At 45.2% G+C, this 259,535-nt stretch overlaps 3 protein-coding genes and 1 long non-coding RNA gene across 14 annotated transcripts; 2 read left to right on the forward strand and 2 right to left on the reverse strand.

Annotated features, from left to right (window-relative positions):
- Window positions 1-10,231: 10,231 nt before the first annotated feature.
- Window positions 10,232-20,478, forward strand: LOC142603215 (uncharacterized). Its single transcript, XR_012837106.1, has 3 exons — window positions 10,232-10,322; window positions 10,936-11,023; window positions 20,332-20,478. It is a non-coding gene; the product is annotated as an uncharacterized LOC142603215 (long non-coding RNA).
- Window positions 20,479-33,850: 13,372 nt separating this feature from the next.
- On the forward strand, window positions 33,851-68,418 carry CHST13 (carbohydrate sulfotransferase 13). Of its 3 annotated transcripts, none has more exons than XM_075762129.1 (3): window positions 33,851-33,974; window positions 63,489-63,571; window positions 67,091-68,418. In XM_075762129.1, the coding sequence occupies exons 2-3, from the start codon at window positions 63,506-63,508 to the stop codon at window positions 67,934-67,936; spliced, it is 912 nt and encodes a 303-aa protein (XP_075618244.1). In that variant the 5' UTR covers window positions 33,851-33,974; window positions 63,489-63,505; the 3' UTR covers window positions 67,937-68,418. The 3 variants fall into 3 exon arrangements, with proteins under 3 accessions (XP_075618244.1, XP_075618243.1, XP_075618245.1); XM_075762128.1 differs by lacking the exon at window positions 33,851-33,974 and adding an exon at window positions 35,570-36,122; XM_075762130.1 differs by lacking the exon at window positions 33,851-33,974 and adding an exon at window positions 36,554-36,711.
- An 8,336-nt stretch (window positions 68,419-76,754) lies between these two features.
- SLC41A3 (solute carrier family 41 member 3) lies at window positions 76,755-184,343 on the reverse strand. 7 transcript variants are annotated; one of them, XM_075762132.1, is made up of 12 exons: window positions 184,233-184,343; window positions 103,807-103,874; window positions 101,290-101,605; window positions 90,694-90,801; window positions 89,781-89,852; window positions 88,823-88,967; window positions 86,598-86,744; window positions 83,870-84,014; window positions 83,084-83,163; window positions 81,081-81,215; window positions 80,125-80,273; window positions 76,755-77,684 (listed from the first exon to the last, which is right to left on the reverse strand). In XM_075762132.1, exons 3-12 carry the CDS (start codon window positions 101,575-101,577, stop codon window positions 77,499-77,501), a joined length of 1,455 nt encoding a protein of 484 aa, XP_075618247.1. In that variant the 5' UTR covers window positions 101,578-101,605; window positions 103,807-103,874; window positions 184,233-184,343; the 3' UTR covers window positions 76,755-77,498. The 7 variants fall into 7 exon arrangements, with proteins under 7 accessions (XP_075618247.1, XP_075618248.1, XP_075618246.1 ...); XM_075762133.1 differs by lacking the exons at window positions 103,807-103,874; window positions 184,233-184,343 and adding an exon at window positions 103,563-103,679; XM_075762131.1 differs by lacking the exons at window positions 103,807-103,874; window positions 184,233-184,343 and adding an exon at window positions 102,678-102,837.
- A 58,711-nt stretch (window positions 184,344-243,054) lies between these two features.
- Window positions 243,055-257,092, reverse strand: KLF15 (KLF transcription factor 15). 3 transcript variants are annotated; one of them, XM_075762138.1, is made up of 3 exons: window positions 256,744-257,092; window positions 251,247-252,354; window positions 243,055-245,113 (listed from the first exon to the last, which is right to left on the reverse strand). In XM_075762138.1, exons 2-3 carry the CDS (start codon window positions 252,287-252,289, stop codon window positions 244,945-244,947), a joined length of 1,212 nt encoding a protein of 403 aa, XP_075618253.1. In that variant the 5' UTR covers window positions 252,290-252,354; window positions 256,744-257,092; the 3' UTR covers window positions 243,055-244,944. The 3 variants fall into 3 exon arrangements, with proteins under 3 accessions (XP_075618253.1, XP_075618254.1, XP_075618252.1); XM_075762139.1 differs by lacking the exon at window positions 256,744-257,092 and adding an exon at window positions 253,491-253,639; XM_075762137.1 differs by lacking the exon at window positions 256,744-257,092 and adding an exon at window positions 253,257-253,299.
- Window positions 257,093-259,535: the final 2,443 nt, after the last annotated feature.

Here is a 259,535-nt window from a genome sequence, read left to right on the forward strand (position 1 = left end):
GGCTTTTTGATCAATTACAGTTATGGGGCTTCATTTACTCGTTACAGATCCTTTATTCAGCCTCTAATCTTTTTTCTAAGGATTATGGGAGAAAATTCTTACATGTATTTTTATAGTACCAGATACTAATAACTAAGATCTGGCAAAATAAAAGATTCAGAATACTTTTTCGGAAGGATGTTATGGATGAAAGCAGTACGCAAGATGAAATATGCATGTCTCCTGGAAAGTAGATGGCTTGTAAGCCTTGAGTTTTACCTTTGCATTTTTAGTGTGAATATTTTTTTTTGCCTATTCTGATATAAAAAGGCATAACACAATATATTCCTGAGACTGTTTAGTACAGCTGATGGTCTCTCTTGCGTACCATTCATGTCTCACCTAAACATCATATTTGAATTTCATTCACTGATGGAAGAATATTTTTTTCCAGTGAGACATTCACTGCTGTGAACTATTTTTTAGTATGTGCACCATACAGGTGAGAATGTGTGAGCTGGAATCTCATGCTTCTGAGTGCAGATGAGGGTAGATTTCAATGGCATTTGGGGTTTTTTTTATAAACATCCTTCTTATAGGAATGGTGATTTTTAAACATCCTGAAATCCTGCATTGCCACTACACAGCCTGATTAGTGCTCCGTCAGAAACCCTCATCGTCATGTTCCTAGACTCAACTCACAGCAGCAAAGAGCAAAATCAACTCAGGAATTACCCTGTCTTTATCTGAAGGAATGGTTGTGACAGACAATTTGAATAATCACTGCGGCCAAAGCTTGCAGGTGTCAGGGATTTGGGAACTCCTAGGTTTGGAATCTCCCCGCGTTCTTCCTTTGTCAATGTATGTTTGGAGATGCAGCCTGAGGAACAGGTTTGTATGAAACCATTTTGCATTGCTGTACAAAGTGCAGCAGTGTGTCATGGGTGTCTTCCTCCAGCCCTGCACCCACTAGGTCAGAAAGCAGAAATGCTGATGAATCATGTTTGCTTTGGCAACCTCCTACTCGAGTTCCTTCTCCAACCTCTTCTCTGAGCTGGGTGCCTTTTGACATACAGGTGGGACAGCTGGCATCTACCCGAGCTTCATCATGCTTTTCTCTGCTCCTGCTGACATCTACTGGTAGAACAATCTCAGCTTGTGTCTTTGCAGAAGGTAGTTCAGATATACATGAAGTTTAATATATGTACCTAAATGCAATGTAGAATTTATTAGTATAAAGGTTTCTGTATTAGTTTGGGTTATTCTGTGAGCAAAGGAGGTAGATTTGTAGCAGGAAGGCAGGGTGCTTGACAATATTGAAATAAGAGCAGAATAAATCACTGCAGCAGGTTTTATAGGCAGCACTTCAGCTGAGCTATGAATAAGTGGGATGTGCTATCGTCGCCTTGAAGGCTTTTCTGTGGCTCTTTTTAGTTTGCTTGTTCTGCTTTCCTTACAAAAAAGGATCTTTTGGTAGAAGGGTCACGCTGTCAGAGGTTACTGAAAGCCAGGCTCACTGTGGGAAGCTGAGATGGTACTTTTTGCTTACAATCAACGCTTTCTGGCTTTGGCATGTCACAAGCTGTTAGTTTAGGGACCAAGGGTAAGGCATGCTTTTCTTTCTGCTAATGGCCTGTCATGTGCTTTTTTTTTTTTTTTTATGTTTCTGACACTAAAAATTAATACCCAGATAGAGAGATCTTCAGAGTACACCAACCAAAGAACAAGAAGTTGTAAGTGGAGGGAAAAAAGCCAAAAAAGATTTTTTTGGCCCTTTGGCAGCAAGGAAGTTGTATTTGGATAAGGCACAGACTTCATCAAAAAATATAAATAGGTATTTAAGGATGATATCCCTGTCCACATTATTAGTGATAATATGTTTACTTTGGTCTATGAATTCAGAAGCAAAATGCACTGTAATGATAATGATTTAGCTTTGGGGGCTTGAATTCTCTTCATGTGCCTGCAGCTGATTTGGCTTTACCCAGGGTTATGTCCTCTGCTTGTCCCTCTCTCATCTTTCCCATGTAAACTTGCGCAAGGTACTATATGGCTCGGTTAGTGTTTGTGAGATTTTTGAGGAAGGGAAAGCATTTTTCCGCTGATATTAAAATACTTGATTGAAGACCCAGCATGAACATTGTCCAAATTCTCTATGCCTTGCTCCTGAAAGACCTGAACTCACTGGGGATATTCATTGACAGAGGAGGAAAATCAAAGCTATATTCAAAATGCTTTCTAAATGCGAGACCCCCTCTGCTCAAGAGCTGAACTCGGGCTTGCTCAGTTCTTCTGAACACATGCATCAATATTCACACAATTAAGCACAAGAGACCGGTCGTGTGATAAGTTTTTATCGATCCTGTTCTGAAGCTCTGGAAAAAGAATAGAAAAGGCTTTTAAGATAGAAACGAAGGTATTCTCCATCGTTGTGCGGACTTGAGTTGGCAGGACGTCCCCAGTGGTTTGTGGTTTTAATAAGTTCCTACAAAAGTCCTAAAGATGGTAGCTGAGAGAGAGAGTACTGCTAAGCACAGCAGAAGGGGAGATAAGAAATTTAAGCTCTCTGTATTCAGAGGTAAATTTGAAATAACCAAGCACGTTGGTGGCCTGCTGAGAACTGGAGCTAAGACAGACTTCTGAATACTGTAAGGCAGATTTAGTGCCATGAGCAAGAAATGATCCTGGGCGGGGGAGAAAATGGGATCATACAAGAATCACAGAGTTCTGGAAGAGAAATTAAGATTGTAAGAAAAAGTTTCGGTCTGGTATATTTTCCTATATTTGTACATTTGACTTTGCAACAAGCAGACATAAAAACTCAACACAGATCTGGATTTTTGAGGAGACATGAGATGTAAAATCCTCTTAGATTCTGTCTGATCTCATTTATAATAATAAGTAATTTAGATATGATTCTATAAAAATATACTTTAGAGCTATATTCCTAGCTATTAAGCCGGATGTTGCTATGCTCACAATATCAGTTCATTATACAATATATGCTTAAACTTGTCCTTTAATTATAGCTTAGAAGATTATATCCAGGAAGTTTACTAAACCAGGAAGTACTGGTCCCAGAAAGACACAAATGCCAAAACAAGTAAGAGTTTCCTCAGTGATGCAGGTACGTACTGTTGCCAAGGTAGGTGTTTTTCCATGGCAATCTTCTCCGTTTGCCACCATTGCTCTTGTGTAAGAGGTGAAAAAGCCCCTGGTGCACTTAGACTACAGTTGGGCAATGAAAGGATGATATGGCTAAAGAAAATTCATGGATGATGATAAAATAGAGAAAGTCACCTTAAATTGCTGCTTTACTGGGATGTGCCTGTTGGAATGAAGCCGTGTTGGAAAGGACTTCAAAAGTTTTGGTGTTTTACCTCTTAAGAAGAATAGTGTCTATATATGATTTTTTTTTTTTTTTTTGATATCTCAAAAGCAAATCCTACAGATTTCCTGAAATTGTCCATACCAACAGGGTATAGAAAAGAAGGGAAATGCTCCTGAGAAATGCTTGCAATAAGCAGAAGGTTCCTGTGATCCAAATGGACTATTCCATCCTTGGATAGGTATTTTCCACAATTGTTATCATCTACTTGGTATAACTTACAGGGAATGACACATTTGTCGCTGGGCTGAGACTCTAATGACCCGTAGCAGGATAAATTATGCTGTATTCTCACACAATTATTTCCTTGAAATATGCTTATTTTTCTGCACACGTAGACTAGGATCACAGGCTGGTTAAAGACATTAAGACTGTCTTGTGAGCGCATTTGGCTACTCCTGCAGGCAAGGTCAGCTATTTTGGTTATATTTACACATAAATTAGTAGACTTATGGATTCATTTTCACAGTGCAATTTATAAGAAAATTAATGAATCATCTCTTGATAGATATTTTAAAGGTGAACGAGAAACCTTTTGTAATTAAGTGCACTACAGTGCCTGTCTATACTGACTGTCCTCAAACCTAGGCAGGTTGTAGGCCTGGGAACATGGGCACTGACCGATGTTGTGCGGTGGCCAAGTCTGAATGTTTGCCTGTGTGTGGCCTCACCTGTGTTCCTTGTCCTCTTTCCCTGCCACAAATATTTACTTTGCCCCTCCTTCCTTTCATTTCTATGGGTAATTCCTTGCCATCTCCTTCCACTACCTGATAGTTCCCTGTTGTCCTCTTGCCCGTGATGAGTAATCCAGCAGCAGTATTGCAGGGATGGGGCTCTTTCCCAATGTAGCTTGATCCTGAGAGGATCAGGTACCCCGCAGCAGGAGAATTTGAGCTTGCTTTCCACTAACACTTGTGACACTGACTGACCGCCGTGTCACGTTGCGGTACCTTGGGAACCAGCTTATTAAAAAAGTAAATTTAAATATGGCCATAGATTTGTTAAATTTAGTAACAACATAGTCCTGCAGTACAGATCTCCATGGTGGGCACAGAAGATACTGCCACTTTTTACTTCACCAACGAAGAAAGATCAGTATTTTGTAAAGTCGCAGCAACTGACACGGTGTAACTAAGGGTACTAATTTTCCGGAAAGAGCAAGCTTTTGGCAGCTGATTTTCCTGCAGTGCTGTTCGGCAGCCGGAAGGTGGGGCACGGGTTTTGCTGGTTTATGGTGGTGTGCTAATGGTGCACGGGCACTAATTCTCGGGTTTATTAGGTGCAGTGGAGATAAAGCAGCAGCAGATTGCGGATTAAAGTTGTGAAAGTAAAATACTGGAAAATTAAAGGAGTTCAACAGATCACTCTCAAAACTGAAGCTAGTAGGTCAGGAGGTCTCTTGGTACTGCTGGCCAAGGCTTGAACACCCAGGTGGCAGAGGTAAGAAATAGGGGAAAACAGAACTGCAGGGAACTGAACTGAAGCAAACTTCGTGTAGCTGTATCTGCCACTGCTTCTGAAACTCTTTGGGGCAGTAATTAACTGGGAACACTACGCTATACAGATTTCAGCTTAAAATATAAGTATTTTCTATGTTCAGAGCAAGGACCAGGCAAAATCCAGTAGAAAAGCTGCATTTGAATATAAGGTGAAACTTACTCATTTACATTTAGGTAAATTAAGATCAAAACCATGGAAGTCCTCTAACAGAGCTACTATGAGTTATTCTGTTGTAATTGTGAGCAGTCATCTCCAGTCTGTGAACAAACCGTGAGAGACTGTCTGAGGTTCATCACATACAAGAGTAACAGTGGTACTCGGCAGCTTGCAGGAGGTTTTAATTCTAGGTTGATAAACACGTAATCATGCCACAATAAAACTTAGAACAACACTGCTTTGGTACCCACAAAGAATTTTTTCCTTCCCTAAGCTGGTGCCTGGCTTTGGTGCAGTCTGTGCACATCTCTGTTTAGGAGCACATAGAAAAGGAGCATTCAGATGTTTGGAAAATTCCGTAACTGCCCAGAAATATCTGCTCTGAGACAGCATTGCTATTAATTTATCAAGTATGCCACTAGCTTAGCATATTTATCCACTCCAAATGAACTGAAATTGCTTATTTTGTAGTTTATAAAATTGCATCCCCTGGATATACTCCCCAAAATAGCCTGCAGGTAAAGGTCTGTGCTAACACGCATGGTTAGTAGCATATCCTAAATAACAATGAACTTGGGTTCTTCCCCAGAGAAAGTAACTGTAGTCTTTCACTAACTACACGATGGCACCAGCTCCTAAATATTTGCATCCAGCATGTTACATGCTGCACCTGAACCATTCTCAGCTACTGGGTCGAAAGGTAATAATGAGATTGCCACAATAGGCAAGGGCTTTATCAGTCAGAGGTGGCATGAGAAGCCTTCCCCTCTGCCCTCATCCCCCACACCTGAGAATGTATAGATATATTGCACAACTCATCTTAAAACCTGCTGATAATTTACACAACACTTTTGCCTGTCAGAATTAGGCCCTAGTAAGAATTACCGATGCCATACCAACTGTCATCTTCCTCTCTTACCCTCCCCCCCCCCGCCCAATTTTCAGGTGAAGAAGAGAATTAACATCCCATTTTTAGTGATCAGTGCCGTGATGCTAGTCCTGACATTGCTGCTGGTGCTATAAAAGCAGGTCAGTCTCCCTCAGGTTTGAGAGCCTAGTCTTTGGGAAGAGTAAGTAAAAGCACTCCTCTAAGTCAGGTAAGGTCCTTCCTTCTCAGCTCACTTTTAATTATAATCGCTACCATCTTCCTTTCTTTGTGAGGGCTGCACATCCAGTTGGGGATCTGGCGAGCTGATCTCTGACAATATCAAATGTTCTCAGAACTCTTAATCGAAGCAGCCCATGAAAGCACCCCGGGGAGCGCTTTATTCTCTGTGTTTAAAAGGACATGAAAGTACAATAGTTCTCTTTATATGGGTACAAAGCAGCCAATTGATCTTGTCAGTTTAATAAATAATACAATTGCTTCCATCAGACACTGTTAATAGACTCCTGTCTGGACTAATGTTGTACAGAATTGTACGAGTACAGAAATGTTATCTACCTCCGTCTGCCCTGGATTAACCACCTCCCCCTTTATCACCTAGAGGCAAAGCTTCCAGCAGTTGTCCCTGAAGGGCATCAGGTCCCCTGATCTTCATTTCTTTCTTCATTTTAATGTGTGTTCTTGGAAGAGACAAGCTAATTTCCTGATGCATCTGTTGTCTGGCTGGTTTGTAGCATCTGTACAGATTCAAAGAAGCCTGAGAATGTAAAATAGGCAGCAGGTTTGGGGGTTGTGTTTGTTTGGTTTTTTGTTTATTTTTTAATCATTCACTGCCTATGTGGTCTCAAGATGCGAAATTTGGATCATGCTTTTTAAACATTGCAAAGGTGCAGGGAAGCTTGCATGCAGCTTCTTACCTGGGGTGTTATGAATACAAGGACCAGATATCAGCAAAATTGATACAGGGCTTTGGTTCCAGAAGCTCACAGCTCAGGGGTTTGGCATGTTTCTGGTTTGGTGCCAGCATACCCAGATCATGCCCTTCCATGAGTTTTCCCCTCAGTGTTTTAAGTGGGCCCTGAGTTTTTGCATCATCAGCACTGCTTTTTAGGTGAGCATTAGAAGGGATACAGACACACCAGTGTTCATTGAGAAAGTTCTGCTTTGAGGATAGTTAATTTTACAGTAGTGACAAATTTTACATTTTTGCACCTTTATCTACCTAAATATTTGTTGATATACATATGGTGGTTTTATAGAGATATGTTTTTAGATATATATATGTACACACATATATATAAACCTAGTCTTTGCTGTCAGAATCCCCACACGCTGTTTCCCCAGATGACGAGAGACTGGACATGCCTCTCTGGGTGTTGCTGAGCTCTCTGACTCAGCCTGTCAAAGGAGATACTGTGAGTAAAAAGCTGACTAATCCCCTTCCTTGTGTTTGCAAGAAAAATACCTCTCATCTTAATGCTGGAATCAGTTATTCAATTGTTAATAACATTTTGTTTATCTGTAATAATCTGAGCGAATAACACAATGACCAATGAGTAAAAAGAGCTGTTGTCGACAAGCTGTTTAGATTCCTTATACCTTGGTTGTGCCTGCTGTAAAAGGTAGGTGGTAACAGTGCCAGAACTCAAAGGGGCATCAGGAGGATGAATGCATAATTTACATTGAGCCGCTCAGGTATTTCAGGTACTGGGAAAATATATGAAGCCAAGAGATTTGTATCTAAGCAGGAAGATATTCTGGTTGAGCAATGAGGTCCTACAGCATCAGAAGTCAACAGACTTGGGATTCTTTTGGATCAATGGGGAAAGCTGTTTCTGGGAATTGATTGCTTCATCCCAAAAGCCTTTTTGCCTGGATCCCTGTGTCATCAAGTCTGCTTGCACGGATATTGCTTTTGAATTGTTGTTGCATTACTTGCAGAGAAAATGCACTGCTGCCCTCCTGCTTAGAGATGAACTCAAATGTGTTTTATTTTAAATTCAAAACCTAATTGAAATCCAGATTCCTTCACTAGTTTTAGATATAACTTCAGAAAGAAAAAACAGTCCTTTAAATAATAAAATGCTCATGTTGAAAATCAGTTTTCCTTACTCCCACATCCATTTTGAATTCAGGCTACTGTGTTTGAAGGATGAGACCAAATAATGCTTCTAACATCACAGTTGGTATTTGAAGGCAGCTCTGTGCTCTTCTTTGAGTGCTATTGATGCTTTCAGCTGTGGCATGAAAGACCTAGAACTCTGATCTCTGGTTTTGGCAAGTCAAGACATTCAATTCAATTTCAGAATCACGCAGCTGTGAAGCTTTACAGTTTTTGATGTTTAAAAAAGGTAGGGATTATTTCTGTTCTCTGTGATTTGTGAGCAACCGCTGCTTCTGTTAGCAAACCCAGGAAGAAACCTGTCTGTCTGATGTGCATGGACTGTTACTGATACCTGCGCAAACACCTGAGTAGATATTACACATCTGGCTGGCATGTCTGAGATCAAAGCGCTCTCTGATGCTCTGCTGCCCTTTGAACAGCATTTAATTGGCCATGAGACTACATTTTTTAGGACCCAGGACTGAGCTTTGCCTCCTCAGGTCACTGGGTGAATGCAGTTTAGGTCCGTAGAAAACTTGGTGGTGTGCTCAGCCTCCTTTCTACTGGAGACAGGACTGTGTCATTATTCCCATTGCTGTGGTTCTCTTACCTCCAGAGGGTCGTGGTAAAGATGCTGAGTTTGCAGTCCCTGTTTTTTCTTATGGGGGGTTCCTGCAGGTTGATTGAAGCACATTAGCATGGACTGTTAGGTAGAGATACCCCAGGTGTCCTCTGCAGAGGAGATTTCAGGCAGACCTGGCCAGCCTTCCTGATCTTACAAGGCTTGTGCCAAACTCTTCAAAAACCCAGTTCCCTGGGGAGCAGAGAATAGCTTACGAGTGACGGATGCTAGCTGGGGTATGAAGCTGGGATTGAGGGTGAACAGGCAAAGCTGGCCTTGGCAGCTGCTCCTCACCTACCTCCTCCCACGGTGGGACGGGGAAATTATCTAGCAGCCTTTTGCCAAACAACTTTGTGCTGGTCCTGTCATGGAAGTCCCATTTGCACTGGAGAAGAGGCATGGACTGGTTACTGACACAGCCTCTGCTGGCACTGGTGCCACCTGGGCCAGGGCTGGCTCCAATCCAGAGCCTAATGGCCTCCTGAACTTAGCACTAAGCCCAGGCTAAGAGATGAGCCCTGAGCTTGGCGTTTAGTGCCTCACTAATGCAGACAACTCGCCTCCCATCCAGCTTGGACGATGGACGTGACTGGTGCGTGGCTGTCAGTCCACCCCAACAGCTAACTGCAATGTCCTTCATTTCCAGCACTGCCAACCAGCCGATGCCATGAGCTCACGTCTGGGGGCTTCTCCCCAGGGGATTTCGGTACACGTTCTTTTATTTTCATTAGAAATAGAGGCCATTTGGTTCAGCTGTCTGCCAAAACAAGTGGACAATTGGAGAGCTGGGATATGAACGCAGGCTCTGTTCTGCAATCAAAGCAGGCTCTTCAGGACGCTGTTCCCCCTCTGCTAAACAATACAGCATTACAAGCGTGTCTGTGTTGAGTTGCTGTGCAGCACACATCTTGCTGCAAAGACAGCAAAGCCAAACTGCTCTTTGCTGTACCAAGGGAGAAGTACAGGGCAGACTTTGCTCGTGGGTTAAGGCAGAGCGTTGGCCCTGGCTGTTTCCACTCTCTACTGGAGGAAAAGGATCTGGCATTGTAGAGAGGAGTGTACCAGGTATTCTGTGCAGGAAAAATGGAGCGTCTGCATGCTAACCACACATGATGGACTGCCTGCTGCTAGCTGAAGTACTGTGCTGTGCATTGTTACTGAGTAGCTCTCTGTGATTCATGACAAGAATGCTGTCCTGAGGATATTTATTGACTATATGGTGCAAAAAGCTGCTTAGGTCCTTCATGAATAGATCTGAGATCCAAGTCTCTTTTGTAATGATTTCACAGCCTGGACAGATGTTGGATGGATGCGTGGCAGGGAGGTGGGGGTGGTCAGAGCAATCTGAATTGGCAGTGGATGTCAGGACACTGACAGCACTCTGCACGTGACGGGTGTGAGGAAGAAGAGGGGGGGAGGGAGGGTGGAACATGGACAGTTGTGCACTATGGAAGGGAGAAAGCAGAGTCACCCCACAGGATGTCACTTCTGAGCAGAGGACTCTGCTGAGGCTCAGTTCGGCAGTATGCTGCACACCTGCCGTTTGCAGCCAAGTCTAAAGGCACCGAGGATATCAGTGCCTTGCAAGATTAAACTCTTTGATTCCAATCTCTTTAGCTAGAGAGCATGTTGTTTTATCTAATGCTTGTCTCTGCCTGTTTTAGACTGTGGCGCCTGCTGAGAAAAGGTATGCATAATGAAATGATTAAATCACGCGTTTTCAAATAATCAGTCATGCTGTTTCAGCTATGCAGAAATACTGTTCCTCTTATGAGACATCTAGCCAGATTCTGAATTTCTTTTGGACTTGATATTTCTTAGAAGGACTCTGAATAAAAAAGAGAATCTGGTTAGGGCCAGTTCTGCTCTCCTGTATGCCCAGGGCCAGATATGATCACATTCATATTCTTGTGTCGCTGCAGAAAGAAAATAACTTTGCAGTCTGATTTTATGCTCAAAGAAAATCATTCACACTGTGACAGCACTTCAAAATATTTCAATCCTTATTCTGTATATGCTGCTGGCTATGACTGCAGTGCAGAAAAAACCCCACTTCACTGAATCAGTAGTTATGGGAAGGGGTAAAGTTTCCAAATCACTCCTTTCCATCTTGATTTAGTAACTAATCCCTCATTCCTGCTGTACCTCCAGTTTGAGATGTCTCCCCTGTAACTCTGCACTGCTCCAGGCTTTGCAACCTTGACACACTTAATTGCTCAACACTGGTTAAATATTGTGCGTGGTAAGGTAAGATGGTGCTACATATAGAATCACCTCCTAACTGTAGGAAATCTCCCTAGGGAAATGCACCCTGGAGCAGGCAGTGAAGGAATTGAATCAGAAAGACACTTATGGTCAGAGTCCAGAGACTCCTCCCCATCTACCAAGGTAAGGTCTCTTCTTAAAAGGATGCTTTCAAGACTGATTGACCTAAAATGAAACCTTGTGCACTTTTTTGGGTGATGGGCATGTATATGTTCCCATGTCTGCTGTTTGGGGTCACTCTTAAGAGCATCTGAGAAACCAGCTGAAAACAAACAGGAATGATGTTATCAAAGAGGACTCTGACCTCCCAAGGTCATGGAAGCGACAGTGAACTGGTGGAGGTTAATAGGCTTATTTTAATGAAGGAACTGTATTTAGAGGGGAGGTGGCACAGCAAATACAAGAGGGCTGCGCCATGAGATACTCAGGCTGATTTTTGCAGGTCCTAAATACAGCCTCAGGGAGAAGAGCAGCGAACAAGTCCCTCCTCCTTCATAGTGCCACATTTAGGAAACTGAGTAACAATTGCATTCTAGCCAAGAAGGCAAAGAAATTTAATTGAATAGCAAAATATCAGATCTACATTTCAAACAGAGGAATTATCTTTCTGGGCCAAGCAGAAGAGTTTAATTTCGACAAAAGGAGTTATAAGAACTCATCTGCTTTACCATAATGGAAACTGTCACCACCAGTCTCATTTTAATTATGGAAGTGTTGCTCCAAGAGACTTCTGATCTGCACGTGCAGTTTTCCATCTCGAAACCAAAACATCTCAGACCAAATGACTCTTGCGGTTTCAGAGAGCCACAATTCTGTGCTGCAGTGAAAGGGCTAGAGGCCATACAGCTGCGTTACTGGGATGCCACCCTTGTTCTGGCAGATCAGATATGGAAGACAACGTGGTGATAAGACAGAGGCATTATTCCAGCAGAAAGCGTTAATCAGGGACATTGAAAACGGTAAACCTGAGTAACTATAAGCAGACAGAAGATGGTGATGAAAGAAAAGGAAATAATCAAATTCTGCATTAAGACAGAGACAGCTTAGATGACTGCTTTCATTTGCATTCATCTTCTAAAATGAATTTGCTAGTTTTCCTCTAGATATGGATGACAGAGTTAAAAAAAGGCCACAAAAAATAAACACACACACACCCCCCAGCTTAGCGGCAGTGCAGAAGAAACCCAGCATGCAAAAACAAAGAGCAATTTCTTCTCTCCAGATGAACAAAGCTGCATGGTCATGCCAGTTGCCTTCAGCTTTAAAATGCTTCTGCAGAGCAGAACTTGCCGCTCTTCTCTTTTGCTCTGCCCAGTGTGACTCTTTGGGACAGGACACAATGCTGCCATGGAAAACCCCACCTTGACAGAAGAGCTCGACAGCTATTCACAGACCTCTCATGTAGAGCATAAACCTCTTCCCAACTAGGAGTTAATGTCACCAATGCAAACATTCGGCCTCTTCCTTGCAGAGTTCTGCCTCATTCACTTGGCTGCTTTACCTCCTACTTGAAACTAAAGCCTTAACTAGCAGTCAAGCAGGACAGAAGAGCTGTGTGGGGTTTAGAGTCTTCAGTACAATCTATTTGAAAAATGTCTGTTACTAAAAGGTGTAAAGCCTTTAGCAGTTCAAGAGTAGAACGACTTTGTGTAAGTAACAAATTATACCAGTCCATATTGATTTTTCTTGTATGAGCAATTCCCAGATCAAATGTGCTCTTTCGACAAGTCAAAAGGTGATATTTCTAACTGCAGTCACTCCAAACTCTGAGGAGCTAAAATGCAAGTTTTTCTTTCTCTGCTCCATCAGTGCTGTAAATAAAAGCCTCACATTGAAGCCACACCTTACCATTTTGTTGCTGATCCATAAAGTTTACTTTTTAGAAAAGGAAAAAGCTTCCCAGGTCCATAAACCTGGCATGACTATGAAGAGCAATTTCACATTAAAGACATAGTTATGTGCAGCGTTTATCCTCCCAAGCATCCCAAGTGCGCTGGTGTATCATGCCCCCTGCTCCCACTCTCTGACCTACAGACTCCTCTTCCAGGGGACAGGAGTCCATGAAGTCTCTACTCTTCTCACCAAGTCTGCTCTGCTTGAATCAGACAGTAACAGACCTGTGCACACAACATTGAAGAGAAACACAGAGCACAGTGGAGGAAGAGATGAAAACACACAAGCCCTTGGGATCAGACGAGCCCACTGTCAAATTGGTACCTCTGTTCTTTATGCACTGTTGGGCATTTAGATTTAATTCCCTCTGTTCCTCCTCGAGGCCCAGCAAGGAGATCCTGCTTCTGCCAAGTGATCAGTGGCTGATGTTGCTTGTTTGAGATCCGCTGGCAAAGCCGACAGCAGTGATGCTTGCAGCTCTGCGTGGAGATGCAGGTTGAAAGGAGACCTGGAGTGGCCCCCACAACAAACTTGCAGTAGTGTTGCCTCAAGTAACGTTGTGCAGCCAAGATGACAGATTTTAGGAAATGAATGAATGTAACATTTATTCATGAATGCACTCTGGGAAGATTCTTAACATCTTTTTTTCACTAACAAGAACGACAAAATTGGCATTTCAAAATACAGAAAAGATATCAAATACCAAAGGGACATCCTATTGAGGGAGAGGAAATCAAGTTGATTTGACTCCAGAAATCAAAACTGAATATTTTGAATGTTTCTCTCTGTACAACTGATATAATGGGGTTTTTTATATATATTTCCAAACAAAAACTACAGTTTGATTTTTTGTTTGTTTGTTGGTTTGTTTGTGTTTTTTTAAAGTATTAATTCAATATCTTGGTCATGAAGGTGGAGTGAATGGTGCTAACTTTCATCTCAGACTTTCCTGAGGAAACAAACTTATCAACAAAGAGGTGATGGTGACCAGACCTGGACTAATACAGTACAGCACGTTGTCTGAACCTACCTCAGAGCCCAGCTCACTTTTTTAATCCGACCTTAACTGCACATCCCTATGCCAGACTGGTGGCACAGAGCCCTGTGGTTCCCAGGCTGCCATCAACAGCAGGGTTATCGGTCAGCCTCAGATGTCCAGACCCCAGAGCAGAGTCATCCTGAAACCCTTCCATGGGAAGGAAACTCATTTTGAGCAATTCCTCTGTAATAAGCATAACTTAATAGCACTGTGTGCTTTTCTTGTGTGTGGCACAAGCCTTTCTGCCCCCCCAGGGTTCCTTCCAGTCTTCTCCTGTTCCAGATCTCCCAGCCTTTCTGCACCTGCCTCTCTCCTTTGAGCTCCTTCCTTCCCAGCAGGAACTGGGGAGGGGGTGGGGGGCTTGCATCTCCTTTTTCCTGATTCTTGTCAGTAAGAGCTTGTCCTAGATACCAGGTTAGAGCTGAATACCGGACATCCTACCTCTGCAGGAAAAAGGGTACTGCGTGGTTATTTCCCCTGTCTCCGCTAAATGCGTTCTGCCCTTCGTATTCAAACAGAGCACTTGGTCTTTCTTAGATAATTTATCTCTCATTCTTTCCTCTTATAGTCTCCCACAGCAAGGCCCCAAAAGTTATCTAATAAACATGGATGTTATGACATCCTCCCATAATAGCTCTAAATATCATTCAGGAAACACCACCTAATAAACGATATAATTACTGCAAAGATGAAAACCAGCACTCCTGAAAACACACAGTGAGTTGCTCTTTATCTTGTCATACAAATTATTTCCATTTTTTTCTTGAGTGCTTTGTTTTGTCTTTGCTTTTCAGGCTCTCCTTTTTCCTCGTCACTTGTGATCATGTGCAAGAAATGTATATCTCCAGGCACAGAAATATAAAGCGCAGTTGTTCTGAGCTGCCACGGGAATGCAGGTCCACCCAGTTCATTTTTTCCCATTCTACTGGGTGGAGTGGCTCTGCAGATCCACTCATATACACACCCTTTCTTTTTTGGTCCTGTTAATTATTTTAAGCCACTCTTCAGGTTGGTAGCATAGCTTATTACTGTGGAAAATGGGCAGTTTCTCTCCTTCTGTGGTGACTAGTAAGTTATGAAAAGCTTTTTAGCTTGATTTATTCTGACTTCTGCCATGTCTTGCTCATTTATCTATTATGCTCTCAAATAATGCCAATTTAACCCAGCAGTTAAACTAGACAGACAGAAGGCCATGCATTTCCCTACCCAAAAGGTATTTTTGAAACAAAAAGACTCGCTTTAAGCCAGTAAACGGTATCATTTGCTTTGAACTAAGGACAGCACCATACAATTATCATTGACTCTGTTGTCACGGGCCCATCGCATTATCACTCCGCTTCGCTTTGTTACTACGTTCAGCCGAAGCAGTGAAATACAAAGGAGAAGGCTGCTCTGTCAAGTGCTTCAAGGATGGGATTGCTGAACGCTGTATTTTAATAATCTGCCTTGTTCGCATGAGCCGAGCCAGCCACAGCCAAAGCGGAGAGCAGTTGTTGGCCAACCAAAACACAGCTGTTGTAGCTCATTTTGAAGTCTACCAGCCTTTCTGCTGTCCCTTTTCAGAGATTAAGCTTAATCTTCTGTAGGCGAGGCTTATGTCACCTTATTCAAGAACAGTTTCACTGACAGCCTTGGAGTTTTTTCCTCTTTGCCTCATATTTTGCGGTTTTGGCAGGGGAAACAGCTTTAATAGAAACGTACCCAGGCAAAAAGCGAAACTGTGTAAAACCTGTGTGGTTCTGCCACACAGCCAGCAGCCAGGCCACGCGAGCGGCCAGGGAATTCACAGGCTTTTGGAGAAAAATGAAAGCTGATATTCTGGTATGCTATCAAACCCAGGTAAATCCAACCATTTTGTGTGATTTGGGCCGATGGGCACATGCACAAAACAGAAGCTGTGTTTTAATCTGAGTTTTATTTCCTTTTTTTTTTCTTAGCTTTCTCCAAAACGCAACTGAAATTAAAGTGTGGGAGAGGAGGCAGTTGTCTAATCCGTATGGATCAAAATTTCATAAACTACTGAGTTGCAGCAAAATGAAGCAGCTGAGTCCCACCAGCCTGCCTCTCTCCGTGGCATCATCTGCGTTGTGCGAAAGCCAAATCAGAGTTATAAGTAACTCCGCTCCAATGCCAAGAAACTCATCGCGTTGGTTTATCCAGAAGGGCTTCTGTACCAAAGATAGCCTCTGGCGTGTGGGTTACGTTTCAGGTCTGCTTTTAGGAGGGAGCTGTTCCAAGAGAAGCTGAATGTCTGTCTTCAGGTCTGTGATTATTGTAAAAGCCTGGATTTGAGCTTTTTTTACTGCCTGCGTGTCACAGCACTTTTCTAATGACCACTGGTTGCTGCCTCAGTCGAATAAGTTTCCCAGATTAACCAGGAAAAAGAGAAACCCTCCACCCTTGGTTCTTTTTCATTTTATAATTATCTGCTGTTTCTCTAGACTTACTCTTTTATCCTTATGTTTTGCTCTTGCCTGGATGTGCCCAGTGCCTTGCAATTAAAACGAAGCGGCTGTATATAGCTCACAATTTAAGATCACATGCTGCAAACCCTTGCTCATTAGAGCAATCCCGCCGGAGCAAATAAGGCTGTTTCACATCAGCTCTGTTTGCCTGGTGAAGTTTAGTAGGTTCTGACCTTAAGTTGCATGTTTTAAAACATCAGCAAAATGTTCTCTGACTCACTGTTAATAGTATAATTGCTAATCTGATGAATCTCTAAAAGAATAGGTCAAAATATGTTTATATAACAATCAGAAAACTTTCATTCCCAAAGGGAAGAACAGTTGTACTGTCAACATCACTTGTGTTTTGGCCTGGAGGTGTCCTATGTGCTGGCCAAAAAGTAATAATTAAAGGGACACGGTCGACATGAAACTAAATTTATTGAAATTCCTTACCTGTGCTATTTGGCAATGCACTAGGGTGTTCAAAGTGAAGAGTTTCTTTTAAATAAGTTTGTTTTGCACCACTTAGGCTCTTTGTTCTTTCTGCAGTGCTTAGTTTTAAGTATAAAAATCCAGTTTTTACGGTTTCACTTCTAGTTTGTGTTCGATCACTCAGTTTTTCTGTGCTGTATGTGTTCTGAATTTAAAAGACATCTGCTTCTCTTCAGCTGTATCCCCCACTGTCAGTCTTTGCTTCCTCCTGTTATATGCATGCTAAAATATTGCTGGCATGAATATGCAAGGAAAGTAAATGCAAAGCCAGCACCACAGATAATTGCTGATCCTTTTAAAGTGCCCAAACCTCTCATGAGGTCTTTGATGCAGAGGCTGTTAAGCAAGACAGACTAAGATTTGACTGCTCTTTTTGCAAGCAACAAGAACAAGCATCTGCAATTACTTTATGAAAACAACCACTGGTGAGAATTACAAATCAATACATGCAATGTGCTTGGTTTATTTTATTTTAATGAAACCCTGTTTCACACTGCATTTGGAGATTCTCAGCTGCCTTGTTAGATCCCTGGCATCAAGGCACGGTGACAAAGGAGCGAGCCACCTCCTCTGCAGCCGGCATCGTGTGGCAGATGCTGCAAGTGACCCTGCAAATTTTGCTGATTTATTTTTTGGTGTTTCTCTTGAATGGATGGTGTTGCAAGTAACTCACTGGAAATCACAACTCACTTGGTAGCCAAGTGTTTGCGAGTAAAATTGCAAGAGATGTGCATTTAAATTAAAAGAAAAAAATGTATAAAAATGCATAATGCAGGCGTGACCCTCTTGCCAGCGTCAGATCGGGCCAGACAGGGGCCGAGCTGCGTTAGCATGCAGGTTGTACGGAGCAGACATGCCCCGTCTAGATGCTGGCACCCTTCCACACCGAGACAGCCTCGGATGGAGCGGGGGGAGTCGACTCCCACCCCTGCGCTTGTGCGCGGAGGGCTCCGACCCTCAGCACCAGGCTCAGCACCACTCTCACGCAGCCCGACGGCCTCTGGCCCGGAGCCGACTTGCATCTGGACAGCGAAAAACTCAGCAGGAGGAATTTATATCCATCTGCGCCCATGGCCCGTTACTGCTCAGGGTGCAGTTTGAGGTTAGAGCTAAAACAATCCTTTTTCTAGGAACAATGCCCTGGGCAAGGCCTGTCTGATCCAGAAGATTTGATGTTCTCAAGAAAAAAGAAAAAAAAAATAAATTCTTCCAAGCCATGCCTTTCCCCCACTTGTAGGGGTTATAACAAAAAAAACTCTTGTGATCTTACATGGTCAATCACAGCCTGAAGGCTGTGCAATAGCCTGCTCTGTCCCTGAACTCCTTGTAACAAGCACAGAGAGGGAGGAAAGCAGCCAAAAAGCAAAACGCCAGCAAAAGTGTAAGGTCAGCTTGAGTAGCAGATATACTTGAGAAAACCAGGGCCTGCTCGTACAGATTGCTCAAGCTGAGATGGAGGATCCGCACCCCGAACTGGTCGCTGCGGGGAGCCATCACTTCCTCTGCAACGGCAGCAGGGACAATATAACCCAAACGAGGCCAGTGCGTGCTTCCTAGGATTCACCAGAGCGTTGTGAAATAAATACTAGAAATATTTCAGTTGTGTAAATGTTCAAGCGGGTCAAAAGCCAACGGAAAGTGCTCTGCGAGAGCCAGGCCAGTCGGCCCGACGTGGCTGGCAGTCAGCAGGCTTTGTAATCAGCAGATTAATGACCTCCAGAGAAACGTCCCCCCGCTGATGATTTACAGCTGACTGATTTCAGCCATACATTCCTCAGATGCGGTTCCTCTGAGTTTGCTGCGATCGACAGGACGGCATGCGTTACGTGGTACATTTAGGGAAATTCGTTATGGCTGGGGCGCTGATGGGGGTGCAGCTGGGAGAGGCTCCCGGCAGAGCGGCACTGCTGGGGGTTAAACGCTCTTTCTCCCAAGCACTGGGTGCGTTGTCATAGCTGTGTTGCTCCTCTTTGGATTTTTTTTTATTTATTTAAATCTTTTTCAGCCTTGGTTTGTAATTCTTCAGGATAACTAGTTTGCTGTCTTTTTCTTCTAGAGCTCGGTAATTGCTTGGCTTCTTTCCAGTTGATGCTCCCCATGCACAAAGAGGGAAGTGTGCTCTTCTCTATTAGGGCTTTTAGATATATTCCTTCCCTTAAATGAAACCAAGAGGGGGGTTGTCTGCATTGGATTTTGGAGGGGTGAGAGGGGGAGCCTACAACGCCCATGAGGTTCAAGGGTGAATCTAGGCAAAATTGCAGGCACACGCAGGGGATGTTTTCGGGAGTACGTGGCGCCTTTGTGGATCTGAACAGACTTGGCAGCTTAGCGCGGCGTCGGTACAGCTGCCGGGGGCTCGGTCCCTCCAGACACACGCAGGCGCTCTGCAGGAGAGGGTCCTGCTGCTCGTGGGCGGTGGGGGGGGATCGGAGAGCACACTCTGCTCTTGGCTGCTCTTTAAAGAGAAGCATAACCTCTCCGCAGATAGAGGTTGTCTTTGTACTAGAAATGGCATTATTCCCTATGTCAGTCAGCTGCGTCCTGAGCAGGTTTGGATGTAAATTCCCTGATATAACAACCTGGGTTTGATCTGCACCTGACCCGGTCTCCTGCTGCAGCGGGCATCCTTGGGAAAGTGCAGCTTTTGGGGTTTGAGTGTTCCCAGTGTGGCGACAAAGCTCGGTGCATCTCTGCAAAATCCTCCTGCTCTCACAGTGAAGGCATGCTCCCCAGGAAGAATGCCTTATTGTCCTGAAATTTAGCTAGCGTCTCTGCAACATTTCATTTCTAATGTCCAAATGCTTATCCAAGCAGGCTGGCCTGAACAAAACCACTGTGAGAGTTTGTTTGGATTGAATTTTACACGTGCATAAGGGAGAACCTGATAAAATGATAAAAACCCAGGCTATGTACCCGTGCTCCTGTTTTGCTGCGCTGATAATATATTTCCTGGGGCAAGCTGAAGCAAAGTAACAGGTTTACCCTTCACTCTGGAAGTGAACTTAAAGTGAACTTACACTCTGAGATGTGTAAGTAAAAGAACTTGAATGGAACAAAAAAAAATTGGATTAGTAGTTGAAGGTATCTTGCAGGAGATAAATTGTCAGGAGTCTAGCTGATTTAATATTAAAACCCAGAAAGCATAAGAGGCTGTAAGTTAGCCATGAGAGATCATTAACTTCCATCTCCTTTCACCTATGGAAAATTATTTTCCTCTCATTCTTCTGTTTTCTGGCCTCTTTGAATGTAATCAGATATAACTCAGCTTTTCAATTCAGTGACACCTTTTAATCCTGCCTGTGTATGAAACACTTCATACCATAGTGTGGCACTTCATAGTAAATTAAATTAACTCTTCTGTATACTCTTGAAATGTGAGAGACCCTCAATAAATAAAATAAATCTGCAAATAAAGAGAATTTAGTAGAAGGCTGAACGTTTTCCATTCACCTCAGCGAGATGGAGATCAGCGTTACCCTCACGTGCCTGTGTAGGTACCTGTGTAGGTTCAGGCAGATGCCTGACTTCTCTGCAACTCTCTTTCTCTCCTTTTCCTTCAGAGCAAAACCTGCTGTCTTCTGAAAACATCCTGGAGACAACGACTGCAGCTTGCCTGGCTGCTCCAGGCAGCCCCGCATCCCTTCCCATCCACGCACGGTGCTGCAGGAGGACTCCTCACACCTTCTGGGCAATTTTGCAGGTCAGTAAAACTGCCAGAAAAACCCTCCAGGTCCATGATACTCACATGGGAGGGGTGTTCAGTACAAGCCAAGAGCAGGCTGCTTTTGATGGCAGTGTGCAAGCTTGCAGCGCGGGGGTTTCCCCGAGGGTTTCATTTTGGAGGGTTCCTCTGTCACAACATGGGGTGCTTTTTGGAGCGTGTGTTTGAAATCATTTGTCTTCCTGCAAAGTGTGACCGCTGCTGCCCTAAGAGGGAGCAGGACAGGCAGGGATCACCTGCCAACAAACACCCTCAAATAAGTGATATCTGCTCATCCTCAGAGACTTCAGAGGCTTCAGCACTGAGCACGTGGCTCTGCTGCACCGCTAGCCTTCCAGGGAGGTGGGAGAGGGAGACTGGTTTGATAATAAACCTGGATGTCCCACCAAGAAGGTTCTCTAGATGGGGATTAGGAGGGAGCACAGATTAACTTTTTGGAGTAAACTGCTAGGAATTAAGTCACCTCAATCCTCTGTTTTGCTCTGCCACTGACTCATTCTTCCATCACAGTCGAATCACTTCACCTTGATGCGAGGATTAGTGAGAAAAGTCTGTCTCATGCCTTTCTAGTAATGGCTCGCTCTGCTTTCTAATTTGTCCGTGTTCAGTTGTTGTGGAGTTATGGCTTTCATGTTTGAAGAGGATAGCGTGGGTTAGAAGTCAATGTTACAAGAGCCAAATGTGCAACAGAGGGTTTAAAATGGGAGTGAATATGTAATTGGTTAAAGAGTGAGTTAAATGGAAAGGAACCTGTGGTAGGGCACAGAACTCCATGTTCTCACCTCATCAGCACACAGAAGCGTTTATGGGGCTCCTACAAAGGTTTCAAGATTCTTTGTATGCTTGGCTGCGTACTTTTTGCCATAAAGAGCCATAAATGCATCATGTTCCCCATGGCATTAATTTGTCTGGCAACATGGCCTCTTCTGAATCAAGTATTTTCATAGTGGCATCACTAAAACCCTTTTGGAGCATGCCATGAAGCACTGAGTACCCCTTTTGCAAAGCTGAAGTGTGAGGGGAACTGCTGACACCCCTGGGCCAGTGGGCTTTCCTCCTGCCTGCGCTGGCTTTAGGAAGTTCTGCTGAACATGGGAGCAGAGCTCTGCATTCACAGCTGCTTCCCTTTTGGTTTTATGCAGGACTCGTGCACTATGGTAAACTGGGAACAGAGCTTGCCAGTGAGTGTTGCTTTGGGGGACTGCTCTTACTTTGATAAGATGCTTGGGTGGACTCTCTTACACATCGTTTCGATGTCTGATCCCAAAGGGTATCGCCCTGCAAACTTCCATCCCAGCGAGTCTTCAGGGCTCTTCATGTTTGAACTTGCTTTGACAATTCACCTGTCTTGCTTAGGTAGTAGCTACGATATTCCCCTAGAATCTGGTTGAGGAATTTAAATTCAAAACCCAGGATGCTGTCATTATACTAATCTCTTTTTACTCAACTGCCAATCCAACTTGTACGCTGGTGCACCCACTGTGTGCTCCTTCTGCGCACCACTGCTTTCCATCATCTCCTTCTCTAACCTCAGTCCCCTACCCAGCTCTGTCTACATCTTTATACAAACTATACCCACGCCTTCATCCTCAAGTTTCTAATGCAGAGAAGCCACAATACCTGTCTATCGACCCAGCGGTGTCCCCTGATGTTTCTACTCCTGGCTTCTGTGTTGGAATGGGTAATAAAAATGCTGCTCATTTCATCTTTATTAAGCTTTTCAAAAAGGCTTGGAAAAATGAGATGCTGTCTATCTAGGGGGTCTCAAAATTCATAGGTTCAGTTGACTGCATGGATTAGAAACCACCTGGAGGGCTTTTTTTTGATCTGTGAAAATTTAAATTCAGCAACCAGTATTTCCTCTGCAAGAGGGGATGAAATTACCACCTCTCAACTCCAAGGAAAAAGCTGCTTTCCTTGACTTCCTTACAATGCTTTAGGTGTTAGTGATTAACGGTATCAGCCTTCATTTCTGTCTTTGTCATTGCAATACTAGATTTTGTGCTTATGGTAAGTGATGCAGGTACACCACCTATTGTTAAAATAGACTAGTGCTTCCAGCAACAATAATTCATTTCAGCTGCTTATAGTTTTGCCAAATTGCAACTATTTGGGCTGAAACTTTCCAACCAGAGATTGTCTGCTTCATGCTGATTAATTTGCTTTAACTTTCAGCAAAAATGTTTCAGCTGTTCTATGACCAAGATTAAGGACATGCGTTACTGAATGTTGTTCTTACTACTTAGTGGGTTATGGTAGAGGTTTTTCTCCTTTTTGTAGAAGAAATCCTACCACCCACATGTGTTGGACTTGAAACTTGTCATGTCTTGGATGTGCTTTCTGGTGTCAGGCAGGGCTGTCCTGAGAGCCAGTATGAAACAAATGGTAAAATCACAGCCCGTTTCATTGCCTCCTGTTACAGTCTGTCTCCTGGATATCTTGCTTTCCCTGCTCCGGTCCTCTCTCCCACCTTCCAAGCCGAGTAGCTCGCTGCTGTCCCCTCTCTCCCTCTCTTCACCAAATCTACGCAGGGTCTCGCTTCCCCTTCCCCTCTGTACGGTAGGGCTGAATCCTTGCAAATCTGCCCTTGGGTCCCGAATGGGGGGACAGTGATACGAGAGCATCTCATGGTCAGATGTACCTTTCTGCCCTCCCCAAAGTCAGCAAATAGGCTGATTTTAGTTGATTGTATGAGTCTGGACAATCACATTTTGAACATTTCCCAGTTTTACAACCCCTCTGGAGTCAGCCACCAAAACTGGGACATGACATTGCCTTTCCCGCTTTCTCAATACCTTCCCTGGCTGTCAGGTTCATTCTGGTCTCAGAGTACCGTTCTGGCACTTGCCTCTACCCAGACATGTGTAGGGGTCCTGGGAACTGGGTGATTCAGAAGCTGATTTGGTACCAACTCCTGTACTGTCAGAAATGGCAACTTCTGCATCTGGAGAGGGTTTGGACACTGATCTCCTGGGAAATGCTTGTGCTAATTGGGTTTCTTCTTGTTTTTTTCAGATTGATGGTTGATTTTGCATGCAATATTCTTGAGGGCAGGTGGGTAGAAGGACTTTTTGCACAAAAACAGATCTCTGAAGCTAGGTAAGAAAAGATCCCCCCCCCCCCCCCCTATTTTGCACTTAATATGATTTAAAGTTGGCAAGAAAGGCTTGATACAGGAGAACAGAGGTATTCACATCTGTCACTGCAACTAAAGGGAGCTTTCTCTGTGTGCAGCCCAGAAAGTCAGGTGCATTTGCTTTCACTGCCGTTGGATCTTTCACCAAAGTACTGTTTTTATAGCATTTGGTTCCCCAGCAGGATTTCCTGCTCTGGTTTCCATGAGATTAATTGTTTCAAAAGCTGGAGTGGATGGAAAGTTTTGTTGGCTGTGTCCATATAGAAATACCACCACTTCTCTGTGCAGGAAAAGCTGATACTTTTAGCACTGCCATGTGTTCCTGTACAGTCTAATATTTCACTCAGCTGTTACATATTTTTTACTTTATTCAGCCATTATTTAACACATTAAGGAAGCACATGAACTGGTTTCATGTCGCTATTGATTGATACCTTTTCCTTGATAATCTTCTCATAGTAATTTTTAAGTTTCACTGTCACATTCACAAATGTCAACATGCAGTTGCAGATCAGACTTCTTTGAACTCAGGACAGATATTTGAGACACTGCGTTCAAAAGGAGGAGATTTTGCTTTGTGTCATTCATTGCCATTCCTAGCCTGGGCCACAAAGGGTGGGATTTAGGATTAGGTTTCTCTTTACTGTGCACTTGTCCTGGCTGATTGCAGAATACTTTTCAGAGTCTTCAGCTGAGAATGGTTTTGTTTTCTTGGCTTCTGCACAGTCCAATTAAGATTTCATTGGAAAATGTTAACTAGTAAAGTATATCCCTTCTTCAGCAAAAGCTGTAGCAACCACATAACCATAAATTCCTGTGTAGTCAAACAGTGGCTCACGAGATCCATGGACTCATGCCCACTTTGTCAAGCTTTGGAAATCTTGAGAGGAGGTCCTGGAAAGCCAGCATTGGTCTTGACTGCATGGCTGGCTGGTTTAGCACCATGAATCTCTGTTGGGCTCTGCAGGAATAGTTTGGTTGGCTACAAACCAACTACCAGAGGAAATATAGCTAAGAGAGCTGAATAGGAGAGGACAGTAAAGCCATATATACTGCACTGCAGTGCGGATGAGAATTAACTGTCAGAATAACACAGCTTTATTACATTTTTTCCCCAATTCCTAATCTTTTCCTTGCATGAAGCCAGAGTTTATATTCTGGGCCAGCCATATTTCTAGATAATGTATAATCATGGTTCTCTCTCATTGATTATCTTACCGCTCAGTTACAGCTGCTTTGCTGGGCAGCAGGAAGCTTTTCCACGTGGTCTGTGGACATCGTTAAAAAGCAACATGAGCTTGATGCTTTCAGCCCGGAGGGATTTGGTCCTTCTTCAGCACAGGGCTGATGCACAGCAGCAGCCACTGGATCTCACCAGCTTCGTGGTGCAAAGGGGAGTTCTGAATGGGGGGGGCTCAGCCTCCTCACACCATGCAAGCTTGGAGGAGGGCCATGTTGCAGTACTGATTTATATTTCATTCAGAGTATGTCCTTCTCTGCCACCCCTGCAATTTGAGCAGCACTTTTTTATTTCCTCATTAGTTATTAGGTATTTCTAGTCTTGCTTTGATAAAACCAGGAGGCTGGGGGTGGCTTTACTTCCCCATCTCATGCTTGGGAGAACCCTCTGAAGAGCTGGAGGACTGCAGTACTGAATTGTTGGGCAGGGGCATTTCAGGACATAAGGCACAGAGAGGCTGACTGAAGCACTTTGTTCAAGCTCCTCCACTCCATTAGCTCCAGGATGCCAAATGGAAGTAAAACAGAGCAAGCTTCAGTGCAGTTCTCAGTGCTTCAGGTTTTAAACATTGCAACGTACACCTGAGCTACCTTGTACTGTGTCCGGCTGGTGTTTTCTGAACATGACCCCATTGAAAGAGATAATCATGTTTTGTTTAAATTAATTTCTGAAGTTTGAAAAACGATTTCTTTTTAAGACTGCCCAGTTCACTGAATTGCACCTCTGCACAGTAGCATATTCAGTTTCTGCTGTAACCTGCTACTGCTGCTTTTAGCTGTAGCTTTAACCACAGAAATAACAGCCAAAAAAAAACCAACCCTACTATTTGCTTCATTTTTTTTTCAGTGACACTGGCTGCACTGTTAGTTGGAAAGAAGGTTTGGGGAAGGCATATGACTGTGCTTTCTTCCTCAGCTGAGAGAGGCATTTAAATTCTCTCTGGCTTTGCTGAAATCACAGTATTGCTGAGAACATCTGTAGAAAAGAATTAGCTTTTTCTCTCCCCCCTCCTCACTGAAAGCAAACTTCAGAGAAGGTCAGGCTCCTGGGTCTTTCTCTGGATTATTTTAGCTACACTGAAAAGGGTAGAGCCCGTCTCATTGCAACCAGCTGGAAATACAGCAACTGCTTACAAAGTACAGGAGCTAGCTGCCATCAATATATAGATTTGGTAGAAGTCAGACTGTTCTTTAACATTTTCAGCAGTGCTAACATTACAAGACAAGAGCTCTGAGAGAAGTCTGGCCCTGAGCAGTGCAGAGCATCAGTAACTCAGCCAGCCAGACTATCTGCGCTTAAATGGGAGGTCACCTTGCAGGTCACACTGGGACCTCCTCCAGGGTCCCCTGTGGGAGGGTGGACAGGCATATTCTCACGGGCTGCAGCTGACTCAATGATCTTAAAGGTCTCTTCCAACCTAAATGATTCTATGATTCTGTGATTCTAAAAGCATTTGGAAACTAAGACTGGGACTCACAGGCTTGTTTCTGGGAGCACATGATGCAGAAACTCATGAATCATCACTCCATACTTAATATCTGCAAGAAGAGGCTAAAGCATTACCTGCAAACCTTTGATCTAAGTTGTTTGGGCTGCAGTCTACAGGGCTACTCGGGCTGTTTCTCCTGAATTAATTGTGGTACTAATAAGAGCTCCAGCTACAAATCCAATGCCATGTCCCCTTCTGTCTATGATGGACTGTGCAAACACTGAACCGAAGTCCTTGTTTGAAAGATTTCTGTATAAAAGAGAGGAGCCAGCCAGCTGGGCTCTCTCTGCGGTGGCTCAGAGACTTGGAATGTGATTTCTCCACTCCATACTAAGCTGATTTGGTAACTTTCCAGGACTAAACTTCTTGCAAAAGACACCTCTGGATAGAGTTTCTGGAGCAGGCAGACACCATGCCTCCTAGATATGCCTCCTAGATGTTCTGGGTAGGTGGCTGTCTGATTTTAGCAGTGCTGGGGTTTACTAATGCAGGCATAATTCAATTAGGGCACCCAGAGGATTGGAGAAAAGCCTTTATTATTTTTAGTCTAAATAAAAATAGTATCTCAGGCTTCCTAGAATAGTGAAAACACAGAGAGTCATGGATGATGGCTGGACAAAGAATATTTATATGCTTTTTCAGCCAGGATTTCCATGAAATAGAAGCTGTTTAGGTTGGATTTGGCCAGTCCTGTCATGTCTAGGCATATGCAATTAGTTCTCTATGCTTAAAATTGCAGTAACAAACCTGGGTTTGACTTTGTGGCAGTACGTGCAGGGTACAGCCTCACAAATGGTATTTAGATGATGATGATTATTTTAATCATACCCCTTCAGTAAACAAGAAACTCTGTTTCAGTCATGAGGGAATGCTTCAGCAGTACTAAAGGGATTTAGGAACCTAAAGACTCATCTAAATGTGGTCAGTGAGGGCAGTACCTAAGTCACACAGGTTTCTTTGAAAACATTGCTCCATTTGTTGTCACCTTTCATTCTTCTCTTCCTCCAGGGCCAGGCCGCTTCATTGTAGGGAGTCTCAGCAATGTCAGTATTTCTGGATGGTCTGGTTATGCTGTCAGGACACGGGGTGCTGAGGGGAGAAGAGACAGACTTGTCCAAGGTTTCCTGATGCGAGGGGGACAAGAACATACAGGAGCTCTGTTCCTGCCTATAACACAATGTTTTAAGGAGAAAGGGAACTTTCTCAGCATGCTCGTTCTGTGGTTGAGAAGACTTTTACAGCATTGCTCTGACCACTGATGGCAATTTATGTTGTTATTTACAGGCTGGGGTGTTTTTTTCCTTCCTTTTGTATTTGGAGCCATGTTAGATGGATGTGTGCACAACAGCAGCAAAGTGAAGGCTGCAGGGCAGAGAGCGCTCTCCAGCACGCAATGCCACCAAGCTGAGGAGCTGCTTCGTTTGGGCCATGAGCACTTCTCGCCACAGTACACCCCCTCACTCCACGCTCAGGGACAAATTTGCCTTTGCTGAGGCCTAGGGAGTTGGAGAATGAAACATCCCAGATCACAGTCTTGTGCTCATTGCTGCTATGCTAAGAAAAGGGACTTTCCAGACGAGGTACTTAAACTAGAGTTTAGTTGAAGTCTCTCTCATGCTGTATCTTGACTGCTGGCTGGTTGCATCTTCTGATCACAGGACCAGATCATTTGGTCCTGGGGTTCTGGTCATGAAGAAGTCAACGTAAATAGACTGAAGTCCAGGAAACAGGACTTTTCACAGGAATTTCTGAGCGGTCTTTGCTACCTGCTCCGCTCCTAAGATACCAGGCTTGTTGGTGCTATTGAGTCACACACTTCCAAGCAAATAAAACTCAGCTTAGAATAAGCTGGTTTATACCTTTTGTGAAGGTATAAAAGCATACTGTTAACAAATTTCTTTCTATCAAATGTATGTATAGACTTCCTGGATGCAGTCCCTCAGCTGGAATAAAAATGAATACAGTCTCTGAGCAAGTGCTTACAGCAGCCAAAGATCTGGCCTTTTCATTACAGGCTTCAAACTAACAATTCTGGGCTTGCAAATATATCAGCAAAGGCGCTGTGCCTGTGTGGGCAAACACTCCCTCCCCCTTAGTTATCACCAGCTTCAGCCAAATGGTTTGAAGAGCAAAGCCCTGAAATTGCCCTGAAATATGGAGAGATCTCCTGATGGCATCTCCAAATCCCTGTTTCCCCATTTTGGGAATCTTCTGAATGCAAACTGTGCCCGGGCTCCAAGGAGAGAATTTCTTGTTCTGACAAGCTGTAACTATGGTAGCAAGGTCTGCACATGGTGCAGGTCCTGTGCCCATCTCACCTGCCACTGCTGGGCAGGTCCAATAGGACCTGAATGCAGACAGAGGCTTAACAGATCAAGGACTGGCCTCCCAAATACCCTAGCAAGGGGACAAATTACTGTGAGGATTGGTGTTACCCAGTAATGCAGACTCCCCACTGTGTTCCCCCCAGTTGCACATGGTAGGAAACCAAGATGCAGGCTAGTTTCTCCTGTTCTAGAAGAGCTTCAGGGGACCAGGTAATAAAACTCAACTCACTGGGTCTCCATGCATTGCAAAGTATTTGAGAGTTAGCTGCTACACCAAATAAACCTCTTCCCTTCCTTAGCCTTTGCCTGCCTCATCCAAGGGATTTCTGTCTGGGAAAAGGCTTTCCTGGACCAAGGCAGGACCCCCCCCACAGGAGAGGAGGGCTGTCACAAACCTCTCTCATCCTCCACTCCAAATGCAAACTGCGCTCCTGCAAAATAGGTGTCTCTGCATCCACGTGCATGAAAACAGCTCTTCTCATCGCCCCACAGGGTAAAGTGGGTGTACAGTGAGTGTTTGTTTTGTGAAGGGGTTTGGAAACAAACTTTGGACAGACGTTAGGCACTTCTGGTGCACAGCTGGAAGGCATCGCGATGTTACACTGATGAGTGCAGTGAAAGGGAGCTCGGTGGCGTGTTCATGCAGCTTTACTGTTTTTAGGAGATGTTCATCAGTGTAACAAAAGCTGGCAGCTCCTCCACTGCCTGTTACTTGGCTTCAGTACCGCAGGTATCTTGTTTGCGATGCTACGATACTCAAAACAAGGAGATTTGTGTGATGCTCTGCTTTCCTAGAAGCTACCAGCAGCTCCCAGAGGCAGGCTGCCTGGCTGTTGTTTACATGGATGCTCTCCAGCACTAGTGCCACCAGACTACCCCGTCAAAACACGCTGGCATGCGTGTGGCATTTCTACTCACCAGTTTGAGCCCAGCCACTTCCACCGGGGAAAGCTCTGCATCCCCAGAGAGGATGTCCCAGTCCTGGCGTGGATCTGGCCATCATGAGAAGGGCCTGTTTTCTTTGGAGAAGACTGGCTGTGACTTGTTTTTAATCCCAAACTCAGACAGTAGGGCAGTGCTCGTAATTCCCCAGGGACTTCAATATTGCTGTGCCGCACTGTGAGGTGATGCAGCAAGGCATAGGCTGCAGTCAGGCTTTTCCATCTGTTCAAACAATTACAGGCTTGGGCCTTTGAGACCCCATCCTGCCCTGAGGGATTTGGGTATATAACTATAGGAATATTTGTATTTCTTTTTCCCCACAAGAGCATTCGATGTTATTTGTTGGGATTTGCATCACAAAATAAGAATGAGACAGAGGCTATTTTTACTAAATAGTGACTATTCAGTGGCCACCAATCCTAAGAAACCTGCAAGAGAAGGTAATTTGGGTCCTATGAAAAGTCTGGCAATGTATCTGCTCTGAGTTAGGTATTTGTGAGCCAGATAAAACCCTATGGGCCCTGCCTCAGGAGTTTTTACCCTTCCCTTCAGAGCCCTCATGATGTTGCAGATACAGTTCTTCCTTGGAGGAACCAACATCTTAAGGAATGAGAAGGAGAAATTCCCACCTCCAGAGGGAAACTTGAAACACATGTTTTTCTTGCAAGACCTATTTGTGCTTGAAATGCTCAGACTCCTCTTTCCCAGCCACCAACGCCAGACTGTAAGAAAAAGCACTGAGTATACAAGTCCCTGCTCCGTGCAAAGCTTTGCTCACAGGAGATCTCTGTGACACAATAGAATAACTTCTATCCATCTCCTCTCTCTGAATTATGTTTCCTTGCAATGCAGGAGAAGCTATGTATTGAGCTGTCCGCCATGCACCGACATACGCTGGGCAGGACTGTAGCGGTAGGTCGCGCCAGGGCTTTACAGGGTTCTCTTGAGCAGAAAGGTCATTAGCTAACTCCCAGCTCAGCCGTGCAGCAGCATTACAGCATCCCCTCCTCTTTGTATAACCCTGCATGTAGCTGTTACAGGGATGGCAGACAGAGCTGACCAGTTGCGGCCAGTGCTTTGGGCAGCAGGGAGAGAGGCTGCGGCTTTCTGCTGGGAATGTGCAAGAAACATCAGAGCACGAAGCACACGCCGACCGCAGGAGTCTCACACTTCTAGTGGGAGGCTTGACAGGTTTGCTGCTCTTGCTGTCGGAAGTAACTGCTGTTCCCAACGCTGTGCTAAGATCAAGGGCAATTGGCTTTCCAGTGTGTACCCGTAAACCACATCCCTTCCTCGTACAAGCCTCTAAATCAGACGTCAGCAGAGAACAAGCTCCCAGCTGGTAACAGTACATAAACTAATGAAATATAAATGCCTGGTACAAAAGGCAAACATGGTCCCTAGTTGCCACCACTAAATAAAATGGTTGATGGGGGCTTCCATCGTACCAATGGCATTTCCAGTAGATGCAAGCATTGCAGGCAGAGAGTAGTCCTCAGAGCCTGTAATTTCATTTGTTCCCATCACCACTGGTGCTTTTAAAAGAAAACAGCTGCTGCTGTTTTTTCCCTTTTTTTTTTTTTTTTTAATTGTGGCTGCAAGAAAGTTAAATGAATGATTTCTTGAAATCTATTTTGACAGAGGCCACCATTTCACGATGAGAAGCAACAGCCCAGTTTTTAGTTTCTTGGACTCTAGCAAGATTTCCCAGGAGATCAGGAGATAATTACAAAAGGATCTCTTGGAAGTGATTAGCATTTTGTTTGGGAACAGAACAGCCGGCAAGCTATGGAATTAGCCAGGTTACAATATTAACTACTCAGGACCAGACGCTATTTGCACTATCCTAACCCTTAGTACTCTTTTTCTTACGAGGCATATGATCCTGCTTAACTTTAGGCAACGTATGCTGTCATACTCACCAAATGAGTGGGACTCCCCAGGTTGTGGAGCGTGTTTGGGATCGGCTGCTTACTGCCTGCCCTGTCCCCCTGAGCCCAAGGAGATTTCTCAAGGCATCAGTGCAACTTTCCATGAACAAGTGACAAAAGCTGGCCACAGATTTAAAAGATCCACCAAGTGCCTTTTTTTATTATATGTACTTTTAATTCTCCAGTTACCTCTCCAGAGGTATTTAATGTAAATTCTACCTTTTATCTAACCTGTTTCTCTTATGTACTGAGCCTGCAAACATTTACTCCAGCACTTAATGGTGAAAAGTCTACCCCAGCATGATTCTCTACTGCTTTGAACTACGGCTGTTGTAAATCTGTGCAAAGTGGGCATAAACACTAGTGTTTTGATTAAATAATATTTGAAAACGCACATTCTGCAGGTGAAAAGGACTACAGGAGATGGTGGAAAATCCATGCACTCCTTGAGAAAGCAAGTGTTCCAGCTTGGTGATATTAGCAGGATTGACCTTTCCTGGCTAATACAAAAATGTGACAGAACCAGGTGTCCTGCTTGTCTTTCAGGGCAAAATATATTGGGTCCCACTTATGACAAGGATGGTTCAGATAAGGTGGTAGGAAAACCTTTAGAGGGTTTGAAGAGCTGGATGGGATTGCTTGGCAAGATCACAGGGTATCCATTTCTGGGAAAATTCCAGAATAAGCTGCACCTACATCGGCTCAAGTAGGGGATGAGCTGGGGCTTTGCAAGGTCCCTCTCAGCTGACACATTTCAGTGATGCCATAAAATTTAAAGCAAAGCATTGAGTTGGGGCTCATAGACATCCTGGAAGCAGGGTGATGTCTAATGCAGTGCTTAGAAAACAGAGAGGAGGTTACCCACAGTCATTTCTGTAAGTAGCTCCCCAGATGTTGGTTTCTGAGGAAAGCCTGTACTGCATCAGTGTATTTCCCTACATATCTGCCCAAGCCTTTGCTAGCTTGGTGAAATCTGGGGGCTCTGGCAGCAAACACAGTGTGCACTGGTGCCTGGCCACCAGCAGATGGAGGTCTCACCAGCATGAGGCCAGGGTAAACTATTTCCGTGGCATTCAGGCTCCAGAATTAAATAACTGGGTGCAGAAGCAAAATACGCCTAGAAAGGATCCTTTTCACAGTAGCTGAAAAAACAAGACTTGTTGAGGAGTTAACAGATTCCTCAGCTTCCAGCTGAAACTAGCTGATGGTTAATTTCCATTCAACGTGGTCATCAGACCAAAGCTTGGAGTTAATCTCTCTCAGTGGCACCAAGGTCCTGGGAAACAGCAAGGCATTTGTGAGAAACCTGCTGAGAAGACAGTAACGAGCACTGCTAATGAGCCGGGAGGGAATCAAGTATGCGCTGCACCAAAGGCACAGCATCTTTCTGCAGGCAAAAAGCACTCCCTCTTCACCTACAAGTCAGAGGCAGTTCCAGGGCTTGACAGTAACAAATAATTTATCTCCACATCATGTTATTAGTGCCTTTTGACTATTATTCTTGGTTATCAATATTGCCTTTACAGTCATAAATAGCTCCAGCCATGGTCTGAACCCCACGGTGTGAGGCACTGTGAGGACAGGGAGCAGGATGGCCCTTCCACGGGGAGTTCACAGCCTGGCAGGGAAGGAGCCATTGCCAGTCTCTAGAAAATACTCATTTCTCAATTCTTCCAATTAACCTGGCAAAGCGGCAGATTAAGAAAGCCAGGCTCAGTGCTCGCCCACAGACAACTGCCACGCTCATTTCATATGTGCTGCTGAGTAGTTGTATTTTCATGTGCGCTTCATGCCTCAGTTATTCTCCAGTCACCAGTGGGGCTTGAGGAGGAAGAGAGGGGGCTTCTCCAATGCAGAATGAATCTGATGATTCCCTTAGAAATAGGCTTGGGATAATAATTTGGGAGTCTGAGAGCTTGAGTTTAATCCTCTGCCCTTCTACACCTCTCTTCTCAGGTAAGCACCAGTCACTGCTGTCTACTTTACGGGCTGGGGTTTCTTTTTCTTTTCTGTATGGGGGAGCTGCAGGGGAAGGGGGATGGTACTCTCGTGCCATCAGCATGTGGGACCAGGGAGTTTTCTCAGACACACAGTAGAAGGCAACAACAAAGCCCTGACCTCCCAGCAACTGCTGTCATTGACACCCAACAGGTCTTGCCATAATGTACCTCTTCCTCCTCTAAAAGGTGTTTTAGAATTGCAGCCGATCATATTTGTAGCTGAGTCCTGAGTTTATAGAATTCCTATAAAATCTTCATGGCGTGCTTCCCCTTGCCTTATCTGGCCCTGCAGATCTGAACAGCACGTTCACCTCGGACTGTTGGAAGACCAGCCTTGCATATCTGATGTGATCACAGATGGCCCTGGCCCTGCCCTCTGGGTATGAAATACAGACAGCAGTCAGCAGGACTCAACAGGTCAGTGTCTGAGTTTCAACTGGGATGTTTAATTGTATTTTCTTTTAAAGGAATGCCCAACTATGGGTGAAGTTTGGTCACTTGACACTGCTTTTATTTCTTCTGCTGAACCCAGGGAATTTGGGCTAAAGGCATGATTATTTTCCTTAGCTCCTCTGAGATACTTGGTCCATATTTTCCGGTGTTTCAGTGCTGGGAGATGCAAATAGTGAAAAACTCACCTACTGTCTGAGTGCACCTTCCAGCTCCTGAAAAGCTACTGGAAGAGGGGTCCCACTGCACAGGCTGGATACGCCCTCAGTCTCTGAACCTCACTCTGTTCCCTTGAGAGGTCCAAGGACAGCAGCGCCAGATTTCCCTTTTGCTGTAGTGGACACCCAGAGAACCACTCTAATGCTGACAAAACCACTATGTCTTTATTCCCCTCTGAGGTTGCTGAAAGCCTCTTCAGAAACAAAAACCAAAGGGAGGTCTCACTTTGTAGTGCGTCCAAAATGTATTCACACACACCAGTCCCTCCTCGCCACCTGGACTCAGCCAGTCCCTTTGCCCCTGGGTCTTGCAGCCCGTCTTTGTGTGTAAGGCAGATCCCAGCTCTTGCACACTCACCATGGAGGCACAACAAAGAGCAACCTGCATCTGCAGAGCCATTCCCAGCCCGCAGCCGTGTCTGTCTCTCCCCAGTGGCGGGGGTTAAAGTCCCCGTTCCACACATCTGACAGGCACGGGGCTCAGGAGCGGGGCTATCTTTCCAACTGCTTACTGCAGACACTGGTGTGTCCTTGCAAGGAGGTGTAAGTATATTAGGGTCTCAGCTGCGGTCTCATTTCTATTGTCCCTCTCTAGACCATCCAACAGGGAGTTTAAAGAGCTGTGTAATTCCATGGTGATAACTCAGCTTGGCTTGCAAGGCACTCCAGCTTCCTTCTCCGCAACGAATTCCTTCTCCTGGTTTATTGTGCCCTAAATGAGGGCAGAATGAAGGCCAGCATGTGCACACACCCAGGCTTGCTTTGTCATTCTCAGTGGCTCCTTCTTGAGCTGTGCTTTTTTCCTTAAAGCTAAGTATTTCAGGGATGAAGAGAGAAGGAGTGATTGACTGTTTTCAGTGGGAATCCAGCTCTCAGCCCGACTTTCTAATTTAGCAAGCAGCCTTTGAGTAGATCTTGAGTGTTTTACAGCGGTGGGTCAACAGCATTACTGCTATTTCAAAACTGGGGCAACAGAAGCTCAGAGCTTTATTTGCCTGCAATTACAGAGCCTGGAGGTTAGAGGACATGGTAAGGGAGCTTTGTGCTCTTGCTTTCCAAAAACACGCAGGGATGAGTAGAAATTATGTCCTCCTCCTAGATAACTTTATTGCATGAGTTAAAATTAGTCAGAAGCATTATTGCTTTCAGTTAAAGTCTGCAGGGCCAGGGGGTTAGCTAAAAAAAAAAAAAAGAAAAAAAAAAAGAAAAAAAGAAAAAAGAAAAAAAAGAAAAAAAGAAAAAAAAAAGGTGTATTTTAAGGCCACAAACCTCTGTGATGCTTACAAAGGACTGAGCGTTCTGAGAAAAGTCATCAGGAAACTCCCGAGCCCCGCCAGCACATCAGTAACTCTTCCCCTGCGAGGAGTTTTAAAGCCGTCACGGGAGTTTGGAAGGGAAGCGCGGGCTCCCAGCGCCGGCAGGGAGCGGACACGGCACCGGGCGAGGAAACCCCCCCAGCACCGCGCCGGCCCGGCCCCGCCGCCGCTCCCCCTCCTGCTGCCACCGCCGCTCGCCGGGGCTGGATGGGGCGAACCGCGACGCGGCCGCCGGGCGCCGAGCGCCAGCCCCGGCGCTGCGGGGCACTCGGGGGGCCAAGTTCCCCTTCCCGCGACTGAGCCGCTCCGGTGTCACTTCCTGCCGGCGGGGCGAGGCGAGGCGGCCCCGGGGCGAGGCGAGGCGGCCCCTGCCCCGGCCGCGGGGCGGGGCGCGGAGCGGCGCCCGGGGCGGCGTGGGGCCGGCGGGCGCTCGGCCGGGCCCTGTGGGCGCGGGGCGCTGCGCTGCGCCGCCGAGCCGCGGCGGAGGATGCGGCGGAGCCGGGCGCCGCGGTTGGCGCTGGCCGCCTGCCTCGGCTCGTTCCTGCTGGTCGTCTTCTACTTCCAGAGCGGCCTCAACCCAGGTGGGTCCGCCGCTCCTCCCGGCTCCGCGCCCCGGCTCCGGGGTGCCTGCGCTCTCGCCGGGACCCCCCCGGCGGGCCCGGCCGGTCCGTGGGACGGATGGCGGGGGCCGGGTGCGGGCGTGCCGTGCCACGGAGCGGGTCGGGGTGCGGGGAACCGCGGTCAGCCCCTCGCCGGCTCCTAAAATCACTTCGATTGTCGGTGAGAGCCGGTCAGCTCCGGAGGGGCCGATCCACGGGGGAGTTTAAGTTCGGGTCAGCCGGTGAACTCGCCCGGAGGTTGTACATTTCTCGGCTGAGACCATTGAACTTCGCTGTTGTGTTTGCTTGCAACGTGTGACCGACTTCTTATCACAGCTCTGCTGTTTTGCAATGAAATTCATGTTTCATTTTAAAGCGGGCTTCTTTGGGGTGGCTGTCCCGTTCAGCGTCCCCGCGTTCAGAGAAAGCGGGGCACGAAATTGTGTGCAGCTCTGAGGCTGTGCTGGGGTTAGGACGGGCAGAGGAGCTGCTCTGTTCCACAAGTGCCTGTTTCACACCCAGGGCCACTAAAATTCCTGGGGAATCTGGTTGAATTGCTCAAGGGACTTCTGTAAGTGTGTGCTCTTAGAAATATCTTCCACATTGGGAAACAATTCCGTAATAACAGAACTAAAATATAAACAGTTTTGTACTGGAGAGGTTATTTATTTCCCTGCCTGCTTTCTGCTCTTTGGGGGAAATTAGCTCCTCTTTCCTAAGAGATGTTATTGGGTAATTCCTGTAGTTTTAACAATGTACTAATGTTTTCTGATTACAGCAGCGATCCATCAATGGGGCCTTTAAAGTTACATCTTAAAATTCGGAAGACTGATTTGACTGAAATGTTAGTGGAATTTTATCAGTGTGGGCTAAATGAAATGCGATTTTCCTTTTATAGGGGCTGCTCCATCACTTTAATGTGTTTTTTCCTAAAAATAAAAAAAGGCTTAACTTGCGGGCTGCATAAGATTGAAGAGGAGTTAGGTTTCGGCAAGCATTTGTTATTTCTAGAAGAGCACGTGAAGTTTGTCAAATGAATTCAGTAATCCCAGAAGACCGCAATCAGTATTGTATTACTTAGGAACTCTTTTTTTTTTAAAGAAACAATATATGCATCTTATTTTAGTATTGGGACAGTTCAGTTAAAAGTACAGCATTGAATCGGCTCTAATCTCCAGGGCTCCTAACAGAGACACGATTGCGTTTTACATTGGATTAGCTTTCTAGTATTTGACTGGAAAATGTGGCTCTTTTCAGGACTCTGGTTTTCAAAAAGAGACTTCTGTGTGTCTGAGTCAGCAGAACTTTCTGTGCTTACTTGACTTTAATCCCTTCATGATCTCAACACAGTTTCACTCAGAGTTCCCGTCAGGTCAGAGCAAACCAGGTGACGGTAATGGTGATGGCATCTCATGAGGGGTTTGGGGGATTTTGGGTCTGGAACGCTCCCTTGGGAGGTGCTGGCCAGCTGAGGCTTTGGAAAATGCAACACCCTTAATAGGCTGCAGATCTGTTGCCTTCATATGGAGCAAGTGTGATTTTTGAAAGGTCCTATAGATGGTGACAGATCTGGGGTAGGGATGTTGACCTGGTGGAAACCAGTGGTGTTTGTCACTCAGTGGAAGCCCGTTTGCGAGCGTGGTGAACACCTTCTGCAGATTTGCCCCTTAAAGGTTCACAAAAGAGGTGAATTAAAGTGATATTCATGTTCTGTAAAATCTGGTTATTTTCTGGCCAAGTAGTTGTCACCCTGGGTCCAGCCTTCAGTTTTGTGCCATTTCTTTCCTGTATTATTTTTCAGTTTACAGTTTTTCCTCTCCTCTTTACTTCTGTGAAAAACACGCTAGCAGAGGAAAGGTCATTACCAAATACAGAAAAGAAACAAGCTAAAGATTGCTACTTTTTTTTTTTTTTTATCCCAAGGGAAAGCAAACTGAGGCCAATTACTTGAATTTTAGAAGTTACAAGTTACAATAATAGGTAAACAATTTGCAGACAAAAATGTCATCTTTAAAGTGATGGTTGCCTTGAGGTTATTTTGAGTTCTAGTTGTCTGGTGTAATTTCGTTTCTATATAATAATGAAGAAAAATGCTAGAAAAAGCAGCAGTGCCGTGAGTTTTCCCTGGGAGCAGTCAGATCCTTTTTTCCGTCTTTAGCAGGATTCCATAGGTCGTCTGTCCTGGGCCACCCACAGCCCATTACGTGTCACGTGCTGAATTAATCCTTGCTAACGGCACGTAGAGATCGAACCATCCTGTGACTAGGACGAGGAATACAGCCTGGGAAGAAAGATGATATAACCATAAACCTTTAAGTTTGAGAGTGCTCAGGTCTCACTCATCTCGGGGAGCAGGACTTAACTCCTCCGTTTGCATTTCCCACTTTTCACTCCCCCCGGGCAGTTGTGTGCTGGAGCAGTTTGCACCGAACTCCATGGCTGTGCTGAAATAAGGCTTTCTTGTTCTGCCCTAGGAACACCCACACACCAGCGTGTGCTGAAATAACTCGGCTCCTAAATGCCGCTGAGTTGGTTATTTTGGTGCTGGGCTGAATGTGTTTGTACTGAAGTTGGTGGCAGAATCCCCCGTTGTACCTCCTGGAGGGAGAAACGGGCTCGGGTGTGTTTGCCAACCTCGCTGGCGCTCAGGAGAGGTGAGACAAGTCTCAGTGCTCCCCAGGAGGAGCATCCGCCTGTGGGTTTGTGTGCTGGAGCGTGCGCTGACTTCATATCCCCGGTTGTTTGATGTTGGCTTTCCTTGCCTCTGGCTGTACCAGTGGGTGACCATGGGGGCTGCGGTCCTTGTCCCTGGCGGTGGGGTGCAGCTGCAGCACGTGCACTGTCCCCTGCTCGCTTTGGGACGGTGATGACTGTCTGTCCTGTTGGCCTTCAGCTGTCTCCAGGCTCACAGACACACGGCCAGGGGCACAATATCTGCATTGCAGGAAGGTATTAAAGTGATGCTGCGCAGACTGGCAGGTGGAGTTTACAAAGACTGCCATAGTGGGTAGCTACGGGGTTTGGCTGGAGCAGTCACCTTGAAGCATCTCCAGGCCCTCCTGCATCTGGACTGGTGATGTAGGCAGGTACAGTCAGCTCCCAGGAAAACCTCTTGCAATCTCAGCTTGGTGTTGGGAGTGATGTGGTCCATCGGGGGACTTGGTTGTACTGGTGTGAACCCCCAGCCATCCAGGAGATCCTGCCCGGCCTTGCCGTGATTGTCATCCATCTTCTGAGTTGATCTTCCTCTGCTGTTTCCTCCAGGGATGGCGCATCGTTAGTGGTGGCTATGCTGACTTCTGCACACCGTACACTTTCTGCATAGAGAAGGTGGGAATAAGCAGTGGGGCTCTCAGACCGTTGTTTCATCTAACTCCAATGGCAGCATGTCTCGACTGGCACAGCGGTAAATGCTGGAGGCTGCCGATCCTTGTCTACATCAAAGCTTTGGTCACTGCTGTTCTCAGGGGAACCGCACTGATTTTAGCAACAGTGGGGGAGCTGAGGATGACTAGTACAGATGTGGGGTAGAGAGAACGGAGAATATCTGAAGGAGGCAGAGGGAGGTGAGGGGCAGGTGGTAAGGCCCTGCGTTCATCTGTGTCCATGGTTTCTGCTGACCTTAATTAAAACTGCTGCGGGGCCATCCCAGTCGCAGGTCTTTTGGAGAAACTGTGAGTAGGCAAATGGTGCTGACATCCAGAGAGCTGGTAGTTTTCAGGCTGCTAGTGAGGGGCCAGAGGGATGTGTGCATGAACTTGCAGTCTTCTTAGCAGCTCCTCCATCACAAAAGAACATATTTCCTAATTAGAGGCGACTGGGTGCTATACGAAGTATTTTACATAACCTTCCCCCTCTTGAAGCTTCCATCTCCTCTGACCAGTGTTACTTGAGAAAAAGTCCCCTTGCAGTCCAGGGGACAATCCCAGCAGTGTTTGGAGGAAGAGGCACCTTTGGGAGTCTGAGGCAAGGAGGGAGGCTGAGGTCATTCAGTCTGATCCCAAGAGACCCTTGCATAAGGGGCGGGCTATTCCGTTCTTGCCCTGTCCTTCCTGTATCAAGTCCAGCGACTTGCGTGTGCTGGAGGTGACTGCAGGGGACAAGAGCAGACCTTGCACGAGGCAGCCAGTGGGATGGGGAGTGCTCTGCATCCTGTTGTTTCTGGTTTGTTCCAGCACTGAATCGCCTTCTCCAATAAGAAAGAAGGAAAAACCCTCAATCTCAAAATGTTGCTTTATTTCTGCCCTGGTTCTGTCTGACTGCAGCATCCAGCTGTTGCTTCTTTCTAGCAGCACTTGTTTAATGCCGGCTTCTGCCCTCCCCATGTTCTTTCATGACCTGTTATCAGCATGAATTGTTGGACTTCCATGGGGTTTTGTGCGTTAGACATAGTCAGCCTTTGATCTGACTCTTTCACAAGAGATACCAGAACAAGGATCATAGTAGCACCAAGGTTGTGATACCCCTCCAGAAAGGTTTGCAGGCAGGGAAGCAGCAAGGTCCCTCTCTCCATCCTTATCTGCTCCTGCATCAACCAGTTGGACCTCCTCTGGGCACTGATAGAACAAAGCCTCCTCTGGCTTCTCCTGGAGTGGAAGAACCACTTCACCAGCCCAAGAGAGGAGGATTGGGGTGTTACAGGAACATGGGCAGCAATGCCAGAAGCCACACTACCGGTATGTAGCACATGTCACAAGCAGGAAACTGTGCCTCATCATTTTGGTGTGGTTAGCAGCCCTCTGATGTGCCAAAGTGGATATTGGAAATACCCATTGCCACCACTCCCTGCCAGTTTTGGGATGGTTTGTGTTGCACAGCCCAGCATCTCTCAGCACCGGCAGGTCCTGGAGAAGCTCTTGCTTCTGATCTTTGCAAATCTGGCCTTTCATGTTTTCTAGGCTATGCATCCAAAATCAGTGGTTGCTGTTGTGAACTGTCAGTGAGCCCTGACCTTGTGCTTAAAGATTTTTCTCTTCAGGGGGGACAAATTATTATAGAGTGATAGAGATTACAGAGTTTCTAAGTGATTTGACTGAGGTCCCATAGAGCACTAGTCCCTGAACCTACAAAAGCACCTAGACCTAGCCTGAACAGACCTACTTACACGCTTAGAAGGGGTTGTGTTGTCAATCATTGGAACAGGCTGCCCAGGGAAGTGATGGAGTCACCATCCCTGGAGGTATTTAAAAGACCCATAGATGTGGTGCTTGAGGACATGGTTTAGTGGTGGAATTGGCAGTGCTAGGTTAACAGTTGGACTTGATGATCTCAAAGGTCTTTTCCAGCCAAAACGATTCTATGATTCTATGATATTAGCAGACCTTTACAAACCAGGAATTTTTTTTCAGAACAGGAAAGAGCCTATTTTAGACCTCAGTTCCTCCCCATTGTTTAAATGTATTTTCAGCCTGAAATTCAGGCGCTGCCTTGGGACATGAGCACGGTTCGGCCAGCGAAGGCTTTCTGAGACTGGGTCATGTTTGCAGCTGGCTGACACATGTCCTCAGCCTCCCAGATAACGAGGGCTATGCTGCCTTCGTCCTGGCTAACGCTGCAAGTGCAGGCAGGGATGTGAAATCTAAGAGGCCCTCTGAGATGGTGTTGCTTTTTCTGGTTTGTTTTGCTTGCTTTTGTCATGGGGCAGTTTTGCCTGGCTCAGATTCCCGGTCTCAGCACTGTGAAGCCCAGGATGCAGCCGTCGCCCTTTGAGGAGCCAGCGCACAAATGCAGTGCTCAAAGTACAGAGACGTTTGCCAGCCGAGGCGTTGGGGAGCAGAGGCTGGAAAGCCATCAGATCTCCCATGTTTGAAGAAGATGTGAAATACTGTAGCCGTGACCTGTCGTGGCAGAAAAGTCTGCCCGGTCCGGTGCTGAGAGCAGGGCAGTAATGAAGCCCATCTGCTCCGGAGGGCCAGGCTTTTCGTGAGGAATGCTTTCTCTAGTCCTTCGTGGCTTTCTACAGTTTCCTGAGAATCTCTGATACGTGTGAGAGGTTTGGGAGGGGGAAGGAGGGGGCTTAGCGTGCTGGGAGTTAACTCTGTGCCTGCAGGAGAGATTCCCGTCTCGGTGGCTCTGCCAGGTGGATCCAGCCTTTACTGGCCCCGCATCCCTCTGGCATCCCAGCCTGGCTGTTGCTCTCTGGCAGCATGTTGCACCTGCATTTTCTGCTTTGTTCCCACTCCTCAAAACCCAGCACTCCTATTTATCCTGCAAAGAGGACTCCACAAAAACATCTTCTGGGAGCAGTAGGACCTTTGCCTGTGTGTTGGTGCAGGAAGGACCTTCTGGTGATCATCAGACAGGTCTGAGGCTGGGAGACGCGTGCTCATGCAGTGGCCGGGGCACTCCTGGGGGTGCTGGGGTTTATTAAGTGCTGGATTGTCTTTCTTGGTCCTTGCTTCCCACAAGCATCTGAATGGAGAGCATGACAAACCCTCCATCCTAATCCCAGTGCAAACACAGCTGTCTTTCCCTGGACTCGCTATCAGAAGCCAAGACACTACAATGGCATTAGGTGCTTAATTCACATTACTCCCCCTCAGAGCTGAGTACCCAAAGAAGCGCTTAACTCCCCAAATACTTCTGTGGGGCCAAGGGGGGGACATTTCACATCCAGGCTTTGAGGCACAGCTGGGAAAATGCCCAAAACCTTCCTCGTTAAAAGGCAGTTAAAGACTATTAGCGATCTGAGAGGGAGGGAACATCTCACCGAGTAGCTCCAGTGGCCTGGAAGGACTGGCGTGAAATCGCCATGCCTGGGTCCTGCCCTGGCTGCACAGCTTGCACTGGTGCTGAGAACAGAGACAAATGGAGCTACCCTAAAGGTTGGGGGTATTTTTTTCCCCTCAGTAAAATTATTCATAGGTGGAGGGGAGCGACTGGTGTCAGTGGAGAGTTGAACCCCATATTCCCAGCCTCTGCTGTTCAGTCTGCTCTCTCCCATACGTATACGTGCAGCTGTGGAGTTTGCACTGCTGTAAACCGGGACACCCTGTCTCTGTCTCCTGTCTGGATCTGCAGCTTTGGGACAGGCCTATATTCAACTACAAGCCCCCTGCGATTTCCCTACTGTTTCATGTGGATCTTTTAATTTTGCCCTTCTTCAAATACAACTGTCCCCTTGGCAGTAAAATCATTTCAGCAGGGCTGGATGGTAGGAGTTATTGCTAAATGCAGTACCTACCCATGCCGCTGCCCTATGCGGATGTCCCCCTTCCCTGATGCTCATCTCCATATGCCAGGATCCTTCATTGCTGGCTGTCATGGTTTACTGTACACAGCCCAGTTTTTGCTCTGTTGCAGGTTTGTACCCCATGTAATTCCAGTAAATTATCCAGTAAAATCAATTGTAGAGCTCTGATAAATAGTGTTCAACCCCCAGATGTCTCCTTTGCAGCCTGGACTTGCTCTGTTCTCCATTTCCCAATTGCCTCTGGCTTCCCTTGGGAAGCCAAAATCTCAGTCTAAGTCAAAGCCCTACGTGGGCAAAGGTGGGAAGAGTTGCTCTGTACCCCCAGGAGCTGGGTGGCCACTGCTCAGACAAACTCCTCTTTCTGCACGTCCTTCACAGGAGATCACCCAGCACAGGAGGTAGCAGTGGGACATGTGGTTTGATTTTGTTTCTCTTATAGTTTTAATGAGCCAGGGAGCAAAGCTGATGCTTCATTTATTGTGTTGGAAGGAAAGGGTGATGCTCTGAGGGAGCGTGCGTGAGAATGGGGAAGGGAAGGCGAGCGAAAGGACACGGTGTGAAAAGTGGCTCTGTGCGACTCAGGTCCTGTGCAGAATTGATGCCCACCATTCCCTGGTGCCAACTGCACCACAAGCCTCGTGCTGTCAGGAGATGCGGCGTGCTGGCTGGTCAGCAAATGGGGGCTGCAGCGGCACCGGTCAGGCACTGGGATGTCTGCAGACGTTGCAGGAGGCAGCACAGCTGGTTTCAGCAGCCACCAGTGCGTGTTCCCCTCTGCATGGAGCCAAGCAAGCCAAGGAGACCTAGTAACCAGACAAACCTGCAGCAGCTAATATCCTTGACTGCCACCCCAAGATTTAACAGCCCCCAAATTTCTGCTTCCCTCTTGCTGGGCTGGATCTGGCAGAGTACAGTACTGTCCTGAAGCGTGCTTTCAAGGGGTGTTGATTGACCTACGGTCTGAGCCCTGCAGACAGGACAGTGATTGCAAAACCAAACACGCTGCACACACGCTCCCCTGCACTTGGCAAATATAGCTCAGCGTAAGCCCAGGCATTGCTGTCACTTGCCTTGGGCAGCTGCCTACAAAATGGCCTTTCAGTACGAAAAGTGGGATCTGGACCCCAGCTGCACCACTGGAGATCCATCTTGAAGCCGGTGCTGTCCTGCTGACCCGCCCAGCCTGGCAGGATATGTGGATGTGGGGACATCTTTACGCTGGCTTTCTGGTGGACAGGTTAGTGTGAGGCAAGCTGAGGTCTCCCCCAACATTTCTTTTGAACGCTGTCAAGCAGGTTTAATTTTTCCCAGGCCCTTTGCAGCAATTCTTACTGGAGTGGCTGAGGTGAATATGCTTTCTGAAGATCCCTGCCTTGTAACCCTTTGCAGCTCTCACCTTTTGAAGGCTCAGAGGCAAAGATCTGCAGAAACCTCAATTTTGTTTCTATGTCACTGAAATTCGGGAATGAAAGAAAACTCCTTAACACCAATTTAGCATTAAGAAGCAGGCATTTCCTTTATTGTAGCGCTGGGTGTCAGGAGGATAGTTCCTCAAATCAGGCACACCTAATGCTAGTTCTCTTGTCATATTTATACACAAATGTTACAAAGATTACAAAGTGGTACACTCCCCGTTACAATAATTGGTTCCTATTTCTTCGCCTAGTATGCAAGCTAGAACGCATGCTCAGTTCCTTTTTCCCCCTCTATCTTTTGAGTAGGTGGTATAATTTGGGTAGGGGGCTTATGGGTTGGTGGTCATGGGGACCCTGGCCCAAATTACCTTTCCCCTAGTTTCTCAATATTTTGGTGTTGGTAATTGTTTGCTATACACCTCAGCAAGATAAGGATGTTGCTGGAGACAATTAATGTCCTTCCTTTCTGCAAAATATGTACATAAGGACCTTGAAGTGTCTTGTAGCTCCTCCTTTTTCTCATGATGTGTAGCAGGTGCTCATTCTAAGAATTGTTAGCCTTCTACCTAAAGTAATAATGAATAGTTTCTTATCACATATAATACCAGTAGGCCTTCACTACAGGCCTTTCTTCTTGGCTACATTTTCTTATTATGTATAATATAAGCAGGCCTTCGTTACAGGCCTTTCTTTTTGGCTACATCTAGATAGACCAGATCTTCCTTGCCTTGGAGAAGGAATTAAAAATCTGTTCAGCTTGCAGAAATCCATTCCCTTAAGCTTGCCGGGATGGTACTGAGCAGGTTTAGCTTTAGGGCATGGAGGCATCCAGCCTTGAGCCAGCCAGTGGGGAATTCCTGCAGCCTGGCAGAGGAACAGGCTGGTTGGCCTGGCTGCTCCTGTTTTCCCCATAGTCCCTCATAACTCTTAATATTTGAATGAGCTTTGATTAGATAAAACAGTTGTACATTTATGGGCAGGCAGACTGATGGGAATTTGGCTAGGAAGAGCTGGGAGTTGGTCTTTCCTGGGAGAACAAAGCAGTTTTTCTCCCCACTTGTTAGTACTGCAGCAGCTGTCACCCTTGGGTTCAGCAGCTACATCCGCAGCCGAGGTGGCTCATCACCACCTACCCATGCAGGAGAGCCTGGCCGCAAAACCCACATCCTTTGACAGCCTATGCTGAGATGAAAATCACCACTTGGTATTAAAAATGGTTGAGGACCTGGTTTTGAGGGTGTGACTGCACGTGGATTCAGTGTCTTCCTACTTTTGCTGTCCCACTTCCACACACCACCCCATGCAGTCTCCAGTCCTTCCCTGTGCAGCAGCAAGAGCTTCCTGCACCTACAGCTGGGATCTCCGAGCACCAGCCATTCCCAGCCCCATGGACCGGCTCCCTCAAGCCCTGTTTGCCTCCCCATCAGCACGTCCTGCTTTCCCTCCACCTTGTCAATGATCCTCCCTGATGCATTGGGGCAATGGAAGACAAATGCATCCAGTGTTCCCAGCAGTGCTGGTCTGCTTGATCGCCGTCACCAAACCCATGTGGTGGTGTGTCACATTGCGAAGCTGTTTCTGCAGCTGGGAGATGCTGCAAACCACACTGCCCCGGTGTCGTGCTTGGGTGAGTCTGTTACGTGGCCATGTAAACAAACTGTGGCTGAGCACAGGTGCTGAGGCCTGCTGTCCTGAAGAAGCACCCGATGCTGGTGAGACCCAGCTTTTTCATAATGGACTTAATTTTCATGGACTCCCCCAGAGCATTGTCCAGAAGAGATCTTCTGATTTCTACCCAGAAGGTCTCTTCTGAAGGTGTCCTTGTCTCTGCAGTGACTCAAGTGGCAGATCAATCTAGCCTGGACAGGTGCTGGCAGCTCTACCCATGGTGCGTGTGCGTGGAGGAGATGTGCCAGCAAATGTTTTGGACCTGCACGGCAGTGCACAGGGCATGTCATGACTCATGGGTCCCTTCCCATCCCATGTCACCTCTGTGGTATGGAGGGATGCTGAGGCCACCGAGTCCTGGCTTCTAGTCACAACAGTGCTCACAGATTATTCTTCTCTTTGTAAATGCCACTTGATTAATAGCCCTCCATCTCCTGGCTGCTCTCCCAGCCCTTCTGGGGAGGGAACAGCGGCAGCGGGTTTGAGCCATCCCCTGGAATGGTCTCTCCGGGAGCTGCTGTCCCTAAGGATTTACAGCCTCACCGCTAACGTGAAACGTGACCCAAGCCTGCTCTCCGGCCAGATGTTGCCTCACTGCTCTGTGCCGTGAGTTACTGACCTTGCAGGAAGATGGGTAGTGTCGACATGAGGTTCAAAGGTGATGTTGGTTTGGAGCTGGGTGTGGGTGTCTCTGGGGCTGACTCTGGGGCTGGCTGCTCTGTTCTGCAGGGCTTTCTTCAAGGCAGGGACCTGGGAAATTAGCACAAACTAATTGGAGGTCAGAAGCTCCTCAGCAATTCCCCATCCCCATTCTTATTGCGATGCCCTGCAAGCGTGCGGCTCTGCCCCCCCTCCCCTGGCTGTGGGGAGCATCTCCACACGGTTGTGTTTCTTCATGGCACGGGAAGGCGGCAAGTTCAGTCCTGCGCGCATCTGCAGAGCCAGGCCGTTCCTTTTAGCAAGGGTGCAGGGGTAGCACATTCACAGCTGGGTCTTTTCCAAGTTTACTCCTGGCAGTATCAGATTGATTTCCTTTAGCTTGGCAGGATCAGCAGACACAGGCCCTGTGAGACTGAAACAAGACGGATGGTGCTGGTGGAGTTTTGCTTCAGATGCCCATGAACGGCTGCTGCTGGGTGGGTGCAGACCCAAGATTCCCCGTTCCCTTCCTCCTGAGGTCTCCATGAGACCTTCCTCATGCCCTGTAAAAAGGAAAGAGATGTCTTCAGAGCACCTGCTGCTAACAGCCATTCTCAGGGCTTAACCAGCAGCAGGGAGATAAATCCAACAACCTCTCAGACAAGTTGCTATGAGTGATGCTGGATCTGTTGCACCTCAGTGCTGCAGTGACACTGGAGATGTTTGTATCCTCTGTTAAACATGCTGGCTGGGGAGACAGGGCTCCCTGGTGGCCTCTGGCAAGGCCCACTGCTAACTACAGCAGAAGTAGGCACCAGGAGCTATGTGATGAGAAGTTATGTGCTGGAGATGGTTGTCCCTAGTCTCCAGCAGGCTGTAATTAGCTCCTGTTCTCCTCTGCAAGCTCATGCATCTCTTCAACACATTGTAAAGCCTCTTGCTTTGTGTGTTGTGGCAGTGAGTCTCACAGGTTAACAACCTGCTGTCACGTAGACCGGCAGGACACTGACCCTCAGCTGCCGAGAGCGGAGGGGCGCGCACTGTGAAACAAAGCCGGGAAGGGAGTGGCTGCGTGCAAGGTGGTGCCTTGGGAAGGGTTTGCATTTCTTCCAAGATCTGGTTGTTGGGCTTTCATCAATTCCAGATGCGCGGAGCTGACAAGATGGGTTGAAACGTATTCAGCAGGCAAGTCATTGAGCCATGCAACGTTAGAGAGACTTCATTTTTTCTTATCTGTGTCGGTAGCCTATGTGCAGAGGGCACAAACAGCATCTGCCCAAACCAGACCTGACTGCAGGCAGGTTTTGAGCAAGTCCAGCCCGATCCCCTGGCACCCTGGCCTGCCGTGGCCTCAGCAGCTGAACAGAAGGCAGCAGGCTGGTGCAGGTGGGCTCTTGGCTTGGTAGGTCCATGCGGCTGTCTGAGCCCAAGAGCTTTCTGCAGCTGTGGCTTGCCTGAGCCTGCCCCGGCGATGGGAGCCTGCCGGGGTGCAGACACCACCGCAGCGTGCGGGTGTGCAAGGGAGAGCTGCGTCTCTGGTGCAGCCTTGCCAGTTGAAAATCAGCCCCTCTGCATCCCGGCAGGGATCTCTGCCTTGGCGCTGCCAGTGCAAGCCCTTCTGCTGCAATTCCTGTCGAGCAGCAGACTGGAAAGGAGGAGTTTATTGACAAGGAATGGAAATACTGGCAGTTCAGGCTTACATTATACATGCAAGCAGCCAGCCGGGGCCAGGAGAGTGACAGGCGTAATGGGGAAGAGAAATTGCTCTTGGAAAGCTTCTAGCTTGGCTTGTAGGAGGAATTAACCATATGAAAACAGAAGGTTGCATGGTACTTACGCACAGATATTTTATTTGCTCACAGAGGCCATATTCCTGCTGGATTCTGTTAATTTGCTGTTTCTTATGAAGATCCTAATCACAGTCCTTGTGACAGCGGAGAGCTAGGCAGGTTGCCCCAGTGAAATATATCCCCCTACCTCAAATGCTTGTGATCCTTCTGTTAAACCCTCCTGGTATCTACCTCAGGCTGGTACCAGGTGATCAGAGCCTCCTGCCACCAAGAGGACATGTGCGTTTAGGTGGAACCATTGAACGGGACAATGTCCAGACCAGCTGCCGTTGGCTCTGGTCCTGCTCTGATCCCCAGAGCCGATGCTGTGGCATTTGGCAGGTTGCTTGAAGCAGCTGGATTCTTTCTTTGCCTCTCTGCATGATTTATTGTAAGCTAATCCTATAGCTGTCACCCTTTTCCATCACTTGATTAGAGTTTCCCTGGCTGATCCTTGACTCAAGTTAACTAAATTGGAATAAGAAAGCCTTCACTGAAAAACAGAGCCTGAGCTGTCGTCATCTCTGGGGAGGAGGGAGCCACACAGCCGAGGGCCCGCTGTGCCCACCCCTGTGCCTGGGTATGGCTGGGGACACTGTGATGGTCCAAGAGGTGCAATCGGTGAGAAATGCAGAAAAATTACCTTCAGAAACTTAAAGGCAAAGTAAGCTGTGTGAGAAAGGGGACTTAAGAGAGGAAGGAGCTTTCTTGAGGCTTTATAGAAAACAAGGAGCTTCCGTGTGTAATTTTAGTATCTTCCTAATGGCAATGGCAATAACTTCTTCCTAAGTGAACCTCCCAGGATCTTGAGCATCAAGAGTAATGCTCCAGTGGTTTTAAAACATCCGCAGCAGCCAGATCTCTCAATCATAGTCGCTTCTGGAACCAGCGACTGCCAGTCCCTATGCTGGCTTGAGTACAGCCAGCGCTCACTCAACAGGAGTCATCTGGCTGAAGCCTGGACAGACCAGGGATTTCAGGTTTCAGGAGTCTCTTCCAGGCAGTTGTTAAAGGCTGGGCAGTCTCCTGTTACAGGGGGAGGGGGGGGGAAGGCAAAAAACAGTTAAAAAAAAGTTAGAAATATTATTATTTTCCTGCCCAGTGTGTGTGACATGCAGTAGAAATCTAAACTAGTGCAGGATGTTCAGACCCAATGTCATGTCGGGAGTTTAATGTTCTTTTTGTAGCAGCTTAAAAAAAACGCATACATCTGATGACACCCCCTCAAACCCCTCAGCCGCCTTTCTGGCTGCTGTCTGAGCAGTTGTGTACAGCATATGGAAGACAGAGTTGGCTGCAAACCCATTAATGCTAAATCGTCTCTCAACTCCAGCATTAACTGCAGAGTGCTGAGTTTGCACTGCAAATACGAAGCTCTGCGGGTTGGGTTTGTCGTCCAGGCACGAGAACCAAACGCACACACGAGTCCATTGTCTCTTTTGACATGCAGGTGCTCCTGCTGGGAAGTGGTGCTCCTGCTGGGAAGTGTCCCTCCGAAGGGCGCTGGCGGGGGCTGCACGCAGGGTGACGCTAGCTTTGCAGCAGCTGTGAGCACTCGCGTGCCTCAGATGGTGAGAAGTCAGCACCAGTTCTCGTTAAATCTGGAAGAGGATTAATAGAAATGGACAGTGGAGATTACATTGTTAGCAGTGCTTGCCATGTTTCTTTGGAGTGCTTTCAGCAGAGACCCCTCTCTTTTAGTGGTTTGGAGAAAAATACAAATAGCTCTGAATATTGGACCACTGTCCCCCTCCCATCCCACACCCCACGTGGCGCTGAATGGGGCATGCAGGCTGTGGTGTGGCATTCGTTGATCTCGCCCAACATCCTGTCTCCTGTCATGGTCTGTGCCAAAGGGACAGCAGACCCTGAGGAGTGAGAATGAAGAAGATGCCCATTGGAGAGGTATTTTCTGGATCCTTTCAGTGGAGGACAGGGGTGGTGATGTGAAACAGGTCTTACTGTTACATGGGTCACCCATCAGAAAGCCCTGTTCAGGTGTGATTTTTGGTCAGGATCTTGGTCGGGACATGTTTGAGCTAGAAGAGAAGGTACTGAGAAGTCGGTGACAAGGGGGCAGCCAGCAGGAGACTGTGGTTGAGAAGGAGATCAGGTCAGCTGCAAGGCTGCTGCTTCTGTCTCGCCAACCCTTCAGGAGGCATCTGCCGTTGTTCCTTGGCACAGTGGCATTGCTTGCCCTACAAAGGTTGCCACAGCATTTGGAAGGCTGGGCTGAGGCATTTTCTTATGAAAGTCAATGTGTCTGTGATGAGCTGGATCCAGACAGAGAAACCTGAAGTCTGGTGGCACTTTGTGCTGGAGGCCAAATGAATGCCCCATATCTGTTTTCTGCAGTTTTATTGCATCCAGCATAACTCATCAAGCATGGAAATGTTTATGGGTAGGTGACAGTCATGAACAAGGGGCACTGCAGCCCCACACCAAGGAAGAAGGAGCATCCATCTGCCTTTCGCCAGCAGGCTGGAAACCGCGGGAGTGCACTTAGGGCTCCTGGGCTGTCCTTATGCCTGTCTGCCCTCATATTTCGGTGTGTGAGGGCCCTGTACTGGGAGTTATTTGCACTTTGTGGATGGTGTAAGTGCCCCAATGTCGAACAGAGAGTGATGCAGCTCTGCTGCCACTCCGTCCCCGATGCCACATGCCAGAGGCACTCCCGTCCCGTGAGCCCCAGGCACCAGGTCCCAGACAGCAGACAACTGTGTACAGACAGCAGAGATCTCACGCACAGGTAGAGGCAGGTGTGCTTGGGTTCTTGGTCCTGCTTCAGTTCCCCGAGGCTGTGCGTTTCCACCCCCAGACATTCACCACAACCACTGCTGCTTCTGGCAGGCTCGTCTGTTCCCTGTCTGGCTGGAACGAGAGCAGGACGTGTACTCACCCCTCTGCGTGGCTCTTCCCATCCATCACTTTCCATAGAGAATAGCTTAGGCCCTTCGTCCACACCCTGAATTAACATTTCCTGGAGGCATCACACCCCCTTGTCCCTCTCTTGCCCATGGACCGATGCCTTCCAGCCAGCAGGGCACATCCCGAGAAGAGTGAATGATTTTTCCTGTTAAAGGCAGTGCGGCCCGTCGAATTATCCGATGTAAAACAGTGACTCATTGTCCCCTCTTAGAGTGTGTTTCTTGGCGAGAGGGAGACTGTCCTTAGTGCCAGGGAGACTGGCTGCTGTTACCATCCACTTGTGCCACACAGCCCCGGGGCTCTGGAGAAGCCGTGAGGTGGTGATTGCTGCAAACACGGGTATTATTTTTAGGGGGTGACACCTCCTTTCATCTCCTTCCCAGAGGAAGTCATCTTGGGCATTGAGGAGAGCCCATGCACAACTTGTAATGGTGCGGTCAGGGGCTCTCCAATACCAATAGATCTCTGTGTGTGTAGGAACTGTGTGGTTTGAGGATGGAAATGCTGCAGAAGGGTTTGTCCCAGGGGACAGTAGCTGTGGAGCATGTGCATTTGGTGGAAAGAGATTGGAAAATGCTCCTTTCCCTCTTGTCTAGGAGATTTGTACAGCTGGGCCTCCTCAGAATGGGAAGTGTCACCTCAGAGGTCACTGCCTGTGGTACCTCTTCTGAGGAACGTGGCTGGGAAAGAAGTACTGAGGGTACCTCATCAGCAGAGACCTGGGCTGAAAACGGGGTGCTGGGATGGGGTGCCCCATCACCCTTCAAGAGCAATCTGCGGCTGCTTGGAGTTGGCCTTAAGTAGCTTCCCGGAAAGAGAAAAGAGTAATTTGGGGAAAAGAGGGAGATTTCCGGGGAGGAGAGTCTGTGTGATAGGGGCTGGTAGGACCCCTCCATCAGCTCCATGGGAATGGGACATGTTTTAGCCAGGTACTGGAGAAGAGGAAGAGGAAGGACCATTGTGCAGCCTTCATCCCTCCTTTGCACCCCTCCCTCATCTTGCCCTGAAATGGTATTTTATCAAGGCGTCTATAACATCACTTCTGGGTGACCCTGGTGCCTGTGGTGCTGCAAAACCACCTTCTCCCATATGCAAATGTGTGCAGGTTCATCTGTCCGAGCTGATGGGAGAGGAGATTTGTCTTTCCCTGCTGCAGGTTGTGGTGCCTGTTGTATGTGGGCCTTTCCTCGTGTAAGCCTTCTCATGTGCACGTCCTGTCTTGCCCTGCTCAGGTTTGCCTCCGAGCTGCTTTTATTTGTGGTTTTTCCCTTAGCTTTGTGGGTAACCTCCTCGCAACGCATCTCTGTTTAGCTCTCTGCAGTTTCTGAGTGCTGGGATGTGAGCGTGGGGGGGTTAATTATTTGGTTTGGCTGTTTCAGAAGGGCTAGGGGGGATGGTAGAAAATGTGCAGTGGTGGAAAAAAAGCCTGAGCTAAGCTTTCAAGCATCCCCATGCTGCTGGGACTCGGTTCTGTCTGATCCAGCCAAGTTCAAGTCACTCGGTTGGTTTAATTTCTGCTGAATGAAAGAGCTTTAAGTCAGGACCACATGAACCGTTGACTGGAGCCTTCTCCCTTCCCACGGGGAGCAGACCTGGCAGGCTGGGCTGCTGGTACCGGGGTGTCTCTGGACACGATCCTGTACTTGGCTGATTCAGCAGGACCTCTAAACAAGGGCGTGTTGCACCACCTGAGCCAAAACTTCCAACGATCTGTTGCTCAGGTCCGAAGTGAGCAAGTACTTGTTTTCCAGCCCACCATGTCGTGTGGGTGCTGTTGAGCCTTACACAAACTCACCGCAGCAGTCTTGTAATGGTAAGAGAAATGAAATACCTTTCGTTAAGCCCTGTGATAGACAAGCAGATGAGCTGCAGACTCATGTGTGTGTTTTACTCCCTATCCCTGTATTTTGGTTGTCCGTGCTCCTGGGGGTGTGTGACACCAGTGACAGCTGCCAGCCTGCTGCGATGCTGCTTGTGAGAGATGGCACCTGGCTGGAGCTGGGGCTTTGCCGTGGGGGACAACTGGGCTGACAACACCCAGGTGGTGGCCGTGCTTGAAAATAGAGTTGTACGGCCTAAAACCAAGCTACCTGGAGGCAGTTTCTGAGCCTGAGAGTTAGGATGCAGTGCTGGTGAGAGAAGACACTTATCCAGTGGTGTCAGAGGCACAGCTGAGCTTCCAGGTCCCGTGCCAGTGCCTGAGGGTTGTGGCTCAGCTGGTGACACGGAGAGATGCCATTAAATCACATGGTGGTTTCGCAGGGGACAGGGACATGCCTGCCTGCTGACCTGTTCAAGGAAGCAGGATCACAGTGGTGACTCTAGTCCTGCCCGTCTGATATGCCACATTAACCTGGCTGGGTTGTCTGGGAAGCGCTTGCTGCAGGATACCTGCAGGGGTACAACCAGCCACAGACCTTGGGCTCCCTTTGGAGGTCCTGTTCCTAACGCTCCCATTGCTTGTCCCTCCAGGGAGAGGTGTACAGGATCGGGACATTAGTTGGGTCCTAGCACAGATGCGTGGGCACCCTGTGCAGTTCCTTCAGCTGTCCCTAGCCAGTCAGCTCAGCGGTATCCTGCCCCTTGGCTCTGCTATAATGTCTGGAAATGCTCTGGAGCCGGCAAGGGGAGGGTCCTGCAGCTCCCCAGGATGCTCCGGGTTGTCGCTGTGCTGCAGGCAATGGCAGAGGAGCTGGCAGGGGCAGGTCTGACGGAGGACGGAGAACGGAGGATTATTCCCTTTCCCTAACAAATGAGCCAAGACAGATGTCTCAGACTCTACGCCGCCTCTACCTCAGCAGAGAGAAATGCAGAGCCAGCCAGCCCTTACCGAGGCTTGGCCCGCAGAGCAGAGGGCAGGCTGTCAGGAATAGGCCGGGTTGTATATTACCGGCTTGTTCGTCAGGAGGGGGAATATTGGAGGTGGACGGCAGTGGGTCTGCCTGTGACCACACTGCACGGGGCTGCGTTAGGTGGCAACCTGCTGCCCGTGTCCACAGAACCTCCTGCACCTGCTGATGGGAACGAATGGTCACCTCTGTTCTGAGCCTGTGCAGGAGGACGTTGTCACAAGGCAGAACAGATGGAACAAGCCATAACTGGGGAGAAAAACACCGTGCAAAGAGAAGAAGAGATGGGAAGAGCCACAGGGGCATTTCCCAAGCTGCGGAGGATGTGGCTCTGGAACAAGAAATGTACGTTTGTATTGTAAATATTAGAGCTACAGAGTTTTGTGAGTTGATGCCAGCTCCCCTCCATCACTCCTCCTGCTCACCACTTGCTGGCACAGCCCCAGGATAAACAAAAGAGGTCAAATACAGCATTCACTCCAAAGGAATCTGTTGTCCGCCACGTGGAAGCTGTGTGAGGTGGGCTCAGCTGGGGCTGTCGCAGGTCAATATTTGAGCTCTCCCTCTTCTGTAATGTGACTGATTGGCGAGCAGTGCTGTGCACGTCTTCTGGTTGTTCTCCATAGGGCTGGTTACTTTTCGTCATTGCTTGTGCCCATCTGAATATTGCAGTTCACCTTGAAATGCTCCATCTCCCCAAAATGCTTCAGCCTATATGTGCTCTGCTGCCAAGTGTACCTGCCAGAATGTGGCGTGGGTGCTGCCCGCTACCTCTGAGCGTGCCCAAGGGACACAATCTCCTACCCCCGAAGTGTGAACAAAGTGCAGCGATACCCATCTGCTGTCTAGGGGACAAACCTCAGCTCTGGAGATGTAGGAAAAGACTTGGCCTGCTACCTTCCAAGAGAGCTCCTTCCAAATCCGCTCAGCACCGATGGCTCCCGCAGGCCCTCGGCAGAGGTCCGAAGGCTGCCAGGCAAGTCTGAAACGCCTCGGGCATCCCCTGGTTCTCTCGCCGACCCCCTGTATGCCCAGAAAGGCAGCGGTTGGGGCTGCACTGCAGAACAAGCACTTGCTTGAGGTCTTTGTACGCAGTCGTCGTGTTATTGTTTCACTTTTGGGGGCAGAACGGCTCCTGTCATGTCCTGCAGATTCAGGGATCAATGTTCTTAGCTGTGGCTGATGCTCTTGGCCCTCCCCCAGCGGGAGGTACAGCTCCGGCATTTGCATTGCCACTCTGCTGTGCAGCCTCAGCCAGGTCTCTGGCGTTTGCCTTCCACCCCAGATTTCCCATGCTATGGCCTGAAGTCCTGTGCTCCACATCCAAAGTACTTGGGATGTTCCCTTTTCCCGTGTGAGCTGCGGGAATACACATTTCCCAGTGGTGCCACAAGATGGTGGGAGGCAGGGTCCCACCTAACCCCTTGGTGGTAGCTGCCGGTGTGACACAGCAGTGTGACGGGGACGTGGGCTGCTGTCTGTTCACCGTCTTTAAGAACAGCAAATCAAGCAGGCACTGCCGGCTGGGCAGACGGCGAGGCGCTGGGACGCGTCTTGCTGCGCTCTCGCGTTGTGGTGATCATGGCCTCGCACAGCAGCCGTGTCCCCCCTCCCCTCCCCACATCATCGTTGCATGTGGGGGATCTTCAGCCTTGGCAGAGAAGATGCTCAAGCTGACTTGAGTTTTTCAGGGCAATGCATCGAGCCACTGAGCTGGTTCTGGGAGCAAACACCCGGATGAAGCCCAGCTGGTTACACCTCCTGCTTCTCGTTTTACTCGCAGCTCCCCATCGGAGGTGGTTGTGTCTGAATTCGCAAAGCTGAAGGATGCATTTAAGCAAATCAAGCATGTGGTTCTGTTAGAGTTCTTTTCCTTTCTTCTCTAACATTTTAATTCAGCCTCTGTTGTCTATATCCACAGCTTTTTAGATGCATTAAAAATGAGCAGTTGCAAGAATCTAAGTAGATTGGATTTGCCTCTTTGCCAAAGGCAAAAATTTGCATTCCCAAATCAAAACCTTCCTGTAAGAATAAAATTAGGAATGAGTTTTGGTTTTAATTCCCTTAGCTCTGAAGATGCATAAGGATGCGAACGCCAGAATTGCCACACTTTTTCACAGCTGACTGCAGCATGCAAGAAAGCAACCAGTTGCTAATTTGATCGTCTTCTCCATCAAACAGAGGTCACTACTTCCAGCAGTGTGGGGGATTTTGGTGTTTGTTTATCCCACGTCACCCTCATTTTGAAAATGAGTATCTTTAAAAAACCAAACAGCAAAACAACAAACAACCTTTCTGCTTAGGTAGAAATAAAGCGAATGTTTTCTCCACCAATACAAACACAAGCATAAAAGCCAGAACTTCCTAGACTTAAACTTTGCTTCCTTGAGACCAGCACTGTTCGACCCAATAGCTCTGATCCATCCAGGCAGGGCAGCTCTTCACACCCACCACGGGCCACTGCCCAGGGGTTCGACTGCTGCTTCCACATGTGAGTTCTTGGCCTCCATGCCCTGGACCGTCTTCACACAGTCGAAGTGTCCGGCCGCCAACCAGGCAGTGTGTCCCAGGCTTCGCTATCAAACCAGGAGGGAAAACTGAGCTCAGACTGCAGGAACTGTCTGGATCTATCACTGCTACTGTCAAGCTCAATTTTCTTTTTTTTTTTTTCTCTTTTTTTTTTTTTTCCTCTTGGATGTTAAAATTGAAAATTGGACAGATTCAGCAGCCAGTGGCTGCAGCTAGGATTTGGCTTTGAACAACGCAGTCTCAATATCCTTTCTTAAATTAGGTGGCAGGATCCTTCTCCGTGTCTCTCGGGTGCAGTTATTTTAATAGCGAGGAGCCTGTCTTCATGAAGCAGGGCTGCATTTCTACAGTCAGGGACGAGTGAGCCATCACTGGTACAACCGAAGCACTTGCTCATCGCCCATGGCAGGTGCCAGAGAAGAGTCAAAACCAGCAAAGTCTGGAAAAGCTCATCGCTGTGCCCGCAAAGAGATTCAAGTCCTAATTTCTGGCTCTTCAGTGACTGACTTTAAGCAAGTGCTGATCCCTTTACACTATAGAGCTCCGGCTGTTGTTTCCCTTTTTGATACAAAGTGGTAATATTGTTCTTATTTGTTTCCCACCGTAAACTCTTCTTTATCCTATAAATACAGTTCAGGGGCACAGCTGTGCACGTGCCAGGTGTGCCAGGCAGTCAATTCATGTCACAAATGCCATTTCCTATGTTCAGATCTAGAATCCATCACAAATCCATCACAACTGTGATGGATTCACATCCCCCTCCCTCAAGTTCAGAGGTGGGGTTTTTCTTCTGGTCTGCGAGAGCATCTCTCAGATGCCCCCACGAGGGGCTGCCCTGAGAGCCGGCTCTTCCTACATTACAGACAAGCACCTATCCCACTCACCCGCTGGGAGTCGCAGGCTGTAATTAACACTCAGACTGATCATTTTGGGTGGCCAGGCACCGCAATTATTTTTTCTCTTTTTTTAGGTTTTGCGCAGACACAACAGGAAGCGAAGCTGGGGCTGTGAGACAGCAGCGGGGAGACGGCGGTGGGGTCAGGATTAGTGCCTTGGGGCCTCTGGGGTGCATACTCATGTGCAAGCACACATGCTCTCTTCACTTTCCTTGGCTGGAAACCACTGACTCTCCAGGTTTTAACCCTCTCCAGTGCTTCGTATTGGAAACCAGGAGTGGAGCTTTTGGCTTCTTGTGGTCCCAGGGTCCAGCCTGGAAAATGCCTGAAAGCTCTATCCTCCAGCCCAAAAGGAGCTGGGATTCCTCCTGGTGCATCTCAGCCAGACTCCCACTGATCTGGGTTTCCAAACCTCTTCCTATCTGGCACATGAGCAAGCAGGCATGAAGATGTCCTGCCTGTGAAACACCTCCTGCTCTGCTGATGATCACATCCCGGCTCAGCTCGTAGACACATCCAGCCCTTTCAGCCTCCCATGGGGCACCAAGTGCTGGGATTGCCCGGTCACCTCACAGCCCTTCTCGGCAGCTCTGGATCTGCCTTGGTCCCGGGAGAGCAGAGCTGTCAGTGCTGCAGGTGAAGGTCGCCAATGCTATGGATAATAGCATTCATGGGGGTTTTTTGCTGCTATGGCAAATATATCACCTGATATGTTTCAGGACTTCATTTGCTTTTTTTATGACTGTCACACTGGCAGCTGATAGCCCAGAACTAATGCATCTGGGACCTCCTGCCACTTCCAGCAGCAAAGTAGCAGAAACTGCTGAATTCCAACATTGCAAATCAAATTCTGTTGAATTTCCGCTCCCCCGGTCCAGGACAAAGCTTCAGTTTCCCTGGTTGGCGTTTCAGTCTTTCCCGGCCTGGCGGTGTTTCTCAATGCTTTGTCCGTCATCACTATCTTTCTATTTTTATGTCAACTCGTTCCTGAAGTATTGATCCCAAAGCCAATCTCTGAGATATTTTATTAGAAATCTGCCTTCTGCCCAGCATTTCCCATTTAAATGCCGCCTACTTTCCAGTGGCTTGTGTCCCTTACAGTTCACCTTTTAAACTTCATTTTCTCTGTTTGAAGCACTTATTTCCTGTGGTATGTCATATCTCATGCATTACGTATATCTGGGTGAAGATCTACCACATATGTTTCATGCTTATTTTATAGACAGATCAGGTTGCATGGGTGCAAGCTGCGCTTAGTAAATGCCATGTTGATTTTATTCCCCTTTCCAGTTGCACCCACATCTTTTGTTTTCTTTCCTTCAGACTGTTTTCTAAAGCCCTGGTAATGCTGATGTCAGCCTAGCAGGCTTGTCGCTGCCTGAATCCTGTCTCCTAGCCAAACTCTTCAATTCAGGCGCTGGATTTGCTGTTGTGGTTGCAGAGAACCTCCCTCCGCAATTAAGAGTCTGTACAGCCAAAACAGCAAATTCTTTCACTGGTGCTTCCAGAAGTCTGGGATGGGCATGATCCAGTCTTTCCCTCACTTCACACATGTCTGGCTGTCTTCGCAATCAACTAGTACACCTAAATATTTACAGCTTTAAAATCTATTCCCTTTTCCAAAGAGAGCTGGCAAGTCATTGAAAACCCAGATCCTGCTGCGGTATTGATGTCACACCGCTGCAAGAGAATAGCTTTGGTTTTGATGGGACAGCGCTAAAAATCTGGGCTGTAGGGGGAAAGGAGGGAGGGAGCATGTTGCCTTTTCAAGCTCCAAAGACTGAAAGCACTTGTAGCACAGGAGACTCCAAAATGTGCCTGAGCTCCCTTTCAGGCTCATCTCATGCAGTGATTTCTGGTCCATGTTACTGCCTTAGCATGGGGTTTTCAGTCTCTTGCTCTGCATCACTCCTATTCCCTTGCCTCATCCTTTGAAGATGCAAAGGACAGATGTAATATTACCTTCTGCCCATCTCAGTGAAAATAATTTTGGATTTGGATCATGGACATACACTGTCTTGATACTTGTTACCCAAATGGTGATCCAGCGCTTCCCAAGGGTTGACGTTTTTTCTCCGTTAGAAACTCAATATACGTTGGCTAAGTGACATCCCTGCTTTCGGAAGCAGTTGTGGCGATGCTAAATTTCCAAGGATTACCATTGCATGTGGAGGAATCTGGGAACCTCAGTAACAAGCTATAAAGTCAGGAGAAAAGCCAGGATGCAAAGATTTTGGCAACTCCCCCATGATGGAAGATCCTGCTGTACTCAGGGCCATGGTGCCAAAATGCAGCATGAACCATTAATTTATTCTGATGATACTCCCTCCTCAACACTGTCATATATTTCAGTATTCCTTGGCCTTCCCAAACTTCTTGGGAGTCCCAGGAGCATCCCAGGGACGGGTAAGCCAACGTACAGGGGATGGGGTGATTGACTCACACTCAGCATGAACGGGTGGAAGAAGAGGGCTGTGTAAATGCCATTGCCCATCTGCCCCCTTCCTTCTCCCTCCTTCTCCCATTCCAGGCTGCCTCCCAGATCTGATGGAAGAAACAGACACAGATCAAGGTTCGAGCCTTTCCCCAGCTCCCCCTGCACGTTTGGTTTCTCACGCCAGCTGTGCAGTTCAGCCAGCTGTGGAGCCCCTTGAGCTCAGCCTTGCTACGGTGGGCCATTGCCTGCTTGGGGCAGGCAGTGAAGGCGAGGACAGGATGGGGAGAGACCCCAGGGTGGGAGAACACCGTGGGATTGCATGATGGGGTGGTTGGGATGGTGCAGCCGCGGAAGAGGGGTTTGTGTTCAAATGACGGCTGAGCTGTGTTCCTAGAGCTGCATGATGAGGACCTGGGGTCTGGGATGCAGCATGGACTGGGAGGGGAGTGCATCAGCAGAGATGCTGCAGGTGCTGGGGCTGATGGAACTTTTTTTTTTCTGGGACTCTGTACAGCACGAGTGTAGCAGGGATCCTAGGAGGTTTGCTGCTATCCATCTGGCTTGCTCTCTGCCAGACCTTGCACTGGGGAAAGGCTGGAAGAAATCCATTTTGCAACATTTCTGCTGGGACTGTTGGTGAGAGTCATGCGAGGTGCAGCAGTCCTTGGCCAGGCTTGTTCCCCTGCCTTAGCAGCACCAAAAGGCACAGCCCAGAGCGGTCAGAGCACAGATCTGACCTGCCTGACCTCTGCTCACTCCCCCCACTTTACTGCAGATCTGCTTTTTGTTCACCCTAAAGAGCCTCCTGCCGAGCCCGCCCGCTCCTCCTGGGCCATGACCTGACCCTGCACGGGGTGATGAGGCCTTTCCCTGGAAATGCATTTCCATGTGCCCCTGCGCAGTGCCGGCACAAGCAATTTGCATTTCTAGCAACTTCAGGTCAGCCTGAACCACCCAGGGTTTGCCTACGTCCCTTGTAAGAAAGGTTCTGGTTGACGCACATGTTAATCTCGAAAACAAACGCCTCCACGTTGCTTTTACTAAATACAGGACAAGTGTCTGTTGCAGTGCAGGGCGCTTGCAGACAGCCCACAGCGGGGTCACACTCTTAAATCAAGCAGGAGTTTATCAGCCCTGGCCGGGAAGGGGAATTCGAGTTTAATGCTCTCTGCTTGCAGATTCACGCTGCAGTGAGTCGAGTTTTCAAGGTCAGTCTAATTCCCTGCCATTTGCAGAGGGCTGAGCCTGGAAATGTGAAATGGGACTCCTCTGGGACGAGCATCTCAGCGCAGTGCTGTGTGCGTTGGATCTTCCACTTATCTCTCATTAGCACAGACGCCGTTTCACCCTCTTGTGGGGTAACTGATACAGGGGATTGAGGAAGAAACCGTACCTTCTCGTTGAGTCACTTCTCGATCAATCCAGTGCTGCAGGAAGTCTCATTTCCCATGAACACGCAAGTGTACATGCGCTGCTGATGAAATCTTGTGAAAATCTTGTGAGGTCAGGCAGTCGTTTCCCCCTAATTACAGCTCCAGGAATGAATAATGTTTAGCTCAGACCCTGGTGACTTTGTGCTTTGGAGCAGTTTTCATTTAAGCAAAATATAAGCACATGAAAATGAAGATGGGATTTGGATTTTTTCTTTTGGTTATTTTGGTTAAAAAGATCCCATCTGGAGCTTGTATAACAAATTTGGTTTTGTTTGGTGATGGTCAGTGAACAAAAAGATTCAGAGGTCCAAATTGTCGTGCAAAAAGCCTTTGTGCTAGAAAACTTCGTGTCAGAAATTGAGTGTGAGAGATGCTTTTCCCTCCACCACATACACCCCTCTGAGGTTTTAGAAGGTCCCTGTAGGATCAGGAACTTGGAGGACTGGAAGAACCTCCCAGGCCATCATCTCCTGAATGATGTATCCCATCCATCCCCTTTAGAAAAAACGTCCTCTTCCATTTTAAAACTCACAGTGTGATTTCTTCCGTGGAAGCCAACATTAGGGCTGCACAACCCGATAGTTAGAAACCACCTTCTCATATGAGAATTGTTTTGGCATTCTCTGCCAATGGAGAGGGTCAGATACAGGAAGCAGAGGATGGGCGAGAGGTGGGACACCTGCTCGGTGGTGTTACTGCAAGCAAGAGCCTGCACCCCTGTCATGGCTGGCTCTGTGCATTAGGTTTGGGATATCCACATGGTTCTGCCCATGCTGTGCTGGAAACGGGTCCCTGGGGCTGAGAGATGGCAGCTGAAGCGGATGCTTCATAGCCCGGGAAGTGGTTGCATCCCTCATAATTTATGAGCATGAGAACTTGAGCATCTGTCACCGACGGGGTGTCCAGCACTGCATTCGTGGCCACATCCAGCCTCGGTTTTGGTGCTGCAGCAAATAATCCTCCAACATCAAACCAGCCAATCTGCATGGCAGGGAAGGGGTGAGGACTGCTTGGGTGGCTGTCTTCAGCTTCAAACACTTGAGGAGATGTTGCTATTTGGAAGGGGGGAGAAGGAGGAGGAGAAAATAGCACTAAGAACTTACCACAGTTAGACGAAGCATGTGACCAATTTGTCTGTTAAAGATCGTGTCTCTGAGCCTGGAAATGCAAACTCCGAGCCCGTGGGGACTCAGCACAGAGCGGTCGGTGTTGGGTCTGCCCCTTATCTCTGCCGAGCACAGACACCATCCTGCCCCTTGCAGGGCCGCGCCGATGCCGGTTGGGGTCCTGTCGCCTCCTGGATCATTCCCTCGCCAATGCAGCCTGCAGGCACTGGCATTTCCCAAGTGCACATGGATCACACTGTTCCCAGTTGCTTTTGAAAGCATAACAAGCCATTGTCTTTATTTATGGTCTTTTATTTGTTTAAAGGTTAGGTTGGGACCTTTTGAACCCTAACTGCAGGCTTTGTTAAAAAATAAGAGAAGCAGCTCCCACCCCCAATCCCTCTGATTTTTGTCACTCCTTTTCCAGCCACAGAAGACGGGGCTATGAGATCCACCTGGCAAGGGAAGGCTGGTCGCAGCCCACTCCAGGCCCTGTACGAGAGTGACCAGGTAAGGGGACAGGGAGAGGGAAATGGGGGGGTGAAGAGGGAGTGGGGGGTTGACCCCTTCTTCCACCCCTCTGGTGTGTGGGGCACTGTGTCATCTCCCACCACCCCCAAGGTCCCCACACCTGAACCTCTGGCTGTGTCCGAAAGAGAAGACCACACAGTTTTGGGGAGCAATTGTTGATAAAGAGCTGCTTATGGCCCTTGTGGTACTTGGGCAAAAGGTTTCGTTACCAGTGGACTGAGCTATAGCCAGGCAAACCCAGGAGATTTTGCTGTTTGAGGATTTCAAAGCCAACCCTGGGCCATCCTCGCAGGGCAAGAGCATCATTGCCGCACTTTCTGAGCTGATAATTAATAGATGCTTCTATGTTGGGTGCTATATACACACACACACACACACACACACATATGTATCTACACATATATATACACACATATATGAAGCTGGACCCAGCCATGAGGGGGGTTATAATCCTGGGACATCTCAGGCCCCTCCATCACCCTGAGCTGTGCCAGCTACACCTGCTGAGACAGGGGCAGCCAGGCACAGTCTGGGCAGGCAAACCCTCCCCTCCAGGTGGGCTCAGCGGGTCCCTCCCCACGCGAGGGTCTGCTGTAGAACAAGCCATGGTCGCTGCTTGGGGCAGGGAGCGCTTGCTCTCACCAGGCCCTGGTGCATGCAGCCGAACTGGCATCAGGGAAGGTGTCCCACTTGTCCTTCAGCAGCTCAGTGGTTGAAGCTGCAAAAGGTGTTTGTTTCCTTCTACTGTGTTCCCCGCCCCGGGCGGGCAGTTTTCCCCCCACGCAGCCAGACTTGTCTTTGCAGAGAGATCCTCGCCCTCAACTTCTCTGCAGGAAGTCCTGCAGGAAACCACTCTCCAGCTGGTGCAATGGGCCAGGCCACGACCACATGCCCCAGCCACCAAACATGCCCTGTATCTCTCTGCGTCCACAGGACAGTCATCTTCTGCAGTCCCCAAGAAGCAGAGGGCAATGCTGGTGGTCCCTGCAGCTGGCTGCCATCCCCGCTGCCCATCGGCAGTGCCTGCTGCAGCCGGACCCAGATCTCCTTTCCATATGCGACACTTTGTCTTACTGTCTAGGTTGGTGCTTTAATGTCTATAAACAGCCGAATTACATTTGCTCTGGGAAAAATGGCAGATGTGAACTTCGTTGGCCATGATGCTGGCAAATCCTAACGCTGCTGGAATTTTGTGATGTTATTTCCTTAAAAGCGATACTTAATTTCTCTGGCTTTTAAAGAAAAGGAAATGAAGGGAGCAATTTTGCTCTGAAATAACTGCAAGACACGCGCTTATTCCAGTGGGCGGCTGTTGAAAAGTAGTCACATTTATTTGTTGCCATGCCTGCAGACAGTGTGTCTGTCTGTCTGTCTCTGGTCCAATAGTTTTGAATTATGCAAGTGCAGGGAAAACCACCTGAAAAAAAAATCACATTATTAAAATGCTTCTTTTTTTTTTAAGCACTTGCAAAAAGGGTTTCCAATTTTAAAAGGTGATGGAGAGCCTCCAAACAAAAGAAATTTCTGCTGAAAGATTTGACTGCTGTGTTGCAAAGAGATGTACCACGAGAATGCCTCTTCAGCCACGATTATCATCTCTCTAGGTGCTATAGTGTCTTCATATCCAAGTAGCCAACAATGTCGAAGTCATCTCTTGGTGGCAGTTAGAGTCTGTTGACCTGCATTTCCTCCATCTGACCATTTTCCTTTATCATCTCCCCCTTGGAAGGAGCAGGGATGGGATGCTTTCTCCTGCCCCTGTCTCAGGTTACTGTCCATGCAGGTTCTTGGAGAAAGTGGTCACTAAGGTGACCTGGACAAGGTTCTTTCTTTAGTGGAAATGAGATCCAAAAGGGTCTGAGTGTGGTTCATCCCTTGCAGGAGGAGCTGTTTTTGCCCAGATGTTGGTGCTTCTCTGAAGGTGACGGGTCTGATGGATCATCCATGGGATGGGCAGTTTGTCTCAGGATCCCAACTCCTAGCAGGAACTTTACAAAGCCCCATCTCCACAATGCCACCTCTCCCAGGCTCTAGTGCTTCCCAAAACTCCTTATGGTCCCCCAGGGAGAGGTGAGGGTGCACCTGAAGCTTGGCAAAGGGTGTCCTTTGGCATGCATAAGCAATGACAGCTGTCAGCAGTAAGGATGTAGGGACCAAGGAGATGGCCTGCCCTTGACCTTCATCTTGAGGTTACCACATGTCTGCAGGCTGCAGAGACATTTGCTGTGGCACCCTGTGATGCCAGCGGGACTGTCTTCACAACCCCACAGTGGAAGCCACCGTCATCTTGCAACATGGGGGGTCATTGCATTAGAGCAACAGCTCCATGGGGTCAGAGCCGCCCCGGATTAGCAAACGGGTGGTGAAGCCGTTAGCGGTCTTAGCGGTCGTGGCCCAAACAAGGCTGTTGGAGGTTCCCAGCAATGACCTCAGGGCTGAATGTGAAACCTCCCAACCCTCATGAGCAAAACAGGGAGGGAACAGGCAGGAGGAGGGGACCTTCCTCTTCTAAGTTCCTGGAAATAATTTCCTTCCCCAGATGTTTTAATGACATTTTGGGATTTCTGATGAAAACCATGACAGGAAGGGCCATGTTCCCAAACTGGAGGGCAGTTTCAGCTGGGGCAGGGGCTAGGGGGGCTCTGGGCTCCTGCGAAGCCAATGCAGTGGCTGCCAGGCTTTAATGCAAAGATGAAAAGGGATAAATGAAAAGGACTGTATATGGACTCCTCATCTCTGTGCATAAAGGAGACTATGACCAGAGCTGAGGCATCCAACTGGCCTGTGTGGAAAAAAGTCCCTCAGGAGAAGAAATCCAAAGCCCTCAGGAAGGGCCAGCCCACCACTGCCAGGAGCACCTCACTCCTCTCCATCACACCCTGTCACCCCACATTGCCTCCAGCTCCTCGACTGCTCTCCAGGGTTTGACTGTCAGCATTAAAGACCGTTTTCCTCCCCCCGTCTCCCTTTCTCTTTCCTTGGCAGCACACCCACGCCGTTTTCTTCATGCGTGCCCGTGCTCGCATGCCATGTTCCTGCCCCTTGTCTGCGGTGCTCACAGAGAGCCCGCGGTGTCGGCGTGTGGGGCCCCACGCCAGCGAAGGGGCTGCGCTGTTTGCCCCGGAGGGGTCGGGCTGTGTATGCCCCCCCCCGGCTGGCGTAAGGGAGAGCTTTAGCCCAGTGTGGGGGGGTGCGGTAAGCAATATTTGGTTGTTGACCCTCTCTGCACCACCTGTTCTTCCCTCACCCTCTTTGACTTGTCTCCTTACCTGCCTCCTCATCACATTTTATTCTGTCTTTAGCCCCCAGCAGGATCAAGGATTAAATGCATCAAAGCAAGTTGTGTTCAAAGTCAACACTGTCCCCAAAAATCTCACATGGGTGACTGCCAAATCCAGGAAAGTGGAAGGGATGGGGACAGTTGTGTTGTAGGCCATGATCAGCTTGGGCAAGCTAGTGACCATCTCTTTTTTTTTTTTTTTTTTTCCCTCTCCCCAGTTTGAACAGTCATCACTGCAGGCGGTTCACCAGCAGAGACGGGAGCTGTTGAGCAACATCTGCAACCGTTACACCCGCAAGCGGCGTCTCCTGCGGCCGGATGACTTGCGGCACTTGGTTGTGGATGATACGCATGGGCTGCTCTACTGCTACGTGCCCAAAGTGGCCTGCACTAACTGGAAGCGAGTGATGATGGTCCTGACAGGGCAAGGCAAGTACCGGGACCCACTGGAAATCCCCGCCAACGAGGCCCATGTCTCATCCAACCTGCGCACCCTCTCCGAGTATAGCATCCCTGAGATCAATCACCGCCTGCGCAGCTACCTCAAGTTCATCTTTGTGCGCGAGCCCTTTGAGCGCCTGGTCTCAGCATATCGCAACAAGTTCACCCGCAGCTACAACACGGCCTTCCACAAGCGCTACGGGACCAAGATCATCCGGCGGCACCGGCAAGAGCCCAGCGACAAGGCCCTGGAGCGTGGGGACGACGTGCGCTTCGAGGAGTTCGTCTACTACCTGCTGGATCCCCGGACGCAGCGGGAGGAGCCCTTCAACGAGCACTGGGAGCGGGTGCACTCACTTTGCCACCCCTGCATCGTCCACTATGACGTGGTGGGCAAGTATGAGACCTTGGCTGAAGATGCCAACTACATCCTCCAGCTGGTTGGGGCCGACACAAGTGTCAAGTTCCCATCTTCATCCAAGACTACCCGGACAACGGACGACATGACAGCCCAGTTCTTCCAGGACATTAGCCCCTTCTACCAAAGGAGACTCTTTAATTTATACAAAATGGACTACTTGCTCTTCAATTACTCCATCCCCTCATACCTCCGCATCCGATGAGGCAGGGGCTGGGAGGAGAGGCAAAGGAGAGCTGGGTAACTCTCATCTTGCCACAGTTCCTCTCCTCTCACCCTGAAATGCCTCTTGGTTGACTTCTCCCCCATGCCCTCCCTGTTATGGTCTGCTCCACATCCTGATGCCTTGTTCATGCACAGCCTGGAAGGAGGACTCCTCTCAAAACACTGGGGCTGGAGCTTTTCCTTCCCTTTCCCTCCCACCCTTCAACATCTACAGAGGATGGTGGTGGGACCAGACACTATTGGGTAGGAGGACTTGCCTTGGCTGGGGACTTTCTTTTAACTAAGAGACTCCTCTGTAGATCCAAGTCTTGGAAAGGCTCCTTTTTCGGGCAGGATCCCTTCAGGTCTTTCTCCTCCTTACTGGGCTGTTTAGGGGCGGACATGGCATCTCGGGAGGCAGGGTGGAGCGTGTCAGAGACTTGCATAGAACCAGAAATAAAGCAATAATTTAATGTAAGTAAATTGTTCCTTTTGTTTAAAAATTGCTTTTGTTTAAAATTGCTCCCACCTTTTCGTCTCGTTCTCCTCCCTCCTCCCCCAGCTTCCCCTGGGGAAGGCAACGGTGTGTTGCTGTGACCACAGATTTCTCCCTGACAAAGCCTGGCGGGGTTTTTTGTTTCTCCCCTTCCACGTGCTCTTGGTTGGGATGCAAAATATTCCGAAGAGAGAGGAGCAGGTTTGTAGCAGGTATGGGCTGATAGAGACACAGCGCTTTCTCCTGAACTACAGTAGCAGAGCAGACAATGCACGTGCCTGTGTGTGTCTCTGGATTTCGGGTCAAATCTAACAAATCCAGGCCCCACACCTGTGTTTTAAGAGCAGGTAATGACTTTTGCAAAGCCATATGTACAGCACGGGTGCAGGTGTCTGCTCAGATGAAATCACGTACGTCTCCACGGTGCCCTGCCTACAGCCCTGCTGGGCTGGCAGGACCCAGCTGGTAGCTCTGGCTCCTTGTCCCCAGGCACCATCTGCGCTCCCATGTGTGGCCGCTGCCCCCGCATGGGGTGGCCACATTGCACCGGGGGACCGAGAAAGGTGCTGGGGCAGGTTTGGGTTGTGAAGTGCTTCGGGGAGCACTGTGCTGGGATGTGCGAGGCCACTATGGGAAGGACAAAGTGATGCTGGACTGGGAAGGCCAGAGAAAAAGAGTCTGCGTGTGTCTGTATGAGAAAAAAATGGAGAATAAAAATGAGGACAGAGACACCTAGAGGAAAATTCCCCTTTGGCTGGCTGGCTTTGGACAATTCATTCCTTGAAGAAAAAATGGGGAGGAGGGGGCAAAACACAAAAGAAAACGACAAACCCAGTCCGAGGATTTTAAATTAAAACCAGTCAAAGGAGCTGTATTTCTTTAAAACCATATTTCAGTCTTTCCTCTTTTCTGTTCAGCTTTGGGTCGGTGGCTCCCTTTGTAAATAAACACGCCAGTAATAGAATTTGCTGTAGAGTGTATCTGCTGGCTTGGCTGTGAGCACTTGACTTATTAGTGCAATACAATGGGAGGTTTTATAAAACCCCAGTGCTCTCAGGCTCTTTTAAAAAATAATGTTTTCATCTAACAACTTTCAGCTGTTGTATCTTAACCTTTTTCCTCTCTGCCTCTGATCGGCACCTATACACTGACACTTCCTCCTTGGTTGCTTCATTCCGAGATTGGGTTTAGCAAAGCAAGGAAAAAAAGAAAAGTAAATAAAATCGCTGGTGATCCTGGCAGTCTGACTGATTCTCCCAATCTGGACTGGAGATCTTGCGGAAATGGCCTTTCTCGTGCTATCTTAGTATCTCCCCGTCAAGCTGAAACTCAAAGCACAAAACCAGATTATATGATGCAACAAATTTCATCTGCAGCGTTCAGGCTTGGAGTGCATTCCTCCTGCTTTCTCAGGAGTCTCACATTCCCTGCTTAGCACTGCCTCTGCTTGGAAAAATCATTGTTCAAGTCACCACAAGCTCTCTTCATCGCTTTTGGTCATGAATCATACTTTGGGGTCAGATTTGGAGTCACAAAGGGATGGATTTTTGGATGGATTTCTTCTTTTCTTCTTTTTTTTCTCTTTTTTTTCCTAAATACTGTTCCCTGCAGGTAGCTCTTAAAAGCTGATGGCACGGTGAGTGGCAAGGACAGCTACACAGACTCTCTCCCCGTTGCGCTGCCTGGGGGTGTTTAGGCAGTACCTGGCTGGTTGGGAGCCCCTTTGTGCTCTCTTTGGAGTGAAGGAGAAGGAACGGCACGCTCTGGGCTTTGTCTTTTAGCCAGCTGGTTTCTAAACTTTCCTGCAGTGGTGGCTATTTGGAGACAGTCCCGGTCATCATGGCTATTTGATCGGCAGCCTGTCCCCCGACACCCCATCAGACCTGACCCAGTGCCCCAAACAACAGCAAAGCCACACGGGTGTGGAGCGAATGCAGCCGGCCGGCCTCGGCCACGGTCTGCCAAGGGCAATACCCTGCTGAGATTTGTTCTGTAACAGGGTGTCTTTGGGGTCACATAGGACCTTTGGAAATACCCACCTTTGGGCTTTTTCTTAAAAAAACAACCAACAGCCACAATCCAACCCATTTAGGTCATACCTTTGGCTCCCCCCCTGCCTAAACATTGCTTTCCAAACCAAACCTGCCCCTGCGAACAGAAAATGGCCACTTTGTATTTCTAAGGCAACCGCCTTCAGCCTGGGCTGGAGCTTTCCGGCGCTGGAAACACTTTGTCCGTGCCAAAGCCGTGCACCAGCAGCACCAGCAGCACCAGCAGCACCAGCAGCACCAGCAGCCGGGGCCGGGAGGCTGCGGGGCCCCCGGCGCTGGGCAGCCCCCCCGGCAGGCACGGCCCGACCCGACCCCTTCCCGGCTCGCACCGAAAAACGCTACAGGACTGGAGCAAAACGGAGTTACGAGGACACCGTGTGACTGGTGATCCCAACTACAAGCATTTTAATTTCCTGTGAGACTTCGGGTGCTGGGAACCATTTCTTTGAGGGGCTCCTAGTTGGGTTTTGGGGGTTTTTTTAGCTGTTTCACTGCATCCCTTTTTCTTGCCAGAGGAGAAAATACCAAGGTAATCTAGGCCACCTCTAAAGTGTAACTGGATTTGGTTTTATCCTCTGCTTGGACCAAGAACGTGGTAGCACCTGATGTGCAACAAGAGCTTGAAAAGCCAGGAGCTGCCGGGGGACTGCCCCCCGGGCGATGGAGCAGGGCATCATGCCCTCAGCCCTGCCCGAGCACCCCGCTGTGAGTGGGGAGTGTTTCCAGGAGGAAGATGGTGGTCTGGTGAAGGGCATGAATGCACCACCGGGATCCAAAACAAGACGAAAACATGACCCTGCTTCTTAGTGGCAATGGGGCTTTGGTGCAGCTGCCCTGGGGGCCACATACCACGTACTGTGCTGCGTTTTGGCCAAGGTTTGATGACGAGTGAAGATTCTTCTCGAGCAGCTCTGTGACCAGCAAGGTGAAGACAGGACCACCCAACCATCCGACCTGGAACAAGCACAGCTGCTGTCACGTGGAGAAAAAGGAAAACCCCAGGGGCAGCAGGGACATTTCTACCTGTGCACAGACTTCTTTTGGTCCCCTTAAACTGCCTTACACTGCCAAAAAACCCCCAACTGGGTAGTTTTTCATGGAAATAAACCTTCCCTGCAGGGCAGGTGCTGAGGGGTAAGTGGGGCCATTACCCCCATGGCCACACACCAAGCTCCCACGCCCCAGGCAGGCTGGGAGCGGCTGGCCTGGGGGACGAGTCCCACAGCAAAGCCGAGGATGCTGGTGGCTGCCAAAGCAGCCAGGTGAGAGCACTGAGGGGTCCCCGCCGCACTAAGTGCATCAACCCTGCCAAAAGGAGCAGGGGCACCCAAGTGAGTGTGGCTGCAATTAGACGCCTACCCCATAACCAAGCAGGTCATCTGGCGGGGTGCGTGGGGCCGGGCGCTGTGCCTCACTGCCCAGGCAGCGCCCGGCTCTGCACAGGCTGGAGTCCTCAGTGGCACTTTGGCAGCCGTGGGTTGGGGCAGGAGGACCAGGGTGGCTGAGGGAGAGCCACCGCTGCCAGTGTTGCCAAGGTCACCCCGGCTCGACAAACGGAAAAATCCAAGTTAGATGTGGTAATTGCACACAGCACAGCCTCAGGGAAGGAATAACCTTGCAAACTATTTAAACTCTCCCCTCCTCATCCCCCCCATCAAGTGCCTATTAAAAATAAATAACTAAAGAAACAAAACATGGCTGTTGCCATATGAAGTAGCATTCAGACTTCCGAGTTGCAGAGTGTCTGTGTCATGCAGCCAACATGGGGCAAGTACCCCATGGGTGTACTCTGCGAGGGGCTTGGGGGGCAAGCGCAGACCATATCTCCCAGCCCCCTTGGAGGCTGCTGGTACCATGGGGGTCCCATCCTGTTCTCAGACATGCTTGGGGATGAGCAGCTGCAAGTGAGCCAGGCTGGTCCTGGGGTTCAGTGCAAGGCTTGGGATCTGCTGGGGAGCTGTCAGAGCACCAGGGATACAAAAAGCAAGTAAGAACAGCCTCACTTTTATATATGCATATGTGCACAGATATACAATGTAAATAATGATTCTATTATAATGTACAATAGAATTATTGTGAATAATTGAAATATAGGTGATAATACATGCATTATATATGTTTATATGTGTATAAAGTATGTATTACAAGAATAATTAAACAGCATTCATGATTATACTTATATATGTTGAGTGATTACATTTGTATATGATTGTAATACTTAATAGCTATTTGGTTTATGTCTGTCTGCATATGTATGCGTGTACAACATCATATTTATTATATAAACACACACATACCCGCGAACATAAAAGAGAGAGCACCTTCCCTTCCTGCAATGTTGAGCTTTGCCACGGTCCAAGGTGACTCAGCAGCTAATGGCGAGCCATCCCCTTCCTCCGAGTGCCGCTGCATGCTGCAGCCTGCGGAGCGTGGCGGGCACTTTGCCTGTGCTGTGGGTATTTCATGCTATGTAGCTGCTGGCCCCATCCCTGGTGGCCCATGTGAAGCTGTTGAGTTTCTCCTTCCAGTGGAACAAAACTGAGCTTCAGTGATAGGGAGGTTTCCTTCCAGAGCTTGCTGTGCACCACAGATTGGGTTGTTTACCAGCTGGAGGATTAAATAGACTTCCATTGAAGGGAAAAAAAATATACATTTTCAAGTATGTCTTGGAAGCGGTGTCATGCTTGAAGGAGGCTTTTCAGACTTGTGTTTGCTGTCTGGCACTTCACTTGTCCCTGGTAAGGATGTTGCATCTCACACAATGTAGAGTTTCTGGAAAAACACTGTATTAGGATGGAGGCAGTGAGTGGAATCTGGAGGGGGGGAGGAAAATAAATGCTTTGGCTGTCCCTGAAAACAACCCCCTGGTCCCGTCTCTCTCTATGGCTGGTGACAGCCCCGTCTTTGCTTGCAGAGAGAAACCCTTCTGCAGTCAGGAATGACGGAGCCCCTGATCAACCTCCTCCCCGATGCGGCAGGGAACTCCCCGATGTCCCAGCAGCCACCCCACCCCAACATTTTGGCCTTGCGGTGGTGCAGGGCAGGCACCCATCCCCTCCCAAACTCCCATGCCCTTCCTTGTACCCCCATCCCACAGCACTGACATGAACCTGAGATTCAGTTTATTCCGGGACAACTAGTGGCTGATCTCAGGACCAAGTCCAAACCTCGCTGCTAATACAGTGTAAAGGAAAAACAAGGGAGATTAAAAATAATAAATTTTACATTTTTTCACTGCCTCCTACTACAACCTGGATCAGCTGGCTGATGGCTGCACAGGGCTTGGAGGATCCAGCCCAAAGCAGGGGGTTTTAAATTTATTTCTGCTTTATTCAAAGACAGCCAGTCTCATTCCTTTGCTGACACTCCACTTTTTCTTTATTTCCCCCTAGAGATGAAAACAAGGTAAGCCTTCGACAGGGATCTCACAGCATTTGATGGGTTTCTCAGTCCAGGTCAAGTGCTGAGCCGAAATGGGCAGGTCAGCAGCCAAGGACTAGAGAGCAGTAAGAAAGGAGCTCTCTTCTCCCACCTCCTCCTTTTTAAGGAAGTTGCTTATTTGTAAGCCGTGAGGAATAAATACAAATAAAAGTCACTGTCAGCTCAAACGGAGGTGCTGGTGGCTGTGGCGGGGTGGCTACAACCCAGTGAAAAGCTGGGCACAGTAATGCCACAGACACAGCAGCTGAGAAGCCGGGCCTGCCGCTGGCAGGGACTTTCCTGCTGGATTAGATTAAAGACAGAAATCACTATGAAATGTCCACACCCCATCTGGGCTCTGCTACCCACACAGGTTTGCTCTGAAGCCACGTGAATTTTGTGAAGGAAAAGGGAGTAAAGCAACCCCCTCCCCAAATCTCCTCCCTGACAAAATTACTCCAATACACCACCACAGGGAGCATAAAACCAGGTACGGCCTGCTGGGATGTACTGAAAGCTCTTAAAAGCTGAGGATCCTGCAGGCATTTAAACCCCAGATCTCTGCTTTTAAGGGGAGGAAAGGGGGACGATGCCTGGAAAACTGAGCTGCGCTCGGTGCCAGCGAGGCAGCCGGTGCCAGGGGGAGGGAGCAGCGCTGCCCACTCGGCGCAGACCGATTGCTGGAAGGGCTGGGGGTGCTTACTTGGAGGAGCAGGTTCAGATGGAGTTACAGGAAGCCGTGCTCCGGGGTTATGTATAACCTTTGTTAGCAAAGGCCCTTTCTCATTTGCACAGGGAAAAAAAAGAAAAGGACGAAAGAGTAAACAGGCTGAACAGCCAAATAACTAGCCTTTCACTGCCCTTAAAAAAAGGAAAAAAAAAAAATCCCCTTTTATTGAAACGATTTCCTTTGGTTATATCATTTCTCCTGAGGCTGGAAGCAATTTTAAGTCTGAAGTGCGTTCCCTGCACTAAGTGCACGGGCACGAGGCTGACGCTTGGCTGCCCACCACGGGGTACCCTGGAGTACAGCACGCCTCGCTGTGCCCTTTCTCATGTCCCCACATCAGCTCGCAGCCCCAACACCCCCTCCAAGGGGAGAACCCCCAAGCCCAGCACAGGCAAGGTGCAGCATAGGTCACCCACAAGTAGGACACAGATGGCATCCATTACGTGTTCCCATCCGTGTCCTCTGTCAACAGTGACAACCAGAACAAGCCAAGCTCTGCCCAGAAATCCTCTGATGAAGGTACACACCAGTGCCAGGGCTTTGTTGCAATCACGCGGCAGAGGAGCAGCCGCGTGTTGGGCACTGGGAATTGATGCTGGACGAGGGTGACTGTGGTCCCTTGCAGTCTGCACCAGCCGTGGGCTTGAGTCTGGGGCTTCTGGGGGATCAAAAGGAGCAGGGGCAAATCTGTGCTATTAAAAGAAAGAGTTTCACATGTCTGGGACTCTGCGGAGGGCTAGGGTGTCCTCAGCAGCTTGGCCTTAGGACCAGCCTTACCTGATTCACCAGCAGCAAAAGCATCCAGATCCAGAGAGGACCTCTCCAAGGCAGTGGGGACATGCAGCAAGGAGGAGAAAATATGGTGTTGAGGCAGGAAGAGTTATTTTCTGGGACTGCTCAAGCCAGTGCCAAATTTGAGCTAATAAAGGTTTACAAAATAAAATGCTAAGCTCAAGTTATTAAAATATATATGTACGTATCTCCTAACGCAGCCCCCTCAAACTGGGACCAGCAATCAGACGCTTGCTTTGCTTTCCCCACAAGCCCCCTCAGCTACTGCTGCTGCAATTATCACACGTGGGTGCTTGGGGCCGACAGCGGCGCAGCCGAGCAGAGCTGACAGCACACAGGCTGCAGCAAGAGATAAAGCAGCGAGGCCCAAGACGGGGGAATCGTGTGCCTCAGATGCTGAAATCTCCCCCACCATGAAGCTGGTGTGCGCATACTCTCCAGCTCAGCCAGCGTGGGGTAATTTATCCTCTGTAACAAAAAAAGGAAGAGAAGGTTTGGAGAGGGGGGAGGTGACAGCTTATTTTTTTCAGGGAGTGCTTTTCCCCACGCCTGGCAGCCCAAAGCTGAGCAGCTTTTACTGTTAGGGACCTTCAGCCACATGTTATCCCATGCAGGGGCCTCAGCTTTGCAGCTGGGAGATGGGAGCAGCCAAGGCACCCAACACAGCTCAAATACCCAACGCAGCTCAAATGTAAGTGTTTAAGAGCTGGCAGGCCCTTGAACAAGGCATCTTTCTGCCAGCAGGCTGGGTGGCTTGACCTCCCCTTTTCCCTCCTCCAACACGTACAAAGGCAGATTATTATTAAAGCTGTGGCCTGGTGGCATTTTTCAAAGGTTTGATCCATGTCCTCAACTCCTGACTCTTGGGCATTTTATTATCTGGAGGACACTACTGCTTCTTCAATTTCAGTGAGAACTGGCTGCTTTCAGCCCCACAAGCCTCCCTGATGTGTTCCCGGTAGCACAAGATAGCCGCCCTGGAGTGAGGACCTAAGGAGTTATTTGTCAAATCCTCATGCCAAATCCTCATTCAGCCCAACGCGATCCCTTACACACACATGAAGATTCTAGAGTCGTCACAGAGCAATTGTTAATGAGTGGATGGCGACTGTGGGAGATGGAATGGGCTTTAATTCTAACCTGAAAGATGTGGGCTGCAAAAGGCTGCTCTTGGTTAGAAAACACTGATTTTCCTAAAGCCCTATTAAAATTGTGTTGTCCAACCCTGAATGAGGAGAAAGAAGTGAGCAAGAAGTTCTGCCTGACAAATTTGAACTAAAACCAGGCAGAGCCATGGCAAGAAAAAACAACGCCCCAATCCTCAGCATTACCTTTTTTTAACCACTTTATTTGTGTGTGTGTTTCTATAAACATTTTAACTACTGGACATTTCATAAACCGTAAAAACAAACTTTCCTACCCCCAAAATGCAATCAATCCAGCTTGTCGGTCAGACAACAGTGATGCTGCCAGGGCAGGTAGGTGGTATCCCTAGATAATCTCCTGCTGGGAATGAGCCAGCGAGGAGCAGACTGTGTCAGATCCTGAGCATCTGAGCGATGGAGAGGAGACAAGTTTAAAGACCTGGTTGCTCTTCTCCTCCAGGGATGCAATGGGAGAGAAAAGGAGGACAAATAAAGAATTTCCCTTGATGGAAAGTCAGAGTCCGATGGAGAGGTTGCAACATCCACAGCAGGATGGGATGCTGTGACCTCGGCAGGCTTTGGAGCGACCTCGTGGGCTGTGTCGGTGCTAGGGACTGAAAGCGATCAAAATGCTCATTCATTACAAACAGCCCAGTTGCTCCTTAGCACCCTGTTTGCTGGGCGCAGGTGTGAGCAGCGGACATTGCTTAAAACCAGCTTGCTCACTTGCGAGGGTGCAAGTCTGTGGGTGCTGATTCCTTGGGGTGGGCGAGCCCAGCTGTAAGGCACGATGGGGAGGAGAGATGGGGCGTCAGAGGTGGCAGGGGAGGCCCAATCCAGCCGGGTGACCCAGCAGTCATCGCCAAGTACCCTGTTGTCCTGGAGGAAAGCACCGTGTCGCAAGAGCGATGCAGAGCAGCGCTGGTCTCTCAGTTCCCCAGGTTCATGTCTGTGCCATGGACGAGCCAAACCAGGCGGAAACAGACGGCCAGGAAGCCAGTGCCCAGGAGATCCCCCAGGGCAGTGAGGTAGGGGATGGAGAAATTATCCGGGTCCAGTGCCTTCCTCCACATCAGGCGCACAATTAGGTCAGCCACGTAGAGCAGGATTCCCACCTGAGGAGAGGCAAGACAGGCCCTGCTGTGAGGCAGCACGAAGGTAATGCACAGAATCCCTCAGCTCACAGCCAAAATGGCATGGCCAAGGTACCAGAGCTAACGGGGAGTGCCGAGAAGGAACACCTTCCCAGAGAACCGCTGTTTGCGCTGGGATGGGTGTAGCTGGCTCATTCCCTTGGGCACCACATTGCCTGGCATCGCCCATGGTGTCACAGCCCCCTGCTGCCAGCTGCAAGCGTGGGGACCACGCTTTAACTGCTCACCAGCATCACGTGGCCCAAAACAGGAGTCTGGCCAAACTAAAAGCATCTCTCAAAGGTGCAGTTCCCTCTTCCCACGCCATGAATGGGAGTGCTCCCATTCACTCCAGCAGAAACAGGGCTGCTGCAAATATGCAGGCAGCCCCAAAGGGTAAGTTTGTAGCCAGATTTTTTTTCTCTTCATCCTTCGTTTTTCCATTAGAAATTCAGATTGCATCTACTTTGTTTTTCCTAAAAGTCTCAGTGGACAACTGGAGTTTGAGGCAGTTTTTACATCAAAGTTATCCCAAGCAGCACTGACATGTTAAAAAAAGAAAACCATTTCTTTTTTTTTTTTTTTTTTTAATCTCAATAGTTTTAAAATCTTTGTTGTGATTTAATTCCTATTTCATTCCTGATTCTGATAAACAGATGGAGGAAAAAAATACTTCGGTTAAAGATTAAAGACTGTCTAGTTAATTGAATTAAGAAGGGAGAGAGAGTTTGCACTCCACATCTGTGGTCCCTCCATGGGAGACTGCAGCACAACAAGAACCAAAGACAGGCGGCTTTTCTAAAGGTGAAAACAGCAAGTTGGGTGGGGGGAGAGGGAGGAGGAGAAATGGGGGAAACAAATTAAATAACAGAATCACAGAAACTAAAGCTGGATGGAAACTCAAGAGTTTTATATAGACCATTCCTCTGCCTCAGTACAGGATCAAATATGCCCACATCTTTCCTGACAGTCATTTAACCTATGCTAAACAACCCTCAAAGATGGAGATGCCACACTCTAAGCAATCAGTCCCATGGCTTTTTTTTTTTTCCCTGTTCTTGTTTTTCCCAAGGTTTAACATAAATCTGCCTTTTTCCATTTGAAACCCATGATTTCATGTTTCATCCCTAGTGACCACAGAGAAAATGTTATTCTGTCCCTCCCCACAGAAACTTGGTCATTTAGAGGTTGTTAACCAGATTTTTCTCAAGCCTCTCTTCTTTGGACTAGCTAACCCCAGTCCATTCAATCGTTCCTCTAAGGTCATGTTTTCTAGGCCTCTGATCTTTCTCTTTGGGCTTTCTCCAGCTGACCCAATCTTCCCCCTCTCGTTCTTTCTGTCTTTCTTTACAAAGTATAATGGAGGGGAAGAAAGAACCAGGCTGAGCGTATTCTCCTCCGCTGGCCTCCATGGGAATCTTTCAGGGTCAGTGGCGTTGCTGGGATTCTGCTCTTTACACTGTCATTTATTCTGCGTATTTTCACGCTTGGCTCTGGTTGAGGAGTTACCTTGATGCATAAAGAGAAGAATAAATATTTTCCTTTACAACTATGGCTGTGCTGCTGGGCTTAGGGTTGTGCAAAGGTCGAGTAAAACTGATTGTTTACACACGCAAGGAATTCACCCACAGACACCAGGCTGCTTGTAAGGCAAAGAGAGAAGTCAGCTACCTCACCCTGCAAATTAATGAATCACTGATTTAAAAGGGCAAGTGAAGTCAGAGCCTCTGTGAGTTTAAGCAACAGCCGCATGCATTTCTGAGTGAAACACCAAAGTTTACAGGGCAAGCAAAACAGCGAAAGGCAACAGGCAGAACACATTGGATGAACTGCCCTTTGCCTACCCAGAACTTTTACTTTTGAAGATGAATTTCTCAGACCTGAGTTTTCCCTTTCCTTTTGACCCATATGGCCTGACCCAGAGGGATCCCTAGGTCTTCACTACTATATGCGAAACTGGTTTCCAAAACGAGAGGAGAAACCTGCTGGCTGCGGTCCACAGCCTCCCAGCTGCCTCTTACTGGGATAACCAGTGGCAGTCTAGAGATACTCGGGCCTTAGAGACTCAAGGAGTGAATATGGTAAAACAAGGTACCACCTACACCAAGAGGTACCTCCTTGCCCAGTGTGTGTCCGCACACTTACTGCAGCTCAGCAGATGATGATAACTTGTTTCTCATCTCATGTCTGACTCCTCACTCACCCTTAAGTGTGGTCATGCTCATGTGGGTGACCCTGGCAATTTGGGGGAAGTATTACTGGGTCCACAGAAGATACATGATGCTTGGTAGGAAGCACACCTGAAGCGATTGGAAATGTGGGCCACTGCTGGAGGTTTTACTCTGACTCCTGTTTAGCCTGGAGACTGGTTTTTTTTCACAGTATCTGAGAGGTTCCTTTTGGATGAGAGGTTGGGGTTTACCTGCAGCAAAGCAGCAGTCAGATAGAACATCACAAAGGTGAAGGACAGAGACGTGTGGCCTCCTTGCAGCAGATGGATGGTATAGAGGAACACAAGGTGCCCTGGGATAACCAGGAGGAACAGGACTCGGGCTGACTTGGAATTCACCTCTGCAGAGGACAGAGACAGAAACAGTGATGACAGCAGCTGCAGACTGTGGGAAGGACAGGACGCAGCTGCATATTTTAATGCTGGTACATAGACTTGGGGCTGTCTCCTCCCACCGACCACATTGCTAATGCCTTTTCTAGATCACGCAGCAATCTGGAGCATCTGCAGTATCAGCCCAGCAGCTTTGTCTGGCACTGAAACTATGTGCCAAAGACGTGCTCCATGCTGATCCATTCAATTTCTTCTGAAAACTCCTCTCAGCTGCTCTCTGCCTCCCACTGCTTCTGCTCTGCCTTGCTGCAACCCACTTTCCCAGCTTTTAGTTTGCCTTAGCAACTCCCAACCTAGCAGGGAAAATGAAGAGGAACCTGCAATCTAAAAAGACAACAGACTCAAATCCAGTTTTGCTAATGCTTAGGTTTATCAATTGCTGAAGATGGAGGAATTGCTGATTTTCAGCAAGGTTATGCTCTATTCACCCATGTCCACAGGTGATGGCTCTAGGCTGGCCATCTAGTTAAAATGACTTTCTATTAGATCAAATCTGAGAGTCTTTTTCAATTACTTTCTTTAGTGCTCCCTGAAGGACAGTTTCTTTGCCTGCCAGTGAGCAAGTATACCACAAGCTTTTTTTCAAGCTGCCCACTGCAAAGATGCTTCCACTCCGATCTCAGTATCTTCCCTGTAAGGGGGAAAGGGAGTTCTGCCTTTTGAAACCCACCTAGTCCTTCGCCAACCAGGCTTGGTAAAGGAGCTATCTGTGATGACAGGCCTTGAGACATGGACACCTAGGGTTCAAGGTCTACCTGATGAGAAGAATGTGGTGCATGGATTGGGCCAATTCTGCCTCATCTTGTATGGCAAAACTCCAGGCATGCTCCAGAAGTGCAGAAATGTGGAAATGCGGCTGGCCTGGATGGCAACCAGATTCCCTCCAACACCTATGAGGACAAAGCACAGTAAACCTGTAAACCACTTTCACTGCAGCAGGAAACATCAGTCTAAAACCTAGCCCAAGGTGATGTGATCTGCATTCACTTACAAGCTCCCTGAGAGCAGCAGTGAGAGAAAGTGAAAACCTGATCCCACATGTCATGGTGATGCTGTGCTATTCACTTGGCCGGAACAGCTCTTAAAAATCAAGAAGGCTCCAGTGATCGTCTCCTTCTGACTGTTTCATTGGAAACATTTTTCCTTGCTTTCCAGCACCAGCTGTAAATGCCACATGGCCTCTGAAGATGATGTAATTGCACCTGGTTTGACGCAGTCTGTGAGCAACATAACACCTGGGGAAAGCAGTGCAGGCAATGGAAGATGCTGCTCACGGCCACTTCTTGGATTTACTCACCCAGAGAGCCATTATTGTTTAAAAGACAACAAACATCACAGACAGTGATTATATATGTCTGTCTGAAGGCATCTAACACACTTGTAAAATGAGAAGGAATCATATGAGAATGAATCAGAGCCCAAATATGTTAGGTAATTAAAAGGCAATTAATTCCTTCCAGACTGATTAATTCTAGCAAACATGAAAAAGCAGCTACGTTTTCCAGCAGAAAATAGAGTGATGATGATCTATGGAGCAAGCCTCTACCACTCTGAGTATTTGCAGGGTAGAAAAGCCACAGAAAAGATAACAGTGAGCCAGATCCTACAGGCTTCTCATGTTTTCCCTTCCTTGAAGAAGGAAATGTTCCATCATTAAATGTGAGATTTGCCAGAGCGGAATCAAAGTAAAAATACTAACAGTAGCTCTACATAGCTCAAGATGGGAACTTTCTAAATTGTGCACTGCCATGCTTTGCAGGACTCCTCTGCACATGCAAAGTGAAGAGCTACCTGTGCAAAGACATGGAGCACTGTGTAACTATGCCACCAGCTCAGCCAAACAGGTTGCCTGCCCCCACAGAGCAACGTCTGGGTCAATCACTGTTCAACTAAATTTTTGTTGATGTACTTTCCTAATCAAGCTCTTTGGCTAACCATGCTGGAAAGAGTTTCTCAGCAAGGTGGCTGTCTTTATGCAGATTCAGTAAGGTGACAGCTGGGTGACACCCTCTGATGCTGCAAGAGGACACCACGCTTTGAGGGAGGCATGAGCCTGCCCTAGGAACGTGGGTTTCCCCTGGAATGGGCCTGGTCTGCAAGAGCATTACAATAGCAGAAAAAAACCCCAGTGGATCTTCAGTGATGCCAGGATCCCCAGCTGTTTGTACCAGTATGTGTGTGTATAAAAGTACTGTGAGTCTTCAAATATACACACAAAAGATGTTGATATATATATTTAAAATCCCTCTATATATATATGGGATATATATAAAATATATATGTGTCTATATAATATATATGTGTAATATAATATATATGTGTGTCTATATATATAATCTTTTATATATATAGACACACATATATAATTAATCTTTATCAACAATCTATATAGGGGATGATTGCACAGCCCAAATTGCTGAGTGGAGAGAGACAGGGAAAATGGATTTATTGTGACATCCTTAGTAGGTTGGATGTTATGAAAGTAAAGGTGTCAACATAGCTCTGAGACAACTATCAGATGCTATTAACCTTTCCCACAGCTCTACCAGTATTTTCCAACCCTGTCTGCTATTTTGCTCCAGAGATGCTTCAAGATATAAATAAGTAGGGATGTAATGGGGACCAGTAGCTTCACTTCCACTCATGATGGGAGCAGGGACTTGAACACAGACTCTGTAGGGGCAACAGTAGATACCATAACCCTTGGGGAGGGAGGTATAAATAAAAGCATGCATATAACCCCCCTTGCCCAACCTACCATTAATCACAGGTGTGAAAACTGCCATGCCTTCAAAGTTTGGGTCAGTTACAGTTTTGTCCAAGATGAGCCCACCAATGCTGTTAAAAAAGGACAGGCAATGAGGTTGGATCAGTCTCTCTTCCCAGGGAAATTCCTATGCTGTGAAAATAGCACATTGAGTTACTGCTTCTTCTCCAGTGCCAAGGCTGGACTATTCCCCATTTACTCCTTTAACAGCTCAGTTTTCGTCAATAAGTAGCCTTACAGTTTTTGTTAATGGCATAATGAGACCAGGAAGACCTCCTTGCCCGTGCTTGAGCAAAACTGATGGTAGCCAGGGAAGCTTTATCATCCTCCCGAAAAGTTTTGCTACACTTCTATACTGGTCTTAGCTGTTTTTGTTAAACCCTGTCCCAGATCTCAGCTGCGTCTGAAAGATGTAGCACAGGTGGAATGAACTACCTGGCTCTACATTCACCAGTCTTCCGTCTTTACAGCTGGATAAAAATGAAGTCTGACTATTTGTGATCATCATCTCCCTTTCCGGTATCCTGGCTTGCACCCACATGGTGCATGGATGTGCAAGTGAGACTTAAAATTATGACTTGTTTTTTCCAGTCATTTGGGGGCTCCTTATCTGCTATCTCAACAGCCTGCTGGAGGGCCACCTATGGCTAAGAAGCACTGGAAAAGCACCCTTCTCCTGTCCCTTCCAGTTTCACTTTTGATGGCTTTCTAAATGAGCATGGGGTCTCTCTGCTGTGTGCATACACATGTGGGCTTGGGATCCGTTCCTCAGTTTACCTGCTGATGCTCATTGCAACAATGACCGGCTGCCATCCAGATTTCAGGACTTCAGCAAGGGAAGGACTTTGCTTGGCGATGGCAACCCATAGAGGAATCATGATGATGAAGACAGCACAGATCAGGGGAGAAAGGTATTTTATATCTGGCAAGGAAAAGAAATCTTGAATTAAATGCCCCTGGATTCACAGGTTGCCAAAATCATATTGCACAAAGTCTGGAAGAAAGGCAGCAGGGCTGTCGCTCCAACTGTGTTATGTTAGCAGAAAAATCACATGGACCAAGATACTCCCCACACAACCACCTCACTCCACCACAGAAATCCATAATTAACCCCTGAAACTCACTGCTAGAGAACGTTATTGGAAAATCAGCAGGATTCAAAGCAAGTTATATTTGAAGATGAGCAAGTCTCCATCTCCAACTAAGCGAGACAAGAAGTTACAAAATTTCTGGCTTCAGGGTACAAATCAAACAGCAGGGCAAGGGATAAACTCCTGCGTGCAAGCTGTATCACGCTTACGACAGACACCTCATGCCTTCACCTAAAACACGAGGTAATAGGTACTTTTGGTGACAAGCTAGCAGAATTGCTGAGCAGCTGGTCTGCTCTATAGGAACAAATGCTCTCTTGCACATATAAGCCAGTTAAGATCCAGGGTTTCTTTCGTGCAAGCTTACACGTGTTTCCATTAGGTGCTTTTTCCATTTGGTAGGGGCATAACCTTGAAGTGACCTTTAGAAGCAAAGGAATTAAAAAATAAGTAGATGTGCAGCACTAAAAGAAAATAAACATGACTCAGAAGCATGAGAAACACCTTCAAGCAATGGGGATAATGCCAACCCTTTTGATATAAAAATGCTTCTTCAACAAAGCTCTCCATCTGGTCTCTGTGTTGGGGCCAAAGCCAGCGGGTTGTAACGCAGATTTTGCAGGTAATCTGGAAGATGAAGCAGGCTCAAAGTGTGCATTTTTCAAAATGACACTGCCAGGGCCTCAGGCTACCTGGATGAGACAGTACTGATGTGCTGATATCTTCCATGAACCAAGGGCTCTTACACAGAGAGGTGCACCTTTTATGTGTGGCTTTAGTCAGCACTGAAATGTAACCACTTCTGGGGCGTAAGTAACTGCTGTTTTGTCAGTGCACTTTACCACCTGGAGTCATTTAGGACAGATGGGTAGTATGACAGACTTAGTTGCTGTACTGGATCTCATACCTCCACTCCTTGTTGTTTCAGGCAACTAATTCCTTCTTAAATAATGCAGACACAGAGCACTGGAGTCTATCAAACCTTATCAAAGCCCACAGAAAGACTCCTGGTAGGACAAACGGACTTCAGTCTCTACATTCCAGTTCTGCCACATTCTCTCACATACAAGCTGCAACCCTTTGGCACGGTTTGCATCCCCATTATGCAGGACTGGGAAGGACAAGGGTTGATTTTTTTTAAAATTTAAAATCTTCATTGGCAAAAGGGTATTCCGCAAAAGGAGATGGTACTGCATCATACGGCACATAGTACTCCAAACTTTACAGACTCACCGGTTATTTTTGAAGGACCCAGAAGTTGTCACAGCAAGACCTGTCCCTGACTACACACTGGGGAGGGAAATGGATTTATTCAAGCATCATCAACAGTGCCTTCCTCCTACCTGCTTCACTTCATGCTCCCATTACTAGGTGTCTGCGTGCTAAATATTTTCCACCTCAAGAGACTATTTAAACTACTCTGCAAACATCACAAATGCTCTCTGGTCACAACCACAGAGGTTATCATGTTGTTTTGCCCTGTGCTCCCTGGGAGATGTTATCAGAGGCATAGTGTTTGAAAGACAAACTAGCTTTACAGGGGCAGGTGTGATGGCGTCATGGAAAAAGCACCTCTGAAGCTCAAGGAGGACTGGACGAAAGCGAATCGTGGGCCTCTCCCTGCAACGTGTGCTCCTTCACTCCCTCACTGGCATATGGAATGAGTTATGCAAACTGAGAACAGCTGCCTTGCTGCTTCTGCTCACAGTCTGAAGCAACAGTTTGGGTTTCAAATGGTATTGAGTTTGCTGGATCTTTTCATTTTCCTGTTTCTATTCTAGGTTAGGCTCACAGTAAATAGCCTAGCACTTTACAAGCAACAGTCAGGCATATATCACCAAGTCGCAACATGTTTTGAGCTTTTCAGTGTCAACAGGTGCCCAAGTCTTTGCCAACCAGCAGCACAGCTAACCCCGTAGCCACAACTCCTACTCAGAGTCCTCTGAGCATAAAGCAATGCAGCACTGCCTCCCTCCCTCCCTCCAATTTGATAGTATCTTGTTCATCCATGACTCTCCACATGAGAAGATACAAGAATATTTTACAAATGCCAAAACCGTGAAATAGCTGTGTGAGGAAGAACCTGCTATTACCCATGCACAGAAAGTAGTTATGCCTGGCTAGCGACAGATGCAGGAACAGAGTCAGTGTCACATATGTCAACCTTCTGTTCCAAAGCTATGCAACACATGTTGGTCATTTCTTTGACAAATCCCAGTTGTGCTTCTTAGACTCTGCCCTCCAGTTTGGTACTAAAAGAGAGCCTGGAAAAAGCCTCTTTGGTCATTTTTCTACCCCAGTGGCAGGACAGCCTCCATTCTGAAACATCCCAGAAATAGGTAAGCGCCCTGCAATAATTTCATAACGATTCATCTCTCTCTTGCTGAGCTGCAAATCCCTGCTAAACACTGTACCTATGTATTTGAAGAGTGTACTGCTGATTCCCGCCAGCAGGGAAAGGGTTATCAAGTCTCCAAGGCTTGCTGCTATGGGTGTGGCGACATTGTCTGGATTGATCCCAACTTTCCTTGCTCCGATGATCACGCCAATCATCACCAGACCTAGAGAAGGCACAGAGCAGGCATCAGAGAATGAATCCTGCTGCGTTTCACCCCAGAGCTGCTGTTCTGGTTCCCAGAGGGACGCAGGGTCTGGGAAAAGCAAGAAGCAGATTGCCCGTAGCAGTACCATGCAGCTGGAGATTGGACATCCCCGGGAATTTGTCCTCTTGCTTTCACCAACCTGAAGGGCATGACTCTGCCCTTATGAACTGCACCAAAGGCCCAGAGGCACACAAGCAAATTCCAGGGATCAAAGGAGACACCAGCAGGCAGCCCAAATGTAGAAGCTCCCCTCCTGAGCAGCCTAATCTTTGCTGCCTTGAAGCAGGACCAGGCATGAAGTACTCAGATAAGCACACAGCAGGCATGCGGCAGCCTCCTGGTGCCATCCCCTGCTCTGGATTCCACAGCACAAAGATATTTTCCATATTAGACCAAAATTTCTCTGAGTTTGAACCACCAAGGAGCAACAAGCTTCCTTACAGTAGCCTGAATTAGCCTTTTGGCCTGGCCATCACACTGACTCCTCATGTCCCAGAGTCTTTGGGGCCGTTTTAATTTCCAGTGGGTGGATGTTGGTGCTGTGAGCAGCTCCAGAGTCAAGGAGTTATGGAGGTGGTCCACATCACCTCTCTTCCCCTGTCCTCTGAGCTGCACCTGGAAAATTCAGCTGCTTATCAGCATTGTTGGAGAGGAGGAAAGTTTTGCTTCCTCAGATGAGTTAATGAGCACAAACCCCAAACCTTGATGAACATGTGGGAATCCCTCACCCATCGGATCTCTCACAGGCCTGTGGAAGAGCCACCTGAAATAAACCTTGCCTGGCTAGCCTCCACTGCTGCGTGACTAACAAAGGCAGCCTTAAGACAAGGCACATGACATCTCTTCAAAGTCCTTCCGTGGCTGACAGGATGCACCAAAGGAAACCTGAGAAATGGTGGTTCCCTCCAACTCACAACCTCTCTGTGCCTGTTCACACAGGCCCACCAAAACTGAGCGTTCACAGGAGCATCAGCTGTCCCCTAAGAAATGCCACATGTGCACCTTCCCTGACACAACAGCCCTTATACAGAAACACATCCTCACACAACATGGCATTCTCCACAAAAGCCCTCCCAGACACCCACACTCCCCTCCCCACAGCACAGTTCATGCTGCTTCCCTCCCTGGTCATAAAAATAGCAGCTTCCCGTCATGCACACCCACACACAGGCCACCTGTGACCATGTCCAGGGAAGAAACTAATGCTAGCTGAAAGCCTGTGATGGTAGGGCAGCAAAGTCTCTCTGTATCACACCGAGCAGGAAGATTGAAGGGAAGAGTTTAATGAAAGCTGGGCTGCTGTTTTTCTCTCTTAACATCCCATGTTTTTCATCAAAGGCATCTACAATCACCCTCTGACTCCAGCTTCAGGATATGCACTTGCTCTAACTTGTCCCTTTCATTTAGAAAACTCACTGTATCCAACTCCGCCAGCTCCCTCTATTCAGAGTGTCATGCTGCCCTCGTATGGCAGACCTACAAACTGATCATCTTCAGGAGACACGGAGCAGCTCCTACCGGGCCACCCATCGCGTTCCCCCTGCAAGGGGAGCGGACTGCCTGGCTCAGAGTATACAGCAGGCGAGCCACAGGGCTGGCCACAATCCTCCACAGGGTATTGAGCGATGCGAGTCCATCTCGAGTGTAGTCTGGAGTTGCCTGCTAACAGACTCTCAATACCCTGCTTTGTGTGTGGCATTAGTTCACTCTCCCCTACGAGAGGGCCAGTGTAGATGGCTAAGGCGACACCCAAGACACATGGAGAAAGTGTGTGCTTGTGTGTGTACACCCATGCATAGCACGTGGTGTTTTTCATGTGTCAGGTGAAGCAGGACGTTTTGATTGCTGCTGTGGATGCAGAGAACCCAGCAAACAGAGAAGCAAAGGCAGGATGCAGAAGGGGTAAAAGCAGCAGACATAGGATTAATGCTTCCTGCCAGAACAAAGGGATGTCAGCTGGGCCTCCCTGGCAGAAGGGACAGGGTTTTTTGCACCTGAGTGCTGCATGTTTGACCTGAGGAACCAAAATGACTCACCAAGAGAAAGCGCAGCTATGAACGCTGTGGTCACACTGCTGGCGCACAGTACGGCAGCCTGGCTCAGCTCCACAGAGCCCTTGGAGATGGCTCCCAGGATCACAGCAGCAACAGCAGCCAGAAGTCCCACCACAGTGGCCTGGACCTGGGGACAAAAAGACAGCTGGTGAGCAATCATCCGCATCTGCTCCGAGGCAGTCCTGGCTCCATGCGACCACAGCATTTCCACACAGCTAGGAGGGCAAAGCCTTGCAGAGATGCTGATTGCTTATGTATTTAAGCAGCATCCCTGTAAGTCTCCACTACGTTAAAAAAAAAAATTCCTGACAAAGTTTGGAGAAAAACTCTGGAGGCCTGCAAAGGACAGATAACATTTCAGCAAAGGACACTGAGTCCATCAGCAAAGGAATAGTCCCGGTCAACACAAAAATGGGCTCCCCATCAACACAGCACTCCTAGCAAGCTGAAAGCTGTGGAAGGAGATAAGGGAAAGCACACAGACACATGTTGCAAGCCCTATGGCCTTGCCATGTGCAACCTCTAGGCTGGTTGCTGGATTTTAACAAGCAGAAAGAGCTACAAGAGGCACATTTCTCCCATCTCTCCCCTCCTGCCCAAGGCTGATTCCCAAACCCTGCCAGTAAATGATGAGCTTTATCTAGGGGCTGTTGTGAAACAGGGATTGTGCCGCAGCTCCCCCTGTAAAAGGAGTGTTTTCATTATTTCTATTTGTCCACAAAGGCAATGAATGTCTAGATGTGTTTTGCAGCTAAACGACAAGCTCTGGTGCCTCACAGAGCTTTACAGGAGGTCAAGTTCTGGGCTCTGCTTGGCTCTGTTGAGAATACCTGCCCCAAATCAACAGCTCTGGATCCAGCACTGCTGGGAACAGATGCTGTTGGGCTCCAGCACAGCAAGTGAAAAGGGCCTTTTTCCTCTCCCAGCTGAAGTGACTCACCTGGATAAGGGCTAAATTGCAGGTGGCCATTTTCCATTGCTTCTGGGCATCATCCATCTGTCCGGTGTTAGCCTAGGAGCCAAGAGAGACACCCTGAAAATATGTTCCTGTGGCACAGGCGGCTGCTGGAGGCACTTTCACCTGGTCCCCGTGGGAAAGTGGTTGCTAAAGCTAGAGAGACGAGCACAGGTCGGCATCTCCCAACCTTCCCTGCACTTCCTTCATGACACATCTCCATCACGCTCCAGCCCAGTGTCCCAGCGGCATCAGAGGCTCACATGGAGGTGCAGAGGCATTGCAGGGCACCCAGCTAAAGGTGGAGTGGGCACATCTATCACATCCTGCACAGACCAAAAGCTGAACTAATTAAACTATTTTTCCTCTTTCATTTCCCCTAAATTGCTCTTCTGTTAAGCTCCAGTTTCTCCTGAGACATGCAATACAAACAGCCCAAAGTAAACAAAACTGCTTAGGGAGATAGGAGAGGTCAAATCCAGAGTAGCAAAAGCTACTGCAGGGCCCAAGAAGCCTTGGTCTGCTCCCCCCAAAGTAGGATTGCTGGGAAGCCCTGGGGCTCTCAAGGATCAATACCCACAGAAAAGCAACCCAATAATGAAGCTCACAGCTGTGGAGCCCTGGCTTTGTCTCCTTCATGTGTCACAGGGCCCAAAATATCAGCAACTGGCCACCCAGGGATTAATTCACCTTCAAAGACCAGATGAAAATTCCCTGTTCCAGTTACAAAATGAGGGCAAACACATTATTTTAACACACACACACCACTAGTTTCTACTTAGCAGAAAAGGGCATGTCTCATACACACAGTGTGGTTATATAAAAGCAGAATCTCCTGATGTCTCCTGCTAGTCGTCTCCCCCCGTCCCCACACACACACCACCTTGTTAACACTCACAGCCGTAGAGAGTCTGGATGCCAGTGTCATCTCAAGATTACCCTTCAGGCCAACCAAGGCAGGAACCAGGATAAAAACTTCTGTAATTGTCCGAAACACATCCCAGTGCTGGAAGGCAGAAGACAAAGGCAACAACCTCAGATTGTGATGCTGACCAGTCCAATGCTGCTGCCTCAAAGGGGAGTGGGTTCCCACCTCGTCACCTGTTCTACAGGTGTCTGCTGTGCACATAGAGGCAGATGCTGCCCTGGGCTGGTTGCATTTTGGGAATGAAGGAAAGAATTTTTAGCTGGCAATATTCTTTCTGATCTCATGCACAGCAAAGCGCTATCCTAACAGGGAAGGAACCTTCTTCCTGAGGGCAGCAGAAGATTTCAGAAAGCCACAAATTAAAATGTGTCTTTAGCATTAGCCAAGAACAACATGAAAAATAATTAGGGTTCACAAGCCAAATGAAATACAGCATGCTCGCCATCCTTTGTACTGACACTAGATACAGGAATGCCTATTGCTATCCAGGCTCATAAGAATAAACACGAAGATCTGGAAACAATCTAACAACAAAAAGTTGTGTCTGTCTTTTTTTACCAAACTTCTAACTAAGCATCTAAGACTGGTGGTGGGAGGGAAGGAGATTTTTGTATCTCTTCTCCACAGGCAGTTCCTAAATCTTCCTGTTACCAAGCATGCTCCCAGCACAGCTGGAAAAAGGATTTTGAATTAAGATATCCCATAAGCCTTAACTGCTGGGCCAATATCTTGATTATCATTGCTCCTCTGAAGCTGAACTGTACAAAGCTGTGGAATCAGCTGCAACACTAGAAATTATCTGAAACCCTAAGAAACTTTGTTGATCAACACGTCTTCTCTAATTTATATACCATACAGTGACTTGGAACATAACTCATTCACCCCCTGTGCATTCAAGGATGTTGGCAAAGTCCCAGCGTAGCTGGAGAGACTCACATCAGGTTGAAATCACAGAACGGAGCAGCTCACTGTGAAGTACAACCAACTAGCCCAACATTTAAGAGCAGAATAAAAGAAAAAAAGAGCAGCTGCAACGAGTCAGATCAAAGGTCCATCTAACCTATCCTTATCTCCACCAGTAGTCAAATTCAGATGTATAAAAGAAGAATCTAAGACATCTGACAAGTAGATGGGTTAATTCTTCTGTGTATTTTCCAGCCTTTGACTATCTGCCACAGCTGAGTTGCGGCAGTAAGTGGGGGCCTGTTTCTGCACACTTACCAGTGCTGAAAGGATTTCTCTTTCAGGTATCCAATCTCCCCCCTCCAACCCATGTGCCATCCTGTGGCAAAAATTTCCATAGTTTAGCTACACATCATGTGAAGGATCAACTTGTTCGTCAATTCTAACTTGTCACTGGCTGGTATCATATGACGGCCCTGAATTCTGGCACTAGAGGACAAAACAAACAACAGATCCCTGCCCACCTTCTCCACATCCACTGGGGTTCTATAAACCTGAAAATCCAGGAGGTTGGACAGATTCAGTAAATGTCGACACATTCAGCCGTCAGCCTGTTGGGAAATACATACAGGGTGTAACAGCTTGGTTGTGCCATGGGAAGCTGTGGGAAGCCGGTGGTGTGGCTGTCTGCTGGGAAGACCTCACAGCTTCCTTCTGAGTCAGGATGAATGAAAGTGGGGCTGAGCCAGCCCTGAGCACATGGTGCAAGACACCTCTCAGAGGTGCTGATAACAGGCAAAACATTATTGTCAATATAAAAAGGCACATTTCCTGGCAGTGGTGACCTGGAATCAGGCACATTTCAAAATAGTAAAAGTTACTGTTGAGTAAATAACAGACTTGTCTGAATTTGTTAATACAGAACTTAAATACCTGAGAAAAGCTAGGGGCGGACATCTCTTTTAAAGATTCAAATCCCCCTCTCCTCTCTCTCTTTAATTAAGAATAAAGATCCAAACACATCTTTGACACCTTCAAAAGAAAGAGGAGAAAAAACAGACTTCATAGTCACAATGTAAAAAACCCAATCATTTAAAATACACAGGCGTGCAGACATTCATATTTAAGATCTTGCATATTTTGCACATAAAAAGACATACAAATAAAAAGCAACAGAAAAACTCAACTGTTTGCATTTTCTGTGCGTGTCACCTTTGGGAAATATGACTTTGTTATGTCAATGTAAGCTCCAATCTTTGCGTTCATGATGAATTTTGCAGGTCTGAAGCCATCATAACAGAAGTTTCAGCATATGAGGTATGATTTTTTTGGGACTCTGCCTTAAATACAATTACAATGAAAGGCTTTGAACAATTAATAAAGAATCACATAACTGTACTAATAAAAAAAGCTGACTTAATTGCCTCCATTTGAATCTCATTAGTGACTCACCAAGAGCCTAAGGACAGATTCATAATGATTTATACCTGCAGTAGCCAGGACTCCATTGTGTTAGAGACTGCAGAAATACAGAATAAACAGATGATGCCTGTGCCATCGCCTTGCAGGACTGTCAGCTGGAAAGGCAGGTGAACATGGCAGGTTAGAGCTGTGCAGGCAAGGAACTGTCTGAATGAAGACAGCTGGATTGAGGAAGTAGCTCTGTCCTTCGAGATGAAAACTGGCCTAGAAGGAAACATTCCCTGTTGCAAACCCACACAGGGACACTGAGCCAGAAAGGGATTTGTCCCACTTCACATTCCCATAATGCAGTCATAGCCCTAAAGCTCGGCTCTGAAGAAACTTAGTTACCCCATGATCCACTGCAGCTGGTCCCCATGCCAGTTGGATCTGCCCATGGGGTCCACCAAGGAAGAGAGGCTATGATGTACTGAGACAGTCTCCTCAGCTGCAGTCTAGCCCTGCTGTCCTTCCTTACGCTGTCCTCACAGTCCCAACTATGTCCTGTTACCTCCCCAGGGCATCCATCCTCCCATGGCAGCAGCTGAGAAACCTCAGAGGTTTTCCATTGCCCTGAACAATTCAATAGAAAGATCAAAAGATCCTGGGCTATAAAATGCAAGCCAATTCAAAATCCTTTTCAATGCTAATCATCTCATGGCCTTTTATCAACAAAGGACAGCGATATCTTATGTCTGTAACTTTTATTTGGACTGTGTCCCACTGCAGTGGTGTGGAAGGGAATGAAAGGGAAGCTTTCCTCCTGAATTCTCTGGTTTGAAATCTGATCATCCAGCTTCAATCTGATTCTCCACCTTACTGTAAAAGAGTGGGCCAGACACTGGCAGGGCCCTGCAAGGTCTCCAGCTATGTCAGTCAGACCAGAATCCAGATCGACCAGCTGGCCAAGGATCACTGGAGCAGAGATGGAAACATCCAGCAAGAAAAAACCCATGCCACGCTACCAGCCCTGCACAGAGACTGCATTATCTGCACAACCAGGAAGAGGAAATGGCAAATGCCTATTCCTTTGGCCATACTTTTACTACAGTATGAGAGATCCACATTTGAGCCTTGGAGTCAACTGGGCTACAGAAACGTCTCTTGTTAATTTTAATTTTTTTTTAACAGTAACATGAACAGTTTGTGGTTGCATCCCAGGGCAGATCAGAAACTGCTAAAATCCTGAAAAGTTTGACAGGACACAAACAAGCAATTTCCACTTTGTTCTCCTCTTTACAAGAAGATCAGCACTGCAAACGAGAGCACCAGCTGGACTCCCAGAGAACCATATTATTTCAAGATATTTTGTATGTAACAAAACAAGGGCAGCACCATTAAACTCACATGTATGCACTGGATACCATCCTTGAGCTTGCCCTTATATCTCTCTGTCAAAGGCAGACACAGAGTTTCCTAAGAATGTTTTGCAGTGACTGCAAATAGGGCAAAATATTCCTCAGTCAGACCATTCCCTGAAAAATGGGTAAACCACAGACTCCCGGACTAGAAAAACCTGTAGTTTCAGTAGCGTGAGCCCTCATGATTACCAGTATGAGTCTTATGGTACCTGGCCTCAAGCAAACAAACTTAAGTCTCAGGTTTTAGTTGGACAGGACAGTGAGTTTCTAGCTCTCACACTTGCAGGAAGAAAAGCTAAAAATAAGCAGCTCAAAGACAAAAAGGCACAGAAAAACAATCCAAACCTTTAAAGGCTAAGGTCTCTGGATTTTCCCAGCTACTAGTTTTGTTTTTAAATATGGGGTTGTTGATATCACAGCAGCTTACCTTCCTAACATCTGTTCTATGCCAGTTGTGACTCTCAGTGCACTAGCTCCCTCCTCTGGGAGCTGAACCCCTTGACTGATGACTTGTTTTTCAACACAGCTGGAAACATCTTCACCAAAACATACACTTCCTATTATTGTGCTTCATGCATGACCCCATTTCTAAGAGTCTAGTGAACAAATACACAAAGTAGACTGCACTCTAGTATTTAAAGGACACATGCAACATAGGTATATACGGCTTGTGTTTTCCATCAGTTTAGATACAGTTACGTTGTTGAACAGAGCCTAATTCTTAGCAAGTGTGTTTGATTTCTTTCAAAGACCTATTCACCTGCCAAGGGTACGGAGTGGGTATGTACTATGTCTTTATCCTTCTCTGAGATATCTAGCCAAAGATAACCGCTAACTATTAACATAACATCTTGTGTAGTTTGAGAACTTCTGTAATGCTGCAAGACAGGTCTGTGCCGAAGCACAGCACAAGGTGGAGACAACAAACACAGCATAGCAACAGCAGTGCCACTCCAGTTAACCCTTCTTTGATATTCCTCATACTCGCTTTAGTTCAACTTCTCTGCCTTCTTTGTTTCTTCCAATGCAAGTAAAAACAGCAAGGTATTGTCTTTCCAAACACTCAAGTATCCATATTTAGCTACTGCTGTGGTACTAATGCCAGAGAATCCAATGTACTCCAGTGAGCTCAGAGTGCAGGATATATCCTTGGGAAACCCTGCCAGCCTTTTGATTTGTAAATCCACTGGTATGAAATGCCCAAACTAGATCAAATTTTGCATTTCTATTTGTGCCATTGGTACAAAGGAAAGACAGATGGGATAGATTCTGGTTGTGGGCACAATGGTGTAAATCCAGCAGTGGTCTCTGGAAGTCAATGGAACTTCCAAATTTACGCCCACCTCAGAATCTGGCCAAGAAGCACTCAGTTTGTAGGCAATGCTAATCTTTTTATGCTGGCACGCCTCTCATCACAGTGTCTAAATGCCTTCTAGACCAAAGATTACATTAGGTTGTTCGCAACGAACTAAAAGCATAAACTTGTCTCTGAGCGAGACAGGAACTTGGTAACAACCCTGACCTAGATCTCCACATCAGCAATTTTTGAAGGAAAGAAATAATACCACGCAATAGGGGAATATGCCGCAGCCTGATCCCAGCTGCTTCATAGCAGTCATCACCAAAGTGTTTAGCTAGATACAGTAAAGGGAGCACCCAGACTAACACACTGAGGGCAGTGTCAGGCAGCCTGTCTGAAAGCCACTATCCCACTTTACATAGAGCCCATGTGCTGGTCTAAAGAAGATGGATAGTGTTTCTCTAGCACAGGGAAAGCCCACAGCCATCCTGCTGATTGGCTGCTAGGACCACACACATTAAAACCAAAAATACACCAATACTGAAGGTCAGTGAAGTAGCCCACCCTCTCACTACAAAGTTGCCTAACCACATGTACCTACTTGAACAACATCCATCAAGAGGCCAGCAGCTACCATGCCCAAGCCAGCCAGAAGGAACGGCACGAAAATCTGGGAGGCAATGGAGAATGAAGTCTCTGGGAGAAATCCACTGGCTGACCTGGTCAACTTGCAGGTGAAACCTCTCAGCTTCTTGCCATGGAAGCACAGTTCCAACTGTAACTGGGTGACCACCATGGTCAAACACCATTACCCCATGCTCAGCAGGGCAAATGAGGGGAGATTAGGGCATCGCACAGATCCTCCTGGTAGCTCTCTCTAAAGTCAAAAGAAATGTTTTTCCTCAAACTGCAGCAATGATGCCAAATTGCTTTAGCTTCTTCTCTTCCTAGGAGCACGTCCAGAGGGTTGCAGCAAGGGTATCCTCCAAAACTGATTCAGCCAGATTGAGCCCAGGTGGCGGTAAACTTGATGCACAGTGTTTCTCCAAGTTATATCCAGAGGGGAATTAAAAAAGAGAAAAGAAGATTGCAGAGGTGTCTGTGGACGAATAGAAATGAGCCCACACCCCATTCAGCTCCCACCACCTCGGTAAAAACCAGTAAGACCTGCTCAGGCTACAGCACTGAAAGAGTGACGGGTCAGGCAAGAATCCCTCAGCATGCTCAAAGGCACTAGTGTCCTTTCTCCTCAGGTTACATTTCTTGTCACACTGCAGCTTGCCTTTGGTACGATGGTTTAATATGTAAGTCTGCTGTGAACCGGTCCCAGTTCCCTCACTCCCACCGTAAGAAACGTTGAACTTTTCTCACTGTCCCAAGGCTGAGGAGGTGGGGGGTTAACAACCAGGATCCGATCTGCTCTCCTTCAAGGTGAAGAAAGGTCAAGGAAAACATGAGTCCACATTTCTCACGGCTGACGATACTACGCAGGTTTCATCCCCAGGCAAGTGGCACAGCTAAGCTGGCTGGTGAGAGGAGATCTGCCCTTCTAGACCCAAGCCCCTCTTGTCCCCTCCATGGTCTCCGCGGGATGTGACGATCAGTCTATGCCAGCTATACCTCTGAATGACTGGCTTTCAAGGGGAAAAAAAAATCCAGAGAACCAGCCAATAAGCTTCAAAAGCGAACACCCTTATCTGCTGTCATCACTTCAACTTTCTGCTAGTTTGCAAAGGCCAAGATAAGAGTCATAGCCAGAGCTTATTTAAGGTAGCTCTGTAATCTCACTACACTGCAGGCAAGGGAGAGAAAGGGTGAACGTTTCCACGGCATGCTGTGAGCTGGTCTCCTTTCCTGTCCTGAAGAGAAACGCTCTGCTTCTGCAAGCTCCCAGGAAGATACTGCTTTTGAGAGAGGCGTTCTCCAGAATTCCCCAGAATTTCCATGGTCAAACAGCTGACACAAGCTCAAGACCCAGAGCTGCATCATGGCCACATACAGCCAAAGAATTTGTATTCTGCTCCGTGAAGACTGAAGTGTATTCTTCAGCTCAAAGTCATGCATGTGGGGAAGGGAATCAGGGTATTCTGTTGGGGCTTCTTTCTGATAATTCATTTGGGCAACTAATTGGACCAGAGGATCAAAAAGCTCTAAAAGCACAATTTAGGATGGAAGGGCATAGGATTAGTTTAGTACATTGGCAACTGAGCTTTTTCACTATTCAACCACAGGTTCAAATCCAGCCATGCCCCAGTGAAGGCGAAGGAGTTAAAGCAAGTATTCATTAGTAGGCACGAAAGATTCAGGTTTCTCAGTCCAGTTCAAATTCAATGTTTAAATTACATTGCCTTACTAACACGTTTTGTACTAATCAACCCCTTCCCTGACTCTCTCTGCAGAGAGACATAAAGATTAATGACTTGTGGACACTGTCCTTGCAACAGGGTCCCCAGCTTGGAGCTAAATGCATTGGCAGGATTGGACAGAACATGATAAACAGGGAACCAAGGAAATTGCTCAGCCATTTGGATGGTACATTTCTTTTGGTCTGAATTCATGCAAACCAAGGCACAGAGCCTAATGGGCTGAGATGGCACAGCAGATCTTTCTGCAAGCACAGCAGGGTGGAAAACAAATCCTAGCTACAGATGGGAGACTCTGTCCCTTGCTGCCTTCTAGGTTGGTGTTTTGGTACAGCCCCTGAAACCTTCTCTACTCATGGCTGGCTTAGTGTGTACATGTCTCTTCCACCTAACAATGGTCCAGTTAGCTGAAAGCTAACGAGGGAGTACATTTCAGCTAATCTAATGGGAAAAACAAGCCCACAATAGCTGGAAGAGGGAGGTTAACAAAAATCCTGTAATAACCACACATGACCCAACCTCTTTATACCAGCCAGGAACTGAGAAGTGACAGCATGAAGGCCCAGTTCTGGTTAGAAACTCATAGAGGCTTCAAGGAAATAAAGGACAACCTCTGAACAACTACCGCAGGTTTTCAAAGGTCTGATAATGTGCATACCTAGTCCCATATGTCACTAAGTCTGCCAACTAGATTGCCGACAGGCAGAAACATTAATGTAAAGGAAATATTAATGAGCCTGAATGACTCAAATGCCATTAAAAACACAGCAGCAACACATTCTGTACTAAAGCATCAGCCTGGCAGGGTTTATGAGCTTATCACGCTTCGGCTCTCACTGTTTCTAAGCAAGCACCGTAAAAAGCCTTCAACCGATGAATCAGTATGCAGAGAAGGTAATTGGTTCAGGTGACCTGCATGTGTACATTGGGTCATTGTATTAGGCAGTTAAGGAGCCTCTGATAAAGATCCACACCATCTTTGTCAGCAAAGAGATGCATCATATTTTCCTGGCAAAGACATATATCATATTTATCCGCAAAGAGATGCATCAGATTTGAGAAGAAAGACAACGCTGCTGAACAGCAGGAAGATCAGAACCAGTTGGCAAACCCCCCCCCCAACTCACGGCTGCACCACTTACGATGGCAAAAGCCCAGGAGCTACACTGCTGCCCTTCTCTGGACACAGATACACTGTATCCCTATGCTTGTGAACTAGCCAACAGGTAGCATTGCCCTGGAGGAGTGAAAGCACAAACAGCCTCTTTGGTGGGCCCTGACCCTGATCTAGGGCCTCCATCCACTGCCATAGTACAAAAAAAAAAAAAAAAAAAAGAACAGAAAGATGACAAGTGCCAAAGAATACAGTTTCAGAGGTACCTTATCATCCCTGCAAAGAAGGGACAGGGATACTAGTGAGTGCTCTTACAACATGGCAGTGCTGGCAACAGACAGCACTATGCTGACACTTCAGACCCATGGGAGGACAATGTTTTTCAGAGACCATACATCCCAGTTGTGTGTGATCTCACTCCGCTAGCTCTGTCAGATCAGGTTGTGTATTCTTCCTGTTTCCTACCTTGCTCTTCTCTTCCCCATTTTAGGAAAGAGAAGAGAGCTTATGTGGAGAAACTGAGAGCACGCAGATGGAGAATGCCTGGGGCCCAAAGCCTTGCAGCATCTCCTGCTGCCCCACAGAAACAGCAGCAGCAAGTCCACAATGAGATGCGCTCTAGCAGTTCATGATCACACGTGAAAAGTCACTGCACTAACTGCCAAAGGCCTGCTTTTCCTATCAGGTGTTGCATGGGTTGATTTCCCAGGCTCTAAGCACTAACATCAAAGCTCTTTGTGATCTCTTTATTTGCATAAAGCAGAAACCAGCCTTTTGCGGTTTCAGAGGAGTATGACGTTTGCTTCACATTCTGTTTCTATTAGTGGCCCAGTCCTTCCTAGAAAAAAAATACTCTAAGGGAAGAACATTGAAAGAAAAACACTCCTCCAACATCATAAACCCATCTGCAATCTGTTTCACACTTTAGTATCTCACAATAGAAGGTAACATGCATTTAATGTCAGAGATCCATAGGAATAGGCAGGTCTGAACAGTCTGAAAAATAAAAAGGAAAGTGCCTGCTCAAGACTCTCAGAATGACATCTATGGAGACAAAAAGTAGTTTGTCACTGGGTTCTGGATTTGCCTTGGTGTTTTCTGATCTGACTAGAGATTCTGCTGGGTATTGAGTACATACTAAGGTCAGTTAAGGACACTGTGTCGCTCTTAAGCCTTTATAGCTCTTCTAGCTTAGGGAGATCAGCCCAGGGCTAATACCAAGGAACACAGCTCCAGATTTGTGAAAGTTGTCAGTGCAAGCAGAGTAGTTTCAGTGTCACTGTATCAGACAGGTCAGAGCAGTCTGACCCAACAGCCAACTAGTCAAATAACAAGGGTTAATAAAAAGGCACACAGCATGACCATCACCTAGAGGGAAAGGCATAGCAAATTATAATCTGGAAGCTTTAAACTGCCTAAAATTAGGTGCTTGCCATTACCGTAAAGCTCTGTATTGCTGCACCATAGGAGGGAAGGTCTGGTCCTGACTGTCACAGAATCAGAGATCAGACTGGAAAAAGACTCAAGGATTTAAGTCATCTTTTACAAGGCCTTAGAAAAGGATGTGGAGCGCAGGCTGGGCTGGGCTGGTTGTATGAAGTATTAACAGTGCCGGGCTGGCTGGCTCCTTGCGCAATGAAGCAGGGGATGCAGGACTTTGCAGAGCTACATCCAAGTGTGATATAGCTGTGTCTACTGCAGGAAAGCGCTACACCACCACAGCCCTCGGGGCTGCAACTCAGCCACCCTCTTCCCAGGACCAAGGTGAGATCTTTGCGCAGGACTGTACCTTCCTACATAGATGTCTCAGATCCTTTGTGTGCTCTTTACTACTGTATTGTCTTTTATCTCCAGAGGAGAAAAAAGGCCAGAAAAACACCACACACTGTCTCCTGAGCGCTACACAAAAGTACGTAATAGCTGACTTTGAAGGACATGTTGGCATTTGAAACTGTGCAAACCCTCCTTTACTTTGCTATCCCCAGAGCAAATTCCCTGCCTAAGGGAAACGAAGTCCCCCACCTATCCCATTCCAGGTACGGCAGATCAGTTCCTTTCCCTTACCTGAACATAATCCAAAACCATGCCTGCCAAGACCATGCCAAGCCCAGCTAGGAGGTATGGCAGGAGCACTTGCAGGCAAATTGCGACGGCTGACTCTTCCCGTGACTTTGCCATAGCCGCTTTCTCCTCAGCCAACAGCTTCTGCGCAGGCCAAGAGACATCCTCTGCCTCCTGGCTGCCAAGTCGGCTCTCTCTGTGTTTACCCTTGCTCTTTGCTTTGTGCCTGGATCGCTCTCCATTCCTAGTCCTGCCCTCCTTTTTCCTCTGCCGAACTTCCTCACCTTTCATACTGGCTTTCTTGAATCACAAAGTTTTTCTGAAAAACAAAGTCAGAAACAATGAAATAACAAAAGGAGACATCAGATAGGTCAGAGACAGGAAATCCTTTGGTATTGTGTCCACTCCACTAACTCGAAGGCAAGACACCACCTACTCCCAAAACCCTAGATGCTCTGCTGACCCAAATAGTAGTACTTGGTTTATCTTCAACATTGTATAGCGTCAAATGGTTAGACTTAATTATCCTAAATGTCTTTTCCAACCTAAACAATTATATGATTCTATGAAATCAATCTCCCTTTCTGTAACTGCATCTCTCTTCCCAGGCCTATGTTCACGCTGCAGCGCTTGCTGTGCATCCTGACTCCCACCCTGAGAACACCTAGAAGGATGCAGAGGGTGCTGCACACAGCTTGAATTCTGGACCTACCAGCTCTCACACTGGGGGTTGTGAAAACTGAGATGCCTAACAGAATCCAGCCCTTTTTAGGATCTGACCCTTAGCCATGAGATGGGAGCAGATCCTAGCAGATCCTAGGATCCTGCATTCCAGTGTTGTACAGCTAGCTGTCCACCGCTCCTCAATAACAGGGTAATTGTTTGAACTTCTTTCTAATCTGGATGGTTTTTCTTCCTTTTGTGCCTTAGTTGACACGCAGGCACTATGTGACTCATCTATCTACAGAAAAGCTGCCATGACCCCACAGCATCTTGTAAGAAAAAATAAACATGCAAAATTGTTACCAGTCACCCTCTTCCTGCTATCACATCTCATTTCTTGATATAACTGTCATTCATCCTGCCTGCCCCACCGCTGGTCCAGGCAGCGCCCCAAATCTTTCCCCATCACCTCCTGCCAGCACTCATCCGGGTTAGCCGCTAGCAGACGTTCTCTGATGCTCTCATTTTCAGGATGGGTCCCTAAGCCCCTGTACTACCACAGGTAAGATCAATCCTATTCTTGCCCAACATCTGGGGAGCAGAGGAAACAGCTAAGAGGCCCCAACCACGGCTGGGGTAAGGGGGAGGGAGGAAGGATGGACAAAACAAAGTCCCCCTCTGCGGGAGAAAGAAACCCGGCCCCCGTTCCCCCCTCCCCCAGCGCTTACCGGCTCCTTGCCCTGCCCAGGGCTCTGCCCTGCGCGGGGCTCTGCCCGCAGGGCCGCGGGCGCAGCCGGGACGGTGCAAAGGCGGGAGGCGCCCGCCACATCTGGGGCGCGGCTCCGAGCCCGCCCTGCGCGGCGGCCGCGGGTTCGAGCCCGGCCCCCGGCGGCGGAGGCGGCGCGGCGCCGTGAGTGGCAGCCGACAAGCCGGCCCCGGCGCCGTGCATGCACCGGGGCGCACGTCCGGACCGCGCTCTGCCGGCCGGCAGCTGCTGCAAAGCGCGTTACGCTGTCATTGTTATCATTATACCCCTTTCTGTAGCCCAGCTGCCAGAGGGGACAGCTCGGGGAGCGGGGGGGAAGAGGGTCAGGGCTTGCGCGGGGGGCTGGAGGACTCCCAGCAAGGACGGCTCTTGCTCGGCAAATAGCCCCCTGGAAGGAAGGGCCCGGGGTACCAGGGGTGCCAGGGTACCTCCTGCTGCTTCACCGGGACGTGCCCAAATTTCCCCGGGCCTCTGCCGCCCCGAGAGCCCGTGGCAGATGTTACCGGAACGGGTGACAACCTTCAGCGCAGGCAGAGCAAACAGGAGGCTGCAATTAAGAGCTGAGGACAGACGTTTCCTCTATGTGTGTATTTGGGTTTTTTTCTTTGGCATTTGCAAGAGCTCTTGTTGCAAGCTTCCTGTGCAAAAGCCTGCCACAATCGCAGCAAAACTCCTGTTGATTTGATCCCCCCCCCCCATATTGAATTGGCATGTTAGAAATGTGATTACAGCACCCATCACATTTAAGCACATAAATCTCATTAAGCACTGAAGAAAATGTACTCATGCAAGTCTCTTGAATCATGCAGCTCAAATTTCCAGAACAATTGAGGATATTAAATCATACCTCAGTACCACAGCAATCTTATATCCTGCTGAAGTCTCTCAGATGTCATGCTACACTAAAGGGCTCTTACTGATAAAATGGTGTCTCTGGGCCTGCGAGCTCTGGCTCAGGACGAGGCACACCAAAGCGACTTGAAGGTTTTTGTAAGTGACAGTAATGAAACCTTGCAGCTGCTCTGTGCTGAGGGTGCGCGTTAACTGGTGAATGTCACTGCTGTAACGGCGAGGCTTAAATTTCAGCTCACTTGGTGTCATTTTATGTCTTCGCTTCGCAACTGATGCTTCCCTCAGAGTGGTCAGAAGACAGTTTTTCCTGTGAGAAATAAGAGGGGAAGGAACACAGATTAAAAAAATAGCAACCTCGCCAAGACATTTTTAGACCTGTTAAATGTATTCTGCTATCACTTTACCACTGAGCTTCAAAGAAAAATATCTACAGAGCAAGCGGAAAGTCTCCTGGGGAACTTGATTGACAAGGGCATTTTGGTAACGGTTCTAGCTCAGGAATGTCACCGTTCTACAAGGGATCTCCCAGCTAGGTCCAACCATCAGCTACAACAGGAGCTCCCAGCTCCCTGCCAGATCTGTGTGCAAACAACATAACCGTTTGGCTTGTGTACCATGTCCTCACGTACCAGTCTGAAATCCCTGGTGTATCACCAGTGGATACGTATTTGAGAAGGCTGACTTTCAGCAGCAGCACAAAGCTGCACTTTCTCAGAAGTACAGCAGCAGTGTTTAGATAGATCCTGGCTTTGACGTAAGGGAACGGTGGCTGGACCTTGATTGCAAACAGAGCTCCTGTGACTCTTTAGATAGGATAGTTCAGCTGCTCGCTGCAGTCTGGGAAGTGCTGGTTGGCACGAAGCTGAGCAACTTCATGTTAAAATGTTTTATCCCCCCACCGAGCCAGAATTCACATGTGCTGCTTTTCTCTGTTCTCCCACAGACGTACAGGTAGTACCAGCAGTTACGAGGACATTTGAGGACTCGTTGCACTCATTCCCGTTTCTCACCACAGTGCTTTTAAAGACTGTTTCCTCCAGTAAGAAAATAAGTTTGTTATTCCCTTCTTCTCCTCCATGTTGCTTTGCTCCTGGACTTTCTTTCCAATAATTATTCCTTCAGCCAAGCAGAAGGGAATTTTACAGTTTTTTCCAGTATTCTGTCTGGAGATGTGACTTTTTTTTCTTCCCCCAGTTTCCCATTATACAATGGCATTTCTTCAGTGACTAGAGACTACTGGAGATATTTCTCAAATGCAAAGCTTGATTTATGACTTCAGTTAGCCCCCGTGACAGACTTAGTTTGATTGCTGGGCCATGCAAGCTCCCATGTCACCACTGGGGACTGCTCCATAGCTCACTGGCCTGCAGTCCCATCATGGCATGTGTCTCTGGACACCCAATGGCTGCAGTGCAATGGGATGCATAAAGAAATATGCAATCTCTAACCTTTCTCCTCCATGAGACAGTATTTGCTAGTGTGGCTTAAAAGAATTATTTGGAGGTCTGTGCGTAGACAGAAACAGGCAGTGCAAAACTGATATATGATGAATACTTACTGCCCTGTAAATCTGGGGTTTTAGACAGAAAATACAGCAGGAACTTCCTGGAGTTGGGCAGGAAGGAAGAGAAGACATCTCTCCTTCTTTGCTTTTTCCTTTATGTATTATTTGAAGGAAAGTGAGTTTTATTTTCTGTTAGCCTTCAGACACAATAATTTCCAGATAGTTGAGTTAATTTTGTTCTAGTATGTACCTCCTTCCCTTTCCATATCAAAGTTCTTGAAAGTGCAGATGTTTTGTGTGCACCAGTGGTACTCAGAGAAATTAAAAGTGCCATCTCCTACCTGCTTTTTCTCGTCACCTCCTCTTGCTTCAGGCACCGACCACTCGGTTACCACTGCCCTTGGGACAGTTGTTAAGCCAGGTTACAATCACAGGCTTTCACTCAGGTTTCATATCTGGAAATAACCCAGCATAGAAGAGCAAAAGCAGCACAAAGATCTGTTTTTTGTAGTGCGACACATCTTACTTGACTTGCAGCACAACAGGCCTTTGTCAAACTACTCTGTAAAGGAATAAAGCCAGGCTCAATCACCATGCTTCCCCAGCACTCGTAGGGGCTGATGAGAACTACTTGCACAGGTTCTCACACACACTAGACCGACTCCCAAGGACAAGATATTTAAATTGCATGAGGCCTTTCCACTCCCCATCTGCCATTAGATGGCAGCAACTGAACGCGGAATGAGGGCACACTGCTCTGCAAGTCTGTCTTATCCCGTGGCTTGCGCAGGGATTTCAAGCTTTTCACTTCTAGGTCAATGGTTCAAATCTGGCCCAGGTCAGGAGGGGCCGGAGATCTTTATAATCCGACAGCTGCTCAGCGTCCTGCACAAGAGCAGTCTGCAGGTTTCCGTTTCTGATCTTGTGGACGAGTGCCTATCTCATCACTGGCACTAACTGGCACCCCCGCTTGACATGCCAACAAAGAGGCGGAAGATGCTCCAAATCTCCTCCCTGCACTCCAGATGATTCGACAAAGGGGAACACGCATCTCTGTGCACAAGCCTGCCTTCGGTAATGAAGCCAGAAGAATGTCTTGGCCACGTTCCTCCTGTAAGCGAGTAACTGCCCAAAATGATCTCATTCCGGACAGGAGGGTGACAGTTGGGGTCTTTCAGCAGATAAAATTAATTTGTTATTAATTTGGGATATGATACTCAGATAGACTAGTGATGGTGCAATGAAATCCCGTCAAACATGTTGTAACACATATGTTATTTACAGCCTCTATAACTGCAGGGACAAACTCCATCCAGAACTGCCTTACAAGGTGACCTAATTTGGAAAAGAAAACAGATACAGAATTTTCTCACATTAGAAGGTACCTCACTGTGACTCCTTCCCTTACAAATTTAAAACCCTATGAGGGACTGCAGCAACTGATACTCTCCAGAGAAACCAGTGAGATAAGAAATGAGCCTAGCAAGCATGTGATTGTGATATAGTTCAAGCCTGTGTGTGTATCACTCAGCTTGTTCTGTTAAGATTTGAGGAGCATGTCACTACGTAAATCCCTTTGGGCAGCTGGGCGCCCCTCCAATGCACAGATTTCCCTTGCTGCTAATGAATCAGCCTCTTTTGCTCACTTACCTCCAAAGCTCGTTCACTTGGAAACCAAGGGAGCTTAGGGAACAGGGTTCTCTCCGTGCATAACAATGACCTATTTTAGATACTTCTCCTCACGCGGTCACGAAGAAGGGGCAGCAAGAGGCATTTCCTGGAATCGGTCCTAAACAATGCCAGGCCATTTCCATTTTGAGGCCTGACATTTCATGGTGCCAATGCCACCGCACAACAGAAAATGCCAGTGTCAGTCAAGGATGGGATCCAGCTGCCTCATTCCAAGGATGCACACCCAGGCCCTCTGCATACGTGGTTACTATTCTCACAAACAGTGCCCTTCCCACGGAAACTGATAACACAGAATGGGAATGCTTCACAACACTCCCAGAGCAGGATGGCAAATGAAACCAAGGGCATGTTATCCACCTCTGAGCGTGTTTACATCGCTGGGCTTTCTCAGGTATCATCAGCAATATAGCAAGGGAAGCACAGACATGCATTGAGGAATCGCTCCTTCCTCACCAAGCCCTGTGCTGATACACTGCTCCCTGCACTGAATTAGTGGCATAGCTCTATCTGACACCACAGGAAAGACACATCTGGTACCCCAACAGGGAATGCTTGAAAACAGGAAATGTTTCATGTGCCACCTCGTCTCCTGAGATGTGGGCTACTGCCTGAGCCTAGAAAGAAGCCTAACACCCAGTGGTTTTTCCCACAGTTAGTGTCCTGAAGCAAAATGAGAGGAACAAACACATTATAATGCATTCACTTTGTATTAGATTTAACCCAAACCCCAAACCTCACCATACTGAGTACAAGGCTCAGATCCCAGACTGGAACCCTGTGGTTTCAGCCCATCTGCACTTGATACCTGGTAAAGCCAGAAAGGATCATTGTCTTGTGTTACTCAAGGGACATAGTACATCTTTAGATTAATTCCTGGTTGAACTGAAGCATTTCTGTTAGAAAAGTACCTGACCTACAAAAAACCAGCCAGTGATGGAAAAAAGAATCAGCCACAAGGGTTAAGAACTCATCCAGTATGCACTTGTTTACGAGGCTGAATTTGACTGGTTTCAGTGTCCAGCCCCTGAATGCAGTTACATCTTTATTATTATATAATCTCATTTCCAAACTGCCGTTTCCCTTCTTGTGGTTCTCCTCGAGTCCTTCGCGTTTAGGCAAGCAGATCAGCTTCCTTTCACTCATGTGGCTGTCCTCAAAACTCACCCCAATTAACTAACACCTTTCCAAATAATGTGCTACTGAATGGGGCCCAGTATTGGGAGGTAGTGCTGAATCCAGAGAGAACCAAACCTATCTGCACCAACCCAAGACTTTTTCTGTCAATCCAGTGACCATTTTAGCCAATCAATACATTACTGCCTGTAACCTGTCAACCATCCTAAATGGATGCTATGTTAATTTGAAGGGACCCGTTTTCCTTAAATAAAGGTTCACTGCTGCTAATTACCCAGTTATTTTCATTCATGAGTCATCTCCAAGCTCTTCCATTATTTTGACTAATAATACTATCAGCTCTCTTAAAGAGTGACACATAGCACAGCTTTTTTTCCCATTCTCCTGGAACATCCCTGTTCTTTGCTGCCCCTGCAGGGTCTGTTTCTCACCATGACCAACAGTTAAGGCTACTGAGTAAGAGGCAGAGAAAAAAAAAATAATCAGAGTTTTCTTAGCTACCAAGTAGCAGCTACTTAGTCTGTTTCATCTCCCAAATTTACTAATGGCAACACAAAATATGCTCTGTGGAGCTACTGTAATTTTTAGTACTAAAAAGGGAAGCATCTGCCTAACCCTTGAATATTCAATAGGATATCACAATGAATGATTACTCTTAGTCATCTCAGCATGCTTAATTTAGCATAACTGCACCTATGCCAAGAAACAAGATGGCTGTATTTACGCTAAGCACTGAAATTAGTTCCCTGTAGTGCACATCAGAACATGAGGTAAAAGCTGGCAGTACTCAGTCTTTCTCTGGTTCCCAGTTTGTAGGGACTGCTTCAAGATAACTTGCAGAACCAGGTGTATGTTACACCTCAAGTGTCTTGATACAGGACACAGTCTTATGACTGGTAACTTTCATCTGTTTTTTTAGGTGCTCTGAGTATGATGGAGAAGGCAGTAGGAAATCTTTCTGCTAGGATGGAGCAGCTCCAAAAGAAGGTAACAGGAGCATCAGTTCTGCCATTCAGTTCTGCCTGGAAATGATATCTTAGAGTAAGGCAGTGATTCTTTTACTGCATGTTTATTGCAGCTGTTAAAATAAACCATCTTTCAAAAACACTCAGTTTTGCAGAATGTTGGGCACCACTGAATATATTCAAAGCCACATCATTGCCCCCAAGGAAGAGGAACAAAGCTCTCATTCAGCATCCTTTCCCCACAGATAAATGCCTCTTACTTAAGAAGAATTAAATCTAGATGGTTATTCCTTAGGGCACAGCTGTGCTGAAGTGATTTTATTAAGTGACTCACAAATGATCATTTTGAAACGTCTTTCTGGTTTGTTAGGATAGTTCCTCAGGCAACTGTTTCATTCTTGCCTTTTGCCAATCTGTATTAGGAATCTTTGCATTTGACTTCTTAGCTGTTTGCTACTGCAAATAGCAGCAAACATCCCTGTCTGAACTCTTTCCAGAAAAGCTGAATCTTTCTAGAGAAAGGATCTGGGAAGTCCAAGCAATATTGTTTAGCAAAACAAGGTATGTAGTCAAAGTGATTTGGCCAGGTTTAAATAGCAGAGGAAATTAGTCAAGGGAAGAAGAAACCCCTTCACTGCCAAGTTACCAATTATAGTTGTATCCAGAGCAGTAATGGCTAGGAGTCATTAGAAGCTAAGGATTGCTTGGTGGCATCTGGAATGAGTTGTTGGTCTCAGTCCAGCTCCTGCTTGACAGGTGTCCCAGAGATCACCATGAGAAATGGCCTCAAGCTTGGACCAAGCCTACAAGTCTTAGCGGAAAACACAGGGCTTAAAGAGGACTATGAAGACTGAGCACAGGCATATTCGTTACTAAAAAGAGGCTTTTAAAAAGGATAGTTATAGCCATAGACTTTCAGGGCCACCTTTTCAAAGTCACTGTCTAACAAGGCAAGTGCAGTTTGTGTACCCTGTCTCAAGAATTGCCAAATACATATGCAAACATAATTATTATGCAAATGCATTTTAATCACCAAACATCCCAATGCAAAACTCCCATAAGACAGTATTTAGACTTTTTGGAAACCATGGGAGGCACCAAGCTTAACCCAACTCCCTGAATGTTGAGATTGACTTAATAGCATGCTTTGTAGTTCTGAGACAGAGTTGATCAGAGAAAAAACTCAAGCAGAAGCCTTGGAGAGGAATATAGCTATAGCCTCCCTAACCAGAGGGGGTCTCCTGCTATGGCAGCAAGGAGGATTTTGCCATTTGCCTATGCCCGTACCACTGGTGCCACAAGCCACTGCCCAGTTTCCACCCTTATGCTTCCAGGCCTTTCTCCTGTCCACTCCATGTCTGAACGAGATCAGGACACACACTGGCACATCTCTGACAACACCCTCAAATATTATGCTCTTTACTCAGCCAACCCGTGGTCACCTAAAGAAACATATTACCATTGCTATAGAACAGACATCCAGAATTGTTATAGATTACCTTTAAAGAGCAAAATCTGTTTGTGGGTTGTAGAGCAGGGAAGACGTATTAGTAGCATGAGAATAACAGAGACTTATTTTCTCTCTTGGTAATGCCTTCTATCCAAGGATCCTCAAGCAATTTATGGGCCTCCTCAAGCAGATTATTTGTTAAGTAGTATTCTGAAAAGAAGATAAATGTTACATAAATGTCCTGATTCTGTTGTTATTAGACCCAAAAAGGCAGGTTATAGATCCAGACTCAGGCTCCTTCAAACTGCAGACAGTGTAAATACCAAGTTTTTATTTCTCCCCACCAATTACCATGCACTCACATGCTCCTTCTTGGGTTGCACAGCCAGCTGTAGGCCTGCACACCTGCAAACTCTTGCTCACAGTATCATTTATGTGCGCAAGCCCAAATCTGACAAACTCTCCTCACTGAAAACCACCAGCAACAACTTTTTCAGCACTTTCAGTTCTATTTCAGACATGACTTTTCTCCTTTTTCTCTCACACACCAAGCAAAGCACAAAATTCCCTCTAGTTTCTTTTCCCCATCAGTGTATTTTCCTCCACAGGTAGGAGGAGAACATAAACACTAAAGTCCTGGGCAGAGCTCATCTTTAGCTTCTGCAGCCCTGCTCAGAGCATCTCACCTACAGGAAGAGAGAAATGAGGGAAAAACTTGTGTCCCTGCTCTGCAGCTGAGCTGCAGCTTGTCAGCCTTTTCATGAGTTAAGTAGGTTTGCAGCTGCCTGTTACAGCTCTGCAACAGAGGCTGATCAGGTTCATTTGGGGCCATGCCAGGCTCTCCTGAGAAAAGAAGAAGAAAAGAAAAAAAAAAGTATTTATTTATAACAGGCTTGTGAGATGGAAAACTGGTTTCTATATTTAATAGAAAGTGCTCCCAGCAGATTAACCCTGGCAATATTGGGCTTGGAGACTTGGGTTCTTTTTTGAGTATAAGCTACTACACTTAACCGCATTTCTAGGTCTAATCCTCCACAGATCTAGGGTCCAATAGCACAATTATTTACTGTTTAGAGAGAGGCTAATTCTGGAGGAAAAGAAAACAGCAACTTCCAAAGTTTTGCTGAATCTTATTTTAATTTTGAAAAAGAAAATTAGTGTTTGAATACACTCTTGACGCTGTGTGCTGCAGCCGCAGGTACCACATGAACCGCTGTCCTATGATACTATAGCAAGAGCACTTCTGCCTTTTGAGGCCAAATTCAAGGGCATGTTTCCATCTAAACAGCAAGGTTAGCAACATTGCATTGATCTTTTGGGGGATGCGCACTTCAAAGTAGGTTTGTCTAAGTACTCCCCATGGCTGGGAAGTCACTAGATACATCCAGCCACACAACGCAGTAGTTGCAATGCCCATGTGCAGACAACAGCCAGATGCAGGCACACACTTCGTTCACTGCTGCTTCTGGAGCTGCCCTGCCAACGCAATGCAGTGTCTCTGGAATAAGTCTTCTGCCACCATCGCTCAAAGGCACAAAACACTGTGAGAGGAGGGCTGTCAAACATCGGTGCAGACTGAAGGAATAAAGCTTGTTATACAGATGATCTCCCAGCTGCAGCCTGGGTAAATTACATTCTTCAAATTTGCATCACCATTGCTTCTTCAAAGGTATGCAGTGCCTGATCTCTCTACCCTGTTGTGAACTGCTGTGCCAGGCTGTGAAAAAGCGCTGCTGTAACATTCAGTCCCAGACACGGGTACATTCCAGGAGCAGGGGACACTATTTTTGTGTATTTCCTTCTACCCAGACCAGCTGAGCTTGTTTTGAACCTGACTTTCTATTTGTGAAAGACTTTGAGGATACTTGGCTAAAAAATATATACAGATCTCCCTTTACAACTTGGGTTGCATTCTCCTTGTGGTACATTTAAGGAAACTGAGACACAAGGAGTTCTATCTAACTTATGCAAAGCTACAGACATATCAGCAGAAGACTCCAAGCAGAAAAAAACATCTCATTTGTTTAAACTCTGTAACCCCTAGATTGTATCACCTTCCATTATTGTCTTATCTCTTCTTGTCCACTCCCTTCTCCCTAATAATAAGGAACATCCTTCCAGGCTCAGACTCTAACTTGAAGTGTTCATATACGCTGCCATGCAAGGAGATCTCATCCTGACATGGCAAGCGCAGATACTCCATCAAAGTAGCTCAGAAATCTGATTACATGCAAGTATATATATACGTAACATTACAACAGCAGAGACAAATATAATTCTAGGAAATCTTGTTTTCTTATTTGCAGCCTGGACAAGAGGAAAAGACAGTATGTTCTTGCTTGCATGTCACCACTCATTCTGTGCATGGAAACACTCAGTTCCTGAATGCAAGAAGTGCATGTGTCAGCTTTGCAAGTGCGGGTCAAGAGCCTGCCCATGGGTATATAGCCCACGTGCTGCCTCTAAGTCTCATACCAACGTGCTGAAAGTAGCCATCACGTGCCTTGGCTTTTCAGGAATCTGTCTCCTCAGTATTACCCGAACCTCGTGTGCCTGTGGCCAAAACCAGAACTATCGCTTCCCGCTATTAGCAGTGAGTGGTTCATATTAGATTCAAATCCCTTCTGATTCAGAAACAATGAGAAGTCATAGCACATGATACATGCTAAATAGCTATTTAAACTGTTTACCAAAAGCTTTGACATGACCCTGAAGGATATTGGCACTGCTGCACACTTCAGAGGCAGCATGGTCCAGCTGTTGAAAAAGAAAGCTTGGAGGAGGCAAGGCAAAGCTTACATTTACATGTGCCGCTAATTTGAGCAGCATTTTAGTCTCCTGTATCTCAGTCTTATTTATGCTACCAGGATAATTACAATTAACAACTGAGCATGTTCTGTGGTAAAGCTTTCTTAAACACTTGGGTGAAAAAAGCTGCAGACACATGAGAGATTGCATTTATGGATTTTTATTCCATTAGTAATTAGCTTCTGCCACAAATAGGACCCAAAACAGCTTTGATATCTTAAGGGAAGATCTATTTAGGTATCTGTGTGCTAAGCAAAAAAACAGAGTCCTTGAAATGATGGACAAAGAGGTTTCTCTGTTTGGAGATCCTGGCTAATGATGAGAACTGATCTGCTGAGCACTGTGCATTTAATACTGCCCTGTACCACAGGAGAGACACACTCTGGTGAATGGACCCTGCCCCGCTTGGAAACTCTGAGCTGGCAGCAAAGTGGCTCGGAGTAATGAGAACCATAATAGGTATGTGGGCTCTGAGCTTTCCATATTTGTGACGGTCTGTTTGGAGCCTGCGGCAGCAATGTTAGTAGTACATTACATCTTGTGATCTGCTCTGTAATAAGTCTGAACAGACAGTGACATTAAGACCAGGGGGAAATGTTTTGCAGCATGCAGTTGGGGATGAAGGTAATAATTTAATGAGCTTTTGGAGAATTTGCACCCTCTCAGAAAACTGGCTGTGAATGAGCATTAAAACAACTTCCTTACCATCTGTAACACCAGCGGACTATCACTCTAACTGAAGAAATACCAGGTCATAAGGCTAAAAAAAAAGGACCAGAGTCTCATATGGGTGGAAAAGGATCTTGCTGAAGTTCCCCTTACTTTTTGAATCACTATATAATCAAATATTTTTCATTAACTTGAGCTGCGAGGGCCCTTCAAAAGTCCTTTGCCGTTTTTTCAAGCAAACTAGCTTTAAAAAAAAAAAAAAAAGAAAAATGCTTCAACCTTACTTCCACAAACAGAGCACCTCCTAAAACATCTCTTTAACACTACAGTCACTATCTTGTCACTGCTGAAATCTAGTTATGTCTGTAGATGTAGTCGAAGCCTCCCTTCTCTTCTCTTGCCCATTTAAACATCCTTTGGGAATTTTTCGTTTATTTTGTTGTTCATTAATAGAATAGTTTAATTATCTATGTTGAAATGCTAACAAGGATCCAGAAAGACTCAGGAAATCGCACTTCAGCTTAGAATGAGCTTTCAAACTACAGAGATAATGAAGTGTTAGACGAGCATGCTTCCAATAAGGGAGATCGTTAAAGGCATAAAAATCTACACAGAGGTAGCTACAGCAGAGGATGGATGAGATGGCTTTCAGAGTTCCCTTTCTACTCCACAATTTGCTAACTGGCTATGATAAATATTGACTAGTTATCTCTTGAAAGTAACAAACTATCAACGCTTGGAGATACATCCTTGGATATTTTATAAATTGCAGTTAACTGCATTTCTCATTCTCAATTGAGTTGCTCTGGTTTACTGAGCTACTGCACATCAGCTGAACTACATAAATCTCTGCCCTGCACAGATAAGAGGGAAAATGTGAACTGTGATTACTATTAACCCAGAGTAACTTGACTAACGTCTAAAGCCCCTGACTGCATATGTCAAAACTGAAACAGGTCGGATCAAACCCATTAAACATTAGGCAGGTAAGAGGGGCAGGGGGGCAATTCATCCAATCCATCTTCAACACTTCTCTTCAGAAGGGACCCAGTTAAAGTCCTTATTATTCTCTGCTGACTACAGAAGGAATTTGCTTTAAACACTGAATTTTAAAGAACAGCAATGAGACAATATGAATCTTAGAGAAAATCTTCAGCACTAAACAAAGCCTAGCATCACTGCCCACCTCTCTGCTTATACATGAGGAAGGCTTACTACTGCAGACTACAGTGATCACAGCAGCCAAGTGGCTTCTGGGTTCAGCAGAGCCTGTGCCTGTGGGCTGAGCTGGGTTTCTTCTCATCTGGTTAACAACTATTTTGGCATAACTACTTTTCTCAGCACTGCAGTTGTACAGGGAGGTTTGCATTTCACAGCAACACTGGGAGAGCTGCTCAAGGGAGATCTGTCCAGCATTTGCTCACATTAAAACCTTAATCCTGAAAGTTCGCATGGTAAGTGCCTCGGCTTACTGAGTCTAGTGCATGTGCCAGTGGATGCTGTGCAAGGAGACACTGAAATCTGAGCATTAAGCATTCATTTCCCCATGATCACAATGTTAAAACCAAAGATCCTTTTAGAGCAAGGAAAAAGTAAAGCACGCAATGAGATATACCGATATGGCTTCGTAGAGTTTGCCAGAGTAAAACACAGATCACTTACGCTCCCTTGTCCCCTAGCTGTTTTGCTTGCCAGTATCTGCCCAACATCTTGCCCTGTTCCAGGGAGAAGGAAGTTCTCTGTCCACCTCTGCCTACTGGCAGTCCATCCTCTCCAAAGGTAGTACAGACACCTTCTTAAAATACTAATTTTTCAGTGTATTACTTCTCCTTCACCTATTCCCACACAAACTAATCCTCAAGCTCAACATTCATCAGAAGTTAAAAACTTCTGTTTTTTATGGAAATGGCGTAGAAAGTTGGAAAGGGGCAGACTAATGTGGTTTGGTGCTGCAGAGAGCAAGCTGGATGTCAGAACCCAGAGCTGCGGTCACAGTGAGCCTTGCCACACCAAAATGGGATGTGGTCCTCAGCTGCTAGAGCACAAAGTGCCTCTGGGCAGCAGCTGCTCTGCAGCTGGTGCAGGGCTGGCTCTCGGCTCCCTCCATTCCCAAGCACGCAGCCGCTGAAGAGTGTTTTGGCAGGGTGCGCAGCTGACAGGCACACTAAGTTTGGCCACAACGCAGGTGCAAAAGAAATAGGGGTGGTTACAAGAAGCAGCCTTTTTTTGTTCCACCTCCAACCTCTGTGTATTGAAATGAAGAACAAAAGCATCACCGTAATACAAGACTCTTCTTCAGACAGAGAAACCTGACTTGTCCTTAGGCAGGACAATGCTGTTGGATAAGGCTGACTACAGCCAGCAAGAGAAGAGACTGGTTCTGGCTGAGGTCCTCAAAGTAAGGCAGCCCCATGAAAGACTCCCACCCTCATATGATCTCATGGTTTTCCCAAAAGAGTGAAAGTTTGCTGTCCGAGGGACATTTTTGGTTACAAATATCCTTCAGAGAATAAAATTCGTTACAAGTTTCCAGAAATGCAGAGTTGACATGCTAAACCGCTAGTAGTAAGAATATGCAACAAAGGGAATGTGTACACCACAGGGGTAGAAGATGGGGCAGGAGATCATAAAGTTTTCCCCATTGCCTGAGAACAAGACACAGGCTAAGGCAGTCCGAAGACAACATTTGTAATTAGCTGCTTCTACGAGGTCCTTAGGAAAGGGTACAAACTGAGGAACACTTTCTCCTCCTACCCAAGCTTAAGAAAGGAGGTAAGATCAAATTGTAAATACAATCCTATCTTGAACCTCACAAGTCTGCACTCCTGGCTCCAACTCTAGCCACTGGCAAAAGTCCCACTGATTCCAGTGAGGCCAGAGATTGACCCCAAGATGGTCACACCTGGGGTTTTATTCATTCCATGACAGAGATTTGCTAAACTTGGAACCCGATCTTGGATCAGCTTCCAAACACCACCCATGTTTGGGGTGGCTGGAGCTGGAGTTTCAGTGCTGGCCCCTCTCCATGGAACTGAAAGCCAGAACTATGATGATGACAATAAATATTCAGCACTTTATCTTCAAAGGGTTGGGTGGACGGTTCAGTCAGCGGCTGGCTAATCAATGGCACAGTATGAACCATGCCATCAATTATTCTTGCAATGTCTTTGCAAGCTACATATGAAGATAGTCAATGGGGCTGATAGATATATTTATATTTATTTTGCCCTAAAGACTCCATTACTGCTAGATCCCCAAACCACAATAGTGGCGGTAATAAAAACTTTTTAAAAAAGGGTGTTGTTACGAACTAGAGGCAAGCTGGAGGGGAGGTGTGAATGGATACTCCTGAAGAGATCACTGCTTACTTTGCATGCAGCTTTCTGAGCAACTCCCATGTCTCTTTTTTCCCCTCCTGCTAAGGGATTTGTCTGGAAACATCCTCACCAGCTGCACTGCCGTCTTGCCTGTTTGAGATATTTGCTTGGTGACCAGAAAGTGGCACAGAGGGGTAATTGAATGTGAACCCTTTAAAGGTCAGGCACACTCCCAGTAAATGAACTATCAGAAAAGCCACGCTTCTGAGCAGCCTTCGGGAGGAATGAGCACTTTGCAAAGCAAGGCACTGTGGGAGCTTATGCTCTGGTTCTTTTAAGTCTGAAGATTCTTGTCCAGAGAATCAAACTAGGTGCATGGAGAAATACAGAATGAGCGTTTCAGAGTACAAGAGATGTCTAGAGAAGATGCTTGTTCTCCTTGGCTCAGGCAGAAGTTTGCTCTACACACACCACTACTCTTAATAAGGAGCTGATCTTGCTATGTGCTGGAGAGCTTTGGCTTTCATACTCATCAGCAACTGCAGGACATTCAGTATTTTGCAAGAATAGATCCCCTGGCAGGGTCAGGCTCTGAAGCATTTGATGTCCAGTTGTCTCTTGTTTTTTAAACATGTCACACATCTGTTTGAGAAAGGATCAAGCTCACTGCAGGGCAAAACACCCTCAGGCGTTTTTCTGCTCAGTGCAGAGAGCTATGCTTTGCATTTGCTCTTCAATGCACACCTGTGGATCACCTACTAGACTGTGGGCTGGACTGGAGCAATCTCAAAGTACCCCTTGCATTGTCTGCAGCTCAAGACCAACAGGAGGCTATTCTACTTATATCAGAGCCTGGTTTGGATGACTTGAAAGAGCCTCCTGAATCTCGGTAAAATCTAGCTTAATCCATCTCCTTTCCTTCATTTTATCAGGCAGTTTGCATTGATTTCTTGAGCTATACTCAATTCGTAGCTGTCTCCTCTCTGAAACTCCGCTGTTGTTTTCTGCTTTGAACTTCTCCTTCCAAAAGGATTTGCAGTGTAAAACGATCATGTTATAGTGGAGCCCTGAGCACTTTGGCTGGGGGCAGAGAGATGTCATGGCTTCATGGCAATTACTATAATCACAGAGACTTTGCATCACTCATGGTAATTTAAATTAAGGCCTTTCTTCTAAAAGATTTCCTCATAGCTCCCATACAAATAGAAGACCAGCTCCAGCAATTTTTAGATGTGATTCTCTGGCCTATGTTATGCAGGTCAGAGGATTTGGTCATAATGGTCCCTTCTGGCCTTAACATCTAATAATCTACGAATTATTTCATTTAGTCCTGTGATCTGCTCTCCATTATGTCACTAGCTCTTTTTAAAACAAAGCAAGGGGCCCATCTTCTCTTGCAGAATAGAAGGAACAGAAAATCAAGGCAAGATGACCATGAAACAGTGGAGAGGCAGTCAGAAACCTGTTATCAAGTACACCTCGTTATCCAAAGACAACTGGTGATTTTTTTCCGGTACTGGATGAAGTGAATTTATTCAGCTCAAGTATCAGTTTTTAGTTAATGTAGCTTCCTGAATAGCTGTGACCTTGCAGCAATGTGGGTTGATCTGTCTAAACGATAGACTTGGAGGAAGCCTGCTGTACACATTGAGGCCTGCAGCTATGGTTTATAATAAGGCATGTCAAATATATCATAATTAACCGTCTGTGGACACAGTCATGAGTTCTGTTGACAAATCACAAGGAACAGGAGCTCACAGGCACTCAGACTCACTGGATACTGAATCTCTGTGGGGCTCCTTACACCTGAATGTGTAAAGTATATCATGGATATATGCATACATATTGAGTCTCTTTGGCACCAATGAGTAAGATTCTCCCTGGCAGTCTATCAGGAAGCCCTTTTAACAGGGTAATTTAAGAAGGTAAAGTCATTCCTTGGGGGTGATTAATCTGGTCATTGCCCCACAGTGCAAAGCATGCCTTCCCTGGCATTTCCTCAGGGACATGCAAATCTGGATTTGAAGCTGGAGTCACACACAGGTGTTTCTGTCTAACACCTTTCTTTTGGGATCTTGTCCCAGCCAGCAAATATTAAGAAATGAAGCTTCACAATACTACTGTAAGGTAGGTCATAATGATCCAGAATTTAAAGGGAAGCAAAGAAACTCACTTTGGATGCCGCCTTATTTGCTGGTGCTTTTGCGCACCAAATGATTCAGGACCTTGCAGCAAAAACACAGAGCAGAGGTAGTTCTGAGCATATTCCCAAGGCTGCTCACACTCCTGGACATCCTTTCTCCTCCAGTAGTTCTGTGACTTGCAAAGGGGTTAGGTGTGCCAGTGTCTATGGACAGAGATAAACGCACTCTCTCTTTGCTTGTACCACAGGGCAGGGAGTACTAGTTGTGGCGCTGCACTCTGCTAATGCACCTACATGGCATCCGGACCATGCCAGCTTGTGTCTGGCCAGCTTGGAGATCGGGAAGCAGAGCTTAGCTCTGCCTGTTTCTATATGCACAGATACACCCTGGAAAGATAAGGAAGGAGGCCAAGGATTACAACAGAGACTTTGCGATGCGCACATCATCCCACGTGAAACACTCCACTCTCTACCACATGGAGGGCCTGTCTTTCTCTTCCTGAACTAGGGAGCAGAAATATATACCACTGAAAGCCCCTAGATCCTCTCAGCTACATTTAAAGTCGTGCTGACCATCCCCACACCAGGAGAACCAACTGGCTGGGGAGTTCATTAAATCCTGGGAGCCGTTTGGAGGTCTCCTAAGCATTTTCATATATGACAAAACATAAGAAACTGAACCAAAATCCTAAACGCTGATTGTTCAGGTTGGGTCACAACTCCAGCCGAGCTCTAGGTAAGTCATGTTTTGCTTGCTCCACAGAGAAATTGTAGAGATGTTCCTCTGGAGGGTCAGGCGCTAAGAAGCATGAAATAAGACACTTACAAGTGGTAAGTCAATTCCATCTTCATCAGTAACAGGGAATTAATGGTTAATGGTATTTTACCTAACCGCAATTACATATTAAGTATAATAATGAATGAAGCTGAAAAACATGAGAGGCTTATCCAAATTACTCAGTCCTCTTGGTTTGCTAAATAATCGATCAGCAACCTCATGAAAAAGGCTTGTAATACAAGGGATTTCTACATTTTGCTGCTTCTGCAGATATCCCAAGAAAGGCAGCATGTTTTCCCCAGAAGTTCAGGGCTGCATTTGAAGCCCAGTTTATCTTTTGCAGCTGAATTAGCTGCCTAGGTCAATAGTTGGGATATCTTGTCATATCAGAGGGTACGGAAGAGTGGACTGGTCCCAAGTTCCCAAACTCCAAACCAGTTTGAGTGGTAGCACCAGGTAAGTGGAGGTCAGGATGTGGAGAGAAAGACAAAAACAAAGCTTTTGACTGTGTCTAGTAAGTAGCTGCAACTCCACAACTCTCATTAGTGCCACTGAATGAAACGGAAAGACCCTGTGCACTCACGCAAGTTTCTTCTTGTTGACACGATTTTCACATGCTCCACAAGCTCCCCTGCTCACTTCAGGGGCTGTTTTACATCATTCCTCCCAGATTTGCTGGAGCCTGTATCAGATGTACTCCCTCTCTCCATCCTCACTTCACACCCAACTCCTCCATTTCCTTTCATGACACCCCTCTGCCACCCCTTTGTGCAGCACCATCTGTCCAGGATGGACTTGTCTGCATTTTTCCTCAAACCAAATCCTTCCTGAGAAGCAAGTGTACAATTTCAGTAAATCTAAAATCAAAAACCAAGCTAATGATAAAAGGAAATGTATCTTCCTTTCTGACTGACCCCAGTTCAGAGCTCCTCCCTGGCAGACATTTTCAACACGCTGCCAGAGAATTGTTTCATCTGCTGGATATGCATTTCACTGCACAAGCCAGTTCTTCCCCAGGTGTCTTCACGTGGGGCCTTCCATGCCAAATGACAACCTGCCATCTTTGTGCAAGATAGTGGTGGAGGTTCAGAGAGAACAAGCTTGGAAGCAGCAGGTTATAAGAAAAAAAGCAGGGAGAGCTTCGAGATTGGACTGGACTCATTTGAATCCCTGCCATGAAACTCCAAATGCTTCCAGTGATGAGAGGGGCAAAGAGAAAAAAAAAAAAAAAAAAAGAAAAAAGATAAATATTCTGCATGCCAGATCTACAGTCAGTACAAGTCAGCACAGCTCCGCTGCTATCTGGCTAGCTTCAGTCACAGACCCTTGCCCCTTCCATGGGGAAAGTCCTGCAAAATACAGACCCACAGACACACAGGACACCTATCCCAAATGCAGAACAAAAAAAAGATCCCAGCTGTATAAAACCAATATTCAGCTCCAGTGGTACAGTGTAAATTTGCACTGGCTTTAAACTTGCGTTAGCAAGTATATATAATATCAAGAAAAATCTCAAGAAAGGGAATTTTAGTAAAAATCAAGCTGTTACAGCCAGCTTCTCAATTCCCTCAGTGCCCTTTACTTAGGCAGCTTTCCAATTAGTGTCAATGAAAGTTTTGCCTGAGTAGCAACCGAGTAAAAATAGACTCAGAATACCAGGATTCGACCCAGAGCCTTTAATATACAGAAATAGACAGACCCCCACACAAACACGCACAGAGAGGGTAAACCTCAGGAGTGATAATGAGCTTTGATTTTTCATCAGCCACAAAAATGTCAACTATGCTCCCAGTACATTCCACAATAGAGCAATATTTATATTTGATCTCGGCAATGGTTTCATGCTGCACGTTACATAAGCCAGTCATTCCCCATACAGTAATGGAAACAGACGGCACTTGCCATGGTTTATTTTTTGCATCAGGCATTCTTTGGCAGATACTCATGGGAAACAATATGGCAGGGGAATGGCATTAGACTTCCCCTGTGCAAACACCAGGAAGGCCGTGAACAAGCAGTACAGGACTTTCGCTCTTTTTTTGGAACTGTTGCAAGAGCTAATGGCTCATCTTGCCTCCTTTGCATAGCTAGGAGGTCTCACATGTTATGAGAGCAGATTGACTAACAGAACAAATTTGGCCCTGGTGCCCAGAAAATAGTGGTCTCTGCAGTAAGCTCCCATCCTTTCCAAAGCAGGAAGCCACCAAAGCTTTGGCTCTGCTCCTTCTATCTGTGTGAGAGAGATTCAAACAATCCTTAGGGTGCAATCACCCTTCCCACAAGTGCCATTATTTCCCTGGGATCTCTACTAGAAAAGCACCATCCTGCAGAGAATGAGCCCAAATATGGGTTGACTCCTTTGCTGAGTCCTAGATCTTGAAATAAATTACTCAGTAGAGTAAAATGATAGTTCAATATTATTAAAGAGGACTGATCAGTAAATACTGACACCAGCATTAGCTATACAGTAACATATTGCTGCACAGCCTGTGTAAGTCTATCCACCAGCATACTCAGGTTATATAAACATAAGACTCTAAAAGAAAACATGGATCTGGAGTGGAAATCCCACTATGAACTTGGCTTCAGCCCTGGTTTTTGACCCATTACAGACATGGAATCATCCAGCATTTTTGCTTGGGCTCCACTTTTTTTCAATCTGCGCTTCAGGTTGAGGTTTGTAGAAGTTATTTCCTGCTGTTAGACATCCTTAGAGGAAATATCAAGGGCTTAATGGAGTTTGTAGTATGGTTCTTTGAGTGTTTTGGAAACAGGCTGAAAGAAAAGAAGCTGCCTAAGCCATCCCTCCCACACTAAAGTAGGATCACCCAAGCCTGGAGTAAAAACCTCTCGTCAGATCTGAGCAAGCCACTCTGTGCACCAGGTACTGAATATCTTGAATCCCACTGGCAGCACCGAGGAGCCAGGAGCATTTAGCATGTGGCAGGCTGGGCCCTAAGCTTGTGACTACACAGAACATCGCCTCTCCCTGTGTCTCACCCCACACTTGCCCAGTGCTGAGAGCCTTGCAGAGGGATTGGCACCCAGGGGACACCATGCTCCACAATTTGTCCTACCCAACATTACCCGGGCAGACTGCTAACATCTGATTCTGCAACAACGGGGTCAGTGGAAACACTGTGATGGAAGAGCTCGGAATATGCCCCTCAGTGAGCTAGCAAGACCCAGAAGCAGCCTTTGCAGGTTTTATTGGCAGGGCTCAGAAGACAGCAATAGGTTTTAAATCTGCATCTTCTCTATAACCCATGGTAAGCTGTTTTTCTTGGTGCATAATTGCTTACAAACTCCGAAGGAACATAACGGCTGGAGTTTTAGCATGTCTTTTGCTTCCAGCAAACATGCGCGATTACTTTTTGCATCCTTGCTGGAAAGAACGGAGCAGACTGTACTACAGGACGTTGTCACCTTAGGACATATGATCAACATTCACGCGTGTCACACTCAGACTTACGCCAGCCTGTTAGCAGAGCAGGAATAGTAAAGGCAGTGAGAGACGAGCTGCATTTCCACAACCTTCCAGCTGTCAAGAGGAGCAGAGACTGACAGAAATAAGCTGCATGGAGGAGGCAGGCCAAACCAGAAATAATCCATCATGTGCCACGGTTCCCAGATTCCTCAGGATCTTTTCTGAGGAATCTGATGTCAGGCGTTGAGCATGTCAGTACGACTTGCACTTTGGTGATTTTCCATCTGTACCTGCTGTTTCTGATATTACACACAGGGTTACCACTGACACGTATCACTTTATGAACAGCTGGAGGAACAGTGGCCAAACTTCCTTTGCATACTGAAAGTTTTGCACAGCCAAAACCCACAAGACACACCATATTATTCTGCAAGCCTGGGAATACATCACCCAGGCAAGGATAGCAGCTCTGCTGGGGTCTTACTGCTCTAGTGTGTGTTTGCACCAGGCTGTGCATGCAGTGATAGCAGGCTTAGCTCCTTCCTGGTTTACTGCCAGACAGATCTGAAGTCACAGAAAAGCCTCCAGAGCCCCACAGGCCCCCACTCCTGGTTATGTGACATGGTCAGTGTGTGAGGAGTTGTACTTACAAGGCAGCTGTGTCTCCAGAACCACACAACCACCTTGAGAAATATCAGGGCGTTACTGAGGGGAGTCAAGTTAGCAGCCAGAGAGAGACAGATTTGTAGTTCCTTAGTCCAATGCAACATTTGGAGCATTTTTGAGGGGAGAGTAGCTCAGAGTTTTCAATATCTGGTTTGACCAGCAAAACAGCCCTTGGAGAAAGTACTAGCACGAGAGGACGAGGATGCTACACAAACCTCCTCCCCACTTTGCCTGCTACAACTGTCTAAGAGTCACACAAGATGGGGCACCTGCTATTGCTACCTTCCTCCCTCCATCACATCAGCATTGCATTTAGCTTTCAAAGTAGCCAGCTGCTTGTACAATTCCCAGCTTTGCAGGAATGTCCAATACCTCTCAAAGAGTTAAGACTATCTTAACAGTGTCCAAAGGGTAGGGTAACATCACAGTAACCATGTTCAATGTCACAGAGACCAGTCTTGCATTTATCTCCCATTTGCATCTCTCCAACTACCTCTGTCACCAGATCCCCTCCTGAATGGGACCAACTTCTCCCAGCAGATCCCTTTGTTAAAAGTTTTTGGAAGCAACAAAAGCTCAAAACTCACACAAGTTCCTCCATCAGTAAAGAGCAGAGACAACACTCCTTTTCCGCCCCAACCCAGCCATCAGTCTTGTCCTTCTTGTTCGCTCCAAGGCAGATGCGAAATTCCTGAAGATCTTTCATAGCACTACACTCTGCTGCCAGCCCGTTCTGGCCACAGAAAGGGAGAAGGAACCCAGAGCATGTCCCTGCCCTGGAGACACTAGTCAACAAAATAGTTCCACAGAAATTGAAGTCTGGATCACCCTCACTGCATGCACACACATTTCACCATCACTCTTCCACTCACTCTTCATTGCCATATCTGTCTATTCATAGCCACGTTCGATATTTAAACTAGATGTGAAGAGAAAAGGATCCATGCAAAGGAGGTAGTGTAAAATTAACTAAAATGGTACAGTTAAGATTATTTTGGGGAGCAGAATGCTCTCAGGAAATAGTAATATTAATGACTAGCCAGTTTCATTTCTGTTTGCCGTATAGTTGGAGCTATAGCACAGGCATTAGAAGGTGTGGAAAGATGCAACTCTCACATGTTCAGAAGTAAAACACTCAAGGTCAGTGGAGGAGGCACCGAGCAATACATTGAACAAGAAATTAAAAGGTACCTAAGAAATGCCAACTGACTGAAGAAAACACAGTCACATTTCTCAACCGCATGTCCCAGCTGAACTTTCTGTTCCCTTCTGTCATTTAATCCCAGCTTTTCCCAAGTGATCAGAGTGCTTCAAAGGACTCTGCTCACCAGAGCGCCCAGAAGCTGCACAGCCCTCCTGTTCCAAATTCAACACCTCCTGAGCTACTGCCTTTCATACCATTAAAAGGGTCTTAGGGGAATATTTCAGGTGCTAAGCAATCCTTTGCAGCATTCACTGCAACAAGTTCGCTGCTGCTCCTGTTCTCACCTTTATCCAGGGAACTTTGGTTTTTTATTTTAAAAACCTTCTTCTCTGATTTCAGATGGTTTTCCTTCCCTTGTCCGCTCTCTCATTGAGGTTTAATGTTCTTCCACACAGTCATGCCGCCCTTCTCTGTTGCTCATTTCATTTTCCACATTATCCTCCTTTCCCCCTCCCGCCCAAGCCTTATATGCTTCTTTTCTCTCTTCTCATTCAGTTGTTGCAATTAAGTTCCTCTAGCCAACTAGATTCAATGGAGAGATTCCTGCACAGGGCTCTCCTCAAATCTCAGCCCTCTCCCTGCCCAAGTGCATTCAGTGTTCACACAAAGAGAATTAGGTCATCTGATTGTAAGTGTACACAACAAATGCTACAGCAACAGATGTTACAGCAACACAGAACTGTGGGCTGTTCAGTGATCCAGTTTACCATGACCCGGTTTTGAGCAGCTATCTGTATCACTGGTGTTCTGAAAAGCAGGGGATTGATTTAAAAAAAGAAAAAACCTGCATGTATACAAAGCTCCATGGATAGTTATATGGCTGAAGTGCTCATACAGCCAAAGAAGAGCAAAAAAAGGCATTTGTGCAAAACAATATGCAGAGTTACAACTGCTAGCATTGATTTCAAGCCGTAATGCTAACATATGCCACCTGAGGATCAGACAGAGGTTCAGTACACATTGCAATACGATGACAAAAACCACACTTACTCTAGACTGGGGTAGCCAAGCCGTGGTAATGCGGATCATCAGTGGTTTGTAGAGCTTGGTTCCAGCACTGCCAATGACTTGCTGCAGTCATTGCTGCCAAATGAAAAATGTTTGTCGAAGCCTGAACTAAACCAGTACAAATCAGTGTAGACTAACCACTGCTCAGTCAGCAGAAGTAGGTTTCTGCAAGGTAAAACCGCATCCCATGTTTGAGAGTGTGCTCTTCCATCAGTGCCTCATCTGCTAGTAAGAATGAAGGTGACAGTAGGATCAGGACTACTGGAGGACCACCATTAGAGAGGTTACTTGGCTTTATTTTCTGATTCCCACACTTGCAAGCATAGGAACTGCAGTTTTCACCAGGCCCCGCAGGAGAAGAAAGCTGCATCTCTCCCTGCCTCATTCCCTGCTCCCTAGCACTGCCATGTGATGCAAGAGCTGGACAGTTCAGCCCTCCATATGTTCAGCTGTTTATTGTCTCACACACCACAAGCCAGCAGAGACAGTCACAGGAACATAACCTTTTTGTAAAAGTAAATAATAACAAGCTATTCTATCTAGAGGCATTTTTGGAAACAATCCCTTCACTTCTTAATTAGGAAACTCAACACCCTCTGAAGTCAACACAGCACAACCTATTGCCACTAATTCCCAGCTCTGGCAAAGGAGCTGAGGTTCGTATTTCTAATCAAGTCCACCACCAATGTTTGGTTTTTGAGTGACTCACTTGGACCTAGCAGGGAACCCCAGAGGAGAATCCGGGCATGGAGATCCCATAGCATCAGCATCCTTTTTTTAAAAGTAACTTTTTCTAACTTGCTCCCACCCAAACCTCTCCCCCTTTAAATAATTTTTTTCAGCAGTCTAATTCCAGCTCCAACTCCTTTCTTCATTTCTTGTGGGCCCTCTTGAAAGTCTTGGACTCGCCAACATTAGGGATTAGACTGTACATGGCTGTCCTAGCACAGAACAGAGAGAACATCATGTAATTTCCATTTTTCTCCCGGTTGTGCTGTTTCAAAGCCCCACACTACTTATGGTTTCCACGCCACATATTCTTCTGTCCGTTGCCATGGTGCAGCCACTGGTTTGTCATTAATATTGTGGGTAACTTCAGATCCTTGACCTCAGGGCTTTCAGAGCTTTTCATGGTGTATTTTCCTCTTGATTGAATTGCTCTGCATTCCCAAGCAGAGCTAAAACAAAAATAAAACACTGCTGCTTTTGAATGGGGAAAATTCATCTCACAAAGACAGGCTAGCAAAGGCTGGAAACCCATTGAAGAATAGCAGATTAAAAGGAAAACAGCCATTCTCTGCAGACGTAGTGACTGTGGCATGGATTTAAATTTACCTACAGCATCTGAGTCAAGCCATGGTCCCCAGGGTCTATGCATGAACTCAATATCTGGCCCAGTTCTGACTCTAATAATATGCTGCCCCACTGCCAGAGGACCTCAAATCATTCTATAAATTATCATCCATAAAGTTTCACAACAGTTTTGAGAGGTGCAGAGCTACTTGTTCCCCGATTGCAGATGGGAAGACTGAGGTACAGAAACAGTAAGCTAAGTGACAGATGTAGCTCATGGCTTCCCATACATTTGCTTTACCTTGGTTTGTGTTCTTGCCTTAGGGGGCTACAGGGGTATTTGCAGAGCTAGGGATACCTTACTCCCACAACAGGCCTGTGCAAATACTTTTATACCTCTGACTTTTGCCCAGTGGGATTATTACCTAGACAGCAATTGGTAATTCAAATGCTGTCATTCTCCATATTCAAACCTTGAATTTACTGAAAGCAGAATTTCATCCTAAGTATTTTTTAATTCTATCAATAATTCTCACTTCAGAAAGCAGTCCATTTCTAAACTCCATTATAAATCAGTAAGTTCACATATACTAGACTGAGTTAAGCAGGTTAGGTCTGCTTAACAGAAGTATGATTTAGGGTTTTTTTCAGTCTGAAGAAAATAGCCATTACCATGGAAAATGTGATAATTGTCATACCAACAGCCAATTGCCAAAGCTAAACTACCCTTCAAGTTAAGAGATTTTAAAAACTGCATACCCCTTAAGAAGTTGCTTTCATATGAGCTCTTTCTGTTAAATGAGCTCCCAGAAACACAGATTTGCATTAAAAAGGCCTAAGCCATAACATTTCTGAAGATCCAACCCTCCTGCCCAGGTAGTAGTTTATTTGGTGAGGGACCCTTCAGGATATAAAAACCCAAGGGAACAGCAGCACTAGCATTTTCCTTTTTTCTTTCAGGTATTATTTGTTTAAAGGGAAAAATGCATCTATTACCTATTTTGAGAAGATGCTTCAGAAGATGCTACATCAGCCAGGCAGTTTTATGCACTTAAAAATGCCTAATAGCAGGTCTAGGGATGACAATAACTGCTTGGTTATATCAGAATCAATACAAACACCTGCCTGGAAAAATAAAGAGCAGAAAATGGACAGTAAGATGCAAAGCCTGAGGATTTTTCTGTAAATGCTGGGAGAGCAAAGAACAAGCAAAAGAGAGAAGCAGAAATGGCATAAAGGTACATCCATTCTCCTTGGATTTGGGGCCTGGTTGAGCTCATGTTGCCACTGAAGCAATTTTAGCAATTTGCTCTCACTTGAAGTCTGTCTCCCCTAGTTCCCTTACAGGGCCAAGAAAGCCTTAGCCCTGAGGACAGAGTGTAGCTGTATCACACCGTGTTTAGGGACAAAACCCTCTCCCTGCCACCGACACGTCCCTCTTGCCAGAGGCTGGGACTAAAGCCAATCCCACAACTTCTTCCCAGCAGAATAAGGACTCCCTTTACGATTTGCTCAGTCAAGAGGACACTCCAGCTGGCTTCGCTCCCTCGAGAGGCCTTTGCTCCTGTGTATCTGCCTTGCCAGACCAGCTATATCAGAGCCCCTCTTTTACTATTGCAGTGAGGGCAAGTTTGCTGTAAGATCCCCCAGGCAGCCTATTTAAAAGCCTTTCATTGGGAAGGCCGGTCACATTCCACTTTAGACAAAAATGCTGCCTGACAGTCTTGTTCTTCAGATCCCCGACTGGAGTAAGGAGAAGAGAAAGACAGACAGAAAGGAAGACAGAAAGACAGAAAGAAAGACAGAAAGAAAGACAGAAAGAAAGACAGAAAGAAAAAAAGAAAGAAAGAAAGAAAGAAAGAAAGAAAGAAAGAAAGAAAGAAAGAAAGAAAGAAAGAAAGAAAGAAAGAAAGAAAGAAAGAAAAGAGGAAAAGAGAAAAAGAGAAAAAAAGAAAAAAAGGCTATGAAATCCCATAGCTCCTCAGGGAAAAGTGTCTCTGTGTGTGTCAACGTCCCTCACGACTTGCAGAAGGGCTGTACCTGATATTTATTCTTATAAAAGCCATAAAAAATTGCTTCATTAAGAAAAAATAATTAAATCTTATGTTGCGGATTTATAGAAGCCCAGTAGAAGTAAGGGGCAATGCCAGATATCCCTTCCTGGGTTAAATCCTGTGAGATGCTGAACATTGCCACCTCCTTATGAATAAGGCAGTTAAAACCCCAAGATCATAGTTTAGTTTTCCTCATATTATCAGCCCTACATCTGCATTCAAGATGCTCTCTTTGGATCCAGGTACCAGCCTACTGCTTCCCAATATCAGAGGTGGGTTTGGGTTTTTTTTTTACGCATTTATGAACAAAATAATAGTACAAGTAGGATCTCTGTCTATATATTGCAAAAAGCCACATCTGTTCCCACGCAGCGAAGCATGCAGGATTACCCTAATAAGCTCTGCAGTAAATCAGATTCAAAGCATCTGTACTGTACTTAGGAAGAGCAAAATGCAGGAGACCTACAGAAAATGAGCTGCCTGGCCTTTTCCAGGCCCAAATCCATCCATCCATCCATCCATCCCAGAGCATAGCCATGCTATCCTGAAGCATGTGGGGGCTTTTCATCTCGAGTACTAGGGCTGTCTCAGTGTCCAAACAGGGACCTGATGTGACTCTGAGTCCAACAGAGAACAGACCTGAACACAAACCTTCATCTACTGTGCTGACGCACCTCAGCAGCCTCATCGTTCTGCTTTTCAACATACTGACCCAATTTTAAGAGATTAATGTAACTGATAGCATTGCATGGAAAAGTCATTGCAGATGCCTGTTAATGCCCTCAAGGAGCTCTTCTTCTATCCAAGGTTATGTGGCTCTTAAACGTAAAAAACTGAGAACTTAATGTGTATTTAATTTCCACATTGTATACATTTTTGCTACCATCCCTGCTCCAGAAGGGTCAGGATTCAGTGTGGAAATAGAACTGTACCTCCTTATCACAGAGGAAAGAGATCAATGAGCCTCAGAACAGAATTTTTCACTTGGAAGCATTTCATTAGGCAAGCTTTCTCCCACGTGGAGAACATGACGTTGGAATGGAAATAGCTTAACCCATTTTATAAATTGGCATGAATCAAGGTAAACAGCAGGCGTTGAACAGATTCCAGTCGTGGTGTTGCATGCTTCACTTACTAGATGATGATATCACTTCATCACTGTTGATTAACTAATTTTGTTAGCATCTACTGTAGTCATCTATCAGTGCCTTGAGGTCTTCAATTATTTCTCTGCCAAAGTTGTGGCCTACTTATACATCATTCAATTACCTAACAGTGACAATAAAAATGACACTTGGTAGTTAAACTGCAATGGTGAAAGTCAGAACATAGTTTTGTCCCAGCTCTGTTACTCACTTGCCATTTGTGACCAATTCACTTAGGCCACAGTTTCCTCCTATCCACTAATCTGGGGAGTCCTGTTTCAAACAATCAAGATTTCACATGACATCAAGAGAAAATACAGATACTCAACAAATCAATCCCTCAGTGCCTCCAAGCGAGCCCTCAAAAGCAGCAGTCTTCTAGAATTCAATTCTGTAATGATTCCTTAGCCATTTAATCAGATATAGCAAGCTTCATCCACCAGCTGGTTCCTGCCCAATGTTCCCCCTAAAAGATGCCTGAAACACTTGCAGTGCAGACCCCTCTCTCCTGATCCAGCATCCTGTACATTAAATGCACTGTGATAGCCACACAGCTATGTTTCGTATGCAGAGTCAAGAGGAGAGGTCATAGCTTTGCACTGCTTGGGGTTAGGCCACTTAACAGCCCTGAGGCCACAGAGGCCTCAAAAAAACATACCCAGATGCACCTGCATGGTGAAAAAAATCCCAAAATATGCTGCCCCATGCAACGGGGGGAAAAAGAGCTCTGCAAAACAGGTACAACCAGTATGCATGTATACCTCAACCAGACTCTGGCAGATCTAATGAATACAAACAGATTTTAGTTCATTTATGGAAAAGGGCTGCACAACTCTCCATTCTTACACTGTTCTCTAGTGTAGCACAGCAAAACGCAATGTTTTTACCGGTTGTTTTTAATCCTGTAGCCTGGTTAAAAGGATACACGGTTCCAGCAAAAACTGTATGTGCTCTGGACAGCAAATTTAAAAACACAACTTTGTGCTGAAGCTAGAACAAGGTGAATCCTTTATACAGTGGCACCTACCCATGGTATAATGTTCAAGCATGAAAAATTAAACCAGCCAAGTTTTGCACAGAGCTTTTGTGTGTGTCTGTGTCTGATGTCCTCTGTGAATCTTTTGTCACAGCTCAAAGTGCTGTCTCCAGAGAGGGACAATTTTTTCCCTTCCCTCAACTGTGTTTTATGGTTTTATTCTAATTTTACAATACAATCTGTGACAGCTGGTCACACGGTGTGTCTGGGTTGAATAAAGCCCAGGGACCCTTTGCCAAGCCTCTATGCAATGCGCTGAGCTTAATGAAATGTGTCAGCTCCACTGTGAATCGTGCATTCATGGAACTGAATGAATCTGAGTTTTCAAGGAAAACTTAAGGGATACATAACTGCACGCAGCAAACCCTGAGGGGTGGAGAGAGGCAAGGAATCCCAGAGAAACACTCACCAGCTCTACTAATAGCAAAATAGATCCTTATAGCCGAAATTTAATCAACCCATTTGAGTAATAATTTAAAACTATCAGTCACTGCTGAGGCCTCAGAGAAGAACAAGTACGGTTCAGTGGCTGAGTTAAAATGCTAGGTCCCAGTGGTCTAGGTTATAGTGCAGCTCTGCCACATACATCCAGCACAATCCTAAGCAAGTCACATCATTTTTGCGCCTCTCTCTCCTGTTTATATAATGAGAACAAAAGTGCTTCCTTCAGGCTCAGTTTGTTTCTCGTCTCTACTGAAGTTATCAGCCCAGGAGGACACTGACCATTCCTGGACACACAACAGTGCCTAGCTGGTACTTGAAGCTGTTATCATATTTGGGAGAGGACAGCCACTTGTGAGAGTCCTGAATGTGGTGAATATAGCATTGCAAGGTACACAAAGCAAAGTGAATAATGTAAACTAGATTAACCTTACTTTTTTTTCACCCAAAATGCTGTAAAATGAAGAGGACCCTGATGAACATGAAAAGTGATGATTTTAACAGAATAAGAGGTCTTCAAAAGGTTTAAGATTTTCCTGCATCGCGTCAATCTGTGAAAGTCACCATCCCATTGCATTTCTCCTCCTTGTAGTTTCTTGCTAGAAGTCAGTCTATCAGTAAACAAATTAATGGCTTGATTCTCCATTGGAACAGAACAAAACAAAACAAAACACAAGTGTGCAGCATCCTTGAAAATCACGCAGCATATGCTCTGGGAATTTTTCTGACATAAGAGATTCACAGGGGAAAATGGGTAAATTGTCACCCTAACTGCCGTAAAGGAGTTACTCTGTTCTTCTTTTCCTCAATGTTTTCAGTTACCTGTCAGCTGAACTGCCCCAAATCCAGACCTAGTTGTGTCATCCATGAGCACACTGCTACAAAGTGGGGAAAACACTCGATGTCCATGGTTGGGCCCCACCGCAGTTTGCTGTCAAAGTCAGTCTGACATTCCTGGATCAGACAAGAAGCCATCTGACCTCGTCACGTGAGTTTAACCAGGAAAACAGCAAACACCCCACTTGAACAAACATTGTAAAACAGAAGTACAGATGCCAAAATGTGGATGTCCTTTGGGGTAGAGTTAAAAGTCAAAGACAGAACTCCTGGATGTGTGAACATTGCTTTCCTTTTCTACCTCTCACTAGCAGCTTTTACCTCAAAAGTGCTTTACTAAGGAATTAAGCCTTAAAATACCCTTTTAGATAAGAAGAGGCTATTATTCTGTTTCACATTAAAGGAAAAGGAAGGTTAAATGACTCCTGCAAACTCTACACCTGTGTTGGGATCAGAAATAAAACTCCAGCTATTGTTGCTCCGCTCCTTGGCTTTAGCCCAAGGTCATATTTTTCCACCTCCTAACACAGGCCCTGCAGAAACATGCTCAAGAAGAGAATCTTCCCCTGCAACCAAGAGCCCCTAGCTGGAAACACAGCACTGAACTGTGCCAACCTGCCACGTGTGCTAACAATTAAAAAAAAAAAAAAAAAAAAAAGACACAGCCATTCAAGAAGTACACTTTCAAATACGGCCCAGCACCCACCACCCTGTCTCCAGCCACCTTCTTTTGCACCTGAACCAACTGCACCATCCTCCTTGTCCCTGAACTCTCCTTCTCCTTCCACATCTGTTGCCTGCAAATCTTCCTGTCACCACCTCCCTTCTTAAATGCCAAGGCCTGGACTGCATCCCCATTCCTTCAGGCCACAATCACTGCTGGCCATGGACAACAGCAAACTCTTCTCTTATGGACCCTCCCCAGTTGCCCATGACACTGAGCCCACCAGGTGCAGTGTGTCATTTCCCACCTTCTCACCCCATGCAGAACGGCAAGATGAGGGCTAGACCCATCCTGAACAGAGCAGACACATAGCCTTGTAGATTTAACTGCATCAGGAATGTGAGATCCCACATGTCATAGGATGGCTTCTAATGCAGTGCTAGTGGGATCCAGGCCAGGACCTACAGCCCTCTGATTTCACCAATAAATCTTTGATCCAAGACAAGCTTTGCCTGCAATATCTTATCTACACCCCATTGTTTCTAGGATCCAGTTCAAAATAATCCTTTTGGATTTTCTACTCCTCTCTCTCTCATCGCTCCCTCTGTTCCCAGCTCCTCTCTGTCATGACGCAAATGCACTGCTGGTGCAAAACCCCTCCATTGTCCGGAAAGCCACAGGGTCTTCCTCTCATCTTCTGCTAACAAGTTTGTGAATATTCAAATATATTCTGTGTATTTTTTTTAACCAAAGCTTTATGTAATTACCAGCATCTATTCTCTGCCATTCTGTACATCATTCTGGAAATGGTTTGGGAGTGAGATTTATTATAAGCCATTGCAGTGTCCTCTTTGTTGAGCCTAATGAAAGCAGTGTTTACCCAAGAGAAGGGATTAATTTAAGTGTCCTGTATCTCAGCTATAGCAATACTTTTAATCCATATGTTTGTATACAAGCCAACCTGTTCAATTCTAATGACCTGTGCAAGAAATACATTTTTCAAACAAATTCTCAGCAGAATACTTTTCTTCAGCATCTCTGGCTAGAAGGGGCTAAGTGAGGTGATGGAGTTCTGAATCTTACATCTTGCTCTGGAAGTGCCCTTAATGATGGTTGTGTTCTGAGCTTGTAGAAGTGTTTTTAATTACTAAGGGAAAAAAATGAAGTCAAAGCTGAGCCAGCTGCCAGAGCTTCCAGAGAACTGACTACATTCACAAATCTTGTAATCTTTTTATGTTCATTATGAGAATACTACAAAAAAAAGGGCAATCAGATCTTGGCCAACAAATTAAATGCTTATTCAAAGATTAATTCACATCATCTGTACTCCATTAGGTGTTCTCTTTTGCCAGGGAATATAATGCAATATTTTCAGGGGGAATAGTTGCTGCTATTGCCAAGAGCTTGCAATTTACTGGCTCTTGCAGCATTGACATGGGAGTCACTGGGCTATGGGCACAGCTAGACCAGATAGTGTAGCAATATACAGTATGAAACATATGGAGTAAATCTGCTTCATTCTGGTGTTAAAAGGTACTGATTATGACTCTGAGATGCAGCCAAGTGACAAGGGGGAAGCAAACCCATAAACCAATAGAAGTTTATCCTTCGTTGTATCATGAAGAGAACAATTTGTTGCTGCTGGGTTTGAGTTCCCCCCCCCCCCCATCTATAAATACATCGAGATTTCATTTGAAAATCAGAAGATGTGGCCGAGAAAAGTGTGACTTAATTTTGGTGCATCTAACCTGAAGCATCATAACAGGGCAATCTTTCCAAGAATAAATGCATAGTACTGCTAAAGGCAGATCCCCATAATAATAATAATAAAAAAACAGCTTCCCTAATCAATTTATGATAAGAAGACACAGTGCCAGAATGCAGTTCTTCTATCCTGCCTATTTTTACATTTACTAAACATGAAAATTTTACCTTTTGTTTCCTAACAACAAAGGCCAGCACTGTAGTGCCTACCTTTGGGGACCTTATGGGTAGATGCTAGATTGGCGTATATACAAGAGTGCGATTCATGAAAGCCACCATGCTCAGTGCAGAATTGCCTACATTAGCTCATATGAAATCATAACTACTTAATTTTTGCCCCTTAGGGAGCTATTAACACTGGATTTAAATAGCTACAAGGACAATTACACAATGCAAAGGTGTTTCCATCTTTCACTGGATTTAGCCCCTGATCCCTTTTCTGTGCAAACATTTCTAGAGACACCATAGCAATAAATACTCCAAAATAGTCATTAATTATCCAAGATCCAATCTTTTTTCATTGTTTCTTGGTTTTTGTTTTGCATCCAGGGTTCCTCACATAGTAAGCACAAAGAACTCAGAGAGGTAAGTCTTTTGTGTAAAAGCTGGCAGCATCTAAATGACAAAGATAGTACTGCAAAAGCAAACACAGAGTTCATCTGGGAAGAAGGAGCAGATAATTCCAGCTGCTAAACTGATCTTGAGAATTCAACTGATGAGATATAGGCTGATTGATAGACTGCACTGCAGATTTAGGTAGGCAGGTCTTGCTAGTTGAACATATGGTCCCTTCCAGATGTTCTACTGTATCTGTGTTGCTGAAAGACATGAATGTACAGATGTCACAGAATTCGCCTGCAGTTATATTCTTTTCATTCTACAGTATTTACCATAACCAAATCACCATGAAATCTAGGTGCCACACTGCCACATAGTATACACCCTCAGTCACTTTGTCTGAGGCCCAAATCAAAACCAAATGGCATCCTTCTAATTGACTTCCCTGGGTACTGGAAACAACCCTGCTTCTATTTGGCTCCCTCTGGAAGCCAGATGCTACGAAGTGGCCATTTTAAATTGTTGAAGGGCAGAACTAAGTAATAGAAAGTTGTTTTTTCCTGTAGAAGCTATACAAGATCTGAGCTACCTAGCAAGGCTTTTAGATAGAGAAGTAAATAGGCAGTATGTTCCCAAAACAATTCTGCATAAACTGCGCCTTTCTGCTAGATAGATGGAAATTTAATCTCTATTCCCCACTAAAATGTGCACTGCCTGTTTCTGCCACTAGCCTCTCAGAAGTAAAGGAGGGAAATGCAACTGCTGTGTTTAATGAGCTGCTATTATTCTTATTCTCATTATGATGCCCAATAAAAAAAAATTATTTTCCTCAACTCTTTCCTTTAGGAAATGTCAGCCAAACATAACCCAGCAAAAGCGAACACCATGTTTGCCTTGGCTTCTGGGGCACGCCATGTTCCCAGAACAAGGGCAGAACAAAATACCAGGGCCTAGGCACACCGCCTGGCTTGAAAATTGGGCAATGTCTAAAGCTAGTTTGCAGATATTGAAAGCCAAACGTGTACTCTGGGCTTTTCCAAGTCTGGTGCTTTTCCTTCACTTTCCCAAGCCTGTGGTACCACATCAACATATGTATTTGAGAAAAGTTTGAGCACATCCAAGGTGTTATGCAAATATCCTCTCATGTTCTGCTGCAATACATGTATTGAAATAACCTCTTGTAAAGCCTTTACAGACATCCACATTTTTGGATTAATTACCAAGCAAAAGCCAAGAGTTTTCCTGCCTTACTACACATTAATATAACCAATTAGTAGTGTCTAGTTGTCAAGCAGTGTTAAAAATCAGGTGTCATGCCAAGTTTGTGAAAAACAATTTGGACACCATGCTCTCTGGTTTTGGCCCATGTATTGTAAACAAGAGGACACCCTTATTTCTTCAAATGTGCCCCTGATAGAATAGATTCATACTATAAATCACTCAGATTTAAATTGCGTGTTTTTATTTTCTGCATTAAAAATTCCAGAACATGATTCATTCTCTTGTCACTATGTTTTGACATGAATACAACTCCTCCACAATCAATGGAGTCACACCAAACCAGGGTGCTAAAACAGGCTTTTAGGCAATACTGTTTTTACTAAGTCCATCCTCTAAGCAACTGCTACTTTCACTAGGACAAGAAGACTGAACTACAAAAGTATTCCATTCCATGATGTTTATATGTGAAATTCTCACAATCCAAGCGTGGATTCCTTGAGATTGTACTAAACCCACACACAAAACCAAGGAAACCACAAACAGGGCATGAATGCTAGTATGCCTCTGTACCCCAAGATCTTCTGCTTTGAAGGAAACCTGCAAATTAGGATGGGTTTAAGAACTGTGATCCCAACCAGCTTTCTCAAAGGACAAGAAAACTTTAAGATTTTATCTTCGGAAAAATAAATTTGGCTTGATTTTCAGTCATAGCTGTTGTAAAACAAACCATTCCTGCAAATGCTGAAGCTGTTAAAAAAATGCTCCACTTGCTAAGCCCCAAATTTTCAGGATATAAAAGCATAACCTGCTGTACAAGCATAACCTGTTTATCCCTATCTTAATCAGGATACCATAGTAGGAATGGATGTGTGTATTGGGTTTGTGTGGCAAGGTTTTGGTACCAGGGGGGCTACAGGGGTGGCTTCTGTGAGAAGCTGCTAGAAGCTTCCCCTGTGTCTGACAGAGCCAATGCCAGACGGCTCCAAGACGGACCCGCTGCTGGCCAAGGCCGAGCCCATCAGCGCCTCTGTGATAACATATTTAAGAAAGAGAAAAAACAGTTAGAGAGAGCACTTTTGCAGCCAGAGAGAGAGGAGCAAGAAGATGTAAGAAACTCTGCAGACACCAAGGTCAGTGCAGAAGGAGGGGGAGGAGGTGCTCCAGGCACTGGAGCAGAGATCCCCCTGCAGCCCATGGTGAGGACCACGATGAAGCAGGCTGTCCCCCTGCAGCCCATGGAGGACCCCACACCGGAGCAGGTGGAGACACCTGAAGGAGGCTGTGACCCTGTGGGAAGCCCATGCTGGAGCAAGCTCCTGGCAGGACCTGTGGACCTGTGGGGGACCCACGCTGGAGCAGTCTGCTCCTGAAGGTCTGCAACCCGTGGAAGAGACCCACGCTGGAGCAGTTCGTGAAGGACTGTAGCCCGTGGGAAGGACTGACATTGGAGAAGTTCATGAAGGACTTTCTCCCATGGGAGGGATCCCACGCTGGAGCAGGGGAAGAATGTGAGGAGTCCTCCTCCCGTGAGGAGGAAGGAGCAGCAGAAGCAACGTGTTGATCAACTGACTGTAACCCCCATTCCCCGTCCCCCTGTGCCGCTGAGGGGGAAGTAGATTGAAAACCGGGAGTGAAGTTGAGCCTGGGAAGATGGGAGGGGTGGGGGGAGGTGTTTTAAGATTTGATTTTATTTCTCATTCCTCTACTCTGTTTTGCTTGGTAATAAGTTAGATGAATTTTTTCTCTAAGTTTAGTTTCGATCTGTTTTGCTCGTGACGCTAATTGGTGAGTGATCTCTCCCTGTCCTTATCTCGACCCACAAGCTTTTTGTTATACCTTTTCTCCCCTGTCTAGTGAAGGAGGGGAGTGATAGAGCAGCTCTGGTGGGCACCTGGCCTCCAGCCAGGGTCAACCCATCACAATGTGATAGCAAAACAGATGTGACTGCACATCCTGCCTTTTCCGAAAGACTCACCAGCTTCTTGCCCCCATCAGTCACCGCTCTATGGCCTATTGTTAGAGTCCCTCCTCTGAGATGCTATCTGAAGACTGTTTCATTAATTTACATTGTCTTCACAGATGTTGAGACTTACAGTCCACCGAAAGCCACGTGAAGTTGTGTGCTTCAAAAAAATCCAAATCAGGTCAGGCTTTGAGGGTCTCACCTGGTTCTTTCTGAGTGTTTGTTCCAACATCTCTGTACATTACCGTGCTAGACCAGAAAACTTCCAGCGTAATTACTCCTTCCTAACAGGAGAAATTGCCAGTGTTGTGATATCAGACTGATTTTACCATACGCCACTTTTAAACACAGATATGTTTTCATTGGCACAATAGTGATCTGAAACATGCTGGGCCTTTGGAAGGAAAACCTAGGGGGAGAGAAAAACAGAGAAGAAAACAGTCTCATTCTTCTAACAGGTTACCTTATAAGTAACCAGATTTCCATAGCTGCCCAGGATCCTAGCAGACTGGGAGCTATTCTAGGGGACAGAAGCGGATGCTGAGACCTGTGTGCAAAATGCAGTCCGTCACGTGGCAATGCTGTTTATCATTCACATTCCACTCCTGTATCGTTGGTAACATGCACAGACACTAAAGTTGGACTTCATCAGCACGTCTCTGTTCCTACACGTGCGACCATCATCCGAGAGCTTTGGCAACAGCTGAAGCGCTGAACAAGAAAAAACTGATGATAATCCTGGGCTCCATAGTTTTCTCTTAAACAGCTTTGACAGGACTTGTTGAATAGGCAAGAGAACCCTGAAACTTTCAAGATGAAAGCAGAAATACAAGCATAATTGTCAAACTTCATTTGAATTAACACCTCTAACATTGTGTCCAGAAATACTTTTCCAGAGAAATGCAGGCAGAAGAGTAAATTTGTAACTGAAAGACATTGCTCCTGGCCTGCAATCCTAGTTCTGCCACTGACTTGTTCAGTCATTTCATTTGGGGTATCTAACCCCCGATTACACCGCCTTCCCCACTGGCAAATAAACAAAAGGATATTGAACTTCCTGGGTGAGGCTAAGGTAAGTGGATATGTTCTGCCATACGTTTCCAAGGCAAGCACTGTACTTGTGTAAAATATTCAATATGCTACCCATATGTTCATTCCTGCTTCCATTTTGCTAGTGCTGGCAACTCCACTATTTATTTCAAATGAGAAGCTTCATATTCCTTTTTCCACAGATGCACAAACTACACTACACCTCATGGGAAGCTGCTTCTAATAAACATCTCTAGCTATACCTCATTCTTGATTTAAATCCTTATTTAAAACCAACTCTGCCGCGAAATCACTCTAAAACATCACAAGGACAAGGCAAGCTCATAAGCTGAAACCTTGTATTACACCAAACCGGCTATATCTGCACTGCAATAAAAACATGAAAGGGAGATGTCTGATCTAACACTGCTCCACATTTGAATGAGCCGATGTGTTCCCACAGTCCTGTACACGACAGCATGGAGAAAGTAGCCTGGGTCCAAGTAAGCTGACAGCAGGTTTGAAACAAACCAGAGAAAAAAGTTTTCCACGCAATACAAATGGTGGAGCTTGTGACCGCATGATATGAGTTCAAAATGGGATTAAACTCATTCACAGAGTCACCGTCTATTAAATCTCCAACTCAGGATAAGGCTAACCTGACGGTCAGTGTTGTATCAGGGGACAGACCACTCAACACATGCCCTGCTCCCTCATGTCTTCCTTTCAGCCTTCATTACCGGTCATTGTCAGAGAGGATGTCAGGCTACACATACCTTCGCTCTCACCCAGTAGCATATCCTTTAAGTTTTTAGGTAAAATACTAAGACTTGCTTTTCAGCAAGAGCTTATTACCTCTGGCACAATGTCATGCTGTATTGCTTCTAGCAGCCTTTATGGAGTTGGGCATCCCTGCACACTCTTGTTATGTTCCTGTGTTTCTTGTCCCCAACTACTTGCTGATATATTTTTATTCAGTATGCACATTATAGGGAGTCGGACACTTGTTTGGTCCTATGTTTATTGAACGGTCAATATGACTAGGTATAAGTATGAGGCACAGGAGATACTAAGGTAAGCTGTCAGAAAGTCCCTGTGGAGGGAACACATGCAGGCCTGACCTCCAGCCCCCTCGATCCATCACACAAGGTTAACTGATATGATAAACACCATAAATAGAAACTACTTGTTCTGAGCAATAGCTGTTAAACCAATAAACAGCTAAAACTTTGGAGAAAAACCACTATTTTTCCTCATTTATCAAACAAGACTCTGTGTCTTTTTTTTTTTTTCTCCACCTTTTTAAACAAGTTCAGTTTGTGAAGATTGAAGAAAAACAAGACGTCCTTTCAAATCCCTTCTCTGGATCAAACCTCATTAGGTTTTGATGTCAATGGTGCATAGAAGGCTGACCGCTGCCAGCAGAAGTATTTGGCAGCCGGACTGTTACATAATACAATCCTGTCTTTCACAGAAGAGAGATCTCTGTGCTACTAAATGTGCTAAAATTTAACCCACTGCTTTGCTCCATCCAGCCAAAACAACTCCATACACTTTCCATAGTACTAAATGATGGTTATTAAAAAAGTCAAGCTTCTGCTTGAAAAATAAAATACCCAGAAATACTGAAAACACATATAGGTATTTATTTAAGGAAGTACACATTTCCCTTTCCCCACCTCTGACCAAAATCTGCTCTGAGAAAAGATGTTTGTCCCTAAAAGGAAGAGGAGCGTTTTAAAAAATTTGTACATCTATTAGAAAAAATACACTAATGAAAAAAAGTGTGTTACTCTCAAACTGTGTCACTGCTTCATGGAAATATTTGGATTCAGAACTCTGGAAACATAAAATGTTTTCCAAGGCTGTTTACAGTAAGCTTGAGTTTTCAGCTCCCATGAGTAGGAAGAAAATGTCTAACTTCAACTTTTTTTCCAGAATGGCTTTTTAGCTGTGCCTGTGTATCCTGTGATGCTAAAAAAATAGTATCAGCTTTGAGTGGTGTAAATCAGGGGCACTTTTGGTCCCGTTCGTAGTTTCTGCCAACAAACTGACATGGCAATTTACAGTGCCAGATGCTGACAGGTGATATTCCCACTGAACCCAAGTTTTAAAAAACAAATTATCTTCTCTGAGCCCACTATAAAACAGCCCATATAATTTCACCCAGCCATCTCTGGACTAGTCCCAGTATCTTGTGTTCAGCTAATGAACACCCTCCAGCAACAGTGATATTAGCAAATCTGGGAAAGAGAAATCCCAGTTATGGGACTCATTGAAACTGGAAGAAAGGCCTTCAGGATTTGCCCCATAGGGAATCAAATGGAAAGAGCCCAGGAGGCCCAGCTCTACCCAGTTATAGTTTATAGTCACCAGTAAAGATTATTCAGTGGGCCTCTCAGCTGAAGAAATACTTTGAGGATACAAATCCAGACTCAGGCATAGAGTTAAGGGGAACTGTGGGTAAGAGCAGAGGGAAGCCATGTGCAGTCAACTTCACAGTGAAGACATCAAGCATGGCGTGACCAGCTGTCTCTCTACTCTCTGGCTAGTGTCAGGTGGACGAAACCTTTCCCCAAAAAATCCTGGTGTGAGCTACTGATGAAAGAAGATGTTAGAGTTACAGGCATTTCTTTACGCAGCATGGACGCAGGTAGCCAGCCATCCAACACACAGCATGTGCCAGAACTGACTGCGTCCCCTGTGCTGGGCTCCTACAATAGCGAAGACTGATCCTGAGGGAGCAAAGATTCACTGAGGCAGCTAAGGAAACTGCCTACCATATGCCCCTCTGATAGGAAAGTCAATAAAGGACAGTGATATATATAGTCTGAATTATCCACTGAAGGAGCCTGTCCATCCATGCACAGCAAAAGGCTAGAGAGACCAGGGAGATCCAAGCTCGCCTCTCAGAACATACCAGCCCAAAATGGCCCAACTCAGCAAACAGGACAAGCAAAGCACTATCTCTCAGTGGACAGTGGCCAAGTGGGCCTGTGTTACTAGAGCGTTCCCATTTAGAGATGGTGTTACTGTAGTTTCCAGCAAAATTCTTCTCACTGTGGCCTGAAGATCATTTCTTGGTACTCCTCCAAACCCGGATTGAACCCATTATGTTTTCAATTGAACTGCGTGTTTCATGGGTGGCCATTTTACTGTAGGGAGGAGCGCAAGAGGAGAGAAAGTAGGTGGGAAGAGTTATTTAGCTTTAGGAAAACTAAATTTACTTAAGAATTTATCTTTTGTTTCCCTGAATCAGGAATTAATTAGCCCACATTGCGCTCTCTGTTTAGATGTTGCATATTATGCTTTGGTAGGCAGATAGTGGCCTAGAGCAACTACTGCATAAACAAACACTTGTTAATGGAGACTTGGAGCATGACGGAAAATCTGGGGATACGAACCAGCTAAAAAGAGAGACAGATCAGTCCTGATCTGGTGAACGGGTATTATATGCACATCCAAAACCCTCAGTACTCCCCTTTCACATGCCATGATCCTTACCACCGAGGTCCCACATGACAGATCCCTCTTGGAGCACATTCCCATGGCCTCATGCTGCAAAGGGTGCCAACATAGCCTCCTCTGACAGGAGGGTTTGGGGAAAGGATGTCCCTCTCGGCTCTGGGAGCTGAGCAGCCCCTGCGAGCCCCAACCCTGGCCCTTTTCTCCCGCCTGCCCAGTCCCTCAGAGGGATGATACAGCAAAAACCTGGCTCCCACCAACTGTTGTTACAGCCAGAGAGCTCAGAGGTTTCTCTTGGCTCGGTGGCTGACTTGTGTAACCAGGGTGAGGTGGTGTGGGGAGCACGAAGGATGCGAGACCGGATCTGCAGCGCTATGAGGAACGGAGGGGAGCTTAGCTGCATTTTACTGGGTGTGAAAAACATAATTAGCAGTTTGGAGTCACTATGGCTGTGCATGGACAAGGGCTGGGTTATGCAAAAACAGTGACTGAGAGAGCCAGGGATTGCCTCTGTGGGCAAGGACACAAGGAAATCTTGAACCAAACAACCCTTGTGCAGGTTCCCTTCCTCTTCCTACTTTACTCAAAAGCAGCACAATTCTCCCTCATCTTCAACATTTTGTGTTGTTTAAAGTCCAATTCCTTGCACAGGTCCCCATTGGGGCATTATGAGTATTTTGAAAAATCATCTGTATATGATTTCCTTATAATCACGGCCAGGAATCAAACTGCTTTTCTTTTTTTAACGTGGAGGAATTTGAGTAGATTGATAGAGATAGGCAGCACTTGTTCAGACAAAGGACACCAGTCTCTCATGACACGTCCATCTTCTAGAAACCATACTGCCTGCCAGAATTTGCCACATTTCTGCTGAAACCAGAATCTTTATTGTCATCTTACTATTACAACATCAGTTCATGTTCACTCTTTGTAATGACAGGTACTGAATTGTAATTTTATGATAGTCCCTTGATGCAAATAATCCAGCAGAAGCCTAATTGCATGTTATTCATGCTTGGATATTATTAAACTTCCATTGCCAAACAGAGTAAGTCTTTATGACTATACATCTAAAAGGGGAGCTATTTCAATACCACACAATATTTTCTTATGCAAACACTACAGTCTACACGCATCACTCAAGGTTAAAGCATGCTGAAGAGTATTTGAAAGCCTTTGGTGCCTAAATCACTTAAAATCACTGGATGAAGTATTTTAAATCTCACTGAAATCTAATCCCTCTCAAATCCCCTTTTTCCCCCTCCTAATATCACATTACACACTGTTGTAGCCTACAGACATGCTAGGCCTGAACTTCAAGCCATGCCATGTAAAACTCTGATCTACTTATGAACATCTATGACCACACAAGAGGGTATTTTGCATGTAAAGCATTGTTTGCTGGCTGAACTTATCAACATCCAAAACCTCTGGGCCACCAACTCAGTCCTCAGCCATAAAACAGAAAATGTGGCTTTGGACTGCATTTAAAAACCACATAACACCTTTGGTACTCACATTGCAGTTTGGCTTCCTTGCCCTTGCCTGCAACCCAAGAAATTAAACTCAAGACATTCATTTAAATCCTCTGACTTCCCTAAGATTTGGGGCGCGCTGAACAATTTAACCTACAGACCTGTTAGCTGAGCATGAAGATACCATATAAGCAATCATGTTGTTACTACTGCTTGGTACATATTTGTTTTCCAGGTGAGCAAGTAGATAGCAATGACTAGACAAAAGCATTTTTAAACTACTCTCCCATTACATCATCCAAATCCTTCAGAAACACTTTAATTAACCACTGATTAATTCATTGCATCCTTGAATTTGGACTCCTTTTCTAGATATGTCCCCTTATAATTATTACATATGCTATTCTTCTTTGCAGATAGCATATTCAGCTGTATCCACATCAAATAAGGATAGATTCATACCCCATAAAGTCTACCCAGAGTGACAGCCTTTGGCTCCAGCAGTTCCCTCAGAAATAAGAAATGAGGCTTTCGGCTGGTCCACAGGCACCATAATTTACAGGCTACTAGTTACTGGCACCTGAGGACAAGGAAACCCTCGCAAAAAATCATTCTCCTCCAATTTTTTCTCAAATGAAACAATCTGATCTAATCCTAGTTTTGTGGAGGGGAAAAAAAAAAAAGAAAAAATCACACCAAAATGAAAAAGCATTCAGGACTTCAGGCTGGAGGCAGATTTGAACTGCACAGAAGCAGACGCTTCTACGTAAATCTCAGGTGAAAAGACTGGTAAAACATTCAGTTTGACCAAAATATTGAGGATCAAAACAAGATCTTTAGAGCTTAAGTCATTCGTCATTATAACTCAAACTGGAAGTCCAGTTTCTTTGAGCTAGACCTGTAAGAGTCAGTCTCTAGAGACTAAGCAGAGATCTCTATACTGCGTTGTGTTGGGTTTGCGTGGCAAGGTTTTGGTACCAGGGGGGCTACAGGGGTGGCTTCTGTGAGAAGCTGCTAGAAGCTTCCCCTGTGTCTGACAGAGCCAATGCCAGACGGCTCCAAGACGGACCCGCTGCTGGCCAAGGCCGAGCCCATCAGCGCCTCTGTGATAACATATTTAAGAAAGAGAAAAAACAGTTAGAGAGAGCACTTTTGCAGCCAGAGAGAGAGGAGCAAGAAGATGTAAGAAACTCTGCAGACACCAAGGTCAGTGCAGAAGGAGGGGGAGGAGGTGCTCCAGGCACTGGAGCAGAGATCCCCCTGCAGCCCATGGTGAGGACCACGATGAAGCAGGCTGTCCCCCTGCAGCCCGTGGAGGACCCCACACCGGAGCAGGTGGAGACACCTGAAGGAGGCTGTGACCCTGTGGGAAGCCTGCGCTGGAGCAAGCTCCTGGCAGGACCTGTGGACCCGTGGAGAGAGGAGCCCACGCCAGAGCAGGTTTGCTGACAGGACTTGTGACCCCGTGGGGTACCCATGCTGGAGCAGTCTGCTCCTGAAGGCCTGCACCCTGTGGGAGAGACCCACGCTGGAGCTGTTCGTGAAGGACTGTAGCCCGTGGGAGAGACTCACGGAGAAGTTCGTGAAGGACTTTCTCCCGTGAGAGGGACTCCATGCTGGAGCAGGGGAACGATGAGAGGAGTCCTCCCCCTGAGGATGAAGAAGCGGTAGAAACAACGTGTGATGAACTGACCGTAACCCCCATTCCCCGTCCCCCTGTGCCGCTGAGGGGGAAGTAGATTGAAAACCGGGAGTGAAGTTGAGCCTGGGAAGATGGGAGGGGTGGGGGGAGGTGTTTTAAGATTTGATTTTATTTCTCATTCCTCTACTCTGTTTTGCTTGGTAATAAATTAGATGAATTCCCTCTCTAAGTTCGGTCTGTTTTGCTCGTGACGCTAATTAGTGACATCTCTCCCTGTCCTTATCTCGACCCACAAGCTTTTTGTTATACCTTTTCTCCCCTGTCTAGTGAAGGAGGGGAGTGACAGAGTGGCTCTGGTGGGCTCAGCAGACGACACATACTCCCCAACGTCTCGTACTGTAGACTGAAGCGGTGCCAGGACTCACCCCACTGCCCACACAGAGAATCTCCTGCTCTACCCTCAGAAAAAAAAAGATGTCTCATTAATTCATGAGTGCAAAAAAAAATTTCAAAATTAAATACAAATTTTACCAGGTTGGGATATTTTGTGCTACAATACCACCTAACTGATATTTCTTTTTTTTCTTTTTAAAGCTTCAGTGGCAAAGCAGCCCATTTCCCAACATGGACCAGGGACCCTGGGTTACTTCAGAGAGAATGTAAACAAGCCAAGTTTTTCAGATTTGCAAATTAGCTACTGCACATGTACATGTAACATTTGCAGAACAATTTCCCAACACGTACATTTGTACTAAGAGCCTTAATGTCCCTATGGTGCAGAGTGATTTATATCCGAGGCGTGTGTGACAGATTCATGTTACCCATCCAAAGAGGCTGTGGTATACACCATATATCAATTCTCAGGCTTGTTTTCTTTTCATTTTCTCTATTAAAAAATTAAAGAAAATGAATCAGGGAATTAAGAAATACAATTTGCCAGCCTCTCAGATTTTTCACAGTGGTTTAAATAAATCAAATCAAGATTATAAAGGGCCAAGACCAAGAATAACTTTTGCATTAAAGAACATTGTTCTGAATCTGGAGTGACTAACAGAACAGCCTTGCGTCTTGACTCTTTTCTTTGAATACAAGCTATACAGGAGCAGGGTTCAAGAAATGAGCGCAAATAGAGAATTGTCTTCCTGAAACTGTATTAACTACCAACTTTTTTATATAACAGCTAGATATTTACAGCTTGGGAAAAACACTACAGTAAGCCACATTGTCTCTGGCCCTTACATGGGACAGGCATGGCTGGGAAAGGAGAAGACACAAGGAGATGGCACCATTGTACATCTTGTTAAAAGTCCAAAGACGATCGCAACCCCTCCTCAAACTTCTGCTTGGGAATGTTAACGCCAAGGCTCTGCCTATGTCGCACGCTCAAAATCAACTCATGTGCATGTACATCCAAGCATTGCCTGTTCTCACCAAGGGGAGGCCAGATTTAAACACTCCTGAGTTTTGGGAAGGTCTGGATGAAAAACCACATGGCCCAGGTCCACTTCTCACTGCAGCCAAGTGCCCAGTCCTGATCTCATTGAAAACAGCAAAACTCCTGGAGAACAATGCTGCTCAGAACTGGCCAACTATTGTTTTTCTCACTACATAAGCTCTAATTTTTACTATTTACCTGACTAGACTCTCCAAGTTGTGGGTTTTTTCCCACCCTCATCTCACTTGAATGACGTCAGATAGAGGGGTAGGGAGACAAATACAGAAATACGGTAAATGACAAAGCTGGAACCAGCAAATCCAAGAAATAAATATAATAAGTAGACACAGTGCCAAGGCTGGATACAGCAGCCGAGGAAAAAGGGAAATGTAAAACTTTCTTGGCAGGGGCACATGGATTCATCCAGCTGAAAGAGGCACATTCCAGCCCACACCATTGTAAGCAATAATCTATGTCTCCCTCGAGAAAATACAGATGTTTGTAATTTTTTTGATTTTTTTTTTTTAAACTGCTCATATGAAATAACCTTGTTGTCTTGAAAAATTCCTCTAGGAGTTGGTATTGCAAATGTTACTTCTGTACAAACTGTAAACTGCTGACTCAAACCAAACACACACAAGATTACATACAGGACAGTTTTGAAATGCATTCTAATAATAAAAATGTACTTGAACATTGATTGAGGCTAATGAATTAAAAATGCATTCAGGCTAGAAAAAATACAATTAACAATAATAATAAAGAAATTGCAATCAGATCTTTTCTTGTCTGCAACAGTGTCCTCCTCCTTTGCATCATCTATTTCAGAATCTTCTTTGCAGAAATGAAACCCATGAAAACTGAAAAAATATTCTAATCCTTTTATTTCAATTGAGCTGATACTGCAGTAACTTCATTGTCTTTTAATCAGATGTTGCTGATTTACAGGAGTATAAGCGGTTGAAGAGTACAGTCATCACATTCTTCGAGAGGCTTACTGAATTTGGCACCAAGGCCTTTGCTGGCAACTCCTATGATCTGGGCCAGAGAAATATTTTAACTGAAAAGGCCTGATTCTTCTCTGCTCTCCACTGTGCATTGTTATTTACATCTGCATATTGTAACTGTCAACTGCAGCAGCCCTTCTGATTGTCACATCTTCTTGTGGATGTGAACAGCTGTGTGCTCTTGAGTACACAGGTGAAAAAAGTTCAATGTGCAAACACATTTTAGTACACAAGTTTTCAGTTTTCATAATTATTCTTTCTCTACATTAACCAGAAGGTTTTTTGGTTTGGGTTTTTTTTTTAATCCGGCTTAGAAGTGCCATGGCTTCAGTCAGCCTCCTGGCTGAAAGTCAGCCATTGGTTTTCTGTCTAGCTCTAGGGAAGATGATGAATTTGAGAACTTAAAATACCTCTTCAGAGAAGGCCCCAAGAGCACAAGAGTCACCACTCAATCTGTCAAGCTCAGAATTGAACCCCAAGGCAGTCGCTGGGAAGAAATGTCAAATTTGCAGCTGCTGTAAATCCTTCTGGCTTTCTTGAACGCTGACAATTTACATTAGCAGAGAAACCAGCCCAAAAATTTGAAAAATGTTCAGGATGGACCTAACTGTGCTCTTTTGTGCAGTTAGAACATTCAGAGAAGGTTGAACCTTTGAGTATCTGTAGATGATAGACGCCTTCTTCAGATCATGAACATCAAGAACAACAAGATGAACTTCTGAACTCCCACTGAGTAGTATGCACATCCACTTCTACAAGCATTGCAAGTGACAACAAACAGATTCTAGTCCTTTCTTTGACCAAGCCCTCAATGGGATGAGGTGGCAAGGAATTCTCCAAGTAGCTTAATAGATGCTTTGTATAGTATTCCCTTTTATGTATTCCATATGTTATCTTTTACTTGCAGTAAGCACCTCCTTAGCCATAGCAAGGCAGACCAGGAGGGTGCAGGTGAGCAGAGAAGTGGCTTACCACATTGCTCTTCATTCTCTACTTCATTCTCAAGCAAATTTTAAGTATTTTATCTCTTCTACCTGAACACTTCTCTGACAAGCCCTCAGTGACATCCCTGGCAAGCAATTCTGTTGTCTAATTGAGTTAAAATGCTTTTTAAAACTTCTCATTTAAATCCACCTGTGCTAATTTCACAATGTAAATCTTTGCATGCATCACCTATGTCTCTCAGACATCGTCTCCTCCTGGCTTTAGGTTTTTTCCACTCTCAATTATTCATATCCTGGTCCCTCTCCTAAGCCCTGCAGGAAATTAAAATTGGTCATTTAAGATGCACTATAAAAATAGGACCACTCCTTCCTGCTAAGAGGACACATGGTTTATTATTTTCCAAGCTCTGCTGTGTCAGCAGTTCCAACCAACAATTATAAAAATGAAGCCATCAAAGTTGGTAAAAGTCACTTTCTTATTAGCATCTAATTATCTACCAGTAGATCTGGGTCCAGTCTTCAGTGCCATTGCATATATCTGATATTGGCTGTGGCAAGTGGAAAATTTATCATTTCATTTTTAAAGGAGTCTTGTGAACAGAAACGCAGAAAGACTTGGAAAACACAAGGAAAGCAATTAAAAGCCTGATGCAAACTTTGTGTATTGGCAGAATCCATGCCCTTCAATTCATTTCACTCCCCAGATCATCCATTATGTCTAACAGACTCACTTTTCATACAAGCTGCACTTGTCCCACTGGTGTAACCTCCTGGACTGAGAGTGCTTTTGAGTGTGGAGCTGTATCACATCTTCCCCTCATCTGTAAAAGTGGAATCAGCAAGGAAGTGATCAGACTGGTTTTCTTAACAGTATCTCCCAAAATACAACACTGACTTGACACAACAGAGATATCTGTTACCTCTGAAGAAGAGAAGACTCCAGTTCAGCATGGGGGGGGATGTGGCTCCTCACACAACAGGTACCTGTTGATTCCTGTGTGATTCCCTGCCAAAGCATATTTTGGATACAAAAAGTTTACACAGGCTGAAGGGAAGTAATCTACTTGAGAAAAAGATTCATTGAGGTTTACTAATTACACTATCCACAGAAGGCTCATGAGATCTTCTCAGTGAAAATAGTTGAATGTTGAAAGACTATGATATATGTTTGCCCTGTTCCTGATCTTCCCTGAGGATGCACTTGGACACCATTAGAGATGGAATATTGACCTTGGCATGCCCTCAGCACAGCCATTTTCATGCTTTTAAAATTATTATATACTTAAGGAGAGACTAGATGCAGTGGTCACATTTCAGGTGTGTATCATCCTCCTTTTTGGCTCAAGACTGATCTATAGTCTAAGCCTCACATCTGGAAAGCAAACATCATCCTTGACAATTTGGTTCCAGAAGTGAGGCAGATGACAGGACAGTTTTTAAGCTCTTACAGCCTTGGGGCCCCAACCTTCAAAACAGTATGTTTCCAGGCACCTACATCAGGATGCCATCTACACGACAATACTAACTTTGAGCCGCATCTCAGGGTCTGAACCTCCTCTGGCTTCCTCCTCCTTGAAGTTGAACTCTCCATGGAGTTGCAAAGCAGTGTTCTTACCTCCCTCCCCATCCTGTTTCTCTGCAGTTTCTTAATCATGCTCTTCTGACCTCACGTTTATAAGCCCTAAGATGCTCGAGTTTATTGGAGCAGATCTTCAGGGCAATGGTAGAAAACTCAGGAAGAGAAAGTGAACACATATTTGTGAAGCCAGTCACTTTTACCCTTGAAATATGCACATATCATAGCTTTCTAGCCAAAGCAGCAAACACCTGTCTCTTCCTCCTCTAATGTGTTCAAACCCTTTTGTTAATCCACAGACCCACGCGATGCCTCCTGTTACCAGCACATGGTTAACAAGAGAGAGGGGCAAGCTTTCACTGTCATTAAACCATTTTTCAATGTTAAACTCAACCAGGATTAGTTAGAGAGGCCCTTCTTGCCTGAAACCCCAGTCCATAGACAGATCTCTCCCTTTGAGGAAAGTCCTTGCTCTGAAGGCACTTTTCCCTTGGGAGCCATCACAGCGATTGAAGGAGGATGGAGCACAAGAAAAAGTACTTCCTCTTGTTTTCCAAACTTCCATGGCAACCCTCTCCACATCTGTAGACCTTGGAAAGGTCAAAGTCATCCTAGGACTTGTCTCTTTACACCCACAAAGGTTTAAAGTAAGAACTTATTCCCCCACTGGTTTTCTTTGAAGACCCTAACCTGCCTGAAGAACAAGCTCTGAGGGGGGCTGAGGTAGCTCTGCTCCTGTCAGCCTCAGCCAAAAGATCCTGCCAGCAGGAAAATATTTTTAACTTACTTTTCCTGCTTCCTTCCAGCCCACACTCACCTGTGAAGAACAAAATTCACTTGATAACCTTGTCTGAGATGGTCTTTTCTCTGTTTTGTTTCATTTCCCATTCCTCTAAGAGAGTGTGAAGGGGTGGGTGTTAGGAGCTCATCTTCTGTAAGGCCTTACAGGCCCTCTCACACACCTTCCCCTGCACAAAGGATCCACTTGAGTGCTGAGGTAGCATACAGAAAACTGCTAACACACTGGTTTGTATCAAGAATCTGCATGGGAGTAAGTCTGGGAAGTCCTTCCTCATTCCAGTTTCCTTCCAGCCTGTTAGAGCAGTAGTTTTCAAATGGGACAAATGAGATTAGCAGGGTATCACCACATAAGGGAACAACTCCAAATTCAGCATGAAAACACAGCAGCAGTTTCATTTCCCTCTAGCATGCTTACTCAACTGGAGCTGGGAAGCCCTGGAAACCCTGTCTCAGAAACCAGAACGACAGAACAGGGGCACCTCTGCACTAGCAGGTTGACGAGATCTGTTGGTAGTCTTCACTGGATGTTCTTTTCTTCTGGTCTTCCTCCACTGAGGGGTATCAGAAAGCCAGATCCTAAAATAGGGAAGAAGCAAAGCTTCACAAGCTGTGAGAGCACCCTGTCTATCTATGTACTCACTCTCATTTTTCTTAAGGCCCATTTCTGTCACTCAAGTCCAGCAGGACCTTATGCTGTTGATGGCACTGTAGTTTTAGATAGTCCACCAGGAAAAAAGGGACTAACCCAAAGTCCTTTGAAGTTGACTAAAAGCCTCATAAAGGGACTTGGAACCAAGTCTTTAGCCCAACTTCATTCAGTCACTAAGTGATGCCATGCTGGTGAACCACTGCAGAGTGGTTTTAACACTTTCAGATCATGACTCAGGGATAAAAATTAAGTATTAAAAAAAAAAAATCAACTATTAAAGTAGATAGTGAACCACCATGGTAATAGGTAAATTAGAGTGTGTAGCTTCAAAGGTCAATGCAGAGTACTCAAAACTATGTTTGAATAACTTGGGATAAATTCACGTAAAGTGGTGGTTTCTCATTGTACTGAGAAGTTAGACATTTAACAAACAGGGTTGTTCTCTGTTATAAGTAACTAGTGGCTGTTAAGACCATTTTTATCTTTTATTCTTCCATCAGCAATGCATTCAAGACAAACAGTTTAGATCCAGATCCAAACAATCCCCAAATTCAGGGAGCTTGGATCTAAGATTTGAATTCAATTCAATCCCCTCTTTTTTATTTCTTTATATTTTGGTCTATCTTTAAGCATTACCAGGATCAGAATAACTATTTCCAGGATCCAATTCAAAAGGGAGCCCTCAAGCTGCTAAGAAAGGGGTTTGCCATTAAATTACTTCCTCATCTTCCAATTTTGCTGCCGAATGAAATCTTGGCAGCTATTAAAAGTTTCTTCAGGGTCCTGATTTGTAGAGTTACAAACTGAACAACATGTAGCTTGTACACAACTGCTGTATCTGAATACTTGTCAGACACAGTTCTTATTCAAGACTGGTTAGCCATCAAGAACTAGAGATAGATTTTCCTTCCTCAGCATGAGGAATCTTGTTTTTCTTTCCTGAATTTATTGCGTCAAAAAGCCTGGCCAGCAATTGTAAAAACTTAACTCTCTAAGGATGGTGAAAATTATCTACTTATTACTTTGTAATTATCTGAAAGTTTTGGATGAAAATGCCTGCAGTTCACTATCCACATTTCATCCTGGCTGACAAAGCTAGCAGATGATCCAGCACCAAGAACAGAAGAATAGGAAATTATTTGGAAACATGCTAAATCTGGAAGACAATTCTTTGAAACCGCAAAGGAGTCTCTGATTAAGTGGTCACTCTGAGTATTCGTGACTGATTCAGGTTAGAAGAAAGAACAAAAAGCCACCTCATTTGGGACTTCTACTTTGAGCTGAACTGAACCCAGGGTTGGGAACTGTCCTCACCCTGAGGGTGCCTTAGCAAGGCTGGATCTGTGAGGGCTAAGGGGAATAGGAAAGCCAAATATAGAAATGTTCCACTTTTCAGAGAGGAACAAGGGATTTAATCTTACTGTTTTAAATTGCCTCCAGTTTATATTCTTGCACCTCTGGAGTAAGATCTCAGAACCACTGGCCATCACACCTACACAGGGGTTTGCATTACTCACATCCCACAGCAATCTACTGTGGGTAAAGGAAAAAGGTGCAGTAAGTAGGTCTCTTGGAGTTGAACTTAAATATTGTTTAAAGACCTTGATTTTACAAAACCCTTGCACACATCCAGTTCAGAGAGGAACTCTTCCTCTCCACTCTTCCCCTGTATGCCTCAGCTCACAGCAAAAAGGAAACTGGGTCAGGCGAGGTGTGAGGGAGGGGAACGTTGGCGGGGGGTGGGGGGGTTGCACAGCTCATTCCCAAGCCCGTACCTGCTGATTAGCACCATCAGTCTTTGCCATGTGATGTGGTAGCAGCTATGTGGTTTTTCAGTCTCCCTCCAGCTCCCAGTGCAGCTGCTGCTACCACCAGTCAGGCAACTTGCTTAGACAAGTTACATGGATGCCCATCACAGCTCAAGACATCCACTGAGAACAAGCCCACAACCTGCCTTGGGGACTCTTTCTTCCTTGTTCAGCAGACATATTTCTCAAGTGGTTTTGTTCTGTTGTTCCCCTTCAATCTAATGTTTCCCACACATCAGCACTCTTGAACAAAGCCGTCTCTTTCAACACTCTCCATCCAGGCTCACTGCCTCTGCAGTGCCCACAGGAAGCACTCAAAACATATTTTACAGTGATATTTACTTAGCCCTGAATGGGTCCTACCTCTGCTCTTCATTTCCTCTCTCTGACAGGGACAGCATCTTGTAAAGCAGCCCTTCAGTACACTAGCAAGGAGCATTGTAACTAATAATCCTGAATTTCCATCCCCGTTTCAGAGACTGGGGCAGGATGCACAAATTAGAAACTAGACATTCACACATGCACACCTGCACACACCATATCATCTCATTTAAAGAAATATTCAATTTCTTTGCAATTCATTTAAGCATCTTATGAAATTAATCCAAAATGTTGCTAAGTTATGAATAACCTGAGAGAAACTTAAATGCCATTTTTTCCGTAGCGTTAACAGATTTTGAAATTTTTTTTAATAAAAAAATAAATAAAAGTTACTTTATTTCCGAATTTAATTGGCTGGTGTCTCCCTATGACAAAATAAAACCACATTCATAACATGACATTCATTTTATCTTCAAACCATTCACTTACACTCAGTGCCATGGAATATGGATCTCATTGAGCAGGGTGGAAAACAATCCAAATATCTTTTGGAAAGAATAATTTTATTACAATTACGGGTTTTCAGAACTGCCTGAAATCTGATGATTTCCGAGCAAAAGGACACTAAAGCATTTACCTCCAGGGAATTAGCTTTTGTTTAGGGACATTCCAGGAAAAAAAGTCTGAACAGATATATTCTGTTTGCTGTAGCTTTTTTGCAGACTTGGTTCTGAATGCCATTAACTAACTGAAGGGGCCTCAAAAGATAGTCTATTCCACATGAAAGCAGCAGCACAGAAGAAGGCATGCAGCTCAGACCTCCATGATGAAACTCCCAATGCTCAAGTTGTTCCTATCAAGTTCCATTTTGCACCTTCCACATCCAAATTTCACTGCTGAACAGGTCAACAGATTTTTCCTGAACAAAGTCAAAGCTTGCTGCTTGCTCTATTTTTTCTTCCTACTCAATCACATTGAGGCAGCCACCTCACTGTAACCTCTGGTAACCATATCTACCTAAGGAGCTTTCTTCTATGCGCAGCACTTGCTTCTCAAGAGGTTGTCTTCAAGAGAACTGAACAGTGCCTCAGACCTATTTTAGACCCCTCAAGCGACCCTCCTAGAAACACACCAAACTTTCTGCACCTCACTATTAGAAAGGGGCCTGGGGGCTGCTATTGTCCACCATTCTTGAATACATGCACACTATGGACCCATAGCTGTGGTAGCCATAAGGCCTCTGGCCCTTAGACACACAGGAAGAGTAAGCTGTCTCAAAACCAGACTCTTCCTTCGATAGAAGCATTTATCATTTCTCCCAACAGTACAGAGCACTTAGATCAGTAAGTGATAAAAACCCTAACATTCAAGTTTTACACTTCCACATCTCACAATCTCCCCTTTGCACCCATGAACACCACCTCCAGCCTGCCTTGCTTGCACTCTGAGAATGTGTGAGCACATGTTTTTATGGTGGTTTCGTGAGACAGTGTATCAGCCTGTCAGCCTCAGTGACAGCTGGACTCACTGCACTACCCCTTTCCTTTTCTAGGCTAGGTTATAAAACAGTGTTTTACTTCTTGCTTTTCAATTTAGGCAAACCAATTTTACCAGCACTAAAGTTAAGAAGTTTCTTCTTCCCAGCTATTTAACCCAGTTACTGTACACAAGCAAAGTGCTGCTTATCTCATCTACTGTTTTGCATTTCCTTCCTGATTTCTTTTGAACTCTGTAAGTACACAATAGTAAGTTACAAAATCATAGATGCATACTACTTATTTGGAGGTGACAACCCCACATTCCGTCCATCCCCCCCCCAAATCAATAAAGGAGTATCTGCACACAAATCAAATCACGCTATTCTCCCAAAATATTATCTCACTTTAAAACGTGTTAGTGAGCTCACCTTAACCCATCATTAGCTGACTCACAGACTGCATCTGCTCCAGAAGAGCAGGAGCAAGTTCACAAACACAAGTGTATACCAGATTCATGCTTGCCCCAAGGCCATGCTTCATTTCACATGGTGGCGGTATCTCTTTGATTAGGCAGTACAATGGGCTCTCTGTACAGCCAATATATTCTGTTTTTCTGGAGATAGCTATGCCTCCAATAATCAGAAAAAAAAAGAGCGTGCAACAGCTGAAATCCAGATGACTTGAGTACTTCACTAACAAAGAAAGATTGTTGGAGGCTAAATGAGACTGATCCTTCCTAGAAAGAGCTATGAACAAGTAAGTACTGCATGGTTAAATGCTAGATTAGGATTCAAATAAGGATTTCTGCATAGATCATAAATCAAACTTTGCAATGCAAAGCGTTTGTAGAAGAGCAAAGCAGATGTGGAATGTCTGCCTAAGTGTTCTGTTATGTCCCTTCTAACATAAGCGGTTTCTGGTTTAAGGGCTGGAGTAAAATTTTGAGTTATTCTTCAGATTGTGCCAGTTTTATGAAAGGCCATGAACAGGAAGTTTGGGGGATAACATTTTAGATTTTCCCCTTTCTGTTGGATGCAGCCACTTCCTAGTCATAGTCTGCAGCCTCAATCTCCACTTCACTCTGGGCAGTCCAGCTGAGTTCCACCAATGCACGTTTTCCTGAATTTCCTCCCTCTAATCCTGATATCAAGCCTGAATGTACAGTCATATGAGATGGGTGCATGTCTAACCTGGAACAGATACAAGCCCACATGTGAGGTCTTACACAGGAGAGGCACATGCCTAGTGTTTGGGGATGGTGTAGCAGGATGCTGTAGCCTGAGGCTGCAATGAGGGAGCATGCAGAAGGCCTCCCTCACAAGTACATTTCTTGGCAGTCTAAGCATAAAAACTGAAGTTAAAAGAGCTTATCAGGCATCCCTTTTTCCCTAGGTAAGAAGAGCTTGCAGCTGCGGGACCAAGAGTTCCCAGTCTGCAGGTAACTATGGTGTTTCTTGGAGATCAGTACCTAAATAAAGATGAAGGCCAAATATATATATATATGTAGGGGTTTTTTAAAAACAAGATTTAACTACACAAACCCAGCACCACAGTCTGAACCTTAGACTTCAGTCTCCCAAATCACAGGCCTTTGATGAAAAATGAAAGGGAAATGTCCCTTAGCTCTAGCAGTCTGAAGCTCTTCTCATTAGGCTTCCAGACTCAAGAGTTCATCCCACATACTTCAGCAGACCTCCTTTCCAGCTGCCAGTGAACAGTGCTGGGACCAGGTATTTGATCAGTCCCTGTGGGTACTGCCTTCAGATATGCACTTGCTGCACTGGACATGGAAAACATGAGCTTTCTACTATGTTCACCAATAAATAGGTGGGAGGGGGTTTTCTTCAACAACAAAAAAAAATGTTATGCTGCAGTGGCAAAGTTACTTGTGTGAATCAAACTTGGTCACCTTGTGCATATACAAAAGAAATTGGTTTGCTATCATGTGGTCACATGAGCCATTTTCTCAGGAGGCCTGGGTGTAGGGAATAGCTGGAATCCAGCACCTTTTGGGCACTTGACATTTTAGGAACTTCCTCCACCAAAGGTTTCCATCCACAGGGAGCCACTCAGGCACCCCAGAAGTGAGTCTTTGTCCTTTCTCCCTAGACCGCATCAGTTAACAGGAAAGTTTAAACATTTGTCCTCAGTTGATGTCCTTTTCATAGGGCCCCTTCATTCCCTGACAACTGAAATCTATCTGCTAACAAGCCACAGCCCCTGCTGAGAGACAGGGTTTATTAGCACAGGCTCGGTCCTGTTGTTACATGGCAATGCATCATCAAGCCAGCTCAGGATGTGGGCACAGCTCACTCAGCTTCCAGCCAAAGATCTTCTGGATGGAATGTCCAAATTGCTATGGAAAAATTACAGCTCCTCTGGTCTTTAGGGCTGTAACTGCCCATCCAGTGCTAGCGCCTTGAACTGACCAACCCACGAAGTGAAGAACACACCATTAGTGGCCATCCACAAGGAATTTGGCTTCAACAGCTTCCTAATGACAAGCAAGACTTTTTGGGGCAAAGGCTGGCATAGACTCCAGCACGGTAAGGTGCTATTCAGCTGCCTTCATAAGGTCAGCCTCCTGTATCATCTCGGCCCCTTGGCCTTGCTGCAGCTCACAACATGTTCCCGCCTCTCTGCCCAGCACAAGTTCTAGCCCAGAGTATAACCACCCTGTGCCTTGAATGAAGCAGAGATCTTAGAAGACATAAAGAAAATTGAACAATGAAAGACTGTACTATATACTTATTCAGAAAGCCAAATTAACCTTTCCTGTCCTAAGGAATACATGCCCTTGCTTGAAACAGTTTAATTTGTCCCATACATCAGTCAGAAGCAGTAAACAGATATAAAAACAGGTAAAAGGTCACGTGTTTTAAGACCAGACTTTGAAAATCTGTCAGTAGAGCCACTACAGCCCAAGTTTGATAGGGTTTCAATTTTTTTTCTTTTCTCCAAATAGCCACATATGTGGCTGAAACATTTCTGTGGAGACAAATACATCTTTATTTTAGTTACTGGAGTCCTCTCAAAAACGCGCCTATAAATCCTCCGGGAGCGAGGAGGAGTCACAATGGAAAGAGTGATGATGGATCTGCAACACTGCAGCGGCTCACACGGTTCAATTGCCATAACTGTTCCTTTGTGGCCGCAGCATTAGCTGTGTGTCACCAAGCCTTAAATACACATTTTAAACCGTCATACCCAACATAGTGGACCCTGGTGGATAGTTAAAGACAAAGAAGAAAAAAAATGAGCAGCATGGAAATGTGAAAAGACTTACTTTTTAAGCAAGAGAATAGGAGCTGTTGTTTAACATGGTGCCTGATGCTTAGCATATTCTGCTGGCCTTGAGGAGATAAAGGATTTAGTAACACAGCCTTTATAGGTTTACTTAGTTGTACACTCTGAATGAAGAGCTGACAGTATTTGGAGGCTCTCCTCGCTCCTTTTTTTTTTTTTGTGTTCTCAAGACCAGAATACTCTCCAGCAATACCATTTCCAGCTGACCTGTCCTGAGGCCAACTGGAAACAATAGAGAGAGATTAATGGCCTAGGAAACTTTGAAGAGAACAATAGCATGATCTTGGGATGAACTAGAACACATGAAACGTAATAATCTTGGGGGGGGGAGGAAGCAGTTCTGCATACAGAAACCTTTTCCATGGCTTATTTAGCAATGAGAATAAAAGGAAAATGTGCCTGACTGTTTTAATTTAAAATTTTCTGGCTATAAACAATGATTTTGAAATAACATGAGTCAATATTATTTTTCTTAAAACGTGACACAAGGTCTAAAAGCCAAGTTTTCCTCTGGGTAAAGCCAATACCAGTGTGATCAAGAACAGAATTTGGTTGATTGCATTTGGCACCTGGTGATGCTCACACCTGAGACACAAGAGCAGGAAGAACTCCTCCATGAATGAATGCGTTTGATCTGCAAATGGTAACGGGTTGTTCAAAGAGGAAACATACTTTTATTATCAGTACAGAATGAATCCACAGTAAATAAATCATTTGTATTGCAACTGAAACATTACTCCATTACACATCAAGGACACGTGCAACATTTTCACTTTTTTTTTTGTTTTATTCTGATTTTTTTCCAGCTTGTAAAGTACCTCTCCAAGGATCTATGAACTAGCAGCTAGAGGTTTAAAAAAAGACAAAACAAAAATATCCTAAGTAGTATTCATATTATAAAGAAATCCATCCACGTCATAATAAAACAACACTTACGGAACACAAAAACTCTTTAACTAATCAGCTTAAGTTGTCTTTCAGTCTGTCTTCCATTGCACTACCCAAAATTCAGCCTTACAAAGCATCTGTGAAGAAGGGTAACCTTTGTAGAAGCAACCAAATCTAAGCCTAAGCTACCTAAGAAAGCAAACAAACATTTTCAAGAGTCCAGCAAGTGCTCCCATGACCTCTGGAATAAGTCACACTTAACTTTCTATATCATTGAATCCTGATGGTGGATCACTTAGTGCCACTTAAAAATCATTTATGACATATAGCTTCTCTGGTATCTCTCACATCTTTTCATGCAGCTCCTCTGACACCTTTTCAGAGGTGCCACACACTTTCTCTCTCTCTCGTAGCTGCTTGCATTTCTCTGAAGCAAGTAGAAAGCAAATTACTACCTCTCTGCCCAGGACTGCTGAAATCAACCAAAAGGTCCTAGCAGGAGGATGAAGCCTGACACAAAGGCCTAAGTCATATTGCTTCACAAATCTAGATTAAAAACACTATATGGGAGGTTGTACGCAAGGTTTCTCAGCATGGATGATTACACTTATACTAGATGTGCAACAAGGAGAGAAAGATCGTAAAGTATTTTTTAGTTAAGATTGGAAATACTCCTGGAAAGCTCTGGAGTCAGAACAGCTTTTAAGGTTTTGTTGCTTGTATGTGCTTTGCATCCCCTTCCATCCAAAGCATTAATGAAAAAATAAGACATGCGTAAGAGGAGGAAATCCCCTAGCAGAGAGAAAAATCTGGGCTAGATGCTGATACCCAGCTGTTGAGGTCTCCTAAAGGCAACTGAAATGCAGACTTAAATGAGCAGTGTACTGCCTTTGTCTGGAGCTGAGGAGGATGATCTCTCTACATTCTACTTGCCTCTTCCAAGTCCACCAGATTGCATCAACTTTATCCAGATGAAGCATGAGCCAGTTTACCAATAACTAGGTGCTGGAAAGATACCAGGGTTATCCTTCCACTGCATCTGTTGTGTTTGCATAATAGGGTTCAAGGCTTTTACGCACTTTTCTACTGGCCTTGCATCCATGCTAAGAGACTCGAACTGTCTCTCAGTAATGCCACCAATGTCAGTGGGTTAGGCAGACAAGTTACCTTTAAGAACTCCCTAAGAACAATGAACTCCCAAACACCAATCCATTCATTTCTACCAACGTCCTAGTGAGCCCTTTGTAGTCAACATATCAAAGCTGACTATCAGATGAAAAAAAAGGAGCAGAAGCATTATCTTCATCTATTCCCAGGAGAAATCAGATGTTCTGGTATCATCAGCAACATATCTGCTTTGCCCAGCTGAGAAGGATTTAGGAAATTTAGAGGATTTCAGAAGTGTCCCAATTGAATCTGCTATTATTTTGATGACCTACTTCCTGTTACCAGGCAAACATGTAATGTGGGTCAGAACAAAGAGGAACTTACTATGTGTCACAAGTAGAGTATATAGTTCTAGTGTTTTCACTTTTTTTTTTTTCATCCAGATTAAGTCTCATGGCTGTTTCTCCTTCATGTGCAAGAAAAAGGATATGATAGTTCCTTTCACCCATGCCCAAGCATTTCCACATGCACAATCAACCACTATATGCAAAAAATGAAAAACAAGTGGGGAAAAATTAATCCAGCCTGGCAGAGGCATACAAACAAAATTAGCATGGACAGCTACAGAACATCTTGAATGCTTAAACGTTCTTCTTACGTTGGTATGTACCGTATATAATAGACAACTGTTGAAGGAAGTGATCTGTCCTCTGAAGAATGAACAAGTACAACTAGAGTCAGAAGCAAAGGAAATAGCAGAAATGTCAGACATTTATCTTGCATCTGTCTGTGCTACCAAAAGGAGAGATTGTTAACCTACATTAGACGTCAGCTGCACGGCAAGGCTGGAAGAACACAGATTGGGAAAGAATCTATTCACCAGCTGAAACCAATGTTCCAGGCTACGCTATTTCCAGTTTACAAACACTCGGACAAGTTGCACAGCATGGGTGAGCAGACACATCCTTCCCTCTGCTTTGAGAAACATTTAAGGTAAAGCAACAAAAAACCCCCACTTTTAAAGGATACTCCCACCACAGTACAAACCTGAAGGTTCACAGATTTCATACAGTCACTTCTGATGAGGCTTTAAAAGCAGGGACGTTGGTCTTATTCTCCTGTGCTACTTTAGAACACGTTCTTCATAAAAATGTCCCCACAACCATCTCTTCCTTTTTAGGAGAAAATGTAATGAAGGCTGTTCCACAGCATATTGCGATTTAACTTTACAATCAACCCAGACTACAGAGGAGAAACACAGCTCCCAAGAAGGACAACAGAACATGAGTAGTAACACAGTTGTTGTTTCTTCTCTCTTTCTTCATTTCTCATTTGCAAATTGTTTGAACAAGTCACAGGGATGAAGACTTATTGCAGAATGGTTTTATGCTGTTCATACATCCCACCATTCTCTGGGGCAGAGAACGCAAGCAACTTCAGCTCCCAAATCCCTGTCAAATCAGTGCGCTCGTTTCATTAGCCCAGTACACATCAAAAAAGGAAGACCTTTTGTCAGTACTGCATCTGAGCAGCTGGATAACTACAGAGTGGGCTGCAACCCCTGACAATCCAGCCCTGGGCACTGGCTGTCCACTTAGGGTCTGGCACCAATAGTAGCAAGTAAAAAAGCAGCTGGATAACAGCAGAGAAAATAGACAGAGATCACTCTGCTGTTAGGCAGATATGGGCATGGCCAGATTCAGCATATTTCAAATAATACCCCAGAGAGCTGCTTCAGCAGCAGTTAGCACTGACATTTCTTTGCAGCTTTTGGTTTTGTTGAGGGTGGAGTTGTCACCATCAGATGGGTACTTCTCCAGTGCATCCCATGACGGAAGGGAGAAGCTGGAAGGGAAAGTGATGAAGGTGGGAACAGGAATCATTTTCCACTGTGTGGGAAGGTGAGCTAGACATTGACACTTTAGAGGAATTTAACTAGTTGGATGCAGAGCCAAGAGGCCACACTGGGTGGAGTGCTAAGTATACAAACTCAACCTGTAGACAAATGCCTTGCCTGACCTGGGAACTCTTCTCTGTGCTGCAGAACGTTCCCAGCCTCACCTTGAGCTCTGTGCAGAAGGGCCTCTACTCAACCAGCAAACACTGGGCCTGAGCAGACAAAAAACCTCAGCAGCATACTGTTCTTAAATGAGAATACTTGCTTTCAAACAGCACAATGTGGTTACCTCAACATATTTGGCATGAGAAGGCACTAGAGTTGAAGGCGTTGGTGGTTTTGGAGAAACACATAAGGCCTTATTTCACCAAATACCTTTCGTTTTCTTTTTTTATAGCAAACTTTTTTTCCTTTTGGGGATGTTATGACTGGAATGTACAGATTCCGTGAGTTTGTTTTCTTCTCTTTTCTATTCCCTTGGACTTTCTCCCTCAGCTGCTTTCTCCATCAGAAGACTTTGCAGAACAACTTTCTTTGTGTGCATCTTGTTTTCTATGTGAGTAAATATATGCTCTGGTATCCAGTTTTGCAGAGATGCATCCTCCCTCCAAGACACATTACACACATTAAAACAATTAAACCTATTTCTCTTCTAACTTTTTCTTGCTGCAGTTACTTCATGCTTGATGCACGTACAAGCTTAGATCTAAGAACAGCTTATCCATGTTGGAACTGGATCTCCTGGGCATATATAAAAAAAAATAATAAAGCTTAAGTTCAATGAAGATAGGACACTTGGCTAGAGCCAGAGGTTCTGCCCCTTCCATTCTATTCTAGCACAGAAAGTAGAAATAAAGGAACACTAATAAGTAAATTGAACATCCTGGCTCCTTTGGTACATGTGTTCCCTCTTCGTTTGCTTTATAGTGCTTTGGCTTCCTATTCTCAGTCATGTGAGTAGTACCGAAGAAAGCCAGATCCTTTTTACTTGGAAATTGATGATGTATGTACCCGAGTGTTGATCCAACTGTCTTTATGGCCCAAGAGTAACATGTTTATCTTTTTTTTCTCCCCTCAAGCTTCTTAATATTAATAGGATGGGTCTATACAAAGCCCTAGCATTTATAAATGCCTTCACTCAAGCTTCCTTTTCTGAGGCTGCCACGCAGTTTGAACACAATCCCAGGCCAACTGTTTCCACATCCAAACATCCCACCCTATTCTTACATTTGTACCACTTGCCCTGCTTATTGTAAGTTTCTCCTGGCTGATTTCCCAGAATATCCTTTGCCTCTGGCAAGATAATTGCACAAGTCTAAAATACTGTCGCCACAGACCTTAGCTACAGTATATGCTGTTCTCAAAATACCCAGAGGGCTGGAAGCCTGTGGGAGAGAAGTGCTAGGTCCTGAAGAGTTAATTCTCCATGTTCCAGAAATCACATGGTTAAGAACAGTTGATCCAAGTTTAAGGTTTAGGTTTTTTAAAACCTGGGGGGGAAAAGTTGAGTTTTCATCTGCCAAGCAAGAAATAGTGAGTGGGGGTAAAAGGGACTGGTCTTTTGTCAGCAAGAAAACAAACAAAAAAAAGACTTAGGCAAAGTGGATATTTTCACATCTTTTATTTTGTTTTAGTTCAATACCTAGTCTTCTGCTGAAGAGAAGGGTAAATGGAAAATTTTAAGCTACTGTTAAAGTATTTGATAGACTTACGCTCTACTTTTCTTAACTATGTCCTTAATATACTAACAGAGAATGAATGTTACCAGCCAAATGCCAGTTGATGACAAAGCAGAGACTAAAACCTCAGGTCAGTGACCTTTCATGGGTACCATTAAAAATTCAGTCCTCTTTCCAAAATTAGGGGGTGGGGATGCTGATAGACAACACAGGCATGCTGGCAAACAGCATCTGAGAGCTGGAAGTTTCAACCTTTCATGAAGGCAAACATTACCATCAAGCCATTCACCTCTCTGCAAGGTGGCAGCTGCCAGTTCCTGCTACTTTTCGATCTCACCAGTGTCTGGGACCCATCTCATTTCCCAGGCCTGCTCCAGCCCATCTGCTGCCACTCAACATTTGCCCACTGTCATCTTTTAACAGTCTCCATAGTAAGCGGTCACTGAATTATACTCTTTACTACTTTGCGGGCAATTGCAAAGCATCCTTCACATAGATTTTTTCACATTAAAAAGCCTCTTTCTTCCAATTTGCGTGCATTTCTGCAGTTTGAGGCCACATCGTACATGTTGGTGATACCAAATATTAGCACAGAGAAGTAGTAAACGAGTTTTTACTTTTACTGTTGAGGGCAGACTCTATTCTACTGTTTTCACTTGCACTGTTCTTGTTTTTCACGCGTAGTGGGGAAGAAAATGAAGGGTGGGTCTCAGCCAGCAAGGTTCCTTGGCACTCAGGGAAACTTGAGGGCAGCCCCACGAGGGTTTTTTGTGTGATCTTGGGGTAGGAAGACATAGGCGGATTTACAAGGATAACAGGCAAAGCAAGGCAAATCCTTCACAGCCCAAGCATTTGTTCTCCCTATGTCACAGCCCTAGCATTTGTTCTCCCTATGTCACAGCCCTAGAAATCCATGATGGTGGCTGCTGAGGGAGGGCATAAGGCACCTAGAGCAGCAGGCACTGATAGCAGATAATGGGAGGGTAGCTTCTTGCAGAATAGCAGTTAGTGCCCTCAGCCCCAAATCTCCTACTTCTAACTCCATGTATTCCTCATACCTTTTGCATTGCAAGAACAGTTTGACACTGGGCAGTGGTTTCCAACTCCACCCATGCCCTAGCATTGTGCCAGATCTGTTCACAACCTCAAGGATACTTAGGTATTTAGCCTTCCCTAAACTTAAGGTGAGCTGGATCCTTTGAAAAATCTGGGCCTGAATATCTCAGATCCTTGCTTGCACTTTGGACCTTTGGATATACTAGCTCTTCTGACACTCCCCAAAGTTCACAAATTCTTCAACGTACCATCCTAAACATCTTTCTAGACCAGAATTATATGCTTGTGTCTCCCTAACTTCAGCCCTTTAAGGCATTCTCAAATGCTGACCTTCCTCCTACCAGACAACAAGATGAAAGTGTACCTTCCACAGAAGACTGTTGGTTTTGAGCTCTGGATGATCACAGTTTGGGCTGGTGTCACTACACCAGACCTGGATCACTAACTGTTCTCTACATCCCTCATCATCTCAGAAAGCAGACCTCCAAGTTAATTCTCACTTGTATACAGATGCACATTCTGGTATTTAAAGGAAAGCACTTCACTTTACCAGCAGAGTAATTGCACTGGGGGGTGGGAAGAATGCTTTGCTCAGCAGAAATCTCTACTTAGGAATAGAGAACTTATTATTCAAACAAAAGATTAAACAAAGAACAGTAATTGCCACACTGCTTAGCAGCAAAGACACTGATCAAATGTGATTGAACTCTGTCCAGGAGGATATTGATTATAGCCGCTTGCTATTTGCTTTGATGAAATTAAAGAGGTTGGATTCTACTCTCAATTACACCACAAGTTTCAGTGAAATCACTTTGAGTTTGTACTGCTGTCACAGGACAGCACACACCCCAAGTCTCTAAATTTTCCCCTCCTTGGTTTAGCTCCTCATGTACTTTATGGCTGAATCTCCACTGCTGAGGTTTAATAACTACTGAATGAAAAAGGTGATTCTTCAAATACACATTCAGGAAAAAAGTTAAGAAAGTAATAAAACATCCGGTAAGTCAGAAACACAAGTTTTGTGGTGTGTCAGAAAAGCAAATTTTATTTGGAGCTTGGGAAAGGAAAATATAAAACAATTCCATTGGTTGGTAGAAACCCAAAGAACAGTTTTATGTTAATACCCCAAATTCAGAATTGCAAATTACACTGCAGAGTCCAGCATTGCTGGCTGGACTGAATGAAGCACAAATGGAGAGAAAAAATTGAGTTAAACCCACTTGCACACAAAATCCAACAACCCTTATTCTTATTTTACTCATCCACATGAGCAACACAGCTGAGGAGAGTATTTCAACAATCTGTGTAATTTTATCTTTCCTGTGTTCTTCTTTGGATATTATGTGTCATCCCTGTTTGCACAATAGCCAAGTGCCTGATCCTGCTTTCTTTGCCAGCCATACAGATCATAAATCAAAGAGCACAGTTCATAAATCATGTGCCGCTGAATCAAAATAAAACACCCAGGCAAAGACTCCATTTGGTAGGAGCTGCAGGACTTTAAGGGGCCTGGGGGTAGCCGGGGTATCCCCTGAATACATGGGGATAGGCACAAGCACAGTTGTGCTCAGCAGTAACCCTGATAGGGTGCCTCGGCCAAGCTGTCTGCAGGGCAGCTGAGGCGCGACCCAGCCTGCTCTTGGCCCTTTTCAAAAGCCTCTATCTATTCCCATGCCATGTACATGAACTGGACAATGCGACTTTTCTACATGTCCCTGTAATCTAGTTTGTAAGCATTCTGAGTGAGGGAAAAGGAGTCCATAAAACATTCAGACTTCTGCGGCTGACAACTTTTGCTTTCAGTGACATTAAGGTTTCTTTCAATTTTCCTTTAAGCCCATACTTATGGGAAGGCAATCAGTTAGCAAACAGCCCAGTTCTGCTCAGTGAGGCACTCCAGAAACATCCTTCTTAAGCTGTAACGTGGCCCTGAATGTACCACAGCTGCTCATAACATCCATCCAGCCAGGCTGCTCATATGAACACTCCTCAGTCCAGGCAAAAACAAGCCAAATCAATTTAAACGGGAGATCTTTACAACCCCTTCCCTTCCCATCCATCCCCTCTGCAATGCATGATGGAGCACCTGCACTGATGTTTTGCCACAGCTGAAGAACAACTATGCAACATGCAGCTACAAAAAACATACACAAGGAACTTCAGGAATGGGCTCAGCATCCAGCCCGCACCCCTTCTCACAGCTCTTTGCAGCAATACATCTCTGGATGTGGGTGGGGTGGGGAACATGCTTGTGCTTTGGGGAAGAGCAAGCTTGGAGTGACTCAGTGTTGTTTTTGGCGCTCTGCTTTTAGAGACATGGGGAGGAGAAGCTCAAAACATCCCCAGTGAGCTGAGAAAGTTTTCATTGTAGGTCTTTCTCAGAGCCTGATCTCTTGCTGAAATACATGGAAGAAGGTCTCTTACAGAAGGTCCTAGATGATACTGGATGGTAGGGGAATAAGAATGATAGAAAGCTAGAGGCATGGGCACAAAATCATATGGCAGTGCCACTTTCTCCACAGAAGCCTTTATCAAGCAATGGGCTACACCACTCTCACGTATGTTCAATGCCATTCATGCATAAACACTCTTCTACTTGTGTGCCCATAGATCTCAAGAGAGCGAGGCAACTATTTCAGCATATCATGATAATAACTATTCCTACTACTCCACCTTGCTCCTCTCAAGATCCTGACTTAAGTAACACAGGGGAATTTTACAGACAGAGAAGATGTGAGTGCTGAGTAGCGCCCAAAGGTGAACATACTCCCACTGTCCTGCTGGGAATAGAGCCCACATGCCCCAAATTTCCTAATGCTTTGCTCAAACTGCTCTCAGCCATACAGAAGAAAATTAAAAGCAACACACTATAAAGGTAAAACATGCCAAATTCCCAGCTGGTGGAGCCCCACTGAAACCTGGGGAGTTATGCAACAGCGGAACAGGCCCAAAATTGAATATAAATATTATTTCTGCAAAGGAAGGCAAGATTTTGTTCCCACTAATCTTCAGAGGTATCCACAAGCCAGAAAAATCTGCATTTGCATGCGATTCCTTTTCTCCCACCCCTCAAGTTCAGAAGAGCTTGGATCTATGGGCTTGGTTCAGTTGTGAACTCAGATTAGGAAAGGGCTAATGTTTATCTCATAGGCTGCCAACAGAGGTAATACTGAAATACATACGCTGACCACAGAAGGTTAATCTCCATTGGTAAGGGAATTAGGCTGAGGCAAAGGAATGACTCTACTAGGAAAAGAAGTTCTGCTGTAGCTGTCATACAGAGGTTTATATATGAGCAGGCTTGCAGTTAATCAGTACTTTGAGTCTGAAATGGTTGAGACTTTGAGGATTTTTTTTTTTTAATGTTTATTATTTTTTTTCAGAGGCTGAATCAAGCTCCGCTCTGCACCCATCTGTCAGTTACGCAAGGGACTCGTTTGAAGCTATGACGGTTTTCGTTACTGGAAACACAGACCTTCCCTCTGCCGAGGCAGGCTTCAAAACAAGAAGTTGGTTGCCTCGGGACACAGAGACACATGCACTTCATCCAACAGATTTCAGAACCAGCATTCAGAGGCTTAAAGCCCAGCTCCTGGTGGACACCCAAGAGGAAGAAAAAGCCATAGGAACCTCTTCTAATGTAATGGCATAGCTGAAAAGGCAGGTACAATAGCAACCATCAGCCCTATCTGGGCTCTCCTCAAAATGTAACCAGCTGTGGAGAAAAAGCACAGCACAGTCTCACTGAAAGCCCATGCAGCAGCTGCAATCCTCTAGCCTTTGTGGTAGCTCCAGGAAGCACCATACTACCTAAAGATCTCTTTGAGCTCCCTCAGCACACAGCAATCAAGCTCATCTGAGCACTGTTTTGCCTGACAGACATCTGCAAAGCACTGTTTCTCACTGGCAAAGTTTTCAGTGCTTTTAGCAAGCACAACATCTCCATCACCTGTTTCAGCTTGTCTCATAACCACCCATCATAGGGTGCAGGCCTACCAGAGACTTGTTATACATTAAATCCCACTGAAGTTTTAGGATGTGACATAGTGGAAACTGCACAGGTGAAGGTCACCATCATGGCCAAGACACCGAAAGTTTTTATTCACTTGAGTACTGTTGAGCTAATGTGCCAAGAAGTCACCCTCTATGGATTGGACACCTGGAAAGCAAGTCAGATGCTGACCAATGCGTTTGGTGGACTAGCCCATATCAGTGCAAGACCTGATGTCCAGCTTAGCAGAGCTCAGGTCTGTGCCTATGTCCCACCTAAACTTTGTTGGGAATTTTGGAAGGCAGAAGAAAAACTTGGTTTGCTTCCAAAACCCCAGCAAATTGCATACAATGAACACAGACATCTGTCACAAGCTGCTGGAGGATTACATATTTGGGGTTTTCCCATCTTAAATATACAGACAGCATCTAGAACACATGAAGTCACTGAACCAAGGTCATTCATTTCCCCAACAGCAAGTTAGTTAAACTGAGCTGAAGACGTTCTCCTGGTGGATTAAGACTAAGTAAAAATTGTGGTTTAGCCACAGTCCACTGATGATATGCTCCTGAAGCTGAGCTGGGACAAAACAAAGTCTATAGGTTACAGTGAGAAAATTGCAGTTTCTAGAGCACAGGTAAGAACCTTCTAATTCTAGAAATCAAAACATAGTATGCGGAAATAGCACTACTATTTACTTCCTTATCTTTCTAAAAGTAGTATCAGGTACCAACATATTTTCATGCCTATATTCTGCACTACAAAAATCCATTTTGCTTTAAAACAGACAGTTTTTCCAGGTACTAGATACCCACATTTCAAGATAACCCACAGGAAATAATGGACAGAGAGAACGATTGACCAGAGGAATTTGGCTCCTGGGACAGATCAGTGTGGGTTGCAGGATCAGCACAAAGGCAGCTAATGGGAGTTGAAAAATGGAGGCAAACCCCTCGCTGTATGGGGTAAACTCCCACCACATGCCTGTATCTACCTTGCTACTCAGTTACAAGGTTTTGCTTTAAACTGATGAGTTATAGCTTATACCAAAACAAATGTAGAGTGCATACAGTTACTCTGTAACTGGTTGCCTTTAGTGCAGTGTAAACACTTCAGGATGCACAGAAAAGCAGCTTTTTCTCCTTACCTTACTTTTCTTAAATTTTGGTTTATCTGCTTGCTAGTGAGAAAGAACACTAAGTAGCAGCAATAGTACAGTGCCTTCCCACAACAGTATTCTGAAAATGACACTTGTAAACAGTTCCATCAAGTAAAGAACAATAATGCAATCTGGCAGAAAGAATCTTAGAAGCCAAGTTACACAGAGAAATTATGGTTAAAATTACATTAATCAAAACCAGTTAGGAAAAGATGAGAGGAAGACTCTGGCAGAACATGTCTGGGATGTTACCAATTAAACTTGTTTTTCTTCCTAAAAGGCAATAGCATTCTTTTTAATTAGCCTCTGTCATTGTAATTCTAACAATAGCCCACAGCGCAATTACTATTTGAGCTACTTGAAAACTTAAAGCATGCGCCAAGTTTCTTTAAAAGACTCCTCCATGGACAACCAATGAGGCTGGGCAGAGAGGCGCAGGCAGTTTACTTTTTTGTTTCTGAAGCTAAGTTGTATTACAAGATTTATTCAAATGCTGAAAAGTCATTCTGGGAATAGTAAAAAATGATCTATAACAAATAAATCAACTAGCTAGGAGTCAGAAATAAGCAGAAAGATGTTTCTCTCCAGATTTAACTTTAATGTTCTCTGTGGAGCAGCACATTGGCATTTATGAACCACCACAGAGCTCTGCACATACTTTGAGTTACATGAGCTCACACCAAGCACACCCTGGCATTGCTCCTATTCCTGCTGATGCCATCGGCACTGAAGAAGTTAATGCCTGTAGGTTGCAATGCTAACCCCAGTCTGGCTAATCCTCTGGCATTACTACACTTTGCAGCATAAATGCTCAGCTGAAATGAGATTAGAAAACTTAATGGCGTTAATGAAAGCCTGACCTACAAAAACTCCTTAAAACACAGAAACATTCCATTTTATTAGGTTCTCTGGGCTAAAACACACAGATTCTCCAGTTTGCTCCACTGATGCAAGTTCAGAACTACAAGTGCAATACTTCAGACCTTTCAACATCACCAGAAAAATCTGTGATTCTAACAAAGAAGGTTCATTAATAAGTTACATTTTGTCTCACTGAATTTGTACTAGATTTCAGTCTTCACAGTTCTTCTCCTTCCTCCACTACCAATGACACATGACTTTATTTGTACTCACTGTGGTGTGAATTACAGAAGATAGGGAGGCCAGGAAAGGTGACAGTTTTATAAAAGTTTCATCATGTGTCATGAGAAAATCTCAGTTAAAAAGACAGCTGATAAGACCTGCTCTAGAAACACATATTAAAACAATTACATATTAAACTTGTGAAATACACCTGTTCTTGTTGATACTCCCTTTGATATCCTGATTGTGGCCTACACTCTATGCTGAAATATCTTAGGAGGAAAAAAAATCTGCAATATTTTCAAGTTCTTTCTCTTCTGTGGAAATGAGTTATTGCTAAAAAGGTTACAGAACTCTTCACATCTTTACTAGAAAACAGAATGCAGAGCCAGAAGATGTATCTGCTTCCCAGCTTTTTCAGTGCTTTTCCTGCAGCCACCCATACAAATGGATAATATCCCCTTGGACAATGTGATTTTCTGAAATCCATTAAAGATCTAAAGAAGGCTTTTGCAGTCAACTCTATGTTATGAATGTTCATGGTGGTGGCCTTTTCCCCAAATATGTTAACTAGCCAATTCCCTTCTGGCCACTTTTAACTTCCTTCTATTGTCACAGAAGGACAAGGCATGAAGCAAGACCATAAGTCTGGAGATGTGAAATGGTGGAGATTATTTTTGCCTACACAAAATATATCCCCTCCCTCCAACTGGTGAGATACTCCCCCCCCAACACACGGTAAGAGATAAAAGTAAAACAAGTGCTATGAAATATAATGAAGCACATTGGAGGATTGACTGGTTATACAGATAATGAGAAAACATTCACAATAACACTGTGTAAGATACAAGGTATCTACCTTCAGGCTCCAGGATGCCAGCCAAACAGTAACTGCCAGGAATTCAGAGGAAAATGTCTCTAAGTAATGATACCATATAATTCTTTAATAGGATTTTACACCTTGCTCTGAAGCATCTGGTAAAGTTTTGCTTGGATGAAGAACGTGGCTTTACCAACTGATGTTCAAAAGGGTGGAAATACTCATATTTTGCCCTACAAAGGAGTAGCATGCAACTCATAACAAAACCGATACCAACCATGCTTTACAGCTTCACATATTCTAGTCATATGCAGTTTCCATTAGATGCTAATAGGTATTTTAAAAGCATCTCCGCTCTTTTACAGAATATATTCTTAAAATAGCGCAGCATAAGACTTGTGGTATGCTGGCAGACACTACACATTGGCAGCCAGTCTAAGACCAGTGCTGGCAAAAACAGGACACCTGTTGTGAGTATTCTATCAAACACAATCATTTTAACATTGGGAAAGTTTGGCATGGCTCCATGAAAACCTGTGTGATGTCAGATTAGCATCCCAGCCAACCAGCAACTGAACTAAGTTTTCAAAGCATCATCAGCTGAAAAACAGACATGAAAAATTTAGATAGGCTTATGGGTGAAACATAGTGCATGTCGATTTGAAATATTTACTTGCAAAAAAGCCATATGCTAAAAATAGTATTTGAAAGACACCCAAATGTTGCGAACAGGTATTTCTAGTGAAAGCCCCAATCAATGAAAGGGAATGACTAGAAATGCCTGGTAAAGCAGTCAGAAGAACATTTTTAAAAAAGCCACATCAGAGATTGAAGTGTCAACCCCAAAGCTCCTGTTACTAATCTAGGAACTGATGAACAAACAACGGGAATGGAATAGCCAAGATTCCATCAGCTAGGCTAGTTCTGCCCTTCTGTGCTCTCCTAGAGTGCCTTTTTTGTATTTTCTTTTTGGAAACAAGTACCATGACTGTCTGTCTGTACAAGTCAGCATGATGGTAGCTTGAGAACAACTTCAAACTAAAGCCAAAGAAAATGAATCTGCGAGATGCTCTAGGGAACAGACACATTTGGCAGAAGCATCATGCATCAGCTACTGCAGCAAGAGGGCATTTAGAGGAACCTAGCTCAGCCAGAGCAGAAATACCCTGGGCACCACACTTTCTATTCCAAGGAATCCCAGAGACAGTACTGTTTATTTATAAGGCTTCCCAGTTAGAGATACCCTGAGGCCAGCATCCAGAGAACTTGCTTTTTCCAGAATCTGCACTGCTGCAAATTCACCTGAGGCACTACTTCCAGAAAAAGCCTGATAGAGGAAAACATCTGTGATTCAACACTAGTGATTGCAAATATGCATCACCATTAATGTCATCATGATCTACCATGTATGTAGCACTGCCCAAGACTGCCAATATTGTAACACCAGTTAGGCTATGAGTTTGATCAATAGAACTCTGGTTCTCAGAGGAGCTACACTCATCAAACCCCAGGCTCAGCTAAGACTGAGGATGCACCAAAGTACTCTTGAGAAACAGACTCGTAATATAAGGGATCTCTTTCATAATGAAAACTAAGGTTTTGAGAATGCATGGAAAAGGGAGCAGCAGAAAGAAAAAGCTATCCTATTCATGTTCCCAACAAAGTGAGGGCCTTGATAGCATGCCCTTGGTACAGTATCTAGTATCTGATGGAAATGATTGTGTTATGTAGTAGAAGTAGCTCCGATTCCTCCAGGCACTGGATGTCACAGGACAAGAGTTTTACTGCCATCAGCCTGAACTGGTACCCTGTGGATAACAGGCAGGTCCCAGATGCAGACTCAGCTAGATAGGTGTAACCCGGGAATGACTTTGCTCATCTCCACATTTATGTTGGCACAGTCAAAGCTGAATTGGTGCCTTTGGAAAGGGCTCAAAAGGAAATACTGAGCAGAAGGGTAAGGCAGATCCATAACACAAACAGACAGGCGTCCAGCACAACAAAAACAAAAGGAAATTACTTCCCCATACATTTCTTTTGTCTCCTTTGTTATTACTAATTCAGTAGCACTTTAAGGCTCCAACAAAGACCAAGGTCTCATTTTGCTAAGCACTGTATAGACATGCAAGGTGAAATCTAGGCTCCAGAATCAAAGTACAGTTTTGTTACTCTCATCAGCAGAGGCAGGATTTCTCCCACAGCAACAGGCCATCCCTGCCCTAAGGTATTTTTATCTAAATAAGCAAGACTAGTAAAGGAGGGAACAGAAGAAGAGAAGCAGACAGAGGTGAAGTTCAAAATTCATAGATCAGATCAGCAGCAAGAGAGAACCAGAACACCAAACATTGTTTCACGCACTGCAGTCCATCAGGATTCAGCAGCAAATTCTGCTAAGCTACAATGCCAGCTACAGATAACACAGGGGAAAAATCCTCCCCACTCTTAAGCTGGTACTTAACACTGAAGAAGAATAAAATTATCTCAACCTAAGCTGGTGAAGGTGGTACTAAAGGATAGAGGACAGAAGCACTGTGGGAACAGGAGTCTGATGTCCTCTGGGTAATGCAGGGAGCAGCTACAAGACAAACCTGCCATTGAAGAGCTGCCTGTAAAGGTCAGATAAGGCTCTATGGTTAGGTTTGTCTTGACTTCTCTATATACACGAAGTCCACTTGCTATCAAAAACATCTGGGATCTTGACATAGAAATCCCAATGGATAACATTCAGTTAGTATGGCAAAGCAAGCAACAAATCCATAATCTCTGGCGTCAGTTCCAGCTCCAGTGCACATTTCCTGAACTACTTCGGCCTTCAGTTCCTTTACTATAAAGCACAAGCAAGTTGAATAATGGAAGATATCCACAGAAGAGGGGCCAGAGACCAGAGCATAATCCTTAATATAAAATCTTACACAATCTGTCCCTAGAATGATTTTCCTCCCCAGCAGCACTAAGGTGCTATGAGTAGGCAGTATTTGGATGCACAGCCTGTGGCAAAAGGCCCCAAGGGGTGTTCAGACAGCTATCACTTCTTGGGTACTGCACAGAAGTATAAAGATTGGGTCCTCCACAGCTCAAGATTATTTGTACAAACTGTGCTAAATGCCTGTGCAAAAAATATGATACCTTTTTCTTACAGATACAGTGATCGCATTGTCACCAGTAAATCAGTGACACCTGCCATAACCCTGGCAAGCCAGAACCTCCCAAGTAACCCTCCCAACAAGGGCGTGCAGCACTTTATCATTTTTCATGGTTTATTTTGACAATGAAGGTCCTGATCTGGCACTATTCTGCAATATGCAGCTGCCTGGCTGGCTTCTGATCCTGCATGGTCTCAGTGCAGGTTCCTGTTTAAGTGCCTGGCTGTTGTCACAGCACAGCAGCAGCTCCTCAGAAAAATGATCCAACAGTGTCAGCTACTCAGCCAGGAGAAGAGTGGAAAAGGTCCTAAACATACCTGGCATGTCATTCAGATAGACAGAAGTCTCTTTCTCATGTTACTACACAACTAAACTGTGTTCTCAGCAGTGGGCATGCACTAAAAAACAGTTGCAATTAAAGCTATGAACTTTCTCCACCCCAGTCTGAGAATTAGATCTGATGTGGGAGATAGCTTTAGTTCTCACTCATTCAACCCACTCTACCTCTCCAGGTTGCAGGAATTAGTACTCCACAATGGTCTGAGCTGCCTGTAGTGCTACCTCATCATGAGGAAAACACCATTTCCTATGAAATATATCAGGTCATTTCACCCAGGTGCCTCTTTTAAACTCATAAGCAAAAATATTGGCAGGATCATAACAGTTTTGTGATGGGGAAGACCTCTCTGCTTGTATGACCACTTCATCATGAACTGGTGAGATGAGAACCTGGACACTGCAGAAATATTTTAAGCCGAGGTCAATGAAACACTTGTACAGTCCCAGCTACTGGTGCTAAAACACACATAAAAATAATCACATGCAGACACGCACAACAAATCTAAACCAATTAGAGAACAGCGTTACATCTTGTTTGTTAGTTTGGCTTTAATTAAGTTCAGCGTCATGTCTTTGTGAGCCATCAGTTTTGCTGGAGGCCTCCACTGTTTTATAATTAACATCCTTTAACTATTCCATGCCCAGTCAGCAGTAACTTTAACCCGGAAGTTTTCCATGCAAACACATAGCCAGCAGTCTGAATTTTGTACTACACCGTTTATCTGCATTCCCTTTTTTTTTTTTTTTTTTGGCTTATTTCTTAGGATCTGTCATATGATACACTCAGGAAGAAGGCAGGGTCAGCATCAAGAAAAAAATAAGCCACTGTTTTCTTCGGATAGGCAAGATCAACATGATTTTCATGCACTTGTATGTGAATCCACGATCCCAAAGTAAAGAGTCTCTTAGTCTAAGAGCCTGAAATGCAAACACTATCACAGCTGTTAATGTGGGTGAAAGGTAAAGAAGGGCAGAAAGAGATGCTGAAGAAGGGTCTTCCTTTTGCAGGTGTTGTTCTCAAGCACCTGACCTGATTCTGGTTTCATTTACACCAATGGAATACTGCAGCAATCAAGTTTCATGTCTAAAGCAATACAAGCATGAGAGCAGAACACATACTACAACATTATTCCTTTGTGAAACTGTACAAGTTAGATCGGTCTAGACAAGGAGATACTACTCTAGCCTGAAGCTGATCTGGAGACCTTTATACTCTAAACACCATCCCTTAACTTTGTTATAAGGAATTGAGTCTTTGCACATGAATTTCCCTCTCCATTGGCTAACCTCCCTCTAAGAGGTTTTGCAGTGTCCTCAGGAATTCAGCTAGAAAGCAGTTCCCTGCCTTATGTCTTCCGTTTGATACTAGCTTGCAGATGAAGGGCTCCTTTTTGAATTTAAATGACTGAGGAAAAGTAACAACTCCTCCACCATAATCACTCCAGGTTTATTCCAGGGTAACCGCGATCACATTTTGTTACCAGTCCTGTAGGTTATGTAAATAGCCAGAGTAAATAACAGGTCTGCAGCAAACAAGCAAGCAACGTAGCTGTCCTCTGACATAACAGATTAAGCTTGAACACACGTGAATGAGGATTTCCACAAGAGGGACATGGAGTCATGACCCAACATGAAAGAAAGACCGTCCATGTCTTTATCCTGACACCCTAAAGTCAATGTAGAATGGGCTCAATTCCAGCATATTCCAAATACAATGCTAGGTATCTACACTAATGTATATAAATGCTTGCAATTTTGCTGTCATCCCTAGTAGTATCTGTAGTGGACACCCTCATTACAGCCAAGTTGCACCTAGCTCTAGAAGAGTCAGGACTCTTCAATTCAGTATGTTGCAAGAGGGACTTAAACATGCCAGTTCTGGCCAAATATCTGGGAGAAAGATGAATGTGTGGTCCTGCAGTACAGAGTCTGCTACAACTGCGTGTCTATAGACCCTACACTGTCTCCCCACTGTGCGGAATATGTGGCTGATCACAAAGACACAAGGAAGAGAGGTTTGCCAAATCGGATCCAAAGATCGTGCAGCTCCTTATCAGAAATCAGAATCCCTCACATTCGATAGCATCTCCTAGCTTTTGTCAAAACAGGGAGCTAAGTCTGCACCTCAGTGACCTGAGCTGCCTAACAGATGTCTTCAGCTGATCAAGCCACCAGGACTACGGTGGTATTATTTCAAATTACATCATTCTGTCATATGTAAACTATTGATAGGATGGGATGTGCACTCTCTGCCTGGTGCCCATGTCTTTTAGTGCCAAGACAGAGATTTTGCTCAGGCAACAGGAACTCAGACTCTCAGCCCTGAAGCCCCTCCATTTGTTCCTCAGACTGCCTGGAAAGATGAAAAGCCCTGCAGATGTATCTCATTTTTTGATTTTTCTTACAGCTGATCCCTCCATCAAAACAAATTGTAGTGCTTGCCAATTACAAAAACACCACCATATGGAAGTGAATAGATGACAATAACGAAACTGAAGCCTCTGGGGGGGGGGGGGGGGGGAAAACCAACAACAAAAAAAAAACCAAGCAAACACCCCCCCACCCCCCCAAAAAACCAACTCACAAGATTATTAAATAATAGTGGGATATCCAAGTGGAAAGAGATTAAGGACACTTCTCTTACACCACATTTATGCCAATATAATACAATTAGCACTGTTCCTTTTGAGCAAAGATTTAGTTCTGCATATACCAGATTTATCATTAGACATTTGTTATGTAGCAATAATCTTTTTAGTGAATAAGTTCATTTAACCAGTAACATTATGCCTCTCCCTTGTAGCTTCCTTTTTTGGACACAACTGTTGACACTGTGCCTTCAATTCGCACGTTTTCAAACTTTTGAAGTGCATAGGTACTAGAGGACTGTGCATATTCTTACACTTGTGGTATGAAAGGGAAGGAGAGAAAGGTTTCAGTAACAGTGTTGCACATTTTTTTAATGTATTATGAAGAACAGATCTCTTGAACAACTTCTCAGACATTATGTTCATGTCCTTCACACACTCAAGGCCAAACTATGGTCCAGATTACCACAGTTGCTTTGGATTTAGACAAATCTGCTGAGGTGCCCAGAATTATTGTGATCCAGACCGAGATTCATTTCAGGATGCATTACTGCGCTCGTGTGTAGTTTAAGTATTTCCAGTGAAGCATATGCTCCATTTCAGGACAGCAGTTACAATGTGACAATAACACCAAATGGAACCACTAAAGATACCTTCTCAAGTATCATGATACACTCACTGTATATGAGGATGTTTGTTAAAAGGGCCAGTCAGCAAATCTTAGTATTTCTCATGAACTAGAGAACAGATGTCAAAAGCAGTACGTATGACAATCTGTGACATTTATTTATAGCTTCATCTTCTGGCAATCTTCACATAGGCCTGGAGTGCAGAGAACTCCTAAAAACATTGCCACCCACTTGGTTTCCAACCAAAAAATGATTAAACCAGCCACTCTCATGCACTGTGCTCTACATTTGTTTCCCTTCACCTCCCAGTTCTCCTGCCAGCTTTGTCTGCACAAGACAGAGTCCAATGATTAGGCATCCCACCCTGAACTCCTAAACTTTTCCTTGAACCTAACCTGCTGCCCTATTCCATCAAAGCTGACCATGTTGCCATCCTCCTTGTCATTTGGACCTCAGCCCAGCTTCAGGGTAGCTGAGTCTTCCTTCTTACATGTACATCACTGCATCCTAACGTCCTTTTCTTTGGTAGTTTTGAAGTTCAGTCTTGCCCTTTCTCCATCACAAAGGAGTGCTAGACTAGACAAGCTCAACTATGTAAACTTTGTTCCTGCTATTCTACCTCAACTAAATCTGTTATTCTACCGCTGGATTAACACCAGTTTTTCATCCTACTCTGCTTGCATTCTCTCCTCTCTGCCTTGACCAAATCCCTTCATCGGCACTCCAGCTTCTAAGTCCATACCTCTAGAGTCCTTCAATGCTCATCTCCTCCTCTGTAAGATTATGGAGTGCAGAAAAGGAAGTGGGTTTAGATCATGTGTATAGTATGTACAATGTTTTCTACCTCCCAATGAAGTTCTCTAGTAGCCTTGGGCTGTAAGCTCTTTGGGAAAGAAGTAAATACCTCTGTATTGCTGTAGTTTATAGCTGCTGATTTTGGTCAACCTCTTTGGCTGATGCAGCAGTACATCATCATGACTATCCTTTCTGTGAAAGGGAGATTTCACCAGGGTTCTCTCTCCAACATCCTAGATTTACCCTTGAAGAACCCAATCTTTTTTTGCTGAGTAACTTTAATCTTGACTAAGGAAGTAAGGAATTCAAGTATACTCAATACATCTCACAGAAAGTACATTGACTTTTTTTTTTTTCCCCTTTTTAAACCCTGCACTGGTTTAACACATTATCACTGACTTGACAAGAGTTGTTCTTGATTAATTTATTAGTATAAGTAAAGCCAAAGAAGTAAAAAAAAAAAAAAAAAAATAAAAGAAAAAAAAGGACCTGATTTGCTTCTTACATGGGGTAGATCTTTAACAATGAGGACCACTGGCATGGAAACCTTCCATGGTCATACTACCAACTCATTTACTTTTGAAAGAGGCTGATCACACCTATGCAGACCAATGCCAAACAGTACTACTCCTGAACCATGCCAAAGAATTGTTTGGGAGAGTGCTAGATGACCAACAGCATGCCAGGGACAATGCCAATTAATATTAAAGTACAGGTGATTTGAGTTTCCATCTTCAAGAACATTTTTAACATGTGTTAGCATAGACATAGGCTTAAGGACTTAAGTGATTTTCTCCTGCTACCACTGTTTAAGTACTCATGCAAAATAACACAGAGATAATATGCTCTCTGGACTAACAGCTTAGCCACTGCTTTCATGAACAGTACAGGTGTGCATGTATACAAACATACACATATAACAGATTCTCTACCTTATAAAATCATAAGTGCTACAGACTCATTAATTGTATTTGATAAGTTTATGTATAAACATTGTACTTTAAAGACAAAACCACTCAAAAGCAAAGTCTTAAGAGCTGTACACGGTTAGGAAGATTAAAGCTGTTAAATATACAGAAGCATACACTGCCCAGTGATGTGTTAATCCATGGTCTATAATAAGGCAGCTACTGACAGTGTTCAGGAAGAGCTTTCACAGCTTACATGGGACTCAGCTAATACAGATAAACTGATGTTGGAACCAGCTTTTTGCACTTCTGTGCAAAAGGTGATATTGATACAAATGTAGATTACATAGAAAGCCTTGGAACCTCTCCTGTGACACCAGGTAACCAGCGACTGAAAATATGTATTGTGTATTTTCAAGTATTCTCAAACTATGTATTTAGTAAGGACTCTAGCAAATCCTCACACTTAAAAACTTATCCCCTCTTCCCTCCCCCAAAGTATTAATACCAACAGTCAAATACTGAAGGACAAAAGAATACAGTTTGGCTTCAGTCAGACTGGTGAAAATCTGGAGCAACTCAGCTGAGGCCAGTGTAACTGAGATCAGAATTTGGCCCAGACTCAAACAACTAAGCCAAATTCATTACCACACTCTTTCCCTACATGTCTGCATATTAAAAAGCACATTTTTGGTTTTGTGTTTTGTTTTGTTTTTTTTCCTTAAGTGCACATTTCAGCCCGTCTAAAAGTACATTCCGTAATTGTTATAAAAATGCCAACTGACGTAAAGAAGCTCCACAGATTTAATAATATTTTGCTTGGAAATGGGTGTAGAAATGCATGCATTTTCTAATCCAGTCCGCCTTGGCTCTGAGCTGTAGGAAACACCTTTCTGAGAAGGAAGAAAAAAGAAACTTTCTCCCACATAGAAAGCTTCAGCAATGACAATTACTTTTATCAATTTGGACATTTTCTTTTGTGGCTGGATGAAGACAATTTAATCAAGATTGTCATGGTTTAGCCCAGCAGGCAGTTAAACCCACCACACAGATGTTTGCTCATTCCCCCCAACCCTGCCAGTGGGATTGGGGAAGAGATCAAAAAGAAAAAAAAAAACAAAACAACCCACAACTAAAACTCCTGGGTGGAGATAAAGACAGTTTAATAGGACAGAAAAGGAAGAGAATAATAACAATAAAAGAATATACAAGTGATGCACAGCACAAGCGCTCACCACCCAAACCTGATGCTCAGCTAGTTCCTGAGCCACACCACCTCCCAGCCAACCCCCCAGTTATATACTGAGCATGATGTCATATGGTATGGAATATCCTCTTGGCCAGTTTGGGTGAGCTGTCCTGGCCGGGTCTTCTCCCAGCTTCTTGGGTACCGCCAGCCTTCTGGTTGACAGGGCTGTATGAGAAGCTGAGAAGTCCTTGACTGCTTGGCAACAACTAAAATATTAGTGTTTTATCAACACCATTCTCATACTAAACCCAAAACGCAGCACTACACCAGCTGCTAGAAAGAAAATTAACTCTATCCCAGCTGAAACCAGGACAAAGATAAACAAATGAAAAGCAGACAGCAAAGAGACCAGATTTTAGGCACACTACATCAGTCCAGTGCGAAAACCTTTCTTCTTTCATCTTTTACTGTTAACAATTAAGTATTTTCCTAGGTCCCAGCCCACTGAGTGTCAAAGCACTGAATGAAATGAAGTAGTTATCTGCCTGCCTCTTTGGTCTTCTTTCAAGAGAAAAAGTTAAAGACTTGCCAAGTTCTGCCTCCACATAAGTAAGTTCTTTGCTAGTTAGTCTTGATCGATATTCATGAATGTGAGCTGTAAAAAACCTGGGCACAACTCTGAATCTGAATGAAGCAAGGGGAAGGGGCCATACTCACACACCTGTAAGTGTACCAGACGGAGTGCAAAAGGCAATGGTAGAAGGGAAAGGATGTCTTCATCCCACAGCCTCACTCATCCCTGCACACTGTGTCACAATCAGACTTTGACTACACTTTCAAGCACTGACAGAACTATGCTAGACAGTTATTTTTGATTCAGACAACAGCAACTAAAATCAGAATCCAGCTCCCAGAGCCAGCATACAGTTCTCTCAGTAGCAACAGAATCATACAATTTGCCTCTCCAAGAATGAGAGAGGTCATTTATTTCATTTTCTCTTGTGGTGCAGCAAATTCTGGAAGGGGTGATTGGGACCTACAGGAATGTGAGCTGAGGAAGCATTCTGAGGAACTTTCAGAAGAACTGGATTTATGGTCAGTTTGTCTTTTCTGCTCTACTCCTTCAGTTTTTCCTACTACCTCAATGACTCACACTCTTTATGTGTACCCTTCTCAGGAGCTACACTCCCAGGACACTCACACCTCCTCTCTATGCATGCTCTATGTGGACTGCTCCCCTGCTCCTCTCCACATACCTCCCTTCCCATCATCATCTCCCAGTCCAGACCTGCTAAACTGCTAGAGTGGGAAAGAGGAGGCATCCAGGTCTGCAAACTGTATCCATGCCAGAGTACCATGGAGCACAGGTACACAGACTGCCACCTTCAAGACATGGAGGAAATGAGTGTCAGAGGCACAAACCCATCTACCAGTCTTCAACCCCAGAAGCTGTAGAGGCATAAGAGATGGACTACTTGCAGCAGTATGCTGGAATTTTTCCTTTGGCTTAGGCAAAGAAGTTATCTGCTGCTCCATACAACTCCTGAGCCACCTACCACTAAAGCCAACAATCAGCTGTATTGTCATGCTTGAGACCATTAGCCCAGTTCATGTTCATACTGAGGTGCATTTACATAGCTGTGGCCTCAAAGTCAGCACTAGCGACTTTCACATTCACTTTAAGGCTGGTCCTCACTGCCAGATGTTCTCAAAGTGGCTGTGGAGTAAATTAAGTCTGGACTTAATAAAGCCTATTTATGCTGTCTCATTTAGCAAAGCTCATGTTTATGAGGATTTATTAGGCACTTAACTGCATGAAAGAGGAAAATATTTGCTTGTCATTTCAATTGCTCCATATGGCACTCTGACTCAGTGGCCTCTGAAAGCACACAAATATTTTCCAATAAACAAAGAACTGGTTCAAACTGCTGCCCATTGAACAGAGAGATTGAACACAAACATATTTGATTCATAAGTGCTTTTTTCCCCAAAAACCAAACCTGAAAAGGATCCAACTTTTTTTTATTTTTATTGTAATGTGAGAAAGGTCTTCAATTTGGGTATCTACACAGGGCAGTGACTCCTTCAGTCCTCAAGGAGTAAGTGACAGCTAGATAGTGAAACACAGCATTAAGCTTGCTGCTATAGTGATCTCAAAGTACAACAGCACATGGTCATCATTTTGACTCTTGCTACTAACCAGCTTCAGTGAAAATTGAACCAGAGATTTCTTGCATGCAAGCATCTTTCAGACTGAATCCAGGTGCAGAACCATTAGCAAGTGATTTTCCTTTGTAGGTCAAATCTATATACACATGCACCCACATGAACAGGACCCAAAGAACTCTTAGTAGCAGAAAGCAACTTGAAATCATAAAACCAGGCAATAACTAAATATCTAATGCAGTGACTCTGTTAAGTGACTCAGTTTATTTAGTTTAGTTTCACTGAATAAGCAAAAAACCCAAACAAAGTAATCAAAGAAACTCTGCAGGTTTGCATCAAGAACTGTGTTGCATTATCATTAAGGCTCCTTGGTTTTTTGTCAACAGTGACTACAGCAGTTTACTCAACAACTGCTATTAGCTTTCACTTTTCAAGTTGTACTAAGGCTTTTTAGCATGTTGTCAGCTGGGCTAATTTCTCCCATTTATTATGCAAATAATTTTCTAATTGTTCTTGCATTGTAGCTAGTTCTCTACATCTCCCTTCTGACTACAGAACAGCCAAGGTGCAAGCCAAAATGTCAAACTATTTGTAGGCTGGCATACTGAATTGTGTTTTCTCATGAATCAGAACTCTTGGACTTGAATTGGTATTTGTAGGTAGTCACGCTGGGCTGTACCTTCCTCTCCACTCCCTATATTTCAGTATGTTCCCCTCTCAATATACCTTGAAATTTAAGGCCACTGAACCTAGTCCAAGAAGAGACTCAAAGTCAGACTCCATCCACTCTTCCAAAAGAATCACTCTTAATAATTTGGGGGGTGTGTGGGGATGTGGGTGTTGTCTGTTTTGGTTTTTATAACTAATCATTCATTTACTTTGGGAGGTCTTTCAGACTTACGAATAACTGCCAACATAAGAATCATATACAAATATGCAAATTGAGATAAAGTATTAAGTGTTATATTTTATTCAGAGATTATTCATTGTATTATATCTAGGGGATCACAATATATACAGAACTCCTCTGGAAATTGATCCACATAAATTACTTGACTTTAGGCAGACATAGACAAAAAAATACTTGAAAGGAAAAGCCCTCAGAATTCCCTCACTTTTGATAGCCACAGTCAACACTTCATTGTTTCTCAGCATTTATTTTGCACCCTAGTAGCCCATTTCTGAGTGCACAGTTTCTATACATGAAATATCCACAACGATTGATAGGATAAGCTGTTACAGTGAATCATATCAGTGGGTTTAAAATAAAAATCAGATTTAGAAAAGATACTAATAACTTGATACTCTGGGAAGGAGGAAACTACAAAACAAACAGTTACTAGCACTATAGCTTACAGAATATTTAGCAAGCCATGTATTAACACTGGCACTAGTGTCTGCTGAACAGACTCTGATGTCCCCCAGGAATGGATTTCTGTATCTGTTTGCTCTTAATACCACAGGGCATCTCTCCAAAACTGTGTACTAGGAAGAGTATGTACATTTTTACATCTGAGAATTGTGAAAAGTCTTCTATATGTCAAAAGTTTTGTTCCTAAACTATTTCAACCAACTGGTTCCATTTCTATTTTTCTGGTTCATTTTTAACAAAGGAATTTGATATTTCATTACAACCTTTCTCATCACATAATTAAGGCAAGCTGCCTCTCTTTTTCCAACTGTTTTCAATGAGAAACAGGGTCTCTAAATCAACTTTTGTGTGGAAGAGCTGCTCATTAATTTTTTTTTTTTTTTTTGAAGGAAGCAAGCTTCTGGATCCAAGGCAAAACAGTAATTATTTTTCATTTTTTTGACAGAAGACAGAATCCTCCCCCCCCCCCCCCCGCAATGGGAAGATTTCAAAACTCATTGCATCAATATCTTAATTTTGGATGGAGAGAGATCTTATTTCTCTGGAAATACTTTTCTCAGAGGATGTGATGCTTAGAACCAAATGAGAAATTATAGTTAGAACGAAAACAATGAAATTCTACAACACACAGCTTCCCACTTATTTCCATTTAAAACAAAGAAGGCAAGTTCCTTTTGTATAGTGGCATTTTCTGTTGAGAAATACTGCTTAAGGAAACAAAGTTAGCTTCCCACCAAGTGACATATATTTAACATTTCAATACAGAAAACACAACAGAGGCTCAAATATGACCTGCTTGATGAGTGATACAATTGTCCCTGCTCAGAGCTTCTTTATGTCCAATTTCTTCCCATAACTGCTGACTGTCAGACAGCATAATTACTGGGGAAGTAGAATGGCATTAAGACACTGCAGAGACATACATCTCTGTATGCCAGGAATCTGTATCTCCTTCCCCTCCTAAACTGCTCCCATCAAAAGAACACTATCTTGTGTTCACATCCATTTCTCACAGGTAAACCACTACCAGTAATATTTAAACCTCTTCTTGGGTTGCCATGTTATTCTTAAGCCAATCTCTGAGCTTTATGATTTATAAATCTTATATTTATTATACATCAGCATACTATACATCACCATATTAACATAAGACTTTTTTGCATTGTCCTTGGCATCATGTCAAGATTAAGCATCACACACAACCATGAAAGAAGACTGATGTATGGAGCATAGGGTTGGCACAACCCAAGTGTTTCACATATTGCCTTTTGATTTTAGACAACTGTCACCATGAGGAAGATTCATTCAGTTATTTATCATTTCTCATCTTTCAGAGATTACAACAAACTGGGATCTTTACCATGGACTATGAATCATATAAAGCTATGCTACATTCTGGAAAGTCCTTGCTCTCATATGCGTGCAGATCAAACAATTGAATCCTACTGTCAGAGAAGGAAAGAAGCATTGCAAAATTTCATCTTGGAGCTTGTGATCAGCCCTCAGTCTTGTGATTACCAAAAAATTCCAGCTTCCACTTTAAAAAGTCAGTGTCTAATTTCACTGTCCATAGAGAACAGCATAATCCTATGGTACCCTTAAATCCCAGAAGGTTCAAAGATTAAGCTCCAGGATGCAACATTTAACTCTTTATGGGATAAAGACTTCTTTAAACTGTACGTTGGGGTTAAAATCCTTTATCATTGCTTTTCCTGTTTTGTGGAAAATATATCTCCCAAAAAAACTGATGTTTTGAAACATCAAAAGCACTTCTGGATTCTGAAAGCTAATTTAGATTTTTTTTTTCTTACAGTTCCTCCAAGGTTCTTCATTACTCAGTGTTCTGATAGTCATAGCCAGCAATATTTAAGGAAGACTTAAAACAGTATTTAAAAAATTTAACTGTTGCTCTTCTATCTACAGGAGAATAAGAGATCAATGCATTTTTCAATTTTGCAACAATCACTATGTAACTCAGTGCCACAAAACTTAGCATTTATAAAGAAGTCTTAATTTAAGATCTCATAGCTCCTAGAAACTGTAATTTTTAGAAAATAAGTTGTTCCTTTATGAAAAAAGACAGCCTGCAGATTAAAAAAAAGACTGATGTGTCAAGTGGCATTTATTTCCTTCCCTCTTCTGATGCTTTAAACTGAAACCTTGATTATAAAGTGTACTTACAGTTACTGGGATGGCCTTACCCTTAATCAAGCAAATCTATCACTGTGGATTTCACTGACAAGGAATGACAGAGGCAGCCTGGAACAGCACAATGATGGGGCTTCCTCTGCTTTGAGATCACATAAACTTGGAAATACTCTTTTCATTTATACCCATAGTTTTGAAGATCCAATGCTCTCCCAGATAATACTTGAAAAAAAAAAATCTTTTTGATGCTTTGCATGATTCACCCTTCTATTTGCCTTAACACAATTCTCTCCACAACACTTCAGCAAAAAAAGACTAGAGCCTTACATTTACCATATGTTCGAAATTGTCACTGTTTGAAGCTTAAGCAGCAGAAAGGATAAAATTAATTATTTCCCTTTAAAAAAAAAAACCCCAAGCTGACAGAATTAAGAGAATTCCCTCCAGCTGCTTCCAGTCTGAAGTCCATCTTGTAGAGGTCAGTAATTCAGATTTAGTTTAGTACCAAAAGTGATACATGGGAACACTAACGGTATGTAAAACCCTAAGAATAATAAACTTATTTCAAACTGCAGTGTACTAAATTAGACTGGAAAAAATCAAGTTCTGAACAGGTCCAGATAAATCTGGAGTCCCAGGCCTGATAAAAATAAACACATGAAGTAAATTAGATATTAGACATTGGCAAGAAGTAGTCTGGTCTCCAAACTAATTCAGGGAATGACTCAAACTGTCAGATTTATATTGCACAGGTCAGTTGAAAAGTTTTATGCTTACAATAATAGTTTGTGTGCATCTGTGCCATGACATTCTTTGTAAAGTGCTTTTGCAAGCCTCCTCCATGCAGAAATTCCTCTTCTACCTTTAAAGCAATAAAGAGCAGATCATTACCAGAAAGCAAAGATTGCTCCAACATCTGAAAACACAGAGGGGAAGTAAAAATGGGATTACGCAAATTACAATCTGCCAGGGGTCTGGGATTAGAAAAAGGGAGAGAGTTCCAGATCTCTAACTCTGTATCTGCTGATCTCATCACTGCAGTTCCTCCCACCTCCCTTAAGATCTTGCCCTAAAAAAAAAATAAAAAAATAATGAGGTCATAGCCAAAATGCATGCTCATTTCAAAACTCTCGATACAGCCTTTATATAAACAGTTCCTGTAGAGACTACTGGAAATTCCACTGTTAGAACCAGGAAGGAAATGCGAGTATTTGACTCTCCAATATCACATCCAGCAGCTTTCAAGGTCCTCAAAATGTTTTCCCCAACTTCTTCTCAGGACAGAACCTTCTTTCTTTCCACATCCTATGAGTGAACAGCCAAGTGAACAGGCATTTTGAGGTAGCCAAAATAATTAATTCCAACTCCTTGAGAACAAGCACGCTTATTTCAGAGACAAGGAAGCTCCAAGGTAACTAATTCTGCTTTAGCAGTGATGCTAGAAGTGGTGAGAAGGCCCCTTAAACATGAAGGAAGAGGAGAAAGGGAAAGAAGGGTTCAGAAGAGTATGACTGTCACTTTAAAAGTAGCCCCATGCCATCTCTAAAGAAATGCAGCTGTGCTGAAAGGCAAGAGGGGCAAACAACTTTACTGCTTCAAACATATGGTCATTTTCTTTTTTTTCCCCTTACTCATGGCCTAGTGTGAAAGGAACACAGCTGTCTGACATCCTAATGGTTTTGTTTGGTTTTGCACCAGATAATTCTTTTAAGCTCTGCTACTTCCTTTGTGTTGGATGTACTGTCCAGAGTAACATGTAAGGCTAGCAGGACTGAAACTCAACCAGCTCTTTCCTTATAGCTATTCTGAGCTGCAATGCAACAGCAGAGAGCACTCTAGCCCTACAGGCTACACTAAATGCCCCCGATCACCCACCAAAGTCCTCCTTCTGCCATCTGCAAGCCTTCCCTCAAGTTCAACGTTGCTGCACCTCCAGCTTCCTTGAAGTAGAGGTTTCAACCATCTGCAGCAGAATTAAGAGAAGAGAAGAGATTCTCTTGTCACACAATCATTTCCAAAGCTCCAGTCTTTCAGAAGCAATGATCTTGATCCTAGGAAGGGGACAGGTGAGTTGAATCTCCTGAACAGATGGTGACAGTCAAATAATTTACACCTTGAAAGCCTGAGCAGTTGAACCTAGCAGCCATGGCAAGACCCAACACCTCCCTGCATCAGCCCTGGTTGTAACATTAGGCCTGTGGAGGTGCTTTTATATTTAGTCACAGAATAAATCCATAACAAGAAGCTGAATGGTTGCCCTTTCAGCACAGTTCTGATACAGTTTCACTTCCAGGTAAAACTGTCCTGTCTAGTTCTGATAAAACAATTACTTTATGGTAAGAAGCAGGTTAAAAAGGCATTTATTTATGGGTTCCATGACTTCCAGCCAGTTTACTGGCAAGTAGAACATGAGCCTCCTCTAGGAGCCAGCAATCCTTCCCAAAAAAACATCAAGTTTGACTAAAACTGTTATTAAAAGCATGTAACAGGGTTTTGGTTTAGTTCAGTTTTGGGTTCATATTATCAGAAACTTCAAAACGAGCGATCAGGCTCAAGCTGTGGTTCCACAGGCATTTCCACCACACCTCCCCTGCACTTCCAGGATCTGCTGCCATATCTATGCCCCATCAAGATGAATCAGGTGAGGGGGATCCACAAACATTAGACACATCAGCATTATTATGACTTCCTCACACTTCCTAAGCTGCTGAGCAACATGAACCAGTCTAAAGAGGACAGCCACTGCAGGCAATCTGTATCGAAGAGAAAACAGCTCCCCACACCCTAAATCAGAGGATTTTGAGAGCATGAATTTATCAGCTGGAGATGACATGCACTACATAGCAACTTTTTTTTTTTTTTTTTTTAATACAACTGCTCTGACTATCCCTGGTATCAGGGGTCCTGTTGTTTACCCAGGCCAGGTACAAGGAAGACCTGTATCCTGAAACCTCCGGGTATAGCACTGTACAGGAATTAACCAGGAGCCAGGAAGGCTACCTAAGCACACTAGTGCCCTGGCTGGTTGGAAGAAGAGATCTGAGCAGGAACATCAAGCCTCTGGCTGTTCTAGCCTTATCTATGGGATGTTCTTTCTGCTTTTTTCCCCCACAAGTCTTTTTTTGGTGGAAGGGCTGCACTTCAAATAGCATCCTCAGGCATGCCTCGTGTCAGAAAACTACTGCCATCACTTTGTTTCTGCAGCTCCTGTATTTTTTATTCCTCTTCAACAAACTCTGTACCTAGAAATCATGTCAACTCTTCCCTCCAAGATAGGGCCAAAAGGTACCAACTGCCAGCGTGAGCATGCACATGGCAGTGGCAGACAATGCTGCAGCTGCTCTACTTTGCCTATTAAAACATGTTCTCCAGGTTCCTGAGTTTACCATTCTTGGGGCTCTGCATAAGACTTTCCCAGTTTTGGGGTTTTTTTTTGTTGTTGTTCGTGTATTTTGTTTTGGGGTTTTTGTTTTTCTTTTACAAAAGGAAGGAAGATTAAACAAAAAATTCTTGCTCAGACTGCAATTTTACTGCTCCAAAAGTTACAGACAGTTTGCCTGTCAATATTAAAGCAAGGAAGGTCTGTCTTTCTAAACCCTCTTACTTAGCATTAATTTTCTCTTGATCTAGCTTTCATTAGACCAAGACAGAAATAAAGAGTTTAACTTCTTAAGTTTAAAGGGGCAAGAACTATTTCTTACCACCCTATGTTTGCCTCTCTATTTTTGCCCCTTTTTTTTGGCCCTGTAGCTGCATCTTATCCCAGCCTGAACCATCCTTCCTTTCTCTGCCCCCATTCCCTTTTACAGCTACTTCTGCATAAATCAGATTTCTCCCAAATAGCTTCTGCTAATCTGACAGCTCAGAAGGGACTAACCCTGTCACTTCCTGCCTGAAGATAAATACCTGCCATGGCATAAAAACTGCACAGAGAAGGAAGGGTTTCTCAACAGCTATCTTTGTAGTGTTGAGAGGGTGGAGACACAGGGGAAGAGAAAAGGCACCTCAAACAGTATCTTTACCACTAAAACAATAGCTCTGTGATATGCACAAGAGGTCAATCATGTCTACTTATTCCCTGGACAACATCAGAACTACTAAATGTGGTATACAGTTTCTACTAAAAGCCAGTGTGGATCTTCACCATTTAACTCTTTCAACTTTTTTCTCTTATTGACCATTATTGCTCCATTTTACACTCTCAATAAGGCATCTAACCAGCTACCATCACCTGAACAGTGATAATCTTGAAAGGTTACAACCCTCATGTTAAGGGGCAGTAAGCCAACATTCAATCTAGTATATAACCTCTTCTGCCATACACATACATCCACTTCCAAATCTAGCAGAAGAGGTTCATACCCTCACTTCTTCCTCACTTTCCAAGAGGTCAGTTTACTGCAGGTAGAAGCAGGATGTGAGAAGACTGTGCTTGTGGCTATTTCAGGGTGGGGGCTTGCCCTGTTAACCCCAGCTGGCTCATATCCCATCTCACATCAGAGGTGCCACACAGCTCACACATTCAATCTCTTACAGCTGTCATCCTGAGGATATCAAGAGAAAACAGAAGGAAGCCCAGATTTATTATGTTCAAATGATCACACCTTAAGGCACATCCAAGCCTGACACATGATTTGGGAATGACAGGAGCAGATGCTGTAAAATACATTTAAAGGACAACACATAATCGTGATAGCTCATAACACCTTCCCTTCTCCTGGCTGCATTTGCTGTAAATCCTCCTGCTTTTTCACTCCCCTAGCAGGTAACAGGAAGCCTTACCTTCCAATGAAGTGTCTGTGCCGTTAGCTAGCTTCCACAAGCAACAGGGAGCTAGCCACCTTGAATAACAGCGATGCTTGGAATAAACGCCCTATAAAGAAACCTAGGATGTGATTACTGATCACATGTTTGCAGAAACACACACAGACTCCAGTCTCAATGACAGAGCAGGAAGAGAAGCCAACTGCTTAGGTCCACTGGAAGCACCTGGGAGTCACTGGGTACCCAATGTTTTGGGGCTTGCTACATGACTTCAGTCTTTTCCTTTACACTCTGGTCTCCCACCCAAACCCACGCTGATAGTGGGAATCAGGTTGACCTGGCCTTGAGAGGCATGGGAGGAGCAAAACAGCAATAAGCAGTGATATCCACAAACAGTAGTGGGCCTGCTGGTTTACATGCAAACACTGAAAACAATCAAGACACGCCATCACACGTAGATGAGGTGTCACTGGTGGCAGCTGAGCAGAGGTTTAGAGAATGAGAGACATCTAGTCCCTGCCACAGCGGCCTTCAGTGGGCCCTGTCAGCCCACAGACATAGCTTGAGGCCAGTTCTCAAAATGTGCGTTTGCAGATATGTGGAAGATACTGCCAGCTTCAAGTATGGTTTGGGAACCAAGGAATCTAATTCTTTGTTCTTATCTTAGCTGGCTTGAGTCTCTCCCGTTGTAAGGTCAGTATCTGCAATTGCTTGACAAGATGGTCAGAGTCTTGGTTTCCTCCTGGCTGGCTGCAATTCCAAGGGAGACCACTGCAAAATCATATCATGTAGAAAAATAGAGCCTCTGAGCTGGGCATCAGAGATAACACCGGCTTCATCTTACCCCTTGGAAAATGTTAACAGCCTCAAGGAGTTAACTGCCAGGAAACTTTTTTCTAGATATACATTCTTCATTTTCCATTGCTTAATTTATTTTTAACTAACTCCTCCAAGGTACAGCCTTGATCTTGACTGCTCCTTGAGCAATCCTTTTCCTCTGGATGCTAATGCCTTTCGGAGAGTCTGTAAAGGTTTCACCATCTCCCTGATCAGATTGAGGCAAGAGTCTAGATTTGTCTGTTCAGTAGCTGCTAAGGAGAAAGGCAGGGTAGAAGGCATGAAGGCTCTATGGAGAAATGGAGGAACATGTCTAATTGAAGGGGTCAAGACATGGGAATGGGGACTAATAAATGCAGTAGGAAGACTAGATTTGTGTAAGGCAGCACTACTTCTTGCAAGTAATTTTGCCTCACCAGTTTCCATTAGAAGCTAGGAAAGTAAGTTTGTTGAGTTTATTAAATAATCTACAGGCCAAAAATCAAAGGAAAAAAATCAGGAAGAGGAGCAGCAAACAAATGTCACAGTACACAAGCTATTACTACAAACAATTACAGAGAATTTAGTGTCTCTGAAGTGCTTTGCACAGTAGTTCAGTAGGGCAAGCCCTACTTCTCAGTGGCTACAAGGGCTCTGCATACTGCAAGAATCTAAATATCAGTCAGCCATAATGCAGACCCAGGAACAAAGCAGCTTTTACGACCCAGTTCAGCACTTTTTCCCCTTCCTTGCACTGTATTGGGCAGGGTAACCTCAGGAAGTTGCATATGCAACAGAAAAATCATCTGCTTCCTCCCTTAACATGCTCTTACATCAATTGCTATAATATTTACAGTTTCCCTGCCTCTTCTGTCTGCAATGTATACATCTCACTTTGGCTATCAAGAAATTCAAAGGAGCACTGAAGCAAGCCTCATGACAACTGCCAACAGATCAAAACCACGGAGCAGGATCAAGGAGCTAAACAATGTGACCTTAACAACATTCATTTCATAAGAGTGAGACAACTCTGAGGCAGACCCCCAAAGCAACAGGTTAAGCAAACACTGGGTGTGATTTCTCAGCTGTTGGTTATATATCAGTGTTTGAATTAATTTGCCTGACAAAAGCCACTTGTATACAATAGTGATGAAGCAAGGTCACAATGACATCGGCTTTCTTGGGGCAGGTGGTTGCTCCTCTAACACCTTTGCTCAGTGCGCCATGCACAACAGCTTTGGTCTCAGCCACTTTGATAATCTGCTGAGCTATTCTGAGTTACAGCTTCACATGGAAACAGAATCTGGCCTCAGGCTTTTAAAATACACCTGCAGCTGACTGAATGCAAGACTCAGGCACCTACTGTCGGAGCCTAGTTTTATCAAGGGAAGCTAGAACATGCAGAGACACATGAAGCAAACCGAGATCCAACCACACATTTCAGCAGAAATCCAGCAAGGTTACAATTGTGCAACTGTTGTCACAAGTTAACTAACACATGGCAAAACAACATAAGAAAAACCTTCCTGTTTCACCCACTAGCACAAACATTTCTTCAGAGTTTGAGAAGGACCCCAAACCTCTATGCTATGAAGAGACACTTTGGCATCTCTTTTTGCATGGCTGAGCCCTCAAACAGAATGAGGGATGGAATGTTCTGAGCCAGGACACCCTGAAGTCAGGGGGATGCCAGGACAGTTGGTACCTCATCCAAGGCACGCATACCTGAGCAGGACAGGACTAGTTATGCAACTTCATTCTGCTGCTGGTGATTACAGCATTAAAAACTTAAACGCGGAGCTTTATGCATATGAATAAACATTTTATTTGCTTCTAATCTCACCTGTACTATTCTTTCTCCTATCAGGCTTTATCACCTTTTAGTTGCTTACCAACATCTCAGTTCATTAAGTCTAAAGATTTAAAGTTCTGACCTTTGCAACATATGCAGAGACACTTTCCTACTGTGTTAACACAAAGGTGCTTTTTCAGCATGTTTTCCCATATCTGTCTGGCTCAGAAGTGGAAGAACACCTCACATGAGACACTCTGGAAACAGCCAACAGGAGAATTATTCAGAAAATCTACATGGGAAAGACAGATATTTATATATGAGAAGACCTGCCGCTGATCACAGTTATTACAGCGCTGAAAGCTATCAGTACAAGCCTATGTTTTATGGAACAGTATGTTATGGTACAATACATCCTACAATAAGATACCAAGGCCTGATCTGACCCAGTTCCCAGAAGTTGTACTTTATTAACAAGTGTTATTAACTTCAGTGCAATTACTCACACAGACAAGGGTATCTACAGGCAAGTCCTGATTCAGTAGCCTCTATAATATGATTAAAGTTCTGGTACGTGGGTAGTCAATATTATTTAGGATGACTCAGGTCACTCCAGATATAAGATACCCACTTTGTCTTATAGCTGTAGAAGTTTTTAAACCATACACGATAAGGTCACTTTATGTGCTGCTTTGTATCTTACTGCTCAATCAGGTATTGCTGAACAGGAGTATTAAGTAATCCATTGTACAATACACAGTACTCCATGGAACTACACAGTACATAGAATTCCACTCTAATTCCAGCAGCAGTTTGCTATGTAATTGCTGGTACAGGCAATAAATTACTGTGCCCAGTATACTTCACATTTTAAGGGCTGTGAAGAATGCATTGCATTATGAATGATAGATACTACAAAGTAACTTATCTCAAAACGGTCAGAGTAGTTTCTGATATTCAGCACTCAAATGGCCACTACAGAAACATCCCTCTATCATTTGACTGCTTTCTCTCTGTCACTGGGCAGTGACAGATCTGTTAAGACTGAGATGCAGCAACATGTAAAAGGAGGAAAGGGGAGATGTATCCAAGTCTGAACTGGGTCACGACCAGCTAGTGGAGTTGTATTAATTTATACCAGCAAAGATTTAGCCTTGTAATTGTGCACATGAAGTATTCCTCAGAATATAACTCTCCCCAGATTAAGAACTCAATTCTGCTGTTAAAGTCTTCTTGCCTTCAAGGAGATCACTGTTTCAACCTTAAGAAGTAGGGAGGAGACAGGGTAAAAAATGCATGAGCCATAATCCTTCCTATTTCAGCTGCCTTTTTTTGGTCTTTGAAAATGTCTCATATCTCTTTTCCCCTTGGCTGATTCCTTGTGCTGAGGTAGAAGACATAAATCGGCATTCCTGTGCTTCAGACATGCCAAAGCTTTACTGTTGTGGCTATTTGAGTCTGAAACATCATACTTTACCCAAAGGCAGCAAGTGCGACAGCTTAAGGAAGAGCCCAGAAGAATCCACTGTGAAAGCAGATCATCTGAAAAAGAATTATACCTTCTGATTCACGCTGAAGTTCTGCATAAACTTGTCTGCTTGCCCTAGCTCTAAGGGAAATCCTTTGCTCTAAGCAGAGTGCCAGCACCAGGAGGAATCCCGCCCCTCACCTGGCCATGGAGCTGTTATTCCTTAGCTGATTCGGATTCAGCAAGGAGACCTATACACTGCTCATCACCAATCTACTCTTCCTTTGCAGCAGAGCAGGAAGGTCTTTAGCTAAGTGAAGTTAGCAGAAACCCCTGCTTAAGTTCTCATCAGTTGTGCTAAGTAGGAAGTAAGTAGCACATACATATCTCCTTTGCCAGACAGCAAGGACACAAGCCCATCTAGGAGAGATTTTTATCTATCAGTGTCTGTCACCTTTAAGAAGGGACCAGTCTGGGTTGAATCCACTCCTGGATTCAAGTCTCATAACTCTTTGGCTAGCAATCTGTCCCTTGCAGCAGGCTACAATACAGAATAAAATCCTACTTAAAAAAAAAGTTTGCAGGGTCTTCAAACAGAAGTCTGAAGTCATTGGTACTGCCAAACCCTGAGGTGCTTTCATCAACTTCCCAGACCCTACTACAAGAATTTGCTTTATTGCCTTTTTGTATGGAATAAAACATCCTAAATTTTCAGAATGCAGTGAAGCACCACCACTTCAGGTGCCACTAAGTTCTGCAAACGCTTTCATAAACTGTTTTTATTGCTGAGGATAGCTTTGCCCTTCATGCCTAATGCCTTTTTTTCTCCCCCAGATGGGCTTTCTTAGCCTAGTTCATTTCAATAATCAGATTTATGCTGAGGCCCTACAAACTGTCACATTAGCACAACCCAGCAAGAGCCCTATGGGAGAGCAGCAGGCATTACGTGGACTAGCTTTGCCAACGAAAAACAAATTCCTACACCACCTCTCAGGTGAGCTGAACAGCTATAGTCTATTGAGCTCCCTACGGAAATCCTGGCCCCCACCCAGGACAATACAGTTCTTGCAAACCAAGGTTAAGTTACCTTCAAGTTGTTTGTGGTCTTTTTGATTCTGAAGCACCAAAAAAAAAATAATTCAAACACACAATATATTCCCCCCTCATCTCCATGTGATATTTGCTCCTATACTAAACCCAGCTCAAAATCTTCCATCATTCAAAACAGGCCTAGACTTCCAAGCAGTGCAAAGACGTCAGTAGAGAGAAGCAATACAAAGAGTTGCACCTAATGAATTAAGATCCAACTCAGTTAACAATTCTCTGTAGCCACACTAGAAATACCATAGATAAAACCCAAGAAGAGAGACAGTTTGGGGAAGATCTAGCTAGACTTTGCTACAATTAACAGGAAATTTCCTATTTAGGGGGAAAAAAAGCAGCTAGAGACAAGCTATTTGATTACATGCATAAGATGACTGGAAAGAATGGGAAGGCAGACCATGCCAGCAGGTACTTCACCTGCAGATCCGTACACAGGAATTCAGATGAGACATGCGCTAACTACAATGGTGCAGACTGCAGCACACAGATGACAGTCTGTGCTATCCCTTTACTGATCAATGATCAGCTTGCTTGGACTGTCTTTTCATGCTGGTGTTCCTGCCTTGCACTATACATAGCCCAGGTAATACAGGTATCTGATGGGTCCTTCTCCCAGTGCCGTATCCAGGAGGAATCAGAAAATTTCATCTCCAGTGGTAGAAGGGTGACAGATCAGGGACAACTCCTACCAGCTCTCTCCTTGCCTTAAAAGAAATCATTACTCTTACCTGTCTCAGCCACTTAAGCACATGCCATTTATGTGCAACAGCTCCGTGCTTTAGAGACATGCAAAGGGCAGGGTACAGCATGCATGCAGGTTAAGGGGTACAAGGAAAGCAGGCTGAAGAAGAAAACCCCAAACACCCCACACCAATCATCACCCAGCCCATGCTTTTGTGAAGATCTTTATTATTTGGAAGTAGCTGCCAAGCCTTTTGAACAAATAGTTTTAGCCTGAAGAGATCATGGACTGTTTGCGGCCCTTTATTTGTGGGTGGATAGCATTATTTCTTCTCCACAGCTGAATGACAATGTTTTTTGAAAAATTAATTAATAATGGGAGAATTGCAAATACCTGTCTGAGCACAAATTGCTTTGTTTGCCTGAGAGGGAAGGTATTTATATGAAGAACAATCACTCCAGTACAGGCATCCTCAGAGTCAACACACATTCACAAATGCAGCTGAGTTCCCACAACAGCTCATGAGTGAGCGTGAGCACAGGCAGCTCACTGGTGTCCAGTGAGATTAATTCATTGAGCACATTCTCAGTGCTCATCTGCACCCAGAAGCTGGCACTCTCAGGCCTGCAGTAAATGATCCACCACCAGCCATCTGTCTTGCTGTCATCCCCATTAAATTAAGCAGGTTTTATTTCTTACCATTTACCTTGCCTTTATACATCACTGGAAAACAGAAGCGTACTGTTTGGGAAAACTACTCCTCTACATAATTTGAAGACTTGTGGTTGGACATAAGGCATTATAAGGAAAGTAGATACAGTCAGTGCTTCTACAAGTACTCCCATCACCCCAGGAGCTGTAATTTGGCAATGCAGGCTGGTCATTTACATTGGCATCTTTCACAGTTCTGCATAGGGTCCCCCAACCCCTTCCTGCAACAGCTCCCCAGCTGTAGAGACAGGTGCCACATACTTTTATTGCCAAGATCTTGCACAATTTACTTACAAGTCTTTAAGGAAGATTCTGCTGCCTGTTCTGGGCTTCGGCTGGAGAGGAAGGGAAAGTGAGTTCTCCCATTTTAGCTTCAGATTATTTTAAACAGATGATGACAGATGCTCTGTAGTGGGAAGGGCCTCTAGCTGCTTCTGCAACATGAGTTCACACAGGCACACATGCACATAACTGCAGGAGATGGGGAGAAGAGCTCAGCACATGTTCTTACCCAGCCAGGTGACCCTGCTGCATCCTGAACAGCAGTGACACAATGGGGACTCCAAATTAGATGTCTCCTGTCTCTAGGTCACAGGTTTCTGCCATAAACACTGCATTTTAAAAACCCCACAGAAAACAAGTTAACATGAAATTACCTGAAAGCTCCCTCCCTTGGTGGTATTCGTCTCCTTATCTCAGAGCTAATGCCTGGGATTGCTGCAGCATAATGATCCATTATGCCAGGCTCCAAGGAGGAGGAACAGATGCTTCTGGTGCAGGTAACCTTACTGTCTCTATTCTGTGAGCTGCTATAGCTCAGTCTGAACTGAATCTAAACTCCCAAATTTAGGGAAAGAAATATTTGCAAGCAGATCTAAGCATCACAGCCACTTTCCACTACCAGAGCAGTCTGGGCTAGCTTAGTTATCCTTTTGATTGCCAAACTTTGCAATGCAAGCCAGTCTTCAAGTCTCCACAGCATCAATGCCTTCCATAGGCACCTACTTCTCTAAAATATAAGACAACACAATTTGACCAGTATGACTGGAAGCAAGCAAACAAATCCAGTCAGACACCAAAAACAGTGATGTCATATTCTATCAAACAAGCCTCACACCTCAGCATGCCACTCCATTAAAGAGGATTTCCCACAGCTTGGGGATACTGTCAGTTTAAGTCTATAACTACCTCTCTACTTGTTAGTCGGCACACGATACAGTTGTCAGTTTCAAGAAACTTTGCTTACAGGACAAGGTCGAAGATCAGAGCAAGAACAGGAATTACTGGAAACCAGAATTTCTGAAAAATGCTTGGACACCACTACACCAGGATGTTCCCGCTGAAAAGCTGCCCACTGGCAACAAGCACTGATGAGAAGATGGATCTTTGTGGGGTATGGTCTGATCTCTACCCATGCTCCTAACTCAGGAACTATGGTAACTGTTCCCCATTGTCTACACAGATAGGCAGAAAGATCTAGATGTTATTTCACCGGAGGTCTTAGCACAGGCTGAATGACCCTGCAGGTACACAGTTAGCCCTCACCAACAACTCAAGGAAGAACCTGATGAGTAACAGATTCCTGTAGGTAGCAGTGATTATTGTCATCCTTGCAACAGTAGCAATGCAGACTTCAGTCACCTGGAAATCATGAAATCAAAGGAAAGAATGAGAATGCACAAAATAAAAGGAAAACACTAATTTTTTAATTTTCTGGCTTTTTTGAGGTATGAATCTCACTGTGATTTATGACTCTATATGCAACAGTTTAAAAAACCAAAACACACCAAAGGGTACTATCAACACAACCCTATAGACTTCCCAATCTACAAAACTCTATTGAAAGTCAGCATTCCACTTCAGAGCTTCATCCCAGATCTCTAAGCTTTCCTGTAGTCATTTTTGCAGCTCCAGAAACATTTTGGAGTGTAGACTCTGAGCATGCAGTCTCTCCACACCTATGAAATCCATTTGTCACCTACCAAGACAGCCATAAAAATATATTTTTCAAAGCCTCTCACTGCAGAATGCCACTGGCTCCATGCTTTCATAAGTTTCCTTCAGGCAGGACTTGGGAGGCCCCTTCATTAGCCATCCAAGGCATCCCCAAGAGATCCACTATTTTGCTGACACTGAAGATCTGTGCCCATAAATCCCCTACACACCAAGGGATGCTTGGACAAGACCCTGTAAGACATAGAAACCAATCCCACCCCATTAAAAGCAACTATCACAAGCTAAGAGTAAACATTTCTGTTCTCCTCCCTCTTCCTCCCTGCAAAAGGGCTCCCAAGCAGATACAAAGTGAATGCATTTCAAGAAATAATTCAAAGCACATGCACATCAGAAGGTTAAAAGTGACAAGCACACACTCTCTAGGACATTCTGCTTCTGTTCTCTCAGGCCCCAATTCCACAAACACACACACCTGTACTTAAATTTAGTACAGAAACTGTAGCATGCTCATGGAAATTAGGATAAAGACACTCTCATCTGCAGAATCAGGGCCCAAGGCCACAGCCTCTCACTGGAGTGTAGGCTGGGAAATATCTCACTCCACAAGACAGAAGTCAGCAGAATAAGGTCACACAATTGGAGTAGAAACTGCAGGGTGAAAAAACTGCTGGTAAAGGGCAATGCCACAGTGGATGGATCTGCAAGACCAGTTTCATTTGGTTCTCTACTTCAGGGCAAAAAACTGCAGTCTGAAGAGCTTTCCATTTCTACCTGCATCCACCTGGGGCACTTAAGCGTCGGTATAAAATAGTACATATTACAGCAAAAAAGCCTAAGGGTTAAACCCCTAATCATGTAAATGGGAACGAGGGAAGGACAAGCATTCAGATGGGGAACGCAAGCCTAGACCATTCCTAATCTCAACTCAGGTATTTGAGCAGCAAATTTAAGTGAGTGCTGTGGCCACCTTCTCACTGTTGTCAGGCTGGAATCTATTCAGCTGCATCTTGCCTCCCAGAGGTAGCCTCATAAAAAAAGACTGGTTTTGCAACCTGGGAGGCATCTGCTCAGCAATTAATAGCACGGCATTCGTTTAGCAATATTTCCTTCCTCCACCCCACTCAGCCTGGACTAAGCTTTGATGACCCCACAGTGAATTCATTCTTAAAAGTCATCAGGATGCAAACAAGTATGCAGAGGACATCAAGGATCTATGCCTTCCTTTATATGAATCATTACAGCAGGGACTCCCCATGTTAAAGCAAGTCTCAGTAAAGATACTTCCATGAGAGGTACCTTCCAAGAACATGAGTAAAACGGTTGACTGCAATGTACTAGCCTACATAGTCTTTTGAAATGCATCAGCCTCACCTCAAGTGCCTGGTCCTACGATACGTCAAGTATCATTAGTAGGCTGGTTTGGGGAGTCAGTTGAACTGCTATTGTCCGATTGCTCTCTTCCCAGACAGTATGACTTACACAGCAGGATTTTTTGTGGCTTCATCACAACTTAAAAGTTTCATATCACAAACTATTATCGATGCAACATTTTAGACAGTTTCACAATTTAAGTTGTATTGCTGGTCTTCCAGAAACCCAGCAAAACATGTTGACAGATAGTCTATTTGGCATTTAAAGAGCCTTGCCTTTTCGCATTGGTCAGATTTAGGAATTTAGCCTGCCCCAGGTAGCAGCTTATTTTATTAGTTTTCTGTACTGATCAAGGATCTTGCGCAGTCCTGCTGCGCAAAAGCCATACAAATGTCTCTTTGTTCTGCATCTCATGCTTTTTACTCCACTTTGAAATAGATTTTTAGACATGTGACAACAAGATCTTTCTCCCCCACAACAAGCGCATAGAGCAGCATAAACAGAGAGCACCTGCAGAAATTAAGACCCTCCATGAAACTCTCCAGAGGAAGGACTAAATAGATCAGTAGCAGGCTTAGATCTGAAACAAGCATTGGGACACTTCTAAAAAGGGATTTTTCAGTGTGGTTTTTCCTCCCCATCACTTAAAATGGCCCACACAAACACATACACACACAGAGCAAAGATTTCACTTATCATATTCCCACCACTGCCTGGTTAATTTTTTTAATGCATCAATTTTTTACTCACAAAACCAAGCACACAAAAAATTGTGAATTTCAATCTTCCCTTTCAGGTGAAGATTTTACTGATATTATTCCTACATGCACACACTCCTGACAACTCTGTAGTTCCTCAAAATCCCTAAAAAAGCTCAGAAAATGCTGACTAATACTGTTTTTGAGGGCAAGAATAAGTGATCATGCACACAGCAGCAAGATATAGCCTTGTCAAAGTATGAAATTGCAAGGCTAGGAAAACAGAACTCACGTACATGCCTATAGACTGGACTGTACACATGCCCTTGCACGCTAGTTCTTACTCACTGTCACACAGACACCATTTTTACATCAGCTATTGCTGTGGACCTCAGATCTAGAGAGCTGCAGAGGCCATTAGATGCCTGATCACCCATGATTAATCCAAATGGAGTTTTCCCATTCACAGGGACACTCCCTACTTCTGAACAAGAACAGCAGAGCAGTTCACAATTGTGTCTCAACACGCTCTATAAAGCATGATGAAAGACGACAAGAAATTTATCCTGGAGAAAGACAACAGGCTACTGGTGTTTTAATAAACTTGTACATTTAGTTCTTCACGAGTGCAGCCTCCTATTACCTGTGGTGAGCCAAAACTGCTAACCACACACGCTTCTGAGACAGTCCCTTTAGCGCTCTCAGAGCCCACATTAATGTGCCAAACATGCTAAGGTTTGACTTATCTTTGTCCCTCTTACAGTCCCATCTGCTATTTCCTTAAGGTGAGATCCCAGTTTGAACACTGGGCACCAGTCACACAGAGAAAGACACATTCTGGCAGGTTTGTAGCTACATCTGCTGTTCCTTGCATAAGCCTTTCATATTTTAGAAATAGTAAGTCATGTACTTGGAAGCTCCTTTCACACCTGTGCACTACAGCAGACAAAAGCTAAGTAGGTTTCTCTACACTAGGCTCTAGCTTCGGGGTACATGTAGATGGAACAATTTCCCATAGCCTTTCTTACTCAAGGAAGAAGGTAGATGCAAGGTAAGGATTTTTCAAAACCGCATATTATTCCAGACAATTCAGTTCTACAGCACCCAAAATTATGCACCGGAAAGGTACTTTGTATCTTATAGAGGGATCATCTAGGGTGGTGAAAGGGAGCAGGGGATGATACAAAAAACAAACAAGCAAAAAAACCCACCCCCACCCCCCCACCAGGTTCTATTAAACCTCTCACATTGAGGCACCCAAAATCATCAGTTCTAAACAGAAGTCACACCCAACATCCTTAGATGACACTCCAAGCTCTTTCAATGATTTCATGTGTGGTCTTGGTCACTCCCTGCCTCAATTTCCACAGTTACACAATCACAAGTTAAATTCTTATTTGTTAGTGCTTAAGGAATGTGGATAACAGCAGTTGTGGGGGCTTGTTCTCTTGTTTTAATCTGACACACTGCCCATGATTTACTGCTTGGCCTCATGCAAAAGCTCTGACATTTTTTCACAACTCCAGGAGCTCTGACCTTGGCTTGGGACATCCAGTTCCACCTGAAAATAGCCAGAAATTCTCTTCCCACCCTGAAATTTCATATGGAAGAACCACACCAACTGCATCTACCAAGTTCTGCTTCTATAACCACAAACGCAAAGTGAAACATAAAGAGATGCAAAAGCCCCACATGCAGAAAGAAAAGCAGCTCTAGGACTGCACCTAAACATTAGGAAACACATCCACATTGTAGTTAGGTCTTTCTCTTGACACTGTTCATACTAGTTGACCTCTCAATACTTCAGTTCCAGTCAGACAACAATGCAAAGGCGCCCCCCCAACCTAAAATGAGTTGTTGCAACACAAAAAGAGGCACTACAAGTTTCCAGGTAAGTGGGGACAGATAGGAAACTAAGACAGATAAAGCAAACATAGTCAAAAGAAAGCAACCAAAATCACAGAAATAAATGCCAGGAGCTCCAAACGCAGATGGCCCAATCCACTTCTCCAAACACACCTAGAGGGCACAGCAAGCATATGCTCCTATACACATGCTGTGACCAGTTTTTGCACCAGCAAGCCAACACTATGCAAATAAATAACCAAACCCAAAAGGCATGCAGAGCCTTACCTACTGCCCTGGACACTTCCTCACCAGGTCCTGCAAGCTCCACCAGAACAGGACTCTCCTCCAGTGGCTTTGGGATGAGGAGATAAAGCCAGTGCTTCCCTTCTCCAACTTCCAGAGCAGCCAGACTGCTTGTTCCTACAGTGACTACAATTTAACACAGCTGCTCTTAACATACACACCTGCAAACCCAGCCCACAGACCACTGCTGACCAGAACACATGCAAACCTCCAGCTAACCTCAAGACCCCTCAGCTAAAATGGCTTCCCTGGTCACATGGGGCACTTCAGCCAATCACAGGCCCTGAGCACCACCACCAGGGCTCCCTGCCTGGCGGTATCCTTCAGGGAAAAGGAATATTAAGAAATTGCTAGAAAATAGCCAACTTCCTCCCAGTGTTTCACCCAGGCTGCTAATTAACTCCCCACTGAGAGAAGCACACTGGTCCCTTGTCACTTTTTACGAGCAGGCTCTGGAGCCTGCGGAGAAACAAAAGCTCTCCCCAGGGATGAGACTGGTGTAGGCAGAAGTTCGGAAACCCTTTCCTCCTCCTGGTAGACTGCTATGTGCCTTGGGATCTGTTTTCAAATTAGCAGGGTATTTCAGAAATCACAGGGCTTCTACTTTTGCAGCATACAAGAAACCCTGGGCTGCTGTAAAATGGCCACCACCTGAAGTGTAACAGCTATTTGAAAACCGTGAGGTGATACAAGGACAGAGCTGAACGGTGTCAGGACGCCGGTTCTTCAGAGGTAAAAAAATTGTTAGTGCAGGTTTTATAATATCATTGCACGTCCATGAGTCACTGGACATTTATACATCCTGCAGGTGCCCTGGCCACGCTTCCAAACCATCCCTTTACCTCTCCTTGCATTCACATCCATCTTTTCTGTGACTATGAAGACAAAATAAAACTTTTTCAAAAAGGGAGGTTAACCTGTCTTCTCAAAGAAACCAAAGAAAATGTGTGGTTAGAACTGTGAATTTTCCTGATGCACCAGAACTGTCATTCATTGTCTTGGAAAGGACCACCGAGCTGCTAGAAGATTTTGACCTACTTGATTTCCCGGGAAGAAGCCTTGGTGCTCATCTTCTGTAAAGTCTATCCTCCTCTGTCAAAAAAGGGAGCCATAAGACTGACTTAATTCATTCTTCTCAGACATCACTCCTTTGAAGTACCAAACCACTGCCCTAGGATGATACAGTGTTCCCAGCTTGTCCATAGAGCTGAAGTCACTTGTCCTGTAACTCGATAGTAAAATTCACTGAAAGCCATATGATTTCTATTAACTTTATTGGATTTGAACCTGGGAGTTGAAGAGACCCATATCTCACAGCCAGTCCTTGGCTGAGTCCATTCTCTGCTGCTCTCCTTTCTTTGAAGATTCAGATTTCATTCAGACAATGAGACACGTGTCTGGCCAAATACCACCTCCAGCCCTAGCTAAACTAAATCCAGCTATCCACATGAATGATGAGCACAAACTTAACTATGTGAATCTCTGAAATACAGCATCTGAGCAGACACTTGAAAGTAATCCTATGACAAGTATAGCCAAGCCACCTGCACTGCAATGATATTTATGCACCAGCACTATCTTCCAGAAAAAGCACTTTAAATATAGAAATTATTTTAGATTCACAGCTAAGTGTAACTGCTCACACCACTTTGCAGATTAAAAGCCCTGAGGCAAAGGTATGTTAAGCAACCCAGATCTATGGCAAAGCTTGAAACAAAACTCACTCTCTCTGCTTTATAGTGTTAAGCTGTAACTAGAAACACAATCTTCCTTTATATTAACACCTCCTCTGCCCAGTGTCATTGAGCATAATGAGATAAAAATTGCAGCAGCATTACTGGAATGGAAATTAGTTGGTAGTCCTTGATAAGACTGTCTTCATTGCAAGGCAACACTGCTTCGTAGTTTCCAGCTGACACACATAGAACTGGCAATAGACCTGTGGTCTTGCATGGAGCCCAAAATGGATGCATTTCCACTTTTTCAGTTGAACATTGAATGTTGAAATGAAAATCAATTAAAACGTTGATTTTCTACTCAGCCCAGAGTGTCCTTCACGATCTGGGGCCTCAGGCAGCTGGCCTGAGAGCTCACTCCAGAACTGGAGATTTTGACAGGAAAGTTCTGTTAGATGTTACACCATAACTTTGTTTGAAGGGTGTGGAGGAAATGCTGTCCAACCTGTTAACTGAGTAAAAAAGGTCCTTTGAACTGTAGTTACCTGTTGGCACAGAGTTCGGTTAGGCAATCTTAATTGTTTGCATTTGATTATACATATAAAGAAAATGTGAAGCTACATCACTTTGAACTTAAATGTTTTCAAAACGACATAGATAAACAGCTCAGGAACACACTAGAGGTCTCTGCCAGGAGAAAAACAGATAGGAGAGACCCCAGGACAACCATTACATTCATTCGTCTGGTTGTTCATCCAGTCATACCGTCACCATCCTCCTTTTCAGTGCCAGTGTTTTTTGATAGAGCACAAAGGAGGAAAGTCTCGAAAGAACAAAACACAAAATCAGTATCTTCATGTGGTGGCTGGTCCTCATACTTGGACTACATTCTCCCACAGCATCTACATTTCAGGAGACTGGACGTTCACATTGCACACAGACCAGATCTGGACACACATGCATACATGAAAAGAGTCACAACAATGTGTTTTATGGGACTGGTGGAAGAAAACACAAAGTATTCTGGTTACCCAATATACAGGCATCCCGCACTCCCTGCGGCCACGTTCTCAAAGAGTATTTATTATGTGCTGGGGGGGGTGGGGTGTTGGTAATAGAGAGACTACCAGAAGTACAGAAAGGCAGCTAGCTTCCTTCACAGAGGAAGCACTATGACTGTATTGTAGAGGAAAAAAATAGTGATGGCTAAGGGAGGGAAGACAGAAAAGGAAGAAGATATTTAATGTCAAAGGCCTCCAATGCACATCCTGCTTTTTAGCATCAGCCCTTTTGGGTCTACCCACATTTATATGGAATAATTCCTCAGTGGTGAGAGGAAAAATAAACGTAGTTCTGTAGGCTATACGCCAGAATATTCATGAGAGCTGCAGATGATTTATAGCTTACAAAAGACACTGAGATCAATGCTTGGACATTTTTCTATGACAAGGCACAGGTCTATATAACGCAGAGGGATTAGGGCCTATCCATCCATCGGAGTCACTCATGGGACATCAGGTTCCTGATGCCAGGGAAAAAAAGCTCCCATTTGCTGCCTCCTGGCTCTGCCCCATGAGCTGCAGTGTGTCATGTACACCACTAGTGTTTCAGCCTCTTTGTTTGCTTACAAAGCAGATGTTTGACAGGCACAGAGATAATTCCTTCAAGATCTCTAACAGCTGTGGCTAGCATTCAGATAAGAGGCCTTATATTTCTACAGCCACCCAGCCAAGGCCTTATGCAACTTGGTTAAATTGCCCTTTGAGACACCGCCTTGCCAGCTCGAGTAAGTGGCAGACACCTCTCTATGGGGGAAGAAAATCAGTCTTTTGTTAGACGTCAAATTGCTTTTCCTTTGGGCTCAAATTTTGAAACACTTTATTTTTCCCTCTGTATTGTTTTTGGGAGGTTTTCATAATGTAGAGTCTTCATGCATCCAAATATGGGCTGCTTCTGCCCCTGCCAGTCTTCAGTGCTTTGGTCCGGAGGGGAGTTAGCTCTGTCTCTGCAGGAACACAGAGCTTTCATGAGGTCCGTGACGTTGAGTAGCCATTGTCATGACCCCAGTCCTCCTCCTGTCTGCCTGACACTGTTTGCTCTGCGCAGGGCACAATCTGTGATTGACATGTGGAGTTTAAAGGATTCTCTTCCTGGAACTAAAATGTCATTCACTGACCATTTGTTAAGGAAGAGAGAAGAGAAACCAAGTTGAACTCAGCAGAATCCCTTGGGTACCCCTCAACAAGTAGAAGAGTGCTCCAAGATGTTTTTGCACACAAAATAGGAAATGTGGGGAGGTATATTACAGAGGTACTCACACTGTGTGGACACAAGTCATCTGCAGTAGCCTAACACTGACCTGGTATTGTACCCAATTAAAAAAGCAAACCCCATGTCAGGGATTAGTGCCACCAGGTGCAGCAGATTTGGCTCTTGGTGGCTTAAATATTTTTGTGCTATAGTCCATATCTATGGTGTCATCACAACTTCTTGGTTCACTGAAATCCAGGCTTGGTATACCTGGCTCAGAATTTAAACACAGACCCTGTATACCCCCATATACAAAATGCCAGGCAACAGAATGTCTGCCTGGCACATTTCACATGGTTTTGGGATCCTAGAAGTAATAGAATACATGCAGATGACATAGAACAGCTGACACCAAAGACGCCAGAACTAATCCACTTATCTTAAATTAGGAAGGCTTTGGAAAAAATGCAGGTAGAAGAAAAACTTCCATATTCTCAGGAGGAGCTGAGAATAAAACTGAGCTTCATCAGTCCAGGCATGAATTTCTTCAGGTTTGACTGCTCTAGGAGTGGCCATCACAAAGGTAGATCTAGGAAAGAGAACAAACACGAATGAAGTTCAAAACAACAGCACGCGATCACTTTGCAAAACAGGAGTCATAAAAAGTCAAATGAACTATTAACAATTCACCCTTCTATTGCACCACCCTTTGGATGACTTCAGTGCGCTTCACCACATGTCAGATTGTGATGCCTTTACTCATGCACCTTGCTATATACATGACCTCATTTGATTTTGCAGTTCAAAGCAGTATCTTAAGTACAAAGGGATCAGACTCTTGCCCTAGCCGATGCAGTGTCAGTCATTTTAGGATTGTTTTTTATTGATGAAAATGTTGAGTCAGAAATTACTGCCACTTTCTCTTGTCATTAGTCTTTATATTCAGAGTTCAATGTAACATCAGTTAAAAATACGGAAGTCTGATGATCAAGATAGTAATCAAGGAAAAAGGGAAAACTACCTGAGGGGTTAAGCACTGCCTTCAGCAATTGCTACACTGCATATGCAACATTATTTACTGCATTAAAAGTTATGAAGAGCTTTGGCCTACTCTTACACTTGCTCTTTCAGATTCAGATGAGGGATCATCTCAGCTCCTCCTTGCACGCATGTGAAAGGCCACCAAAGACAGGCCCATTGAGGTATGGGTAAGCTGAATCAGGAGCCTGTTCTGTGCTACATTTTGCTCTTGCTGAAAGAAAGGTCACCCACAATGGCAATTCCAGAGTGGGTAAAATTTTACAATCATCACAGCGTGGCATATTCCTATTGTTGTTACAGTGATCCTAGTAAAAATATTCACAAGGCTTCTGGCTGTAGCTGTCATTAACAAGGGCTTCCTCTTGCAACATACCAAGGTTCAGTGAAATGATAATTCCACTAAGGAACTGCATCCATATAGCAATAGTATGCATGACGTGATCCTGCAGATGGTTGACATTTAAAAGTAGTAAAAATGTCTTGGATGTTTTTATGGCCATTTCACAGTAGTGAGAAGTGAAATTAGATTAGATTATCTTTGTTCTGGCCTATATTCTGGGGGAATTTGGGGAAGCTTGAAATCACATTGTGAATCTCTTCTTCCAAGTGGAAGGAGCTGGAGCAGAATTTCCTAGAGCTTTTCTGCTGTTTTCCTCAACTCTCAGGTGCAAATTGTTGATTCTTCCCTTTGGTCCCTTCCTCTAAATTTGCTTAAGGGAGAGTTTTGGGAAAGTCCTGCTGAACTCTGGCCAGGCTCATTGACACAGGGACTGCGTGTGTGTCCTCTGCCTATACGTCACCTTCACAGCCCAAGACTAGGGCTTCTCTGCTTTGCTATAATCCGACCAACATCACTGAATACTCACTAGACTTTTTCTGACTTTGTATCATGTTCAGGGGTTGAAGTGCCCACTAATACCAGAGATGCTTCTGTAGGTTTCTGTGGGAATCTGATCCAATTAAACACAGTACCTTCATGTTTCAGCCACTAATCCACACTTTGAGTCAAAGAAAGTAGCTGAAATGCTGGGGAATTGGGTCATTTATTGATGGCACATAGCAGCTAAAACCATAGCGGCCCAAGAAGATAAGGAAGGATTCTATGAATGCTTTGAAGCACCAGCGCAGCCCTGGGAGCTGTTTCACAGCAAATATCTTCATTAAAGTGTTGATCATTAATCAAGTATTTCCACTTCTGGTGGTTCTCATTGCTTGTTTTTTCAATTAGAGATGTTCTTCAGAATGGTTAAGTTCTTCCCTTCCCCTGGACAATTGCTCAACGTAGTCACAATTTTGAGACAAATTGTATTAGTTGAGGGTAGAACTTGGACTGCCATGCCAGAATTCTGCATTTGCAACTTTTCTGCAGGCAGATTTCATTGGTTTAACCCACAGGTCAGACATGTAGCTGATATATATAGAAAAGACTTTCCATGGACCCAACTAAAATGAATCTGAGCATCCAGTGAGAGAATTATTGTTTGCAACTGATTGCACTCAGAGTTGCAACACAGAGGAGAGTGGTTTTTTGCTTTTTTTTCTCCTTGTCGCCTTTGGAAATTTCACAACCTTCAGTTAGCCAGACTGAGTCTGAGCTGAGAATCTTGCAACACTGGTTTATCAATGCCACTGAAAAACAAATCTGTACAGCGTCACAACTTTCATTGATCCACCAGGTTGGATCCAAGCTGATAGCAGCTCAGATGAGATCTCAGGAAAATAAAAGTCAGACTTGTTGATTCAAACTGACATGGAATTTCAGCCTGGCAATACATAAGTTTTCTGGTTAGCAAACAGACCGCATGGTCCAAGACTTCACTCAGTACAAACTCTGACACAGTACAGTAAGGCAGGAACCTTTGCAGTAGCGCTTTTCTGGTCCAGGACTTTCTCTTCGAAGTCACACCTCTACTCAGAATCCAGTGGCCAGATGATTGCATGTTCACAGGAACCAGAGCACATCTCTGCACTGCCCAATTGATACAAGGGGCTTGAACCTGGGGACCATTTGCCCGATGTTGTCACATGGACAAGGGAGAACATGCAGAAAAGCTACATACTACAGTGTATTTAAAACAAGCACACAAATATATCTCACACTGAGCCTCATGGACCCATGAATCTGGTTGCTGCAGGGTGTTATGGAGTCCAAAGGCATAACTATGTTCAAAAAGAGGATCAGCCCATGGCTGATCTCTGGTATTAACCTGAAGACACACAAGGAACTTCTGGTTTAGAAGATCCTCAAGTTGCTGCTGGCTGTAACTGGAAGGACAGGCTTAAGCTATATCCATTTCTTTTTCTCCTTCTGCAAGTAACCACCCCTTGCCACTATCAGTGAGAGGAGCTAAGGCCCTGATCTCAGGCAGTATGGCTAATTTTAAGTTACAGTCTAGACTTTAGGCAGTGAATCAGAATTTCCTGAAATTACTGAGCTTCCACACCAGGTGCTGTAGGTATTTACCATGCTGCAGCCATGAGTTTTCTTTTCATAACATAGTAATGTGTGCCAGATTTTATAGGCATCTGTGTTTTATAGTCAGTGTGCCTCAGGAACGATGACTGTGTAGATATTACTGATTTTCCTTATTGATTCTCCAAATTTTGGATTTGCTTCCTAATCCAACATTGATTTGTGTTGGAATAATCAATGGAGCCTAGACTATCTACTGCTCTCACTTCATGGCGACAGAGCTGCAGTGTGTTCACTGCGTATTTGTTGGTATTTTTGCCCCCTGCAACTTCACCCTTGCAATACTGACACAGCAAAATAGGACTTTGTGCAGAGGGCCTGTATAGGTATGTTGCACGAATGGAGGAAGCCTGAGAAATGCTCTAAACCCTCAGCCTGCTGCATGTCTCCAGACAAATGTATTTTCCAGCAGATTTGTGCAGAAATAGAGAATCATTATGGGTTTGGTCCTGCCTGGTGCTGAGGGTTTGAGACTGGCTTTAAGAAAGGACTTAAACATAAGAGCCTTTTTACAGGATTCTTGCTAAAACTTAAGCAGGCTTGTACATGCTTTTGTTGGAGCTAGACCAGAAAACTCAACCCCTTGAAGTACAAAGACACACACCTGCAGGGCAAAAATCTAGACAATGGGAGTTTTTGCTGTTGACCATGATGTTATCAGAACAAGATTCAATATCTATCATCACCTAAGGGTTCTCCTGCTGCTGCCAGCAAGATCAGAGGGATGGCACCGGGCCGGGGACCCAGATGCCACCCATCCAGATAACCCTAATATAATCAAGTTTCACTAGTTCTGCTCTTGCCCAATGAGAAGAGCTTTAGAAATGCTCTTATTGATGCTTTTGGCATATGGTACCTAGAGGCTGTTGGTTTTATTTGTGTTTTCCTCTTTACTCGTTTTCTGTTACTATGTTACTGTAGTCCTCCCTACATGTACTATTGCTTGGGTCTGTCCCATGGCCTTGTTCATGATGTCACAGGCAGGGTTATGACCACTTGTGACAGCACATGCAAAAATAACCCTTCAGAAGATAAGGAAGCCACTTAAATGACTGACATGCCAGGGGGCCAGGAATCCTGCTTCTGTGTGAAATGTCCCATGTGAATAAACCATTAAGGGGGGAGAGGAGGGGAAATATGAAGGCTGTAAAGATCTCTGCATCAAGTATTAGATTTTTCTGCAGAGCTCATCCCAGGCTCAACAGAGAGACAAAGGATCAGGGATTTCACATCGGCTTTATCTCCGTCATCTTGCATTCTTGATGGGAGCAAATGAGAACATGAGGACTGACCTTTCCTAGAACCTCTTCCGCTTTTCCTGGAAATAAGTCACATGATAGTGTTTTGCTGCTCTTTAGGAATTCCAGATCCTGAATGAGGCAGACTGTAAACAAGGAAACCTGATACCTCAAGGACAGAAGGAGGGAGAGAACAAGATGTCCATAGACACACTGGAGTGCGTTCAAGCATTGCAATGTGTTCTGTGGTTTGTTTATAAGTGTGCCTGTCTCTGGGTGTACACACACACACACACATATATATACACACTCCTACAGAGTACATACTATCATTTTTTATCCCGCATCACTAAAAGCGGCCCAGAGAGAATCGGTCATAAACAAAGCGAGGTTCCCAGGACAGGCACCGCTCTTTCAGCTCAGTCCTGACCACAGCCCTGTCTTTTTGTCTGCAGCTCTGATTTCAAACGCAGGTATTTTCTGGCACAAGGCAGAGATCGCAGAGCCTTGTTTGTGGGTGCAAGCAGGTATATGAGCACCCACAAGCTGCCACTCAATACTGGCCTCTCTTGGCTGGCTGGTTATTAAAACTCCATCTGGCTTTTAAGGAACATAGCTGACTGTGACTGTTGGGGATGAGGCATGGGGTGGGTGCTGGAGAGCCAAGGGAGGATTTTTTTGAGCAAACAAGCATCATGGTTAAAAAAAAAAAAAAAAAAAAAAAAAGAAAAAGAGATGGGACAGATTCCTCAAAAGGCACAAGGAGAAAAAAGAAACAGAATCAGTGGTAGCAGCTGGATTGGTACACCACACCACTGAGACTCTTGCCCAAAGGGAAAAAGATAACCACAGGAGAAGCCTTTACACTAGAGCATGCTCTTTCTCCTCCAAGTCAGATGCAGTTTGCAGTCCTATGCCAAACATTCACATTAACTCCAAAGAGCTCCTTAATCCTAAGACATTTTTAGTCTTGATGTTAAACATTTACCTCTTACCAGAAAATTAGCCTTAAACCTAATACAGCTGGCACTCAGCCATAAACAGGGTCAAAAATGGCTTTTTCTCCTTCCATGTATAATAGAAAACTTTTAGACAGTTGGAGACAAACCTTTGCTATCAAATGCTTCCCAAGTGAGTTAATTTGTTGCCATTTGCAAAATGTTGATCAAGGAACTCTTTTTGTTTAATTCTTTTTTGGAGGCACAACCCACAGTGGTACTGTGAGAGGAACACGCACAATCATAGCAACCAGGCCATTAATTAAAGCCTTATAAAACCCCAGCTGAAGTTACTGGAAGAATTCCCATTGATCCATTAGATTTTGGATAAGGCTTGAAATACATCAGTTGAACAGAAAAGTGCATAGGGACCTCTTCCCTCTCTTGCCGGGTTTTTCCTGTTATTGGTATTTTCCTTTGTGTGTCCAGTGCCATAGGGATCAATGATCAAAAGCTATGCCAGAAAGAAAAGGTGGTTTGTTTTGTGTGTGGTCCCTGCAGCATTATTGCTAGAGCTTGGTTTGAGCTGCTGGGTGCTGTCTCCCCATCTTCCTAGTGCCGTGGTATCTCCAAGGTCTTGCAATACCAACATGGCTGTGACTAACAGTACTGCACAGTGACGTGGCGTAGCACAATCTCACAGAGTAAGGAAGGAGCCTCACTGCAAATTTTGCCATATCCCACTGAAATGGGCTGAGCTTTACTGGTCGATGTGGACAACACCCTCAGGGTGTTCAGCTGAATAACTTCTCATAACAAAACTGTTTTCTAATGCTGCATGTGGAACCACTGTCCAGAGCTTCACAGAATCTTTCCTCAGTCCTCTCCATTGTTACACACTGGTTTAGCCCAGAAAGCACCAAGACCAAAACAGTGGAGTGGCATAAATACTGAAACTATTGGAAAGAAAAAACCTCACTCATCTCAAGGACTGTGGCAATATAGCCTCTTGGTTAGAGAGCTGATGGGACTCATTTTGTTCTAGCCCTGAGCTAAGCACCTGCCAGATCATTCTTCTGCTGCAGCGCTACTTTCTGTAAAGGAGAACTAATTATTATTATATATCACTAATACAAGTTGTAGCCAGCCTAAGAGGCCTAATAAGTACTGGAAAATTCATGAGGAAATACACATAGAGTTGCAACAGAACATTAATACTCATCATATAATACAAAACTTCATCTCCTCCGCCAAATCAACGGGGCTATGACGTTCCTGCTGTTCCCTCCTGCCTGAGTACAGCTACACAAACAACTTGCCACGATTTTGCCATCCTGTAAGAAGCTGTCTGTCTGCAGCTGGATATCCCCTTGGATAAATGTTCTTGGCCATGAAAACACAGGAAGCTGTTTTCTACCCTCTGCAGTGTCATAGTGGGCAGCTGGGCTGTTACTGGGGAGGAACAGACAAGCCAGAAATCAGCCCCAGTTTATCTCAGGCCAGCTCCTTCATGCAGCCATAGCCTGGAGCTGCTGCAAGACACTGCTGAGCCCAAGTTTTCATCTCTGGATCCTCTGGAGATAGTTCTGATGGGGTGAAATATCTCAGAGGAAGATTAAAAAAAAAACCAGCCAACAGTAATATCTTTTGCCAATCAGCAATTTTTTTTTTTTTTTCCCTCACAAACCACAAGTGTGTGAATGCCTAATGGTTTATATCCCTTTTGGTATTTCCTATCATTTATAACTGTGAATTCTCTCATTAGTCATACTGCACCACTTCCAGCACATCTTTCTTCATCACAACACCATTTAAACAAAGATTAACCTATTTGAAATGTAGCTGCTGTCATCACTTCCCTCTGCGCTGTATTTATTCGCTGTTCTATTGTTTTTTGGGGTAGTTGTGCCAGGTAGCTTTTGATGAGTAACATATTGTTCACATGTTGCTGTCATGTAGCCAACAAAGCCCTAAAGACGCCATCAGAAGTAAAAATAAAGCCCATTGTGCGATACTGAAATAAGCTTTTCTGCATGAGAGTGTGTGCCCTACCCCATGAGACAGCTCTTTTCCATACCATTCTCGCAGTCCCTCTTTGGAAAACATCCTGCTCGCTTGCACAAAAAGAAAGTACAAATCCCCTAGATTTCCCTTGAAGGAAGCATAATGTCTCACTCAGAGTTACTTTATGAATGGTTAAAAACCTAATTGCAGATAGAAGTTGTTAGGGAGGGTGCACAATATTCCTGCTGCAGCTACAGCCACTGCAGAGAGGCAAATTGTCCCCGCTTAGGTTAGTGTGCGTGCATGCCCATTTCTTGGCTAAATAGTCACGCAGGCACTGTGGATGTTTGCAAGCATAAGCTAACTTATGCTAATGTTGCAAATGTGCTTGCAAGTATAAGTACTCAGCCTCAGAAATCTGTTCTATTGTCTTGCTATGTAGAAGCGGCCAGCAGAATGCACTGTACGTGCAGCACAGATATCATTTGGATCATTGCTCAATGCCCACAGGGCCAGGGTTAATAAAGCAAAAGGGAACAGAGCACCAAAGCACTGTTGATAACTGTATGTGCACCAGAGACCATTTTATTGGCTTTGTGGAGAAGCTTTCTATCATCTAATTGCTCAATATTCAAAGCAATACTTGATACTGCTTATCCAGAGATCTACGGTTCCAACCAGAAAAATATATAGACTGACAAAAAGGACAGTATTGGGAAAGTTACAGCAGGAGTTGCAATGAAAGAGCATCTAGCCAAAGAAAAAAATTCAGTGATCAAAGGCTATGAGATAAAGGTTGGTCTAGGATCTGTAATAAAACTCAAACTTTGCATAGCAAGGGTATAATTCTGGAAGGAATTAAGAGGTCCCCACTCTAATTTGAAGTGGGCTGCATATTATTCCCATCACAAAGGTAGGAATGAAAGTTAAGGTTCTGCCCAATGCCATATGGCAGAGGACTAAGCAAATGTGGAGCCTAGTCATTCCTCCATACGATACCATTTCCTACCAGATTTGATCCTATATGGTGTTCAGCACCTCCTGTTTATACACTTCTGAGCATCCTCAAGTTCCTTGAGAAAGCTCTCAGAGCTGGTCTGGGATAACCAGAAGTCATTACCAAACAGATAAGGACATTTTCTCCTTGCTTAGAACAGTAGTTCAAACATAATTTGTGAGGACACCAGCAGAAGAAGAACTCGCGATAAGGGGAAGATTTTCAACAGGAGCACAAGAAGGAAAAGGAGATTGAATATCTGCTGTGTTTTGCTCACAGAAGAAGTAGAGGGAGCAGCCTAAGAGAAGTGTGGAGCTGGGCGTGCAGAATGAGACAAGACTGGAATGAATGAGCAGGTCTGTCAAAACAGTATCAACCATGTCTGAAGGGGAGGCCTGGGAGATCCCCATATCCCCTTCTTTACAACACTGGGAGGGATTTGGGAATCCAAACTAGAGGGGACAGGGAAAGGAGGAGGAAAGAGACACTTGAAAACCAGATGCAGGTAGCATGTCCCCCAGAGTCAGGTCCATCTGGGGTAAAGGAGGGAACCTGGCCAACCTGGGATCCAGCTGTAATTTTAACAACCAGATGGCAGGCTCAATGCCCAGCCTGTGGGCAGGAGCCTGTATGTTTTCCTGCAACAGCTAGGACACCTTTTCATTTCTCAGCCCACACTGACAAGCTCCACTTCAGCGTGATTTGCTGTCATGAAGGCATAGAGAAACCAAGCCAGACACTGCCAGACCAGAGAGCTTTGGGATGGGCACACAGTCACGCTCAAGGTGATGGGGGAGCAGTTTGAGTCTTTTACAAAGCGGCCTTAAAAGCCACAGGACCATGGCTGCTTGCTGAAGTCTGCCACTCCCCCTGCTCTCTAGTAAAGGCTCACAGAGGGTCTCAGCTGGCTGGGCAGGCTCTCCCAGGGGAGGGAGGGGGCAGGACCTGACACTGTTTGCTTTGCACATGTTTTAATCACCAGAGCAATGCTTCATGAGTACTCATACATGTCAGAAATAATCCTTCTACACAAAGTTGTCAGTGATATGAAACAGAGTGAGAAGGCAAGAAGACCCAACCTCTTATGGGTCAGAGCTGCTATTTGCAGGGTCAGATCCAGAGCCTGAGGGTTGTACTCTGACTTAGGAGAAGACTTTCCTGTCGATTCAGTTGGACACAGGGAACAGGCTCTGCCATGGCACAGAGGAGGGGGTGTGTGGGTGATGGTAACCCCTTGCAGAAGCGTAGCTTTTTATGACAAGCAGTTAAAGGCCAGGATTTCGCACAGCTCCCTGAATGCACAAGCGCACGTCTTTCCTCTGATGAGTTTGTATTTGTCCTTCTCAGCAGTGCTAGATCATTGTTCCACCGCAGCCCCATGACTGATGATAATAGATAATGCTGAGTTTGGACATCTGGAAGCTTATAATTACTTCTTTTTAAAGTCTGTATAGTATATATGTGTGTGTATATACACACACATATACAGATGCATGTATGTATGTGTGTGTATGTTTGTGAACGAAGCTGTTGCTCGCCTGTTGATACCCTGTAGGGCCTCTTTAACAAACAGGGAGAGGGAAATAATAAAGACACAGAACAGAGACACACAGATGGTAGGAGCTTAACCCTACTCAAGTTGCCACCAAAGTCCTGTTGCCTTCAGTGGGGTGGTAAGTCTGGTCATGCTTTGGTACCCTGGCAATCTGTGCCTAAAACAGTGACAGATCAATAGATCCATATCTGTGCTTGGATTTTAAACTATTTTGGGCAAGAAACTCTCTTTTTAGTGTGTCAAGTAATATGAAACCCTTTTTAAGCATTACAATAAATCCATTACCACTGATAGCAATTACTGTAATGATCAGTAGCAAACCCCTCTGGCAACACACAAGAAACAAGTGCTGTCTCCTCCAAAACAGTGGCAGGCAATTGCCCAGAGATACACCTAGTCATATTCTTCTCTCGTTTACCCCATTGGAAGCAGGAAGAAACTTCAACAAACCCAATGAACCACAGTCAAGCTAGTTGTTCCCCAAGACCTGTACCCACCACCAAATCAGACCAAGGTATGCTGGTGCATGAATGGAGCCTGCCACAGGAAAAAGTCTTACTCCCAGCAGGTTCTTAGGACTGCTGTGGTGAGCAGAAGATTTCTCATCTGCAGGTCTGATCCTGCCCAACACAAGCATTTTAAGCACAGACTGCTGAAGATCCCCTTGCCTTGCATGGGCTCATGATCAAGTTGTAATTGCTCAGCTATTGCATCTGTTTGCATAATTAAAACCAGCTGTCTCTGTGCTAGCTTCCATCCAACACATAGCTGCGCAAATACATTTTTTACTGTTAATGTAAAGAAGAATTTTGTGGCCTCTGCCCTAACTGGCCCTTCAAAAGTAGCATTGGTGTTTTAATTCCTTCCAAGTTCACGCAAAAAATGTAACCCCTCAAAACAGTCAGTTCCTATTATTCAGCACAAGACCTGAGATGTTTCCCACTTGTATGGATTTATTGCCTAGTAATTATAGTTCATGAAATCCATTCACAGTAAAGTGTGTCCTGGATACTCCAACTCTTCTTGGCAAACCAAATGTTTAACATTATGAGGGGTATAAAAATATAAGCAATTGTGTTTGAGTCACTTTTAACACAACAGATTAGTTTGCAGGGTCTGGCAGTGCTTATAGCATAAATCACACTTTAGAGATGGGAAAATACTCCTAGATTATCTAGTTCAACTGTTTTTTGCAAGTACGTATTCTCTACTGCCTTCATCCAAAATTAATTTGAGAAATATCTCGATGTATGAGATTTCCACCATTTCCCTTTGAGATTATCCAACAATTTGACAGAAATCACTGTTATGAAATACATCCTGACATGTAAACCTACAGTTTCCATTGCTCAGTTTAAGCTTTTTACTCCTAATGCTCAAACTTGAGTTAGCATCCCATTCCCTTCCCTTACTTCCTCCAGTGTTCACAGTCTCCAGATATTTGCAGCTGGTTCAGACACCCTGTTGCTGTTTGCCGCTTCTCCCAGCTAACACATGCATTGGTACGGATGAGGACACTTCTCTAGCTCTGCTTCCCTCCAGGTCAGGAATCACTCTAGAGCTCTTGATCACAGTTTTGCCAGGAGGAGAGGATTGCTAAGCACAGGTCAGTGGCTAAGGCAAGCAATCACTCTCACACAAGGGAGCCATTCCCAGTATTTTGAAGTATTTCAATTTTAATAGGTGTTTTTCCCCCTCTGGTAATGGTTCAATCACCTTTCCCTTAGCTGAACCACTCCTCCGACAAGAAAACAGGAGCAACCAACCAAGACATGTTTGGAGCTAAAGGCTGCTGCTACTTACTTGCCTATTTTGCTTTCTCACAAAAGTACTTGTTACATTGTGGTCTTGACGCTGAGCAAGGAGAGACCAGGTGTACAGGGCATGTAAAGTACATATTCTCCTCCTTGGCAGGAGTCCCTTGGCAGCAGCAGCTTAATGCACAGTTCAGCGCCCTGACTTCCTCCTCCCGACCCCCCTGCTTTATTTCGCACTTGGTACACGTGAGCACTCTCCTCTCCACTCGCTCGGTGTCCTTGTGGGACGTAAGAGGTGGAGCGGCGGCCCTGGCTGAAGACAGTTCAAAATTCTCACCAACTCCTCCGAGGCCAGGATTTCACTTTAAATGACCATTCTTCAAAAGCAGTGAAGGATTAAAACTGTGCCACATGAGTGCACTGGTTAAAATGGAAGACTTGCTAAGCAGTTACAGGGTCCAAAAAAGAGTTACAGAGGGTCAAGTTTCCAGTTCAGTGAACCCTGTCAGCTGTCCCAGGGCACTGCCTCGCTCAGGAGGAAGGACTTGCCATCCACACACACCAACAAGAATTAAAGGCTGAGATTTCCAAAGCTCAGGGCCTCAGAGGCATGAAATCTGTTTGCTTTTATGCTGATTGGGAATCAGATTCCTACCAGACCTCAGCCTAGAAAGGCACACACTCTCCTCCAAGTTCAGAGAAGTGAAGTTATCTGGATTTGACAGTATCTGGCATTGCCACAGCACCACAAATCCACTCGACACCACAACCCACGTGGCTCCTGGAAGAGGCACAAGGTCTGCAGCACACTGCTCCCAGCAGACAGCCATGCTGGCAGGTGCAGTCATTGCTTTGGTAGCCCATTTCTGTGCAGGAGGATCAGGCACTGACGTGATGCCAGGCAGCACTTCTCCCTCTGCATCGCTGCTTTTTGGCACGGAGGAAGCTGGCAGCAAGGACATCAGGGAAGGACTGAGATAATTGGAAAGAGAAGCGATAAAGGCAAGAATTCAAGGCAAAGAGAAAATATTTCTTCTCTTCAGTCTTTCTGAACTTTTCTGATCTACATGATCATACCACTTGAGTAGAAAAAAAAGGCAACTTAGGGTGTGCATCAGGCGAGTTATCTGTGTTGCTTTACATATGCACAGATATCTTCCAGCAAGCACTGAACTGTTTCATTGCCAACACAATTTAGCCATATTTTAAATTAATGCAGAATGGAGTATGTCTTTAAAAATGAAACAAGCACCTGAGCCAAACTAGACAACCCCTGACCCTCTTTTACTCTTATTGAGGGCAAAGCTCCTGCATGATCATCTTCCAATATGCTGTAACACGCAGCTGGAAGGAGAACAAACCCCTTCTCCTAGAGATGAAGTGTTTATAAAAGTGACCTGCAGCAATAGTAAGACCAACACAACAAAAAATACCAGGTCCAGCTACTTCTGTGCCCACTTTCCCTGTGTGGAAATGTCACCAACTGGATGAGGTTGGAGCATAGCCAGAGGAGCACCTCGACCCTTCCTACAAACCCCTCTTGCCACGGCAGTTCCCTTCTTAGTCCCCAATATGCATCTGTACAAGGAGGTGAAATGCTGCTTTCCCCACCTTAGCACTTACTAAAGGGCCCAGGTGAGGCAGGGTGGTAAGAAGCAGTACGAGCAAAAAGAGCCACAGAGTCAATGTTCAGCTGAGGTCCTGCATTCACCTCTCCCGCTGACAGCCTGCTGCAGAGCCGGTCCTACCACTGCAACACAAACATGGGCATGTGCCAACACCCCCATTTTGAACAAAGGAGACCTGGCCATAAGTAGCTCTACAGGGTCTTCCATGGTGCTAGCAAGCCAAATGCTCTTACATTACCTCCAGTCCTAATGTACGCTTGGTGCACTAATTGTTACTCTGAACATATACCACAAAATGCCTTTGCAGTGGTGGGATCCCAAATTTATAGGATGGAAAGGCGTTAAGAGAAAAAATTCTAGGGCTTGAACAAACAACCATTCTGGATGCAAACCTGAATTCAGTGCAAGGTCAGAGGAGCTGTTCTTGTTCAAAATACCAGATCATGACACAGTTTTTAGCATGAGTAAGTCGGTCAAAAAGTCTGAAGCTTTCTGACAGACCCTGGCCCGCTGCAACACACAGCTCTCTCCTGTGAGAGTGCAGTGTGAAGATCTACACTGTATTCTGTCATCTCTGCAAGGTATTTCATCAGTCACCAGGCTGTTCTGCAACGTGCTGAACAGCAAAATTGTGTAAGCTCAAAGAAAGTGAAGGCAAAGAGCAACTTTGGCAATCCCTGCCCAGGACAGTGAAGGTGATGAGGGCTGAGAATGGTCCTGCCGTTCAGTCACATTACAGGTGGTGATTAGATATTTGCAGAAGGTTTTGCAGGTGTTTGCAATGCTGAAACAAGGAAGCCAGGGCTCTGAAGGGAGATATATATGAGCTTTTTTATTGCATCAAGCTGGTTGAATGAATGCAGCAAACAGTGTAAAGTTTCATGTCTGTGGTTTCTCTTTGCTGGAACTGATACCACAAGATAAAATTGTGGTTTATAATACCTTTATCAAAAAAATGGTAATCAGCACTAATCGTAATCAATGCTCCTTTGCAAAACAACAGCCAAAGAAGGGAGCTGAGCCTGAGGGAATGGATTTAATCAGCTTCATTGACATTTGACCTGATTAGTATAACTGGAACTGGTCTCCTATCTTGTTTAACACAAGAAAGTCTTGCCAACTCACCATCAGTAAACCCCAACACTGATCAAGGAAACTAGTCTTCACATTAGATCAAGGAGGAGAAAAAAAACCCCAACACCAAGCCATGTTTTTCTTGCACTTCCACAAAGCCTTCTCCTGTTCTGAATGACACTGTAAGAGCTGACAGTGGCTTCCTCCTGTCCACAGTATTTCAGTTAAAAAATGCCTTATGCTTCTCCCCAAACTCTCTTAAAACTGATGCATTAAGTTATTTCACACTAGAACCTGAGATGGGGCCATTGCATCCTCAATCTTCCTTTCATTCCCCTGTGTTTGGGTTTGGTTTTTTTTTTTTTTCACACTCTGCTCTGCTACTTTGAGGGATATACACCAGAAGCCATCATTTCCAGGAGCAGAGGCAATGCATCCAGACAGGAATCACTACATGCAAGCAACCTGGGCAAAACATGCATGCTGCCCTGAACGGGAACTTGGGATGCAGCTGGATTTTTTTTCCCCACTTGTTAAATGCATGTGAGGATTGTTCCAACAAAAGGTGCTGAAGTAGTGGAGACTGAAGTCCTGTATTGATCTCCCTAACAGGCAATGCAACATGCCCTGGCCCTGACCCGCATGACCAGATGCAGGGGTGGCCACTCTCTCTTGAGCACCGGGCCTCCCCATTGAGAAAGCCAGCGCAGGGGGCAGGTAATGTCACTGGTCAAATGGCCAGGCAGAGAACATTTGTCTACTGGGTATGTGCGCTTATTCCCATCAGGAAATAGTCATGCTTAACACCGCTAAACAACCTTGAAGTATTTTTTTTTTATGGCTGATAACCTGGTATTCCATCCTGCAGAGGAAATCTGCAGGATGGGTGCTTTTTATAGAAGGATGGTATTGGGGTCCGCCTCTGGCAATTCATGCAGCAGCATCTTGCCTGCTCCAGGGATGCTGGAGAGAGCAATGACGCTGGAGACAGCAACGACAGTTTTCTGATCACAGACAATGATGCAACTAGCCCATCGAAAGCCTTACCTTCACTAAAGGTTAAAGCAATTAAAATCTGACTCAAAAGTTTGGTGATGAGATACAAAGTCTTTTTGCCTCTAGATAACTGGGGCTAATTATATAGATTTTATTTTATGATGATATTGCAAAGTCATGATAGCTCAGGTAGTTCACAGCTGTAATGAGCCCAGTTCTCCTCAGACAGGGCTTCAGGCAATGGAAGCCCAAAAGCAGTTGCCTTCAGCCAGGCCTCCAGCTTCTGATCTCAGCTTTGGGGCCAAGGCTTGGCAACCCTGGGAGAAAGACTCACTTTCATAGAATGGTTTAGGGACCTTAAAGATCGTATCGTTCCAACCCCCTGGCCATGGGGAGGGACACCCTCCACTAGCCCAGGTTGCCCAAAGCCCCATCCAACCTGGCCTTGAACACTTCTAGGGAGGGGGCATCCCTTCTATTTAAAGATCTCTCTTCCCTGTTGAGAAGCAAGCCATGTTTCTCCTATCCTCCCAACAGCACAGTGGTAAAAGGTATTTTACAGGCAGTCTTGGAGACAAGAAAAGCCAGAGAAATAAGAGAACACAAGAGGAAAAAAAGGGAAAAAATATAAAGCAACTGAAACACACTGATTGGAGCCCTTTGGGATACTCTGCTGGAGTTGTCCTGGGGACTGATAGATAATCCCATAGCTTTATCTCTGACAACTTTTGCCAGATGAATCCTTTGGTCCTAGTAACATAATAATCAAACACCTCAAAAGGGGCTGCCGGAGACATTTGGATTCCCTTGTGGCTAATTATAGATTTTAAAGCTGTGGAGGGAGCGGGTGTTTCCTCCATTAAAAAAAAATATAATTGTATAACTCCACACCCCCTTGCTTTCTAATGCGACACACATAGGGAATTTCGTACATCAACTACAAAGCGTATATTGTTCTATGTCAGCAGATAAATAATTCACCATCTGAAGACTTGGAAGCTTTTCTCTTAGTTCAGGATTATTGTTCCACTCAATGCATGAAGTTGGCAGCTTTACTTTCTTCTTCTTCCCAAGAGAACTGGATCACTCTTAGACTTGAGTAACTTCCAGGGTAATAGCTCATCAAGATATTTTTGTGTGTGTGTGCACACATTCTTATGGAAGAAGTTAGGTGGAGAGGTGATTTCATTTGTCTTTTATTGTCATTCATTCTTAAACATACACTTTAAAAAAAAAAACCAAAACCAACTATGATGTTGTAACTGTTGCCTCTTGAATTTTTTCCAGTCATCTTTAAGATCTATGATGTTCTATCAGCCAAAAGTTTCAAGGGAGGAGGAAAGGGCTGTGCTGCTGGTGGAGGGTTTATTTTTGTTTTGCTTAAAAAACAAACAAACAAGCCAAACACACACAGAGTCTCAGAGTGAATTTGTTAACACATGCCTGACCAAGGTATCGCTATGTGGTCATGGCTTTATGGCAGCCTGTCCCTTGCTAGACTATTCCAGCACCAAAGAAACGCGTGCTTTCTGGCAGGCACGAATTAGCCATGTACCCCATTTTTCAAACCCAGGGGAAGTCCAGATCTTTACCCAATAGCCCCATTCCTATTTTTCATTAGCGCAGAAAAAGCCAAAGATCAATATAGACCTCCATCACGAGAGCAAATTCCTAACGTGATTATGCTTTTATTCTGGTATTCTTAACAGTAATTAAAATTCTCTTGAAGGGGAATGTTTTTCATTGACTTCAGCAGGCTTTGGATGAGAAACAGTCTGGAGATTTTTGACAAAACGTTATTTTGACAGAAAATGCAGACTCACTGAAATTGAAACAGTTCCTGGGAATAGCTTTCACAGTGACAGCTCAGTAAAAAACGTTATCTTAGGTCCATGATGTACTTTTCAGAACCGGAGCAGGAAGAGAAAACATGAAGTAGCAAAGTACTGCTGGCCAGGCCATCCACCCTGATACAGGAGACTCAGAGTCAGGTCCAGACTGTGGATTTTGGTTCTCCAAAAGAATCCAAATTACTGGGGCTTCAGCTAGTTTCAATGGGCTCCTCCTGCTTTCCAGTTTGGGAGCTATCAGTCCATCTCAGCATGAAGCAGAACTATTTTTGAAGGTTTCAAGTGTTCTTCAGGATAGGAAAAAACATTTCCTGCCAGCTGTACTTTAAATCAGGCATAAAGCTTTAAGTTTTAAAAGAATTGTGAAACACAACTCAAACAAGATGCCCTCAGGGCTGCACACTAAAGACAACAGCAGCTTTGCCATCAGCTTTGATGAGCACTCGGCTGTACATATGTAGCCTTACATTTTATTACAATATTTATACCTCTGTAAGAGAGAGAGGGAGTATTCTACCTAGAAAGAAAAATGTGTGTACTGCTCACACTCTTATTCTAGACCTCTGTTTGTATCAGAAACAGAGCCACAATTGCCCAGATATAGAAAGAATTATTGTCCTTGAAAATTAGAGAGAGAGAGAACTCAGTGTTAAGATTAACATTCAGAGAAGTAAACAGAACTGAGGAATTTCTACTGCTGCAAAAACAACTGGCTAAAACCTCATCTGACATTAAATGGCATGCCTGCAGTGAATTCAACAAGGTGATATTAATTTACACCAGATAAGAAGTCATCCCAGGAAGAATTTGTAAAAAAGGACCATCATTCAGGGGAAATTTTGAGTGCTTTAAGTCTGGGAGAGGTCCAAGAAGAAAGGACCTTCTGGCCAGAAGTTATATTTGAAAGGGACGAAAAAGAAGCAGCTGAGTCCTGGCACAGTGCTGTGTACAAGCACATGCTGGAAGGGGGACACAGATGAATTCTGGACTTCCAAAAGTCAGCTTATATCACACCTCAGACACTCCGCTGGTACACAGCACACTGAGGGCACGCACGTTCATGGGCCAGAATTACATCGTGTACAATGATAACTCAGCAGGAACAAACAAGTCAGTCTGCTTTCTTGAACGGACATCACTGAATGGCTTAGCGCATTTCAGAGGAGGGCACAAAATTTAAGCTTTGTTGGGGGGGTTATTATTTTTTAACAGCGCGCAAGAGCCGATGGATTGCGATGGTGTTGCACAAGGATTGCATTAAACCCTATGGTACATTTCCAAGCCTTGTTTATCTGAACAATTGACTCTCAGCACAGACACTTATCAAGAGAAGTCTAAGCAAATTTCAGGATAAGCTTTTTTTTTTTTTGCTGACTTGAACATCAAGGTCTTCCAGCACTGCAGTTGCTGTAGCAATAGGAAGGAGCTCATTAAATGATCAACCTGAAGGCCAAAGCTATCAGAGTTGAAATGACCGAAAGTTAATATTTAATCTAAATCCTCTTGTTTGTTTAAAAACAGGCAGCTCACTTTGTATTAGCAGTTGCCTTGTGGACCTACTTCAGAAATAGCTGTAGAACCCCAAGACGACTGAAATTTTCATACATGTCCTAAATAATGTCCAGTTCCTCAGAAGTGCAGGCTCTAGCAGGTGCCTCCTACCAGAAATCACACAACAACAGACTTAGGTAGAGAGCGATTTCCTCTGAGCTCTTATGTCTGACAATCACTTAATATGCATCTGTAAGCATGTAGTTTTTAATGATTTCCACAATTTAACTGCATTATATGTTATTTTGTTTTAAGAGCTAAGGAAAACGAGTGTGATCCATTTTTAGCCTCATTAGATTCTGTCCTTTGGACAACCGTTCCAGGGGCGAGTTATGTTTTGCCTAGGGCCCAGCAGGCAGAACCAAATGGAAATAGATTGCTGTGGCAAAATTAAGTGACCCATCCCCTACTATTGCTTAAACACATCTAGCCTCCCTCACTGCTGTTTCAAATGTCTGGCAGGCCACTCTTTCCACAGCTTTCAATATTAACTGCCATTTTTCATCAATGAGATAGCATCTGTGGGCAGTCAGGAGGGGCTTACTAACTAGGGCTACTTTATGCTTGACCACCAGTAGAACAAGGACAGTCTAAGGAAGGACCTCACTTGGTCTCCTACTTTAGTAACATAAACCAACATATCTTCTTTAGTACATGGATGCCAAGGGACCTTGGTAGAGCATTGCTTTCAGCAATTTCCTGTGGCTATGATATGACCAGACTAGGTCCCATGTGTCTCTGACAACATCCATCCCAATCGAACATAGTTTTGAATGAAAATATTAGGAGGAAAAATGCCTCTCTACTTCCTACTACCAATCCTAGATCAAAGAAGTGTTTTGTCCACCCTGGAAATATTCCTCTGCCTACTGTTTCTTTTTGTGAGATCTCATTGCAGGTAGTAGCTGCTGACACAAAACACTTGGATGCAACCAGAAACTACCAAGATAGTACTTTGTCAAATTTGTCCTGTCCTAATACAAAGGCAGAGAGTTTCTCTAGGAAGGATAGGGGATGGCAAGTCTATTTCATAGGATTTTTCCAGGATATTCAAGGCTTTTCATGCACAGAAGAAATGACAGTTCACTACCATTTGTGATCTAATTAAACATAATTTTGTGATTCTGATTAAACATCAGAAGATCCCAGGCAGAAAATGCAGATCATGTGGCCTTATGCAGTGACATTCACATCACAGAATCATAGCACTTTCTAATACTTGTGATCCTCCTTCCCCTAGATATCAAACCCAGAGTTAAGACCACACCAGTAATTCAAATTTTCAGATTTTGCACATTAATGGTCAGCAAAATTGCAATGTAAAATAAAGCTGTGAAGCATGATTATGTTAGCCAACAGCTTCATAAAAACAATCTTTACTGCCACTGCTGATGGAGTGGGAGGACCCAAAGCTTTATAAATATGTTAGAGGAGCCAGGTCTAGGTACAACTGCCTGTCATGGGCTCAAATCATTTTTAGCATGAACCTGACATCTCCTTTGCACAGCTATAGCTGGAGGCAGTTAGATGGGAGGCTTTGTCTTAGCCCAATGCAAAACTATTTTTTTAATTATGAAGAGGTATCATCCTGAATTGAACTGTTGGGTCTCTTGCAGAGCTAGAAAACAGCATACAAAGACCTGAGACATCCATCCATCCACCCACTCCCAGATTTGGCCACACATCTTAACAGGTCACAGTCAGATAGTACCTTGCTTTGGGGGGTTTTTTTGTTATCCTTTCGCCCCTTGTTCAGCATGTTTCAGCTGACCCTGGGAGGGAGCAGAAATAGTACTGTGGCTGGGAGAGCTGTATACCATACCTTGCACACAGGAATGAGAAGACAAGAAAAGGAGCCATCAGGATAGATGCATCCACTTGTTTGTTTTTTTTTTAAGCTACCCCCACCTCACAGCACAAGCCACACTCATCATCAGGGCACCCTGATCTTCCCTTCCCAGAGACCCTATGCCAGGCCCTGGGCACACTCTTCCTCCAGCTTCCTCCTGTGCCTCCTTTGTCCTCTACCCTTACATTACAGCTCTGCCAGTCAATCACTGTGAATCCAACCAGGAAAGGTTTGCGTTGAATCACATCTACACCGATGCTGTAAAAGGACTGCTCTGCAAGCCAGCAGAGATATTTCTGCAAGGGTGAGGATCAGAGCTTGTGCTGAGCCATCCTGAGAAGGAACCCTCCCAGCAGTAAACCCCAGAAAAAAGAAAGAAAAGCAAAACGACACCAAAGTTCATCAGTTGCGCTATCTCCTGGCTGCTTTCTGAAGCCAAACTCCAAGGAGGAAGTGCACTTGGACTTTACACACACATGGTCAGCATGGAGAGAGGCTGGGAAGGATGCCTGCATGTCCCTTCTCTCAAATACTCCCCCTGTATGATCCAACTGCAATCTGCAGATCTGCAGCTGTCGGAGTCGGCTCTCTCTGTGCTTGGTAATCTGAGGCTCGGCAAGTGAGCGGTAGCTGCTTGCCTTGCTTGCCTTCCTAAGGCAACACTTGCTCAGCAAACACAAATATGTTTACTGTGGAAACTTTGTACTTGCCTTACTGCCCTCACTCTTTGCCAGGTGTTTTTCTTTTTATACCCACAGGAGATGCAGAGCCATGTTCTAATATAGAAATATAGGTTCATGTGCATGTGTTTATTAATAAACAGGTGGGCAAATCTATTTGCTTGCTGCCTCATTTGAGTGATTTATTTAGTTATTTTTAGACTGTTAGACATACAGACTCAAAGCAGCAACATCAGGGACTGTCTATTGTAATATAACCAAGCTACATTCACAGACTGATTTTTCTGGAGAAAAAAAAAAAAAAAAGAAGATACATAGCTACAAGGGAACCCAGCACCAATCAGCCCTTTTTTCCTCTCACCAATTTTAAGCTAGCATCATTATTGTCTTCCGTGATGTTGCCATGGGGATAAACCAGCAAGAAATTCAGTGGCCAGGTAGACCAGGACCTCCTCTAAGGACTGCAGTACAGAATCACGCCTAAGCATCCTGATGGCATTGCTTAGAGCAGCATATTTTGTACTATCTATAGGCGTGAAACAAGAAATCATGTTTTTATCTTCTGGTATAAAAAAAAAGGAGCTTAAGATACTGCTTTCATACCCCAGCTTCAGGGGAGATCAGAAACAGGCTGTGCAGCCCCATGACTAAGACACACAATGCAGAAGAGAACAAGAAGTTGGTGCCAATGTAGGATAAGGGGCTACCACCCCCAGTATCTCCCCTTTATCCCCCACAGGAAATCCGAGATATGCTGGGCACGCAGCCCAAACCAACCCTGATTCCACCAAGATCAGACTGCTTAGGGATTCTCCCAGTCAAAAGTAACCTTAAAAAAAAAAGCTACTAATATCATTCACAAATGAAAGAAGATAAAACCTCCTTTCCTCTGGAGACTGCTCTCACTTCCTGAGGACACAGTCCTACCCAGACCCATGAGGACACATCGCAAGGAGGGGACCTAAAGCAGCACAGTCAGACATGAGGGGGCTCACGAGATGGGCTTCCCCAAGGTGGCTGCCATGGGTTTGATACCCCTCTTGGGATGCAGACACAGCTGAACAGGCACTTTTGCTGCTCCTAGCATCTTCCTGCTACCCTGTTGCAATAAGCAGAGTTGATTGTCAACTTCAGCCAAATAAGCAAGCACAAATGCCAGTAAAAGAAAACATTGCATACATCCCTCATCTGGAAATTATTTTTGTTTGTATTTATGTTCCCACATGTTGTCAGGGTGATGTCTGGGCTCAAGCCCACACGTGGAAAAATCTGGACTGTGCCCTGTACTAGGAAACTCTCTAGCTCAGAGGCTAAACTGTGTTTGTTCCTCCTTGCCTCCCAAAAAACAGCCTGTATACTTGCCTTTAGGGTTCCAAGCACAGCCTCTTTTATCCAGGGAAGAGGAAAATAAAGAATTGACAAGAGGTTTATTTTTACACTAGGACACTGGAGCAGGAGGAAGCCCTCTCTTCTGTGCCAGGAGAAGGAAAAGAAGAACAGGTCCAGAAAGGAGCACAATCCTCTGAGTCACACTTTGTGGCACAGCCTGGGGCAGCCACCTGAACTAAACCAAGGATCAATCTTACATCCCTCTAAGCAAGACCAAACACAACCAGACCCCAGGCTCATACATCTTGGGTAGGGAGCACCTCAGCTTCCTCCCAGCTAAGCACAATTCATCACCACCTGGGCTCAAACACCAGCAAACAGTCTTTATCCACCAGCCTTAAGCCTCTTTCACCCCTCCAGGGACCCTCTTTCCTCAAAAAAACCTTCCAAAAATTCCAAGAAATTTAACCATGTCAATCACAGCCTCCCTAACACAGTACCTGCTGAAGGTTTATTCCTCAAAGCATCTCACTGCACAGGCCAGCCACTCCTTACTGCAGTCTCCTGCCTTGATTTCTCCCTGGAAGGGTCTGTGCCCAAACCACAAGCACCCCATAAGCACTCCATTACCACCCCACCCACCTGAGCTCCTCCCCTTATGGGAGCCTGGAGATGCCCTCAGCTGAGACCTCCAATTAGCCTTAGACCCAGGTGAGAACACCATTTACCTCCCAGATCAACCCAGCAAGCAAAGCCATTAACCCTGAGTGGGAAGGCTGCTGGAGTAGAAACTCAGGGTGAAGCCACGGCGCTGACAAATTCCGTAAGGCTTTAGCCTTCACTGACAGCGCTGAGTCTTCACCTGGGTGAGAGTCCTTTTTTTTGTCTGGGTCTCTGTACCCACAGCCCAGACAGGAGAGGCTCCAAATCCATGTGCTGCTTATCAACCTGTCAGCCGCAGGCTCGCAGATTAAACATGAGGCAGGGTGTCAGAAGTTGCAAATTGTGTTTCCACCTTTGCTAAGGAAGCCTGCTTCTGTCCCTGTGCCTGTCTGGAAAATTAGGGGAGCTAATACCTCTGCATTGCCTCAACAATACCACTGACCAGAGAAAGCAAACCATGGTGAAGAATGAATGAGACTCTGACCTTGAAGTTCTAAACATCTTTTCTCTGTTAGAGTTTTTCTGTCTTTTCCCTCATGAGAGTTGCCGTCACATTGCAACACTAATCAGAAATATTATTCTGTTGTTGCTGCCTCCACTTGAAGGCTCTAAAGGCTTTAGTTGAGTCTTCGCTTCTCTTTACTGTTGCACTTCCCCTGGAGTATGAAAATGGCCTTGAGATGGTCTTCATGGGTGGAGGTCATGTGCTGATGCCAGGCAAGGGGAACAGCAAATGGCTTTTATCGTATGGTTGCATTTAGAGGTTGCAGCCGTGGGACTCTGAGGTGTATATCTTCCAAAGACAAACAGGAAAGAGTGGACTTTGTCCCATGAAAAATGTTTACAAACATGAAATAAATCTGTTCTGGTGAGCTGTTCATGCTTTGGTCACAAAAATCACATTTTTAGGATTGCTGAAAAGTGAAGGAAATGCCAACTTCAAAGAGAACTGCTGAGGTTTGAACAAAAACACAATTCTCCTTAAAATTTCCATTTGACAAAAAGCATAAAAAGCTTTTACAAAAACTGAAAAAAAATTAAATTCATTTGGCAGAAACGTTTTGACTGGTGAAAGACCTTGGACAAGAAGGAGAGAGAAGGTGCTGACAGCAGAGATAAGTGGGTTATAGGGAGCCCTCCACTGCCTTCACACCCCATTGTCCCAGGGCTCCTCCATTAATGTAGACACAGATGTGGCCTCATGAGGGGTTCTCAAGGACAAACTAAGAGAAGATCCCACTCCTCTTTCTCTCTGCATAGCTGTGTGACTGCCACAAATCTCCGAACAGCACCTCACGTAAATAAACCCCCATCCAGCTGCAACGTTTTGCACTAGAAACTTTATTTGTCTTTAACATTAGCTCATCAACAGAGTCCTTCTGGTAAAATCACAACATCCTCAGTTCACAAGGGGAGCCTCAGTGGAAAGCAAAGAGGGAAGGAGCATCGCTTCAAAACACCTAACACTGGCAGGTCCAGGCATGGCATAGCCACACTGAGGGACCAGTCCAGCAGCACTGGGAACTGAACCAGCACGTGTCTGGCGACTGCCTGCCACCACACTAGCAATTCTGCTGTCTCTCCTTTGCTCTCTCACATCTTTTGGTGAGCACTTTCATTTTTTTTCTAATGAAAAGGAACTATTTTTTTTCTGGGCAGCCCCAAATGTGCTTTATTTGTACTGCGCATCTTAGGCTGCAGCTGACTCAGGCTATCTCTTGCTTTGCAAATACACAGCAGCTATGACACAGCCTCCGTTTGGGAGGTTTCTCTGTGGATTACATATATCTACCTAGTCACTATGAGTAAGACAGGTAGCAACCTCTCTCTCAACAGCGCATCACTCTAGCTAGTGACTAGATATTTGTTGATCCAATAAACTACCTTGAAAGTAATAATTAGAACTTATCACAACAAAGAGTAGAGTTTATTAAATCCAATGCAAATTATCTAGTTGCAGAAATTGAATAAAAGCTCAGAATAAACAGCAGAGATTATAATGGACTAAATCTTATGTACTAACTTTCAAAACGGGTGCTCTTATGCAATCTGAAATGTTTGTGTTAATAGATAACAGCTAGATAGAGAGCTCACATATAGTGCATCAGCAGCTGGTCATTGTCTTTAAAACGAATGTGTTTGAGAAGAGTCCTGGTAAGTAGAAAGTATCAAAGTTAAGGAAGGAAATATTGCAGGTAGTGGTATAAGAAGGTACTGCAAGGTGCAAGTTGGATTTTCATGCAAGGAAACCTCTGAGGGTGCTAATCGGTCTCCTTTTGATCACACCATAAGGGTGAAGTCTTATGCAGCATGGAAGTGCTATGGGCTGATATAGTCAGGAAAACAAAAACAATCAAGCTGAACTTCTGCTACTTACTGTGGGAGCCAACATAGTCCCCACAGAAGATTAAGAACATGAACTCGTGTGCAGAGGTCACTGAGGACCATTGAAAGGACTCAAAAAGTCACAAGCAGATACAGCCAAGCTGTTCCTCTGCTGCGCCCCAGGTCCTGCAGCAGCTGCAAGGGCCACAGCACACCTGCGCCAACATCACTCATGCTTCATCAGCAAAAAGAACACACTTGTCATTCCTTGCACTTGACCTCATGCAGGTCTTAAGCCTATCCAGGGGCTAAAAGGCATCCCCGCTTCTCCCCCAGTGTGCTTCAACTAATTGCATCTACACATCAGTGTCACATCAAGTGATAAAGCTGGGATTCAGGCCCAGGTCTGAGAAGGAATTGGTACATTTGGGTTTGTTCTACAGCGCTGCCACAAGCTCACTGAGAACTAATGGTCAAATCATTTAAATCTTTTTTTCTGACTTTGTACAATGAAGGTGACAACTACTCTTGAAAGGGGGCTTGAAAGGCTTGATTCCCCACTGGGAAGCATGTTCTGCTCCTCAGCTGGAAGATGCTAGAGAAGTGCCAAATATTATTATTAATTTAGCACAGCTGATTAGTTTCACTGAGATTAGCATGAAAATGCAGGAGCAAAGCAAGGAAAGGGGCTCCAGCTCTCTCTGGATTCATGGTCCTCCACACACCAGGGATCTGCCACAGGATATCAGCTAACTCATATCAAGTCATCAGGACCAATTCTAATTTGCTAATCATTCCTTTAGTCATGACACAGATTGATTCACATTAAACTTTTGTGGGTGTCACCAATCTCATGCACAAGCCTGGATTCTCTACAAGGCAGTGCCAGCGATGCTGAGTGAGGGGTAAGTGCTTGGGCAGCTGAGCAGTGCTTGACAAGGGCTGTTGCGAACTTTGGTGCCAAAGAAAATGCATGCTGTCTTGAAGGGAAATGTGTTACTAATGTGAATTTATTTATGAGTTGTTGGAATAGCCTGTGAGGAGACTAAAGGTCCCGGGTCACAGGTAAATGAACACCCTCCAGTTGTGCCATTAATACCTAGGGAGCGAGAGGGAGAGTTTAGCAGCAAACTTTTCAGCTGTAACTAACTCAGTTTTCTGAGAGAGGACAGATTGCTTGTCACCCTGCACTCCACTTCCAGCCAAAGCTGACCTTCCCCAATAGGATCTGGCACTTCCAGAAGGGATGAGCCCATATCAGAGGCCATTTCCACATCAGCCGAGGCAGAGAAGTCTCATTTACAGCAAGGGGCTCCCCACGTCAGCCCTGCCCCGGGATGCCCACATCCGAATCTCGGCTCCGTGGTGCTTCAATGTCCTAGTCAGATCTGAGAACCAGCACAGCAGAGCCAAGGTCCAGCACAGGCACCGGTCCGTGAGGCTGCTTGCTACGGCATTGCCGCTCTCAGCGCAGCCTGGGTGTTTTTCCAGCCGCTCTGGCCGCAGGGCAGCCATTCTGACATAACGAAATTTCCAAGCCCTTTGCCCTCCCCGATGCATTATCTGCCACTAGGGACACCCCGTCTGAATGAATCCACCTACAGCCAACTCTCTCAGGTCCGGGACATGTTGTCCATGGAAAAACAACACATACCAGAGAAACAAAAAAGTGAGAGACTACCTGGCTGCTGTTTATAGACTTCTCAGAAAAAGTCAGCAGTCAACAGCCAAACTTGAACGTTCATGTCACTCCTTCACTTATGGAAGGCGAGTTTACTAAATACTTGGATGCTTTTCAGCCCAATAGCCCAATCCCTATATTTGCAACCATAATGTTGGAATAACTAGCAGGGCTTAAGCTGATGCCCACTGGACTCAATAGGAGATGCAGATGCCAGAGGCTTTTTTAGATACAGAACAGTAATGCTTTGTACCTTTCTTTCTGTGGGTTTCTGGACTCCACCCTTATCACATGCAAAACAATTCCTGGACAGATGTTTCCACTGAAGATCTCAGAGTGCCTTGTAATTATTGAGGTTCCCCGTATCAGGGTCATATAGATAAATAATATTTCTGCTTTGGGAAGTGCTAAAACTCACTCAAGGCCACTTCAAGAATCAGCTACAGGAGGAGAAAAGTGGTATCTTTATACATCAAGGGAACATGAAGGACCAACAGTGAGCAATCCCAACCCCTTCTCTGTATGTCTGTCAACTGTCCAAGGCACAACCTATGACTATCATTTGCCCTGCTATATGACTATCGTTTGTCCCCTGCCATAAAGCTCCTGTTGCCCCAGAGCACTGTACACAGCTGCTCTGACGCTGCCAGCTCAGCCCACCCTCCTCCTGCCCAGCAAGCAGAGCCCTTTCTGCAAAAAGAGCCTGTCACTCTATTTGTGCTGGAAAAGACAGAACAGTGCCGTAACAAGCCATACCTTGCTTCAGTTTCTGTTTTCTTTCCTTCACTCCCTTCCAGAAAACTATAGGCCACATTCACCTCAATTTTCTCTCCCTTTCAGGACGGTTATGGCTCCAACATGAACAGGGGAAGGGTTACCAGATGTGCACCAGTGCAAGCAAGAGGAGAGTTGGCTTTCCCAATAGGTGCATGTATTTCATTCCCATTTTACCTAACATCTCGGCTTGCTGCACTCGGCAGAGATGCAAACGCTGCCCTCTGCTCGTGATGGCCAGAGCTTTGCCAGATGTTGCTCTAAACCACAGGATGCTTAAATAGCAAGCTGGGGCTCAGCAAGATGCAGGACAAGGCATGCAAACTCCATGGGGCAGGATAGGTGTCAGCCTAATCACAAAACCATTAGAAAAGTGATATTCAGGTAGGGAACATGGGAAGAGATGAAGGATGCGCTCCAGCTCCAGCTGGAGGAAGACCTGCGCTGAGCTGGCAGAGCAGATTGAAGCTAGGACCTGTGAAACACTGAGCACTGAGGAGCTACAAGCCTCATGATACAGGATCATTTGACCAGAAGAGTCATTATGTTCCATCCCTCTAGCTGTATGCAAACACACACTAGATGTCAAGGCTAGAAGATTCTTCATAACCTCTATTTTTCACACACCACACACCTTCAAACACCCCTCCCCCCCCCAAAAAAAAACCCACCAGAAACCAAGAACAAAACTAAAATCTGTGGGATAAGAGACTGAAAGCCACAAACCCACAGATGTCCCAAAAGAAACAAGCAAGGGAAACCAAGGACCCACCAGGATCTGCAGTCCCTGTCTTAGCTGGGAATTTTTTTCCCCTGGGCAAGCCATGGCAGTCACTGTCCTTGGCTCATGCTGAAGTCAGTGGGAGCTTAGCACAACTCATTCTTTAAAAGCAGCATCTCTGAATAACAAGCAAGCAAAGGATGGCAATTGCCGAACCAAGTGAATAACGGGTTTCATAGGTGCTGTCAAAAAGGGGGAAGGAAAATCCCAGCTGGCTCCAGACAGCTTTCTATGTGTGTTGGCAGGTCCTTGGTATTTCTCCCAGATGGGGAGGGCATGTCTGAGCCGAGAGAGCCCGTGGTACAGCACATCCAGGCTTACATAACCCAAGGGGCCCGGGGTAATCATTAACGCTGGCTTATTGCCACTGGCTTTGTGCTGGAGTCACCTGGTTGTTTGGATTAAATGTATAGTGGCCATTTAGAGAAGGATAAGGCTCCCAGCAGAAGGATTTAAGTGGGAACAACTCCCCGGGGAGGGCGGGAAGCAGGGGACTGTTGTAAACATCACAGGGTCTAAACCCAGGTACTCCTCCAGGGAGCTTGATTTGTCACCTTTCATCACACCACCCTGCTCCATGGGCTGGTTTGCTTTCCAAAGGGGTGCAGCTCCCTGAGCTCTCTCCCAAACTTCCAGGGGAAAAAGCCCCCACATGACATAGGTCAGGGGAGCAGGACCCTTTTTAGGGCGTTTTACCTTGGTGATCCCAAGCGCAACACACCAGCAAGCGAGCTCTCGTTCCTCTCTCCTTGGCATCCTTTCCGAAAGTAGACGTTATCAGTGCAGCCTGACTTTATCTCATGCCCTGTCTTTACCTTTCTTTGCTTATCTCATGTCTCACTTACATGTCCTATTACTCTTTGCCTTTTATAACCTGCTGTGTGTTATCGATGTGTGGTCTGTGCCACTGTCTGGGGCACAGGAGGTTTGGGACTTCTTGGTTCTGTTCCCATTTCCCCTCTGTGGTCTCAGACACATCACTCCACTGCTCTGCGTTTAGCCACAGCTCACAGAAGTCAGGCCACCTTACAGAAGTACCACTTTTATTCCTTATGCTTAGTCCTCACCTCAAGTACAACCTTCCCGGCTGACAGCTCCTCACCCTTCATAACATTGTTCCTTCACCCCTAGCTCTGATGAAGAGACTATAAACAGCCAGAAATTGCCAGCAAAACCTTTCAGAAACTTAAAAGAGATCTTGTAAGTGTTAGGAACCAGATCATGATCATTATGTGAAGGCTCCAACACTGCACACGTGTGCATTCACACCTCAGAAACCCAGTTACAGGTTTTTAAGTCAACGAGATTTATGCATAACAATGCCATGCTGTGTTTTGCCGTGCAGAGTTGCTGAAGCAGGGACATTATAAACTTATCTACAGTTGTTGCATCAAAGCACTTAAATATATATTTATCTTCAGGTGGGTAAAGAGTAATCAGGCTTAAGACAAGGCCACATTTTTCTCATGAATCAGGATGGCCCGGGCAGGCTGGTAATTCCACATAAAACAAACATCAAAATCTACTTTTGGAAATTTCTACTTTTTTGTGACAAACCTCTGAAAACATCATTAATTTTCATGCAGAACTAACTCTCCTTTCACAGCAAACATGGCTCTACTCTTTTGAGCAAAATGTGGCAGCTTTTACATAAACTTAAATTTCCTTACAGGTATTAGCCAGAAAAACTCACACAACCCCCACTCAGAAAAGAAAAAAGGAAAAAAGAAAAAAGAGAGAGAATAAGTGTTTCATGGAAAATATTCCAGGCTAAAACATAGCTTAGATCTTAGATTTCTGCACTGCTGTGCTCCAACAGCAGCTATTTTGCATTACTCCACTTCAGCTTTAAGTACTGCCGCTTGCAGAAAAACAACTTCTGCCCTGAGTGTCTTGCAGGGTGAATTGCCCAATGTTACAGCAATATCAGAACTCCAGATGAGATGGGAGGAGACTGAGACACTGGTTAAAATAAAGCAGCTGGTTTAATGCATGATGTCGATAGGGTGAGAACAGAAAGGAATCGGAGATCCTCTCGGTGCAGGCTTGCTAATTCACAACTAGCGCTCTTAAAACAGCTGTCCTTAGGACTCTGGTCTTCAGGCTACATCTCAGGAGGTAACAACAACCTGGAGCGACCATAACTTACTCTGCCTCATCCCTCGGTGCTCTTGCCAGACTCATAGAAGTTCTCTAGGAAACATAATCAGGGGTCTGGAGATCCCTGGCTCATCAGCTGGCGTTTTTTGGTGGCTGTTCATCAGGGAGGGACTTTAATCCCTAAGTGCCCATTAGTTTCAGAGTGATTCTTGCTGGGAGAAGATCTGGACCCACTGCACCATTGCTCCCATGGAGACTCAGAAGTGATTTTAACACCAGTAACATTGCTGGTTTCTTCTTCCAACGGAGGCCAAGCAAAAGCACAGTGCAAGAGAGGTCCTGGCTTGCAGATCACAAGAGCATCATGTTCATGCCCCTGTTGTTATGAATGGGAAGCAATGGTTGTTGCAGGACAGGGCGTCTTCTCCGGCCTGAGGCATGTTTTGTACCACAGATCCTTCACATCACTCTTTCAGGCATGGGATTTACAGAAGAGCCAACTGAAGCGCCTTGGCACCAAGACCTCCGCTGCGCTGAGCCTTTCTTTCACAATCTAATCCTGTGACTACTGGTCTTATTGCTTGCTCCTTCCATCCAAGGATCACACAAACGTAAATTAAGTCCCACAGTATCACCATGATGCATTATTATCCCCGCTTTACAAGAAAGGGAAGTGTGGCACATGGCAATTCAGTCCTTCGTCCTGGGTCACACAGTGAGTCACCATCACAGTCTCAAGCAGCCTCTGAAGCCCTTCCTCCTTCGCACTGACCACTAGAGCTTGAATTTCCCTCAGAACCTGTTTGCTCTAATTTATTAACCACAGTTTTACTGCAGCTGCAGACCTGTTCCACAGCGGTCAGAAACCACAGAAGGCATTCGGGTCCCAGTGCAGCTGCCAGGCGAGGCGTGAGGGCTCCGGCGAAGGGAGAGCTGACACATCTTGTGCCTCCCAAGAACTTTCTCAGATGAGAAAAACTTCTGAAGGCAACTTCAGATCTGTTCCATCACCTCCCTGTTACCCAGCACCTGAAAAGTTACATCCAGGTGAATCAATATTTCAGGCACTAATGTCCTGATTACAGAGCTGGCTACAAAGGAAATTAATGAATAATAATTTCAAGAAGGGATTTAAAATTTCCATTTTCATTTTATTGTCAAAGTAAATATATTTTTATGAAGAACAAAAGAAAATATACAGAATTGTAACTTATGTACACTGGCTTTATAGGTATTTTTGTTTCCAATTTACACAAATTTTGATACGTTATTAAAAGATATTTTATATAGATATGCATCTATGTACAGTTTTATTTACATACATTCATAGGATGTGATATAAACCAGTCAATAGATGATAGTTCATTTATATTAATTTCTAGAGGACAAAAGGAATGCATTCGCTTTAGCTAGACCTGCTGTTCTTGCACAGCACAGGCTCCTGCTCTGCCTAGCGCTAGAATCGCAGTTTCCTATTTCCCATTTTGCCGACAAAAAGACAAACAGATGCTGTCTGCGAATGGAAAGGAAATGCAACATCCATTATAAAATTGTTCCTAATTACTGAATTCTATTTTCTTCTAAAGCTTCTTACAATCGCCAGAGTTCAAAAGGAAAAACAAAACAAGAAGAAACACAAACAAAATCTCTTGCCTGCTACCATCTGATTATTTGTTTAAATTCCCTTCTTAGCCAGCTACCACACAAATTTGTTCCTTTTGGCTACTGTTCTCACCCATTCGCCCACCCCAGCTGCACGGAGCTCTGACATGGCTGTCGGGAAGGAGAGGATTAGCACTTGAACATCACCCTTGGACAGAAGATCTCACGGTGCGGTCCCACCAGGCCACGATGCCTCCCACCCTCCCCTGGGTCCAGGTACATCCCACAAGACCCTGCCAACCAGTGGGCAAATGGAGACTTAGCTCCAGCCAGCAAGGCGTTGACTCGCAGTGGATGCTCGGCATGCCCGGTGCTCACCAGGGCCACCGGGCACCTCCAGGGCTGGCGCTCTGGTTTCTCCCCCAAGATCACACAAAAGAACAGGAGCAGAGACAGGAACAGAGCTCAGCCGTTCTCAAAAAATGGCTTCCTGCTGCTCTACACGCCAAACAGCTCTTCTGCTAAAGACAGTGGATGCTGCGAAGCGGTCAAAGGAAAGCAGCGTTTCCCTCGATGCACGGGCATCCCTCCACCCCCATGGCAGCACAGGATGGGAGAAGCATGCACACGGTATGCGCTCAGCCACACCAAAAGGCTCCACTCCAAGCCATTGCACCCTGCCTGAGCTTCCAGGTTTGCTTGGGACATGCCTTTGCTTAAATATATATATATATGTATGTATGAATATATATACATAAATATTTATAGATAGCCCTGGCCAAGGAAGAGGTAAATGTGAGCTGGAGAAGTCAGAGAGGCACAGAGGCACATTCCAGCGCTCCCCATGCCTTGCCTCCCCCTGTCCCCGACTCCCACTGTTCCTCCTCCTATGGCCAGCCCCTACAAATCCTTGGCTCAGGCGACCCAAAAACAAAGGAGTTGTTTTCATTTCAAAAGGAATTTGCTGTTTCCAAACTGGACAAATAGAGCAGCTTAATAAAAACTCACAATGAATGGCCTGTACATGAGCAAAGCCCTTAGGAATGCCAGGGCTATAATTAACTAGCAGCAAGCAACTCTTACATTTTCCTGTGCAGCAGAAAACAGCTAAAAATAAAACACTGTAATTTCCAAAAGAAGCAGCAGCAAAGGAGGGAAAGATAGAAGGAAATGAAAATAACATCCTTAAAAAAAAAAAAAAAAAAAAAAAAAGGAAGAAGCACCCCCTCCCTTGACCCAAAAAGAACTTCATTCTCAAATCATCTTTAAAGGACATGGGACACTCAGACATGGTGGTATCAAGTAACAGCATTGACTGTTCTGTGGAGACAAATAAATTATCACTAGAAATATAGTGAGCAAAGTGCTGTCATCAGCTGTTGTAGGATGGCTGGGCGGGAAGGGCAAAGCGGGACCAATCAGTTCACAGAGCGGACGGAGCGGTTGCTTCGTGGGAACCGATGCACCTTGACATGTTTGGACAAGTGGTCACTTCGCGCAAACTTCTTCTCACAGACAGGACACTGATAGGGTTTCACCCCTGAGTGGGAGCGCCTGTGCCGGGACAGCTCATCTGACCTGGAGAACCTGCAAGAGAAGAGAAGCCCTTTCAGACAAATAGGTTTTTACATTGCTAAGTTTCTCACAGCGGGGAAAAAAGTCCCCTCAGGCCACTGGCAGACTCCGCTTGTGGCAAAGCTCAAGCGTGCGAACGGAAAGGTCTGGTCCCAACCAGCAGTCAGCAGCAGTGATGGAAACACAATTATCAACCTCATCCCATGTCAGCTCTGGACTCAGAGCAATGCATGGAGGCAATGGTTGTATGAACCTTGCCCTAAACCCAATAACATGGGTACAGCTCAACTAAAACAGCGTTGCTCTTGATCCCTCTGCCAGTCCCCTTCAAAGCCTGTCCTGCAACCTCTCTCATGCAAATCCAAGCACAGACCACTCTCAAGCAGAGATAACAACCAACGTCCCGCAGATGAGGTCTGCTCCAAGCTCCCCCTGACACGACCACAACGGACATCCAGTAATTGCACCTAGTTTGAGATGGACCCCAGATAACAGCCAGACAGAGCTACCCAGAAGCTACATCTGATCCAGCTTATCAGATCCAGCTGAAAAATTGGCTTTTGAACATGCTCCTGCAGGCTAAATAGTCATTAACAGCTTAGTACCAGGGATGCTCAACATCATAACAGCTGACATCCAGGTGGGCCCCAATGGCCATTAGCGTAGTTACTTCATGGGTAAATTGAAATCAAGATTGAGCCTTTAATTACCAAAATTGTCTCCCTGAATCATTTAAATTTTACATATTTCCCACCTCCCATCTCCACAGAAAAATCCCCAAACAGCTACCATGAATCCCACAGGATTTACTGAACTGAAATCAGCTAATCCTTTGGTCTTAACAGCAGGGCTGGCTCTATTTCCAGCTTGGACCTGACTGGGAGCCACAGGGTTAATTAATAATTTCACACTAAAACAGCCCTGTCCAGATGGGTACAAAAAATTTGCTGCCTGACAAAGGGCAATTAAGTGTTTTGTTGCCAGAGCAGTAACAAAGACCAACACAGAAAGAGAGCTTGCAAGAAATGGTATCAGCTGTTTATTTACAATAAATAAATGAAGTCATGGGCAGTAGCTGAATAAATGAGGGAAAGGACATGTAGAAAAATGTGCCCTTCTGGAGCAAAATATCACTTCACCAACAGAGTGAATATGCTACTTTTATGAAAGGGGGGGAAACAGGACCACTGGGCTCCTATGAATAATTCCTTCATGCAAGAAAAATAAGTTTCCACATAAAGGTTTTAATTAGGTCTGATCTCCCACTACCAGTTAAGGAACAGGGCACAGGCACTGGGAAAGCGGGGAATGCTTTCCTCAGTTCCTGCAGCTCTGCAGTGATGCTACCCAGAGAGTGTTCTGCAGCCAGCGCAAAGCAGATGCAGATACTCACCGTGGGTAAGATATAGTGTGGACACACCTCTCCCGAGGGCATTTCTAGGGGAGGTTCCTTCACCCATTCTCTTGCTTCTCTGCCTTGTCCTTGCTTTGGTATCCCCATGGTGACTCAAATTCACCACTAAGAGCCATAGGCAGATACCCTAATAGATCCATCAACCTGCTCCTCACCTGGGACGTGTCTTCTCTGTAAAGGCTATGATGAAACCCTTTACAGAGAAACCCATCTCTTCACCTGTAGTACCTGCCCATTTGCTTTCTCTAGCATCCCTGCTCCTTCCAGCCATGGTGTCCCAAAACCACAGTCTGGACCTGGGAACAGCAGGGTCAGGGGTTTCTCCCGAGTCCTTAGCAGTGAGCTTGTCCGAGTGCCACATCCCTGGAGGGATGCTCTCGTAGAGCTATGGATGAGTGGGACTAAGCATCTTTCTGGAGAGGGCATGACATTGCCCATGCAGACTGCCTCAACGGGACCCAGCATTAGACAACGAATGGACCTGTTGCCAGTGGTGGCAACTGCATCCGGGGGAAAGAGGGAGCAGAGAGGGAAAAGCGCCTTTGCAAAGAGCCATCCTCTTATATACAGGCTTATCACTAGGAGAAGGAGTAAAACCAGATGTGGCCAGGTTGCCTTGTCCTGTGTCCTTGGCCATTAAGGTCACCATCTGCAACAGAAGTGCAGTAGCACATGGCTAATCCCAAGTGCATTTTGATGGGGATTGCATGGATGGTGGGGGAGAAAGAGGTGCATATCAGGAATGAGCAGCTCTGCTCATACCCTGGGAGCTCGGATGAGTTCATCCGATAAAAATACACTCTGCCTCATAACGATGTCCTTAGCTGAAGAGGCAGGAATGTTGCAATACTGTTCCCCAGCAGTCACGGAAAGATCAACTTACAGAGCCCACAGAAATAAACCTCGAGCTGTCGGTGTGTTTACAAAAAAACAACGCAAAGGTTAGGACAAGGAAGCTGGGAGGATCTGGTGGCCTAGGTCTGCAGTGAAATGATATTTGCAGCATGTTCTGGCACTGAGATCACCTCAAGAAAACTGCAAATAATCCACAGTGGAATGCCAAATTCAAACAAAAACAAGGTACCCCAAAGGAACACCTCACTATCCCAAGTCACTGCCATTTCCAGAAAGATTCCTCCTCAAAGGTGGAGGGATCTGGGTAATCCCACAACGATTAGAAGAGTCTCCTTCATCCTTCTATCTGGTGGGACCCCAAAGGGCCTGTAACTACATCTCCCTTGGAGACGAATCCTAGAGCTCCCCAATGCGTAGGATGTGTCCTGTGTCTCCCAGCCAAACGAGGACATCATTACGTAGCTGACAGGGCAAGAAAGGTCGATAGCTTCAGCCTAGTACTCCATGGTTCCTACCATGGCCACCAGCCATTGAGACTGACTCAGGCTGTACCTCTCCTCTGCAGTGGAGGCTCTAGATTCATCCTGCCCATCCCCAAAGCACAGCTACCGTAAACCAGCGCTCCTCTTGCGCACCTGCAAACGCCTTTGCACAGCACCAGCAAAAGCAGCCAATGCGAGACGCCTGCCCTGACCTGTCCCACGCACGGTCCTCCCCATACACGGTCCTGGCCACATGCATTACAAACCTTTAAACGCTCCCTACCAAATCAGGCAGAGCTGGTATTGCATGCTGTCACCCGCCAGCTGCAGGGAAGTGCCTCCAGCCAGAAGATGCGGCAGGACATTTAAACGCGATTGCCTAATCCCCCAGGCCTTACAACAACCGCAGTTTTGTACGCTGCTGCACCAGCGAGAGCTTCTCCTGCTCCATGCTGTAACACAGCTGCTGGGCACCGGCCCACGCTGCAGCTCAGCTTTTCGGTCGGGGCTGTCTGCGGAGCAGTGCTAACCAGAGGCTGCTGTGTGCCAAAGGTATAAGCTGGCGTGACACGGATCAGCGCGCTGACCGGTACAGCGGGGCATCTAAAGCAACGGGTCACCGGTCACTTATGAACGCCTCTCTGCAGCCTGCCGAAAACAGCTCTCGCCCCGTGCCAAGGAAGGGCACAAGCAAGCAGGGTTCAGCCTCCTCCAGAGAGGTCCTTGGGGGTTTCTGGCTGTCCTAGGGGCTGGCAAAAGGGTTTTTCTGTGCTCACGCCCCTACCTTGGTGCATTTAAAGCATATAGTTTCACCACAGCAGGACTGCCCAGAGAGCAAGGAAAGCTTTAACTCCCCCACAGCTCAGCCACTTTGTGCTAGGCAACACTTTGTTTTGTTTTTGAAATTACTATCTTCAGTGAGCTCAGATCTTAAGTGTCTTCAGTGAAAAAATAAATACACAAGCACAAGAATGCTGGGAAGGGGCGGGGGGCAAAGCCCAGCAGTGTTCTGGTGCTTAAATTCATTTGAGATGATATAAAACTGGGAGCAAACAGAGAGTCCAGATGCATTTGACTTAAGTCATTGAGATCACAGCTCTCGCTGAACTTCTGGAAAAGGTAAACACGCTTTATTGACAAAAGGGGACAGAGTAATTCAGTGCTCAACTGGGTCTGGCCTTTGATGTGGGAGCAGCACGTAGGGGATGTGCAGGAATCTCAGGCCGGCCCTAAGGATTGCTGTGAGCACAGGAAGCGGCTCCCCAGGTGCTGCCTCCCCTGCTGGCTATAAATCTCCCCCCTCAGAGCAGAGCCCTTCCAAAGTTTGGGGGTGTTGGGGACTGGGGTACCAGCCTGGGCTGTGAAATGCAAGGCAAACAGCAATAAAGGGTTTGAAAAGCCCCTCCAGCAGCTGTTTGTGGACAGGACATGCGTTCCTCGTAGCTACAGTGATTAATCATCTCATCCCTGTTGGGCTTCTCATCTTTAAAGAGTTGTGGCTGGCTAAAAGTTCAGGGTGCTCCAGGCTGCAGCACCTGCTCTTCTCTTGGCCCACCTTACACCTGCATCCTGCTTTTGATCCACACCATTCGCTGTAACGCTGGGAGAAGGCAGGCACCCCAGCATAAATTCAAACTCCATCCCTTACCACTTCATATTTTTCCTAAGTGTTCCCCCGTTTTGCAGCCTGGGAAACACCAGCTCTGTAATAAGACAGAGCTGGAGAAGGTCACCCACAGGCAACGCTTCGGGCTCCTGATCTTGAGCCACAAAAGTCACTGGGACTGTTGGTATAAGTCTCAGCATGGATCAGACGAATCCTCACGTGTCACAAAAATGAGAGTTTTGCTCACATCCCAGCACAAGGAAAGCCAACACGACACCCACAGGCACGTTCGCAGGCAGGAGGCACATCTGCTGCCTGTGCGCACGTACTCTGGCAACCAACTAAAAAGGAGTGAGTGCCTCTACTGCAGGTCAGGAGCAAACCAGCCTGCAGCTCATGGGACCAACCAGCTAAATAACGGAGCTTTAATTGCAGTGCATCCTGAGCAGCGAGCCACTGAGCTTGGCTCATGAGAAGTGCCACCAGCACAAAAGGAAAGAAAATCATCACCAGTTTATAGAGCCACCATAAACTGAAACGGGAAAGAAAAATCACCAAAGAAATTAACTGCATTGATCTCCTCAGTCCCACCAAGAGGCAAACTTCGAACTGCAAACTGGTCCAGTTTGGGAGCGGAGGATTCAGCCCCATTCTGACCTTTTCCCTCAAACCAATCCAGCCATCTCTAACTGCTGCATGTCTCACATACTTGCATTTTTACACAACCCTCTCCTGTTACTTTTTACCTTGTCTGTTCCCCATGATCACAACCCATTTCCTCATTAGACATTGCTCACTGAAGCTCTGCAGGATATTCTTTGAAAGAAACACAGTTTAATTTATACAAGGGAGTTAAGATTTTGTTTTCTCCCATCACAATTTGTGGTGCTGTATATTAACAATTGCAGCAGGCAGGCTAGTAATATAGCTAATCGGAAAGATGGAGGAAGGCTTCCGTCAAAGTTTCCTTAAAATAAAAGGTTGATTTTTCTTAACAAAGTTTTAATTTCTCAACTAGTATTAAAAATACAAAAAAAAAATTAGGAGATACTCTCTGCGAAACATTGTGCTCAAACCTGCAATCTTCCATTCAAGCAATGCTTAACTCCACCTCAGCCTTCTGGTTATGTCGTTACATCTGACAGCTTTTTGCAACTTTGAGTGGCACCCACACATTTTTCTGAATCAATGCAGAGAATGAAACCCAGAGCATGCCAGAGTGTCACTGCCAGCATTTCCAGAAGGAGTGGGATGGAGTGCATTTTCTATGAAACTGCACGGAATACTGCTGCTCTTAACCACGCTCACTTGTCACAGTCCTTCAGTGATCACGTCTGGCCCCGTGCAGTTGGAGCCGCACACAGCCGCGCACAGTGATTCTGCCCTAAACCATCCCATTCGCTTACAGCCCTCAGCTGGTACCAGCCGAGCATCTGCTGCAGCTGGTGTGTTGCAACCAGACCGATGTGAACACAAGGTATTGCCTGCGGTAACAAGCTTAATCTGACCCTCTTGGAATGAAATACAAATTACAATGGACTACTTTTATTTTTTTTTTAATACACTTAAACAGCTGGTGCCAGCAGGTGATGCTCTGCTATTTAATTTATCAAAGCCCCTGGACTACCTAAAAGGAAGAAAGAGGTCTTAATTCTCAAACCAACTGAACAGGTTTGAAGAACAGAAACAGTTTATAAATCAGAGTGCAAGCCTACTTGCTTGGCAAGTTATGTCGAGCGAGTAGAAGAGGGGTAGGGGGAGTGGACAGTGCTGCACCCCAGTACTAACCTCCATCCGCAACCTGGCCACGTGCACGCAAAAGGCTTTTCTCCTGTATGCCTCCTCAGGTGGGCTTTCAAATGGCTGCTTTTCGTGTACATCTTGGTACAACCAGGAAAAGAACATTTGTGCATTTTAATGAGTTCTGCTGCAGGGTTCTTTTGAAATTTCTGACCCATGATGATTCCTGTCTGACCCTGGATCATGCCTCCTGGCCCAATTGGCTTGGCAGCGATGGGGACGGGAGCAATGCGGACAAATTTAGAGGACAAGTTCAAATTGGACGACTGAACTATCTGCGGCACAAGGGCAAATGTCTGTCCTTGGATGTTGACTAGGAGCTGTGCAATTTTAATGTTCTCTTGTGCTGGTCCTTGGGAACTAGGGCTCGTGTTGGACTCCTGTTTGATCTGTACAGGCTGAATTTGGAGCATAACCGGTATCCCGTTCTCCAGGGACATTCCTCCATTTGAAGCTTGGCCACCTTCCGTTGAGCAGCTCAACTGTTCGTTTTTACTCTCTTTTAAACTAGCGCTGGGTAACATATGGTCTTTTTGCTGTAGTGAAGCAATAGAAACTTGGCTGCAAGCTCTCAAGTCCTTGGTCTCACTTTTAGGTCTTTCTTTGAGCTCCAACTCCATGTTCTCCTCCAGAAATTCCTCAATTTCCTCAAGCGTGGGCTGAAATGGTCCAGAGTCTTCCATATCCACGGCAAATTCAGGCAACCTAAAGTACTCCTCCTTCACTATCGGCTGAAGTCTCCTTTTGTCCCACCATGACGCAGCGGTGTTCCCCAAAGATGCCTGGGACAATAAGTAGTCTAAGATACTGTCCTGACTTTCTGCACTGGACGTGCTTCCATAGCTGGAGCTGAGAACCTGGGAGTCAGGGCTGGAACAAGAACAAAAGCTGGACGAGTCGCTGTCATCTTCTGACAGGGGAGAGGGCAGCATTTGGTAGGACCTCACCCCTGCTGTCATGTCCCCAAAGTATCCAAGAGAAGATCTTGTAGATGAAAAGGATTCATCAGTAGGCAGCAAGTGATCCACCATTCCTGGGCAATCTCTTATGGATATCCCAACAGCATATAACAGGCGGCAAAAGTTCAGGTGAAAGCCTGAGTGAAGGAAAACAAAACAGCAACAGTCAGAAGTCGGTTTAATCATTTATCTCCACGAACTAAAGCTCGTAAAGCCCTCTAGCTCACAAGAACGTCCTAAGCATCCAGCCTCGCTGAGCACACATGCTGCTACACGCTTTGATACGTTTGTACCACCCCTTAAGGACCGTCAGGGCTGAAGCATTTTGCAGGATTGCACCACGTATTTGCAAAAGAATTCTTTCAGAAATCATTTCCCAACTGTGTGCACTCTAGATTTACAGCTCCCTTCCAGAATATTACTGGCCAGAGAAAATAAATTATGGGCTTTCACCTACCAGTGAAACCTAGAGCCAAAGAAGGGAATGGGGAGAAAAAATAAAGTGTTGAAATTTTTACCACAAAAAAAAAAAACCAAATAAAAAAAGTTTATTGCTGGTGGCCATAAAATGCAAATCCTTTCCTTATCTTGTAGCTTTCCACCAACCTTATTTTTAACTTCCTCTGTTCCACAAATATAGGCTAATCAGCATAATGCAAGGATCAATCTCTCAGGAGCCAAAAATATTTACTGTGCTTCAGCATTTACTACGCGGATTTTCCCCTCCAGATGTAATGAATCAGCGTGCCAACGTCATCATCACCTGCACTGCCCTTAATAAGACTGGCACTGTGCTGAGCTAATTGCTGTGTCCTGGCAAGCTGGCTGGTGGCTGGTTTCACCTCATCACTCCATACTCCTCTCTCTTTGGGTACAGAGGTCAAGGTGATCTGAACCTCGTGCCAGTTGCTAAACTGGGAGGGCTCATACGGACCCTTGGCATCTCAATTTGCCGTGACCCACGGTGGGCAGCTACGCTCCCAGTTTCTCCCCCAGGTTGAAGCAGTGAGCGGGCAGCATCCCGCAAGCCCCTACTCACGTGAGCCATAACCCCACTGCAACCCCATGGAGGCACAAGGGCAAAATCCATCCTTCCTAGTGCAGCCCACCGCAACGCTCACCGACAGTGGCAACCGTCCTGCACTTTCCCAGTTAGAGCCACGCAAACTTCCTAGAAAGGTTTCTGGGGAGGGGAAGGCAGGAGGGACATCTGCATATTTGTTTTCTTTTCTTTCCCCCCAGAGGAAAAAAAAAAAAAAAAAAAATTGCTTACGGAGGGAGACTATGCCGCTTAGAGAGCAAACGCAGAGACCTCCGGATGGAGCAAACACTGGCCCTCAGTCATTCGCTCAAGGTGACTGATTGAAAACAGAGCTGTATACGTGCATAATAAAACAACTCTTTTCGTGGAAGGTATGCGGACTGCAGAGATAGAAGTCATTTGATCAGCCTATGAGGTTTTGTGTGTGTGTGAATTAGGAGGCATGTGACCCAGCGCGAAGGAAATGCCAGTCAATCTTGTTACACGCTGTCATTTTCCACAGGCTCTGCCGCTGCGCTTTGGACGCTTTGCCATGAATAGTCAATAGCTTCCAGTTTTGTGCAGGGAAGGCGATGGTTGTTACTGCTATTGCAGAGCATCCTTGCTGCCTGATCTCTAAAATTTGCCCTGTCTTTGCCTTCTCTGGAGAAAAATTTAAAGGCTCAGTGCTGCAGTGAACACAGAGCGAGATGTTTTATACAACATCTTTAAAGAGCTCCATCCCCTTGGCAGCGTCTATTAATATTTCACAGGAAACAGAGGGGAAAAAAAACCGTATTTCTTAAAGATACAGCTTCCTCCTTCCTATGCACATGGAGGAAGTAGGGGCAGGTTGAAAGAAGGACTTAAAAGTAAGATTGCACATTTTCCTGGTATGCCTGTCAGTCAGCTATGCCTCTGAACCGATAATGAAATACCCACATGTGCCGAACACGAGGAAGTTCAAACAGAGGTTAGTGGCTCTGTTTTGTGACCTTAGTCTATAATCATTCCTTATAGTAAAAGTGAAGAGTCAGAAGAGCTGAACTATTTCTAACACACAGGGCTTCTTTTTTTTTTTAATCTCTGCATTGACAGAAAGTTCCTCCAGCAGAAGTCCCAGACCTGAGCTATTTCCAGTTTTGAAACAGAAAACATAATCTGAGAAGTTTGTATTGGCTTCCAGTAAGAATTCACCCAAGCAGCTCGTTTCTATCTTGCACCAAAAACTGGTGACTGCCTTGTGAAATGTGGGGCAGAAAGGAGGACTTGCCCTCAGATGGTTTCTGAGCTTCCCTCCTACGTCTGCATTGTTCCAGCCTTAACCTCTGAAGAATGGTGCTGTGAGTGAAATCTGGACTGCAACGTGTTGTGGGTTTTTTCTAAGAAAAGCTGGCGTGCTCTGTGCGTGCACGGGAAGAGTGTGCACCAAAAGCAGTTGGTAAAGTTCTTTTTTTTAAAAAAAAAGTTCAAGTTTTCTTTAAATGCCTGTGTGAACTAGGAAGCCACATATCAAAATAGCCATATATTTCACTGGGAATAGAACTAAACCCTAATTTGAATAAGGGCTGAAAGGAAGGGAAAAAAACCCCAACAAACTCCTAGCAACTGCTGTGAGCAAAGTACTTCAGCAGAAAACAGCCAGCATGCTTATTTTGCCATCCCTTTTGACAAGGGGCAATGTCACTTGGTGTAACCGGAGTCATTTTAAGATAGGGGACCATCAGAGGCAAATAGATCCAGGCACATTACGGGCCAGATCTGCTTTCTGTGCACTCTCAAAACTTGCAGAGCAGCCAAGAAGATTTTGGGGAATGCCTGGAATGCAGGATCGGGCAGAGGCTATATTTTATCCTAAAGGCCAGACTAACAACCAAAAAAGCTTTCATCCCTGCTTTGCCTGAAGACACAGCCAAAGCCAGAAGATTCAAAAACAAAACCAAAATGTCAGGGCTACACAAGCTATGAAAACTAACGATGCTGTTTACATAAAGCACTTTCATCTCTAGGAGCCCTGAAAACATGTTAGAAATGTAAGCACCTATCAAGGGACCTCAGTGCCTGAACCACTGAAAAACAGCCACTTCTGGCGTGAAACGCAGCAGCTGTTCAACAGCACACAGCAGCATGACAGAATCCAACTTTTAAGAGTTCCCCGGGTTGTTATGATGTCCTTTCTGCCAGAAACACGTTGTTCTGTTTAAAACCTGTCCATCTAATCACCAGCTAAAAAAAAAAAAAAGACAAAAAACCCCAAAAAACATAGAAGGCATATTCTGACTCAGAGTAACATTAAAATGTTAAATCTCGGGAACTTGCTGAAGCACGGGGACATATTTCCCAGCCTGTCATTTCTGGACAGCCAGTCCAGCGCAACTGATAGCCCAGCAGTACATGGGCTCAGATACCCTGACTGTCATTTCCTATGTATACTGCTGTATACAGCTCTTTCTAGTTTAGGACTAATCTCTTTGGGGTTTTCCCTTGTTTCCTAGAAGATTTTAAATCTGTTCAGGCTGACTCCTGTTCCACGGACAGAACCATAAACCAGGCAGTGAACCAGGCCCAGCATTTCTAAGAAATTAAAATAGAAATGCATTTGGGGGGTGGGGGGGGGGAGCCTAAATAATGATAACAATAATAATGATGATAATAGAAGCCAAGAGCCAGGATATCCATTTGCTCCCATCCCCTCTGCAAGGTGGCCGTGCTGCTTCACCGGGGGGTGTTTAGGGTCTCCCTGTGTTTTTTTCCAACGCCACCGCCTCTGGGAAGCTGCAGAAACGTTCCCAAAGCCTTATTTTCTGGAAACTTGCCCCCTTCTACCCCCAAACTTTGGCTTCACAAGAGGAAGCACTTTATCTGCAGCAGGCACTAGCCCCCCCCCCCCCCCGCCCCCCCCCGGGCTGGCCGCCCCGCAGCGAACGGTGCCCGAAATAACGCGCGGCTCAGCCGGCCGGGCAGTGACAGCGGGCCGGGGGGGCACACGCCATCCCACCCCGGCACAAGCACAGCCGGGTTTCCACGGCTGCAAAGCATTTGCTTGCTTGCTTGGGAGGGGGGTAGGTGGGGGTGTGTATGTTGGTGTTGTTTTGGTGAGGGAGGCGGGTTAATTATTTTTTTTATTGTTTTCCTGTTCCCTCCATCCCTTTTCAGGAGGCTTTGGGGGCCCGAGTCGTGGTCCCCTGGCCGCGCTGACCGGGAGTAACCCACCCCCCCGCCTGTCACACCATGGCACGGCACAGCTCCAGCCTGAAAACAGCCCCCCACCCCTGGCCGCAGCCTGGCACCCCCCTCCTGCACCGCCGGGGGGGGGGGGTGTGTGGGGGGGAGGATTTCACCTTCCACCCCCCCCGTGACCGGGAAGCAGCGGCACAAACACCACCAGCCCGCCCCCCCCCTCACCCCCCGACACCGGCTGCTGGTGCTGCGGCAACGGGGTGCAGGGGCACCGCTGCCGGGACGCGCACCCGCGCAAACCTCCGCGCCCCTCGCACACCCCTACCTGAACTCCTCTGCAAGCCGGGGAGGGAGGGAGAAAACGCCAAGAACGCTCAGAAGAATGCAAAAACAACAATGAAAATAGGGGGGGAACCCCACAAAACCAAACCACAAAAATAAGAACAAAAAAGCAAAAACAATTCTAAAAATGAAAAAAAAATTACAAATGCAAAAATTAAAAAAGGCAACAACAAAACGCAGAAGACCCCACGATAACCAGAAGAAGCCCCGGCGGTGAGCAGGGCAGCGCGGAGCGGCGGAAGGCGGGCGCAGCTCCCCCGGGAGGCGGGTGCGCGGCTGCGGAGCGCGGCCCCGCTCCCGTAGTACTATATCCCCCTCACATGACGGGCGCCCGGCGCCGGCGGGGGAGGCCGGGGAGAGGCTCGACCGCGTCCGCCGCCCCCATTGGCCCCGCCGCGGCGGGGGCCGGCCCGCCACCGGCCTCAATGGGAGCCGCGGCACCGCCCGGCACGGCACGGCCCGGCCCCCGGGGCGGCGCCCGGGAGGGCCAGCACATGGGCGAGCCCCCCGGGGACGTGCGGGACCCCGCAGCGTGCAGGCCCCTGGAGGTGTGCGAATCCCTGGAGGTGTGCAGGCCCCTGGAGGTGTGCGAATCCCTGGAGGTGTGCAGGCTCCTGGAAGTGTGCAAATCCCTGGAGGTGTGCAGGCTCCTGCAAGCGTGTAAGCTCCTGGCTAGGTACAGGCTCCTGGAGGGGTGCGAGGTCCTGGGGATCAGCAGGTCCCTGGAGGTGTGCAAGTCCCATGCCATCGCTCCTGCCCCACGGCCGCACGCCTGCCCCTTTCCCCGGCGTTATTACGGTCATTACTAATTTTTAATATAAATACTTATATTATTTTCATCTATGTATTATACATATATACACTATAGTTATGCAATGTTCAGCATGGATCAGGATCCGTGTTTAACTCCTGCAGAGGTGAAGCCCAGCTGAGGAAGCTTGCAGGAGTGCCAGCTGCAGCAGCAGTGAGTTCTTCTGCTCAACCAGTGTTTTTTCAAATGCAGTTTTTCATTTTTCAGATCCTTGGGAAGGTGCAGCCTGGATATCAGAGCACAGTCTGTGCACCTTTTTGAGAGCTACATAGGACAGAGCACCATCCCTACTCTCCCACTGAGAGGGAGCCTCAGGACTGCAAATTGCTGTCCTGCAGGAAAAATTAAGTGTTATCCTCATTTGATGATTTTTATGGGGGGAAACTGAGGCACAGACAGTCAAACCAAACGTCTGTGGCAGAACCAAGCCACAGTTTCATCTCTTTTCAACTCCAGCCCAGGGCCTTAAACTGGCAAAAAAATCCTCTGCCTGCACTGCTTCAGAATTGCAAGTAACACATTTCACATTTTGGCAAACATAAACCTGTCTCTTCCCAAGAGGACATTCAGCCTCGACACGTCACAGCAGACGCGGCCCAGCAGCAGTGCAGAGGTGACCCCACAGGTGCTGTCTCACCCTGGTGGGTATCACCAAAGGACCTGGGGATGCTCAGGGCTCTGCTCTCATGCAGACCTTGCTCTTCCTCTCCACATCATCTCAGTGAATAATGCATAAATACATGCTCATCAAATTCCTAGATACTATATTTATACAAAAACATCAGGGCCAAATTCTGCATTACTGTAACTTCAGTGATGTAAAAAGCATTACATCGGTAAAAACCCTGGCCTTAAATATTTTTACCCCAAAGAGATTTTTGGCAAACCTTGCATTACTGTTTTTCTCTCAATTAAACCCCCTGTTCCTGAATAGGTAAAGTTTACCTTGATGCAATGCAAAGGGCTTGAGATTTAGATACAGCTAAAATCCCAAGCCCTCAAGACTGAACTTAAATGGAATTTGAGTTAATGGCTGTACAGATATGAAATTCCCTTATGATTTTTATTACCATGAAAAAACCCAAAAGTTACAATCTTAATATTATTATTATTATTATGACCTACATATGCATTGGAACACGTTAGAGGTTTCTCTAAATTTTGTTTCTCCAAATTTTGTTTCTCCACATGCAAGAGAATTTATTTCTTTTTTAGTTATAGTAGTTCCTGACTTTCTCTAAATTGCTGGAGAGGCAGTGAAATCCCATATTTACCTTACAAGGAAATAAAATGGTGGGTGTCCCAGTTCTGCTTCTCACGTTTCATCCATCCTAGGCCTACAACCTTTCTGCTTTCCTAAAAGTACTACTCAAGGCTGGATGCGCTGCCCACTACACAGCTACAGGACTGCGCCATTAGCTGTTGCTGAAGCTAGCAATATGGAGATGTGATGTTTTCAGTGGGCTCAAACAGATCCAAACATGTGCTACTACCAGAGGGGATGTCCAACCGTCTCCCCTTGTGCTGGCGCCAGCCCTTGTGCGGCTGCACGCTGCAATGGAGGAGGGATCCGATGCTTTTTCACATCTGAAGAACCCAACAGAGCATCCTACCCATTCAATATACGGCAACAGTGATCATTGTGAGGTGAAATGCCGTGGAAACAATCAGGCGATTGTAACTAAGGCTTCTGTATTTCTCCCTGAGATTTCCCTGGGAAAGCATAGTAAAAATGCAGGCAGGCAGCACACAGTGCTTGGAAAGTGAGTCCAGAGCATCTGGGATGAACCCCTGACCTGAGCTTGCTCACGCACTATGTGACAAGTTCTGGATGTACGGAACTTTTTGCATATATCCAGTTACCCTTTGCTGTGCCCATAGGATCATCTGTGCTGGGAAACTTCAGCAAAGCCCCCGGGCATATGTTCAGCAATTGTGCCTTAGGCATTTCTGGGTGTCCAGCA

Source organism: Balearica regulorum, chromosome 10, assembly GCF_011004875.1.
Source record: "Balearica regulorum gibbericeps isolate bBalReg1 chromosome 10, bBalReg1.pri, whole genome shotgun sequence".
NCBI classification, from domain to species: domain Eukaryota; kingdom Metazoa; phylum Chordata; class Aves; order Gruiformes; family Gruidae; genus Balearica; species Balearica regulorum.

What these genes read in the sequence shown, in the direction of transcription:
- CHST13 (XM_075762128.1), top strand. Translation starts at nt 36,029, where the DNA reads ATGCGGCGGAGCCGGGCGCCGCGGTTGGCGCTGGCCGCCTGCCTCGGC. An exon ending in CCAGAGCGGCCTCAACCCAG is followed by an intron (nt 36,123 to 63,488) that starts GTGGGTCCGCCG and finishes CTCCTTTTCCAG; the next exon opens with CCACAGAAGACGGGGCTATG. An exon ending in CCCTGTACGAGAGTGACCAG is followed by an intron (nt 63,572 to 67,090) that starts GTAAGGGGACAG and finishes CCCTCTCCCCAG; the next exon opens with TTTGAACAGTCATCACTGCA.
- SLC41A3 (XM_075762132.1), bottom strand. Translation starts at nt 101,577, where the DNA reads ATGAAAGGTGAGGAAGTTCGGCAGAGGAAAAAGGAGGGCAGGACTAGG. An exon ending in TGGTTTTGGATTATGTTCAG is followed by an intron (nt 90,802 to 101,289) that starts GTAAGGGAAAGG and finishes TCTGCCTTCCAG; the next exon opens with CACTGGGATGTGTTTCGGAC. An exon ending in TGACTGCTGCTTTGCTGCAG is followed by an intron (nt 77,685 to 80,124) that starts GTAAACCCCAAC and finishes GCCTCTCCTCAG; the next exon opens with GTGGGAATCCTGCTCTACGT.
- KLF15 (XM_075762137.1), bottom strand. Translation starts at nt 253,284, where the DNA reads ATGGGGTTGCAGTGGGGTTATGGCTCAC. An exon ending in GCAGTGGGGTTATGGCTCAC is followed by an intron (nt 252,355 to 253,256) that starts GTGAGTAGGGGC and finishes TCCTTCACTCAG; the next exon opens with GCTTTCACCTGAACTTTTGC. An exon ending in TGGCCAGGTTGCGGATGGAG is followed by an intron (nt 245,114 to 251,246) that starts GTTAGTACTGGG and finishes CTTCTCTTGCAG; the next exon opens with GTTCTCCAGGTCAGATGAGC.